Genomic DNA, 245,589 nt, shown 5'->3' on the forward strand with positions numbered 1-245,589 from the left:
TCACTTGTTTGAGGCTTGACACTGAGAATTCCAATATTGGAGTGTGGCAGAAACGTGCTGGGTCACATTCTGAATCACATTGGGTTATGACAGTTGAACTTGAGAAGAAGAGTCCACAAGTGATCTCCCAAACATCATCAATTTCGCCGGAGATGACTCCGGCGACAATGGCTTCTTCAACCGGAGAAGGGATTGAAGAAGAAGATAGAATTGCATTGCAGATGATTGAAGAATTGCTTAATAGAAATTGTCCTAGTCCTTCAACTACTTCTCAGCAGGGAGATCTCCAATCAGGGGAAGATCAGGAGGGGACCTTCCTTGTGTAATAGACTATCATGAACATTTATGTTTTATGTTCATGTCTTTCATCGCCCACCATTGTTGATTTTAGGTAAAACCCATAGCTGAACTTGTGTGACTATTCTAGACTACTAGCTTCGTACATAAATAAATATATTTGACAAAGGGATAATAAAACGAAACTGTTTTAATCAGTTTCAGTCTCTCCCCAAACATTCCCAATTCTTCTCTAAATTGATTTCTCTTCCTTTCTCTTGGATTTGGGATCTTGTGGTTGTATTTTCTCTTAATGGATCTTCTTGGGTATTGATAATCTCTGTCTCTTTTCTCTCTCTCTCTCTCTCAGCATTTCACATCAGCCAGCTATTAAACAGATGATGTAGCTAAAAGATGTGTTAAATTAGAGAGTGAATTTTCTTTTCCCGGCCACAGTCCAACCACCTGTTGACTTGAATCAGTCTTTGAACACCCAAAAGAAGAAGAGAAAGAAAGAAAGAAAAAAAAGAAGACTTGTGTCAATCATTAAAGCTCAACTATGATGGTAAATTGACAAATAACTCTGTAAAAAAAAAAAAAAATAGAAAGACTTGGGTCAATCATTAAGTTTTCAGTGGGACTTGAAATTGGACCAGGCCAATTCTTTGTCCTTAGTTCTTACCAGTTATCACAGCATAGTCAATTTGATGAGTTCTACAATGACCAGAAAAGTCCATGACCATGATTGATACAAGGAGTGGTACCTGTAACATTTTTCAGCTTTCATTGATGATTAGATACCAAACAAAACACCAAAAGAAACGAAAACAGAGTAAGATGACATAGAGATTTAATGTGGTTCACACACAAATACGGTGTGCTTCATCCACAAGCAAAGCTGAAGATATTTCACAATGTAAACCAGGAAAGTTGCAGTGGAGGTCTCTCAAAAACACCCAAATTGACACTGCTGTTTTCTCCTAGAAAACTGAAAAACCCAAAATCTCATTCACTTTACAATAAAACGGGTAAAGAATATAAATACTCCTTCATCGGATTTGATCGATCCATTGGGTCTAAGCCCTCCGCTACCATCACAGATCTCAGAAAAAGTTTCATTCTGATCGCTACCAAAAAATATCAGAACAGGTCATTCTTTGAAACGGGTACAAGAATTCGAGACACACATAACAGATTATAAATAGGGAGAATCAGTTTTTTAATTTTCTCAAAGTAATTATGGCTTCAATTAGAGCTGCTTCAGAGTTTACAAGCATGTTTACTCGGTAGAGGACTATAAGAGGAGATCGATATTGGTTATAATTTTACTGATCAACAAGGCTACAACATTGGCTTCTAATGAAGAAATAAATGAGAAAGAGACATTTCAATCCTTGCTGTATGTGAAGGCTAGATGCTGTTTAAACCAACAATGTAACATGTCTTGACGTTAAGCAAAAATGTTCAATCAGATGGAAATTAGAGTGTGATAATGACTTGTTTAGACAGTGATCTTGCACGGAAACAAGGGAGCCAGAAGATGATTAAGTTGATAATAAATTGGTCATTACGCATGCATGACGGTGTATATACGTACTACAATGGGGACCACAATGACGAATCAATACTGGATACAAAAAACTAAAGATTTCCCCTTTCCCTGAGGGATTTTCTCCATCCTCAGAGGCACACCGGAGTTGTCAAGTTCCAGCTCTGATACCACTTGTTAGGGACTTGGATAGAACTCATTTTCAAAAGCTAGCCCAAGTACCTATAAGTCTCCACATTAGGTTATTCACATCTGATGTGGGATTATTGCTCTCGCTGGAACCCAAACAAGACGCCCTATCCTTAATGGCTAACTTTTAAGGATGAGTTCTACCCAAATCCTAACGATTCTTCCCTTGTCACCACCCTACCATGGTCTATCGGACCAGAGAATCCCTTCCCTTAACTAATAGCACCCTATAAGGAAAACTTTACCGTTACCGTGCCTTACACATCTTGCTGTACTAAATTTCCTGTTTTAGGGGAGGCAAAGTCCATGTGAAGAAGATTCATTTGGATCAAGAATAAGGTGATAATCCAAAGAAGATTACCCAAAGGTTAAAGGGCTTTGAGTGGTGATAACAGTAGTAGTTGGTTCACCATCAATGTATCGTACCATGTTCATTAAGGGTCTATCTTAGATTTCACTCTTGGAGACTCTAATACACTTCTTATGGTTTCTTTTCTCTTTCAATGTGGGTCTAGTTTGTAGTAACAGTTAGGTAACCTTCTGTGTATCCTAAATTAATTCTTGTTATGATGGAACTCTTCTGTCTAAGCTGTGCTCAACAAAGTTCCATATCTTGCTGTGACTTTCTACTTCAATAACTAAAGTCTTTCCTTTAGTGACCAGTTTCTGTGGTCACATTTTTATTGTGAGTTTGCCTATATGTGACTATGAAGACACTTCATGTCTAATAGATTAAAATCTCTTTGCTTGAATTGAGAAAATTAATATACAATAGTTGGTATTGTATTTAGAGCTGAACATAAACTAGTAAATACATTGCTTGGCCTTTTTTCCTCTAAAGCTATATCAAGGACTTAAATTCAAACCCACCCACCCACCTTCCCCCCCCCCTCCCCCCCTCCCCATGGTTCTAAGTATCGGTATCGTATCGCCCATATCGGTTTTGCTAGTCATCGATACCGATACCGATACCAATACCATGTCGATATCGTATTGGTAGCACGGTACAGACAAGGGGTAAAATAGTCAAAAAACTCATTTTTTAAGGAATTTCAAGGGTAATTTTGTCCGATACAACCGATCCAGACCAATACCATATTGATATCGTATCAGTTTTGTGTGTTGCCGATACCGTGCACTAAAATCATGCCCTCCCCACCAAAAAAAAAAAAAGGTGGAGGGGGGAGTGGGGGAGGAAGAACTACTCTTTTCAAAATACTGTCAAATTTCAGAAAATTAATTTGAGAAATGCAGAATGAAAATTAACATTAATGGTGGGAAAGAACACACACATGTACACAAAGGTTACTAAGGGTAAAAGATCCAATAAAAGGGGAATTCGGAGGAAGTCATTTATGGTATAACTGATATGAACATAAATTTGAAAATGAAAAGAAAAGAAAATTTTAGCGAAGAGCGAGCGGTAGCAGAACATCTGTATTGCCAGGCTTGGCAAGACAAACCACTGATATCTGTCATAGGGCAACTTGTCTATGCCCAAATTTGGTATATAGGTAGGTCTTTTTTTCTTTCTTTTGCAAAATGTTAGCAAAGAATATATTAATAATTATAAAAAATGATATACAAAATTAACGTTTAGGCATACTTAGAAAGACAAATCATTCTTAGTAAAAATGCGTTTAAAACTCTATTTTAAATGTGTTTTTGTTTTTTATCATTTTAAACACGTTTTGCCATATGCTTCTCAAATATACGGTAATAAACGTCAAACGGCAAGTATTCCCGTTTAAAACACGTTCTCATTTTTTTGATGTTTTTTAAGATCTTGGACTTTACTGACCATATCTCTCTCTCCTGAACTCTGATCGGCCTGATTCTTTCACCGACGAAAAGATGACTCGAAGGGCTACATTTTTCATGATATCACTTTCAGCTCAAGGTCAATGCATGGATATAAAAAATAGAAGCATGTATTTCAAATAAAAATTCTTCAATTTATATGAGAATAATGCCGTATTTTTGAAATATAAACGTTTAAAACCTGTACCATTCGTTTTCCGTTTTTTATTGTTCTCTATTTTTTTGACCGTTTTATTTGACCATCCGTTTGCAGTTTTTACTGTTTAAAACCCGCACCATAAGACTGTTTTTTTTTGCTGTTCCTGTTTTTGTTAACTATGAGACAAACAAATACAATAATGATTTGAAACTCCACCATCGGCATTGCTACTAACAGAGAAACAAATCACAAAAGAAATAGCGATTAACTAACAAATCAAAATCTAGGTTGTTCTTGCGCATCCCAAGAAATCTCGTCCCAAACAAAAAGTTTGGGGGGGGGGGTGTCGATCAAAAAAGAAAAAGAATATTGTTGCTGCTGTCCATTTAGTCAAAGAGCTTACAATTGGATTTGCTTCCCTATAGCAATGAATAGAGAAGTCAATTCCCAATGTTTGAGGTTGCATCAATAAGGTCTTTTTTAATCAACTCTAAAATCCGAGGGAGGGGGTCTTAAGTCTTAACCTCCCTTCAAATTGACGACGATCTCTTTCATACCCTAAATGAATATGGAGGAGGACAAATCCACCATTCATATACTCTCTAAAAGACAGATAGAAGCTTTCAAGCCATGAATGACAAAATAAATCCATCAATTATTTCTTGAAGCTTTAGCAATAGTAAAATCACCTAGCATTCTGTCTGTCCAAAAATCAATTTTTGTTCCGTCAGTCATGATCCATCTTTCATTGTTTGAAACAAACTCTCAAATCTTTCTTATCACTGGCCACACTGAAGAAGATTGAAAGGAATTCTTGAGAGATCCATCAACCTTCACATATTTCGCCGACAAAATAATAGTCAAGGACAGAGTTTCCTCTTCTTTGGGTTTACATAATGAATCATACTTTACAATTGTAGAGTTGGCATAGTCTGGGTCTACAGACCAGATAAAGTTCCTCGTCCATCATTCCATCAGTATAATTAAAGAGGAGGCCACCAATACATCGAGAAACTATGGATAGGAATACTAGACATAACTGACTTTACCAACAGAAACCTTCTCGCCATAGAGATTAATTTTCCTCAATCAACTTGTTAACGTGGCTTTAAACTTACCCATCAATGCCAATATAAAGTCCTTTTTCACCCTACTTTTGAAAATTTCCACCCCAAGATAACAAGTAGGAAACTTACAAACCGAGAAACCCAACACTTCTAAAATTCTTTGGTCCCTCGTAGCCAAGTCTTTGTTAAGAAAACAACGCCCAGAATGGCGATTTACAGAAGCAAAACGAAAAATAGAGAGAGATCACACAACGCACAACACAGAGATTTACGTGGTTCATCTCCAAGATGGAAGCTACATCCACGGTCGAGCAGTAGAACAAGTTTCACTATTCTCTTTGAAAATGTTACAAACCCTCATAACCCTATCTCAAAGAGATAAGAACATTATATAGGGAAGCCCTAACCCCAGAAAGTACAAAAATGCCCTTAGCCCAAAAATTGCCAAAAAAACATAGCCGGACCAAAACATAACACAAGGCTCAAAAGTACTCATTTTGAAGATCTCGATGAGATGGAACCCCGCCATTTTTCGGCATTCTGAGGTCGTTTCGAGGCCGAAACGGCCCTCCGAAAGTCTCAACCACACTTTCTGGACCAAATCAGGCTTCACCAACAACAGTCTTTCCCTACAAATAATTTGCTCTTATCTGGATGGATCTTTTGACCAACATATAATTGAAATTTTTTAGGAAACAACTTAATTGATAAGAGGAAGGTTGTGGTTCTAGGAAGGTGTCCTCATCCGCACCTTTCTGAAGATGTCCACGCTCATAAGGAGACGTTATAGACACCTCATTTTGTCACCTCAGAACAGGCTAGGCGATATTTAATCAAGTAGGTGTTTCGAAATGATGTGAAACTTATATTATTTGTAGCTTTGGAGGTTCCCCGTGCCCACAAAAGTGTTCCAAATCCTTAGGATGACGGTGAGAGTTAAAATGACTAAAAATGAATTTTGACAAATAATGGTAACAGGAGTGTCATATAGGTGAGAACCAACCCAAACCCCAAAATCAGGCCCGACCTTAGTCCATGCAGGATCATACTTGAATTGGGCCCTAACCCCATTGCCAAACCAAGTCAACCAAGTATATTGGATCGGGCAAGCACATAATGAGAATTTCCCGCTGCCGACGACTGGTCGGCCGACTAGGCGCCAACGCGGGCTAAACTTCAGTACATGTGAGATTATTCCTATCCAACGCTGGATCCTAGGTTTTTTGCACAATTTTGGACTCTTGTCCAAGATTTTTGATTTGTTTAATTATTGGTATTATCTTGTCATTGTCGACCGAAAGACTTACTTAAACCTTTTCAATGACCCTAATGGATGTGATGGAGACAACTAATGGAGTTGGAATCTATCACATCTTTACTCTTGGTTGATTGATGGAGCTTACCTCTATTTTCTTAGTTAATTAACTACCCTATTCCCTTAGGGTCAAGGAGATTACAAAGAGTTTGGATAAGGAACATTGCCTTGGACGTGGGTAACATTCTAAACTATAAATAAGAAGTCCCTTAGATGTTTGAGGGCATCTTGGAAACACTCACAATCCCTACAAGGTGTCCGTAAGAGAAAAATAGAGAGAAGGTCTCTCCTGTACTAAAAGTCCTTTGTTGTTGTGTAGACTTGAGCTCTTCTAAACCTGAGCCTAGCTTGTTCCAATGTTCCTATCCTCTTCACAAGTTTTGAATCATTGAGTAGTGAGATATCCTTTGAACACTGAAGGTATGTCATTGTTGTCATTGTGGGGCAGTAGTGACATGCCATGAATTGGAGCATGTTTGTATCTTTTACAAGACTTTTTTTGTATATTATGATAATAGGTTTCGTTAGCTTTCATCTGTGACTTCTCGGGGGGGTTTTTCGATGGTTGATTTCTATATTTTTTTTAATTTCAATGTTTTGTTGACATATTTCATGGTTCTACATCCATTCGTGTGGGTTTTGTTTTTGCCATTTGATTTTCTAAGGTTTTAATTGATGGTTTTTGGTCATGGTTTTATAATATTTTTTTTCAATGTATTTGGATGGCCTTTTCATTAGAAGTTCTTCGTGTTATTTATTTTCCTTTGTTTTCATACTCCCTAGTGTCTTAGGCTAGTTTCACATATAGGGGTATTTTAACTATTTTACATGTGCACAAATCTCTATAGCTTAGGATCGAAGTCCCAAACATCTTCTTTACACCGCAATCTCTTAATGATCGAAAATTCAAACACCTTCCTCGGACCACAACTTCAATGTTTAACACCCCCTCTGTTTTTTGGTGTTTTTGCTGAACTGGATCCTCCGGGTCCCACCACGGCTGGAGGACTGGAGGAAAGCCAAATTGCATTTCAGGGAGGCTGAGCTCCAAGGCATGGACACGAAGCTTCTTACTTTATAAACGTAGCAAGCTTCAATCGTTACCGTCCAATTAGTGTGTTACAAAGTTGAAGAGTCTAGATTGGATATCTTTGTAAGCAATTTACGCGGCAAAACTGTAGGTTGAAAGAGTAACCATAGATCTCAGAGGCTCCATAGAATTTACTCTTCGATTCCTAATTCCTACCATTCAACCGTTAACTACCATTCTTTTTCGAAGAGAGAGAGGAGGGAGGGGGAGAGAAGCGCGCGAGTCATGGTTTCGTTTAGCCAGAGTAGTCTTCTTCTTCTTCCTTCTTCTCCTCTCCAGAGCTTCCATGGAAGCGTACGGACAATCCTATCTGGTTCAAGAGAGTCTTCGTTTTCTACCTTGAACATGTATGGCTTGTTCAACGATGCCAAAAGGAAATTTTAAGATATCTGAGAAACATAAACGAATCCTTCCTGATCTGCTCGGCGGTTTAGTTGCCAGCTTGGAACACAGGGAAAACGACGGTGGAGGCTCGAGTTTACGCTTCGAGCCTGGCAAAGAGCTCGAAACACTCCAGTTGAAGGGATCTGAATCAGAGCACGAAAATGATGACGAAGTGAAGACTGATGGGGATTTGGATTTGACGAACCGGTGGAGAATCAGCAGGGAGGTTGAGGCGCCAGTTTCTGTTTCCGAAAACATTGACGCAGATGAGAAGAGGTCCGAATTGGAGTTTGAGGTTCGATTTTAATTTTATTTTTCCTATTCTTTTGTGCTATATAGGAATTAGATAAACTAGTTCGACTTGGAAGAATGTAATTAGTTTGATCCTTGTAGTTCCCTGTTCGTTTGGTGAAATCAGTATTCTTACTAGATGCAGATTCTATGTTTCATGGATCATCGTATTTGCTTAGTAGGATTTTGAAATTTATGTTGTTTTGGAACGAAGTAGGGACGACGCGTAGTTTGAAATTAGGATTTTCTATTTGAATCATAGGGTTTACGGTTTATTTCTTTTCTCTTAATCTCATTTTGTTCCTTTTGAATCTAATTTTCTCTTACGTGGTTTGTTTTATTGATTAGCTGTCTCAGAAGGTTATAAACTTGGAAAGATTGCAAAGGATTGCTAGTTCCGGTCTCCCTGATGGAGGAGGTCTGCGTGCAAGAGTTTGGAAGGTTAGATTTCACAGTCTTGGTTATTATTCACTGCCAGATCTTTCTTTTTCTATTGGAAATAGCTTTTCATATGGTAATGTTTGACTGAGGATGAGTGAGCTTTCTTTTGCAATTCTCTTCAGTGTTCAATTGTGTAGAATTGAGTAATATATCAACTATTTTATAATGTAACCTATTAAGAGTTACTAGTCAAGTGAAACAGCCTCGGCGCAACGGTATGGTTGCTCCATGGGTTCGAGTCGGGAAACAGCCTCTCTCTGAAGCAGAGGTAAGGCTGCGTACATTATGACCCCCTCTCTAGACTCCGTAGTAGCAGGAGCCTCGTGAACTGGGTACGCCCTTTTTTTAGAGTCACTAGTCAAGTTTCAATTTGTGAAAATTTAGCAAAGATGACAATGTACCATGTTTGCCTTTTCTTATACTCAAGAGTTTCAGCTTGGGAATTTAACCAATGCATACCTACCATACCTGATTCATTTCTGATAAATCAGTAAGGATTTATAAATTATTTATGGTTGCCAATGCTTGAATATGACTCTGCTCTCCTAACTGTAGATAGAAACTTAAGTATTCCCTTGCATAATCCATAAACATCTTGTCGAGGAAGAAAGCTAGGATTCTTGCCTTCCTACCTGGAATGGACTGTTTTGACTACTTTGACCCCGTCCCTTATTCCATTCGTTCCTCAAGTCAGGAATGGAGCGCGAATGTGTGATTGCGCGAAAGAGGGCGGTGGGCAGGAAGGGTACTGAAAGCGAGACGATAACCAAGGACGGTTGGTTTGAGAAAGATTCCTTCAAATGAATATGAGGACTTTCACCTGAGACTACGAAAGATTTTTTGGTAGGGAAAATTCGATGTTGGTTACTTCCAATTATGTAAATCAATGGTTCAAACCGCACTCAAAGGTAGGGCATTTCCTAGTCGTAGGACATTTCCCATTTTTATAGAAACTTCTGTACTAGAAAGAATTGAATCTCCAATTATAGCCCCTCTGGGATGCAGAGGACAACACAGGTGAAAAGACAAGATGTATTCCGATACATGCACGAGCCTATGCAAACAGGGTTAAAAGCCAATTGTTTTGAGGAGTTTCCCTTGGACGGACGAAGTCGCTACAGTTTGGGTTTCGGCTCAGCCTGATCTGCGACCACCCTTTCGTAGATGAGTAGATAGCACATGTTTCAGGACGAAGCGAAGCGCTCAACCAAGAGGGCAAGCACATAAAAATTCATCATGGAATTTCTCGATTACCAAGAGGCCTTAGTGCAATAGTAAAGGTTGCTCCATTGTGACCAAGTGGTCACGGGTTCAAGTCTGGAAACAGCCTCTTTGAATTTATGATCAGATCTGAGATAAAGGAAGCAATTGCATTGTTAAGGGAAAAAATCAGATTATTGAAAGGGGCGGGAAAAGAGATGAGATCAATCTGCTTGCGAGGAAAGAAATCTGGTTTGGGATACCAATCCCGTTTGTACTGCTCAACAATACTAAAACTCTTAAAAAAAAAACTTAAATTCTTTTTTCAAATCATCTCCAATTGATGGGAGGGAATAATACATATATAAATGTTAGAACAAACACCAAACAAAACACAAACAAAAACGAAAAACAGAGCAAGATGACACGGAGATTTAACATGGTTCACACACTAGTATGGTATGCTACGTCCACGGGCGAAGTTGAAGATGTTTTCACTATGTAAAACGGAGAAAGTTACAATGGAGATCTCTCAAGAACACCCAAAAAACGGCGCTGCTTCTCTCTCCCAGAAACCCTAAATCGAAAATCCCAAATCTCCCGCACTTTACAACAAAGCGTGTAAAGAATATAAATACTCCTCTACCATCACTGATCTCAGAAAAAGTTCCATTCGGGTCGCCACCAAAAATGTTGGAGCGGGTCATTCTTCGAAACGGATACAAGAATTCGAGACATACATAACAAATCTCCACCTTGGCTTGAATTCTCCTTCAACAAGCAAACACATAGCTGAAATCTTCATCTTCTCCAATAGCCCTTCTAATCAAGTTCCAGCAACGCTCGAACTTGGTAGCACATAAAGGCTTTATTAACTTATCAGTTAGATTGTCTTCAATATCAATCTTCAACACTTGGATACTGCCTTGAGCAACTATCTCTCTAACAAAATGATACCGAACATCAATGTGCTTTGTCCTCTCATGATACATCTGATCTCTAGTCAAGTGAATAGCACTCTGGCTATCACAGTGGACAACAGTCACCTCATGATCCATGCTGATCTCTCCTAACAAACCTCTAAGCCAAATAACTTCTTTAACTGCCTCAGTCACTGCCATATACTCTGATTCAGTAGTAGATAATGCAACTATAGCCTGTAAAGTAGCTTTCCAACTAACCACACATCCTCCAAGAGTAAATACATAACCTGTGAGTGATCTCCTCTTGTCAAGATCACCTGCATAATCTGAATCAACATAACCAGATAAACTGTCACCATTCCTCCCAAACTCCAAGCAAACCTCAGAGGTCCCCTTCAAATATCTAAGTATCCATTTCACTGCTTCCCAGTAAGTTTTACTTGGACATGACAGGTACTTGCTCACTACACTGACTGCCTATGAAATGTCAAGACGTGTACAAACCATGGCATACATAATGGAACCAACTGCATTAGAGTATGGAACACATGACATGTACTTCACCTCTTCATTTGTCTGAGGTGATAGAGCAGCTGGAAGTCTAAAATGAGATGCAATAGGAGTAATTACAGGTTTGGCATCTTTCATGCCAAAACATCCCAATACCGTCTCAATGTATTTCTGTTGAGATAGCCACAATTTCCCTGCTTTTCTATCCGTCTTAATTTCCATACAAAGAATCTTCCTTGCTGCCCCCAAATCTTTCGTCTCAAATTCAAAATTTAACTGTTGCTTCAACTAGTTAATCTCATTTCTGTCTTTAGTTGCAATCAACATATCATCCACATATAGCAGCAAATATATGAATGAGCCATCAAAAGTTCTCTGAAATATACACAACAATCATATTGGCACCTATTGTAACCAAAACTTGCCATAACATAATCAAACCTCCTATACCTCTATCTAGGAGACTGCTTCAAACCATATATGGACTTCTTCAATAAGCATACATGGTCCTCCTTACCCTCAGTAACAATACCCTCAGGTTGATGCATATAAATATGTTCTTCCATCGAGTTGCTCCAACTCCAAATCATGCATAGCAACTAAAGCAAGCAAGACACGAATAGAGCTATGCTTAACAACAGTTGAGAAAACATTATTAAAATCAACTCCATATACCTGACTGTAGCCCTTTGCAACCAATCTTGCCTTGTACCTAACATCTTCAACACTTGAGGTAGATTCCTTCTTCTTGAAGACCCATTTGCAGCTAGCAATTTTCTTCCCTCTTGGCGGCTTGACAAGTTCCCAAGTCTGATTTTTATGAAGGGATTCAATCTCCTCATTCATGGCAATCAACCATTTTGTGGAATCAACTGAAGAAATAGCTTCTGATATGTTGCAGGCTCACTATTTTCAATTGTATCTGCAATAGACAATGCATAAGCAACAATTTCAGCATGCCCATATTTTTGTGGTGGTCTAATATTCTTCGTTGGTCTATGCTTGGCAATGCTATACTGCTCTTCTTCCTGATCCCCTTGATCTTCATCTTCTTTAGTGAAAGTAGGCAGTTGAACTGAAGTAGATTGTGATTTGTTTGAAGATGGACCATCAATTTCAATCTCTACCTTCTCTACAGACTTTTTCTAGCTTTTATCACACTGAACGTGAGTTTCTTTCCTAGGATGCAACATAGCAGACTCATCAAAAGTAACATCTCTACTAATAAGAAATTTAGGAGACTTTGGATCAGGACACCACAACCTGAATCCCTTCACTCCAGATCCATACCCAAGAAAAATAAATTTCTTGGCCCTAGGTTCCAACTTCCCATCAATCACATGTGCATAAGCAGGACATCCAAAAATCTTTAAATAAGTAGTCAACAGGTTTACTTGACCAAACCTCCTCTGGAGTCTTGCACTCAATAGCTGTGCCAGGAGACCTATTCACCAACCAAGCTGTTGTGTTTACTGCTTTTGCCCAGAACTCCTTGCCCAATCCTGCATTTGATAACATACACCTTGGCTTTTCTAACAAGGTTCTATTCATACGTTATGCCACTCCATTCTGTTGAGGTATCTTCACAACAGTGTGGTATCTAGCAATCCCCTCATTCTTGCGAAACTCATTGGAATCACCTTCATAAAATTCTAGGCCATTATCAGTTCTCAACCTCTTAATTTGTTTCCCTGTCTGTTTCTCAAGCAAAATTTTCCACTGCTTAAAAGAGACAAATATTTCATTTTTTTGCTTCAAGAAATAGACCCAGACCCTCCTAGAAAAATCATCAATGAAAGTAAGTAGATATCTAGCACCAACGCCCTTTGAGGGAACCTTTGAGGGACCCCAAAGATCTGAATGAATGTAGTCCAGAGTTCCCTTGGTCCTGTGAATAGAAATCCTGAAGCTGACCCTCTTCTGCTTCCCAAACACACAATGTTCACAAAACTCCATTTTACCTGTACTCTGACCACATAACAAATCCCTTTTACTTAATGATGCCATCCCCCTTTCAATCATATGGCCTAACCTCATGTGCCATAAATCAGTGACATCAGATTCAGACATCGTTGATGAAGCTGCTGCAACAGCCCCAGTGACTTTAGTACCCTGCAACACAATCAAATTGGTAACTTTCTTCCCCTTCATCAACAAGAGAGCACCCTTGTTGATCTTCATGACTCCACCTTCAATTGTACATTTGTACCCATTTAAATCAAGAGCGCCTAAATTGATGAGATTCCTCTTCAAGTCAAGAACATACCACACATCAAACAAGACTCTGATAATGCCATCATGCATCCTGATTCTGATTTTCCCCTTTCCAACTGTGTTACAAGAAGCATTGTTGCCCATCATCACAACTCCAATTTGAGTTGATTCATATGAATATAACCATTCACAGTTGGGGCACATATGGTGGAAACACCTGCAATCAAGAATCCATTCATTTAGCGATTTGATTATGTCATCAGTCACCGAAAGCATCTCAGACTCACTCTCATCTGTAGCAATACTAACCTCCGCAGAGTTTTCTTTCTTTTGTTGATTTTGGGCACCACCACTTGCTTTTTGCTTATTTAAAAGCTTGTAGCATTTGGATTTAACATGCCCCTTTTTCTTGCAATAGTTGCAAGTCAAATTCTTATGCCTAGATTTTGACCTAGGCTTCTTCTTGTCACTGTCTGAACCCCTTTCAGTAGCTCTCCCCCTAACCACCAAACCAACACCCTCAGATTTACTTGATGTCAACTCATCATCAATTTTCAGCTTGCTTAGCAGATTCGTTTTGACATCCTCAACAGAGATGGTCTCTCTACCGTAAATCATGATGTCTCTAAAATGCTTATATGATGGAGGCAGAGAACATAACAATAAAAGGGCTAAATCTTCATCATCAATCTTAACATCTACCGCTTTTAAATCAGTAACGATGGAGTTAAAATCAGAAATATGGGATTTAAGAGAATTATCTTCACCCATACGAAGGGTATACAGCTGCTGCTTCAATCTCAACTTGTTGGTGAGAGATTTGGTGAGATACAGGTTGTCTAACTTTACCCACAACTCCACAGCTGTCTTCTCTGAGAAAACTTCTTGCAAAACGTCATTCGAAAGACATAACTGAATAGACGAAAGAGCTTTATCATCCATCTCGTTCCAATCATCCTTGGACATAGTTGTAGGTTTCGTCGCCTTCCCATATAGGGCTTTCTTCAACCCTTGTTGTGTAAGAACAACCATCATCCGAATCCGCCATAAGCTGAAGCTAATGTTGCCATCGAACTTGTCAATGTCGTATTTCGTTGATGTAGAAGCCATGGATGCATTGATTGAAGCAACCAAGGGCTTTGATAACAGTTTGTTAGAACAAACACCAAACAAAACATGAACAAAAATGAAAAACAGAGCAAGATGACACGGAGATTTAACGTGGTTCACACACCAGTATGGTGTGCTATGTCCACGGGCAAAGCTGAAGATGTTTCATTATGTAAAACAGAGAAAGTTACAGTGGAGATCTCTCAAGAACACCCAAAAACGGCGCTGCTTCTCTCTCCCAGAAACCCTAAATTGAAAACCCCAAATCTCACTCACTTTACAACAAAGCGGGTAAAGAATATAAATACTCCTCTACCATCACAGATCTCAGAAAAAGTTCTATTCGGGTTGCCACCAAAATGTTGGAGCAGGTCATTCTTCGAAATGGGTACAAGAATTCGAGACATACATAACAATCGACCTTCTAAAATTCTTAAATTGACTTGTAAAGAACTCCTAATCAATCTGACACACTCAATAAAATAAATAAACTCAAAACAGAATTCTATCTAACTCAAACACTTAACTACTAATCCCATGTACTAACTTTATCCCCACTGTATGGACTTATAAATTTGGCCCATTACAATAAAACTCAAAAAGGTAAAATTTCCAACCTATAATATAACTACCAAAAGTTCAATTTCAGCCCATTGGACTGCCACCAGCAACTTATAGGCCTCCCAAGCTTGTGCAAAGGCCTCCATACAGTATTAATGTCTAATGCAATCGCATCACTACATACATCACCTTTAAAGATCCTTACTAGTTGATCTTGAAGAGAATAGTTTTTCTCATCCAATCAAGCTTCAAAGCCCAGATTTTGGAGTATAAAAAATATACAGCTTCTCTTATTTTCGTATTTTTATCCTACCAAATGGAGTTTCATATTTTATAAAGTTTTGGAAAACATAGCTTTCGGCCTCATCTTCAGTCTTCACAAATAGTTGGCTGTTAAGCTTTTTCTTTTGAAGAGCTAGTAACAGAAAAGATTTTCATCACATATTACAGGATTGAAGGAATTATTTATTTATACCTTTTTTTCCCAAGTTTTTGTGATTTTAAATTCCACAAAAGTTTGATGAAAAAAGTGTTGCATTTTTTTTCTTTTTTCCTTTGGGGGGAGGGGTTGAGTAACAAATAAAATAAAAATTGCATTACACAGCCTTAATTTTGATTGCAAATCTCTCTGAGAAAGAGTAAGGGAAACATGGAGCCCCACCTTTGTGGACAAGAATAGTTTCAATTCAGAAGGAACAAAATCTTGCAGAAAAAACAGGAATTTATTTGATGCTGCTGCAATCCTCCTTGAACTTAAATTTGAAAAATCTAGTATCCTAGTAATAAAAAGCTCCTATTGGAAAAAACATTAACAAGAAAAGGAAATTAATAAAATCAAAATAGATATTAGTGGGAACCTTGTGATATGCATGAGTAGCACATGAAAGGGAAAGCGGTCCCGGTGGAAGAGGCTTTGTTTGGCTCATCATTCAGGCTTCAGAGCCTTGGAATGCAATTAAATGTAAAACAAATAACACAAGCAACAAACTATTAGTGAGACTTGAACTCTAACTTTTAACTGTTTCATTTAATGCAGCCACCATACCACTACGCTACAGTTTGGTCATGTTCTACATTAGCTTTATTTAATCTGTATTGTAAGATCAATGTGTTTATAGCTGGTTTAACTTAGACTAGCCTAGCCACACAAACCAGTGTCCCCAGACCCAACCACATCTAAGAGGTGGTTGATACTTTCATAGCATTGCCAGGATCCAGGCGTAAATTTTCAAGTTCATGGCACAGTTGCATCAATTTCATTCCATTTTGGTTCTTCTTAGAGTTTCCTCAAAGAAACCAACAATTCCTTAACTTCCCCACCATGATGAAAGAAACCAGTTTTGCAGATAAATGTTGATATGAAATCAATTTTCTTACATGCTCTGTAGACACTGAAAAGTCACCATATCACCAGGGTAAAATCATGAATTATTTCTAGTACTTGAATGCATGATATATATATATGTATAATTTTTTTTTTCTGGAACTTTTATACTAATTCTGTTGTAAACAAGCAGCTACTGTTGGGTTACTTGCCTGCCTCTCGTGATCTATGGGAAGGGGAGTTGCTTGCAGATCGATCAAAATATGCTAAACTAAAAGAGGAGCTGCTCTCAAGTCCTGTAAGATATTAATGAATTTATTATCTATTTCAAAGGCTAGGAATGGATATCTGTTATTGCTCTATTCTTGTTTTTAATCTCTCTGCGTCTTGTTTGCATTACTTGTAGTTAATTTGTTCTTATTAAAGCTTAATTCTGGGCAGTCAGAGGTCACTAGAAGAAAGGATGAAGCTTTTTCTTCTTGTGAGCTGAAAGTAGACAATGATAAGGATGGAATGCTAAAGAGACATGAGATTTCTCATGAAGACCACCCTTTGAGTAGTTGTAAGGCTAGTGTTTGGCATCAGTTTTTCAAGGTAAATGAAATCTCCATTGATAGCTTTGTTGATATGCATTGTTGTTGTCCTTACTTAACAGCTCAAGCTTTTGGGATAAGCAGTTGTAACACGGTATCAAAGCAGGGAGGTCAAGTATTCGATACCTGGGAAGTGCATCATGATGGTGTTTCCAATGTGTGTCACATGAAGGGCCGTGTGTATAGGCTTGCACATGTGGGGGTGTTGATATACATTATATTGTCTTTATGTAATAGCTCGAGCTTTTGGGATAAGTGGTTGTAACACGGTATCAAAGCCAGGTCCATGTGTTGTCCTCCTTAAGATGTATATCCACGTGTATGCCAAAGCTACACGTGAGGGGAACTGTTGAGTCTTTGAGATGTTGGGAGTTATAGAGTTATAGTCCCACACTGGTTATTTTGGACCTTGGATATGTCTTAATATACCCTTCGGCCATCTCCACCTAATGCCTTAAGGTGTTAGGTTGGACCCCCATGTGATGATGTTTCCGTGTGATTGTGTGTCACGTACAGGCCTGTGAGTATATCAGCCTGCACTTGCGAGGGTGTTGTTGATATACATTATTCTTGCCCTTACTTAACAGCTCAAGCTTTTGGGATGAACGGATGTAATAAGCATTCCCCTGACAGCACCTTGGGGCTTGAGATTTACTCACTTAATGCTAATTTGAGCATATGCCTGTGATTTCCAGGATTCAGAGATTGCAGAGCAGATTGACCGTGATTTGGTACGCACTCACCCAGAAATGAAATTCTTCTCAGGGGATTCATCATTTAGCCGCAAAAACAGGGTAATGACATTTTCAGTTATTTTCACGTTGAAGTGGGTTTATTCGCTGGATAAATTCTTCTAGGACTCTTCTTTGTCTTTTGCCCCTCTTCTTTATGGGATCATCTTTATTGGTTTTAAAAGAACAAAGAAACATAAAGAAAAGGAGAAGCTTTTCTCTGACAGGGCAGGATTGCATTGTGTTTCATGCACAGGAAGCAATGAGAAATATTCTCCTCCTATTCGCGAAACTAAACCCTGCGATCCGTTATGTGCAAGGAATGAATGAAGTCTTGGCCCCATTATACTATGTGTTTTGCAGTGACAGCAACAAGCAAAGTTCTGTAAGGAAGTTGGTCACTTTCATCTTTTGATTTTATATGTAATTCTGATGAAGTATTTGTACTGCACTCTCCAAGTGCTCTTGTTGCCTCCTACTGTACTATGTACAATATGTAGTGTATGAGCTGCACATTACATACATTCAGATTTGCTCATATATACAAAACTTAACTGTCACTTGCCCAACTCTACACAAATAAAAGATAATAATCTCCAAGTGCTTTCCGGGAAACATCTCTAAATACTTTCCTGTAATTTCCCAATCTACCATAGGGTTCTGATAAATCAAGACAGCTCTGCTCAAAAGTTTCTTCTTTCTTTGAATGTTTTTTCTTTTCTTCCAAATGCAAATGGAACCAACTTTCAGTGTATTTCCTTTTACACTAAAGGGTTGTCACCATGAAATAAAAAAGATGTCTGTTATTTCAAAAAGGCACCACACATTGGGTTACAAAGTAAGATTCCCAAGTAACCAAAAAAGAAAAAGAGGCACCAGAAAAAAGAATAAAAAATAATGAGGTTAAAGGTGGCGGACTTTGTTTGACCATTGTCCGCCTTTGTTGATGTTTACTAGCATTGTTCCCCCCCCCCCCAACAATTCTATTACTATTGTCAAATGCTTTAAAATAATGTATGTATTATGTGACTTGAAAAAGAAAATGGCTTACTTCTTTCAATAATATAAGATAATACAACCATCCTAAGATAACATAACAGTTAATTTACAGCCATTACTTAGATGTCATTATTTATATGCACACAAGCACATATATATTTAGTTAAAATTGTTCTTGTGGAACATCTTAGCCCAATATTAGCTTCCTTAGATGGTTGTACTGATAAGCTTTGTGTTCCTCCCTTCTATGGTTTTGGGACGTGGACCATCTCATCATATAACACTGTCTATTATTTCAAATTCTTTGGGTGGTCATTGGTCAAGCAAGGATCTAGATAAAATAAGCGGAAGAGAGAAGATTGAAGATCTACTGGTTAATATCACCCTGGAAAATGCCCCAGCTAAGACTCATCGAATGTTTCATCTGTATGCTGAACTCAGGTTTTAATTTTGATTTCATTAATGATCGAAATTGAAATATTTGCGTGAATTAATTTGAAACTTTCACCAGATTCAAATATTCCTATAATTTTTTAGGTTGAAGTTTTAATAAGTTCTATCTAAATCGCTGAAATATTTGCATTTTGTTCACCGTGAAAAGGATTATTTGGTGATTGCAACCTAATCTGTCAAAAAATTATGGACATTATTGTGTCCATAGTTGTCAAGGCATTGCCTAGGCATCCAGGCACCTTAAGTGCCTTGCGTCTAGAGCCCCTCCAACACCTTTGGTCGTCTAGATGCCGTGACAATTATGTTTGTGTCTAAGGAGCAGAGTGAAGCTTTTTTTAAGGATACTCCAATATTTCTTAGTTTACAGTAAAAAAAATAGTAATTTTAATGGTTAATTCAATTCTGTTCGCAGATTAGTGTTTGAGAATATGGCACCTAATATTACTTTGGTTAAACATGTAGTTCATATTTCTGATGCTTCTAAAACTGGACTCAAATATTTACTTGTGTTCTCCTCTGCAGTCAAATGCAGAAGCGGATAGTTTCGCCTGTTTTGTTCGACTATTAAGTGACTCTGTTGATCACTTTTGCCAACAATTAGATAATAGCTCTGTGGGAATCCTCTCCACTCTTTCCCGCTTGTCCGAATTATTGAAAACCAACGACGAAGAGCTGTGGCGGCATTTACAGATCTCCAATAAGGTGAATTTATAGTATCCATGAGCATACGTGTATGTTGGAAATAGCAAATGGCACTCCATTACGCACTGATTGCAGATAGTCCTCAAGCAATGCTCAAACCCCAAATTACATCTCATACAACTATGGATCTTGTCATCAGATTCATGTTACTGTTATATAGAGAACTGATTCATTTGTCCCATTTGGCAGGTTAATCCGCAGTTCTATGCATTCAGGTGGATTACACTGTTGTTAACCCAGGAATTCAATTTTAATTCTATCTTGAGGATATGGGATTCCTTACTAAGTAATCCTTTTGGTATTCAGGTCTCTCTCTCTCTCTCTCTCTCTCTCTCTCACACACACACACACACACACATAAACTCACCCAGTAGTTGTAATTCTCTTAATCATGAGATATTCTGAAACACTAGACTTGGCATGGATTTGTAGATTTGACCTATCATTCTGAATCACCATTATTTGATTTGTTAACCTCAGGCCGTTTTCTACATTGTCAGAGAGTTGACATACCTCCATTCTCTGTCCAAACATCCATATTCTGAATAAACAGAACTTTTTCCATATTACGAATCTGCATTGTTTTAAATACTTAAAAGAATTTCCAAAAGAAATGTGTTACAATAATGAAGCACCATCTGGAGTTGTTGAAGGTTCTGGTCAATCTACAGAACATTCCAGTGTTCCAAAATAGTATCTTGCATACATAAGAAACATAGTGAAGCACATGACTTAAGTAGAGTACCTGGATAAAAAGTGTGCGTTGAATGAATTTGGATGCCATACATGTATAGGTGTATATCTTAAGATGGTTTTATATATCTGTATATTCAGAATTATTATCTGTCATCTTTCTTTCTCTTTTGTAAACATTTCTTCTGCAGATCACTTCCTCCCTATTGCCACATCAGCAGTCAAGTCTACTCAGTCACCTATGGCTCTGTGTCTCCATTCAGTGAATGCTGTTTTTGCGATGTAGATCGCTAAAATCTTCCATATTTGTTGGATTTCACAGAGTTTCCTTTCAAGAGGAAACTACGCATGTATATCCTCATACCATGTACATGCACGTTGTAATCATTATTTAAAGTAAACATACAATTCTCACTACTCACGTTAAGAGTGAGAGTCCATACATCTTTGTGTTCTGGAAACCTTCATTTCCCCCCTTCTTTTTTCTTCGTCTCTTCTTGGTTCCGTTTCTCTCAAACATTTTGAACACCTATTATGTTTATCATAATGGAACAGGCATACACAAATTTGTAAGCATATTTATGTTCCCGTGAGTGGGTGGGTGTTGTGTGTGTCTTTAACTCTTTGTGCATATTTCTCAGTTTCCGTTGTATCCAAGTTATTGTGAATAGGTAGCTATTTTATGCATGGTCCAGTTGTTTGTCTGAGATCAATTTCTTTCCCAGCTGTAATGCTTAACCTATATCTTTTGTGATTCTTCGCTAGGAATTTGGCTTTATTTCTTTTCTGCTAAGTGCATTGTCACCAATTTGCATGTATGTGAATGTTTCAGTGGTCACGGATTCACATGCTTCTGTTTATGTAGGCAATTATCTACTTGTAAGATAATGTATCTGATGGAATACTGATTCCAATGGAATTCCTTTGAGTTACAGGATATGCTGCTCCGAGTTTGTTGTGCTATGCTGTTGTGTGTGAAAAGCAGGCTGTTGAGTGGTGATTTTATGGCTAATTTAAAGCTTCTTCAACACTATCCTGAGATCAACATTGAGTACCTCCTACAAGTAGCTCAAGAGTTGACTCCTGACACATCATCCTTTCATTTGTCTCCATAAACTAACTGTTTATGTACATAGTAGACATTGATTGACCTATTTAAGTAATATCAGTCACAAGGGAGAGAGAGAAGAATATCCTCTCTATGCCTGACATGGTTGTCCAGTTCCATCACTTGGGCTAATATGACCTTAAGTTACATATTTGTCACCATCTGACTGAACATTTTTTACCCATTGTGGATGATTGAATGATTTTGTTGAAATGGAAATGCAATTTGAGGCATAAACCAATGGAGATTGCCACATGAAAAGCATAGACAAGTGACTAAATTTGTGTACCTCATTCTATGCATTCATCTTCTATGAAATTTTACAGTGGAGAAGCTTACAAGTACCAGGCAGCTGAAGGCATGAGCTTTCTAAAGGCAAAGTGGGCTAGTTGGAGAAAAGCCTGAATATGTGAAAAAACAAACATGGGGTAGAAACATTTAGAGATAGGAGTGGATATTGGGTTCCAAGCAAGGATGCAAAATTCGGAATCGATCTGGATCAGGTCCAGCTGATTCCGATCCAGATCAGCTTGAATCGGTCAGGAATCGCTTGGAATCAGCCAGATTCTGCCCAAACCCCCGAAATGACTTATGGATCCGCCGCTCAGGATCAGCCAGAATCAAGATCAGCTTCGGCCAATTCCGCTGATACGATCCCAATTCTTGAAACCCTTAGCTTCAGCTATCATCTGATCCTCCTTTTAACTAAAACATCCTGACAGACTGAGTTGATCGGATCGGTATCTTTTTGCTGATTCCATTTGGAAGACATTTATCTAGTTTCAGTAGTTTTGGTTACTATTGAATGAGATCCAAGAATCTCTCTATATTTCAACAAAATTTATTATCTGCTGCCTTTGCTGGGTGTGTCTCATGGCTTCCATTTTTTTCGTGGATCAATCGGTTATGTTCACCAGTTCAATTCATAAAATTTAAGGAAACCAAATCTCATAAAGCTTCAGGTCCCTTAAATTTACTATACTAAGAATTTCTTTTTAGAGTTCCAACTTTTCACCTCTCTTTCTCCACTGGTACTTTAAAAACCTAGATTAACCTTCTGTTGAGCAGAACAACCAATCTTCCCTTATCCCATTTAGGTAAGTCTAATTGGACCTGTTCGCAGCTAAGTAATCTTTATACGCGGTTAGGGGGTACATATATATTTGAATGAGAATTAGAAAACTCTTGACATATTTAGAAGGCAAGTTTAGAGGATTGGTATATCTTTGTTAATTTTTTATGGGTATTAATTTGATATATCTTTTTAATGAATAAAATGGATTATAAGATATACGAAAATTTCTAGACCTATATTTGTTAGGTCATTGGGTGGCATTTAGTTCCACAATTCTTCCATTTACCTCACGGCGAATTCAGTGGATCAATTGGCACAATCTTATATTAAGCAAGAATGCATGTGGGCTTGGCTTCGAAGATTATGCTATTCAGAGCAATGCCCTCTAGTGGTCTTTGCGACTAGACACATGGTGCCATAAAATGACCGCTTCAATCCCATAAAAGGTAAAATTCTGTGCCTGTTGATGCTTCCACATATACTGTCAGCGTAGGGGCCACCCTGCCTCTCAGGGAACCCTCTCCCCTTATGTTATTATTCCCAATTGTGATTAGACGAAAGTTTTTTAGTCTTTCATCGCTGTGAGTAAAGCAAATCTAACTATTGGGGTCATTGTTCTCTCCACTATTCTATAGTGTGAAATCTAAAATGCCCTTATCACTATTCTAAAATGTCATCCAATCACCATAACCCGAGTATTAAAAAATACTATTTTCATCATGGGTGAATTACCCGATTCGAACCCCAATCGAATTTTACAACCCTCTTTTGAATTGTTTGATTTCATGTTTCATTTTAATTTTTAATTATAATTGGAGTTTCCACTATCCGTGCAGTTGTTAGGTGCTACCTTTCATTATTCATTATAGGGGTGTCAAATGATAGGTCACACCGGTAGGTCCCACTTGTCAGTAAAGATAAATAATGGTGTTTGGTTGTAGCTTGACAGTTGTCTAGCTCAGATTGACCGATACTATTAATTGAGCATTTATAATCCAATTAACCCATTTAAACTCATTTTGCTCGATAATAACCTGTTTAAGATCTTTTTATATTACCCAATTGATCTATTGGAGAAAGAACGCCACCCAATCACATCAGACACATCATTTCTATGTCTTAAAACAAGGGTGCGTGAAATGATCGCCACACCCCTAATCACTTGTCCATGTGTAATCATCCGTTAGATCTTAGGGCGACAATTTTGAGAGGGCAAAAGCACACAAAGTAGGCACGCTAGCCAAAGGTATGGAGTCGAAAATTGAACCCCTGGAGGTTAATCTGTGACAGTCACAATGCTCTTATGACAAGACAATTGCACTGAGATCTCATAAAGGCGACATTTTAATACGGCTCTGTGTGACCGGATGGTGGTCTCTTCCCTTTAATCTATTTAAAACTCAATTAATCCGATAAATTAACAGACCAATCGAATAGAAATATGTCCATGCCCTAACCCACGGAACCTAATTATCTGACCGGCCAGCAATAATGTGTAGGGATTTAAATTGGTGAGGAGTGGGAACCAATTTGGGCGACCGAAAACCGAAAATGCCCAGCTGATTGGCATCCCTAATTCATTAGATTTGGATAGGAATCACGAGGGTATTTATATCAAATGAATGACAGATGTAATAGAATAGGCACGTGTACGTCACCGACAAAAGATAAAGACTTCTGAGCCCTGCCTGCCCCCACCCTTAAATGCACGTAGTCACGTACTTTGTCCAGCAGTTAGCAGTTGGTTGCGTTTCCACGCGTACGTTGCTAGTTGCCGACTTGCCGACACATGGACTTCTCGCGCTATGATTTACATGATCTATCTAAGTAGAGAGACTAGAGACTAGACTAGAGTAGAGGTATCGGTAAAGGTCTCGATCGATATTGATTCGGATTGATTTGTATCGATTTTTACCGATATTGATAAGGATCCGATACTGATTCCTCAAACCATGGATTAGAATTTAGAATGATTCTTCTTCCTTACTGCAACAATCAAAATCCCAATAGCATGTCTTCTGAGTTCCCCTGTAGCACATTGGAAAATCCTAATGGTCCATCTCACTTTGAAATTTTTTGAGGCTAATTAATGTAAAGAAAAAAAAAATCATTTATCTTCGAGGAAAAAAACTGCTATTTGGTCGCATGCTCCCATGTGTATACACAGTAACGTGCAAAAGTACTGCCCTCTTTTGGTTTTATGAATAGATATTTAACAACTAATACATATCAATATCGGTTGACACCGATACATATATATTGATATCTAGTTGATATCAGATCGGTGACCAATTTGGAGTCCACGTATACCTGATCCGATACCATGTTCGGGTACTTATTAAAATATTAATATTAAATCCATGCGCGTGCTCCATTACACCAGTTTAGAGCGGAAGCCTCTAATAAGTAATAAAACGATTTTGGATTTCCTTCCATTTTTGGTAAAAAGGAATAAATGGATTCTTTCCCCTTTAAAAATTTAAAAAAAAAAAAGAAGAGAAATTATCGTGTCGCTTTCTCTCCAGTCTCCAGTGCAAAACACGGAGATCTGAATCTGATTATTTTCTTTGCTTCGCGGGCTTTTCGTCGCATCCTTTTCGGATCTGGCTATTTCACATTCTCCCACACTCTCTTTTTTACCTCTCGCTCGCTTGCTAACTCTGCTTTTCTCTATTCTCCTCCCTCTCCGAGCTTCTGCTCTGCAGAAACCGGTTCAGATCCTTTTTTCTCCTTCCTTCTCCACGGATTACGATCTCTTTCTTTTACTTCACATTATTCTGTCACAGTTCCGCTGGTGAAAGGTATATGTTCCCTGTATCTATCTTTCAAGCAAAAGATCTGCTTGAATGAGGATCTGCTTTTAAGAAGCACGGATCCTAAGCCATTTCTTCAAGTTAGAGTCACTTAGACAGAGTTTCTCTTGTGAGGTTTGCTTGATTATCTTTACTTTGAATAGGTTGGTCAAGATCTTTTTCGATTAATAGTTCGTAAGGTGTGGCTGCTTCGTTTTTTTTTTTTTGGTTCCTTTTTCGTTATTGATTATCTAAAAGATCTATTAGGCCTGGTGGGGCAGTTTCTAAGAGATTGAGTTTTGGCTCTCTTTGCAGAGTTTAGTAATGGCGCAAATTCTGCTCCATGGAACGCTTCATGCCACGATCTTCGAAGTGGATAAGCTGCAATCGGGAGGTGGTGGTCCGACGTTCTTCAAAATGGTACTATGTTTTGAATTGCAAGGATTGCAATTAAACTAGCATTCTTATATTCTTAGGGCTGTGTAAAACCTTGACGTCTAGTATGGTCTTTTTGATACATACCTGATTTATCTATTTTTGCCTCTTTTTTATGAAAATACAAATGGAATTTGTGATTTGCAGTTTGCTAGGATCATGTGGTACACATTATTGTTTTTTTTTTCCTTCAAGGTTTTAAACATTCTGATCTGATTCCAATTTTTATTGGACAGCCGATTCTCCCAATCGATCCACATTATGGTTTGGCCTATTAATCGGTGGACAAAATATTTATAATTCAAAAAATAATCCAGAAATAAGAGAAAAAATCATATATCAAATATCAATATTAAATAAAAAACTAAAGAACATATTATTGTTATAATTTATAATTATCAAACATATATTAACATAGAAAAATGGGGAAAATCCCTATTTTTTTACATGCAATGTTCTCAAAATTAAGCACTACAGAAATAAACTGATAATTAATTGGAATATGAATTATTGGCATCTATACTGTTTTCAATTTTTATTAGTTAAAAATTTTGAAAAAATTCAGATATTACATGTTCTTGAAGATTTCTCTAAGAATTTGCAATATTAGGCCATCAAACACATGATTTGATCAATCAAACATGTAGATTTAGGATCTATGCAGTGCATATACTTCAAATTCATAGCAATATCAATAAAAAGGGGGTGGGAAATTGAACATTACATAGGGTTGCATGTTTTTTCCAGTTTTGTCAAGTTGCAGATGAAGAAGCCAGTGAATCTGTCGGATTAGATAAACCAATCCATTATTCGGTTGTAGGAATCGGCATTGATTAGAATTAGGGGCCGAATTTGCTGATTGCGAATCAATTTTTATTTCCATGGTTTTCTTACTCCTTTTCGGTAGGCAATACAGTGCTTACTCTAATGTAGCTCTAGATAGGAGACAAAATCTCACTAGAGGCCAAGCAATAGGATTAAGAAAGGGCTGCTGGTTTGATTGGGCAGTTTGGGGCTGTTTAGGGCAAATTTAGGGTTTAGGCTAGGGTTAGGGATGAATGTGAAATATGGTAATGATCAGCAGGTCTAGGGGATTATTTTGATATAAAAATATTGGGATTTGGATGAATTTAAAATTCCTGCAGAATTAGGGTTAGGGTTTCGGGTTTTAGAAATTAGGAAAACCACCAAAACTAGGGTTTCAAGTGGGCTGTGAGGGCTGGGCTTGGGATCGAGTTTACTAAACAGGAGGGGAAGGTTCGATCCAAAAATGGGCTGGGCTTGGGATCGAGTTTACTAAAGCTGGATTCACGCCGACGACTTCAGCGCCTGATCCGATCTCTACGAGCGCTACATGTCTTTCATCCATTCGTCGGAGACGAATATTTTTGAGAAGGGGGAGTTGATGTCGGCTGTCTAAAACCAGCCGTAGGTGTAGGGATTCTTCCCTACACCAGCCTAAGTAACCATCGGGTAGGTGTAGGGATGAATCCCTACACTAGCAACAATCGTGGGGATTTTTAGTATTTGTTTTATTTTTATTGAGTTGTAATCTAATTAGGATTCCTAGTGCAAATCTGAATCCTAATTAGAAGTCCTATGTTTTATTTTTATTGAGTTGTAATCTAATTAGGATTCCTAGTGCAAATCAATCCTAATTAGAAGTCCTAAGTCCTAGTTAGCATTCCTATTTTGAGTCCTAGTCCTAGTTGGCATTCCTATTTCTATTTTGAGTCCTAGTCATAGTTAGGATTTATTTTATGTCCACCTTGAAGGCTATATAATGTAAAGAGCTCCATTGAGCCCCCACGATTTAATGAAGAAGATTATTGCTTTAATGCATTCCATCTGTCCCGAGATAGGTCTGTGAAGGTGAGGCTGAGATAGCCTTCACTAGTTCACCTTTTTCTCTCCTTCGAGTGCATTCAAGTTTGTCAAGTTTGTTGCCGATTGTGTGCGGGTTCAAAGATTAGTTACTCGGATCTGTTCTCGGTCAAGGATCCATCCAACACAAGTAAGCTTTCATCCCAACCCCTAACCCTTCTTCTCCTATCCGTACCATCAAACCCTAACTCCATTAACCCTAACCCTCAGTTCATCTAATCCTCCATTCTCGCCCTAACCGATTGCATTATACCCAAGCGATTCTGGTTCGGTTTTAGTTGGATTGACATCCATCCGGAATTACATTATTTGGTATCAAAGCCTAGCTATGGGTTCTCCAAAATCAAGTGATCCAACCACTCTACAAAGAATCGGGCTGAGATAGTCAGGTTTTATCTCGAAGATGTGAAGACCATCAAGCAACGGTTGATGTCTTGTCACAACAAGGTCCTCTGCACCTCCACAAAAATATCACAAATCAAGCTGCGCTTCATACACTAACAACCGACATCCACGTAGGTTACCCAGGAGGGTTCCCACACGACACACAGATCAATAACAATTCTACCTATGAAGAAGATGAAGATCACGATGGAAATCAGTATTACCGTGATGATAAGCATAAGGTAAAACTGGATCTCAAGGAATATAACGGGAAACATGACCCTATTGCATTCCATGACTGGTTGAGTGCTCTAGATGACTACTTCAAGTGGTTTCGGTTGTCAAGACCGAAAGATGCAGCTGGCCACGACTAAGTTAAGCGGAGGAGCCGGAGATTGGTGGCGTACACATGAAGACAAAGTTGATCCGTCGTCACATGGAACCAATTACTTGGGCAGCTATGAAAGAGATTCTCAAAGAGAAGTACTTACCTCCTTCTTATCGAGGCGTTTGCATGATCAATCGAACACTATACGACAAGGTACCTTAACAGTTGAGGAGTATATTGATAAATTCAATGAATTACTCTCACGTACGGGTGTAGATGAGAATGATGACCAGCTTATATCCCGTTTCAAGTTGGGATTGAGGTTGACATTAAAGACAAGATAGGCGTGGTTGAAATATATAATTTGAATCACCTTGTTTTGAAAAGGCCATGGATGAAGATTTAATCAAGGCTGCCCCACAAGATTCACACCGCAGTCCGGTGATATTAGGAGAACCTTTACTCCTATGATCTAGTGGTTTCCCTACCCGAGCTCCACCAACTACAGAGGAAAAGGGTAAGGCCCCATGGGTAGTCAAACACCTAACAAGTGTTTCCATTGCCAACAAGATGGTCATTATGCAAGGTACGCCCCAAAGAGGGAAGTCCAATTCAGTGATTGCAGCCATGGAAACTAGTCCAGATGTCCAAGTTTGTGACCCGCAGTTTAATGACAATTGGGCCGTTAATGCTGCTCTTGAGGGAGAAGACTATGATGATACTTTGGAAGACGAAATTTATGAGGTAAATGTAGTAACTCGCATTCTGGTTGCCGAATCTAAAGGGGAGGACTGGCGTCGACATTGCATCTTTTATACACCGATGGATAGCGGACAGCAACAGCACAAGTGATCGTGGACAGCGGTAGTTGTGTCAACGTGGTTTCTAAAGCTTTTGTCATTGAAGAGAAGCTTAAAGCTGAACCTCACCCACAACCATACAAGGTATCCTTACTTAATAATGATACTTTAGAGGTTAATCGCGATGCTCGGTGCCACTCAAGATTTCGGTTACGAGGAGAATGTCGGTGCGATATAATTCCTATGATTCGATGATGTCTTACTTGGGAGACCATGGATGTATGATAACAATGTATTGACGGAGGTACAAAAATCGAGTGTTTCTTGGACTTCAAAGGGAAACCACTGGTTCTCAACCCCCTCAATGTACCATTGATGAGGCCAAGGCTTAGAGCTGCCCGGTGAAAGCGACAACAGTCTTGAAAACTATTGACAATAGACAGCCAATGAAAGGAGGGTCAAGCGAAGAAGGCACCACATGCTAGTACTAGTACTACTAAAGCACAACCCATGGAGCAACGAATTCTGTCCCCGCTCACCGAGAATTCCTTACTACAAGTGAAGAGACAGGGGTTGATACTAGCCCTGGTCACAAGAGCAGTGTCACCACCCTACCACTATTCATCCCAAATCCATAAAAGATCTCGCTTGATGATTTCTCGATCTAGTACCGGCGATCTTCCGGATGAGCTACCTCCTATGAGGGATATTGAGATGCCATTGATCTAGTACCAGGTTCGGTGCTACCAAATCTGCCCACTTATCGTCTCACCCCATCGAACATGCCGAGCTCAAGAGACAAGTGGATGACCTGATTCGCAAGGGGTTTATTGTTGAGAGCATGAGCCCATGTGCTGTTCCGCATTACTTACTCCAAAGAAAGATGGTACATGGAGGATGTGTATTGATAGCGGGCAATCAACAAGATCACCGTCAAATACAGTTTCCTATTCCAAGACTTGACGACATGTTAGACATGCTCAGGTGCTTCCATCTTTTCGAAGATTGACTTAAAGAGCGGATATCATCGATTCGGGTCCGCCCGGGAGATGAGTGGAAGACTGCGCTTTCAAGATAAAGGATGGTCTATATGAATGGAAGGTGATGCCTTTCGGTCTCACAAATGCTCCAAGCACCTTCATGCGTGTAATGACACAGTACTTCGTCCATTCATCGGTAAGTTTCTCGGTGGTTTACTTTGATGACATTCTTATCTACAACCACACCACCGAGGAGCATCTCGATCATCTAAAGCAAGTGATGAGAGTGTTACGTATAGAGAAACTCTTCATCAACCTCAAAAAGTGTTCTTTTATGTTACCTAAGGTTATCTTCCTTGGGTTTATTATATCTTCACGGGTTGCGGTGATCCGGAGAAAGTGCAAAGCATAGTCGATTGGCCGATGCACACACCTTGACCGAGGTTAGAGTTTCCACGGCCTAGCATCTTTTTATCGGCGTTTTATTGAACGGCGGCATCATGGCACCCATTCATTCGAGTGCATGAGAGAAAGTAAGGGCAAATTCCAGTGGGACCGGCGCTACCAAAGCATTTTCCTTGATCAAGCAAAAGATGACCGAGGCACCGTTCTACGGCTCCCAAACTTTGATGTCATATTTGAGGTGGCTACGGATGCATCCCATGTTGGGATTGGAGGAGTTCTCATGCAATCAAACCATCCCATTGCCTTCTATAGTGAGAAACTCAACGATGCTAAGCGGCGTTATTCTACCTATGATTTGGAGCTTTATGCAATGATCCATTATAAAGCATTGGAGACACTACCTTGTCGGCAAAGAATTTATTCTATACTCGACCATGAGGCCCTTAAGTATCTCCATTCTCGCGATCCATAAGCAACCGCCATGCTAAATGGATCGCCTATCTCAGGAGTTTCATTTGCTACAAGTACAAGGGGCAAAGAGAACCAGGTCGCCGATGCGCTAAGTCGGAAAGTTCTCACCCTATCCACCTCTTCTATTCACAAGACAGGCATCGAACATATCGAGAGATGAGTACACAATGATGTTGATTTTCCCCCATTCATACTACATTACGCAGGTGGAAGCGATGCCAAATACTCCCTACGTCATGGATATCTCTTCTTCGGGACACGCCTATGTATCCCTAACACATCCTTTGCAAAGACCTCATTAGGGAACTACATGGCGGTGGCATGGGAGGGCATTTTGGCATTAGCAAGACATATGCTGCGATTGCTGATTTGTATTATTGGCCACATCTTGGCGTGACGTCCAACAGGTGATTCAGCGTTGTCGAGATTGTCGGCTTAAGGGTGATAAGCAAAACACGGGCCTCTACACACCTCTTCCGAGTGCCTCATGCACCCCGGTTACATATCGCATGGATTTCGTTCTCGGCCTCCCATCTACACGGAGCGTCATGACTCTATATTTGTGGTGGTGGACAGGTTTTCGAAAATGGCTCATTTCATTCCCTGTCGGAAGACATTTGATGCCAATCCATCGCCAAGCTCTTCTTCAAAGAGGTCGTACGTATTCATGGGCTACCCGAGTCTATTGTTTCGATCGTGATGTCAAATTCACTAGCTATTTTTGGAAGACCTTGTGGATGAAGACCAATACCAAGTGAAGTTCTCCACCGCCTTTCATCCTCGGGCAGATGGCGCAGATGAAGTGGTTAATCGCAGGTTTAGGCAATCTCCTCCGATGTCTTGTTCGTGATCATGCGAAAGATTGGCCTTCCGTCCTTGATATTGCCGGAGTTCGCGCATAATAGTTCTCAATCGGACCATGGCCGTACTCCATTTGAGATTGTTTTGGGTGCAACCCAGCGCCCCGTGGACTTGCTTCCTCTTCCTCCTCATGTTCGTGTTAGTGTGACGCCGATGAGTTCCTCCGCCACATCACCGAGGTCCATACCGACGTTCGCCGACGCATTGCTATTAACAATGAAGGTTACAAGGCAAGGACTGATCGTCATCGCCGATACGTGGAATTCCAACCTGGTGATTTGGTGATGGTCCGTATTTCTCTGAGCGACTTCCTCCTGGAACCAATCACAAGCTCCACCCTCGCAAAATGGGTCCTTTCAAGGTGCAACAACGCATTGGGACCAATGCCTATATGCTCGAGCTTCCTCCGTCTATGAAGATTAACAATGTTTTCAATGTGGCCGATCTCACTCTTTATGTCGGCCACCATTCGGACGGTGATATCGCCCATGCTCTCCGCCTCCCACAATTTACCACTCCCTCGCTGATGTCATTGAGAATGTGCTTGATAACAAGTTTACTACTATGCGGGGTGGTCGCGGCTATTACTCTTTCCTTGTTAAATGGAAGGATCGCCTGATAGTGAGGATGCACTGGATTCACGCCGACGACTTCAGCGCCTTGATCCGATCTCTACGAGCGCTACATGTCTTTCATCCATTCGTCGGAGACGAATATTTTTGAGAAGGGGGAGTTGATGTAAACTGGCTGTCTAAAACCAGTGTAGGTGTAGGGATTCTTCCCTACACCAGCCTAAGTAACCATCGGGTAGGTGTAGGGATGAATCCCTACACTAGCAACAATCGTGGGGATTTTTAGTATTTGTTTTATTTTTATTGAGTTGTAATCTAATTAGGATTCCTAGTGCAAATCTGAATCCTAATTAGAAGTCCTATGTTTTATTTTTATTGAGTTGTAATCTAATTAGGATTCCTAGTGCAAATCTGAATCCTAATTAGAAGTCCTAAGTCCTAGTTAGCATTCCTATTTTGAGTCCTAGTCCTAGTTGGCATTCCTATTTCTATTTTGAGTCCTAGTCATAGTTAGGATTTATTTTATGTCCAGCCTTGAAGGCTATATAATGTAAAGAGCTCCATTGAGCCCCCCCACGATTTAATGAAGAAGATTATTGCTTTAATGCATTCCACTGTCCTGAGATAGGCTGTGAAGGTGAGGCTGAGATAGCCTTCACTAGTTCACTGTTTTCTCTCCTTCGAGTGCATTCAAGTTTGTCAAGTTTGTTGCTGCCGATTGTGTGCAGGTTCAAAGATTAGTTACTCAGATCTGTTCTCAGTCCAAGGATCCATCCAACACAAGTAAGCTTTCATCCCAACCCCCTAACCCTTCTTCTCCTATCCGTACCATCAAACCCTAACTCCATTAACCCTAACCCTCAGTTCATCTAATCCTCCATTCTGCCCTAACCGATTGCATTATACCCAAGCAGATTCTGGTTCTGGTTTTAGTTGGATTGACATCCATCTGGAATTACATTAGGTACTTTTCTTTTTGGTTTTTTTTTCTTCCTTGAGTTGCCTGAGGAAGGGGGTAATGCTATGGGGATACTGAATAATTGTTGTCTTCTTGTATTATAGACTATTGATCCTAACAATTTTGTTTTTTGTTTTACATGGTATGGGAGTCAACTTGCAATTTGCAAGGAAATATTGCTGACCACAGAATCTTCATGTCATAGTTTAGTTGTCAAACCAAAGGGGCGGCCACACTGCCCTCTGTATGTGTTTAAATTTCACACCTAGGTACTGTTCCATGTGCAAAATGAAACCCTGTATGGTAGCTTGACTTGCCAATCCAAAGGCTCTTATTGTCTAGATTGACCACATCATGCCTCCAGTTTCCTCAAATCAAAGAAGGCCATCAAATACATAAATCTGGTGACTTATGTGGAAAGCATTTTCATTCATACAAATGCTATAGAAGGTAAAGTTTGATAGTTGCATATTGGAAGGATGCAGCTCTGCTATCTGTTTTCTGGATATCAAGAAACAAGGAGCTTTATCTTAATTTCTCTTGCCAGTAGTCAGAATCTGTTCTGTCGGAGTCTAGTTATGCATCATCGATTGTATCTTGTCAGATTTTTCCTTGATAGTTTGAAAACCAGTGAAAACCTGATGTTATTTGTGCTTTTGTATTTTCATTTGGAATAACTAGAAGGGCAGAAATGGTATGAGGATCTTCAATCATTGGTGAAATATAAACTCTTGGTTTGAAATGTTTGAGAAGGTGTACCTACTTGACATTCTGGTCATTTTCTTTATTTTGAATAACTGGAAGTGCATGATTTCTACTTCCATTTAACATTTTCTTTTAATTTATTTCACTGTTCTTTTTGCTTTTGTTTTCTTATTGGAAATCTGGAGATTTTTGGTAATCAAACAGTGTCAAAGGGAAGATTTGTTTCCTAGTTCAAGAGAGTAGTGTTATGCCAGGATAAGGTCTTCTTTTCTGAAATTTTTATTTCTTTCTTTAAGTTGTTAAAAGGGTTCTTATCATTCTTTTGATTTATTCTTATCATCTGAAAATTCTTCTTGCAGCTTAAGGAGGGAATTGAGGAAAGTATTGGTATTGGCAAAGGGATCAGCAAACTGTATGCAACAATTGATCTAGAAAAAGCTAGAGTTGGGCGGACCAGATTGCTAGAAAATGAACCTGTCAATCCTAGGTGGTACGAGTCTTTTCATATTTACTGCGCCCATATGGCTTCTAACATTATCTTTACCGTCAAAGATGATAATCCAATTGGGGCAACACTGATTGGAAGAGCTTATGTACCTGTTGAGGAAATTCTTAGTGGGGAAGAAGTAGACAGATGGGTAGAAATCTTGGATGTAGACCATAATCCTATAGACGAAGGCTCAAAAATCCATGTGAAGCTGCAGTTTTTTGATGTTACTAAAGATCATAGTTGGGCTAGGGGTATCAGAAGTGGGAAATTCCCTGGGGTGCCTTATACATTCTTCTCGCAGAGGCAGGGATGCAGAGTTTCTCTTTACCAAGATGCCCATGTCCCAGACAACTTTATCCCAAAAATCCCTCTTTCTGGAGGCAATTACTATGAGCCCCATAGATGCTGGGAGGATATCTTTGATGCAATCAGTAATGCAAAGCACATGATTTACATAACTGGGTGGTCTGTGTATACTGAGATAAGCTTGGTGAGGGACTCAAGGAGGCCAAAGCCTGGAGGAGACATTTCCCTTGGGGAGCTGCTCAAGAAGAAGGCTAGTGAAGGTGTCAGGGTCCTTATGCTTGTTTGGGATGATAGAACCTCTGTTGGTTTGCTAAAGAAGGATGGGTTGATGGCCACCCATGATGAAGAAACTGCTAATTACTTCCATGACACTGATGTCCACTGTGTGTTGTGCCCTCGTAATCCTGATGATGGGGGGAGCATTGTTCAAAGCTTGCAGATTTCAACAATGTTCACTCACCACCAGAAGATTGTGGTGGTGGATGGTGCAATGCCCAGTGGAGGGTCAGACAAGAGACGCATTGTGAGTTTTGTTGGTGGTTTAGATCTTTGTGATGGGAGGTATGATTCACCCTTCCATTCCCTTTTCAGGACCTTGGACACAGCCCATCATGATGATTTCCATCAGCCCAACTTCAGTACTGGTGCTTCAATCAATAAAGGTGGCCCTAGGGAGCCCTGGCATGATATTCACTGCCGGTTAGAAGGACCTGTAGCTTGGGATGTCTTGTACAACTTTGAGCAAAGGTGGAGGAAACAAGGTGGGAAGGACCTCCTAGTTCAGCTCAGGGACCTTGGTGACATCATTATACCCCCATCTCCAGTTATGTTCCCAGAAGACCATGAAACATGGAACGTCCAGTTATTCCGATCCATCGATGGTGGTGCTGCCTTTGGCTTCCCTGACACGCCAGAGGATGCAGCCAGGGCTGGGCTTGTCAGTGGGAAGGACAACATCATTGATAGGAGCATTCAAGATGCTTATATAAATGCCATTCGACGAGCAAAGAATTTCATTTACATTGAAAATCAATATTTCCTTGGAAGCTCATTCTGCTGGAAGCCAGATGACATTAAGGTTGAGGAGATTGGTGCTTTGCATCTTATTCCAAAGGAACTATCACTAAAGATTGTCAGTAAGATTGAAGCAGGGGAGAGGTTTACTGTGTATGTCGTGGTCCCTATGTGGCCAGAAGGGATTCCGGAGAGTGGATCAGTTCAGGCAATATTAGATTGGCAGAGGAGGACAATGGAAATGATGTACACTGATGTAGTTCAGGCCCTCCATGCTAAGGGGATTGAGGCAAACCTCAGGGACTATTTGACATTCTTTTGCCTAGGGAACCGGGAGATGAAGAAGAGTGGTGAATATGAACCTTCAGAACAACCAGAGCCAGATTCAGATTATAGCAGAGCTCAGCAAGCACGGCGTTTCATGATATATGTTCATGCTAAGATGATGATAGGTATGTTCTTGTGCACATGCACACTGTTACTTGCAGCCATTTGCCAATTTGTAGGTTTAACTTATAATTTTACACTGTCAAATTAAACATTGCACCCATTTTCCAAGTAGCTTTATGTAGTTGTTCTAAATTTAAAGTAAGTTCCAAATTTTGTTTGAAATTAAATAACTTGGAAACTAGATTAAGAAGTTATTTGTACAAAGAACTAATCAGAAATCAGTTATACAGGAATCCTAGATTGAACTTAGGCTCTTAGTTAAGTCTTAGCTTCGGAGGTGTGTCTAATTTAGCTAACTCCAGCAGTTCTTTTGGTTTTTATTTTGATCAAATTTGATGTTGAGTACTTGGTCCCATTCATGCTTGCTTTTGCAGTTGATGATGAATACATTATCATTGGTTCTGCCAATATCAACCAGAGGTCAATGGACGGTGCTAGGGACTCTGAGATAGCCATGGGAGCCTACCAACCATATCATCTAGCCACTAGGCAACCTGCCAGGGGTCAGATCCATGGCTTCCGGATGGCATTGTGGTATGAGCATCTTGGCATGCTTGATGATTCCTTCCTCCAGCCTCAGAGTGTGCAATGTGTGCGGAAGGTGAACAAGATTGCTGACAAATACTGGGATATTTACTCCAGTGATTCTCTGGATCACGACCTGCCAGGTCACCTTCTCAGCTACCCAGTTGCAATTTCCAGCGACGGAACTGTCAATGAATTTCCTGATACAGAATTTTTCCCCGACACCAAGGCTCGCATTCTCGGTGCCAAATCTGACTATCTTCCTCCAATTCTCACTACATAAATGGGATTCTCTACTTAAAAGAGTAATAATCAACCGTCCTCCTTGATTACAGCAGCATAGTATAATGGTAATAAGTCACATTTGTATTGTACTTTCCAAATACTATCTTCATAGATATGCAACTTTGTTAAAGGTGCAGCTTTCAGATAGTGATTTTATCTTTATTTTTTTTCGTGATTCTGGTGCTGATTTGTGACTGCCCATCGTATAGTTTTTGTGGATCCAAATCCTCTACTACCGCCTGCCCGTCCTGCTCCGTGTTGCACAGACACAGCAAGGCACGTAATTACCGCCTTGCCCCTACTCGGGCAAGGCGCTTGGGCAGGGGTAAGGCGTTACATGTGCGCCTTGCTGTGTCTGCAGCATGGCGCAGGACGGCAGGCGGCGGTAGAGGATCCAAATTGTAGTTTTGTTAGCTTCTCTAATCTGTTTTTATAGCAGTATTGCAGATAAACTCATGGATAAATTCTGACTTTTTGCCTAATGTCTATAAGGCTGTGTTTGGTTGCATAGAGATGGATAGAAAAGAATAGGAAAATTATCTTGATGTTTGGTTGTCAGTGGAAAAGAAAAGAAAATAAGTTTTTTAATCAACATGTTGAGAGGTCTTCTTCAAAAGCAATGGGAATATTGTTTCATTTACAGAAGCAAACACCAATACAACTAACACTAATCCTGAGTCTTCAGTTGTGTTCCCAACTGAAGTTTCAGCTCATAGGACCTCATCCTCAAAGGAGTGGTACCTACTCCTGTACCCCTTAGATTAGTCAAACCCATTTCTACCGTGAAGTGTGAGGATGAGTTCCGAACAGATTCTGTATTCCAAGAAGAAATTGTTTCTTTCACTCCCCGACAGAATGAGGAATCATAGCTTTACCTCTTTGTTATAGAGTATCTTCAGTTAAAAAGGGGCATTCTATAGACACCTCATTTTTATCACCTTGAAAGCATGCACGACGATAATGAGCAAGTCCTTATGGATGTGGTTTTGTCTATGTAGAGTAGCCTTGGTCTCTCCCGCGCCTCTCGTTCAATTAGAAACACTCTTTCACCTATATAGAATTAACAGCCAAATATTCTCTTGGCAAGGCTTTGTTGGGTTTGGGTCAAGTTGGTTGATCGTTCACTTATGTTTTGTGCTTTAAATTGATAATTTTATTCAAAAAAATTCGACCAATTTGGTCTGAACCTCATCTAGGTCGTGTTCGGCAGAAACAGACATGACAGTTTGAGGTCAACACAAAATAACATTAGGTCGACCTCCATTGGCATGTCGATGTTGATTGGCCATTGACCAAGGATCAATCAACTGTGCCCTATCCAAGGTTGACCCGAGGCCCCTATCCAAGGTCAACCCGAGGCCAATCAAGTAATGTGTAATTTACTCCTAGTGCAGTTGTATAATTTCGATGTGCAATATATCACAAAAAGGTTCGTTTTGAGCATTATCCAATGATGTGAGACGCAAGTTTGCACAATTCTTTCCTAACAACTACAAGTTTGATTGTTGCAGTAGACGTATAGAAGACTATTTGTGAAGCACAACCACATTTCCTTTGATAGTCATTTGGTAAAAGATAAGTCTATCTCTCATATCATTATTATATTTTCATACTATAGGTATCCTTGATAGGAAGTGATAGCTGTCATTATGGGAAATCGAGCCTTGGTCGATTCTACTATGATGATCGGGGGTGTTTCCATCTCAAATCATACCCACTCACATCGAAAGAGCGTAAATGGGTGTAACGATTTGCCACCTAGATAAGGATTTAGGATCTATAAATGTTACTTCCTTTCAGGAGAGAGTGAACTCCAATGGATGGCTTTGGTCTGCCCAGATCTCTGAGTAAGCGTTAGGTTATGAGTTGGGGAAGTGTTAGGCACCAAGTCTGCCTGGACAAAGGCCTATTCCTTCTATTTGGACCAATCCTAGATGCTTACTAGTCCTAGTAATTACCTCTTCCTCTTGTAGTTATGGACAAAGCTTGGGGCTCATGGATGGATTCCATATTAAGGGATGACCATGAAGCACTCGGAAGAGTACACCTTCAACTATTGATGGGGATAAAGCGAATCATCCTCGCATAGGATCTAATCCTTGGAATAACCAACTTCTAGATGCCTGAATTGCACATGTTTTGGTTTGGAACAATGGATATTTGCTCTATATATGAGGATTTCAAGGTTTGCTTCCTCTCTCCTTGTTAAGGGGCTATGTTCCACATTGTTTTTTAGTGAGGACTATACCAAGGATATTATGTCGTTCCTTTTGCTAGAAAAACACTAATTGACCCACTTTATGCATAGTTCTCGTATTGATGTCCTGGTGATGATCCAACTATTCACGGGACATCGAAAAGGAGACTATGCTTTCATCGAGTTTCATAAGAGGGCGTTCTTGGTTATGAGTTCTCTCACTTCTTTCTCCAATCACACTCCTAGGATAGACTCCCTCATGTTTTTACTACGACGCTGTGACCATGGATAAGGATCTTGTCTCATGGATGCATTCTATGCTGAGAGATGATCATGCAGCTCTTGGGAGAGTTCATCTCCAACCATTGATGGAGATAAGGAATATTCATCTTTCGTGGGATTGCTTAGTTGTTTGAGGGTGTAGGCCAATTTTCTAATTCACTCATTGAGCTTACAGTAGCAGAGCATTTCTCCCTTTGTTGAACAATGTAGAAAATTTACATAATATTCTTGATTAGGGATACCTGGCAGTAGAAATCAATAGCATGGGTAGAAGAGAGTTTATCCAAATCTCATTCTTTGCCTGATTTTTTATTATTATTGAGAAGCTATGCACCATGCTTCCTTTTTTCAATTGGAAATCAGGTGTGTGAAATTTTAGAATTTGTTTGTTCCATCAGAACTAGATAGCTGGAAACAAGCTTCTTTCAAACTCTTTCCCTATCAGTCGAGCCTCTTTTAGACGGGGATATGAGCGCCATCCTTAAAGACTCAGAGCCCTTGGAAAGGAAAAGGAAGTAGCAAACAAGTAATAGGAAGAGGCCTAGACCATATGAATTGATTAAACCCTTAGATTCATATGGAGCCCAAGAGCTTGTCAAAGGGGTATAGAAGCAAGTATTTGAAGGGGGTTGATGTTAAGCCTTTCGTCGAGATGAAAATCGTGGGGATGTTACCATGAGTAAAAGATAAACGAGCTGGTCTGCCTCCATCTTACTGTTGCAAGCCACTTGGAGCTTGTTTGTCCAAACACCTTGCCTGAGTGGGGTAAGGCGGTCTTTGTGTGTAGCACTGTGTCTGGGCAGCACGGTCCTGCCGGGCAGCTAGGCAGTAGAGGATCCAAATCCCTCCTAGAGATACTCAGGAATTCTATGACATCATCTCTCTATATGGAGGTGTCTTTGGTTAAATGCTCGATCATCTTAAGTCCGAAATTTTTTAACAAGAATATTCTTGATCAAGTCAAATTCGACATCTCGAAAATCATTAATATGAAGCATGTCTCCTGGCATTTATCTTGGGCTTCCTTTTGACATTGGTCAATCAAACACGCTCTGTCAATGTTGATAGGTTAGAAATAGAGTGCAAGGTTGGAATGAAAAACTTCTTTCCAACAACGTCGGTAAAGGGATTCTTATTAAATATGTTGTTTCACCTATTCCTAATCATTTAATTTTTTGTTTTCTCCTGCCAAAGTTTATCACAAATGAAATAAATCTTCATTGAAAGGCAATTCTAGTGGGGTCAAATCAAGAATGAAAAAAAAAATCTATTGGGTCAAGTATGATTTCATAACTAAGAGCAAGAACGAATGAGGATTAAGTTTTAGGGATTTCCGTCATTTCAACCCGGCGCTTCTCTCAAAGCAAGCTTGGAATTTGCTTACTAGTCTTTCTTCTATTTGGGATAAATGCATGAAAAAATGTCATTTTCATAATTCTCATTTTTACATACTTATATTCCTAGAAAAGCCTCCTCAGGGACATTATAAGGATTATTGGCAATGGCATATCAGTTAGTATATGGTCTAATTTCATATTGATCATGGCACTAGGGAATGGAAAGTCAACCTCCAATCTTCAATTTTCCATCTAATGTTGTTGATGAGGTGGCTAAAATCCCTTTGAGTTCCACTCTTTTATATGATTATTGGGTTTGGATTTATGATAGTAAGGGTGTTTTCAGTCAAAACAGTTTATTTTGTTTCCAAATCATCTTCCCTTCTTTTTCCTAGATCATCCATAGCAAACCCTCTTCCATCATCTACTTGGAAAGCTATTTGGAATTTGAATATTTCTCCCAAAATAAAGTCCTTTGTTTGGAGGACCTGTCATGATGCTTTAGCGGTTAAATCTATATTGGTTGAGAGAAATCTAATCCTTGACCCTTCTTGCCTATGCTGCAAAAAAACTATTGAATATCTTACCCACGCCGTTTCTATCCTATTATCATGTTATGTAGGCCTGGTTTGGATCTCCATTTTGCCTTCGCCCCCTAAGACTTACCTTTCTTTTGTTGAGGGGGTTAAGTCTTGGTTTGAGGTCCCTGGATTTTCTAAGCGAGATTGTAAAAAACTAGTTCAATTTAATGTTATTCTTTCATAGGAGATTTGGCATACAAGAAATAGGAAAGTTTTTAAAAGTGTTCAAGTAACCCTTATGACACTTCATGTTTGGCTAATAGGATGATGTAGGACATGGTGACTATCTTCATTGATAATCCTTTCATCAACAATCCCTCTCCGGGATCTTTATCCTCTCAATTTGCTTGCCCGTACTTGACGTCAAGTACATCTAATAGAGGGGACATAAATGACTATCCTACTCCCTGTCTGAACACATTATTTGAGGTGGGGTCCACATGGGATCTATCTCCCTCTATTAGATGTACTTGACGTCAAATATGGACAGGCAAATTGAGAGGATAAAAATTCCCCTCTCCGGGAAACTTTTGGACTCCTATCCAAGGCTACACTTTTGATGGTGCAGTTGTTAAAGGTACCAGTGCTGATTATGGTACTCTTATCTAAGGATGATTGAGGATATTTTTGGCGGTTGTTGCTTTGAAAGGTAGTCCTAGAACTACCCTTTTTGCTGAATGTGCAATCATGAGAATGATTCTTCTCTTAGCTTTGGAATTTGGGTATTCAAAATATAGTAATAGAATCAGACTATGCGGAACTTGTGGGATGCATCAAGCGAGCATCTTATCCTCCTTGGGAAATGTTACCTTTTGTTTCATTACATCAGGAAGTTACTCTCTTAATTTCCATTACTATTTTTCTGCATGTTTTAAGGATCGCAAACTCTTCTGCCCATCTTTTAGCTTCTTTTGCAATTTTCTCTTATGTTCCTTTTTCTTGTAAGTGGGTGTATATTTTCAGGTGTCGGATCGGATCAGTCAATTTTAGCCGGATCGGATTGGTATCGGTCGAGATCGATCCCAATACGGATCCATTCCAGTTATACGAACAAGAGTAAAAATATAAAAAAAAAAAAAATAGTTTTTTTATATAAAAAAGTAGGGATGAAAGTGTCATATTTGCCCAAATTTAGGCGATCCCGATCCATATCGGCCGATCCGATCCAATCGATACTGAGATCACGAACCATGAGTGGGTGGGAATAACCCCCTCTTTCCTCTCAAATGTACTCTAATTAGATCGTTGTTATGATTTTAATGCATAATTTTCTTTTTTAGCAAAGAAAAATAGTATTTCAAAAAAAAAAAGAAAAGAAATCAGATGTTCATTACCACAGAACTAGCACAGATTTGTTTCCTTTAACCTGATTGAACCTATAGCCATGGTGGAACTATAGCAAAAGTATCTAAAGATCGTCCTGGGTTTGGCTAGAATTGACCTAACTCAGCCAGAATTGATGGTCATTTGCCCTAACTCAGCCTAACTTTGTTGAATCGGAATCGGCCCAAGTTGATTCCCAATTGACTCAAACCAAGTGTAATATTTAACATCTAATAGAGGCCTAATCTACTAGTTAGGCCAGGTCCATGTTCTTCCTTTGTCATAAGGTGAATTTACTGTCACTAGATTCGTATCGGAATCGGTGCAGCCTTACCCCTGCTTTCGCAGAGAAGTTGTTCCCAGACTTGAACCCGTGACCTCTAAGTGACAATGGAGCCACCTTCACCGTTGCACCAATACACACTAAGGTTAAAAAGGTTTTAAAAAAATCTAAACTTTTAAAGAAAACCAGGGGTAGATCCATCCGATCCAAATTGATATGAGCCAATCCGGATCTATATTGGCCGAGACCGATCCCTGTACCGATTACAAAAAACTGTGATTAGTATAGTTTGTAGATTCCTCCCCACATTTGGCACCAGCCATCAACCAAATTCCCTGGATTTCAATTTGAAACCAAATCTTACCTCTGAACCACTCTTCCATCCCCCAATTTAGGTTTGAAAAATTTTCTTTGGAGTGGACAATAGGAAAGAAAAAGCCAAGATTTTTGGGTACTTCTTCAATTGTGACGATTTTAACTAAATTGTTGACCAAATTAATTTTATGATTGTTTGGATCATAGTAATCCATTGAGTAGAAGAAAGAGGAAAAGATTTCCAATAATTCTAAGGATCAAAGATTCTGCCACTCCATTCCCTTTCCCTTTTCCATTGGGTGGAAGAAACAGGAAAAAGAAAAAGGAAAAGATTTTAGGTTAGGTACCTAAAAAAGGATGTCATCTCTAACTAAACTGGTCCTTCACCCGACCAAACACCCTTTTCCCCACTAAAGGAAAAATCCCTTCTTCTTTTTTTTCTTTTTTTTTGGATTTTTAATAATATAAGCAAAGCAATTGTCTTGATTGCTTATTAGTTGCTACTGTCATATCTGTTACTATGTGATTAAAAATAGGGTAAATTACACGTCATTCTTTGGGTTTCAAACAAAACTCAGATCACTCCCTGATTTTTGAAAAAACTCAAATCATTTTCTGGTTTAGACCTCAATATGACAAATTAATCTCTACCGTTAGTTTTATGCTGTTAAGTGATGATATCAGCCAGGTAAATAAATTTAAATCTCTAAACTATCTTTGACCAATGTTGAAGATGAACGAAGGGTAGTATTGTAAATTGAATTCTAATGTTTTAGTATAAGAATAAAGTAATCCTTTCACACCAATAACTAACAACAAACTAACACCGTTAGTGTAGAGGAGGTGATTTGAGTTTTTTCAAAAATTAGGGGGTAATCTAAGTTTCGTTAGAAAATCAGGGGGTGACAAGTAATCTACCCATAAAAATAAGCATATCACCATGATTTTTCTAAAAAGCAGATTACAATTGTGAAGACAGTGGGTGGACCCTCAAAAGCTTTGACAAAACTTTACTGATTTTCCTAACTTCTTGTTTGATGTAATAAACCCTAAAGACCTCCAACTTCCAAAAAGGCTAAACTCCTTCCCTTTAATATTTCTAATATGTGAGTCTCAAGGTCTAGAAAACCAGAAGGCTCCAGGCTGAGCCCCACTGCAACACATGGTTGGTTCTCTTCCCTCTTTTGGACTCCTGGCTCACTCTATTGCGCCATTTGGGCCATAACAAATCAAACACAAGATCTCATTACCTTTTGTAGAATCTAGAACGAGGATGAAGGATCTTCATATACATCAAAAAATATGGATTATAAAACAATAATTGTACTATAAGAATCTTGTCAACCTAATCCTGAATCTTTGTTTATTGAAGTGTTTTGAAATAGTGGGTGGGGGTGGGGAAGAGGTTTTGGGAGAAGGGTTAAACAGCCTAATCCTGAAAAAAAAAAAAAAAATCACTTGAAATCATAGTTGGAAAATTGGGTTTTGACTGGGTTGAGATGTTCGAGTCGAGTCAAAATTTTGGAAAATTTGATCAATGAGTCGTGTAGACTAAGTCAAGGAAGAAAATGACAAGACTCGGTCACAAATCGTCAGAGTCAAATAACCCGAGTCATGACAGATTTGGCTAATTTAATCGTTTTTTAAAAAATCATAAATTTGATTCAATTAAATACTACGCTGAATAAAATAGTAAATCTGTATTCTAAATCAGTAAGAAACTCTCAATTCCTTGTCTCCCTTCTCTTGTTCAATGGTATAAACTCAAAATGCATTGATATGGGATTCCTTGATTAATATTTTTTTGGTTTTCCCATAATTTTCTTTTTTTTTTATTAATTTATATATTTTTTATTGCATTAAAAATAAGAAAAAATGTGACTTGTCTTGACTAGGTTTGACAAGGCTGAGTCATCAAATTTTCCTAAAAGACGGATCAAAACAGAAAACTTGGTTTTCCAACTATACTTATAACAAGAAATTATTGATTTTAGGGGAGCAAAAAAAATTCCACAAATTTGAAGTGGGATTTTTTCCCATGCCATCTCACATAATCAGTCATGGGGATCACACTAACATTCTCTCTTAGGAGACAAAATATGGATCCCAGACAATTTCTCACTAAATCGTCAGAAACCTCTGCCCATTATTCAAAAAGAGATGTCCAGAGAAGTGGACAAAGTCAAAGGTCATTTTCCTAACTATTGTAATTTATAGTAATCCACTTGGTAATAATCATTTTAGTATTAGGTTATTGACTTATTATGTGTTGCTTCCATTAATAAAATTACAGCCTCTAGAAGGCCTATGAGGTGAGTGGTGCAACTTCTAAAATATTGATAATATAATTATAGTAGTGGAAATGCTTGCCCTTTTTTTCTCCAAGTACCAATATAGTTAAAATTGCTCTTGTAACTTGTAACAGTGGTCTGAATATTTAATCATTAAATATATTGGATGATTAAAAGATTTTAAACTAATCATGTGGAGTTTATGCTGACACTCTCTCTCTTTTTAGGTCATACAATTCATTTATTATTGATGAACTTGTTTCTCATACCAGTATTGCTGTGACATGAGAGATTCCTCCCACACGAGCAGCATGAGGATTGAAGGAACCCTCTCCCATTTTGGATATCCAAAAAAAAATGAAAAAAAAAAAAAAAAACTTGATATTATTGTACTAATATTTGGGAAAAGCACTATTTAAGGGAGCTTGGCTCCTGTATTCAGACATAGAATGGGGTGGAATGACCGCCCTACCCCCAAGAAAGGAGGAATAACCGCTCTTATTGATGCTTCCATAGTGTTTCTTTGGGCCCTCACATTGGTGCAATGACCACGCTCTAGAAGAGAAAACACTTCCCCTAATAAGACCCCCCCCCAAAAAAAAAAGAGAAACCGGATATAATTGTACTAATATTATGGGAAAAAGCACTCTATAAGGGAGCTTGGTTCTTGTATCAGACATAGAATGACATGGAATGACCGCCTTACCCCCATGAAAGGAGGAGTTACTGCCCCTATTGATGCTTCCATAGGTGCTTCCATTGACCCTCACGCTCATGCTGGTGCAATGACCATCCTCCTGAAGAGAAAACTCTTCCCCTAATATTATTTTATGATCATAGATTACCAAGAAAAAAAGAAACAGTGGTATTGGATTAACTATTATGCAACGAAAAATTATCCTCTTCAATTCCCTTAAGCTCGGCGATGTTAGGTGGAGATGCCAACATATGGCAGCTCAGACATTTAATGATCTGAACTCAACATAGTCAGTAAGCTCGGATCATTAGATGTCCGAACTGCCACATGTCAACATCTCCACTGCTGTAGTGCCGCACTACCGAGCTTTAAAAATTGGAAATGTAACCGTTAGAACCACTCAACCACCCTTCAAAAGGAGGATTCTTTTATTTTAGTTATGTATACATATTAAATATGGTACCCTTTGGGCACATTCTATGGACACTATGAGGTCATATAGTCTACAGCCAGCAGCGACTCTCTCTCTCTTTCTGCCTGGCCCTTTTAAAATTAATCCACTTCATGCACGTGGTCTATTATAAATCCTTCTTTAACCTAATCCTTTATCTTTTTTAATGACAGGTGATGTGTCGTATTTACCAAAGTACCCTTATTACAAAAGGAAATTATTCCCTCTTCCATTGAGCTGGTTTACCCTACGACTGAACCGGTGAACCCACTTGCCAGAATTTTACTATTGGTTTAATGAACTGTCCAACCACGGTTTGACCATTTCAAACTTTTGATCAAAAAGACCAAATGAGCCATGGTTTTTAAACAATATTTCAGGTTAACCCATCAGACTGAGCGATTGGATTGTGTGGACTGTGGATGGCCAACAAGGTTTACTGTGATAACAACATAAAAATTTTACGAGGTGACCGGGGCAAGGCAAGGGTTACAAAAACCTGATCTTTGGTCAGCTGACAAAAGGGTTTGAAAACTTAGATTGAATCGGCTCGATTCCGGATTATCCGATCCCATACGAAAAGGAGGGTTTAGAGGAATTTTTTTATCCATTTCCACTGATTCTTGACCGATATGGCCGGCCGAGCCAATTCCTTTTTTTTTTTTTGATGATTGAAAAACAGGATATATTACTAGAAATTAGAAACATATACAGTGTTCTTAAGTTGGCCATACTTAGCAAGATTCCTAGCTAGAGCTATACAAAAAGAGTCTTCTTTAGAGTCATCTGCGTTTTTACTGTTGTAATAAATCCCAATCAACTTGAGTCATCTGCGTTTTTACTGTTGCAAAACAGAAAACACTGAAACAGTCCACTGGAGTGTTATCAAACACGCTCTTGATTGGGCTCCTCTGTACCGTGGCAGCAGAAGTCGTCATATGGATGAGCTTCTATTTGGACGGTATGAATCGAGCTGGAAAACTGAGTGTGGTGTACATGTGATGGACAGGAAAATTTCTTGCTTTTAGAATCCAGATTTTTTACTCTATTCGTATCGTCCAAAACGGGAACTAGCCCACATGAAGAGCTCTAGTACCATGTCATAAGATCTATAGCGCACCCTGTGCTACAAAGGAGCAGGATCCACTTATAACCTTCATGGCATTAATTTTGCGTTTTTCTTTAGGCAAGAGATCGTTGACTGACCGTGCTTATCGTTGCAAAACAGAAAACATTGAAAACCGTCCACAAGAGTGTTACCTAATAAGCTTTTGTAATCTACCAAACAAAAATGCTCTTGTAACTCTCCCGGCATTAATTTTGTGTTTTGTTTTTGGGCAAGAGATTGTTGTCGGATTATATAGCTCCTACATCAGCTAGGGACCAATGAGCATGCGTTACTGAGAGTTAGACAGTAAAATTGCGTGGTCCTGTGTCATGTCGCAACCAGTTAACATTCTTTTTCTTCTCTTTTTTTTGGAGGGGGTCTGCTATTTTAGGGAGGGTAGTTTTGTCATTTCATAAAGAGGGTAATAGAAGGGTGTTTTGGTAATTAAACAACCCTCCAATCAATTCATCACAAGTACTAGTACGGTCTATACTCTATAGTGTGGTACCTATGCTACATATATAGGTTTTATGTTAGATGAACTCATCCTGCATGGACCACTGAAATCCATCTCTTGCGCATTTGGACCAGATGATTGGACACTCCAGCAAACCAAACCAGTTTTGGTACCTAACCCCTTCACATCATTCAATTCCCATATTCTGTGGAGTGTGGTGAAAGCAAGCCCAGTGTCTCTCATCGTCAACCGAAATTTTAAAAGTAGATAGGCAATAATATACTCTGTTATTTGTCCTTCTCTCTGCCTTCTCCAATTGTGGTAGTGAATTGTATCTTTGGCTAATCTAGTTGTCCCGGTTCAAAGAACCATAAATCTTTCCCTTTTCCTATAATTTTGATTAATTATCCCTAATATTGCCATTAATGACTCATCATCCACAAATAAGGCAACTTAAGTAAATAATTTTTGGTCCCTTGTGTTTTTCCATTTGTGCTTGGCCCTAAAAACAGGGTTAGTTTTGACCCTTTCTTTTGGACTAAGAGGTACTTGATGGGGAAAAAAAAGAAGGAAGAAATGCTCTGTTCTTATTTGTCCCATAAAATATTGTGTTCTTTGTCTTCCTCTTTTAGGATTTAAAAGAACAGAATCAAGATCCAGACTCTGATCGAAATTGGTCGGAATTGGCAAAAATGTGCCCTAGTTTCTAGAAATCCAATATGATCATATGTTAAAAGATTGGAAAGATATCCTCTCCGGAACGCCAACCCCTCCAGTGTGCATCCCACAACTAGAGACACTCAAGGTGCATGCTCGGGTGCTTCCAGCTTTTAGATGCATGTTGGAAATACCGATATCTTCTACTTCCGCCTGCCCCCATTTCTGTGTGCACCCTACGAGGTGCGCAAAGATCACCTTACCCCAGCTCAGACAACGCCCTCGGGCAAGGGCTAGCGTGCTGGAGAGGATCTAGGCCCGTGAAAGATCTCCTTGATACTCCAATTGACCCGGTTCAACAAATCATAATATTTTTATTTCCCTAACACTGATTAATTAATTTTGCATCTAGTAATCCCATTAATGACTCATCATCCACAAATTAGGCAACTTAAGTAAATAATTTGGTGGCATATAGTTTCCATTTTTTGCTTCACCTTAAAAAACCCTAAAAACAAGGTTAACCGTTAACTTTAACACTTTCCGTTGGACTAAAGGTTTGAGTTGGTACTTGAACCGGTCTACTAACGGCAGTGTTTTATCCCCAAAAAAAAAATACGAACGGCAGTGCAGACCAATCCAGTGAGAAAGAAAGGAATCAAAACAAATCACGTCAAAAAAAAAATTATAAAGCAAATAAGATGAGATATGGACGGGTCAATGGGTCATGACTCGTGACATCAGTGGAAACGGAACTCCTTTCTTTCTTCCTTCCTTCTTTTGGTGTATTCGCCGCCTTCTCGTGCGGTGCACCGTGCACGAGAGTAATTTAATTCACACTTCATAATTGTCCATTCCTTTTTCTCTCTTTCTCCCTCTCTCTCTCTCTCTATTCCCTTATTTATTTATGTTTCCATGACAGATGTAACGACTCTTCTTGATTCCAAGCAAAGAAACAAGGAAAACCGTTCTTGGATCCTCTCTCTACATCTTCTACTCTTCCTTCTCTGTCTATGCTCTGTTCTGTTCCACCATGTCTTCGATTATGAGTTCGCAGGGAATGGTTTTAGCAACGGCCATGGCGGTTTCAGGTACTGTAATTCTCCTCGCTTTCTGCCGTCAAAAGCCTCTCTCAACTAACCAGTTCAGCGTTGATCAGAATTCCAACTCTTCACGGGGAATTTTACGATCCTGCATCTCTTCCGGTTCGTGGGTTTTCTGGGTTCTCTGTTTTTTTTTTGTTTTTTTACTTATTTTTATAATTCAAGTTCTCTGCATTTGACTCTTCTCTGTTTGTTTGAATTCAGATGGTAAGAAGAGAGATAAGAAGAAGAAAAAGGTTCATTTCGCAGCTGATGTGGTAGATCCGATTGGAAATGGTGAGAATTTCAGGAAGGAGCATAACAAGAAGTCAATGATGTCAAATCGAATTTGCAGGTCTCAGAGCTACAGGGTTCAGGAAATGTCTTCAAATCGAATGGCTCTGTACAATGGAATTCTCAGGGATCGTGTGCAAACACAAAGGATGACCTGCTCCTACTAGATCTCTATTCAATTTTAGTTCATCTTGTGATTAGTATCTCTGATTATAGTTTTCTTAACAAAGTTTTGTAAAAAAAAAATAGAAATAGTAGTTGATGTTGTCTTGGTCAGTTCATCGTTTGTGAATATAATAATTGCAATTTCTGTCTCTTCTGACTGCTGTGGAAAGAGACATTAAATCCTTAAAAAAGCCTTTGGGTTTTGGACTTTCGCTTCATCTGCAGAATTGGAATTTCTTTTTTCACGTTGAATCTTCAAAGCTTCTGCTCTACGCCTCTGCTTCCCACCGCCGTTCTGACTCTCGTTTGTTCGCCCGGTAATGGTTAAAATGGGTTTTGCGTCCGTGTATGTAGGAGTGTAGGTTACGTAGGCAGAAAACAACAAATGAATGCCTTTTGAAAAGAATCATTTCAGAGGATATAAAGGTCATTTTAGGAGAATGGAGGCGAGAGATAAACACAAACGGAGCGTTACTGTAACTGACACTTACCCACAAGAAAACATTCTTCTATTTATGTTGTATGTATATATGTATGTATGTATGAATAAATGTACATGTCTTTTACCTTAAAAAAAAAAAAAAAAAAGGGGTTATGTATGTATATGTATGTGTCTTTTGTGGGGATCTCAGGAAGAAAAAAAAAAAAAAGTGTCTTTTGTGGATAATAAGCCTTTGAACCCTTGAAAGGACTTGTGGATCTTTTTTTTTTTTTTGGGAAAAGAGACTTGTGGATCTTATAATGCTTTAAGAGTTGAGACCTCTTTAAGTGGGAAGTGAGATCGTAATGCAATGGAATATGTAGATTATTTAGAATAAAGAAACTGTTAGGGTTGGCCCTTGAGGTTGTTTAGAGTACAACTTGGCCACTATAATTGATTGTATCCGTGACACGGAAAAAAAAAATTTTCTTTTAGGGAGGGGAGGGGAAAAGAGAGGTTGCAAAGGTTCCCCCAATTACCTCTATCACATGGAAATGTCACTTCAATTGGATCTGATCCTGTACTGGCGCGCTGCCTGGTAGGATCCCTATTGTCAAGACATAGTAAGGCAGGGAATGACCGCCTTACCCCTGTCCAAGCACTTTGCCCGAGTGGGGATAAGGCGATCATTTACCATCTTGTTGTGTCTTGACAGTAGGGTCCTGTCGGACAGCTCGACAGTAGAGGATCAAAATTGCAGTTCAACTATTGGACACCTTGGATATGGTGTTCATAATGGTATAATGAATTGCAAACTAGGTCCTAATAGTCAGACTCGTAATCTTTCGGAATGAGGATCCCTGTTAGCAACAACCACGGTAGTTGTTGTGTAACTACTAGGCCGGGAGAGGGTGGTTGTAAATCAGTTCGACCATAGGTTGGTTGTTAATCAGGGGTGGTCTTAGACCAGTTGTTCCTCTTTCTTCACTTCGGAGACAAAGGTCCTACGGTAGATAACAAGAAGCACAAGTCTTCACTTCCTCACTTTCGGCCTTCCTCCATCCACTCCTTCCAGCTATCATTCCTCTACTTGTTTAAGCATTTCTAATCAGACTTGGTTGATGAATTGAGAACGCCATAGATTAAAGGATCGATCATTAGCCCTACTAGTAAAGCACAAGAAAAAAAGTTGCCCCCATATTCCAAAGAGACAAATTTGATCTAAATCGGTGTCTAAAGAATGATCTAAAACGAGCGAAGGTGAAGGACATTCTCTATTCTTCCGATATAGGCAGTCTCATGTATGCTATGACTTGTATCCGTTCAAACATTAGTTACGATGTTATGTTCATGGTATGTTAGGCAGATATGTCATTAATCTTGGTATGAATCACTGGATGGCAACGAAGAAGGTGATGAGATATCTAATGGAACAAATGAATACATGTTTACTTACAGATGATCTAATCAATTGGAAGTTATTGAATATTTAGACTCTGATTATGCACGATGCCTCAATCGTAGAAAGCTCACATCTGGATATGTCTTTCTACTTGCTGGTGGGACAATTTCTTGAAAGTCCAAGAAATATACTTGTGTCTTTACTTCTACTATGAAAGTAGAATTGGTGGCGTACTTTAAAGCTAGATCTGTGACAATTTGGTTACAGAATTATATCTTAGGACTTCGGGGGTTTCGATACCATTATGAAACCGTTGAGAATGTATTGTAATAATGTCGTCGTTGTATATTACTGCAAGAATGACAAGCATTCAAACAGAGCTAAGCATATTAGAATGAAATACAATTATGAGTCATGCTCACTTTTAAAATGGGTAGTCTTGATTTCGTTTATCAATTTCGGTTCAATTTATCCCATCATGCTTTATTCTGATTCAGATCCGGTTCAGAATTAACACTCTTAGGCATTGCAACCTCTGATCCGCTGTTTTGTCTATAGATTGATTCAATCTGTGGACCCGAATTTAGATAAGTGATGGGATCTTTATGATTTGCTTTCCTTTCTTTTTGAATAAAGCTTTATCCAAAGGCATCCAAGGAGGCAAAGCAATATTGAAGATTTCTGTTTAAATTTAAAAGTTTTGGTGTGGTTTGAACCAATGTGAACCGCCACGTTGCTATGTCTTGGTGAGTGGTGACCAATCGTTAACTGGTCATGGTTGTAGTGTTTTGTACGCATCAGCATGTTTCATTGGGACCAGGTACGGAAATACTGTTTAGGAGGAGGTGCCATGTGTTGATCATTCCTGCCGAGCATATTTTTCTGGCTTTAGTTAATAGTTAGTTGCATTTGATTGCGCCATTTGGTCCGACCCAGTGGTTCAAACCGGTTGATTCCCAGCATTTTTGTTAGGACCATTGATATAAAACACATATGGGTTCCAATAACGATACTAATACTGGTATGGGTCAGCTGTATTGGGTTGTGTGGGACCAATCCGATATGAAAAACCCTTTGTTTACCACATTCTATGGATGACCTAAATAAGTGTAGGGAAAAGGACGTCAGCCGATCGTGTGCTGCGGTGTAAACCTACATTTAGACATAGTTGGGTGCAAAATGATCAGTACAACCCTATCTTTTCATGGGGGTGAGGCAGTTATTTTGTGTCTGGTTGTGTCTAGGCGTAGGTACACACCACAGCACACGACTGGTTGGCATTCTTTCTGACATAATTGAAATATTTGATATATAAAACCCATGGAAGTGGAACCAATGAACGAGTCAGCTAGACTTTTTGTTTGGCATTCCATATAATGGCCTAATGGGGTTACCTTCTTTCATGTTTTGTTTCTGGGGAGTCTAACATACTAGTTAATTCCTTAGCCCGAATGGTTTTGTCTATGCAACGTTTGACAACTTGACCGTCTTCCAGACCGTGGCTGAGGGATGCTTATAACCTCTCTACCACGAGTTCCTCATGAGCAAATCAATAGATTCATACTTAATCAAAAAATAAAAATTCTTTCATGTTTCAAATTTCATTTGTCTAGACCCTAGACTGAGTGACTGACCGAGTAAACCAGGCGTTAAAAAAAAACCGGGTCGATTTTCAACCGGGTTGTTACAGTATGTTAGGTTTAGGTATGGTTCAACTCTTCCAACCATTGTTTGAGGAATCGAATTGGCATCGGATTCGGCTGAATTCAGTTCCTGATTGCAACTGACTTTTAGGATTTAGGGCGATTGATTCCAAACAACAGTGATAATTGGAATTGACAGAATAGAGTTGCCGATTTTGCTTCCTCAGAACAACTGTGCTTCCAACATCCAACAACTCCAATCCCTTTAAATGGATACGTGGCAATGAAGTGTGACATACGCTTTCATAAACAAAGGCTCAATACGTGCCACGTGCCACGTGCCACATCATTGTTAAGTGTGACATGTGTAGCCCCTCACTATAAGCACACGTCGCTGACGTCAGAAGAAGAGGCATGGCAGTGTCCAAATCTCACTGTCAGTCGTTTCCCAAGATTCGTTCTCGTGACATTTTTGTGGTTCAGATCTCTCTTTCTCCCCTGACCTTTACCTGACCTGACCTCATCCAACACCCCTTTTCTACATGTATTGCATTATTGGTCTCTTATAAAACATTTTTCAATTTAGATCCCTTCAATTTAAATTTCAAAGCTTACGCCATCTACCTCAAAGCATCTCGATCCATGGGTCTTTTTTTCTCTCCCTCCCCCCTCCCTTTTGGGTTGATATGGATAGTCCAGCTCAGGTTCTCGGCGTACAGATGGAATCCACTCACTATTGGATTCCATCTGTACATCCCCTTAGGCATATGAGAATGGTTCTCGTAACTGAGCCAATCTCTGATATATATGAGAAAAAGAGTGTTGTGTGGTAACGTCCTATGCCCTCCCACATGGGGTATTGAAATGATTATCCCACCCCTCTTTTTTGATGCTTTTACACATGCTCTTATTGGATTTTTCACTGGCCGAGGGATCACATAGCTTGACAACAAACCCTTTTTCCTGAGAAAATTTTCCAATGATGATAAGTATGCGAAAGAAGCTATTTCTCTCAACATTGAATAAGGAGGTCATGGTGGGTAAGGTTCAAGTATACGGAATTAGATATGGGATTGTCATCCATAACTGAATTGAAATCGATTAGAATGCGTAAGGAATTAGTTATCTCAAAATTTGAAATCAAGAAAAAGTAGAAAATATTTTCCCAAAATCTGTGATTTTTTAAGTTTTTGATTCAACAAAGTTAGGATCTTGCTATAAAATTTTCATTGATTCATGCTAACTAAAAGAAGGAAACAATAGCAAAAGATGAAGATTAAAAATGAATCATAAAAAATTCAAAATGAAAATTATTTGGAATTTTGGGATGAAACTCCATCAATTTCAATTTGAATTGAATGATTTACCCTTATTCCATTCCGATTACTAAAACCATGTTGGTGGGGGGAAGCTTTTACATTTCTAAACATGGTAAGGTTGCATCAGGGGTGTCAATCGGTCAGTTTGGACTGGTTTTGGTTCAATTTCATCAAATTTTTTAGTGTGAGGTTGAATAAGTACAACACATGATCCAATTAAGGGTGCAGAGGTTTTAGTTTGGGTTCGATTTGGTTTTGATTTACTGTTCAGTTCAATTCGATGTCTTATTGATTTTCGTTTTGGTTTCGATGTCCTAGTTAAGATCGATTCAGACTAGGTTTTGACACGAAAAAAGATCCTGTCAATCCGGGCAACGTGCAACCATGTGCAGCACCTGAGTGAGGCACTGCGCAATAACCGCCTTACCCCTGCTTGGGCAAGGCGTTGGGCAGGGGGTAAGGCGGTAAATGCGCAGCAAATTAAATACATGTAACTTAGGGGAAATTAATGGTTAGATGATAAGTATTAGTGACATTAACATTAGGTAGACTAGTTTAAACCTTATCTAATATCAATCCTCGCGATCCTTATTGGCTCATTGCTGTGTCTTTTTGTAGTGATATTGTAATAATCTTAAGTAAGGTTATCATTAAAGCCAATTAATGTTCATTCATAGATAAGAAGCTAGTTATCCATAGTGTTTTCTCCAATCCAACAACAAATAAACCCAAAGGTCCATTTTTCATCATTTGAGGAAGAAAAAGCTTATAGAATTGCATGAGTGTCCTTGATGCTAACCTCTATTCAAGATGGTGATCCTCCAAGTAAGCCTTGATCCATGATTCGTGGTTTGGGAAATCCCAATATGCTTTCCAAAAATTAATTTACTTTTCATTGAAAACGACACAACTGATCACTCTTTCAAAGATAAGATTAGAAGATTCTAGTTTAGAAAAAAAAAAAAAAATACAACAAATATGTTGTGGCTTATAGTCATAATACTCAACCCGGTCTTCCTTTGTTATGTGAAACCACTTAGACCCTTTCTCAGTTCTTTTAAGGCTCATTTTGGATGGTACGAGTCCAACTTGTCAGGAATTGTTAGGTTTAACAATAGGGAGAGAGTTAAGTGCGGGGGAATCTTTCACGCCACATCAGCTATGGTGTGGAATTGTCAATAGCTGGGGTGTCAACTAGTTGGGCTTGGTCAGGCCTAGCTGGGTTTCATGGTGCTTAAAGCTTGCATTGTGATCACCCGTTAAAATTTCAAGCCGTGCTTTGGGTTATAGTCGGGACTTAACCAGGTTGTGGGCATGTTTAATCTTGTTAAGCTTGGTTTCACACCTAACAAAGATATAGGGAGGCGTGTGTGTGAGCTGTGCGTAGGAAGTAGTAGGCCTTGCCAATTCAAACTGGGATTTGAATTCTATGTCTATTCGCAATCTTCCTACACTTCCATTCTCATCATCCTCCATCATAATATCTATGCACTCATAATCATCTGCACACCCAAAATGATATTATTAAGAAGTAAGAACCCCCATTTAATTAGTGACAAATTGATTAACACCACAAAGAATCTTAATCAAATAAAATAAAATTTTGCAACCCCTGTGAACATAAGTAATACCAATCCCAACTAAATGGGTCAGCTTCACAAATCCTTATTTTTCCATTATATCCCATTCAAAGTCATACTCTACTAGTCAATCCCAAGCCATGCATTCGGTTGACACCCCTCTTCACAAGGTTTCAAAACCAACAAATAGGTCGGGCTAGGTCGGACTAGGTAGGGGTAGCATTCGGTCGGTCCAGTCATGTGCCCGACAGGCTAGAACCCCACACCGGGACCACCCGGTTACTAAACGTGCCGGGCTTTAGCCAGTCGGGCTTGGTCGATTCTGTCGGGCCAGGCCTGGAATTGACACCCCTAGTATTCGATAGGGACCCCACATGATCAAGGAGGAGAGAGTGTGGTCATATGGTCAGGATAACCATAATAGTCTTGATCGTTCCAACTTTTTTTTGGTATAGAAAACCCCTCGTGTGCGGGAATTTTATTGAGCCACATTGCAAAAAAGAAACTACAATCTTGAGAATATCTTGGGGGGAAAGAAGACTTCTAAAGACCCAAGTGAGGGTAGGTAATATCCCATTTAGAAATAGATGGGTGCTCACGTTGAGAAAACGATTGACATGTTCAAAACTACAAGAATCAAAGAATCTACTAAGCAGCAACAGATCTAGGATGATGGTGGAAACCTCAATAGGGGGAGGGAGGCATCCCTACAGATCAAGGCCAGAAGGGTCAAGACTGAGGCTCTTGAAATCAACAACATTTCTATGCTTTAAGATCTCCCATGCAATAACTAAATGAGTCGTGAAGCACATACATTACACCCTCTTTGTCAAATTTGGGAGTCTCCCCCATTGTGCAGCTCATTCATAGAAGGTCCATCCTTGGTGAACTACAGATCTCATAGAATTGAAGCAAACAATGCGAAAAGGGCAAAGGTCATATAACACTAGATTTCATTGCCGAAGGTTTGCATTGAACCCTAAAGCATTAATCCAAGCCTTTCAGATGAAGGTTTTAATCTTTCGAGGAATTTTTTGGAGTTCCACAAAGTCCTCCACACTACCCTGAGGATTAAGATGAGTCTTTTGTTTGGGGAGGGGGGAGGCGGAGAAGGTTGCACCCAATCTGTAGGCTGACTTGGCGGAGAAACTACCCCTTAAGTGAGAACCCCAACATAGCCAATCATAGAATTTAGAAAAGCTGGAGAGGATCTTTAGGATTGCATCCAATTCAATTACTAGGAAAGGGGAACTAGGGGTGCAAGTTTGGCCTTGTCGGCCTGAACCCGCCCTGAGCTTGAATAGGGCATGGGCTGAGATACCTTGGCCCTGAGGGCGGGTCAGGGCTAGAAATATTTGGCCCTGAGTTAGGGTCGGGCTAGGCCATGGTTGAGGCCCAGTCAGCTCAAATCCGCTCTGAGCTTGAATAGGGCATGGGCTGAGATACCTTGGCCTCGAGGGCGGGTCAAGGCTAGAAATATTTGGCCCTGAGTTAGGGTTGGGCTGGGCCATGGTTGAGGCCCAGTCAGCTCGAACCCACCCTGAGTTCGGATAGGGCATGGGCTGAGATACCTTGGCCCTGAGGGCGGGTCAGGGCTGGAAATATTTGGCCCTGAGTTAGGGTCGGACTGGGCCATGGTTGAGGCCTCGGGCTAAGCCTATCCTGGCGCTGTTTTAAGTTATATTATAAAATATATATATATTTATAAACTTTAAACGTCACACATATTTTCTTATATGATATATTATATATGAAAATAAAAAACGATATAATATATTTTATAATGTTATTATTTTATGTAAAATTGATAATTTTCTCCCGAGTCCAACCAAGCCCATGCATCTCTCTTCCCCTTCCCCATAATCAGGATCAATCAGGGTCAACCCGGCCCAACCAAGAGGGTGGTCAGGGTTGGAATTTTTAGGCCCTGAGTCAGGGTCGAGTCAGGCTTGGGCCAGCTAAGGGGGCTCATGGTTGGGCTAAGATTTTATTTACTTGTCTAGCACCCCCGTATTTGCCACACACTAATCCTTTGAGGATTGGTATAACATTCAACAAACTATTCCAAATCCAAGACCCCTCTTGTGAGATGCATGAAGGTGGCTTTGAGAATTAAAATATTTGACTTGTATCATCCTTTCCCATATTTGGTTGGGATTCAATAACAGTCACCATTTCAACTTTAATAAAAGATTTATTATGTATTTGATGAGATTGAATTCGTAGGCTACCTACACTTTTAGGCTGACACACACTTGATCAAGGGATGAAAGTGTGTTTCTTCTTATTGTTCTCAGACTCACCACGCCAAAAATGAACACTAATGGTATCGAGTTGTTCACAAGCCTTTGATGGAAACAAAAAAGCAGAACATGAGTTAAGAAGGTATGGAACTTAATCTTTCATTCATAGAGCCTGTTTTTTTAACCCTGCAAGGATATTAGAAAAACATTCATTTCTAAATCTAGGTATAAATAAATTGGGAGAATGTTCTTTGTGCTGCAGCGTTGGCTACGCCTAGGCACATGAGCAGCTTGTGCAGGAGGGTAAGGTGGCCATTGCACCCACCTCATGTGCCTGGGTGCAGCCTTCACCGCGGCACAAAGAAGAGCATCCCAAATAAATTATTCCTAAACATGCGGTTTTGATTTCATGTAATCTAGGATACAATTGATAGAATCTTTCAAAAATAAGGGAAGGCATTATCATTATTTAAAACCTGAGGGAGGGGGATGATATTTACTCTTTTTTAATTGATATTTTTTTTTTGATGAAAAATTGATACTATATTATACACGTATAATACGTATTAAACATATCAAATGCCAAGTAATGTTGCCTTATAATTTGAAAAAAAAAAAGAATGCTAGGCTGGCCATTCAGCCTGTGTGGCTCTTGCGCGAAGCACGTGAAATACCACACTGCCCCTATGAAATTAAAAAATGACACATATATGTTCATGCCTTTGTGTGTTTTCATTGACCCCCGCGCTGGTGCAGGGGCTACACGCCCAGATAGCGATCAAAACGCAAAAAACCCAAATCCCAAAATCGAAAACTAACACAAAAGAACTTCTCGGTTATCACTGTCTCTGGTTTGGAAGTTTGGAACCCAAGCCTCTAGCCCCCATTTCTTCTTCTCCGTCTTCGTTCCCAATCGATTGGAGCGACTGCTAGAGAATCTCAATCTGAGTGTATTGACTTCCCAGTTGTTAGCAGCGGTAGCCGACGAGTCTCTTATCGGTAAGTCCCTTCCTATTCTTTGTATTCCGTACTCTATATCTATGTTTTTTCTCCCGTCGATGACAGTGGTGAACGGTGAACAAGCTTTCTCTATGAAAGGATAACCCCTCTTCTATTCTCTAGATAGTCTGTTTCACTTCCCACTCTATTATCTTTCTAAGATTATACGATTATCACCACTGGGTTTTTTCCCTTTGTGATGATTCACGTTATTCTTCTTTTTCGGTTGGTGAGAATTGAAGAAGGCGTCTGAAGATAAGATTTTTCTTAAATATCTGTATCAGACCATGTGGGTTGAACCTGTTGGTCCAGAACTCCACGCCCTAATGCATGGAATCAACAATATCCCAGCCTGATCTCACCCTTTTAAATGCAGCAAATCCAAATGTTTAAAACAATATTTTAGTCCATGTGGTTGGTGTCAACGGCGTGGACTGGGCATTGCCCCTTTGTAATGGCGTGAGAACATGATTCATTAGTAGCAGTTTTCATGAAAGGTGGGTTGGATAACCTTGTATTCGATGACCTTGATCTACTACTCTGCAATTCAAAGTCTAAATATTAAGCCTCTTTTATGATCTTGGGCTTGGCTGAACACCTGTTGAACTGATATGCAGTCGTAGCTTTGTAACTCAGAATCAGTCCATCATGTTCGTAGTTGTTCTTTTAGATGATCTACACAATGGCTGTTTACTGTGGATTATGTGTTCCGTGTGAAAATTGCACTGTGTTAGATTGTTATATTGTTGGAGATTGCTCCGTTGTTTTGGATTACTTATTCTATTCTGTATTTTGCTGCATTATGAACCTGTTATTGTGTTTATTAGGTGGTGTAAATGTCTATTGCATAATGAATATCTGCCCGTATTTTTGCTCTCGGAGCAGCTTTATTAAACATGTATCGTATCAATTCTGTACACATGTTATTGCACCAGATCTTTGAAAAGTATTATTGTCATCTAGTTCGTTTAACACTCATACGTATCTGCACCCATTTTTTTCCCGTACCTGAATTTACGAAGTCCCAATTGCAATTCGCAAGAATCCAAAATACCCAAATCGCGGAACCCTAGTGGCTGCCCCATTCTTCTTCTCCATCTCCGTTCCCGTTTCAGTTTGCCGGCGGCTGGCGAGTGTACAGCTAAGGGTCAATGCCCCTTGCCCCCTTCCTCTTCTTCATCTACTCTCCATCTGAGGCGGTTGGAGGTTGTGATTGCAGCAGTGGGAACTCTCTCTGTTCCTCTTCTTCTTTTCCGTCTCCGTTCGGCCAGAGATTGCAGTGGTACTTGTAGCAGACCTCGGCCCCTTCTTCTTCTCTGTATTAATCATACTATAAGTTGCTGGATCTTGAGGTGTCCCATTGTAAAGGTGCTTGAGTAAGCTTTCAGATGGTTCAAAAATCTAACAAGCCAACACCACCACTTCCTCTCTATCATACATTTAGGTTTATGTTCTTCCTTCCATCCCTGCCAGATTTAGTGTGGGGAATATATTTAATGTAGTCCTAGATTGGTAGAAGACCAATTAGGAGCCAGTAAACCAGGATCTGAACTGAATAGGTAGTCCGAATAGGTCAAAATTAGGGATAGGATTTGAGGTGTTGGTTATGCTAGGCAGGTGTAGGGGAGTCTATTGGTGAAGGTCTTGAGATGTATTGATGGGCGGAAGTGTGTAGACTTAATTGATAGCAAGTTAGGTTTATGGATTTCGGGTTTTTGGAAAGTGGAAATTGAACGGATCTAGGGTTTGGGTGAGGGGATTGGAACCAGGTTTGGATCGAGTGTTCCCTAGAGGGAATGGAGCACTCAGCCACCTTTGGGTGATGTTCTGATGGTTAGGATGAGCTGGGCAAAAATTAGGGTTTATGGGGTTTTCTAGGGTTTGAGTGGGAGGATGGGGCTACAAAGTGGATCGAGTTCTTCTAAGGGGCATGGGAGAACTCGATGGGAATATGGGCAGATTGTGATGGTGGATTTGGTCTGTGCAGGTTTTACGTTATAGGAAAATTAAAACAAAAGGGGGAAAAACTAGGGTTGGGGCTGTAGAAGAAGAATGGAGGGGATGGGGATCTATTCTAACTTACTGTTGTAGCAGAAAATCTCTGGCAGCTGCTTGTTGGAGGTTAAAACTTGAATAAAAATTGTATCTTGGACAGAACTTGAAGTAAAACTTGAAGACGAACCACCCGAGCTTCACACTGCAACGTGTCGATTGGATCAGACACCAGTCCCGCCAGCTTTGATCACACACAAAGCAAACCTTCACAGTGGAAGAGAAGTTGCAGCAGCTTGCAAGCAGTTTTAATTTCTAAAGTGGAGAGTGAAGTACTCCACGAATTCTATTGCTTAAATAATGGCCCAAGGGCCTTACTCCTATTCAGCCTAGGAGTAGGAACACTCCTAGCCAACTACTTTATTCCACCCCCCTTTCTAAATTCGTGGGAGTGTGGTGTGGACCCCAAAAAAAGAAACTTACATAAAATATGAGTGGTGACTTAAGTCACTTAAATCGAACCACTGGTTCGTTAGCTTACATTACCTAATATTGAGGTCAAGTGGGCAATTAATGGTCCTCCATCGTGTAACATTATAACAAAAAGAAAAAGAAGTCTTACTGCTGGAGAGAGCAATGCCTTCGCTGGAGCTGGAGGGGCGAAGGAGTGCGGGTTTCGTCTCACGGGTAGAGGGTTTTTCAAGTCGCTGGCTTTGTGTCCTCTGTTCTTCACTTCTTCTCCTGTTTTCTTGTTTTTTATTGTTACTAAGTGTATGATAATCCTGTACACAAGCAAATAAAAAGGTTAGACATGGAATCAAACAACTAAATCATTATAATGTTAAAAAAAAAAGAAAAGAATCAAAACACAAAAAAGTCGCCCTCCCAGCTACCAAGGCGGTTCAAAATGCCCTGGGTGACACCCAGGTGATCAAGGCTGTCGCCTTTTGTGCATGCAACAAAGAAATCAATCGTCTAGCCCCTTCAAGACTGCCTGGACACCTCGGTGATGCCTTGACAACTATGCTATTATCTGTATCTCCTTTCTTAACTCAACCCACAACTTTGTTGTATCCCAAGCAGAAGTCCTTAGAAGGAAAGAATATGTAATATGAGCCTATGAGGCAAACCCCGTATATTACTTTCAATGATGCTTCATGTTCCTTTCAGAAGGATTTAGCTCCTAGTTGCTTATTATAACACTCACTTTGTATCTCTAGGGGCCTTAGTACACTGCAATTTGATTATAGGATTTTCTAGTAATTCTATAGTTAGTTTTTTTCCTTATATAGTTTTTAAGAAAAGTTATTCAGCTGTTGGTTCTTTCCAGCATCAATGGTGTTATAATGCTGTACTGTACTACCATCTTTTATATAAGTATTCTGTTGGATTCTTAATGCCAACTGATGACTTCTGCTTTAATTTCGCGGCACAATAGCTGATGGTTTAGTCATCACTTTGATCTTTAGTCATGAAGGTGAGGTCATCAGTGAAGAAACTCTGTGAGTTCTGTAGGACAGTCAAACGCCGTGGAAGAGTGTATGTGCTATGCACATCTAATCCAAAGCACAAGCAACGCCAAGGACTATCAACATTTGCGTATGAAGGTCCACTGCCTCCTGTGTATGTATCTACATGTAACCTGCGCACATTTTCTATGGTTTATTTTTTCCATGGAACTATTTATTCATTTATTTATCTTTTCTTTTTTTTGAAGTATCTGAGAGGTTTTTGTGTTTCTTCATTAATAGCAGCGTAGTTAAGGCAGCTAATCTGCAGGTAGTCATTTTGCCTTGCCTCGTCTAGGTGTTGTATAGGCAACAAAATTAATAATATTCTTGAAATACATGTATTAATGTTGGGAAAAATCTCTTGGTCCCCTATACTTACTCTACATTTACTCAAACTTCCATATCTGATTCCCCCATAGTTGTCAAGAAAGTGGAGGGGTGCCTAAGTGCTTAGGCGACAAGGTGCCTTGGTCGCGTAGGCAACGTCACCGCTGCAATTCAGCATTTTCTGGTAATGCAACGCACCGCACCCATCGTCCACCCCAAATGGGTAGTTTATGGGATCCCTCCACATAGGCTGATGCATAAAGCTGGTGGGCTCAGGTTCTGCACGGGCTTCAGGTGTAGTAGGATTATCGACATAAGCTCAAACATGTCGATGAATGACCGTACTAGTCCTACACAATCCTGAATTTTTTTTTTTACTCTTTCAGCAAAACTACCTAACTTCAAAGAAAAAGGGAAATAGAAATGGCTGTTGGGGTAGGCCGTTTATGGCAGGGGCAGGATTGCTGGCGGTATGCAATGGCAGAGGCAGGGTTGCGGTACAGGGTGAGGGCGGTGGGGAGAGGTGAGAGGGCTAGCGGGGTAAGGTGAGGGGGTGCAGAAGCCTGCGTTCTGCGGAGAAAAAACGAGGAGGGGGGTCCCACTTCAGTTTAGTAGTTGAATAAAAAATTTAAAAAAAAGGGTTAATATGGGTACTTTGAAATATCAGGGGAGAAGGAGAGTTAGGAGTTTACTATTTTGGGGGAATCAAATGTTAAAGTTTGAGTAGGGGAATTTGAGTAAATGTGGGGTAAGTATGGGGGAGTGAGAAATTTTCCCATTAATGTTTTCAATAAACTGCACCAATAATTCACTAAGCCTTATAACAACTGTTTGTGTTCATCTACATGAATCCTGTTTAAACATACCTCTCTAATTAAGGTCATATCAGCTGGAACCTCAGATAGTAATATTGTCTTTGCTCACAACTTCAACCTTGTCATCTTTCTCCTCCCACTTGTCCTTTTAACAACTCTAATTCGCACTAGATCACTCATTTGGTATGTCCAATCGTAAAGCACCTTCAAATCATTTTCTTTACGCCTTTGAGGCATATATTCTATATCCATGTTGCATTAAGGAAGGATAAATGACAAATAAAAGGCCATTAGATGATTAAAATATCAAAGTTAAAATCATATGCAAAATAGTCAACTAGCTGGTTGGCTGACAACTTGGTACTATCAATGCGTAGCTGATTCTAGTCGACCACGGACCACCTTATCAAGGCCTAACCTGTCCCTAAGTTGATATAAATTGACTCTCTTTTTTTTTGGGTAGAATATACATTGGCTGTTGATGTTTGAATGATAAATAGTACAATGCTTCCTACTGTGCTCCCCAAGGAGGATACAGTAACATGAGAAGAAGTTAATTGTTGTCTATCACAGTATGTGGTACCAACTGCAAGAACTATGCAAAGAGTTTTTGGTGCCCTTGAAGGAGAATGGAGTTTTCCTCCTACAGTGCTGTAGTATGAGTATGGATCAAGCCATGAAATGATGTTGCTACCATCTGTTTCCATGCAACTATTGAATTGCCGTAAGCCCCAAAGCAGTACATTCTAGTATTCCCAACTGTTCAGTGTATTATCTTGTCACCAAACCATTCACCCTCTGTTTCCCTTTTGTAGGGAATTCTACCATTGACCCTTGTGATATTCTCCAAGTTTTTGAGTGTCAAGTGCTTTATCCAATTTCACTGGTTCACCAGTCATAGTGTTTGTTTCTGCTCGTTCTCGGTATTCAGTAATTCTGTATCAGCTGCAAGTCTGGATTTAGCTATTGAAAACTATAGAAAATGTGATAGTCATCGTCTGTTGCTTGGAATAACCCATCGGATAGACTGTGGGTGGGAGCTTCACACTAGTTTTGGTCCATTGATTCTGCTCTTCATGAGTTGAATGTGTACTCAGTTATCTCCACTTTGGTGAGGTTAATTCGGTGGCTTTTTTTTTTTTTTTTGAGAATTCTTTTTATCTCTCTGAAATGTAAGTTGAATCCATTATGGTTTCCTAGTTGTATAGGTCACCTTGGGTGATGCTGGAGGTTGTATATGTTGATAAGAGGTTTGTAAGCCCCAAATCAGTACATTCTAGTATTCCCAACTGTTCATTGTATTATCTTGTCATTAAACTATAAACCATTCATCCTCTGTGATGAGGACATCACTTGGGGATTTAGGACATATCAGAGGATACACAGACGTACCCAACCACACATCACTTCATTGTGGCTAGATGCCCCTTATTAACTTGTGTGGATGCATATTTCTGTTTACTTATGTGTAGTTTGTTTTAATTTGTTGTATTTTGTTTTAATTTGTTGTATTTTGTTTTATTTAGTGTCAAAACTTTATGTGCTAATGTTGTAATGCTAAGTGGGGTAGTTATTAGGAAGTTATTGCTGGAAAAGTAGTTATTAGTGAGTTATTTATCTTCTTTTTTTTTTGTGGATTTTAAAAGACTGGATTTTGGGATGGAAGACAATGAAAGATGTTGGAACTTGTGAAAATTTCTCCCATTCTCTGCAGTATGAATGATTCCCTACAAACCTTGGAGTGAATCCAAGTTGCTGTGAGGCCTAACCCCCTTTCTCTTCCCTAATTCTTCTCTCATAGACTACCATCCTCTCCCTCTCCTTCTCTATTCCTTTTCTACTACTACCAGTTTTCAGACTTTTGGTTTAAATTATAGCCTCAAACACTATGGAGATTAATCAATTAACAAGGAGGCACTGAGGACACATTGTTTGGAGTTTGGTAGTGACTTGGCACTTGATCACAGCACTCCAACTCGCTGGACAGCAAAGGAAGGCACTGACCTATCATGTATCCCTTGTTAAATTTCCATGATTCCTACAACGATTTTTTTGCACTTGTATTTGGAAATTTCATCATTTATGGCTGCTGTTAGATCTGATTTTTTGCATCTATATTGTGATTTTGTGTTGAGTAGACCTTCCCAAACCCAAATTCACTTAATCCTTAAACTTGTATTAGACTTCCCAAACATATCCTGCATCAAATTTGGTATCAGAGCACAGTTCCAACCCTTTGTGTCCTAAAACTTTCTCATTTGTTATATGTAAGGCAGCCTAGGGAGCATATTCCTAGAGATTGGGAAAATGACATTCAGCAAGAGGATGCTGAAAGGCGTGATGGAACTCAGAGGAGTGAAGTCCCTAATGACCAGCCATGTCTCATGTCAATTTGCGTGAAGAGAGCCCTATCGACAACATAGGTTTTCCTACCCACCAAGAGGTCCTTCTCATCTTTATGATGAGGATGAAGATGAATGGGAAGTGCCGGATGGGGCACCTAGCATGCAATGGCTAGATAAGGCTGGTGACATAACACAAAAAAGTGAAGATTGTAGCTCCCCCATACTATGGAAGACTTGATCCAAAAGTCTTCTTGGATTGGCGTGCAGATGTTGGCCACTTTTTTGAGTGGTATGCTATGTCCGACGTTTTCCGTTTAACGGTGCAAGATTCTCCAAAATGAAACTGGGCAAGCCAAGCTGTATTGGATGAGTGTGGAGCGTCACATTCAGAGGTTGGGACATGAACCTATACAATATTGGTCAGAAATGAAGCAAAGTTGAAAGAAAAATACTTCCCAGTATCCTATAGAGGTCAAGTTTTAGACCAGATGACTACTCTTCGGTATAGCAGAATTTCTATTGTTGAATATATGAGTAAGTTTGATGGATTAATGGTCCGTTGTGATGCGAATGTGAAGATCCCAAAGTGACTTTTTTTCGATTTCATACCGGTCTTAAGCTTGAGATAAAAAAGGAGACGATTCTACACACAGTGGAATCAGTTCTACAGGCCTTCCTATTGGCATTGGAATTAGAACAGGATTTGAATTTATAGGGGAGGAAGGAGTTCCAAAAACCCCTTAGATACATGTAAGCAATTAATCGACTGTTGGTATTCCCAACCCAATACATTAAAAACATCCCCCCATGCATCTCAGAACAATAAACAAGAACCTAGGAACTAGAAACAAGAAAAATAATAAATCTGCCTAGGAATATGAAAAGACACTTAACTACTTAGACTACTACTAAGCCTAATCCCGTATGCCTTCCTTGTACCCACATTTTAGGCCCGTTAAAGTGACCCATTACAAAGAAAACACATAGAATCAAAAGCCCAATGTATACATAACACACCCAAGGCTTTTTTCCAATCAAATAAGCCCATTATGTGACTTATCTGCATCACATAGTAAAGAGAAGAGGGTAAAGATCACACCTGTTAAAAGTATATCAGAAGAAGGTAGGAGGGAAATCAGGTTTGAGATTCCAATCCTGTATGCAATGCTCAACAACACCAAAACTCTTGAAAAAAAACTTAAATTACTTTATCCAAACCATCCTTAATTGATGGGGGTGTATTACATATTTACCTTCTGAAAATCCTAAATTGACTTATAAAAGTACTCCTAAGTCCTAATCACTCTCACACACTCAATAAAATAAATATATTCAAAGTAGAAATCTTAAAAGCTATTAAGTATCCTAATCTAACTGAAACACTTGACTACTAACCCGTGTACTAACTTCACCCCCACTTTATGGGGCTAATAAATTAGGCCTGTTACAGTAAAACCCAACATAATAAGAGGCCCAACCTATAATATAGTTATCAATCCAAAGGTCAATTTCAGCCCATCCGACCGCAATCAACACCTTGGGGTCTCCCAACCTTGCGCATAGGCCTCAATATAGGATTATGTCGAATGCAACTGCATCAATTCCTCCTGTATTAGACAAAACTCGTCCTCGAGTCTTGTAGAAGGGTAGAAATAATAACACTTGGAGGGGCGCTTGCAGCTCCTTATCTTCAACTAGAACAAAATTTATAATATGAAGCTTTGATGTTGTATTCGTGTCTGAAACTTATGAGGAATGACAAACTCAATAGGAGGGATGTTCTCAATATTTGAGACTGCCTCCTTGTCATCCACAACCACATCTTGCTGCACCTAACCAGTTGGGGCTGTATCCTCGTAATGAACAACAAACTTTTCTTCTTCTTTTGTCATAACTTGCTGTTTTTCCTTAATTGGCTTAGAAATATCATTGTGGACAGCAAGAATTAACGTAGTATGTGAGAAGGCTTTAGGATGCACAAATTTCTATTGCGATCAATTACTCCTTTCGCACTTCCAACCATTATCAACCAACTTTAATGAACGTTTGGAAGAATCAAACATGAAGCACATCAAATTATTGAAAATTTTTAAATTTGATGAAAAATACATCACCTTCAGATTCAATGATGATCTCGTTTGTCTTAGACAACAGCATCACGGACTGCGAAATGAAATTCTCACTTCTCCCTTCATCTATGAATAAAACAACATTTCTTCTTCTATTGGGCAAGTGAACTCTACTCTGATACGAATTAATGCAGTTCAGGGTTCTAGAAAAAATTCTAGAAACGCGAACTACTTATACCAAGATCTATGTAGAATCATTAGGACAGTGTAAGGGCAAATATTGGATGAAACAAAACTAGAATAGGAAAGATGACCAAATCTAGCAATCTGAAAATAGAACCAGAAAAGGGGTTACACCTGGTGTTGAATCAAGATAAATAAGAAGCAAGCACGAAGAAGCGTAATAGAAGAAAAGAGGGTATGATTACACCTATTAAAAGCATATCCAAAGAAGAAGGAAATCAGGTATGAAATACCAATCCTGTATGCAGTGCTCAACACCACCAAAACTCTTGAAAAAAAACTCAAATTTCTTGAGTCAAAACATCCTTAATTGATGGGGTTGTATTACAAATATAAAGACCTTATGTAATTCCTAAATTGACTCATAAAAGGATTCCTAATCACTCTTACACACCTATTAAAGTAAATAAACTCAAAACTGAACTCTTAAAAGTTATTATCCTAATAGAACTCAAACACTTTAATTAATTGGTAATCCTTTTTACTAACTTCCCCCACACTGTATAGGCTTATAAATTAAGCCTGTTATAATGAAACCTAAAAAAGTTTAAGCCCCAATCTATAATATATCTACCCTAAGGTCAATTTCAGCCCAGTAGTCGGTCACCAACACCTTGTGGGCCTCCCAAGCTTGTGCATAAGCCTCCATACGAGATTAACGAGTATTGCAACTGCATCACTAATTAGGCAGTTGATTTATATCTACCCCAAGGTCAATTTCAGCCCATTAGACGGTCACCAACACCTTGTGGGCCTCCCAAGCTTGTGCATAAGCCTCCATACGAGATTAACGAGTATTGCAACTGCATCACTAATTTGGCAGCTGATTTTTTTTTCTTCTGAGAATCCTTTTTGTATCTCTGAAATGTAAGTCGATTACCTGTGGTTTCCTAGTTGTCTAGATCACCTTGGGTGATGCTGGAGGTTGTATATGTTGATAAGAGGTTTTTCCCTTGGGTTCTGGCTCCCCTGCTTGCCCTTCCCCAAAATCTTCCTTGATTCTTCTAGAATTAATTTAATACCCTACAATGGTTTTGAAAGAGTTTCCTTTACTTTTTTACTAGACTTATAGCTATACACTTGCACTTGGGTGGGTTGGATTGAAGGGCAGATATGCCTTTTCTACATCACAATCCCCCTACTTTACTGGAAAGACTGGAACATACTGTAGCCAGTAGGTTTCTTGTTAAAACCTCTTCAAAGACAATTTTTTCTCTTTTTTCATTCTAGCATCTAAATTGCTTTAGGCATTTGTTATTTTGATGGCAGGATGTCTGAAATGGGTGCCAAGCAGGAGGTTTCTTCAAGTTATGGCTCGGGGTTGGGTCTGGCATCTCTCCTTCCCAAAAAGCAAGTGCCGCCTCTGGTTTATGGCTGGAGGACAGGTTTGGCATCCCTTCTGTCAAAACAGGACAAGTGATCATCAACATTACCATTTCAGAAAGTATTAATGTTAAGTTGATCAGGAGACAAGCTTTAGAGATTCATATGTTGTAGAAGTGTTGGTTGAATATTGTTCCTTGCTCTGTTGCAACTTGCTTTGTCCTTTGATTAGTTGGATATGGTCACCTGTTTTGGCCAACTTCTTTTATGTTTCTTCTTCATTTCGTTGTTTTTTCTTCGTAATTGGTAGAAAGATGTTCCATAGATGGAAGCCTAATTGGTAGTTGGGTTCCATCTTTTCTGCCATCTCCTCAGAATCTTTTGCCCTTCGCTCTGTCGATGCATGCAGTTTTTGATATTAAAACAATTAAATGGATTATGGGTTAACAAAATTGTTTCTATAGTATTGAAATGTTAATAAATGTGATACAATTTTCCCCTGAGTATGATTATTATCTAGGCACCTTGTCTCTTATTACTTTACTATATGGCTTTCTCTGAAACGTTATAGGGGTTAACAGGTTTCTTGAATGGATCTTGTCTGAGGTAAGTGGGTGGGTGAACAAGATGTTGAGAGAGAGAGACTGTGTGTGTCCTTTTTATGGGGAAGGAGAGAGGGGGGGGGGGGGGAGAGGGGGACTATATTTGAAAGAGTAATAGGAAGCACTGGTTCATTGTAGGAAGGAGATTAAATAGTGGAAATTTTGTTATTGAGTGGGTGGGTCTATCACCAACTTTTAGATCTAAGCCAAGAGGATTCAGTGTCTACAAGGGTGACTTTCAAAGTTTTGACTTTCTGTTCAATTTCGACATCCCACAACCTAATCTTTCAACTGTCATTTTCCTCCTTTTGGACTTCTGTAGTTGGGTTTTCAACAACTTCATCATGTGTTGCTTCTCATAAAAATAAATAATATTAACATGAGTGAGTTTGAGTACTTACTAATATTTCTAGCTAGGATTATGAGTAATGCATTCTTTCTTTTCATCCATAATGTTATTCGATTGATTGTTATGAACTTTGTAATTTTAACCCAAAAAAAGAAAACATTGGGCATATTGTGTTGACTTGTTCATCAAGTTGTGAGAGGATTATCAAATGGCATGGGTAGTGAATGTATAGAGCCTTTAGAATCCTTCCACTCAATACATGATTACATGTAGATTATATATGGAACAAAATACGAAACTGAACTGAACCGAGTTGATTCGGTTTTAGTTTTGAAAATGTGTTTTGATTTTTGTATTTTGAATCAAACCAAATAATCAAAACCAAATCGTTTGATACCCTTAAATCTATGGCAAACTCATCATTTCAAGAATCGGGATAAGATTGATCAATTTGGATAGGAATTGGTGATCAGAGAGAGGATGATCCCAATTCCGACCACTCCAGATTTTGGGACCGATCTGGATCCTGATTTCGAAACCGTGGCAATGCTAAATATTTACATAGAATAAAGAAATAAGGGTTTATTTGTCCACAAAATTTATGTATTATCCAATATTTGGATCTCTTAATAAGTGAAATGAAGATTAGACTGTTCAAGAATAATATACCCACGAAATATCACATCTTCTTTTCACAGGTGACATTTTCATCTTTTGTGGAGCATCTAGGAATGATCTTACTACTCTACGTGCAATTTTGAATTTGTTCCAAGATCTTTCGGGACAACAAATCATTTTTGACCAAAAAAAAAAATAAAAAATGGTGTGATATCTGGTAGATCTACTTCTCAGGATCTTAAACCAATAGTGTATCAGATTAGAGTTAAAGTTTGCTAAATGGAAAATCTCTCTTTTATCTCATGTTGGTCGCCTGTGTTAAATAAAGTACTTAATTCTCTATCCCTAATTATTGGATGTCTTATTTTTGGATCAGGATCGGCTTCAGGGAGCCCAGTGCCTAGGGGGCATCTAGCGGTTGAGTTGTGCCGCACATATCACGGTGCACGTCTAGGGATATGTGTGGTACAGCCCAACGGCTGGATGCACCCTGGGCGTGCTGGTCTCCCTGAAGACGAGCTAAATTCCTTATTTTCTCTTCCTTGACAAAATTATCACCTTCTTGATTCAATTAATTTTATTATTTTTTTTTAAATATCTTAGGTAAATAAAAGAAGTCCTTTGTTTCTTGGCTGACTATTTGTTGAGCTAAATCCTTAGGAGAGCTTGGTGTTTTGGCGTAGTCTTATTTATAAAGGATTTTCTTAATACCCCCTCAAGTCAAGGTGTCGAATAAATTGTGACCTTTTTGTTTTTTTAATCATTTTAGTATGACACACAAATTTTTTTCTAATAAGGGTAATAGTGTCATTTCATATGAACTCGAAAAATTTGTATGATAATGACACCTTTTGCTAATGAAATAATGATATGTCAATTTAAAAAATATTTTTGAAAATCCTTTTATACCCTCCTCTTAAAGAACTTTTGGGAATAAAATAAGGTACAATTAAAATGTGTCAAGTTCTAAATGTACTTATAGAGGTATCATTCAACATTCCCTAAATATAATAATGCATTTTTATTAAAATTGGCTTGGTGCTTGCTTACTAATGCTTCTACCAGATTCTTAAAGCCAGATATTTTTGTAATGCTAAGTTTGATGTTGCTACTCTCTGTAAACATGGATCTTGTGTGTGGACTAGTATCAAGAAAGGTCTCCCAACTCTTAACACAACCTCCTTTCTTCTATTTTTCCTCTTAAGGCTTGGTTTGGGATCTCTTTTTTTTGGGAGACAGGAGGGGTATCCGACTTTAGGCTGACTAAATCCCCCCTAGAGTCGTACATGACCCCCGCGCCACGCACGAACCGAGAGCTTCTGGGCCTTAGTGAGCCTCAGGTGGGTGGCCCCAAGAAATTATGCAGTGGCGAAGGTTTGATCACGAGACCTCGTGTTACACCCCCATCCCACAAAGGGATAAAATACAATAAAAGTGGTATAATTAGGATGACACGTGTCACCTCACACCGCCAGGATCTTGATGCAGTGGCTCAAATCACAGCCAATTCAATACAACTCATATGTACATCAGAGTGTGGGAAGAAATACATTTACAATAAAAGTAAATATAGATGCAAAAGAATATAAGCGTTTACAATAATAAAAGCGTTTAACAGTCTATGTGATAGACAAATAATATATTACATCCTTTCTCAAGAGGTTAAATAAAACTAAGAACAATAGTAATTATTAGAGAGTTTATACCATACAATGGATGAAACTAAAAAGGAATGAAGAAATAAGTATCTCGATCCAAGTGCCCGATTGGCATAGTCATTAATATCTTATCAACATCATAGATATAAATCATCGATTGCACGACAGCAACACCGAGCAAAACACATCCAAGAGAAAGAGCCACATGAATTTCTACCAAAACATCACCTGCAATGCATCTAAAAAGGTTGCGCAAAGAGGGGTAAGCTCCACTGAGCCCAGTGAGGGGATGGGGAACATACAAGCAATAACATATAGTCCATGATGCATGAATTATTAACCAGTTATCCACCTAGCAAGCATATCTAAGTCACTAGGTACTTGCTACTGCTACAACTCGGGAAACATCACGGATCACTTATCTTATCACCGTCGATGAAACCTCAATTGTTACAAGGGAGTTTGCGCTGGTAGAAGCCACTCGCCACCCAAAGGCAAACCCCGATAACCAATGATCTCACCTGACCTGACCTCGTATCACTCCTCAGGCACCACAGGTAGCCTTGGTTACCCAACATCTAAACCCCTGTTGGTAAGGGTCGTAGCAAGGAGAACGAAAATCCTAACCATTCTATATGAACTATCGTGTCGAGAGGTATTTCGGCACATGTCGTCCCATACCATCTTGTACCGGGTACCAGCACAACACGGCGCATGACAGACCATATAATAGCACTAACTGTATGATGTAATATGATACTATCGTATTGAGAGGTATTCCGGCACATGACGTCCCATACCATCTTGTACTGGGTACCAGCACGACACGACGCATAATAGACCAATTATAAGCATGATGAAGACATTAACAAGTCACATCCATAACGCATATATTCGTAATTTCCACAAATATAGTTATAAAAATACAAGAATGAGTATGCATGAGAAATGACATACAAGCATAACATAATGCAAAACACTCCCAAATTAAGTCAAATCCCAACCCCACTCACCTATTAGTTCACGAATTCGTTTATTAGCGTTCATCGTCGATCAACGTATGATAAGTCTCACTGTAAGAGTAATGGTGCCTAAAGAAGTGTAACAAAGTGAGTTAGGTGAGGTAAGAGGGGTCTCAAAGTCTAGGCTTAAAGGTAACACAATAGAGTTTAGGTGGACTCTTGAGTGGAGGCACAGTGCCTGGGTCCACCCCGGGCAAAATACTCTAAAACCCATGACTGGACTCTTGGGTGGATTCTGGTCTGAGTCCACCACTGGGTCCAGCATGAACCAGCAAGCATGCGGACTCACAGGGCGGACTCTGGTTTGGGTCCACCTCTGGGTCCAGCGTGAACCAGTAAGCATGCGAACTCTGGTCTGGGTCCACTCCTGGGTCCAGCGCGAACCAGCAAGCATGCGGACTCACAGGGCGGACTCTGGTCTGGGTCCACTCCTGGGTCCACCCTCTGCTGAATCCGAAAATCCCAAGGTTTGAGCTCCCAAACCCGATTTCACTCGGATTTTAGTCCGCAAGGACTTGGGGGAAGGGTCTTTAAACCACCTAGGGTCATAATACCCTAACCCAATCAAGGGATTGTTGGGTTCAAATAGTAAATCAAACCAAATGATTCAAAACTAGGGTTTCTCCATTAAGAACCCTAGATCCAAGAAATAGATCCCAATAGAAGGTAAAGAGAGGTCTTAGAGGTGAGCTTCAAACCCCCAAGAAGGTAGGATACCAAATCCAAAAGCATCCTTGGGTTCCAAATGGAACCCTAGGTTAAAAACCCCCAATTGAATGTTTCTTTCCCAAACCCAAAAGAAATAAAGAAGAGAGAGAGAGAGAGATTTAAGGACCTACCACAATCAACCAAGACAAACACTCCTAGGGTAGAGCTACATAAGCCCTAGGGTTCTTCCAATTCCTTCATTCTCTTCTTCTTCTTCTTTTTCTCCTTTCCTTCTCCTTTTTCCTCTTTTTTTTCCTTTCTCTCCACACCTCCACGATTTGGCTAGGTTAGAAAAGATAGAGAGGTTAGTGAGTGGGTGCTTAATAGTTTGAGTGGATAGCTTAGTTTAGCAAAAGTGATAAAGTAAGTGGATTAATAGATTAATCCATATAAATCCAAAAAGTTTATTTGTCTTTAATGGGTCCCTAAGATATTTGTAATAGGTGAGTGGATAGTTGAATTAATCAACATAACTCCAAAATCCTTATTTATCTGTAGTGGGTCCCTAAGATATTTTAAGACTCCACACTAAAATATAAAAGAATATGATGGGGCCCATGATACTTTATCCACAATAAATCACCATCGGGTCCAATTCAGGGTCTAGTCCACCAGAAATAGGGTAAACCCAAGGTAATAAATTTCGGGCTTTGGTCCACCTTTCGAAGGTTACGAAGGGAGCACATACACATAATATTTAAGGATTAAATGTTCACCTTCACGCGGTCACATCGCCTATCAGATCGAAATTCCACCCTTTTTATTCCAGTTAACTCCTTGACTGTCACGACTCGCAATCACAGGTATTGACCGTTGACAACGCCGCAACATTTACCAGTGAAAATTCAACGTGGTCCGAAGAATTAAGGTATAGTTTGGGTGCGGGTATAACACCTCGCTTCCTGAGACAGAGTCTCATGTCCCCTCCAAGCCAGCTGCTCTAACCCCTTGGGGTTGCTTGGTTTGGGATCTTATAATCCCATCCATTGGAACCAAAGGTCGCATCCTTACAATTTGGTATCTTCAAGGGACACTAATATTCAAGTGCTTTGATTGGAATCTTTTAAGCCAATCCATCCAAATTAATGGACACATCCATTCCATGAGGTGCCTTGAAGAAATGCATCCTCTTTTATAAATAGAGCAAGGGAGGACTTTCATATGTATTGAACACTTGTTCTAATTCGTCTCTCTCATGATATATTGTTATGATGCCCATATATTTACACAAATTAGAACCGTGATTTGCCAATTACATTACATTCTGTGAGGCCTAAGTACTTCTTCGACGTATTCAAAGGGGTGCATCAGATGAGTGCACATTTGTTGCCAGAAGCCAAAAAGTTGTTTATCTTGAAGCCAGTTTTACATTCAAACCTAATTGCTTCAAAAAAAGTAAATACTGATTTTAAGAGAGTGTCAAGTGACACGTCTCAACTTTAATCAACATACATCTTGGAATAACAACTCAAGGTCTACACTTTCTCCTACCACAACATCTCTTCCAATAAGTCATCTCATATAAAAAGCTTCTCCCACATCGACCTATTCACCTTGACTTCACCCCTCTTGTGAAGATGTTTTTTGATGAGCAACCAAACGATGTGGGGTGAGAAAATATCAACTTTTACTCCATCTAACTATCTATCAATTTTAGACTATCTCAGATACATTTTAAACTTGGATCCGAATCCTCTACTTCCAAGCTGCCCTTACTACTGTGCACCTCAGACACAATAAGGCGGTAAAGACCACCTTACCCCCGCTTGGGCAAGATGCTCTGACAGGGGTAGAGCGATCTTTTCATCGCCTTGCTATGTCTGAAGCGTACACAGCAATATGAGCAGCTCGCCAATAGAAGATCCCGTCAAACTTTCCCACCCTACACTTCTCGCTATAAATCAACATAGTCAATTGAAGTATGATTGGATGGCAATGCGCAATGGCAGTACATTTGAAATAATTGCGTTGGAATGGACCCATCAATGATGCCTTTCCAACGTGAGAGACAGAGAGTCTACGTTGCTCACCAAAGAAAATCCACACCCCACAAGGGTGACAGGACAGCTTATCACGCATTGGATTCGTATCCAATTCATGTAGAAGATGAGGATCCATAAGGGTAGAGTTGAATAAGGGAAATCGGATCTCAGAATCACGATGACTTATCTGGTTTTGATTTGGTCCCTCCCCACCCCAACCCCCAACCCACCCCACCCTCTCTTTTTTAATACTTGATATTTTCTTAAATTTTACATGATATGACCTAATTATAGTGGGTACCAACTACCAACAATCAATAGTAATGGATTCGAAAGGGACCCAAAGCGAGTTGGACAAGGAACCGTAAATGTGTAAACTAGCCAGCTTTGGTATGATTTCTATTTCAATTTCGATTTGATTTCAAGAAATAGATTTTCAATCAAAAAATTGAAATTGAAATTGAAATCGAAACTGAAATTAAAATTGTTTTAATTGCATCAATATGAAATATTTCAAGAATAAAAAATCCATTTGATAGTACATTTTTTTGAGAACAGATTCTCTATATTTCTTTGGGAAGGAGGGTGGTGGTGGTTGCGATGGCGGTGGTAGGGTAGTGATGACGGTGGCGGTGATGGTGGTTTCTGATGGGATCATTAAGAGAAGAAGAAGGGTGGTATTTTATTTTTAATATGAAATTACTACTTTGCCTATCAAATTAACCATGTGCTCATTAAAGAGCAAGAGTGAAATCAAATGAAATAAAAATTCTGAAACCGCTCCTCTGTTATTTCAGAAATTCTATCCACCTGATTTCTATTTCATTGAAATAAGGTGTAAAAATCAAACCAAACAGTTTCCAAAATAAAAATCATCCCTTGAAATTGAAATAAAAATCATACCAAATCAAGCCTAAATCCACATATAGGAATCTGAAATCCATCTTTGTAAGAAAATAAATTAAATTATTTGAATATGGGTATTTTCAACACGTATGCAACATTTTTGTTTTTATGATAATTTCTACAATGAATTTATAACATATAATTTGGTTTGTGTCTGGCCAAAAACCCAAAAAAAACAAGTGGATTGTGGGAGTGGGTTTTCTACACCAACAGTGTGGGAAGCGCGGATTTAGATATTGGTATCGTCCGAAGTATATCAACATTGATGTCGATATCGATATCGATATGATAACGATATGGATTGGTGGAATTGATACTGTTGGAGTGTAAAATGGTACAAAATCAATGGTATCAATAGTTTTGGAGGGTAAAATGGTCCAATTCGATTGGACAATCCATACGATGTCAATATTGACCATAACCTGACTACCGATAGCATATACTGAAACCTTGATGGAAGTATTTATATCTTATTTTTCCTATGATGCATTGTTTATAAGATCGAGTGTCCATTCATCCATAAGCATCGGTATTATCATATGCCACAAGAGGGATGGTATCAACTTCGTCAACAAGGGGTGAGAGAATAGTGATGAACCCAACAATCCAATCATGATGTCACTTCACGAATGGAGAAGGAATTGTTCATTTTGTAAGAGGGTGAAAGAAAATTTTCGCCTTATTTTTGTAGGTTTGAACTTTATGGACATATGCCTTGTTTATTTACTAAGAAATGAATAAAATGAAAAGAGAAGTTGGAATGTAAGAATATTTTGCTTTTTCTAGTTGTTTGTTAGTCAATGGAAAAGAAAAAGAAAAGAAAGAATATATTCTTATTTTAAAATTGAAATATTTATGTCATATATATTCTACCCAAAAAATAAAAACAAAGAAGAAATATTTATGCCGTATTTTACAAAAAAAAACGTCGCATTTGGGATTTAGGCCTATGTCAACGTCAATGCTCAAGATCCCTTTTCTTTTTTTGAAATAATGTTTTCCTTAAATTTTTTTTTTTTTTTTTTTTGCTGCCATCTTAATTTGTAAAAATAAAATATCCCAAAGATATAATTACAAATGTAGGGGTTGATCTCTTCACATGGAGGAGCTTCCCTTGATTGTTTTGAGTTTGTGAGTGAAAGCTCACCACCAAAATATGATAATATTTTTTTTCCGTCTTTATATGGGGACAATTGATGTATTTTTACATGCTTTTGTGTCTAGGCACAGGAGCCACGCAGGCCACACGACCGGGTAGTTCTTTTCCTTTAATAATAATAACAATAACAACAACAATGTTGCTAGGTTGTATAGCGTATGTTAGCGCCTCCCTATTTCTATCTCTCTTCTGGCTCCTATGAAATAACATATTTTTTCATATTGTGGGAGGAGAGAGATAGACACAAGGGCCCTAGCATATGCTACGAAGCCAGATAGGGAACTCAATCCCAAATAATGATAAGGGAAAAAGAAGGCTATCTAGTCACGTCAAATCTGCACCCAAATAGAGGAGCGCATAAAATTACCACCCCACCCTTGTGAAATAAAAAATCGCATCCATGTTAATACCCCTATGCATGCTTTCATTAGCCCTGCGCTGGTACAAGGCCACCTGACTAGGAGCGATCTCTTACCGTGATAATAAATAAGGAAAAAGAATGTTGATTGGTCGTGTGGCTCCTGTGCCCAGACACATGAGCGTGTAAAATTACCATAGAGATGAGAATAATGTGTAATTTTTATGAAACAACAAACAAGATTGAAGCGGTGCAACAGGTGGCAAGGGATGGGGTGTTATGGATAATGGAGACACAGAATAGGGGAGGGGTTTGATCTGGAGGAGGAGGGGAGAGAGGCTCTTAACTTCTTGTAACATCTATGGCTATATTTCATCAAAAAAAATATCTATGATTATAATCAAAAGACGTGAAAATAAGTTCTGAATGCGTACGTTCTCCCACTAGTCACCCCAAAAAAAAATCTATTTTTTTTTATTGCAAAGAACGCTACAAACACATCAAGAGTCATGCCATTAGAATACTACCAGGTCCATACCATATATCTTATAAATATAATACCAATTTTTTTTTGGGTAGAAAAATATAATACCATGAAGTCAAAAATAAAAGTTTCCCAAAACTGGATTTTGAATTGATTTATTCTTTATTTTTGATAAGAGAATTGATTTATTCTAAAATAATTCGAAGCTAAAAAGCATTACAATTCATCATATGAAACTATGATGAGGATGATGATTATAGCTTATAGGGCTGTTTAGCCTGATGGAGAGAGAGAGAGAGAGAGGGGGTGGGGCAAATGGGCAATGTTTCGGTAGATGTCACTCCCAATTGTGGGCCCGTATGAGTTTATGATCCACACCACATGCGTTACACGTGACACGATACGGAGAGGTTCAGCGGTTGTGAGTGATTATCCAATTTTTTATTTGATTTTAATGCCACCGTGTCATCCTAATCCTTTATCATTTACGCAAACACTACAGCCAATGAATGATCACCATTCAGAATCATCAACCAAGTAATTAGTGAGGGAAAATTGCTGACTCGGACGAACGAGAGATGGAGATAGATTGGACTCAATAGGTTAGCGGGTTTAGTGGAACCTGTCATTATTATTACATTATTCCGTCTCTCCTACCTCTCTCTCTCTCTAAGCCTTTTTTTTTTTTGGTTCTTCTTTTCGTTAATTTTCGTTTTATATTTATTTCTTTCATCTATATCATCTTCCCGATAATTGCCATAGGAAAAAGAAGAAGAAGAAGCAGAGAGGCAGAAAAGCCCTTTGGTTTCTCCTGACCAGAGGGCAATCGATTTTGGGAAGGAGAGACTAGAGAGAGAGAGAGAGAGAGAGAGGGAGAGAGCTTGAGGGGAGAATACGGAACTCAATGCAGTTGCAGAGGTTCCGTATTTAGATTTTGTTTTTGTTTTATTTGTTTATCGCCTTTTGAGTTTTTATATGTTAATTAATAGATGAGATGAGATGAGATGAGATGAGATGAGATGAAAGCTCTGATTATTTTCTTTCTGTTTCTTATTTTGGCAGTGCTTTTATGTCTTTCCTTCCTGGATTCGATGTTTCGAAACGAAGATCATTGTTTTGACAGTAGATTCGGGGATAAATGCTACTCAATAAATCTATTACAGCTTGGATCGGTCAGATTTTCGCATGCATGGGGTATGTTTTCGATTTCTGTTTGTAGATCGACAAATCTATGATGATTTCTTGAAGGATTGAGTAATTTTTTTTAATATCTTGCCTCTTAAGGGATATTTATGTTATTCTTGTTATTGTTGTTTAATTATGGTAGTTTTTGGCATAGAATCTCATATTTTGCTTGTATTTTAAGCGAACTTGAATGATAAGAAGAACCCTAAATCTTATTGGACCCTTCTAGTTTCATTCCTTGCTTGACGTCGAAGACCGTTATTCTATTCGGTCGAAGACTTTGCTTAGCCATCGCAAAGAGACCCTCAATTTTGGCGCTTTAGACGCTGGCTGTTGATGCGAGTGGAGAGTTGTTTTTCGAAGATTTTCTACGGTTCGTTGCTGGGGTCTGTTGGGTTTCACCCGGATGTTTCTATCGATGGAGATGTTTAGGAAAAAATGGAACGCTTTTTTCAGTGTAAGAGATAAAAAACTGATCTCCCCCCTTCCCCCCTCGTGTCTTTATACAACCTTTTAGTCTTCTGCAGATTGTTCGAATTGTTATATCAACTTCTTTTTTTTTTTTTTGATTTTGCAATTATTATTGATTGTGGTTCTCCCGGTTCTGCACTTTGTGTTAATGGATAGTCTTTGCTACTATTAATACTGTAAGCCAGGATAAAAAAGTGGTACATGTAATTGAAGTGAGTCTTTGGCATGGAGTCTCATTTTTTGCTTGTACTTTAAGGGAACTTGAATGATGAGAAGAACCATAAATCTTATTGGACCTTATAGTTTCATTCCTTGCTTGATGTCGAAGACCGATATCTATTCGGTTGTGGACTTTGCTTAGCCCTCACTAGGGACCCTCGATTTTGGAGCGCTTTAGATGCTGGCTGTTAATGCGAGTGTAGAGTTGTTTTTCAAAGAATTCCTTTGGTTTGTTGCTGGGCTCTGTTGTGTTTTACCCTGATGTGTCTATCGATGGAGATGTTTAGGAAAAAAATGGAACAGTTTTTTCATTGTAAGATAAAAAATGACCCCCCCCTGTGTCTTTTTACCACCTTATTAGTCTGCTGCAGATTATTCGAATTGTTATATGAGCTTTTTGTTTGATTTTGGAATTATTGGGTATTGTGGTTTTCACGTTTCTTCACTTTCTGTTAATGCATAGTGTTTGCTAATATTAATACTTGAAGCCACAAAAAAGAAGTGGTACACGTATTGCAAGTTAGAGTGTGAGAGGTGGGAAATTATATGGTGATTTCTTGTCTGTTTCAAATATTTTGGTGTACTGAACCCACTGGTTTGGTGGGGAATTCCTATGCCCCACACCCATACCTGTTCATAACTGTTCTTGATGTTATTTAAAATGGGGGAGGGTTCTTTGAGCAAGAGGCATAGAGGAGCGTACAAATGAAGTGTGACAAAACGGTATCATACATTGTAGGGCGGCTAAGTCATTTCATGCGAGGAAGAGAGAGAGATACAAAGAGATGCTAGCATACCCTGCACTGTCAGCTGTGAGAACCTTTTCCCATTTTAAAAAATACGAATAACTGTTCTTTTTGTTATGTCTGCAAAACAACAATGAGCATAGCTCGCATGTGGAAAATGTAATGGGCCCTGATGGCTGAGTTCATATTTAATGTGAACCTTCTAATATCAGTTATAAAAATAGTTTTATGACAAAAAGGGTAGTTATCTGTGTAACAATGAAAAGTGATGTTCCTGAGAATCACAAGACAAATATGATCCATCCATGTTACGTTTGTTTGTTATTATTATTATTATTATTAAATCTATACTGTCTGTTCCTACTAAGAGTTGGGAGAGTGCACAGTAATGTCTAGACTACTGGTTACACATGCATGGACATACACGGGATGTGTGCTATTACAAAAGGGGGTATTTGATTGGATTGCACTCTGAATTTTGACACGTGGTTAATCTAGACCATGTCCTCTCTATCCAATGGTCAGAATGGACATCATCTGTCCATGTAGCAGAATAATACCTTGTGATATTTGTAGAAATAACAGACCTTTGTGACAATAACAATACACTTAAAAAACTTATTAGTAACTATTACAAAATTTATATAGCCACCGAGTCCGTGAATTTTATTATAATAATAATAATAATAATAATATTATTATTATTATTTTTGTGGATTCTGATACCCGGTGTCTATTTTAGATTCCGACACCTGCACCCACATCTTGGTAACAAAAGCTCTAAAGGACTCTTTATTAATGCTTGCCTAGAAAGTATCCCTGCCTGCGAGACGAAAAAGCCCTCTTTGCAACCAACTGATTTTATGTCATGGCTTAAATTTAAATCACTCAAAATCCAGTTAAAAGGGACTAGAGAAATGTACTTGCCAGGATTAGTATGCTTCTTATCACTTCTTACCTATTAATAGGTTTGATATTGTAGTTTCTGTTGAGGATTTGGATAAAAAAATGCTCCGGAAAGAATTTGAATCTTCTTAACTTATAGCAGCATGCTTTAGTGATAAGATATCATTATTTATTTGTTTGTTTGTATTGTATTCTGTTTAAAAACATTACTTTTGCATGTTTCTTTGCATATCTTAAGCGTATCCAACGTCTCTTGGCATCTCTCTGATACATCTCCGAGACGTCTCTTAAATCTAGCTTTACAATACACTGCTCGATACCAATACTTGATACCTTGATTCTTATACTAGAAGATGGGGTTCTGCTGATTGTTGAAATTTCAGTTGCTATATAATATACATAAGATTTTTGCCCTACTAAAATTTGTGTACCTATGTTGTGTATCTTCAAGCATTAGTTATTGTTGCTTATTTGTTGATCATAGGAGTCCAACTGGTGACATTTTCCCTCTGTTAGTGATGGTTAGAAATAAATTCTCTTGAAATTATGTCCTTGGCAAAATGGCATTTTGAAGTCAAACCTCACCAACTCTTTATTGGTCACATACATTAAAGCAGACATACATGCATGCTGATAGCTGGAGAAAAACTGTTGAAGATGACTAAATTGAAATAGAAGCAAAGAAGAACATGAAAATTTATTTCTTCTGTTTGACTGCAAATATTGGTTCTGGTAGTTCTGAGCAGAAAATATGGGTATTTTATGATAGGTACTAATCATTTATGTGGTTAAAACCTGATTTGTAACAGAGCAGAGGTTGTCTTGGATGCTGTACTAAGCCCGCACCAATTATTGCTGTCGATGAACCATCAAAGGGACTGAGGATTCAAGGCCGAACAGTAAAAAAACCCAGCATTTCAGAAGACTTTTGGAGCTCCAGCACATGTGAAATGGATAACAGTGCAGTACAGTCTCAGAGCTTCTCGTCAATCAGCACATCAAATCAGACCCTTGATCCCCATGGTGGATCTTCCAGCTCGAGCAACCCTCCTGAGTTTGTGAATCATGGTAAGTGTTAATTTATCTGCTGCTTGTATTATCATATACATTACCAAGAATCATGGCCAGGATGTCCACCTATGATGCAACTCTGTTTTGGGCCATAGGTAGAAATCTTGTATCTGCTCCCTGCAAGGTCGTAGGCCTCAAAGCCTGGTTGGATAGCTCCAGTGATCCGATTAAGACATTCATTAGTCAATCTTGGGATGGTTAGGGTTATCCAATCAGGTTGATTTTTGCACTCCACTGTTTCCTTTTGGGTTGTTGCAGGCTGTGATCCAACCAATGGTTGGAATGGATGAAAAACTTGTCTTGTCCCAGTATAATTTAAAAATAATTTTCCTTGGCAGTTGAGATGGTCTCTGGTTTCAGTTTTTCTTCTCTGCCTCTTAGTCATGGAATTGTTTTGAACTTTTTTGTTTTCAGGTCTTCTTCTCTGGAATCAAACTAGGCAACAGTGGGTTGGACATAAAAGGCCTGAGAATCGGACACAGCAGGTTCGAGAACCCAGATTAAGGTTTGTAGCTTCATCTTTTCTATAGTTGTGTTTTTATCTTTTTTGTGGTACACTTTCTCGTAGCCAGTAATCATTTTGTAAGGCTTGACAGATCCAGTAAGACAAATTTTTCCCTTCCCTTCCCACCCCCTCACCCCGGCCAAAAAAAAAAAAAAAAAAGGAACTGAAAAAGAATAAAAAATCACTTGGTAAACCCATGACCTCTTTATGTGGGTCCTATCTGGGAATCTGTGGTTGATTTTTCTGCCCAGCTTTGCTGTTGGTTTGTAGCAGTCATAAATGAAAATCAGTATTAGTGGGCAGTAATCTTGCATGGCTCCTCATTCCCATAGAAATTGGGGATCCCACTGAATTCACTTAAATAGGATTCTGAAGTTAAGTAGATGAGCTTTAATATTGTGCCTTCATAATTTGTCTGCACTCACTGTCTCTTCATGGTTAAAAACGTTCTGGCCTTGCAGTTGGAATGCAACTTATGACAGTTTACTTGGGTCCAACAAGCCCTTCTCCCAGCCTATCCCTCTCGCCGTAAGTGTGACGCTTCCTCTGGTCAATTGTATTTGCGCTCAATTAGTTCAATCTGCTGCTTAAAGTTCTATCCAAATTGCAGGAAATGGTAGATTTTCTTGTGGACATATGGGAGCAAGAGGGGATGTATGACTGAGACTAAGAAAGCTGGATGGACTACATCTAGAAGTTTTCTGGAGGTAAGGAAGCGTCACCATTGTAACAAGTATTAGAGCTTTAGGTGTCAGCAGAAAACAGAGGGCTCTCTCACAATTAACTGTTACGTTATTGACATGCTACTCTGAACCCGACCTTTCAGTTGGCAGGTCCTTCTGAACATGATCTTATATCTATTCTTATAAGGAGGGAAGGTGATCGGGTAACCTCTATCCCCAATTTCTGGTGGATGCATGATGAAGATACCCTTAAAATGTGTCAATTATTATAAACGACCCCTTTTTATCAAATTTGAAGAGAAATATATCCCTTTAGTTACTTTTGGTTGTGCAGCCTTTTTTCTTTTTAAATATGTTTTTTGGTGGGTTAAAAAGGGAAAACCCAGTGCACCATCTAAAAGATTTCACTGAAAATCTGTAACAAGAGTACAAAAATAATCTTGGCAGCTGGAGACGGGAAGACAATTTAAGCTTCCGACTGAACAGTAAACGGATTGGGTTCGGTTCCCAGCCAGATGGAATCATTGAATTCGAATTTTTGATCATTCGTTTACATCTTTGTCTTGTGTAACTCGGACCTTTCACCCCTAGCAAAGCAATTCACTTCCAATTCATATTTCTTAGATCATGATCTTCTTTTCTTCATATTCTAAAACCTCTTGAATCTAAAAAAACCCGCAAGATCATTATTTATTTAATATTTTATTATTAAGTATTCGAATATTTTTTGGACAGATTTTTATCGGAGTATATGGATTTGTTTTCAGATATCTCTAAATGAGTACGGATGTTTCTAAACGGATATAGATGCAAATTGAATTTGAATTTTCAGTTATCTAATGACAACCATACTTCCAGCGACGTGGATTAAGCTGATGTGGACTATGGGTCACATCAGCATAAAAAGTGGGAATGGGTGACTCATGAGACAGCTCCCTGGATGTGGCTTCTTGGTTTTGAGGTATGTTGTTGGACTCTACCAACCAGAAGACACCTAGCACCACCACCGCGGTCAATCACCGTCATTGTTGTCATCTCCGGAAAATGCAACTTAGAACTCGATAGGATGGCTAGTGGCATAGGATTGAGCTCATCTCCAGGGTGTGTAACGTCCAGTGGAGCATCCAGCTGTTGGACTGTGCCATGCATACATCTTGATAGCTGATTGGGCGTGTGTCGGGATGTGTGTGGCATAGCTCAGCCCAACCCAGCCCTTGGATTTTTCCCTGGACAGTTTCTCGGCACTGAGCTCCCTGGAGAGGAGCCGGATCCAGTGTCATAGGTCCTTGTGGTCCAGATCCTTTACTTTCGAGCTGCCCCTACTGTCGTGCACCCTAGACACAGCAAGGCGGTAAAGATCGCCTTACCCTTGCTCAGGTAAGGTGTTCGGGCATGGGTAGGGTGGTCTTTTTGCCGCCTTGCTGCGTCTGGGGGGCACACGGCAATAGGGGCAGTTCGACAATAGAGGACCCTGATGCAATAGAGGTAAGTGTGCTAGGGGTATCAATTCCAGGCCCGACCTGGTAGACCCAACTGAGCCCGCCTGAATAAAGCCTGGCCTGGCCTTGCCTGTTTAGTAATTAGGCGGTCCTGGTGTGGGGTTCTAGCCCGTCGAGCGCCCAATCAGACCGATCGATTATAGACCCGACCTAGCCCACCCGATTATAATCTGACCTTTTAGCTTGTAAACTTCCCCTTCCCTTCCCTCTCCAGTCTCTTGTGAGTGGCTGCCAATATTTACTGGTGGGAGTCATTCTCCAAATGAAAATTAAGTTCTTCATGAATCAAACATGTACTGAATAAGAGAGAATCATGTGATCTTAAATCTAAGAAAACCCACTAAATTAAGATATTTGATTCATTAAAGACCCATTTAGCTAGGTTTTGAATTCAGATAGGAAAAAACAGTTATAAATAGTGTGCTATTTCATTAAGTTAATGATTTTCTGTCAGATGGTATCAGTCTCATTCTTTGTAATGAATGTTTTTGTTGTCGGAACTTTTCGGCAATTAATGGCGAAACCAAGCATGTCCATAGTCATAATCCAGTCGGCAGCGAGTTTGATCTTGAAGTGGCATGCGTGATGCGTTGGCCCAAAGCATATCCATAGTCATAAACCAGCCGGCAGCGGGTTTGAACTTGATCTTCAAGTGGCATGCGTTGGCAGGTCACTCTGTTGGTGAACTAATTTTGGACTGCGTTATCAGGTCACTCTTCATTAAGAAAAAGGAAAAAACCTAAACAAGTGGTCACCGACCTCGTGGGCAGCAGCCGCGACCAGATTCCATACATAGTGGCTGGCTGAGCTGCCGTGGCCATCGCCCTCGTAGGCATCAGCCGCGACGAGGCCATTGTCTCAAGATCGTGAAGCCGGAAAATAGTTTTTTTCCGGATAAAGTGGGACCAGAGTCATAATTTCATAAACCATTATTATAAAAGGTTATTATTATGCGTGATTATCCAGAATGAACTAGGTTTTAAAATTCGAGTTTCAAATAGGTTTGATAAACCGGAAATTGAATTCCTCTCGGTTTCAATCATATATCGGTTGAAATCTGGGATTTTCTCTAGGCTAACTCGAATCTTGGTTTCGAGGTTCAAAAGTTGATTTTTTGTCCTGATTCTTGTTGTGTTATCTATTTTTGATATTTTAAATCTAATCCATGCATTAGTTTCACATGGAGAACACTAAAAATAATACTTGTGATTTTGATCCAAGTTTGATATTGTATATTGTTCTCGGACATGGTATCGAATAAGGTTTGACTGGAACATAACTCTTTCAATATAAATCAGATTGTAGGAATTTTGGATTTGTTTGAAAGTTTTGTTGTATTTAAGCAATCTTGGATTTGTTTGAAAATTTTTCAACAAAACTTTCAAACAAATCCAAGATTCTTACAATCTGATTTATAATGAAGGTGTTATGTTTTGGTCAAACTTAATTTGGTGTACGCGAATGCTGTTTAAAATCGCTCTAAATGAAAATATTTTTTTAAACATCAAAACAAATGAATATTTTACCGTACTTTTGGTTTTTAACAAAGTTTTATCATATCAAGATTTATGAAGCTTTTATATTTGAGAAAAACCCTAGCATTAGAAAGTTAAAAATTTCACCTACTGTCAAAAATTCAGTTTTTGTTCTTGAACTGAGGGTCGATTTTTTATTATTTTGAATTTTTTATTTTTTAACTATTTTTATTAGATTCAAATAGGGTATTATGAATAATATCTTAAGTAAAAATATTTACTTGAATGATATTAGGCATAAATAAGTGTCTGGCCTAGTTTCTGGCATATATAAGTGTTTGTCCTAGTTTCCAGCCAAATTTCCTCAAGTTTTGGTCATACGGAATAAGGGTGTCTGCACAGTAGAAAAAGATTCGATTTTGATTTCATAAGTTCTCTTCTTTCCTATTTTTGGTTTGATTTGCACTGCAAAACAGTCACCCTGCCTGTGTTGCACAAACACAGAGCCGTGCGCAACAAGCACCTTACCCCCGCTTGGGCAAGGCACTCAGGCAGGGGTAAGGCGGTCAAAGTGCATGCCCATTGTGTCTACGCAGCATGGCATAACAGGCAGTCCGCATCGTAGACGATCTGAATCCCATCCAGCTCACACATCAATTGAATTAATTAATAGGTGTCAGCGATGTGGGATGACATGTGGGATCACATAACAAATTGGAGATACGTTATCGAGGATCCTCTCGAACACTCTTTTCTTTATTGTGTCTCAAAGAAGTGATTAAGCCTTTAAGGAAAGCCCTTCTCTTCTTCTCTCCCGATTTCGAGAGGTTTCCACACATTAATCCAAATTTCCATTCCTCCCAGAAGCTCTTGGAAACTTCTCCCACCTTCTCTACTCACTAAAGTCTTACTCACAAAAGACGCCCTGTCGCCCACCTCGTCTATCCTCACACGTCATTAAATGCTCTTTTACTCTTCTTCCCCTTACTACACTTACACACACCTCTCTCTCTCTCTCTCTCTCTCTTTTTCTTTTGCTTTCACAGTTCCACTATCCTTCGAAAGAGAAAAGGAAAATAAGAAAAAATGGCCATGGCTCGTCTAGCTTTGAGTAATTTGCAGCAAAGGGTTTCTATGTCTTCTCTGTTTAATGCACAGATCGGAAACAGAGGAATGGTTGTGCCACAACAGAAGCGTTGGGGTTCTGAACTATTGAGGAGGCTTTCAACTACTGATTCTGAAAAGGTTTCAGATGAAAAATCATCCCAAGGCCGAGATATCGCAGTCTCTGAAGGAGGCAGCAGCAGCAGCAAGAAATCCAAGCTCTCTCCTTTCCGACGCAAAAAAGGATCATGGCGAAGAGGCCTCTGGAGGAACGACAACCGTGATCTCATTCCCTTCTCTCTTAATGGTAAGCCATATACCAATACAACCCTTCTTCTCTCTCTCTCTCTCTCAAACCACTAATAGTATAGAAACAGAAACATCAATCATTGGTTTTTTTTTTTTTTTTTTTTCTTCTTGAAAATCAGTTTAAAAAAACAGACAGAAATCCAACCTAGTTTAGCTTCCTCGAGTATATGAGGGAATAGAAGGTGCCCGAGGTAACCAATATGGGATGAAATTTTGCTGAATAGTAGGATGAAGCTTCTTCTACGTGTTGAGCTCTCAGAATTGTATTGCAATGATGCTCGTATTGCAGAGGATTTTAATCCATGTTCCTCCTATCCTGTTGGAATTCAACTAAATGAAAATTTGAAGGGTATTTTTGAAAATAAAAAAATTTAGGACGGTATCATGAACCCCAAAGGAGAAGTGAATTATTTCATTACCTTGGCTGTCAGCTAAGAACATTCCTGTTACTCAGCAAAAAATTTTCCACCAATATGGGAATATTTTTCCAATATTCCCCCTCACGTGTAGTAGAAGGAAATTTCAACCAAAAAAAAAGTATGGTAGAAAGAAATTGCATATACGTGCAGAGATAAACAGGTTCACCAGACGTGGGGATGGTAGGTCTAGGGTAACCAATGTGGGATTATTCTTCCAACACTTTCCCTCACATGTAGCCAGGACGAAACAGGTGCACTGATGAACAGAGGAGGCTCACACTACCTTTCACGTATAGCTCGGCAGTAGAGGATCCAAATCGACTTCATATGAGGGGAGAGATCTCAGGATCAATGTTGGACTATTCTCTCTGTTAGAAAAACAACGCAGCAGAATGGTGATTTTGGAAAAGAATTACAAAGAGAAGAGAAATCACACACACATGTCTCAAAGAGATAACAATAATATATGAGAAAATTCTAATCCCAGAAAGTACAAAATTGCCCTTAGAAACCCACTCGGTCTGGGCCGAATCAACATAGGGCAAAATACATTCTAGCATGTTTCGAAGGCGAAGCTGCCCGTCGAAGAATACCACAGTATTTTCTGGATTAGAACTGAGATCAAGCTTCACCAATAACACTCTCAACACTAGACAACAATGGTTTAAATTTTAAATATTAATTTTTCTAATTTTTTTGGTTTAATTTCTAGAGTTATTCCCGTTCCCGTTGGGGCTTGAGAATGCACTACTAGAAGCAACAGAGAACCTGAACAAGCTGTTCACGAACTTGTCACCCTCTGGACTAATTGGAAGAATAAAGGAAGACGATGACGCCTACAGATTGCAATACCAACTGCCAGGGCTGTCTAAAGAGGACTTGAATATCACAATCGAGGATGGGTTCTTGGTGATCAAAGGTGAGCACAAGGAAGAAAAAGAAGAAGAGAACTCATCAGATGATGATGATGGGTCTTCTGCAAATTTCAGATATTACAATACTAGCATTCTCTTGCCTGAAGATGCTAAGGTTGATGATATTAAAGCTGAAATGAAGGATGGTGTGCTAACCATCACCATACCCAAAACAGAGAAGCCCAAGAAGGACGTGAAAGAAGTTCAGATTCACTAGAAAGGGCTTGTAATTCTACTTCAAATGTCTACTCCTCGTCGTTCATGTCTTCTTTGTTCTTGTTTGGGTGCTCTTTTGAGTCTTTAGAAGCTGGGCTGTGTGATGTGATGCCATCAACTTCAAATAATGTTTGTTTTAATTTCTGTATGTAAGTTTTGAACCTGTTTGGCTGTGTGCATGATTTGCCTTTGATGGAAAGCAACACAAGATGGTTGTGTTCAGATCCTCTATGGCACACTGTCCGCAGACTGAGCCACCCGCACAATGATCGCCTTACTCCTGTCCAAACGCTTTGCTCGAGCGGGGGGTAAGGTGGTCATTGCGTGCACGGCTCAGTCTGCACTGCACAGGCCGCTACAGACAGTGTGCCATAGAAGATCTGGATCCGTTCCAGGGCCTCGGCCTTAAATTTGTTTAATGTTGGATTGGGCCAGGATGAGACGCAGTCCACTGTCGCTTAAATTAAGGTCAGAAATTAAATATATAAAAAAAGTTAATCAAGTTCTCAATCTACAGATAAGGTGATCTTTGTCACCTCCAATTCCCCAATGCCTGTAATAAGGGGTGGTGGATCGCACCCTGGTAGGGGTAGGGTATCAATCGGTTTTACCGAAAAATGATAAAAAAAAGATAAGGGTATCAATCGATAAGGTTTATGAAGCCAGAAAGGAGAAACCAAAACCACATCGTACCGAAAATTCAAATTTGTATAGAGTTGGTTCGATTTTGGTACGATTTTTATTTAGTTCTATAAATAGTTTCTTAATCAGTTCGGTACGGTACAATTTTTATACAGTTTCACAAACCATCTCTCATATATAATATATACTGAGATACTAAATTATATGCATGTGTACATTTGGTTTGGTTCGGTTCGGTTAGGGAATAGGTAAGTCAGTATAGTACACTTTGGTTTGCCTTAGATACCAAAACTGTATCATATTGAATAAAATTCATTTTATTTTTATTAAAACCGTATCGATTCTGTTCGATTTGGTACGGTTTTAAACGGTTAGTTTCGGTTCTAGATTGATACCTTTACCTATAGAAGTGGCAATAATTGTATAGTATAGTCGGTCCAGGCCAAGGTTGGTTTAAATTTGCAACAGGATTGGGAAGGTCATATAATGAAATGGCCAGTAAGAATGGTGGTTCGAGTTGGATCTTAAGGGTACACTAGCCCAACAGGAATGAGCCCAGCTTATTTCATAGATTTGGATAGCCAACTTACTAAATGCGGCTTAGGTTGGATGGGTTGTAGTGGCGGGTTTAGGAGGACTCGACTGAAAATCCCAACCTTAGCTTAGAGAGTGGGAGGGAAGGAAGGAGTGAGATTTATAGGTGGTGCAAGCTTGGCTCGGTGAGCCGGAGCCCATCCCAGTTGACTCGGTGAGTCCAAGCCCACTTGAAAATTTCAAAACCTGGGTTGGGTTAGGTTTGGCAACCTGGTATTACATATACATACCCACTTGAAAATTTTGGAGGCTTGGGTTGGGCCAGGCTTGGCAATGACTACGCAACTCGGAAATTTTGGGCTTCGGTTGGATTAAGTTTGGCAGTCTGCAGGTGTTGACTATATGGGAAAAAGATCTTCACATAATGAATACGGGTCTACATTGACACACTTTCTCTTCGACCAATAGGTGGTGGCCTATTTATGAATTCGGCTCTGCTCCAGCCGTGGAGGGAGCTGGAGGATCGAGCCCAGCTAAAATTGGGGTGTTTGGATCATTTCACATGCGGCCCCCACCCTGTGGAATGACCAAACCCCCCTTGTTTTGGCTGGGCTGGATCCTCCAACTCCCGCCACAGCTGGAGGAAAGTCAGGTCGATCCCCTTTTTATTGAATGAATTCATCTTGTCTCTATTACAGTCTTACTTGCGTTAACAACTTGGCAGAGCACCGGTTGTGAGGAAAGGAAACATTTGGTACCTTGCCTGGTACAGTGGTCCAGTTCCTCTCACTGCCCGAGGGAGGTTAAGATGTCATTCCCACCTCCCTATGAGAGGAACTGGACCACCGTATTAGGCAGGGAATAGAACATGAAAAAAATTCGGGGGGAAGGGGCAAAGGCAATATAATGACGTGAATACGTGGATGCCATTTTATTGATTCAACAAACTAATAACAATATAATTGATTCAACAAACTAATAACAATATAATTGACATTACAAGTCTAATTAGGTCTTTAACACTTATGATTAATATGAAGAATGATTCCATTAATCTACATATACACACATCCATCTCCCATAACTTCTTACTCCCCTTCTCCCAAACATGTTCTACTTTGCAACCTTCATGTCTCCCAAAGAGAGAGAGAGAGAGAGAGAGAGAGAGAGAATTGCTCTCATATAATGGGTTTAGGTTATAAGGGAAGATATCACATGCAAACCTTATTTTAGATGCGTTTGGTTGCCAGCTTTGACCAAACGATGCCCTAGATGTCATGAAGCATGTTCTCTTGTTTTCTCACTCTCTCTCTCTCTCTCTCTCTCTCTCTCTCTCTCTCTCATCCTCTTTCAAAATTAATAAAAAATAGTGTTAATTGGAACAGTGGAATGTGTTGACCTCAGAGAATTGAGCAGCTTCCAAAATGTCGTTCATGCACAATACTACAAGCTATCAATTATCATCAAACTAATAATAATTAGTTAAAATTAATATATTTTTAAGTAAGTCGTCCACACCAGCATAGTTAACTATTGCTCATTCAATTCTTTGTATGGGGTCTCTCTCTTGAGTTTTACTCGTCAGCGATAGAGAACTGTTGTTGTTCCAATACAGGTTTCTATTAAATCTCTCTTTAATATTTTATATATGGAAAGCCCATTACCCTCCCCCGGTTACTCCATCAGTAATGAAATTAATAATAACTCCATTAATTGGGGTGGGGGAGTTTCTTAATTTGGGCCCTGTACTTTTCTGTACATTAAACTCTATTCATGTGTCAAGGTTAATTTCAATAAAATTGGAGTTAAATTGTTTACATTAAAATAGAAACAGTTTAACATTTTCTCTTCCTAAAAATTGAACCCTTCAACAAGCTAGAAGGTTAAAAGGTGCATTTGTTTGTAATCAAAGTGGTGAATTGAGTAGGAGTAATCTTTTTTTGATTAGTTCTTGTCTTATTTTTAAAAGTTCTTTTGAGTTAAGCGGTAAAAAAGAGATAGGATAAGAAGGCAATGATGGTTTGATTTAGGGGTGAAATAGGGCCGGGTAGTCCAACCCTGAGTCCTCTTAGCTCAACCCAAGCCCAACTCGGCCCTAGGTCGGGCTGAGATATCTCAGCCCAGGGCCAACCCTACTCAGCCCAGCCAAGCCTGACCCTGTTGACCCTGATCGGGCCGTGTTGGGTCAAATTAGCCTTGAATGACCATGATTTTTGCTAGGGCATAGTTGACCCTGATTGAACAATCTCTTGTGATTGAGTATTGGTTTTGTTTCATACTCAATTGACTATTAGATTTTTCTTTGGGTTAAAAAACTTAGTCTAATCTTAAAATTTTAAATACTTTTGTTCAATAGATAATTAGCTTTTTTTTTTTTAGGGTAAATCAATAGATAATTAGATACTAAACAAACCTTAATCATAAATTATAAAGCATAACCTAACACAGGGTCGGACCGGGCTGGGCTTAGCCTGAGGTGTCAACCATGGCCCAGCCTGACCCTAACCCCGGGCCTGAAAATTTCAATCCTAACCCACCCTTAGGGTTGAAAATCTAGCCTAAGCCCTATTTGGACTCAGGGCGGACAGGGCCAAACTTACACCTCTAGTTGATTGATGCGATTTTTTCTCTAATTAAACAATGGGCAAGAGATCTCATGGTCTCTACACAAGTGTCTGGGCCAATGGGTGAGCATGCCTGGGTATCTACCCAAGGGTAGAGGCATCATCTCACGGTGTCCTGTGAGAGGGCATAGAAAACACCACCAAGTAGAGATCTTTTTCCCTTAAACAATATACTACATTATTAATTTGTAAAAACATAATAAGCATTAAAACTTTATTATGACATATAATCCATCATACTAATAAAACATAACAAGTATCAAATAAATTACCTATATGTCTCTTACGTATTAATTTCTTTAATGTTTTAAAATCGAGAGAGAGAGAGAAAAATAATAAACAATACATGTGTCATGGCGTAGTAAAAACCTTAGGCTCACCATCCTCCCCTCCTAATTTAAGCTAAATGGAATAAAACCTCTATCCTGAAAATAAGGGTTGGGTAAGATGAGTAAAACAGGTAAGAGGGAAAAATTAAAACCAAACCATAATGAATATATGTAATTTTATTTACTTTTATATCTTTTTCTTTTTGTTTTTTTTAACTGTCTCACAAACTTTATCATAGTTAGGAGTATTTCAATTTTTTGATTTTATTGCATGCGCTTGTAATAAATAAACTGATTCTGACTAAAGGGCTGTGGCATAAGGCCTCTAATTGAGCTAAGGTTCTACCAAAAATAATAATAATAATAATAATAATAATAATCATCGATAAATAAGAAAAATTAATTTTCCTATTTTTTTGAGGAAAAAATATGTATTATGTTATGTGGACAGTGTGGGAAAATTTTCCTAAATCTCTCCATCTTCCATGCGGCAAATATTAGTTTTAGCCCAATTTTACTGTAGCACAAGTTAAAAAATCTGAAAAGAGTCATATTATAAACGTTTCTTAACTGCTTTAATAGGTGATACAAGGTGGATGATGACACCATATACGACAAATACCCCAAAATAAAATAAAAAATGGACAATTTGATAGGAGTGTGACACTATATACTGCCCACATTTCAACTTTGTGATCTTATTTAATTATCTTGTACATCATATATTGAAGATTTCTCTTATATGTTCACTATTTCAATACTTTTCAAAGATTCCAGTATTCTTTATTTAATTTTGAAGGGAAGAACGGGGAGAGTGGTTCCTGTGCCAGACGTAAGGATAAGATGGAGCGAAATGATCGCCCCACCTCCAATGAAAGACGAAAATTCTGTCCCTATTAGGGGTGTCAATAAAGCCCGGCTGGCCCGAACCCGCCCTGAGCCCGGCCCGGACCCGACCCTAATTTTTCAACCCTGAGGGCGGGTTTGGGTTTAGTTATAGCCTGGCCCTGGCAGGGTCGGGTAGGGTCAGGGTTTAGATCCCGGGCTTAGTCCGGCCCGGCCCGGCTCGACCCGACCCTGTATTTTAATTATAAGTATATATATATATAGATATTTATATTATAATAACACTCAAAAATGGACAATAAAAAAAAAACACCTCAAAACACTCAAAACCCTAAATCGATTCACATTTCACAAATGCTCAACCCCTTCTCTTTAACTTCATCCGCCGTTTGCTTCAAATCTTCTCCAAACCCCATCTCTTTCCCTTCATGCTCTGTTTGCTACAATTCTTCTCCAAACACGATTCTCATAAGCTCGTTCCTTCTCGAACAAGAGAACCCTAAAGGCGAAACCCCATCTCTTTCCCTTCATCTTCTTTTTTGCAAATCTTTTCCAAATCCAAATGAAAATGAGAGTCGAACCCTAAACAGCCTAAACCCCTTCTCTTTCCTTGGCCTTCCCACTTTGCGATTTCCGCAAATTATCCCCACATCGAAAAACAAAAGGAAAGAATCGTTGAACTTGAAGGAGCTTTGAAGTCGAGAAGTCGAACTCGTTGAACATCCTGACTTTGAAGGCGGTTTATAGAACCCCCTTGCGGTATCTGTCTCCTTTCCTATCTATTCTTATACCTATATTGCTATGAGAGAATCGAGTCAGATCAATTCAACTCAACTACCTCATGGCTATCTTGTTCTTTCAATTTTCAGATTTGTTTAGCTTATCATTCTCGCTATTTAGAGTTAAACTCATTTCTTCAATAGTCTCTAATTTTTTTCTCTCTAAAGTTATTTTTTTCTCCGAATCTTCTAATCAATTTTCAACTCTTTTCTTAGACTCAAGTTCTATTGCATTTGATAAGACCTGCTCTTATCTCTTAATTTGCATATCAACAGCTTCTATATTTTGTGATTCCATTTTGAGTCTCTATAAATTTCTTTTTCTATTGGTCAATTAATTCAATTTTGTACAGTAGGATTTCTCGAGAAAACTCTTGTTTTGTTATCAAAATTTTATCCTACTCTGCAAACCCATTGATTGAAGTTTCATACCATTTTGATTTGATTTGGTTTGCTGAATTTATTAAATTATCCGAGTTTCGATTCTTTTCCATGTCTATTTTTTCTTCTATTCTTCTTTTCGGATTATTGTTGTTGGAACTTAGAAACCCATTACTTGATCTAGCTCAAGTATTAATTTCATGGGATTAAAACACAAAAATCGGGTCGGTCGGTCAATCGTGGTCGGGGTTGAGGGTTTCTTGGCCTGCAGTGTTGGTCGGTCGGGGTTTAGGTGAAGCCTCTAGGGTCGGGGTCGGGTTTGCCACGACCCATTGACACCCCTAGTCCCTATTGATGCTTCTGTATGTTCTCATTGATCTTGCATTGACGTAAAAACCACGCTCTTAGCCAGAGAACGTGTTCCCAATTTTGAATGTAATATTGTTCATTGATCAAGATCTTCGATCAATGTTCATAGGGGATCATGCACAGTAAGAGGGGTGTGTTCGACCATTCATAAATAGGGGATAGATTTTATGGCCATTGATGTGGATACGTGGTGATCCTTCACTGCGTGGTGAAGGAAAACTTCTTCCATTGACCACTGTAATATGTAGGTTATTTGTCAATATGTAAGAGAAAAATCAATACTAAGCCTAACTCACCTTTTGAAAAAAGGGTCTTTCTAAGTGCGGTGGCTGTCCTATATAAAAAGAATGGTCCATTTAGGCATTGCTATGCCTAGTGAAGTATAACACTTCACTATTTTCCATTTGGTAGGACATGAGTTAGTCCATGTGATAGAAGGCCAGCCAAGTATCTCATTGGTATAATTTCAGCTTAAAATGGATAGATGAAATAGCTAAAATGACAAAAGATGCCATTTTGTATTTTATATTCATCTCTATTTTATGATATTTTAGTAATTTTACTAACTTTCCTTGCTTATTTTGGGCTACAATTGCCAAATTTTAGTCTTCTATCACATAGACTTGTACTGTCATGTGGCAAATAGTAAAGTGTTAAATGTCACTAGGCATAGTGACGAGGAAGAAATCACTTTGAAAACTTGTGAAAATGTGATCTTAATTAGCCTCCTCTTTTCACCTTTTTCGTTTTTCCCTTAAAAAATGTGGACTATTCCTATAATCAACAACGGTTGTTTAGTGTAGATCAACAAGTCAACAATCTCGTCTAAGTATGCCTCGACTTAACCTAATACTTGAGAACCATTCCTTGTAGGCTCTCTATTTTTTTCATAAATGCAACTCATTTTCACTTAGACATTAGGGGTTAATTAATTAGTAGCTAATCTTACAGGTTAAGAAAATACAAAAATATCTCACTAATAAAATGGTGCATGAAGATAAATTTTTTATTTCCTGAGGAAACACATATTGCAGTTAAAGAGTTTGTTAGGATCTTTTAGAATCTATAGTTCTGTGAAAATCATGGGATTTGTTGGGTTAACCACATTATTAATGATTCTTAAGATGTCGATATTAGTACCCAAAAGAAAAATAACAATGACCATCATCAGGGATTTGGATCTCCAAAAAATAAAGTATATATATGCAGTTAAAAAAATCATCAAGAAGGAAGCATTAGTCTAATTTAATAGCTAATCATGTTAGACCTTATTGGTCAATATCTTTGATCAGTCATCCTAGATAGATGGAGCTTCAAATCTTAGTATCTGGACATTTGGTTTTAATTAGAATGAGATTTAGAAAACACAATGTTATGTGTGTTTTGAATTCTTATACTAGTTTCGAAGAGTGACCCGTTCTGACATTTTTTGTGGTAATCCGAATGAAATTTTTTCTTAGGTCTGTGATGGTAGTGAATGAGATTTTTTTATTTTTTTTTTGTTTTGATTTTTGTTTTTGGAAGTGTGAGATTGACCTATCTTGTAGGAGTTTTATACTATTTCCATGTCTTGTTGGGTAAGCAAGTAAGAAGTTGATTTTGGGGATTTTGGGGTTCTTTCATTACATAATGAAACATCTTCAGTTTCGCCCATGGATGTAGCACATCGTATTTGTATGTGAATCACGTTAAATCTCTGTGTCATCTTGTTCTGTTTTTGAAAGGCAAAAGAAAATAAGACAATTCAACCATTGAAATCCAATATTAATTTACTAAGAAAGATAAAAAAAAAAAATAGATTCTCTAAAAAATCTTTGAATCAGTATACTGTATCTTGCAAATATCTATCAACAAGATTTAAAGACGTGAGAGACCCAGCTAAGTCAGGGTAGGCAGACTGGCAGAATCTTATTATATATGCTTGGATAATAATTAACCTTATTAATTAAGTGATTACCCATTACGTAATCTCTCTTATATGCATTGGGAATCTTGAAAAGATTAGAAGTTAAATCACGTATACGCAAAATACAGCAGCCACAGCCCACAGCCAACCCAGAAATTAATAAGAAAAATCAAAACTTACTTGCTAATTGTTCTTAGTATCCTTATCTCTCTATACCTAAAAAGATCCTGTCCCTTCCATCTAGATTCCGGTCTGAGTTAGGACCAAGCATGAAGAACCGGTCCAAATTTCAAACTCGTAATTAAAATTTAAAATATAAGTCAATAATAGAGAAGGGCTTTGTACAGTTAATTTGATGATGTAAACTAATATTAAAGGGTAAAACCCAGATACACTGAATCCTTTAAACCTTCCTTGTTGAAATATCGGAGACAAATGGGAACGCACGCTTTATTAGAGCCGCATTTGTATTTTGAGGCCAAAATTTAAAGAATTAATCCGTGTGAACCTGAAGACGTGTTGACTAATTTTTTTTTAAAGTTTAGACCATTAATGGCCCAACTTTAGACTCCACGTTTTTCTGGTTCTAAATTCTGACACGAAATTACTAATAACTTCATAATATGTGAGCCCCACAGTCTAATCATATAATATCGTAATAAAATTAAGGTGTATAAGGTTGTTTCTGAGAAGTTAGCAAAATATATAAACCCTTTTTCTGATTTATGTAATATGTAATTAGTTACAAGCATGGCTACGCAAGACTCTCTCCAGTCTTCACCATGACTCATGAATTCTTCTAAGTTCTTATCCACCATGAGTCATGACTCATGACTCCTATCATGTCCAATGAATGTGAATTCTTTTCTCTCTTCCTCCCCCCAGACCAAGTGAATTGAATTCTTCTAAGTTCATCTCTCTCTCTCTCTTATATTTTTCTTTTCATTTTTAAAAAAAAAATAATTTATACACATCTACAGTAGAAACCTTTCCTATACGCTCACTTTAAGTAGTTCTATATGGACAATTGATGTGGTTTTTTGGACCGTTGAGAGTTCATGAATCTAGATTACCCATGTGTCAAATTTTAGAGTAATTCAATCAAATACTCTTCCGTGTATTACTAAGCATTCTCATGGATGTTAATGCACTCCTATTATACTCCAATCACAATTATGTATTCTCATTATAGCCTTAGATTTTTGTCACATACTAAATTTTGATAAGACTGAAACATGACATGTGAGCTGGGGAGTTTTCGATTCTAGTTGTCGATAAAAATTGAGCCCCATTTGTCATGTGGAAGTTATTAGCATTTGAAGTACGCGATGTATAGAAAACGTTCTTACCATGGGCGTGTAGGAATCAGGATTCTTTTTTTTTTTTAAATTAAAAAATAAATAAATAAATAGAGTTTTGGGTTCATAGGAGGCAAAAACATCATATGTCTATGCTCAACCGCCACCATCCTCCCGAAAAAGAACAAGAAAAAGAAAAAATTAATATGTTTAAGTTGACTAATTGGGTAACACAATAACATAAAAACTAACAGTGACCCTACATTTGGCAACACAGATCCTCATCAAATTAGCATTTACATAGAAAATAGTATATTTCAATTTAGATAACGATGAGTCAGCAATAAATTTTTGTAAACAAAATATTAATTTAACTAGAACTTGTTTTATTAATGTAAGTCAGGTGCACATTAATTAAGCTCTTGGTTAATAGGGGATCTACATTTGGTGAGTCAAATCACTATCATGTTTGCTCTAAAATTTATAAAAAAATTGTTTATTATCAATTTATAAAACTAATTGTTTAGTCATAAATCTTATAAATAGCATGAAGAAAAATGCATTCAACCTTTCTTCATTTCATTTTGGTTATGTTTGACTGTCACAATATTGATGTAAAAAAAATATATATATATATATATGAAACTATATGTATACAATTTTTATATTTTAGAATTATTTAGTTGGATAGTTGTAAGTAACAACATTAAGAGTTATCCCAAGAGGTCACCTCAGTTGGCAAAAGACCAACTCCTCAAATAAGAGGTCATGAGTTCAAACCACCTTGGGGCTTATCCGCATCCCCATCCCTTATCCCCTCCCCCCTATTAAAGCTCTCTAATTCTAAAAAAAATAAAATTAAGATTTTGGCGAATAGAGCAACAACATTTGGTGAAAGAATTGCCCCTTTTTTATTCCCGAAGGCTCATTACATCAAATTTGAAGACCAACAATTTCAAATCATATATTTTATTAAAAAAATTTATTTGAATTTTATTCTATATTAATATGTAAAAAAAATTTAAAAAAACAAATAAAAATCTTTTCTTTTGCAATTGCCCTATTGCATAGAGACATGTAAGATGTAGTTCATGCAACACAAATCTTTCTATTTTGGTATTTACATAGAGAAAAATCATGATATAAAAAGTATTTTATTATTACAATTTAGAAACCAATGATTCAACAATAAATTAATAAACAACAAATAGTTAGGTTTTAATCTTTTCATTCAGCCTATGTTTGATTGTCATGACATTGATATAGTGAAAACATAAAAGATAACAAGATTAAAAAAATATATATCCTCTAATTTCTTATTGTTTGGTTGGATAGAGACATGACTCAAGGTTAATTGAACTTGGCAGCCTGTAGGTTTTAGTTTTTAATTTCTCCTTATGATAGATTTTAAGAACTATGAAACTTGGCAATCTGTAGTCCTCTTTTTTTTTTTTTTTTAATAGCATTAAGGAGCACCTCTTTTAGGGTTTTAGTTCAAGGTATTGGTATTGTTATCGGTCACTGTTGATATCGATATTGATACAAATATGGATCGGTTGTATCAAGTTGGATCAGATGTTTTTGCCCCCATAAATTATGATACCATTTTTTTAAAACTTTTTTATCCTCCCTGATTTTTGTACCACTTATCTGGTATCAGGTTGATACCGATACAACCGATTCGATCTCGATACCTTAATCTATGATCTCTTTAGACTTTATCACAAGACTTCCTTTTTAGTATACTTACTTGGATAGCCAAACCTTGAGTTTCGAAGGTGCCAAATGGATAGGTCTTTGTCTGAGTTGAGACTTGTGATTGGCTTTGCCCTTTTCTCCATCATCTCTCTTTGATATCTTATAGCCCTACTTGAATTGTGTATTTTTTTTATGATAACAAACATAAGTATTTGATAATTACCAAACATAAGGACATTAATGGACTAAACATGCCTTAATATGAAACTAAGCATGTTAATTAGTAGTTGATGGAAATATTATCCCAAAAATACTGGCACTAGTAAAAAAATGATTAGTAAAGTTCCGGAGGACCCCAAACATGTTTGAAATATTTAATTAGATTATTATGCAAAAAATATTATCATGATGCAAATCATATAATTGGGTTAGAATCAAGTCATTATGTTTGGTATATTTGACTATCAAAACGCATCCCAAACATGTTTGTATGTTTGTATATTCACCACCATTTAGTGGGTTTAGGTGCTTTATTTGTATATCCTCCTATGGAGAGGCATTATATATAAATCATTGGTATGTTTGACTATCAAGAGGCTTGTTATCTTGAGTTGCAATACTCGAGAGTCCAAGTTTGCAACAACTCAGAAGAACTCTTAGATATATTTAAAGATTGAGTGTTAGCCATAAAACATTGTGTTTCTCCACCGTGTGAGTGGGATTTGGGTTCTAAGTGGTTGTCTTAAGTAAAACGACTAGGGGAATCCCCTATCATGGAGCAGGACTTGGGTTGTAAGCGATAGTTTTGAATAAAACCACTGGGTTGATACTTGATAGTAATCTTAGGAAAACAACAGATGATTCTCCACCTAGGTGAGCGAGGTGACTTACTCACATTTTCTGAATTAGTACATATAGTCTTAGGATTTCCGATTCATCCCCCTCTTGGGCTATTTATTTCGATCTAAGACTATATGCGCATAAATGTATGTAGATTCAATTTTGTCTTAATAAAAAAGAAAACTTAAATGGATAACAAAATTGGACTATAAATCGAATGTAGGAATATAAACAGTTGATCTAAGGTGGCCACAAGATGAGTTGAAAGCATGATATTCAATCCATGTTTTTTATTTTATTATTATTATTTTCATTTTGTAAATTGTGTATTTGAAAATTTTAAAAATTATTTTCCAATTTATCATGATTTTTGGAATAAAAATCTAAACCCAATTTTCTCTTTCTATAGAAAAGTAGAAAACCCAAACTCTCTTGTTATTAGAGGTCATAATTTTGAACCTTCAAGGGTTCCAACCAACTGCACTAACAGTAGTTGCCTTTGATAGAATCATTTTTCAATAATCTGTCTTTCCCTCTTTTGGACAATAGAATTCCTCAAATATGTATTTTCGCATTCCAATCTAAAACCAATGAAATTCTTTAAATCATACGCTACTTCCTCTCAGGCGAATTTTTCTTCTTCAATGACTGAATTTGGATGGAAAAGGCCCTTCTCAAAGGGTTTTCTAACATCATCTTCACCTTTTATAGTTATGCTCCTCACTCTGTTTTGTTTAACAAATACTTCAAGTGATCAGAGAGAAACCATGCACTAAAAGGTCGTACCATTAAAATTTAAAAAAAAAAAAAAAAGATAACAAGCCATCTCTAACTTAAGGGTAAGGGTGCTTATAGGTTTGGTTTGCTTTAAACAGTGCAATTCGGTTCATGTTGCAATTGATAAAATTATAATCGAACCGTTTATTAATTGGTTTCAACTTTCAAGTTCCCTAATCAAAACCGATTACTAATCATTTTTTTGGTTAATTGGTTTGTAATCAGTTCTGCTTATATGCTTTATTATCCATTCGCCTTTGGTTTGAGTTTTTGTTGTTGCTGTTGTTTTTTGGGTTATTCAATTCTTAATCAGTTTGATTATTTTATTTATCGGTTTTATTTTATTTAGTGGTTTGATTAGGTTTTATTCGATTCATGATCGATTTTATTCGTTTAACGGTTTTTTATTAGGCTAAATCAGTTTTATTCAGTTTAATTTTTATTAATTCTAAGCAATTATAAACGATTTAGAATTGACAGTTTATTGATTTAGAATCAAAGCCGAACCGAACTAATTCATTTGTTTTTACAATATGTAAAACCAAAAATCAAATCGAATAATAATTAATGGGAGAGAGAATGTTACTTGGTCACATGGCTCTTGCACTAGTGCGGGGACCAATAGGAGTACACGTCCAAGCATCCAATATAGGAGGTAGAGTGGTCATTTCACCATCCATGTGTCTCGGCGTAAAGAGCGCAACCAAGCAACCTTCTTTTTCCCATAATTATTTTATCGGTTTCTAAATGGTTTGGTTGGTTGAAATTAACACTGTAACACCCTTACTCGGAAGGTGCCTGATAGTCTGTAGACCAATCATCTATTCAATGCTCTCAAAGGGGTAAATAATAGTTACGAGATCAACCAATGTTGGTTATAGGTATTGCCATCGGTGGCGCATCGATCACTGTCATTACCATTACTGATATTGATAGTGCTATTGATACTGATAAGATAAGGATTGAGTCGTATCGATTTGTATTGGATCCATATCAGGGGGGGGCCCATCATTACACTCACCCATTGTGTCTAGACGCATCCTATACCTCCAGAGAGAACATTTTTCCTTTTTAATTTGTTAGTACTTTTGATCTGTAACCATATATCAATATATGATATCGATACATATCGCCGATAAATCAATACGATACCGATACTTTGAACGATGCATCATGCTGGCAATAAAAGGGTAGAGACAAGTCTTACTTGTTTGGTAATTAGAAGTTTAACTGATTGATAACATGTGACAAGCCTTGAATCTCAGACATACACATATCCTGAAGCTAAGAAGAAGAATTTAATCATTTTGTCGCAAACATGATAGACAGGGTCCTCCTAGCCAGGAAATCTGTAATACAATTTAAATCTTTTGGAAATAACAACTGCCGCTTGAAGAGGGGGGAGCCGGGAGCTTTCATGTAGGAGTTGGGACGTTGGGTTCGTCCAACTAACAAGTAATTAATTAGGTCAAAATAATTGTGGCAAGCTCTTAAGATGTCGCCGTGGCATGTTAAGAACCATCTCATCATCTGACACGTGGCTATAATGACAACCAAGAAACACCCATTTTTAATGCCACTTATTTCCATTTCTTGCAGATATAAGTGTGACGGTTGGGCTAACCTAAACTCTTTTGTGGTGAAATTGGGCTAACCTATACCACGTCATACGTACATGCACTGATAGTGTCATACAGAGAACAGAAGACTTGTGACTTGTTGAAGAAATGCAAGCAAGTAGCTCTAGAAGGCAACAACGCGGCAGCAATCGTAGTTCCACTTGCTCAACTTCTGGGAACCAGAAGACTTTCATAGCAATAGCAGACTGAAAGGGGCATTTCGTCGAACAAGTGGAGTTCAATACAATGTACGAGGAGTCTCTGCCTTGCATCTTAATTCTCTTAACTCTCATCGGAAACTAAACACGCAACCCTCACTCACGGTTGCCCTGATGTAATTTTAACGCTTCAAGGTCAAAGAGACACCGGGCTGTCCCTCTCTGTTTGGCAGTTTGTGCTCTTTCTGGGGAAGTGCCAATGTACCATGTTTGCTTCTAAAATTTCAAAATTGATTTTTGGATTTCTGTGCTGCAAATAGAAAACCAAAAATGAGGAGAGTGACAACTCATGCGGTTCTGGCATTGACTATATCATATCTATATGCGTATGGGTTTGCTGAGCTATTGTCATTAGTTTTTGTTTCTTGTGAAAAACAGGGCTCATCAGTGGCCAAGTGGGTCTGCTAAGAAAAAGCAAAACTCCCAAATCCATGTTTTAATAGTACAAGTTGAGAGAATTCCAGCTTAGAATACTCAAACCCGGAGCCCAAAGAAAATTTTAGAAAATTAAGGATCAGATTCTTTAGAAGTTTCATATACCCAAGTGGAGCTTGGGTACACATGCAATTCCAATACAAAATATGAGAATGTGAGAGAGAGAGCGAGGGACTGAGAAGAGATTACAGATTAAATAAACACTTTATACACCTAAATGGAAATGGGTGCCATAATAGTTCTAATCTTTTAGGAGAAGACGACTGAAAGGAAAGGGATGAAGATAATAATAATAATAATACCAAGGGACAGGGATTGCTAGTGCGATTGCCCACCAATGAGGGAAATTACGGATGAATCCTCCAATTGGGGGGAGGGGTTTAATGATGATTGAGGAGACTTAGTGTGGGGTTCACAAGTGAGATCTGAGAGCGCGTGCATAGAAATTTGCATACGGACATTGTGGTGATCTTTTCAAATTAATAATAGGGATAAAGAAAGCTAACTGGTCGCGTAGCGTGGCGTATATCTATGCCTAAACATAATTGCATGCAAAAAGATAGGTGCACCTGCCTAGAAAGACAGAAAAGATCAAGGATGTGCCGGTCATTTTGTATGCGACTATGACTAGGTGTAGGTATACGTCGCGTTATGCGACTGATTAGCATTTTTTTTATCCTATAATTAGAAGAGAAAAAATTTTCTCACAAAGTCAGAGTACTATTTCTCTCACATGGTTTTCTTTGTGTGAAACAAATATGAGCCATCCAGTTTTACATTTTTTTTTTTGGGGGGGGGGGGGGCAAAGTCTTGGTACATCGGCAGGGTGCCAAAACTTGTGTCTGTCTCTCTCCCCCTAAGAAAAAGACCCATTACCCATATGTGTCCTGCACTCCCATTGAGCTTACAACAAGTGGGCGGCGTGCCCAACAGGTTGTCTAGAGTATTGATACATTTGCATGGACACACACGAGATGTGTGCCAATACAAAAGGAGGTATTTGATTGAATTAGACTCTAAAAGATTGAAATTTGATGCATGAATAATCTAGACTATGACCTTTCTGTCTAAGGGTCAAAATTGATATATTATCTATCCACATGGTAGAATAGAGTTTTGTGACATTTAGAAAAATAACAGACCTGTGACAATAATAATTCACATAATAATAATTAGGGTTGGGAGATCACTACCAGGCTATGTGGTCCCTACACCAATGCAGGGGCATCCAATAGGGGTGGAATTTTTATTTCATGGGAGTATGACAATCATTTTGCTCTTCCTGTGTCTAGGCTTAGGTGAGATGCAACCTAGCAACCTTCTTTTTCTCAGATAATTATGGGGGCTAACGAGAGTACACACAAAGGCATCCAACAAAGATAGGATTTTCATGTCGTAGGGGTGGGAATGGCCATTTTGCCCTTCCTATGACTAGGCAATAGGCATAGGCCCCACACACTCTTGCAGTCTTTTTTTTTTTTTTCCCCCTTTAATTATGATAAGGAAAATAAAGTACACGTGTCAGTATGTTGTTTTCTCCCCTCAACTTCTTTTTTCTCACTAAATAAATGGTTTCCCTTCTCCTCCTATTAGGTGTATAATTTGATTATTCGTTATTGGTTTGGTGTATAAGATGTCTATTTAAACGAAACGCGTGTCGATGTGTCTGATTTTTTTTTTTTTTTAATATGAACAATAATGAAAGATTCATGAACGTGGATAAAGGTTTGTATCAACTTGTACAATGTACGAACTCTCTAAACTAATAATCAGAAGTCATTGAAGTGGATGGTTTTTATTTATTTAATTTTGGGTGTCTAAGATAATCAGAAGTGGACTATTAGACCATTGAAAGGCTTCAATTAGATCCATTGCTTCGAACCTTCTCTGACCCCAACTCAATTTCTTTCTGCCCATACATACCCAACAGGATTCATTGCACACTCCAATCCTCTGTCCACAAGGTTAGAACCTAAAATGCCTATGTTTACACTTTATGGGTCCCCCCACTTGTTGTGCTTTTCTTTTGGGCCCCACCATATAGTTGAACGGTACTAGCAAAAGCTTAAAGCTATCTAGATTAATATCTCCTTCTTAGCCTCATCTTTAATCCTCCTCATACATTAATTATGATGACCTTATCTTTTGAAGTTTTTTAATCAATTTTGGATTGGAAATGGGCTGGCCCGGTTCTATGATGGAATCGGTTTATTGGTTGAGTTGGTTTGGAATCAATTAGAGCTGATTCTGATCAAACCCGTTTTTATGTATACTGAGTCTGATCAAGATAGGGCGAGAGCCATCCGATTCTGAACAAATCCAACTAATTTTCGATCAATTCCAAAAACAATTCATTTTAGAATCAACATCAAAATCGTTGGAGACCGATCCCATATTAACTAATTGGATTACTTTTGTCTTTCGGATTCTGTACATGGCCGGTTCAGCCCAAGTTTGGCAGATCATGGAAACCGCACTTCTTAAATTACTTTTTTCTTAATTTTAATTATTGAGCAAAACCTGTTTGGTCAGGCCATGGAAACCCCATTACTCTAGCTTTATTTCTTAAGGGTGTGTTTGGAGGTCACAAAAAGAAAGAAAAGAACAGAAACCTAATCCTCATTTTCTTGGCGATTGGAAAGTTGAGCTGTGGAGAGATTTTTTTGCTTTTAAATTTTGAAATTACTTTAGAATTTATGTAATTTTCTATCGTTGTCACAAAAAACCTTGCTTTCCAGATAAGAAAATTGGGTTCGTCATTCAAGAATGTGAAATCGATTTAGAATGCATACTAAATACTACCTAAGTGATTTACAAGGTTCAGTTACTAGGACCTGCCATAGACAAAAATTTCTCTAAACATATCGTTCAGTGGACGAAAGCTTTGATCTCATCTCTCTTTTTCGGATTTCTCAACTTTTATTTTGTTTTATATTTTTAGTCAAATTAGCATAAATGCTCATCTGAAAAACCCCTTATTTGACGGATTCGATAGGAGAATCTTCCATATATAAATACCTTTTCCTTTTCTATTGCAATCAAATGATCTTAAAACAATTTCCTCTTTTATTCTCGATTTTTTTTTTCTTTTTTTTTTTTTCTATTAATTTCTCGATATCCAAACACACCCTAAAGGTCACACCAACTCAACTACTACAAAGGACAAACACGCATAACTATAACAAGTTGAAAAGAAAGTATAAAATTTTGGATTAAAGGGGTAGGAGTAACATGCACGGCCAAGTACAGTTCACCAAAATTTTAAAAATTTTAAGGGTAAGGGGAAAGGATCCACTTGGACAACTTGTTCCACTATGGAACCTGTCATATAATTTTATAACAATATTGAAATTACAGAATAGCCCCCCTTTCTATAATTGTATTTCAAGTAAAAGGCAAAACCAGACCAACCAACCAATAGTCCAATACCCATGGGCCAAAGCCTCCTCTCCCTCAAGGGGGAAAGAACCTAACACACTGACAGCCATGTTCCCACAAAGGAACAGCGGGTTTTTTTGGGGGGTATAGGTGGTATCCGGTATCTGATATCTGGTTTCTGGTTTCAAGTAGGTGGGGAATAACGAAGAAAAGCGGTTTTGGGATGGATTCATTGCACTTGGTGGGGTGAGGAGGACTGGCTTTAATGTATCTGAAGACGACACCTTAAAAATAAAAGGTGGAGAGAGGAGCAACGAATATTACATTCTTCTTCTCTTCGACTCTTTTTTTGCCCTCTTCGTTAGGGTTTCTGCTTTTCTTGATGATCTTTGAAGGAATTCGATTTCTGTAAATGCATTCGGTTGTTATTGGACTGTATCAAGTTATTAGCGTCTTGTTCTTGGTTGATTTTATCTTTTTTGCTCTCGATCGAGGGTCTTCTTTTGAAAAGCTTTGCGATTTCGGATCTTTGTACCCATGCCTGCTCTCGTCAACTATAGTGGTAAGTTTCGGTTTTCCTTTCTTTGCTTTTATTTTGATTCCCCGTTCCCCCATGGATAATGATTTGTAATCTTTGTTTCAGCTGGGAATTTGTGGTAAAAATTAGGAGATGTTTGTATGCATGCTTTAATTCATGAGGTCTGAGTTACCCTTGATTGCGATTGTGTTGGGTTTTCAGAATTTTTGTGGTCTGGTAGTTATTTCCTCAAACGAAAAGCTCTAGATTTTTAGGGTTTGTTTCTGCAGATTGGTTGGGTAGATCCTTGGATGATTTTCATATATCTTTAATCATTAATTTTTTTCTTGTAGTACAAAGTTGATTTACGGGTTATGCTTCTTGTGATTATTTTCGAGCTGATTATGGGGAGATTTAGTCAAGTTTTGTGTTTTTCTTTGAGTATCTGAAGGGGTTCACTGGATATCTTTTAGAGTTTGAAAGTTTGGAGTTGAATCTGTTCTCTTTTTGTTTAAGAAACTATTTGTGAAACTTGGCTGAATTATTTTTTTTCTGATTTGGGTGTTTCAGGAGATGAGGATTTCTATCCTGGCTCTATGTACTCGAATCCCATGGATTCGAGCCTCGTGCTTTCTCTTGGTTCTCATGTGGATGTCTACTGTCCTCCTCGGAAGAGATCACGTATCAGTGCACCTTTTGTGTTCAGAGGAGATAAGTTTGAACAGAAGAAGCTTCCCTCTATTGATGTTCTTCCCGAGGAGTGCCTTTTCGAGATCTTCAGAAGATTACCCCCTGCAGGCCAGGAGAGGAGTGCCTGTGCTGGTGTCTCAAAGAGATGGCTCACACTTCTGAGCAGTATGCGTAGCACTGAAATCTGTGGCAGCAGAAACACTGAATCCTTGAATCTTGATGGAGGACTAGTTTCAAGTAACACGGATGAGTCTTCAAAGCTTGACAAGGAGAGTCCTCTTCCAGTTTCCATTGATAATGAGGAGCCATATCTTGAGAGTGATGGACACCTTACCAGGTGCTTGGAAGGGAAGAAGGCTACCGATATCAGACTTGCTGCCATCGCTGTTGGAGCTAGCAGTCGTGGAGGGCTGGGTAAGCTTTTGATCCGAGGAAGCAACAGCACACGTGGGGTCACCAATTTTGGTCTTTCAGCAATTGCACGTGGTTGCCCTTCCGTCAGGGTTCTCTCTCTTTGGAATGTGAATTCTATCAGTGACGAAGGCATATCAGAGATTGCAAATGGGTGCCATATGTTGGAGAAACTGGACCTTTGCCAGTGTCCTCAAATATCTGACAAAGGCTTGCTTGCAATTGCAGAGAATTGCCCAAATTTGACTTCTCTAACAATTGAATCTTGCCCTAATATTGGGAATGAGGGTCTCCAAGCACTTGGCAAACGGTGCCCCAATCTGCAGTCTATTTCAATCAAAGATTGCCCTCTTGTTGGTGATCAAGGAATTGCAAGTCTTTTATCTTCTGCCACTTATGTCATGACGAAGGTGAAGTTGCATAGTTTGAGCATAACGGATGTCTCTCTTGCTGTTTTAGGCCACTATGGTAAGGCCATTACAGATATTGTCCTTACTGGTCTCCAGAACGTGAGTGAGAGGGGCTTTTGGGTCATGGGTAATGCTCATGGTCTGCAGAAGCTCAAGTCCATAACAATTACTTCTTGCCGTGGGGTAACAGATCTTGGTCTTGAAGCTGTCGGAAAGGGTTTTCCTAACTTGAAGCAGTTGTGCCTTCGCAAGTGTTCTTTCCTGTCTGACAATGGACTGGTAGCTTTTGCCAAAACAGCAGCTTCCCTTGAGAGCCTGCAATTGGAGGAGTGCAACAGGATCACACAGTGTGGGGTTCTTGGTGCTCTCGCGAACTGTGGAGCAAAGTTGAAGGCTCTCAGCCTGGTTAAATGCATGGGCATTAAGGATATGGTTTTGGATTTGCCTATGCTCTCTGCTTGCAATTCTCTGAGGTCCTTGGCCATTCGGAACTGCCCTGGATTTGGTAGCTCAAGCTTGGCTATGGTGGGTAAGTTGTGCCCACAGCTGCAAAACATTGACCTTGGTGGGCTTTGTGGAATAACTGATGCAGGGCTTCTCCCACTCCTTGAGAGCTGTGAAGCAGGTCTTGTGAAACTTAATGTCAGTGGCTGCGTGAATTTAACAGATGCTGTGGTCAAAGCCATAGCCAGGCTTCATGGTGGGAGTCTCCAACTGCTAAATCTTGATTGCTGCAGGAAGATCACTGATGCAAGCTTAGTGGCAATCGCAGAGGACTGCTCATTGCTCCATGATCTTGATGTCTCCAAGTCTGCAATCACCGACTTTGGAGTTGCTGCTTTGTCGTCCGCAAAACAGCTTGACTTGCAAATACTTTCTTTGTCAGGCTGTTATAATGTGACAGACAAGAGCATTCCCTTACTGGGAAAACTGGGGCAGAATCTTGTTGGGTTAAACCTCCAGCAATGCAAGTCAATCAGCAGCAGCTCAATTGAACTACTTGTGGAGCATCTGTGGAGATGTGACATCCTTTCCTAAATATGGAGGGGAAGTGAAGGATTGAGGTTGGCTGGAACCATGAGTTTGCAGTTCTCCAGCACCTTCTAACGTATAGCAGCAACAGCAGCAGCAGCAAAGCCCATATAGGGCGTCTTTATTCTAGCGTAGTTTTTGGGCTCATATGCAGTGGGTCTTACGATCTTCTCACACAGTGACTTGGTTGTTTTCCAGGGACTTTGGCATACCACTCCTTTTTTGCAGGTATCAGTACCTGTTTCAAGTGTTTTGGCTACCATTGATGGGATGCCTTCTGGCCACAGTTCCTGTGAATACAGTTACCAGGTTCTGGTTTTAGGTTTTTTTTTTTACGTGTAGTTCATGCCTCTCATTGTATCTGATAGGGTCATGGTTTTTAGCATAGCCTCGTGATAGCCATGTTGGTTAGCGGGTGCTAGGCTTCCTTTGCTCAGGTCATACACGTCAGTTTTTGGGTCTATCCATGTTGGTTTTACCTGTTTGAACTTTTTAGTGTTCTTGATGGTTGGGTCTCTGTTTTCCGTCAGGGTCTGGTTCATAGTCGTGTTGTTGTAGTTGCTTTTGGCAGTTCTTCAAAGTTTGGTGCCTGAGATTGATGGGGGCTTTGGCAGTGGCAGCCGCTTCTTTTGGTTTGCCATGACGACCTTGGGTCGTTTTTTCATTCCAAGCCCTAGTTTTACAGGCTTCTGTTGTGAACTGTACTCTGCAACTTTTTTATATGTAATGGAATGAATATTGTCTCTTGTGTTGTATATTTTTGTTTTCATCTCATGGCATGATGGTTGATGTATAATGGATGGATTGTATAAATGCGGGAACTTTGACGCAAATAACGGAATCCCAGGGGGCTACTAACTTCGGAGAGTGTCGACTTCAATCTCTGCTATTCAATTTGCTCCTGTGCCCAAAGATGAAAAAAAGAATTTATTTGAATGTTAATAACTTACAGGAGGAGATATAGACAAGAAAAGGAAGCTCTATTGCTGTTTAAATGGAATTATTAATGGAGAGGCAATTGGGGCCATTGGGACTACTTGTGGTGGGTAATTTTCATTTCCTCTGTATGTGAAATCTCTGGAAGCCTATCTTTGGGGCTTCTAAAGTGATGGCTACTCTTACGAAATGCTATCTGCATCGTTACCTCTTTCAACCTCTTAATTCCCGAATCTCCCAGAGCTGGTTTCATTTCGCTTCAGATTTGTTACCTGCTGGTTTTGTCTTTAGATGATCCTTGTTTATACAAACACATCAACAGCAGAGGACATGAATGAGATTTGCAGGGTTCTGAGTAATGTCTGCAGGTTGCATCATGACATTGGATCTGCACTTGTTTCTCAGAAAAGATTTCAGCTGGTTTGGTTGAGCAAGTATTGGAAAGTTGTAGGTGTCTAAGTCTCTCTGGAGTCTGGACTTAGGTTCTCACGTTTCATTCACATGAGAGAGCTACAAAACTCCAAGTTGATAAAAGATGAAAATCATGAAATTAAATCAGAAATTTCCGGGATTGTTTTCCAGGCTTTATACCAGAGCTGATTTGCCAATGGACGCCATCATGGTTTACAAGAAAATGCAAGATTTTTGTCCTGAAACAAGCAACGATGATCTTGACAAGCTGTTATTCATGCTTTGTAAAAGAAAGTATGTCCAAGAATTCTTCAATTGTATCAAACACAAATTCTCAACAAGTTGGAAAACTTAGTCTCCTGATGAGGGATAGGGTGACATTGGAAATTCTATGGAATTTTGGAAATTGTTCGATTGAATGCTTGATCAGAAAATTTCCATTGATGTAGCTGCCTACAATGCTTTGTTGGAGTGCTTGTGCCGAGATGGAATGGCTGAAGGAGCCTTAAGGTCGTCAAAGAAATGGGTAGTCATGGCCTTCAGCCAGATGCTTGTATTTGCTTAGTGTGTAGCAAATGATATTCATATGGCCTTGCGAATTCTTGATGGGATGAGAAGGTACAGCTTGGGCGCCAAATGTGTCTACGTATACTGCATTATCAAACAATTCTGCAATAACAGATTGTCACAACTTACTTTTGATTGTTCCCTGTGTTCTTAGCGAAGTCTATCAGGCTCTTAAACTGAGCAATAGGATTGATAAAGATTCCAACTTGCAGATCTTTATAATTACAATATGGTTCTCAAAATGCTGATCAGGGTCTGAATGTTTGATCGTGCCACAGCAGTTTGGCAGAGTATGGAGAAGAGGGGTTTCTTACCCATCAGTTTGTAAGAAAAAGCATGTACTTTACTCCTTTAGGATGCATTTAGTTACTTCGAGATGAGGAACCATCTCTTACAGTTAGCATTCTGGGGGAAGAAATAGATACTCGCTGAAAAAATGCGGGCGGAGCACATCATGTTCAATTCAGTAGCTATCAAGCACAATGGAAACCCACGAGGCTTCTGCAAGCTCAGAGTAACAATCTAAAGTAATTTGTGAGTATGATTCTTGATTGATTCTATATTTGGACACTCCCAAAATGAACCATAATATTGGGTAAATGCCTTTCTCCAATATCCGATGCATTGCAATTGGCTATGTTCTTTCTGGGCCACATATTGCAAACACAACCCAGAAGCTGTAATTTGTTTTCCTATAGAAATTATGAAGCTTATGACAGATGAATTCACATTTTGTACAAGGCTCAAGCCTACTATTGATTTCAGTATTTAAAATCCTACTTGTATGTTTGTTCAACTGTTTGAGTGCTTAAAAATCATTTTATTTGAGGCCAAATTAGGACAGAGCTGCACCATCCATGGGGCTCTCTACCAGAAACTGAAAGTTTTTACTTAAGTGCCTTTGATATCCATTTTGTTTGCCAATGATCTCTTGCTGATGCAGAGACATGAATGAACTCTTGAAGCCTATGGTTTGTTCCATGAACATGTGTGCTTGGTTTCAGTCTCACACCAACAACGAGGCCTGATCTTGTCTTAGAATTAGAATCCCTTATATATAGATTATGGAGGCAAGAGATCACATTATAAATTGTTTTGCTCTGAAAAGTTAGATGAGGAGCAATCTTCCTTGTGTCCATCAAAATCTCCTAAGCCCAGAAGAGACAAACCTACCATCTATTTTCTAAAGAAGAATAAATTTCAAGAAATCAAAAAGATATGGTATTCTCTTCTTTCCAAGGTGTTGACCTCAAGATTTTATTTGATTGCTTCAAATCCACAAAACCCATTTTTTTTTTTAAAAAAAAAAAAAAAAAAATCCATGACAGCTAAAGGTAACAAGAAACAGAAAAAAAAAGATCCCAAGATCCAAAGGATCATGTGGAGATAAGATAAACCCACCAGTCATACTAAATGTGTTCCATAACAGGGTAAGGTAACCACAAAAAATTATGATCCAAAAGGTCCAAGGGATCATCAGGACCTCATATCTTCAATCCTCATGTACCTATAAATCATAAAATAGATAAATATTCCTCATGTTACTAATGTATCTATCTCCAAATAATGTGATTGAATCTTCTGTCATTGCTGTCACAACACCTACCTCTTCCAGGGTCCAGCCTGTTCAGATTGAACTGTAAATGACTGACTAAATTTCTTATCGGTTCGGTTTGGTTAGATTTTTAAAAAGCCATTATGGGATCGAATTCGATAGGAACAATCAATAAGATCATTGGATGGAAATTCCAAAAAAAAAAAAAAAAAATTTATTATCTTATATATGAAAACCAAGACCACATTAATAATATGTCGGAACCAACTGAACCGATAGCTATTTGATTCGATCTGTTTTTTGTAGACTAATGGGAGAATATACGGGAGCATCAAGCGAGGTGTTATTTGTACATTTCATAGGAGTGGGATAGTCATTTTGCCCCCATGTGTCTAAGCGTTGCACTGGAATACTAGCCCAAACAGAGTTCTTTTTCCCTAATTTAATACTATTCGACACAAGCCCATACTTTGCCTATGATTTCCTATTCCAATAGCTATTATTGGCCCCGTTTGTTTAGAGGGGACTTAGGTAGGGTGGGAGAATTGGGGTGGAAAAATGTTAATGTGGCACTTCAAAATCCCACACCAACCTTATTTGGTTAATGTGGGGTGGAGAACTTACAAAAGTGTAGGGGACATCTTTAATTGCTGTCTGTTGCCATGTCACTTCAAAATCCCACCTGGTGGGACTTTGGTTGCTGGTGATGCGAAAAATTACTTTATCTCAACTTTACCCCCAACATTTTCATCCTAACAAAACCTTACCAACATGTGTGTCTCGTCTTCCCAACAATCCCACCTTACCTTCGGATTTAGATCCTTTACTACCGAGCTACTCAGTAGGACCGTGCTGCTCAGACATGGTGAGGCGCACAATAACTGCCTTACCCCCACTCGGGCAAAATGTTCGAGCAAGGGTAAGGCGGTCATTGCACACCTCACCATGTCTAAGCAACACGGTCCTATCGGACAACTCCACGGTAGAAGATCCAAATTACCTTACCTTCCCCTCTAAACAACCGGGGCAAAAAGCTTCAATAGGCGAATACAAATAGGCTTGTGAGGCTAAACAAAAGAGACAGCCAAGACAGAAAAAATCAGAGAGAATAAAAGAAAATATTAGTATCAAAGAAACTTATATACAGTTGTTATTTAAGTTTAAGAGAAGAAAGATCATTAAATTCACTGTTAAGCTGATGATTGGTCATGGTTGGGAAGTACATTAGGAACACCCGGTTTAGCTTCTGATTTGCTTTAGTTAGCACGGCAACCAAACCAAACATAGATATATAGCTTTTACCCACTCTGATTTTCACTGGTTGTCCTTAAAAAGATGATTCTCCTGATAAGTGAGGAGTTCAGGTTAGGTACGCCCAAAGTGAAGCCAGTGTCAGTCAGTATGACTAATTGCTTCATACACGCTACACCTAGTGTAGATTAGAGACCCTTTTTTTTTGTTTTTGTTTTGTTTTGGTATAGAGAGTAGGTACTGCTGTCTCCTTTAGAATTTTTATCCTCTCCTGTTATCACACAGTATTGTAACGCATCGTGTGACGGTTGTAGAGGTCATGTGCACCATATGGGGTCCGTTGTACCACATGATCTCTATAGTACCGCACAATGCAATACAGCACCGTGCTGTAATAGGAGAAGATAACGATTCATCTCTCTACTCCTCTCTGCTCACATGGTTTAATCCCAAAAGAAAAAAGTTTAGCCTTCTCTCTTATTTTAACTATGTTATCTTTTTTATTCAATTTATATGTTAGAAATATATTTACCCAAGAATTTGAAATTACATACAACAGATTCAAGATAGGATCTCGAATCTCGACCACACAAATTGCTCAGGTTAACAACTAATAGGCACTGCTAACATATATATATATTTTTTCGGATTAAGAGCTTGTATAATAGGGGGGAGGGGATTAGGGGATGGGGATAGGCCCCAAGGTGGTTTGAACTCATGACTTTTTATTTGAAGAGTTGGTCTTTTGCCAACTGATCTGACCCTTTGGGATCACTGCTAACATTATATAGATTGAAAACAGGGACTAATCCTGTCAGATCGAACAACTGATGCCTCTTCCAGAATGGACCCAGTTGTTAATAGGCCTACACATAAAACATTGTTTTACATATTAGAGCGGGTTAATTGGAAAGCCCAATATCCATTAAAGAGACCATCTCATATAGTGAGCTCCAATCAACCAAGCCTATCAATCAACATACATCCATTAATCCACACCCATACAATGACTGGATGTTAATCCATACACGATAAAAATATTACATTATACCGCAATGCCGCCAAAAACCAAAGTCATGAATTATTGAATTTATGATGCCACGATATCCATATATGTAATTGTTAAAGCTAGAATCACCTCGTCAAACTATTGGATGAGCAACCTATGCGAATGCCAACAGTGGACTTGGTTTCAAGTAACTGAACAAGACAGAAACATAAGATTATGGACGGAGGGGTTGATGAAATGGGCTTTTGCCTCTTGTTGTAGAAACATAACATATATATATTGGGGTGTTTTTTTCAGTGTCGCATCACCCTACCCCTCTAGTGGCAGATCCATATGCTTGGATGCAGCCTACGCTGCGGTACTGAGAACATTCTCCCATATAAGAAGAGAATCTATCAATCTATATCCAAGGTGTAGAGACTCAGGAGATGCACAAATTGTACCTATTAGAAAAAATTTTGTTTGAAGAAGGAAACTTCAAACTGCTTTAAACGTGATCTCGTTATCTTAAAGGAGATATTTATCTCACACAACAAATTCACTGTAGAATCTCTCTTTTTCGGTTTAATTCAAGAAATAAAAAAAATAATATAATAAATACTATTTATAATTTTTATAGTTTTTTGATGTTGGATTAAATCACTTTTCTCAAAATAACAAAATATATATTTAATTTTTCATTTTATTGCAGTCTATGTAATAGTACCATTGTCTACTGAAAAAAAACACAAAAGGGCAAGGGAAGAGACAAAAAATTAAGCAAGCTTGGATTCAACAGGTCACAGTTTCAAATATTTTCCCATCTGTCCTCTACCAATCTATCTATCTATCTATCAATCAATCAGTTTTCAAATCGGGTTGAGTCAGAATCCCATCCCTTCACTCCCATTGCCCGCTACGCTACACAGTCTTTATTTACACACACATACATTGAGAGGCATGACAAGAAGTGTTGTGGAGATGATGAAGACTAGTCCTTTCACCAAATGAGCCGTACCATAATTTTTACGTCACTGTTCCATACAGACCTTCAACAATCATTTTCGGTTTTCGCTTTTCTTCTCTTCTCTCTCTCTCTCTCTCTCTCTCTCTCTCGTTCTGGGTATGCTGGTTTTTCTCTCTTGATCTATTACTCTGTGATATGCTTTGTAGCACTCACTGTCTGTCTCCGTCTGCTTCCAGCAGCCTTAACCAACGTCCCTCATGTTTCCCTCACGATGTACTTACGCAGTACAGTACCAACTCTCCATAATTGCACTGAGATTCCAATCCAACGGCTCTTATCCCCAAATTAGGCACTCCTCCACGTGTTCACCAGGGTTACTGTCCCTAGAGAACAGCCTGAGACGAACCGCACCACTCCACGTGTAGGCACCTGAGGTTCTTGATAGTCATGGCTGGTTGATACGAATTGAACTCCTCTCCAAGGAGCCCAGCACGCCCAGGGTGTATCTAGCCTTTGGGATGTGCCACACACATCTCTAAGCATGCATCAAGATATGTGCAATACAGCCCAACCCTTGGATGCTCCCTAGGTACTCCCTAGGCGTTGAGCTCCCTAGAGAGGAGCGAGATCTAGTTGATACTTAATAGTCACTTAACACTATGGGACACTCTTTAGTTTACCCTTCACAGGGTCTCTTCATGCAATAGGTGAGCAAAAATGCACCCCCTCTCCCCTCTCCCCGCTCCCCCTTGGGTAGGAGTCCGGACTCCCTTGGTAATAGTAGGATTCTGTTTGCTTGTCTTAGCTTTAAAAGAACTTTGTCCATGAGTGTGGCCTACGCCGCCAGCACTCCCATGAGTCTATCTCTCTTCTTCTTATATGAAAAGACATTTCTATCCTCTGGTTTTGAAGAGGAGAGATATAGACACATGGGAGTATTGGTGTAGGCCACACTCCTGGACAGAAAACTGTTTTTCATATAATATATGATGAAATTTTGTTGTTATCCGGATTAAAGGAACATTCATGTTACCTAGCTCATAGCCCAAGAAATGGATTCTAAAAAGGTATTTTTGAAAAATACTAAAACTAGGTAGGTATTTGTGGATCCAAACGAGAAGTGAATTATTCCATTTCGTTGGCTGCAAGCCCGAGTAGCACGAAGGTTCCTGCAACTAAGGTAGTGTTTCTTGTGGGAAAACATGACCCCTATGTGCACAGGGGCTAATGGGAATATGTGCGGAAGCATTAAGAGAGGTGCCAATATCGCCTTTCATGGGGGGTGGGGCAATCATTTCGCCCCATTTGTGTGTGGTGGATTGATATGATATATGGAGAAAAGTTTTGTGGGGGAGTGTACAGCCCATGCCCAAACATAATGGGAGGCGAAATGACCCCCACGCCCCTATTAAAAGTGGAAATCCCGCCCCATAATGCTTTCACTTGCACGTCCGTGCACACAGGGGCCACGCTCCCCCTATATTTATATAAACCCAAAAAAGAAAGTAACGAAGGAAGAGAGAGAGAGAGAGAGAGAGAGGGAGAGAGAATAATGCTGACATAATCAACAAGACCCATCCTTTCCAAGGGATCCATGGGTTGATGGTGAAAGAATAATTTGAAGGTATTTTTCTGGGTAGTGGTTAACTGGACAATTAAAATAGACGCTATCATTTCTATTTTTGAAAGTAAGTAAAGCTCTGGAAAGCTTGAAAGCAATCACCACACCTCCCTTCTATGGCAATTTCTGAGAAAGCCGGTTTTTTAACTTCTAAGCAGATATATTAATTTTTCCCAAAAAACAGAGAAAAAACTTCTAAGTAGATATCTAGTTAGAACTCTCTTTCACTCACTCATATGACATTGGTTGAGTTTGGGCAGTCTTACCTGAATTTGAGAAGTTTATCAAATCTAGGCAAATAGACCGGTCTCCAGTTCATTTTTGATAGGGACCCTCTTCAGTTCATGAAAAGTAGGTTTTCATCTCAACCATGAAATGAGTGATTTTGAGTAATTGTTTACAAATCCTATAGAGCTCAAGTTAATCATTTTGGAGGTGGGGTTGTTTGTTGTATTATTATTTTATAGAAGCACTTTTGCGTCAAAGCACTTGTTTCAAAAAGCATTTTTTCAAGTGTGTGTCAAAGTTTCAAAATTGTGTTTTGTTTCATTCCCTCCTCTTTTATTTCCCTTCTCTATTTTGTTTGAAATTGGTTGTACTCTCTTGTGTGCAAGAGGCTAGAATTGAGCTCAAGAATAATCCCACATTGGTTGTGGGAGAGTTACTTGAGGGGTATATATATAGGATTGTTTCCTTAAGGTGTGAGCCTTTGGAGAGGAAGACACCCTACTCTCTAGTGTATGGGGGGTCCTTGGGGTGCTTTTGAAACGCGTGCGCCGAGCCGAGGTTGAGGTCGGGGTGTGGGTGTGGGCAAAACCTTATAGGAGTTTTAATGTTTTGTTTAAAACTCGATTTGGTTCACCCGTGGTTCATCTATACGGTTGAACCACACTTGTCTATTTGTACATATATATGAATAGTTACACCCCCTCCCTGTACGTGGAGGTATACATACGGTCACACCTCCCATGTAAGGGTTACACCCCTGTACGTATATCACCTGTATTCATACGGATGTATCCCTTCATGAAAGGGTACTCCAGCATTATATATATACACCATGTCATGCCTGCATTTTATATAGACAATAGAAACGTATTGTCCCTGCAACAGTCCGTTCCAGAGACAGATACTTACTGTATTTTCGTTTAAGTAATAAGAGGGTGGTATAGCTGTTTGGTATCCTTGGTACTCGTATTAGGTTCTGCAACCTATACGTTTAGGAGTTGTATTTATCTTGGAGGGTAAGGTGCAAGGTCAACCCCGTTGCAGAAGAGGGGGCATCTAAATCCTTAAGGAAAGTATATTTTAGATACGACTCAACTCGGTTGTCCGTGCTTCTTCCTTTCTGGTTCGTTTCACTCTGCAACTGGTGTGCGATAACAGGTATTTCTCTATTTCTATACATCTGCTTTGTCTTACAGTATATGCCTAGTATAACATTGTTTCACTGAAAAAAAGAACAATGAATGAGAAATTTGTATCCACAAATTTAATCAAAAAAAAAAAAAAAAATTATATTTCAACCTCCAAACAAAAGATAAAACTTTAGAATGGTATATAATATGAACTTCCTATATGGATACATATCTACATAATTTGAGCTTTACACCTTGAGGTAGCTCTGAATAAGGAGACATTAGCCCTAATGCATTTTATGGTAACAAATCAACTTATTCAAACCACTCCATTTTAGGTGAGATCCATCCAATTACATATGTAGTCCACTCCATTTTGCTACATGGAACAATAATGTGGTAAGTTTGACCATTAGAGCCTTGCTTGGCCATATTTCAAATTTTAGGTTCAAATTCAATCATTTTCCCTTTCATCTAGTCAAGTTGATACTTGACATATGAATAGATGATCTTAGGACCTATACACGCCCACAAATTTTCATCCACATAGGAGCCACCGTGTAACAAAAATCCAAGCTAAAACTACAACAGAATCATAATATATATAACGGAAAAAGAAGGCTTTACCAGGTTGTTTGGTTCTTGTGCCTAGACACAGGAAGGGCGAAATGATCGCCCTGCACCTTTTGACATGAAAATTTCCATCCCTATTGGATGCCTCTGCATGTACTGTCATTGATCCCTACGCTGGTGCAAAGACCACGCAGCCTGGCAACGATCCCTCCCTAAACATAAAATATGTGTGTTAGAATTCCACGCAAATGCAAATGATTCCACATCAAATGTAAGTGAATCAAAATGAAAGATTTTGAAAACTTGGACATCTATCATCCTTAATGACTAACTTTTAAGGATGAATTCTACTCGAGTCTCAACCACGGTTTGAGGTATTGGTATGTATTGAATGATACATATCGGTTTTGCTAGTCACAGTTACCGATACCATATCGATAACACAAAAAAAAAAAAAAAAAAAAAAAAACAAAAAAAAAAAAAAAAAACCAAAGATCCAAGCAATCGATATCAATATCATATCAATGATTACTAAAATATGATCTCAATAATGTAATCCGGTTGCCGGCTTGCGGTTCTTCATTCTATTTTTTTTTGTTTTTCAGATTTTCAAAGAGAAGAAAGATTCCTAAACAGTAGTTATGGGGTGCAGATCTACAGTAATGGGTTTGAAGTTTGAACCCTTTTTCTCTGCCCCAGACCAAGAGAAATGTAGAAGAAGTCAGGTCACAGCTGCACGGTCACCCCAGTGACCTCTTTCACCCGACACGCAATAAAATCGGCCCAATATTGGAAATTTCCTTTTTAACCGTTTCTGTCCACAAAAATTACCACCTTAAAAAAAAAAAAACATAGCCATATTGCACACGGGTCATATCCCCAGAAGATCAAGACCTAGTCTCTGATCAACTAACCCCTATAACGGACCTATATATGTATCTGATCATCTATTCTATTCGTGACTCTAAACCAGTAGATGTACGCCACGTGTACTCTATAGATATTTCCTTTGGGGGAACAGACGTGTAGTGACTGTGAGAGCATTTAAGAGGTTGGAATTGCTTTTAACCAACAGAGAGACGCAGTTACCAAAGGGGAAGAGAGAGATTCAGCTCAGGTCGTCGTCTTCTTCTTTGTTGAAATGAAACACAAATTAATTGAGAAATTAAAAGGTGTGTTCCCACTTCCCCATTTTCCAGTCCAAATCCAAAAGTAAAGTTTGACAGAACTAAGAGTGTGTAGTAAATAGTAACCCTACCCTGTCCACAGTCCACACCACCGGAATATCGTTGCCTCCATTGGCATTTATTACTTGCAATGTCGTTAGTTTTTGTACATCTGGCGCTTTCTGAACAGATGACCAACTCTTCCAAATTCTTTTCCGGCACTAGCTCTCTCATTTATGGGTGTTAATTGATTCAGTTTCGGTTTAAATGATTTATTTGATTCGATTTATAATACAATGGTTAGAAATTATTGACAGAATATAAGGTTTCCATATTTACTCGAATTCAATATTCAACGTAATTTCAGCACAATCTTTCCATTTATAATTGAAGTTTATTTTGTGTTGTAAATATCTTGTAATCCTTTCATATCAGCCGATTTGGGCATCGTGTAATCCTTTGTATCAATCTATTTTTTTCAGGTATAAAGTTTTTTGCATTAGGGGTGCACAAGGTACACCTACACACATGGTGGTAGGGGGGGGGGGGGGGGGGGAGGGGGGGAGGTGGGCGAAATGACCGATCCACCCCCTGAATGACCCAAACCCCATTCATGTCCCACCCCATGTGTCTGGACGTAGCCTGTGCCCAGATACGCTCCCAAACAAAGAATGTGCATCCATGAAATACTATCAACCTTGAGTATGCCCAGATGCACTCCCAGACATGGTATTGGAGCTTAACAAGGCTCACACCACCACCTTCCTCCCTTAATCAACTCCTCTTTTCTTCTCCTTCTTTCTTTTTAGATGGAGACCAATACCACCACCAAAGATCCCCCCCCTTCCCCTATTGTTGTTGCATTCCCCCTGCCACTCCCCCTATGGCTAAACTTGCCATGGCCACTCCCATCGTGGCCACCACCTGCCCCCATGGCCACTCACACTCTGGTTGCGCCCTCTATGGCCATGTCCCCTTGAAGCCACTGTTGCAACACAATGAAAACATCAAGATGCTTCCTTGATTAGTCTTTTCATCTCCTATCTCTTTTTGAAGAAGTCGTTCCTCTCGCCATCAGGAAGGAAACGAGCAAAGACATTTGGGAGTTGGGACACACTCACTGTTGCCTTCGGTTCTGCATCAACTACCCGCATCCTCTCTCTTCTTTTTGCTCTTCAGGAACTCACCCACAAACTTGAAGAACCAGTAACATAGTTCCTACAACACGCTTAAGCCATAACTAATGAACTTGCAGTTACGAGAAAACCTTTGCAACAAGAGGATTTCAACACGTACATAAGAATCTAGCCGTCCACCTAACAATTGAAAGGATAAAAAGACGCCACTGCCCAGTGCAGCACACTTAAGAATCCAGCCGTAGAAACATGGGCAGTGGTGTCTTTTTATCATTTCAAGTGTTGGGTGGACAGTTGGATTCTTAAGTGTGGTGCGCTGCCAGCACTTGAGAGGATAAATTTCTTCCATAACACCACTTGTTGGAAATTATTGTCAGAATATTGAGAGATCAAACCTAATTGTTGCCTTGACGGTAAGAGAGTTTTCAAAGTATCTCTTGCACTGATTCTTCTGCAAACCTGTAATAAAAATTGTTATAAAAAATGACGGGTTGAGTCGTGTCACTTGACATTGTCGTTAAGATCGTAGACGCTCCCTATGGTGCAACCGGGAATATGCAAATCGGCCTCCAAGATAAAATAGGTTATTTGTTTTCCCAGTAATCGTGCACTCAACTGCTGGACCCCTTCGAGTACTACATGGTTGTGTTCAAACTAAAAAAAAAGAACACACAATAATACCACTTTCAAAAACTCAAAACATTGAAGAATAAGGAGGATTCATGCAACACAAGCATATGGATAACACAAGGTAAATTCATCTGAAATGGGTCTTGATTAATCTCAAGAGAGACTTGATTAATCCAAGAGACTTAATCCCATCTTAAGAGGGGCTTGATTCGTTGGTTCTCCTTCAAAAGGATAAGTCCTTCCCCTTATTTATATTGGTAGAAACTGCATTGAGAAGGAGGAATAAAGAGAGGTCTTTAAGATGAGGATTTAGGATGAGAATTAAGAGGACGAATTTAATAATTCAAGAGGTTTGATTAATCTCCAAAGAGACTCGATTAATCCAAGAGAGACTTTATTCGTTTTTTACCCGGGAGGCTTAAACCCTCCCTCTCTATTTATATAGGGGAGACATTAAGAAAAGACATTAAGAATGTCTCAAACCTGAAGATTAAAAGCTTTAAGAAGCTTCATTAGAGAACATAAAATATCTTCAAAAACTGAATTGACAAATTAAAAGAAGAAGTAAAGTATTAATAAAACTTATTTGTTTTTAAACAAATCTTTAAAACTGTTTTGAATCTTAAATTGTTACAAAACTTCATTTAAAAATTAACACCACTTCTTGAATTGTTTGCTTGGAGGAGTTACCCAATGGAAGGTGGTTTTAACTATTTAAGTAAATATGCTGAATGAAGGGCGTCTGATTCAGCTAGCAAAAGATCAAGTTGTCATTCATCAAAAACAAAAAAATCAGTACTACAGTTTCCCAAGAGGGCCCTGAAAATGTAATTATTAATGTGGAGAATTGCATTTTTATTGGTGAAGAAGTATAAATGTTATAAGGGAAGTGTCTCTTACACAGCCTACAGTCCTGAACCTTGTCTCTTCTGTCTCCCCATCAGTCTTTCTTCCTTCTTCTACACCCAATCCTTTTCAAAATTAATCTGTTCTTCTTTCTACACTACCCCATACATTTCTTACCATTCCAACTCCTCTGAGAACATCAAAAAATAAACTGATCATGGCTTCACCAAGGAAATACCTTAATGTGCTTAGAGTTGCAGTGTTAGTTCTCATCTTTTCTCTCACATTTCCACCTTCTAAACCAGGTAAACTAAAGCCCCCACTTCTCTCTCTCTGTCTCTCACACACACACAAATCCAAGTTGGTGTTTGGTTCTTTTGGGCTCTGTTTTCTTTTTTAATACTATGTTTGGAGCTTGGGAAGACTGACAGAGGAGGAGGTTTTTCCTCTTCTAAGTATTGGTTTAGTCATATTTTGATCTCAGTGTTGTCGTTTTGTTTGTCTTTGTGTGGGTTTTTGGCAGTTGGTTTGAGCTTTTCAGGTTATGATGAGAAGGTGAAGCAGAGGAAACAAGTTTTGGGTTCAAGACCTCCTCAATGTGTAGGCAAGTGCTTAAATTGTAAGCCTTGCATGGCAACTCTGGTTATACCTCCTCACCAAAGGATGAGTGAGAAAATTTCATCCCATGAAGAAGATGGTGGCTACTATCTTCTGTCTTGGAAGTGCAGATGCGGTGATAAGTTTTTTCAGCCTTGAATCTTCTTATGTCTGTAACCAGTCAAGTCTTTGATTATAGAGGCCTCAATGGTAATTAATTACTGTAGCACAAACCAAACCCTTTATGATTCAAAGGGCTCTCTCTCTCTCTCTATGGAGTCTGGAACACAATAGCATGTATTTATATATATTTTCAGTAGTTTTGGAGTTATTAAAGAGGATTTAGATTCCCATTGCTCTCTCTCTCTCTCTCTCTCGATTTCAAAATTCCAACCCTCTGAAGAAAAGAAAAGGGCTTTTTCCAAAATAATAATGGATTAGGATTAACTAATACTTTTTTCCAAATTAAAGAGGTTTTTCTTGTAATCTCTCTCTCTCTCTCTCTCATTGAATGAGGAGGGGTTGGGTTGTGTAGACTTCGGGGAAGAATCCAAAGCAATGGCTATAAGAGGAATAATCGTTTTCTTCTAGGTATCGTTTGGATGGGCATTTAATACATCTGATCAAATCGTGCATCTATAGTCAAATTACAATCGTAGGGCTCCTCTCCAGGAAGTCCATCGCCTAGTGAGTGCCCAGTGAGCGTTCAATGGTTGGGCTGATTGGACTCACAACGAGATATGTGCCTGCATACATCTTCATGTGTGACTAGTCAGCCCAGCCGTTGGTGCCTCATTGGGCAATGGACTCCCTGGAGAGGAAGTATCTAACAAAGACAGTGCAGTACATTCCTTATACTAAAGGAAACGATGAATAAACTCTAACTGGAAATAGAGATTTAAAGTGATCGAATAGATGCAATCGAATCCATATGTCTGACTACATCCTTTGACTTGTGTAACATGGACCTTCTTCCCCCAGCTTATATCACTATGTAGATCCACCTTAACACTCTATCTCTTCCTTGACCATGTTGATTCTCTATTGTATGAAACTGTTTCTCATTCTGTGATTGGTATAAGATAACAGATTCCCCACATTCTCGGCATAACATACCCTCTCTTATTTTTCAATTTGGACAAAAAAAAGAAAAAAAATTATCCGAGAGTGTAGCTTATGTTAGCACTCCCATAAGTCTCTCTCTCTTCCTCATATGAAAAGATATTTCTACCCTCTTATTTTGAAGAGAAAAAAAGAGACTCATGAAAATATCAGCGTAGACCACACTCCCAAATAGAAAACTACTTCCCGTACATTATATTCGTGTCGACCTAGGTAAAGAGACAGGTTATGTTTGTGTCAAGACTCAGGGTTGAAGGATCCAATTAATTTTTGGGTATTATTCGGGTTGGGATGCATTTTACCCAAACATAAGTTCGGCAAGATCAGAACCGACCCGACCCATTGCCACTCTTGTATGCATGTCGGGAAATCATGATGAAAGACTTAAATTTCTAGTGTTGAATGGTTGAATTTCTTGGGTGGGTAGTCAGAAACTGGACTCGTGTCTAGTTGGCCAGAGGCGGATTTAGGTAAGCTATGCCTACGCTTGTCCAATCTAAAATCTTTAATCCACGCGGTGCTCTGTGTCTAGAATCTAGATTCAGATAATAGTCCCTGGAATCTGATCAAGTCCACAATAGATAATTGGACGGGTTGACTTGCTAGCCTAGGATTAGACATGTTTGCCCCAAATGTTTTTTTATTTTTATTTTTGGGAGGGGGAGGGGAAGGTTTAATTTTTTTTTTTTGTGGGGAGGGGGGGAGGGGGGGGGGGCAGGGCCAATGAGAATGTGCATTATATTTGGACGCAAGAACCATGTGACCATGCGGTATTCTTTCGCTCTTTTTTAATGAAATAAAAGATTAAGGAAATAAAGGAAAGTAGTTCTCTGTCTGGGAGTGTAGCCTACGTCAACACTCCCATGTGTCTATCTCTTTCTTCCTCAAAACAAAGGGGCAGATGTGTCTTTTCATATGGGGAGGAGAGAGATAGATTCATGGGAGTGCTGGTGTAGGCCACACTCCCGGACAGAGAACTTTCACCCAGAAATAAAATACCAGCAACATCCTATGGGAAGTAAAAGAAATGATATATGTTCATAAGAATCTGAAACAACTCCCACGGCCACCGAACTATCAATCCAAATATCTGATCCCTTAAATCTAATGAAGATCTAACGGGATTGCATAAGATTTTGATTACCCAATAGCACCAAAAAAAATAAGGAAAGAAAAAGAAACAAGTGCTTATTTACAAAAGTACTGGGTTTATGGTCAGATCCAATTGAAGGCAAAGTTTGCACAGGCATTAGGCCAGACAGTGTTAGGGTTTAGGCTTTAAGCACTGGTTGCTTAAAACATTACACCCTGTGTATTAAGTTTGGAATACCCAAACTGCTGTCTTTAGCTAGTGTTTATAACAAAACCTAGGGTTTAGGTTAGATGGACTAATTACTAGATTACCCCTCACAGCCTGAGCCATAATACAAGTAAAATTATATTAGAACATATAAAGGGATATTATCATAATTACCCTTACAGACAACAATCCACCAAGGACAAACAACAAATCTATTAATTCGTTTTCTGATCAGATTAGTGGGGTTTTTGATTGTTTGTCCAAGTGCAGCCATACCCCTTCGAAGTTACTTCCTCTAAACCAAAATCCTTCATGAGAGGAGATCGAATGGAAATACATGAAGGCATAAAGAGCAATAAAACACCAAGATCTATCTACTGAATGGTCATATATATCAATGAATGCTGCAATGAATCCTATCACCATATTCAACCTTTGTAAGATGAAGGGCAGGAGGTGACAACCCATAATCCGATGTTCAATCCCTTAGAGCCTGAAGCTTCAATAAACCCAATAGTTTGCAAATGCCTCGGAGTCTAGGCAGCAAATGACAATCTGGTTTCTTAAACTTCGTTTCACATAAAAATATCATATCAGATTAAAATGATCGATAGTAAGATTTTAGAGCCCTTCTTGTGAGAGATGAATGTAAGCCTCTCACAATCTAAAACTAAGGATAGTCATTAGAACATACAGGAAAACCCATCCACAAAATGTAAAACCTAATGTACCTAAAAAATTGCAGAGACACAACAAGAAGAAAAGGAATGGACACATAGAAGAAGATTCTGAATGAAAAGAGTACTAGAAGAGAATACAAGGTTTGAAACTCTGTGAAGTCACTCTGGTTTTCAACTCACATACCCAGCCTCTCAAGCACACAGCAAATCCCAAATGATCTCTGGATAGGGCTATAAGATCTCTGCTTAATCAGTATTCAGTACCAGCTCACAAACAAACCGATCTTAAACTTTTTCTTGCCTTAAACCCTCACCTCCCTGGTCCATGGAAAAATACTCAATCAGTCAATCCCTTCCTAGACCTCCGAAACATCTTCTTGGGAGAAGACTACAAGCTGCAATTTGTTCTCCCCAATTGGATGAGAAACTCTGTAAACTAAAACTCCAGTGAACCAAGAGGTATAAGATGGAGTGAATGATCAGAGAAACATTAAAGACCAAGGTCAAGAACCAGGAGGACAATATCAAATGGAATAGAAAATAGATTAGATAGGTTCTAGTGGGGAACTCTGCAAACAAGAGAAGGGGATGATGCTGATAAGAAAAAGAGGAAAATGCTATATCCTTAGCCTAAAATGATCTAATGGAAGATGGCAGAGGGCGACATAAATCTGATTGGTGTATAACCAAGCTACGCAGCTTACCAACAAGAAATAACTCATATGGATCCAAACTTTTTCGAAGGTGTGTACTCTTTCACTACTTTGCTTTCCCTCTGGTAGAGTGTAGTTTGGAGTCAAACTTGGCACATGAGGGCGGAACAACTTATCCATATAATTTGGGCTTAATTTGGACCTCGCTTGGCCTTCCACATGACAGGTAAAGCCAATGATAGAAAAGGCGGTGCATCCCAATGGACTTAAAACAGCACGCTTATTTCAACAGAAGTACAGTTAAGCACCCCCTAAAAAAAGCATCTCTTGGAGTATTAGGAGCAAATATTTCTTATATAACATTTAATAAGTCAATATAATTATTTCAGCCAAGGAGTTAAGCTAAGACCTAAATACAAAACACAGATCTACAAGCCATACAACAAATATAGACTATATAGAGGATTAAAGGATAGTCAAGACCCTATCCAGTAGTGAACAAACATTTATGTTCAATCAACCCCGGTCTGCTTACTGATTTGCATCACCTCCAAAAATCTGGATCAGCAAGTCAAATTTCTTCTTAATAGACTGGAATTTGCAGCACCCTCCGCCGGTCTCCAAATAATATGTTCGAGTTTGCTACAGAAGTTCTTGTAGAACTGCAGAACAAGGACAGCAATAAAGTGCTATGACAATAACATGAATTTAGTGGTATGCATTGTGAGTCATGACCAATATAAAAAACTATCATAGGACCAAAAATTTGAAATCACTTTTATAGCTTCGTGTCACACACCATTGCAAATATGCGTGAGGGCCACTCATCTTCTGAATCAGTTCAACAAGAAGCCAAACTTAGATAAAACAGGCGATGATGCATCATAAGGTAAACACAAAAACACTTTTAAGAAAGATTTCATGCAGGTGCTTGCCTTGCTCAATGTATATGCTTTAACAGAAAGGCAAGTGCCTAATTGATGCTGTACTCTTGGCTGCACGTAAGGCACAGTAGGAGTACTTTGCATCAAAGCTAATTGGACCCATTTAACAACAATGGTTGTTACTCTACTGTAACAGCACAAACACTAAATTCATTTTCTTCATCTTGCAATTTCAGCTTGTGCGTTCAAACATACTTGAGAATTTTGAAAAGGAAATATTCAAAACAGGAGAACCAACCTTGTGATATTCAAACGTATCACCGGCAGCTTTTCGAACGTCAACCATGAAAAGGGCAGTAGCAACTTCGTAAACCTGACAAATAAGAAAATTCTTTTAGAGCAAGTACTTTACTGGAGCCAAAGCCTCTACATGAAGAGCCAGGAAAAGTAATGCAACTCTAAGATGATAAACCACCTCGAGGGCAACAGCAAACTGTCCTGCTTTATTTGCAGATATTCCTTCAAATCTCACCTGCCACAAATGATCAGATTAGATTAAAAACAGCATTGGATAAGAAATTAGTTTACCGCAACCAACTCATCAAGTAGCAATCAAAGATAAGCAGCAACAATAGAAAAGAGGTAAGCTCAATCATCACCAAACACTGATAAATGTGGAAGTGGAATTTAAGCCTGGACTGTTAAGGAAATTACAGTGTTCGGCCCATTACACAGCACAGTTGCCTCTTGTACTCTTATCTATTCGTAAAACAGCTTATATTGACATCCCAAAAGTAACTGGCAATATCCCTAATCCCTATCCAGTGCAATCTGTACATATTCATTAATATTTTGAAACTTGAATCTCAAAATTCCACTTACTCCTTGCCCAAATGACAGAATATAACAGTATATCAATTTAGAATCATTCAATATAGGATTTTGTATATTTCTAATAACTATGACTTAAAATCATGTATTTCACTCAAACGGTGGTGCTGCCAATCTTCCCACATTTTAGAACAATGATATCCAAGTATTATATCACTCAAGGTTCACACCCATACCACTGAAATTTTATGCTTCCTGTTTTGGTGAAAATTTGTTGCAATTTGAAAGAACTACTTTTTCCCTTTCTGATCTGGTTAAGTCAAACCATTAGGAAAAGAATGAAAAGATATTTTTCTTTGATACACAAGCCAGATGGGGAAACAATGACTAAATAGAGGGCAGAAATGAGTATAGAATCTAAAGCCATGCTTTCACCTTGAAGGAAGGATTTTTTTCCCTCCCAAGTTGCACAGGTCAATCATTTGTTCATCAAAATCATTTAAACAAAAGATCATGGTTCAAACTTCTGATCATTAATTCAAATGTATTATCACAAAGAAACCTCATATATGAACAAAATCTAGCCATGAGAAGGTTCACCTTGTAGTTACGTGCATGGACCTTGAAACCCATGGATATTCCGACTGCTTCAATACTTGATATAATGTCTTTTGCTGGTTTACGAGAGACAAAACGAGTTTGTCGTTTTACATAGTCCTGCCAAAGAGAAAGAAAATCAATTTCCCAATACAAATGAGTTAATGAGCCCAGATACTAGTGTAAGACAAGAATGACAAAGTAGCTGAAGCACTAAGAACTATGCAGGTCACCTCTAGCATATTATATTGCTCAAGTGTGGGAAGAAATCCTGGTTTTCAAATTTAAGTTATTGATGTACTGTAAACCAAGAATGTATCATATAGTATTTATCTTTCTTGATGAGGGACAAACATCCAGATATAATAATACAATTTAAGAGATAGGGAAACCAACTTTGTGGTCCATTAGGCGGCACAGTTAATGAGATCCTTTCATTTTATATTCTAATCATTTCTGGGATAATTTTGTAGGTGTTACACTAAAACAGTACATAGCTCCAAACCCGCCATTACAGCTCTTGAGATCAAGTTATTATTCATCATCTTTAGAAAAGGAATGAGAGGTTAAACAGTTAGGTTAGTTTAAATGGACAATTACAATTGATCAGTTGTCATATGTATTTCTAGAATTCTAAAGAGCCACAGGGATAGTTGAACTCTCGTAAATGCTTGTGCATTAACCTTAACAATGAATATGAGGATTCTATCCATTGAGACATGATGCACAATGTGCAGGGTAATATCTCATGCTTTTTCAAGGTCACAAACTTGATGTTTTATCATTGAACAAGTGATCAACAATATTTAATAAACTATTCTCCCTTTGCTAAAAATGGGGAAAAAATATCATTGTCGAAAGCAGGCACTTTTTCAACCCCAAAATCATAGTCGTCAAGGTGGCAAGCCGACCTAAGAGGTGGAGGAGTGCCTAGCACTTAGGCAATAAGGAGCTTGCCCAGGCAACCAAGGCACCCAAGTGTTATTTTTTTATTTCCCCTCTTTTCTAACATTATTTAGTATGCTACAATATGTACCTTATATCATAAAAAATCAACATCAAGCCACATCAAGTCATAAAAAATCAACATTAAGCCACATCAAGTCATCAAAAATCAACATTAAGTCACATCAAGTCATCAAAAATCAATATTAAGCCATATTAAGTCATCAAAAGTCAACATAGAACTAGAAGCGGCAGAACTGAAGAAGCAAACTATTGAAAGTTTGAAACAATCAAAACATACATTTGGTTTATACTGTTCTTGGAATTGGTTATTGTCCAGGTATACCTAGTCTCATATTTGCTTTATACTGTTCTTGGAATTGGTTATTTATTGTCCAGGAATTGGTTATACATATGATCTTATCAATAAGTAATTAAACTGCTCTCGATTTAGAGAAATGTTCTTGTTCTCTAAGAAGTTTGATTGATCAAATGATTTTATTTTTACATGAGACTTTTCGTTTAGGTAGAGCACAAAACCAGCTTTCCAACAAATCCCAGATTGCTTAAATCTGATTTATATTGAAAGAGTTATGTTCCGGTCAAACCTTAATTGGTGTGCACAAATGCTGTCAAAATCGCTCTGAATGAAAATATTATTTTAGATACCAAAACATTTTACCGCACATTTGGTTTTTAACAATGTTTTACCATATTAAGATTTATGGAATTTTTAGATTTGAGAAAAACCCTAACAGTAGAAAGTTGAAAATTTCACATACCGCCAAAAATCCAGTTTTTGTTCTTGAACTGAGGGGTTGACTTGTTATCCTATTGGAATATTTATGAATAATATAAAAAACATTTACTTAAATGATATTTGGCATAAATAAGTGCCAGAACCTGGTTCAATACCAATTAAACTAGTGCAAGATGCCCTGTACTAAGGCGACAGTTGGCTAGAGCCCTAGAAATCCACTCGTACGCCTAGGCGGCGCCTTGGCGACACCTTGACAACTATGCTCAAAATGCAACAAAAAAAAAAGCTCTCAGTAAAATCTACTCTGCTACCAGTTTAATGTAAGCTGGAACAGTGTCAACCACCAACCCCACTATCAACAATGAAATTTTTAGAACCTACCTTGACACCAATCTATTGCCAACCGGGACCACAACTCTATACAAATAGCATTTTTCTTTTAACACCAATAACTTCCCATTATTGTGGGCTTCTCTGGAATTTTCTTTTAGCCTAATCACCAAGCTTTCTCCAGCCAACCCTTGGTTGATTCAAGGTCCTCCATTTCCTAGTTGGGTGGATCATACATTCCTATTCAAGCAACATCTAGTCCTCAAGAATCTTATGAGTATGCTTCAAAGTGGCACACAAATCAACTGCAAAGCAAGCTTTTGGAAACTGTTTGTACTAGTTACTGTTGCAGGAGATATTTTGCCTCTAGATTGTGAAAATTTCAGAAAGCAAAAAGCTATACCTGGCGTCTGTCAAACAATGCTGATAGATTTAATCCCTGGGAAAGGGTAATCATCTCAAATGCATTCATCATCAAAGGACCCTTCTCATTGCCTCCTGACTGCTCAGAAACAAATTTGCCCTGCAAGATATAATAGAACTACCTTGTCAACTACATATAATTTGATGTACACAGCATTAATGCCAAAAAGACACATGCAAAGAGCATCAACATATATTTCTTGCACTGTGATCCACATAACATTTCTTGATGATTGATGTAGCTCTGCCTGTGTCTTGTCTGCTGTGGGTCCCAAGCGAAGCTAAAGGAGGCTTGGTGGGTCTGGTGAGCAGCCAGCATAGTAAAAACCTTAGGAAAACCTATTAGCATGAATCCTTCAACATTCACTTTTTCTAGGGTTGAATGGTGAAACAGGATTCAGGTAGCCACCGCCATTTAGATGGGATAAGCCTTAGTTGAGTTCAGTTGTATGTCTGGATGATTAATGTAAGATGGAATGATGAAATACAAAACAAGAAACCTAAAGGAACGAAAAAGCACCAACCTCAATGTCATCAAAAACTGCACGAACATCATCCAGATTTACTGTTTCATCTTCCACATGTTTGACAGCCAGATAGTTTTTCCTGAACCATGGATCATTTTTTATCTCTACTATTCGAATACGCTGCATGACCATGGGAACAAACCATGACAAATGAAAGAAAAGAATCAAGAGAAGTTTTTGTTTCAGCGGCCAAACACACATATTAAAAGTAGATGATCAGCATACTCACAGTTTTAGGATTGGGGTCTAGAATTCTATTGATCAACGACTTCACCCCAGGTGAGAACCATGGTGGGCAAGCAAACTCTGCTGCATTAATCTACAAATGAACCAGAGAGAATAGCCAGAATATCACCAGGCCAAAGTATACATCTTTGTCCTCATTCTCCTACTTTACAAGTGACATCATAAACATCTGGTCCATGCATGCATGTCAAAACCAATTAGGTAGCAACCAGATTTCGAGAAGCCACCTTCCAATAAATGCATATTGCAAACTAGGCAACATAGAAAAAGTTATTCATTTAACCTGTCAGTTTCTATGGTTATGGACTGTCCCAAAGAAAATAATAATAATACTTCTGGTAGCTTGGAACTTGACAATTTTTTTAAGACAAATTTGAACAAAGATATGACCATCTTTTCATTAAAATAAGACATTGGAAGACTTAGTGATGTGGAATCAAGGCATCCTTAAAGAAGGTTCAGATTCCAACCCAATGGGCAGTAGGGCAAGAATAAAGATCAGAATAGGATAAACCCAATAACAGCCACTCAGGAGATCAGATTAGCCTCAAAGTTAAATTAAGTATAGGGCTGCTATAGAGGAACAGCTCCCCGTAATCTCATAGCAATCCAACGGTTGGATTCAAAGATATGATCACATGAATGAAAATAGCAACTAGTTTCAGATTTAGTAACTAGGTAGAACATAAATATAACAAAAAAGCATAATATAAGATTGGTCAGTTTCAGCAGAACATCGTCATATTGAATCGATTGTCTCATCCTTAAGGTAGAACATAATATAAGAAAAACAACTTAATCTAACGGACAGATTGGTCAGTTTCAGAAACAACCCAGATATAGTAACCACTAGCAACTCTCTAACAATGGGTCAGATCAGGCTGTAGTTATGGTCAATGGCAGCATGTGTTTACCTATTGGAAACTTCAAAACTTCAAAGAAATCTCACGTCCAGATGGTGAAATATCATCATCTCAAAGTAGCATTCAAATAACAACAGAAACAGAAAACCACAGGTGTGTTTTTTATAAACAAAAACTTCAGATGTAATAAAAATATGCAGCACAGCAGTAACACCTATTCAACAGTCTTCTAACAGTATTAAATCAAAGAAAACAGTCACACCACTTGCATGCGTAGAAACAGATTTGTGAGGGAAGAAGAAAATGATAAGGGAAATGGAATATGACTTGAACCTCTCATTCAAGCCTAAATCAGCATCTCTCCGATCATGCAAAGCCTCACACCTTGCAAACTGTATCTCACTGTCTAACTTGCATCTCACAAGGAAAACAACACATAGCCATTGTCTTTTCTTTTGTCTAAAATCATTGGGGTAGTATGCTCCCCTACTCCTTTGCAACATTACAAGAAAATAGTAACTCTTCATGCACAAGCAAGAGAGTTCTAGAGAAAACTGAAAATATCTAGACTACTACAAATTAGAAACTAACTACTTAATCCCGTATAGAACATAAATCCCTAATATTTGGGCTCAAATAATTGGCACATTAAAATAGAGAACTCAAAAATACTAAGCCCATGGCCCATATAACCTATTGGGTATTCAAAATTAACCCTAACTTCCTATATTTTTGGGTTTTGTTTCATCAATCAGTAATCTTAATATGGAAGATGAACTATAATCCCATGAACACCTCCATTCAAGAAAGAAAAGATGAAATAACCAAGTAATATAGCTTCAACAATCGCTTAACAAAGTTGCAGATGATTAGCTCACACTCTTTCACTCAGGATAGCCTTGGCCACCATTTTCTGCAGGAATTTATCGCTGTAAACCCCACAGCAAAACCCAGTCAAGTATTCTTTCTCTATTGGTAGTGTAACGAACTCAGGACCATAATAAACATAATAAAAAAAACCAAGAATAGGAAAAATACCCTGTCGCTGGATAGAAACTTTAACACTCCCCCTCAAGCTGGAACACATACATCACTCATGCCCAGCTTAGAACAACCTTCCTGAAAACCAAGACGAAACAAGGGTTTGACAAACATATCACCCAAATGATCTGTAGAAGAAACAGACAAAGTGGAAATAATCTTTTTCATAACTGCATCCCTTACAAAATGACAGTCTACTTCAATGTGCATGGTCCTCTCATGAAACATTGGATTACTGGCTATGTAAATAGCCGCTTAATTATCACAAAACATATTACTGGGTTTGGTAACCGGGTACCCAAGTTTCTAAAGAAGAGATCTCGACCATATTAATTCAGCTGCAGTATGAGCCACCGCTCTATGCTCAGCCTTTTAACTAAACCTTACCATAGTAGTTTGCTTTTTGCTCCTCCATGTAAAAAGATTGCCACCAACGATAGTACAATAACCCCTGGTAGATCTCTTATCGCCATCTATACCAGCCCAGTCAGCATCGGAATATCCAACCAAATTAGGATAACCATAAGGTCTATAAAGAGGCCTTTACCAGTAGCCCCCTTAAGATATCGCAGAATCTGCCAGGCAGCCTTACTACAAACCTTCAATCCCAAGAAAATAATAGAGAACACCTAAATCTTTCATCTGAAAGTGCTAATGCAAGTAATCTTTCACCTCGATAATACCATAGGTGTCATTACCTAATATGATATTGTCATCAACATAAAACACCAACACAATCACCCGAGAATCCTGACGATGAAAATAAACTGAATGATCAGAATAACGCTGCGAGAAACCACATCGGGTAACAATAGAACTGAACTTATCAAACCAGACTCTAGGCAATTGTTCAAATCATAAATCGCCTTATGCAACTTGTGCCCATCCAAAAAAGGCGCCTGGACGCCTTGACAACTATGATCTGAATCAAATCACTCCTCCATATTAGAGCATCTAAAACCATGTCCATGCCACCTCAAACGACGTTCTCGTAGCTTATCATGTAACGGAGCTACTAACAGGTAGCAGTCCCCTACTAAGCTCTCTCTCTCCATCCCCCTCCCTTTTATCCCTTTCATTATTAAAATGCGCCTGCAATTCTTGACCAGGTACTGTGGTTTCATTTGTATTTATTTATTTACTTTTTTTCCAGGGTATGTCGGGAATGTGTAGGAGGCAGGTGTCCAAAAGGGAGGATCTGGGAAGCTTGGCAAATACCGATGGCATGATACAGACCCAGCACTTCTGCTGACCAAGCTCCTGAAACTCCTCAAGCTCCCAACGAAGATGAAACTGGATGATGATGAAAATTTGAAGAGGAAAATGATGACTATGAGAATTGATCTGCTAAATGTAATGTAAGCCTACTCTAAAATTCCTACAGTGTCAGAATGTTCTGACACCCGTTCAACCCATAAGAGTGACTCATTTGATCAGTCACCACCCAGTGCTTATTCCAGGATACATCAACATGGCCACACAAATTTTAAAAAAAAAAAATTGTAAGTAAAAATGATTCTGTTGATCCACCAATTGAACTGTTTGGCCAAACCCTTCATCCATTCTACGACTTTCTTTCTATGAGTTAAGGGAACAGAGTATATGATACATTGCCACCCACTGACCTGTATCAAGCATACTGTTTAATTTTTTTCCTTTTGTGTCAAGTGTATTATTAAATGCCAACCTGTAACCAAGTCCAATTTACAGCTCATGAATGCCCTGGGTTTTAACACTAATCAGGAGTCAGTAAACACTATTTAACGATATTCTACTTTTTTCTTATCAAACTGATTGTATTTGGGTAGCTTAAAAAGTTTCAAGTGACTCCCCCTCTTTGTAAAGTCAGGGCCTTGTAAGTTGTATTTGTTTCTCTCTCTTCTTTGGTAATAAATTTCTTATTCATCCAAAAAAAAAAAGTTTCAAGTGGTTCTGTGCACCTATTATATCATTCTCTAAAACTTATTTCAGAATTTAATTCTTCAATGGTTCCTACCTTTCCATGGGAGTAACATGTAGAATAAAACCACCATTCTAAAACCTTGTTTGAGTTTAAATATTCCATCATACACTTTCATTGTCCAGCAAACAATAAAACTGAATTAGTAAAAACTCCCCACATTTCCGAAAATGGATGGAAAAAATAATTAACAGGAATCTACAACTGAACATGTGTGTCAAAAATTAGATCACCATATGTTGTGAACACAATTTGCTTTGCTCTTCCTGGATCCATCCAAATCAGCAAAGAAATATGAGTAGTGTACCTTTCTGTATAAAGTTGGAAGGTCAGTCTCCTCAAATGGAAGGTATCCAGCAATTAGAACATAGAGGATGACCCCACATGACCAGACGTCTGCAGCTGAACCATCATAACCCTGGTGGCTGAGCACCTAGAAAACAACAAGTTAGTTAAGGGTAAGATAAAAATCCGCATTAACGTGGAACAGAAAAAATTATCGCACAACATCTACTATTTTTTTTCTTCTTTTGATGGGTCACATGCAAATATTTGGTCAAAATGATGGGAATCTCTGGAATTTCTTCGAATATCATTACCACCAGACCACTTCCAGAGGTTTTTTCATGCTAGAATTATGCATTGCTAACCTCGAACCAGTTAAGTCCACTGGTAGATCAGCTTGTGACAGGATCGCAGCTATAGGGACAACTCAGATATGCATGAAATTATGGTTGAATGGTCTATTTGTCAAGGAGAACAAATGTGTAAAATCTTATGTTGATCTAATGGTCAGATTTGTATGGGATATAAACTTTGCTTCCCACCTAGAACTTGACTAGCATCTCACCATTCCAACTCGGCATCTCACCAAGGGTTTCACCGCATTTCACAAGTCACAACAAAATGAACAAAGGAGTTTTGAATCTCATAGAAATCAGTAAGCATAAGCTTAACAAATTGTTCAAATCGTTGGTAGTGGGTATGATCCCCTTCTCTTTATTTATAAGCAAAATAGGAAACCACCCATGCATGGAAGAAGGAATCCCTTAGAACCTAAGTTTTCCATAAAATAGAAACTTTTCTAGAACTTAACAAAGTAGAAACTATGTCTGGATTGTAGCATACCTATCCAACCCTTCTAGAAACCCTATTAAAATAGAAACTACGACTAATCCTATATATGCCTTAAATCCCTCATATTTGGGCTTATGGAATTGACTCATTACAACCATAGTTTTCAAGTCGTTGCCTAAGCGTCCAGGCAATTGTGTTCAAGGTGACAACCCACCTTGTTGACACTTCACTATTTTATGTTGATTTATGTTTATTGTTTTGTTCTTTGATGAATATGCTTATATTATATTTTATACTTTTTTCTCATATTAGGTCATTATTAGCATAATTATATCATATTGCATTGATATGACTTTTATGTTGCATATAAGAAAAATTATATAAAAGTATCATTATCATATTAAATAGAGTCATATACTACACCAATATGGTGCCTAGGCAGTCTTCCAATGCCTTAGGTTGCCTAGTCGCCATGACAACTATCCTTACAATTGAAAACCCAAAAATATTCTGGCCCATATAACCCATTGAACACTCAAAATTAAACACATTAGTCCATTCTTGATCCAGTTTGATGACTTGGTTTGCTGCTAGCCTTCTTGTTCTTTTGAACTGCATCAACTCTCCCAGTCTTGAAAATAATTAGCCCACAAGTTTTGTAGTTATACCGAATCAGATCCGCATGATAATCCTTCAATCGGAGGTAGAATTCAGCAACCCTTAATATCGTCCTATCAATGTAGTGGCTCTGCTGTCCCTCTATAGCTCTGATACTATATAATGCAGTGCTAACCTCGAACCAGTGAAGTTCAGCGGGAGATCAGCTTGTGACAGGATCACAGGTGTAAGGACAACTCACATATGCATGGAATTATGGTTGAATGGTCTATTAGTCAAGGGGAACAAGTCTGTAAAATCTTATGTTGATCTAATGGTCAGATAGTCTCAAAAATACAAAGTCACCAAAAGAGAGACCAGATTAGTAACTAACAAAAATAGTAAGTAGGAACCAGATTTAAAGAAATCAAAGGGGTTACCAAAATAGTAAGTTGCTGAAAATAGAAAGTCAGATTTGGTAACTACAGAAAAAACAGCAACTAGTGGGAGAGATAGTGAGTGAAACCAAAATAGAAAACAACAACAACTCAGCCTTATCCTAACTAAATGGGGTCGGTTACATGGATCCTTGCCCTCCAATCAGCTCTATTCGAAGTCATACTTGATACAAGGCCTAAGCTATGCATGATTTCCCTCACAATTTCTTCTAGGGTAATTTTAGGTATGCCTCTGACTCTTTTAGTTCCTTCAATCTGAATCAAATCACTCCTCCGTACTGGAGCATCCAAAGGCCTCCATTGAACATGGCCATGCCACCTCAAACGACTTTCTTGTAACTTATCATGTATCAGAGCGACTCCCAAATCATCTCTAATATGATCATTCCTCACTTATCCTTCCTAGTTTTGCCACTCATCCATCTCAACATCCTCATCTCCGCCATAGTTGTCAAGGCGTCGCCTAGGCACCTCGGGCTCCTTGTTGGTGTCACCTTGATTTTGAACCCTCTCCAATGCCTTGGGTCGTCTAGACGCTATGATCTTCGCTACACAATTTATTTATATGATGCTTCTTAACTTCCCAATATTCCGCACCATACATCATAGCCAGTCGTATGACTGTCTTTAGGTTTTAAAGGAATACGTCGATCATACAACACTCCAGATGCACCTCTCCATTTCATCAATCCTACTTTAATTCTCTGTGAAGCATCCACCTCTATATCACCTTCTTTATTTATGATTGAGCCCAGATACCTAAAATAATCACTTTGCAGAATCTCCCTCTCATCAATTTTCACCACTTCATCATCCGTCCTAGTGTAACTATAGTTACACACCATATACTCCGTTTTCATTTTACTTATCTTAAAACCTTTTGTTTCCAAGGTTGATCTCCAGAACCTTCTTGGTGTTAATCCCTGCTTTTGTCTCATCCACCAAAACAATATCATCAGCAAAAGCATACACCAAAGAACCTCATCTTGAATGTCTCTAGTTAAATCATCCATGATAAACACAAGCAAATAAGGGCTTATAGCTGATCCTTGATGTAACCCAATTATAATTGAGAATTCACTAGCTTGACCACCACGGCCCCGCCCAACATAATTCTTACACTAGTCACCACACCATCATACATATCTCTAATTATGTCCACATATTTACTTAAAACACTTCTCTTCTCTAGTTCTTGCCAGATTAACTCTCTAGGGACTCTGTCATAAGCTTTTTCTAAGTCAATAAAGACCATATGGAGAAACCTTAGAATCACATAGGGTTAGGGTTGTCCGTTAGGTCTGAAATTTTGACCACGGACAATCCAATATAGACATAATATGTCTCCAAAAATTCACAATGATCAATTCATGAGAGATAGGGTTCTTGCAAAATCTCCCAAAATATTAGGATTTTGCAAATAGAGGAAATATGATCCAACACACGGAAAGAATATGATCAGTCCTCAATACTGTACTCAATGATATTCTAGACTAACAGAAGGAGGCTAATAAACACCACCAAAAATACCATGGAGAGGTCAAACCCTCATGCGTGTGGAGAAAAATCTCTTGCACAGGTAACAAAACAGGAAACCTTAGTGCAGATGAGAAGCATCATCAAGTGGACTTTTTCTTCATAAAACGCAAACCGCCACTCCTCCAGTAATCATAATAGTAGAACTTGAAGAAACCCTAGTTGTGTAAGTTTAAAAAAAAAAAAAAAAAAAAACTAGGATTCTATCAAACAAAAAACAGTATAGGTGGATACACACCACAATATAGGGGAAAACCCTAACAAGCACTCAAAACAAAGGTGAAAGAGGGAACAAGTACTGAAATCAATACTCTGATACCATGTGATAATATTACAAGTTGAAATCAGTACCTGCGCATGTTAGGAAGGAAGAAGAAGAAAAGTAGAAGTAGAAGCAACACCTTGAATCTTCAATCTAGCGCACTATCACGAACAATACTTTCACCAAAGTTGAGATTCCAAATCCCTAAGCCCCAAACATAACTCACCACTCAAGAGGAGTGAGAGAGAGAGAGAGTCGGGCCAAGGGAGGAGGCTGGAAAATTTGGTCTAGCCTCTCCTTCTCTCTATCTTTTATAGTGAAGCTCTATTAGGGCTTGGATGATGCGCAACAGTCAATTTCCAAAATTGTACCGGCCTCTTTGCACTTCAAAATGTTCAATTTTCTATATTGGACTTGTTACTTTGGTGAGAGATAGAATTCCAAAATATTGCGCACACAATTTTGTTTCTAAAGTGGGAAGAAGTAGAATCTAAAAAGGATGTTTCTTCCCAATAAATGTTGTGCATAATTAAACTTCTTAAATTTACATATAAAGTTCTCCACTAAACAATATCTCATAATGAACTATAAAGTATATAATGCAAGACTGTTGTACATGTCCTTATCATAGATTCTGTGATCATGATTGGATACCAAAAACATGATCAAACATCATTTAAATAATATAATAATATATTTAATAATATAAAAATAATTTTATAATTAAAATTAATGTATTCTTTTATGGTTGATTGGATTTTATTTATCTATATGATTAGCTTCGTGCATACTTGGATCTTCTAGATCTCCATTAACTTATAGATAGGTGGGAAAAAATATTTTTACCAACCAGTGGTGTAGAGCAAAGTAAGCACGATTGTGTGTAAATGCTAGAAAGAAACAAAAAGCAAAAACAGATTAACCTTAATGAGCGTATGAGGGGGAAAAAAAAAATCATTTATTGCGATAATAATGTACTTATAGATGATATAGGTGATGTTGAACAAGGGGAACAAGGGGAGTAACTTTTCAAGAGCCACCAGTTGAATTTCCGCAGAAAAGATCTAGCAAGGAGTGACAATCATCTACTAAGTATCCAACAAATCAATAAAGATTGATGAGCATACATTTGATTATTTAAAAGCTATGCAAAAGAATACAGATTCTTCTTAGCATAAGAACCATAGGGATAATTTGGTGAAGCTACTTAAGGGTCAAAGGTACAAACTTTGACCGGTGCAAAGTTGAATCCGTACCAAGACCAGATATTGCTCCTATTGTTGTTCATTGAGTTACTACCGTAGTGGTGCGGCTTGATAGATCCCTCCCGGAGAGACTCAACAAAAGCTGAAGATGGTGAAGATGGTGATGATGGCGACTGTTATGTAAGAATAAAATATGATTAAAAAAAAAAAAAGTTTTGTATGACAACCCATCTCTCTTCTCAATTCAAATAGAGGTGGCTAAAGAAAGGTGGTTTTCACTTAAGGCCGTGGATACATGTGCCATATGAGACACGGTTCAGCTCTCTCTCTGTTTTTCTATATAAAGGTGCGGGAGAGAACGATGAAGTACTAAACACACAGTGTGATATCCTCTCATCTTGATTCTGCGAGCATGAATGGAGAGAACCAAACCACAGAGTACTCTGAGAGAGAGATGTAGAGATGTGAGATGAGTCAAATGAGTGCTATGTGACACTTGATAACGGTGTGACGATGTTATCTTTGTCTAGAGAAGAAAAAAATGTAATACAATTCTTCATGTGTTTGTCAAGAGTACTGTAGAGAAATTATTCAAGAGTGATATTGCTCTTCATGTTTGTAACCCTCTAGCACTGTCTTGAAAATACTTATAATCTCATATTTTGACTAAATCATGTGATTTTTCCTCTTCACCTTGGAATGGTTTTTCCATGTTAAAATTTAATGTTCTTTTGTGGTTAACTTTATTTGATTTATCTTCATGATTAATTTTGTGCATTCTTCATTGTTGTAGATCTCCATTAACTTGCACATAGATGGGAAAATGTTTGTTTTTCTCAACAAATCCAACTACAGCAAGCACTAAATAAAAACTGGATCAAGTGACTAGTGTTATCCCCCAGCATCCTCCCCATGACTCAGAGGAACACAGTTCCCCTAAAATTGTGGGGTTTAAATTTTAATGACACAAGGGAATTATCTATGAAGGTGAAAATCCAACATGTCATAGAAAAATATATTAATAAACTCAAAGCCTGATTATAGATAAAGCACATTAATATTCACAGCATAGTACTTTAGTGTAATTTATGTATGCTAGTCTGTTGATCTCGTCCCAAAACTTAGACGGGAGAGCCAACATGTCGGCTGAGTTACACTTCCAACAATTAAGATGGTCTTAAGAGAATGAAATGAAACTATAGATATATGAACATTTTGAATCTTAACCAAGACAAGGATGAAAAGGAAAAATTTAAGGGGGCAAATTGTACAAATATCGTTCCAAGTAGGACGTGCAACAGTGCAAAGATTTATTTATTCGATGGTAGAACGAGATGAGCCACCACCTGAATCAGAGCTATTTTTCTTCGATATGGAGTCAAGGTTCTGGAAGCATCTTAATGGTCTGACGATTCTAATCTGTAAATTATACGAACAGAACAAAAAAGAAAAGCTGAACAACTATAATAATGAGAGTCGAACACATGGATATAAGCACCAAAAAGCACAAAGAAATCTTTCGTCAATCGATGCACTCCATAAGACATTACATATAGAACAAATGTGATATCCTGCTGAAACAGTAAATCATGAAAGTGTCCCAACCTTTTCACCCTGCACTTAATACCCTTTATTTTTTTTTGGTTGGGTATGAAACCAAAGAATCCAATGAAGAGAAAAGCTCAAATGAGAGCACTCTTCACCTGACTACCTCATAGTACAATTTTGCTAATGAGGGTGTAGTTCTACAAAACTGATGGAGGGAGTAGTCCCGCATGAAAGCCTTATTGCTCCATGCAATTGGTTACATCTTGAATTGGGAGGTCAAACCAGGCTGAGCCTGGAAGCCCCAGATATGAGATGAACCACAAGCACTAATGAAACTCCCTTTGACTAGTTAATCTACTTCGAACATATATACAAAAAAAAAACTCTTCTCCACCCTATCTACAGTGGAAACAATCACCATAAAGACCAATACGAGTTAGCAAGAGCAGTTTGTTAAGGGCTTCTGTATTATGAATTAGAGAGAGAGAGAGTACCAGCCAGATAACAGTCGCTAGGCGGCAGGGGACTGAGAAGTGAGAAAGAAGAGGAGAGGTAGAGGACAATCCAAGCCTGTCCCAAATTTTGCATTCAGATTTCAAAAATCAGCCAAAGCGCCTCTCTCTCTCTCTCTCTCTCTATATATATATATATATATGGAGAGATACAAGAAAAGCTTCCAATGCTCTGGGAGGGGTCTCTCAACCTGATAACATACTCATTTTCAAAGATGCAATGCCGTATTTCCCAAGAGGTGACACACTTCTACGAGAGAAATTAGGTGACAATTCTCCACAAATACCACAAAATAGGTGCACATTGGAGAAACAGGCGAAAAAGCAGAAGTGGGGGTGAAATGCATGGGGATTAGAAGGGGAGACGGAGGAAATGGACCAAAGAGATTTGTTGACTAGATTATTGGTTTAAATTTAATGGGAAACCTCAATGTGTTAATCGGATCTATTGTCATACATTATTACAAATACATAATCCATGGGATTTTTCAACCCTTGCCCAAAGCCCAGAATTTTTTGGGCAGGGCGCAGGCAAGTTCCATGTTTTCAAGCCCAGCTTGCACCCCCCTAATTTTGAAACTGCTTAAAGGGAAAAAAAATTTAAAAAAAAAAAAAGAATTAATCAGGTGTTCTCAGTGTGTCTTTTACATAATCCAAGAAATAAATATTAATTGTAAGGGGTCCAGAAAATGGAAGTACATCACGTGCAGAATGCTCACCAGAGGCTGCAGGTTATCTAACCCACCCTCTTACATCACTCTTATATTGTAATGAAGAAGAATAACTTCCATTCCACCAGGATTGATAAAGTATGCCCATATCAATTTGGTCATGACATGCAATAATTATTAGTGACACGTGGAGTCCATCATGATTGCCCATGTTAGTAAACATGGGTGAGTGCAACTTGCAAGTGACAGAGGACCCCACAAAAATCTTACTGATTAATTTTCAGTGCAAAATCAGTTGAAGTTCCTCAAAAGTGAGTTCAAAGTGATAATAAATCACAAAAATGTCACAAGATTGCATTACAGCGAAAAGGGAGTGGGAACCTCAATTACATCACCCACCCGCCACTCAACCAAGTCTAGCACGTGGCAAGCATATACTTTTGACAAATCAAATGTCACTAATGGTCATGATATAGATTTACTCATAAAAATATTTTATAGAATATGCAAGGGTGCGGAAAATACAGACCTTCCACCGACTGTTATGAATAAGATGGTTATTAATAGCCTCTAGCTTAGCAATTATTGCTCTGAACGTTGGTCTCTTTGCTGGTTTCTCACTCCAGCATTCCTCAATTAATCTGCAAATAGAATAAAACATTTAAGTTTTCCCAAACTGAAATCAACTACCAGAATAATCTGAGAATGGAGCAGAGTGCCAATTATCAGAAAAGAAGCCCATGGTAATGAAATGAGATGAGGGAAACACCAGCAAGAATTGAAAATTCTTGAAAAAGGATACAAGAAACAACATGGATAAGCACATAGTAAGACCTTACACAAAAAGAAACTTCAAGGAAGCAGACATACACAAACAAAAGCAGAAGTGAAATAGTTTGACATGTTAGTTAAGTCCTCTTTCCTGCTTATTTCTTCTTACTGGCGATAAATCTCTTTTCTGCACTCTTCATTTGAGAATTCAAACTTCCAAGGATTTTCATCCAAAAAGACTTGCATTTGTAATGTTTAAGCCATCGATATAACCATGACCTTTTCTTTTTTACCACAAGGACACTAATCTTTTTAGAATTTTGGCTATTTCAAATGCCATTTGAAACACCTTTTTTTCAGAAAAAGCATAATGTATCATTTTTCTAAGTCAATTCTCAGTAGAGATATTTCGTAAATGGCTCTTTAAGTTTAGGCTCCCTACACAGCTCTAAAGATCGGCACATGGCAGCTTAGTTGGCTCTCATATTTTGTGGACATGTCCATGTTCCCATCTGTTCATTTGGAAAGTTTCAATGCAAATACATTTTTAAAGAGGGGATGTAAAGCTTAGAAAAATAGTTGAAAAGCAACTTTAGTGACGGATTTATTGTATGAAAATTGGACGGTGAAAGTTCAATTCATGGTAAGTTACATGTTGCTAATCCAAGAGGTGTACCAAACAACTCGTAGCAAAAAAAAGATTTGAAACCAGTACCTGTGAAGTAGAAGAGAGAGGAGAAAACAGAGAAGAAGAAAGGAGAAGGATTACGGTGGGAGAAAAGGGGAGAGTCTCCTAGAGCCATGATAAGATTCAGAATTCCACTATCATGGTCTAGCCCCATCACTTATATTGACTCTTTGTAGGAAACCTACTAAGAGTCTAAATCTAATTACAATTAAGCAAATAACTAAAAAAACAAGTAAACAAGTAAAAGGAAACTACAACTACAACTCAACCACCACTCGACATAACCCAACGATTACTACTTAACAAGGACACACCCCCTCACGATAGTAACCTTTACACTCCCCCTCACAGTAGTAATCTTTAACACTCTCTCTCAAGCTGGATCATATATATACTAGGCTTCAGCTTGGAACAACAAAAATAGACATAACCAGCGAAACCCAACTTGAACAAATAACCATATGTAGAAGCCAGTAGTCAGCAACACCACATTCCAGTCGCAATACAATCATAAGCACCTCAACAATCAGCACTGCAGTAGAGGAAAAACCTTCGTGTCGAATAAATCCAGACAACAACGAGCAAAATAAGCGGCAGAGAATATCAACCGCAAGCCAAAATATCATAACAACATAATAAGTCGTTCTCAAGGAAGGCAAGTAGTAATCTTCACAAAAAAAAGACAGATAAAAGTACAATCACTGCGAACCACTGGCAAAAGTGCAGCATGGATTGCTGCGAACCACTAATAAAAAGTGCAGCATAGGTCGCTATGAACCACTGATAAAAGTGCAGCATAAATTGTTGCGAACCACTGATAATAGCATAAGGTAGTTTTGAACCACAAGTAACAACATAAGATTGTTGGGAACCACATAACACAGCATAAGGTTGCTGGGAACCACAAATAAGAATCTTGACGCTGAAAACCACAAGTAACCGTCTTCAAAGAAAATATGTTGTTGGTGACTAAAGCAGATAACACGAACAAATAATAAGAATAATAATCTTTAAATATCAGATGATAACTCCAATCTCCCCATTACATGTAGCACTACATGTGGACAAATAATGAAGGGGAAAAACCAAAGCATAACCCATCATAATATGGCAGCAATAACCAGCATGGCCAAAAAACAATAAATCCCATAATCAAGAGCAGCCACAATAGCATCAATAGCAGCAATGGATCAGATCAAAGTAGATAAAGAACTCCAATGCAGGACACAAACAGGGCAAAATAGTAATAAATTAATAACCCAAAACCAGAGAGCCTGATGCCCCCCAAATTTTGGTCAAATGCTCCTTGTAGACGATAACAATAATCCCCAAAATATTGAGTTGAACAGTATGCAGGTTACTAAGGAACCCAAGAAAAACTAATCCAATCTGGCAAATCTTTTGACTAAGTGTAATGATTAGTTAAACAAATATGACTGTTAAAAAAAATTGGTGCTAATCTGACGGTTGGATCTTCATATAAAGCACAGGCATATAAATAGTTGGTAACCAAGAGAAGAAACGTAATGGCAGCACTGTAAACATATCAAAAGAACCAAAGGGATGGGAAAAAATGTAATTTATCGCACGTTTTCAAGGGGAATGACAAACTTGTAATAAACCAGAATTTGAGAGGGTTTTAGGTAACTCAATAGGAGAGGACACATGGTTAGACTTGGAAGTGACTCAAAAAGAATGGTACGGGGTAATAAAGAAGAGAATAAGGGATATTTTGGAAACTGAGGATTTTTTTTTTTTAAAAAAAAAAAAAAAAAAGAGACTAGAAACAACCTAAAATTTGGTTGTCTTCAATCTTCAAACAACAGAACCAGTGGAAAACCAGGAGCTATTCGGATGAGAGAGCTCCCTCTAGGAGACACCAATCGACATAAGATTTCAAGCGAAGGATGCTACTTCAATATCCTCCTGAATGCAACCCCAGTGGATCCAGCATATAGCAAGCGAGAGAGAAATCAAGCATGGCGGTAGGGGTGAGACCAATTTTGTCCACTGCTCAAGAACTCACAATTCCAAGAAGGGTACAACCTAGGGATGTGTAGGTGGAATCGCCCAGAGGTAAGGATTGTTATCCCGAATTATAAAGAGAAAGAGAAGACAAGGGGACGTAAGAGTTTGATACCCAACTCTTGGACTGGGATATTGTCCAGAAACAGGGAGAAATAAAGGGAACAGCAACAACCATTAATCTTCAGAAAATAAAGGCAGAGAGAAAGCAGCATGGCACGAACAAAAACCCTTGTTTTATTCTCCATTAACAAGAGGTTTCATCATAAACAGAGGGCAGCAGTGGAAGAGAGGAGAAACAGCATCTGATGGATTTTTTTTTCCTCTTTTTCTTCTTCATGGCCCTAATACCAGGTACCAAAACAGGATCTGAAACCAGTACCTGCGAAGTGGAAGAGAGAGGAGAGGAGAGAAGAAAGGAGAGAGATTACGGTGGGAGAAAAGGGGAAAGTATCCTGGAGCCATTGATGTGGATCCGAGGTTCCGAAAACCTGTTTTAGATTGCTTATGGGCCCACCTGATTGAACAAAAGTAGAAGGGAGTTGCAAATTTGTAATATACCACAATTTTCAAGGGTTCACTCGGTAAGTAAAGAGGAGAGGATATGATAGGGAATAGTATTTATTGTTCAGGGACTAACTTGGTAGGGTCTCTAAAATATGGAAAAACTAGGATAAAGGAAGATGGGAGGGGTAATTATGCAAAGTTGAAATAGAGATAAAGAAAAAAGGGTAATTTATACGTACCTCCCTTGAGGTATCACGTAATTACAGATCCACCCGTGACCTTTGGATATTTACGCATGCCACCCCTGCTTTCCAAAATAATTAATAAGTAAACCCACTCCGTTAGTTGCGAATGGTAAGAGTGTTTTAGACATTTTATGACCAATATACCCTTGATAGGGTAGAATGACATTATTGTCCACTTCTTCTTCCTGGTTTGGAAAGGAGGTGAGGAGACATGTTGACCTGAGAAGACAACTGAAACAAATACCAGGCAGGGGGAAGTGATCCCCCTAAAGACAATCAAATCAGTCGTACAATTTGGGAGAAATCCCAAAATTGAGAAGCCTGTAAAACCCTGAAACCTGGTAAAATTGATCAGATAAGGAGAACCAGTTCTGCAGGTCTGGTTGACCTGAAATTAATGGTGAAGCAGTCCCATAAGATCCCAAAAAAAATAGAGAGATCAGTGGGGTGGAAGAGGAGTCCCATGGCCTGTTGATTCCAACCGAAAAGCACCCAAAACAGAGATCCAAAACATGAATAATCTGTTATTTACACTCGACTGCCCTATGCAACTCACCAGCCCTGCTCTGTCCACTGCCAATTATAAACTATAAAGTTATAATTGGAACACAATATTCTGATAAGTTGCTGAGGGACACAAATGAGACTACTCAGATTCAGATTAGGTTGTGTTTGGGAGAGAACTCTTGAGATCTAAATGTGTGATTGTTAGATCGCTAGGTCAGTCTTTGAGTTGCCCCTGAAAATTTATTTTTTGTTGTTTCTTTTGTTTCTGTATTCAATCCTCCATTTTTCAGTTTTTTAGTCAACCTCCTCCTGCGCCAACAGATGGCATGAACAGACTTGCTGGAATTGCCGAAATTGTCTTCTCCCAAATCCCAGATTTTCATCAGATATGATGCTCTCCATTGTCGCAGCTGTTATGTCCTTCACTTACTTTACCATCGTTCTTGGGCTTGGAATCGCTGAAGTTGCAGGTTTGAATTTTAAGTTCCTTTTGTCAAGCTTCCAAGCGCTGGGAGATATCACCTTCGCTAACTCATAATCGTTCTCATGAAATTCAAGACACAATCAAATCCCCCCCCCCTCTTCGGAAGCCAAGAGGACAAAAAAATGAGACCTTCGAAGACCATGGCTTTTAGGGTTTGCAAAAAAGGAGATCTCAGTAGCAACTTCTCCGTTTGGTTTATTCTTGCAAAACCCTAGAAATAATTGAAGAGGAGGTTTATTTTAGCAGGAAAGGCAATTTGGTCAATATATGATAAATTCTAATGCTTTTAGTCCCAGATTAACGGAGTGGGTTTACTAATTAATTATTTTGGAAAGCAGGGGAAACATGTGTAAATATCCAAAACTCATGGGTGGATCTGTAATTACGTGATATAACTCAGGGGAGGTACATGTAAATTACCCAAGAAAAAAAAGACTCACAGAGGAGAAGATGAGTCTTCTTCAACCTTACGACTTCTCAGCCAAATACGGAACAAGAAAACAGTGGTACAAGAAGTCATCGATTCTAGTGTCAGAACTCTTCAACAGATTTCAAATCGAACCAGGATTTTGGCGAAGACTCTCCAACTCAATGATCTATTAAAGGCAACCAAAGAACTCCTGGAACAACAAGGGAAGAGACAGAATCGAACGTCAGAAATCAGATCCAGAGGCAAAGTAACAACCAGCTGTAGTTGCTGGTCTGCAACTCACCACAGGAGGGGGGTTAGGACTGGGGTTTCAAGTGTTTAAATTGCCTAAGGGTAGGCTACCTCTGACGCAAATCTCAGGGCCAATCAATTGGGAATGGCGATTCACACCCAGGGAAGAGGAATTCAGTAACCAACGTTGCCATGGAGAAACAGGGAAGCAGGGGAAGGGTCTGAAATTGAGGAAGAAGAACTCAAGAGAGACAGAAAATAAAGAAAAAGAAATCGAAGAAGAGAAGGGAGAGAAGATCAGAAACGAGAGAGAGGGAGGAGGAGATATCACACAATCACCGTTCTTTGGCAACCACCAGTGAAACTCAATTTATTCATTCAATATCTCCAATCTAATGTTGATTACAACCCGTATTTAAAAGGGAATAAAAGACTCCTATCTAGACCAAACAATCATAAACCCATTTTGAAACTGAAATAAAACTTCAACTATCAAACTGAAATAAAATCCTAAATCAACTGTACCATTAATTAGCCTATTAAAACTAATACAGAAAATTACAAGATATAAACCCAATTGGACCCGGTTCATCTCGGTCTAGGTTGCTAGACGGGTCAAACCGGTTCAGCCACGAATCTGCATCAGCCATGATAGGATTCAGAATTCTACTATCGTGGTCTAGCACTCTAGCCCGATCACTTATATCATATTCAAGTAATTGAATCTTGGTAGGAAACCTACTAAGAGTCTAAGGCTGTGTTTGGTATGCGTTCTTAGAATGCATTCTGGGTCAAGAATGCATTCTGGAGTGATGGAAATGCTGTTTGGTATGCATTCCCGGTCTAAATTTCTAGAATGGATTCAAGAACAAGCCTCATTCTGGAATGCAACAAAACCCCTATTCTGCATTCTAAAATAAACTCGTTCTCTGAACTCGATTGTGAGCAGGGAGTAATCCCTAATAACCATTGGAGTATCGCGGTAATTCTCAACTTGACAAGCTGCTGTGAGATTCATTCTTCTGCAACGAATTCAATATTAGCCTGAACACTGAACCCTGAATCTTTCCAGGATGATGGCTGCAGTAATAGAATGGCATATCATGGCGGATTCAGAAAATTAAACCCAAAGCTACAGCTTTCTCTTCTCTTATTTGATCGATATTGTTCTGATTTCTGCCGTTGGACTCTTTGATCAGCGGAGGAAATCTTCTCGCCCCCAAAAAAGGAGAACCCTCTGGCACACACATACACAAACACAAGAGAGAGTGAGGTTGGGGTGGACTCATGCAGCAAAGCTCCAATGTTGCTGGTGTCTCTCTGGCGGACATGCTTCTCAAGGAATGATCAAGCAGGCCAAGATCTTCCACTATGGCTCCATTAGCTTGATCTCTGATCCTTCCCAGTCTGCCCACTTGACCGCCATGAAAACTGCTAAGCAAGCAGGTGTCTTGCTTTCCTACTGCCAGCTTCTCACTATGAGTCCCCACCATCTCTTCTTTTCCTCGCTCTTCAACTTCTCTCAAACCACCACTCTTATCTCTGGTATAGCTGTTTACTTGCTTTTAGTGATTGAGATTTTTTTTTTTTTTGATTGTCGCATATGAGATGTTTGATGAAATGCTTGACCATTTTAAAACCAAGTATGCATTTTAACTAATTATGTATCCAAACAGTGTTCCCATTCTTAATTAAGAATGTATTCTAGGTTCTGGGAAAGGGAATGCATACCAAACACAGCCTAAGTCTAATTAGAATGGAAGTAAATAACTAAAAGCAAGTAAACAAGTAAAAGGAAACTACAACTACCACTCCACATTATCCAACGATTACTACTCAACAAGGACACTCCCCCTCATGGTAGTGATCCTTAACACAACTCATGGTCATTTTAACCAAATCAACCCTTCACACGGCTCAAAATGGTGGATCATGAAGGAAAGGATCCATTCAACGCGTTCCCAATTTAAATACACTGAACAATCTCCATTGAGGTGTAAGCAATTCCGGTTTTATTTAAACAGTCCATTCAGCAAAACCATTACAATTTTCCTTTTAGAAACTAGACTTGAGATAAAAGATTAATATTAGAACATTTACTGTTGTAGTTGCACTCAGAAACATCATTAAGTGTATATACTAACATTCCCCTGTCAGAGAGCTAATGAAACAGAATAAGAATAATGTCATTTCTACAAGAAGCTAAGTTAAAAAGGTAGGAAACCTAAGGGGATTGATGTGGTAGGGGTGATAGCAGACAGCATAGTTATCAAGGCGGCAAGGCGACCATGGAGTTGGAGAGGGTCTAAAATCAAGGCGACACAACAAGGCGGCAAGGTGACCGCCTAGGCATCTAAGGAGCCTGGACGCCTAGGTGACGCCTTGATAACTATGACAGACAGGATAAAACTTAGAACCTAAGAGAATAAGCGATAGAACAAGATCAAGTAACCTTGTTTTATAGGAGATCACAATTATAAATGCATATTGTTAAGGATAAGGGTTATGACTAGACTATCTAGATTCGTTGTATGTTATGATAAGGACTGTGACCCAGCCTTATCCAACATTCCTTATTTGTAATCCATTATCCACTCAATAAATAATAACGGCCTCTTGTCATTCTAGACAAGCCAAATCATTCTCTTCTCTTCTCTTCTCAATTCGTATGCACCTCAAGATTAAATGAAAGCATTGAGCGCCAAATTTGAACTAAATGTGAATGGAAACAATTAAGCAAAATGTAGTGAATGTGAATGTTCACATCAGTCTAAATAAATATATGGGGAAAACAGTAAAGGGCCATTCATTTCCAGGTGAGAACCACGTAAAAGGAAAATTTTGAGGTAAATTCTTATTCTTTTCACATAGATTTTACCAGAAAATTTTCCTTTTATACCGTTTTCACCTGGAAATGAATGAAGAGCAAAGATTGCAAGAGAGTTTCCTGGGAAAAATCAATTTAAAGGAATGAGGTACAGTCAAATCAGGATCAACTAGGACAAAAGCAAGGCATTGGATTGAACTTTTATTGGTGCCAAGGTAATACCTACGAAAAGTCATTAACTCCAGGGAAAGGGCAAAGAATGGGGATTTATAATGGAACATACAATGCATTACAGACATATGATCTTTACACTTCAACCAGATTCAAGGTACTTAATAGGAAAGGTTTTATTGGTAAAGTAAGTCCAACAGGCAATCAAGTTTTTTCTGACCAATGAACAGGATTTAGCTGTGATAAAACAGCTTTTATGCAGGTTGGCAAGTTGGCCGTTATTCTATTCCATGAAGATGCATGCCTAGAATTCGTATTACCATACAGTTACAAAGGAACATAAAATTATCGAAGGTTGAGTATAGAAAAATAAACCATTTATCTACAGCAAGGTAGAACAAAGAAACTGTGAAGACTACAATATTGTCATAAAGAAAGTCTTAACCATATAACATTTTCTTTCATAAGTCCAAACAACACTTGAACTGGGGATGAAGAGAAGGAATTGAAGATCCATGTCTACGAACTAAAGGTGGGCCTAAAAGGAGAGATTTATACAAAAGCCTCCACCCTGCATGACTAGAATTAGTTACAACTCTATTACTGGACATAGAAACTACTTTGAAACCCAAGCACAAGTAAACACAAAAGTAAAGCCTATTTGGTCGCATCTAGGCCCCACTAGCATAAGAATCCAGAAAGGCTTACAGAAACTTTTTCTAAAAATGTACACTACTTCATGGAATTCCGTAAACTTTCTGCCCTAGGATTCCCAACATTAATGCTATGTATAATGGGATAATTGTATGAAAGAGTATCTGCTCCTTCTAGGGGAATCTAAAGGGAAATCGCAAGCATTAAAAAAAAATTTCTTTGTAAAATGATAATTCAAACAGCTATTAGAGTAAGACATCTTCTTCTATGGAAAGGTAAAAGACTAGGTAAGAGGGGAAAGCAGCTCAGAAAGCAATACATCAGACAAACTAAAGGTCTATGATGATCTTTATTGTATGTTAAGAACAAGGGATCGGAGATAGAAATACACAAAAATATGCCCCCTTTTATCCTTTATTCCTTTACCCTTTTATTTTTTGGGTGGGGGCCAGAGTGGGATTCCCAAATTAGCACATTCCAATGCAGCATGGACAACCATATTTGGATGGAGAGCAATATCAGGAAATGGACCTCCAATTCTCGATCTTACCAGAAGATTTGGGATTCCATTTCTTTTAAAATTAAAGCAAAGTTATCTTTTCCCTGCCCCCCCTTGGGATTCGGTAATATATTCATTTACCAAAAAAAAAAAGCAAAGTTATCTCTAGTTCCTCCTTCCAGTTGTTTAGAGACCCCAAGGAAGAGGCTCATTGTTGATTCTTGGGGTCTCTTTAATAGTCTAATGTATCTTTTTTTGCTTCGGCCTCCCTTAGCTAAGGCTTTGGCTGGCTGTCTTTTTCTTTTTCCCCTTCGGGGTCCTTTGTAAGTCTTTTTTCTCTTCTCTTTTGTCAATTTATTTATTCACCCGAAAAAAAAAAAATGCAGCATGGACAACACCCTCCATGCTGCCTCTGGTCCAGATCTGGCTATCGTTGGGTTTAGAAGTCAGGTGTTCCTATTATATGTACTGATGATTTGTTCTGGATGTTGTCGTTATGAAGCAGACAATACTTGGTTATCTCATGAACTAGACAATTGCATAACCCTGCCAAACCATATACCATTGGCATTACAGTTCGACATCTGGTTCTATAAAAATTGCGAAATGTCACAATAATATACAAAGCACCAATGGTTACTGTCAAGTACAGAGTTTTCAAGGAATACCACCAGAAGGGCTTACTCTTTTAATCCATGTGAATAATATTTTGCTGGAGCTCTAAAAGGTGGTCGCTTATTTGCACCATATGCTTTAGGAACTTTAGTTTCTGGTTCTGAAGAAAATGGTGGACAGCCCTCAATCATCTAAAGAGCAGCACAAAACATGTGTTATTATTTATCATGCCAATATCATCAATGAACTTTTTCCACAAAACATGGACCTTAACATCTCATATTCTTACCACATTAAGAATTTTCATCTTCTACAAGTGTAAAAACTCACTAAATAATCAATTTCAATATCGATCAATTCTAACTGGGAAATATTATAAGAAATAAAGAAAAACTGACATGTAGACCAGAAAGGGATAACAGTTCCAGCATTTCATTAAGCCCCCGTTTGGTTATATGTGAAGTAAGATTTTCTTCACTACCATGACATTAATTGAAATGGAAATATATATATATATAAAATAAATTTCCGATGTTTTTTTTTTGTTTTTTGGTTCAATGAGGTATTTGGTTGGAAGTAAAGTTGATGAGTGGAAACAAGTGGGAACCACAACAGGACAGAGTAAGAGTTGAAATTTTAGTTGTATTTCTTAAAGAAAAATGGAAAAAGCAATTGAAGATAAACGATAACCTCACAAGAAAAAACATGTGGGGAACATAAAAATTGCATTACAACCAACACGCACGGAAATTGATTGCTAATCACAATTCCTTGATTTTAATGCATTTATAGGCTATTTATACTCCCATTTTGGTTCACTTACTTCACTTTACCAAATAAATTTTTGTTTTACTTCACTTCACATTTAGCCAAACAGGGCCGAAGCAAATAACCCCATAAACAATCCTTTTTATTCAATCATAGTATAAAATTTCTATATGCATTGAACAGGAAAACTGTAAGAGAAAAAGAAACCACACATCATAAACTACTATAATTATAAGAAGGAAAACATTTTGAGAAATTTCATTTTCTAACGGATAGTAGCCACACATATTATAGCACATGTAATCCAAATGAAAAGGAATATAGTTACCTCTTGTAGAATTAAAGCAAATGAGAAGACATCTACTTTTGTATCATATTCTTCATTTCTATACACTTCAGGAGCCAAATACCGGCCTGTTCATGAGATAGAGTATCAAGATAGAAGTACATAGATAGAATATCATGGTAGAAGTAGATACTCACCAACGATGGTTTCAATTTAAGAAAATCACAATTAGAACAAATAATTTAGGAATGAAGTACACATAAAAACACTATACATTGTATATTTTATCAAAAGATTAAGCACACAGTTGTTTTATTAGATGCCATTAATCGACTGTGTAAGCAAAAGTAATTAAAATATTCATCTCAAGGATAACAAGATTAATTTGCATTCTCTTGATGTTGACATTTTTTAAAGTATATATATTCTCAATGGTTACTAAGCCCCAATAGTTCTAAGCTATGCTACATGAATATCAGAATCCAACAATAGCAATAGGAAACTTCCTCGAAAGGAATCTTAATTATTAATAACTTTCACATAAGTGCACAGTGCACCCTCATCTATTACTTTTCCGGTTGCAAGGCACATTTTATGGGGATTAAAATTTATCTAGACTAATTAAAATTTTGATGCCAAGTTTCCTTCTTTTTCTAATGATATCAGAAAACATTAGTTTTTTCATTTTATTTGGTATCTATGAACAGTTTCTTCTAGTTAATTTTATCTTTTCTAATAATTAACCAGCACTAAGGGTACAATGAGAGAAGGATAAGAATGAAAGTTGAGCAGAAAGGGCCAGGAGACAAGTGTCATCGCTTTGATACCATGTAATAATATCTGAACAAGAGAACCAGTGATCAGAAGAGAAGAGAATGGATGGAAAGGGGGACTGTCTAGAGAAGAAGAATCGATAGTACTAGTGGATTTACCCCCCAGGTAAGGATCTTGTGATTGGAAAGTGACTATGGACACAGAAATGGACACCTTATTATCTCAACAGACATGGACTCTAGTGGATTTACCCCCCAGGTAAAGATCTTGTGAAGTGTCACTGGGTGTACACCATAAGTACAACCCCAATAGTACTATTGAACATCTCAAAGCACGGCTGGTTGCAAAAAGGTACACTAAGACTTACGGCGTCAACTATTTTGAGACATTTTCTCCCGTTGCCCGTCTGAATTCAGTTCGTGTTCTCATACCCTGGTCCGTCAATTTGAACTGACCTCTTTATCAGATGGACATCAAGAATGCTTTTCTATATGGTGATCTACGGGAGGAAGTCTACATGGAGCAACCTCCTGGGTATGTTGCACAGGGGGAATTTTACCAGAGTTTCCATGTTACACAAGGCTATCTATGGGTTGAAGCAGTCCCCTCGATCCTGGTTTGACAAGTTCAGCATTGTTGTTACTCAATGTGGGTTTTCTCAGTGTTATTCTGACCACTCTGTCTTTATACGGTGCAAGGACTCCAAGGTCGTGATATTAGTAGTTTATGTGGATAATATAGTCATATCCGTGGATGATGTATCTGGAATTGCAACAGTAAAGTTATATCTACACCAGCACTTCTAGATGAAGGACTTAGGTCCTCTCAGTTATTTTCTCAGAAGGGGATTAGTCTGTCACAAAGGAAGTATGCATTAAATCTCCTATCTGAAACAGGTATACTTGCTTCCAAGCCTGTCGACACTCCTATGGACCCCTACCAAAAGCTTGGCACTGATGATGGCGAAAACCTTGAAGACAAGCACCAGTATTGGAGACTGATAAGCAAGCTTATTTATTTGACTATTACTAGACTGGATATATCATTTGTAGTTGGTGTCATCAGTCTTTATGCAATCACTTAAGAAAATTCATTGGGAGGCAGCCTGTCGAATTTTAAAGTATTTGATTAGGTAGGGTTCTCTGATGCTGACTGCTGGGCTGGTGCTACTAGTGATAGAAGATCTACCACAGGATATTGTACCTTTGTTGGAGGAAACCTAGTCACTTGGCGAAGCAAGAAGCATATAACTATAGCTAGGTCTAGTACTGAGGCTGAGTATCAAGCTATGAGTCATACTGCAGCTGGACTTATGTGGCTGCAGTCACTACTCCAAGAGTTGGGGTTTCCAATCACCTCTCCTATGAAGATGTTCTGTGATAACCAAGCTACTATCTACATTGCTAATAATCCAGTGTTCCACGAAAGAACCAAGCATATTGAAGTTGATTGTCACTTTGTGAGAGATGCCATCATGAATAAACTAATTGCTATTCCATTTGTCTCCTATGCTGATCAGCTTGGTGATTTGTTTACCAAACCCCTGTTTGGCCCTGCATTCCGGAAAGGTTGTTCCAAGATGGGCGTGGGTGATGTATGTTCCAGCTTGAGGGGCAGTGTTAATCCGTGGGATATTCTATCTATACCACAATAGGGGGAGTCCCTCTATCGTGGGTTGCTTTTTTGTTTCCTTATTTCCTTATTTCCTAGTTAGTTTAGGGTTCTACAATTAGTTTATTGTTTACTTTTCTGGTTTCCTAGTTAGAGTAGGAACCTGTCTATGTAATCAGCTTTTCTATAAATATAAGGGAAAATTACACTGCCACCCCCTGAGGTTTGTACTAAATACAATGCGACCCCCTATGTTTTCAAAATATACACCCAGCACCTTTTAAGTGGACGGTGTCAAGTATAAAATTTAAATGACAATTTTGCCCTTCAATTAATATAACCCTATTCTAATTTTTTGTTTTTCTAACATAAAAAAGTGGGGCCCACCACTATTTCTTCCTCCTCTTCTTTCTTCTTCTTCTTCAACCACCGCCCCACCACCATTGCAACCTTCGTCCTACTCCTCAGGTTTCTGTAGCTGAGTAGGAGAGATCATTCATTTGATTTCAAAATAAGAATTATGGTTGCTTCTAAATTTTCTGTAGAAGAAGCCGAAAAGATCACTACAAGTTAGGACTTGGGAGTTTTGCTTTTGGAGTTCGTTACAGTTACCAGAAATGGCGGAGTAATTTTTGCCAACTTCTACCAGTCGATTCTTCTACATATTCTTCAGCGGAGAACGCAGGTTCCGGTGACCAGCAATGGTTTCAGACTTCAATCTCATGGCAGGGGAACTGGTTGGGGGCAGGAATCTAGGTTTTGAATCGCCCCAGGGAGGCAATCTAATCCCTGCCGCTGCAAGATGAGTCTGAGTTCATCTTTATTTATGTTTTAGAGTTAAGAGTCAAGTTTTGATCCAGTTTCAAAATAGGATTAGGATTAGGAGTTGTTTTCCCTTTATATACTTGGCTGTTCCCAACGATTAAGAGTTGGATTTTGGAATAAAAATTTGGTTGCATACAGTTTCTCTTCCCTAATCTCTGTAATTCCCTTACTTGCTGGTTTGAGGCAGAAGCTGGAACCCAATCAATTTCTCTCTTTCCTCTCTCGTTCTCTCTAATATTTGGGGTATGTGTGTCTTTTCCTTGAGTGATTACAACCCAAGAGTCGCCCTTGCCATAAGCTTGCCTGTTGAAAGAGCCACATCGAAACCAGGTTCTAGATTTATCATGCCGTTGGACTGAGTTGCAGAATAAAATAGTTGTTGTTGATGGAATATATCACTGCTTTTATCACTTGCATTTGCTAGGGCTTGGGGTTTCGATCGTTGCCCCAAACTTGCAGAGCCAACAATCCACTGGTTGAAGAGTTCTCTTCTGGTACTGGTAGCATTTAGAACTCTTCAGCTGGGTACACCTTTTTTGAGTAGTTCTCTTCTGATTTCCTTCCTTTTTTTACTGCAATTTCTGGCGAGTCACCGTCGGTGATGGGCTTGAAGATGGCCTGAGGCAGATTGCTAGAACCCTAAATCACCCGTGTCGGATTCGAGTAGCAGGGGAAGGGGGTGTGAAGTTGGGCTGCCCTATGGATAAAATGGTAAGTTCACACCCTATTAAGGGTATATTTGTCATTTTAACACATCAATGGCCAACACGTCAACAACTAACAGGAATGCTCTAATGGAGTGGGGCTGAGTGTAACAAGTATCCTAAACTCAGGGGGTCAAGGTGTATATTTTGAAAAAACAGGGGGTCGCACTGTATTTAGTACAAACCTTAGGGGGTGGCAGTGTAATTTTCCCTAAATATAATCGATAGAGGGGGAGGCTGGTTATTGGTTATTAGACTCTCTAGCAGGCTCCCCACTCTACTTTATTCTTTTTCCTCATTGCTGGTTATATTCCCTGGTATTGTTACATATGTGATATGACCCTTTAATTTTAAAAATCTCATCGAAATTTTGGGTCATCAATCAGTTATCACATAGGCATCAGCTAGCCAATGCATCGTCTTTGAGAAGCCTAAAAACCTGGACATTAACCCACCAGTTCAATAAACTTGGACAGCATAAAACAAAGACCTCCAACACAAGCCATACAAAAACAAATTCGAAAAATACCTTGTGGGACTAATAAATAGGACAACTACTACCACATGTACAACACTTGAGTCCTAAACGAACACACAATAAAATCCACAAAAGCAATCATCCATTAGTAACATGGAGTTCAGCAAGATCCAACTGGGAACCATGCACTTATATCCTTCTTCTCCAAACTACTTCCATAACGACACACTACATAGGGACAGTTCAAGTTCATGGATGATTCCATATCAACAATTACCAAATATTTAAATATAAATATGAATATCTTCATGAAGAATCTAGATTATCAAAGAAAAACAACAAAATAGGATAACTTTGGATAATAGCAGACTTACTATCCCCCTCTATGCTGCACATTTGAGGATTTTCCTTAACAGTATTTGTCACTTTGAGCAGCTTGCTAACTCCAAAGTCTGCAACTTTTAGATGTCCAGAATCATCCCGCAATATATTTCTGTTATCTTACTCGTAGACCAAAAAAAAGAAATTCCAACAGTCTCAGAGCATTAAGGTAGAACTAGAACAAATTATATTATAAAATATGAAAGTTTCACATGAGAATTTCAAGAAAATAAAAGCAACTGAACAAATGAGAACTTACGAAGGCTCAAGATCACGGTGAATTATAGCTTCAGGCTTATTCTCATGCAAATAATTCATTCCCCTGCAAAATAAACAAAGAAATTCCAGCAATAAGAAACAGCAATGATTCATAACAGTTCATGAGGTACAATGTAGAGTGACCTTTGAGGTTCATGCAATCCACACTTTTTTAGAACTAATAGTGCAAGGTTTTAAATTTAATTTTGGGTCAAGTATGATGTGAAACATCAAATGATTCATTAATTACAACGTAGAGAGTGGCCTTTCAGGATCTAGCACCACAGAGCTTGCAATCTGCCTTATTTTAAAACTACCGGTACAAGGATTTTAAATTTAAGCATTTTTCAAGCATTTGGCCCATGTGGGAAATAGAAGTATTTTGTGGAAATACATCAACATGTGTGGACATATAGTAAAAATCATGGAAATGAAGATACAACGTAATGATCATAATTTTCAAAGGACCTTCCAGTGATAGAACAAACATTAGTACACCCCTAGGAACAATAACAGAAGCAGAACAAGCATCTACAATGTAAGGAAATCAATAGATAGGGGCATAAGTTCTCACGCATGCATAGAATAGTAAGGTTTACATATAATATGCAAGGTCTATAGAATTAACAAGTAATCAAGTACTATCTGTTAAATCTATTTCTTTCTTGCAATATTTAAATTTTTTATAATTTTATATTTATTTAGAGTTTAGACCACTTATTGAAAACAGAAACTTGTATTAATAATTTAATATACACATGAAATATAAGAAGAAACAGAAAAGAAAATGGACAATAATTCCAGAAAAGATCTCCAAAATCTATAAAATGACTTATCCCATTGTTTGATCACTGTCTATGTTGAAGCTGTATCTCATCAACTTTACAAAATTCTTAAAAGTAAGACACACACCTTTAAGTAGTGCCAGGTACCATTCTATGGTGGAAAGAATTTTTCGAAGGTGTGTTTATTTTTCTCTTTTAAATGCTTTACAAATAGACCAAATGGAAACATCATACAGAACCCCCATGTCGAAAAATAAATAAACAAATAAACAGTACAGTGATGCATTTCTCTATCTTACAGATAATGTATGCTATTGTCAACCAAAATGATGAACTTTTTTACCGTTATTGTCTTTAACAATGCATGAATATTTAAGTTGCAATCTATAAAATCAGGCTTCACTTGTTAATTTGTTTGCAATGGCAACAAAAGAAGAGAGGGGAAACCCAGCACATAAGGTAGGTAATGGACCTTGAAATATCAAGAGCAAATCTGATTGCTGTCACCGGCTTTAATGCTCCTTTTCTTTTCAAGAATGCATAGAGATCTCCCTGCACCGACATAGGCAAAGTAAATTCAAGTTAAAGCTGAGTTTTGCTTAGCAAATGAAACAAATAAATATAAAGACCGAAATATACACCGCCTTCTCTTTTTTCCATTTAAAATTTCACACATAAATGAACCAATAATTGAGTCATATATATATATACAACAACAACTCAGCCTTATCCCAACCATAGTATTAAATCTCATCTCGGAAGGCCATTTTGGCCAGACCGCAATTTCCGAGATACCGAAATTTGGGCCAAATTTCACCGAAATATTGTATTTTTTCTATGAGTTTTGCTTGGCCATTCGGGTGTAAAATGCCAAAATGACCGAAATTTCGACGAAACCATGCATTTTCTAGACCGAAATTTCCAAAATATTCCTCTCTTTTTTTCGACATAGCATCTCATCTCGGCCTGGCCGAAATTTCGATGAGATTTTGAACTCTGATCCCAATTAAATGGAGTCAGCTGAATCGATACTTGCCCTCCCCACCCCCCAATCAGTTCTATTCGAGGAATCGAGGTCATACTGAATACAACTTACAAGGCCTAAATTATGCATATCTTTCCTCACTACATCTCCTAAGGTAAATTGGCCTGCCCGGCTGCCCCTAGCTCTTTTAGTTCCTTCAATCGGAATAAAGCCAGTCCTTCGTACTGGAGCATCCCAAGGCCTTCGATGTATATGGCCATGCCACCTCAAACAACTTTGTCATAGCTTACCAAATATCGTGGCTACTCCCAAATTAACTCTAACATGATCATTCCTTACTTCATCTCCGCTACACTCAGTTTATCTAGATGATGTTTCTTAACTACACAACACTCCGTACTATCCATCATAACCGGTCATATGACTGTCCTATAAAATTTTCCTTCAAGCTTTAAAGGAATACGTCGATCCACACAACACTCCAGACACACCTCTCCACTTCATCCATCCTATTTTAATTCTCTGTGAAACATCATCTTCTATATCACCTTCTTTATTTATGATTGAACCCAGATACCTAAAATAATCACTTTGGGGAATCTCCCTCTCATCAATTCTCACCATCTCATTTTACGTCCTAGTGTCACTAAAATTACACAACATATACTCCATCTTCATTCTACTTATCTCATTTTCTGTCCTAGTGTCACTAAGGCACCTTTATATGTATGTATATATATATATATATATGTTTGCGTCCATCCTACATACATAAATAAATAAAAATATATATTTATATTTATATATATTCGCTACCATTTCACCTAAAAGCTCGAATTGTTAGGGAAGGGCAGCGTAAATGCATACATCAACACTCCCCTGCATGTGCAAGACAAGATCACATGGTCCTTGCACGTAGAGCTCACATGGCATTTCCTTTATGTGGCACCGAGGAAGAAGAAATGTCAGGAAAAACTCTTCCAATGCACTTCCCAGGAGTCGAACACTTGACCTCCCTGCTCTGATACCATGTTCGCGACCATTTCACCTAAAATCTTGAACTGTTAGGGAAGGGCAGCATAAATGTATACATCAACATTATATATATATATATATACATTATACATGTATACACACACACACACACACACACACACACACACACACACACACATTATAACAGAAGCTCTTTATTTGCTTAGGAGGCTAATGGAAAGATTTAGAGAATGTGAGGAGGATCTTCATACGGTCTTTTATTGACTTAGAAAAAGCTTATGATAGAATCCCTAAAGAGTTAATTTGGAAAGTGTTAAAGAAGAAAATTATTTTGAGTAAATTTATGGACATGGTTAAAGATATGTATAATGGTGTAGTGACTAGCGTAAGAACTATGGGGGCAGGGTAGTGAATTCCCAATTACAGAAAGAGCATCCAGTGCACGAGGCTCCCGCTACAGCAGGGTCTGGGAGAGGCAAATCTACGCAGCCTTACAGCCCTTACCCCTTGCTTCGCAAGAGAGGCTGTTTCCAAGTTTTGAGCCCACATATTTGTTTGCGCTAATCACAGACACGCTGGCTAGACACATTCAAGATCAGATACCTTGGTGTATGCTTTTGCTAATGATATTGTTTTGATGGATGAAACAAAGGCAGAGATAAATAAAAAGTCTGAATTATGGAGATCAACCTTGGAATCAAAAGGTTTTAAACTAAGTAAAACAGAGTATATGGTGGTACATTTAGCAACAATTGGGCTGAAAGTGAGGTGGTGGAAACTGATGATAGAGAGATACTGTAAAGTGAAAAATTTAGGTACCTGGGTTCAATGATAAATCAATAAGAGGAAATAGAGGATGATGTTGCACAAAGATTTAGAATAAGGTAGACGAAGTGGAGGGATGTGTCCGGAGTGTTGTGTGATCGATGTAATCCTTTAAAACTCGAAGGAAAATTGTATAGGACAGTTGTACGACCAGCAAAGATGTATGGAGCTGAATGTTTAGTAGTGGTAAACAACATATAAACAAACTTAGTGTAGCTAAAATAAGGATATTGAGATGGAACAGTGGTAAAACTAGAAAAGATTAATAAGAAATGAACAAATTAGATCTAATTTATGTTAGCAAAAATGAGGATGTTGAGAAAGTCATTTGAGATGGCATGGACATGTGCAACGGAGACCTATGAATGCTCCAATATGAAGGGGTGAGTTGATTCAAATTGAAGGAGCTAAAAGAGCCAAGGCTAGGCCTAAAATGACTCTAAGAGAAGTGGTAAGGAAAAACATACATAGCTTAGGACTAGTAACAAGTATGGCTTTGAATAAAGCTGATTGGAGAAAAAGGATTCATGTAGCCGACCCCCTTTAGTTGGGATAAGGCTAAGTTGAGTTGAGTTCAAAAAAGAATTGGGATAATGAGGTTCAAACCTTCCTTCATCTATCTGGCTATGCTAATGCATTGCCTCAATTTAATTATAATTTTGAGAACCCCAGCAGGCCTGCCAACCAAAGCAGAGGAGAACCAGAGCTAGAAACCCTAATGGTATGGTTGTAAAGAAACCCAATCAAACCAATGGAATATGTACAGTCAAATCGTTTCTTGTTTTATTGGTACTTTTTTTGTTGGGAACAAAATACAGTTAAACCAGGTCAGACCAAATCCAGCCCCTGGTGTTCAGTGCTAGTCAAGTTTTCAGAAGAATACCTTCACCTTTTAAAATCTCCTTACACTCATATTACTTGATGAGCACATTTATGTGTGAAATCTTAGGGCATAAAGTATACATTTTACCACATTGGACAGAGTTACTTCGGTGCTTTCTTGTGCTTTTCAGGTTTTAGGTGAATTCTTGTGAAAATTGAGCAAAAGATGCTAAGCATAGCCGGAAGCGCCTAGGAGTCAAGAAAATCAAGTTTGGATTGAGCACTGAAAGAATCATGCCAACCAATCAAATTTGAATGTGATTACAGTGGGCCCCTTAGCATAATTTTGAGGTGTTAATAGTATGGATGCGTAGCCCGTCGAGTCAGCTTCGTAACGGTTCAAACGGCACTTGATTCCAAGTTGAAACAAAGAAGTTACGGTCGTTTCCGTGGATAGGGGTTAATTTGTAATTATTGACAGTCAGCCGGGGACAAAGTAAAGCAGAAGTTCAGATTCCAAGGACCTTAGCACAATTATTAGAAGTTATCTTTCTGTCAGCCGAATGATTCCATTTGGAAGGCTCTGGAGCAGTCCAACTTCAACTTGAGATATCTTGGGCTCCCGAACTCCAAATTGGACGAAATTTGGGTCTATTTTGGGTGATTTTTCGTAAGGAATACAACAGTGAGGCCCATATAAGCATCCCATGCTCCACGTTTTTTGAAGGACGGATTTGATATTTCATTAATTGTGAGTGGAATCCTAGTCATCACCCTTGCTCTCTCTCTCCTCCAACTTTTCAAGTGCACTTTTGGTATTCTACTTGGGATAGATTTCTTTTGAAAGATATTCTCTCATCTATGGAAGGTTGAAAAGTCAAAGATGCCTTGATCTCATTGCTTGGAGAAGACACCTACAAAGAAAAGGAAGCACAAGTTAGAATTAGAAAGTCACTTTTTAATAAATAGAAGGTTTATGTATCTAGGATTCTTTTCTCTCCCTCTTTCTATTTTTTTTCTTTTTTCTTGGGATTCAAGGCATTGTAAAGGAGGAAGGAGAAGAGAATATTCTCTTTTCATAGGGAATATTTCTCCTACCACTTCCCTCTTCTCTCTTCTCCCTTCCCCCTATAAATACCCCTTGCCCTTTGGGTTGTAATAAGTTAGTTCTAGTTCAGTTTTTTAAGTTAGTTTTAGTTTAGCTTTAATTCAGTTTTTAGTTCAATTAATTAGTGAAATTTCTTCTTCTCTTCTTCTAGTTTTTTGCTTTCTCAGTTCTAGTTTGATTTCATGCTTGCAATTCCATGGTTGTAATGCTTTTGATTCATGCTTTAATTTTATGTCTTCAATATGGTTGTAATAATTCTAGTTTAGTTTCAAACTTTCTAGTCTAAGTTCCTAAGTTGATGACAAAACTTGGAGATTTAGAAGAGGAAGCCAGGCTCTTCAACTACAGGTTTTTACTCTCTAAACTCTTAAACTCATTCTCCCTCTCTTCTATCCCATTCTCTCTTCTTCTATCTCATTCTCCTTCTTCTTCTTTTGTTTTTTTTATGTGGTTGTGGTGTGTGGCTGCAATCTATCCCTTCCAATCCGCGTTAGTTTGATAGGTTAGATGGATATGTGTTAGGACGCCACTTTAATTCGTTAGATGCTTGTGAGTTAGGACGCATTAATTTTTGTTAGTTTAATTAGTTTAATCTAGTACTTTTTGGTTCACTTTGCATTGCTTTAAAGTTAGTGAAATAGAGTGGCGTACATCTCCTCGTGTTCGACCCGTAGCTACGATTGACCCGTACGCTTGCGGTATTATTTTAACTCAAACATTACTTTCAGTAAATTTGACTCCTAAAAAGTCAGATATTCATTGACCTTTAGATCTTCCATACAAAATACTTTCAAAATAAATCTTAGATTGTGCATGGTTTGAAGGGAAACAAAGAAAATTTACAAAAAGCAAAGGACATTTCTATGGTTTTCTTTAAGTGGTAACTTCTTCTGTGTTCGATTAAAGTGATACTTTCTTTTTCTTTTCATTGTCAACCAAATGGAAGTTCAAAAATGATACATAATGTCAATTTACCTCCTCTGACACTTCCCTTTCGCCATCCAATCAAACCAGAACCTGTTCCCAATTGCTCATTGGAGGCAAGATATCCACAGGGATTCAAATAGGACATGTCAAAGATCCTAGGACCCAACTACAACATATTGAACAGCAGATGGTTGGCATTTAAGCAAGAAACAGAAAACACTGAACTTGGCTGAATTTGTAAAGGTTAGTAACTGTTTCTAATTTCTTTGAAACTTGCTGGCCACATGATAGCCCATGTTGAAGAGGCTCTCTCTCGAATCAACTATCGATTGGTGTGAATATACAATATTTTTTTAAAGTAAATATCAGAGAGAAGTGATAACCACAGAATCTCAAGGCATTCAGGGGGCAATAGTACATCAACTATCAATTGGTGTGAATATACAACATTTTTTAAAGTCAAAATCAGAGATAAGTGAAAACCACAGAATCTCAAGGCATTCAGGAGGCAATAGCACTAGATACAGTTATCAGCCAGTTAGATTATATGTTACCAGAAGTATTTAAAAACCAGGGTAAACCTTGGGCAAATATTCAGTGACTATCATCATTGGACTACTTTGAGTTACAGCCCCCAAAAACTGGACTACATTTGGATGCCGTATCTTCTGAAGCAAAGCAAGCTCATCCCTAAATGCCCTTCTGTAAACCAATCAGACACCAAAATGTCAAAGAAGAAAGATTCAGCAAAGAATATAGCAAAACAATACCAAGAAGTAAATAAAAACTTAAAATCCACAACTACTATAGGACCAACCCACACTTTATCATCATAAGTAAACACATCCTCCCCAAGTGTCTTCACAGCAACTTGGATTCCATGCCATGATGCACTGCAAAAGGTTCCCTGCAATATATCTCATATGAATGAAATAAGCTGATATTTAAATCCAATAGGACGATGAAAATTGAAACCAAATGTGGACTTTCAACAGAAATAACTAAGTAGACAACTCCAATACACATTATTAAATGGAAAACATAACAATAGAAGTCACAGAAGTTTTCAACTAAACAAAAATGACATAAATGTGACTAGATTCAACTATTAGGAGACCATAGAAGAGACTACATTCAAAGTCAATAGAATTCATTTTCAACAACTAGTGGACCAAAGAAGATCTTCTTAAAACTGCTGTTACCATAGATGACAAAATAAATTATCTTTAAAACTATACTTGGGCTAGGGGGGCTATCAAGTTTGTAAATGCATAAACACATTAAAAGCACCATATATGCTCTGCAGATCACAAATCTGCCACAAAGTACCAAACATATTTATTTACATGGACATATGATAACTCTGTCTTAATTTCACCCGAGGAAAAATCATGAACAACACCATTTACTCCGTCTTCATTCTGCTTATCTTAAAACCTTTTCATTCTAAGGTTGATCTCCAAAACTCTAACTTGGTGTTGATCCCTGCTTTTATCTCATCCACCAAAACAACATCATCAGCAAAAAGCATACACCAAGGAAGCTCATCTTGAATGTCTCTGGTTAAATCATCCATGATAAGCGCAAACAAATATGGGCTTAAAGCTGATCCTTGATGTAACCCAGTTGTAACTGGGAATCCACTATCTTCACCCACAGTTCTTACGTTTGTCACTGCACCATCATACATATCATTAATTATGTCCACATATTTACTTGAAACACTTCTCTTCTCTAGTAATTGACAGATTAACTCTCTAGGGACTCTGTCATAAGCTTTTTCTAGGTCAATTTATAACCATATGGAGATCCTTCTTGCGATCTCTAGATCTTTCCATAAGTCTCCTAATTAGGTAAATAGCTTCCGTCATGGATCTTGCTAGCATAAAACCAAATTGGTTCTCCGCAATAGTAGTTTCTTGTCTCAAGTGGGTTGCAATTGTTGAGGAAAAGTCCTCACACATCATCCATTATGGTTTTGATGATAACAAATAAACTCTTTGTGCTAACTTGTGTTAAATTGTATAGAAATACTACACAAGAGTAGAGCATCAAGTGAGGGGGAGCACTCAAAAGATTGATGCACTAAGTCAAGACTTTCAAGACAAATTAAAGTGAAGAACTCAACTCAAAACACTTCATCAAACAAATTCATGGAAAACAAGACTTAAAGAACTTGTTGTAATATTGTATTGAGGTGTAAATGAGTTAAGGTCCATATTCAAATGTAACGCACACACTCACGCATACATACATATAGTATGACCTTAGGAGGTTAAATTAGACATATTTCACATGGACTAATCCAAAGGAAATGACCCAGATTTGTCCAACTAAGGACTTAACCAATTTCAGCAGAATTTGCTGATCCAGCATGCTGAATCATAATCCGGTATACCGAATCACTTTTATCCCACATATGCAATCTCAGGAAAATGGTTACAGAGAGCAAACGGAATGTGCCGAATCATGATCCGGCATACCGAATCATGATCCAGCATACCGAATCATATTATGACTGTTAGAATTTAGCCGTTGATCAACGGATAAATTCTGTGATCCGGCATACCGCATCAGGCCTGACCTGTATCCGAATTTAGCAATGACTCATGGATGCTTTGAGCACCTTTGTCTATAAATAGGTAATCTTAATTGAGCTAAACACAATTAATTAGAGCTAATCAAAGGCACCAAAAGACATTTCTACAAAACTTGATCATTCGAAGTATTGAAGTGTACATTCATTCATTCATCTTCAAGCATTCATTCAAGCTCCTTCACTTCACTTAGCTTTAAGCTTCAAGTTGAAAGGTAGCATACACTACTAAGGTTGAGGTAACTCCTTCTTTATTACCCTTTATTTAAATGGTAGTTTGAGTCCTCTTGCTCGGAATCAAGAGTAGTTTGAGTCCTCTTGGTCAAAATCAAGAGTAGTTGGTTGTTTGAGTCCTCTTGCTCTTAATCAAGATTTGTACGAGTTCTCTTGCTCACTCTCAAGATTATTTTTAGTGGAATTCTCTCTAAGGTGAGAGGAGTGGATGTAGGCAAGTTTTGGCCGAACCACTATAAATCTTGGTGTTATCTTTGCAATTTATTTGTCTTATATTGATAACATTTTTATTTCCGCAAAAGTTTATACTTTCCACTACGTTCACCTATTCACCCCCCTCTAGGTGAATTCACATCAATAACCCTCTCCCATAATTTCATAGTATGACTCATTAGTTTTATGCCTCTATAGTTATTGCAGCTATGAATATCACCTTTATTTTTTGTAAATCGAAACCACAATACTTCTCCTCCATTCATCTAGCATTTTCCTTGTGCTTGTAATCTTATTAAATAGTTTGGTTAGCCAAGATAAACCATAGATTCCTAAGCTCTTTCACACTTCTATTGGGATCTCATTTGGGCCATGTGCCTTGCCTACGTTCATCCTCCTTAAAGCTTCTTTTACTTCAGACACCCTAATCCTTCGTATATATCTACGACATGTGGTTTCTTGATGGATAATGCAGTCTTCTGGAACACTATTACTCGAAGTGTGTTCATTTAGTAGGCTGCAGAAATAACCTTCCCATCTCTTCTTAATAACCTCATCCCTTATTAGTACTTTTTCATCTTCATTTTTAATACATCTAACATTGTCGAGATCTCTACTCTTCCTTTCCTTCACTCTAGCTATCTTATAAATAACTTTTTCTTAGTGGATAATAGAGAAAGGAATATGACTTTCATTGTCACTGGGAAAATAAGGGGACCTTGTGTGCTTTGCAAGTTCACAGATATCACAAGTAAATTTGTCCACAGAACAGTGCTTTATTAGTGGACTTTGTTAGTTTCGAACGAAATAAGTTGGTTTTGCTGGTTTTGACTCTTAAGGTTTATGGAAACTTAGTTTTTTTGTGATCTTTGGCCAAATCACTCTCATACAAGCAGGGAATGAGTTGTTGGGCAGTAGTGGAACGCATCAAAAGCAACGTTTTGCCACATTTGTGGAAGTTTTGTGCAAGATTCAAAGTTGTGTGGAATAGACCATATTAGAAATGTACACAGTAACATATAATATATGCTACCAACCTAGGGTCCAATATCAAACTACCATTTTGGGTGTGTTTTTTTACAATCTAAGGGTTCCACTATGTTTAGAGGGCCTAAAATAGGGTTTCATAGAAATTTTGGGACCTAATTTGGCCATTTGGACCTCGAAACCTTCTAGATTTCAACCAAAATTTCACGGTATCACGAAATATTTTGATTTCGAGCCTGGTCAAAAGTCAAAACCCGGCTCAAAACCGAAACCTGAAACCTTGGCCATAATTTTATTAACCACACATACTTAGAACCCCAAACTCATATGTCATCCCACCACTACTTCACAAGTACCTTGCTGATCATCTTTCTACACCATAAAACCAGAAAGATTCGAAGTATGGACACCTTTATCACTTCACTAGTTGAAACATAAAAAGTTTTCTTTCATTTCCAAAAAGCCACCCTTACACCCATGCTATGAAAACTAATAACTTTGAGAACCTATCCACAACTTTATCAAAAACACAAGAAGTTCTCTTTCAATCCAAAAAGGAGTCTGATGCAGATTCATCACCAAATAGGGCTTGTTTCATTGGGAATAAGTCTAGTGTTGGGTTACATACATGTTGGGCCTTTGATCCCATGGGTTTCTAATGTAATAGGCCACTTTTATGGGCCTAAAATATGGGTATATAGATTGCATACGGGATTAGCCCAATACTTAGTTTATTTTTATGTTTTTTAATTGAACCGGTTCAAATTGGTTGCATCCAATTGGCTCAATTTAAGTGATCATGTGACTTGGTTAAGTGGTCATGTGACAACTTAATTGATCATGTGATGTAAGTTGGGCTGGATTAGGACTCTATAAGTCCAGCCATGTTTTGAGTCTATTTCCTTTTAGTATTCTAGTTTCCTAGTCAGTTTAAGTTACCTAATCGGTTAGGGATAGGGTTAGGCCATTCCTTTTTAGTGTCTAAGTCTATTTTTGAGTCTTCTATATAAGTTTGTAAGGGAGGCCAGCATTACATACGAATTTGATTAATAAAAATTAGCTTTATGCTTGCTGCCATTGCTGCTGCTCTTTGTGAGTGTATATCCTTATGGATCTCAAGGTGGTAAAGGGTAGGTGGACTCCTGCGACTCCTTGCATTGTGAAGATCGGGAGGCTCTTTCAAATCATCAAGCTACTGCCATTGTTCTGCAATATAGTGAGTTTGAACCTGTTTTCTTATTTTAAACCTTCTTCTATCATCCTTCATCTTCCCTTAGACCTAATCCACAGTCCCCTCCATCCATCAAACCCTAATTCTCCATTAAACCTGCATTCCTACCTCCACTAGGATTCCCCCATAACTCCAGATTTAGCCTTCACTTTCAAACCCTACTTCCAGCCTACATTCCCCACATCATTCCCCACACTCGACCTTAACCCTAGCCCTTAATCTCCACTGTAACCCCTCCATTCTTCCACTCCATTAAAACCCAAAACCTGCAACTCAATTCTGTCCAAAATTGCAGAATTTTAAAACCTTCCCAAATCCAATTATTTTTATCCCATAATAACCCTCTAGACCTGCCCATTAATACCCTATAAACCCCTTTCCCAATGTCCAACCCAAACCTAGGAATTGACCTAAATCCTAGTGCTGTCCATTCGAACCAGCAGCCCCTTTTGATATTTGATCCTGTTGTTTGGCTCCTAGTAGGTCTCCTACCTATCTAGGACTACATTAATTGGTATCAAAGCCATGGATGTATATGGCATTCCAGTTCTGCCACCTCCACCAGATGAACAAGGTTTATTTGCCCTACCCTCATATAATAGTGATGATGGGGCTGATTACTATGAAGACTTGGGTGAAGATTAGCGACGTAGCTGCATACTCTATACTCGTATGAAGGCTGGATAACGCACTGCTCAGATTATTGTTGATAGTGGCAGTTGTGTTAATGTGGTTTCTGAAAGATATGTGCAGAAGGCCAATCTGAAGCGTGAAAAGCATCCTCTACCTTACAAGGTTGCTCTGCTGAATGGCAACAAATTAGAGGTAAATGAAAGGTGTTATGTTCCTTTACAACTCCAACACTATGCTGAAGAGGTTTGGTGCGACATCATCCCAATGCAAATGACTGATGTGTTATTGGGAAGACCCTGGTTATATGACAACGATGTTGCTATTTATGGAAGAAAAAATCAGTGTGTGTTTCAACACAAGGGACAACAGACCATTCTAAATCCTCTTAATCTACCCTCCAAGATGCGCAAACGACAAATTATGCGCACCAACCAGAAGGGGACAGATTGTGAGAGTAAAGTCTTAGCTGTACCACAGAAGGAATTTGAGCAGACCAGCCATGTTTCAGGCCTGATCCTAGATGTGGTTACACAACAAGTTGCTGCCCAGCCTGAGGTCAAGTTAGCACAGCCCATCAAGGAGTTATTGCATGATTTTTCTGATGCAGTGTCAAAGGAGCTGCCAAACGAGTTACCTCCACTGAGAAATATTCAGCATGTAATTGATTTGGTGTCTGGTTCTACTTTACCAAATCTGCCAGCCTACAGAATGATCCTACAGAGCATGATGAACTCAAGAAGCATGTCAAAGAGCTGCTCCAAAAGGGTTTCATTCAAGAGAGCCTAAGTCCTTGTGCTGATACAACGGGAAATGAAGAGGTGATTCCACAGGAGAACAATGACCTTCAAGATGTTGTTCTTGAAGAGGTGGAGCTTGTGTCTCAAGCATTAGATGAGAAGGTTATTAACACTGAAGACTCTATGGACAGGACATTCACAGTTGCTGTTGATTCAGAAAACGAACACATAGAGTTTGTTATGCCACCATGGTTCTTCGAAGAGAAAGCTCCACGCCTTGAAGATTTTATCCCCAATGTTCCTGCTTCACCGGAATTTTGTTTGGGGATGGTCAAAGCTGCTGATCAGATGTTGATTCCCCCTCATCACTACAAAATTCGAGGATGAATTTTTTCAAGTTGGGGAGGGTTGATGCAGATTCATCACCAAATAGGGCTTGTTTCTTTGGGAATAAGTCTAGGGTTGGGTTACATACATGTTGGGCCTTTGATCCCATGGGTTTCTAATGTAATAGGCCACTTTTATGGGCCTAAAATATGGGTATATAGGTTGCAAACGGAATTAGCCCAATACTTAGTTTATTTTTATGTTTTTTAATTGAACCGGTTCAAATTGGTTGCATCCAATTGGCTCAATTTAAGTGATCATGTGACTTGGTTAAGTGGTCATGTGACAACTTAATTGATCATGTGATGTAAGTTGGGCTGGATTAGGACTCTATAAGTCCAGCCATGTTTTGAGTCTATTTCCTTTTAGTATTCTAGTTTCCTAGTCAGTTTAAGTTATCTAATAGGTTAGGGATAGGGTTAGGCCATTCCTTTTTAGTGTCTAAGTCTATTTTTGAGTCTTCTATATAAGTTTGTAAGGGAGGCCAGCATTACATACGAATTTGATTAATAAAAATTAGCTTTATGCTTGCTGCCATTGCTGCTGCTCTTTGTGAGTGTATATCCTTATGGATCTCAAGGTGGTAAAGGGTAGGTGGACTCCTGCGACTCCTTGCATTGTGAAGATCGGGAGGCTCTTTCAAATCATCAAGCTGCTGCCATTGTCCTGCAATATAGTGAGTTTGAACCTGTTTTCTTATTTTAAACCTTCTTCTATCATCCTTCATCTTCCCTTAGACCTAATCCACAGTCCCCTCCATCCATCAAACCCCAATTCTCCATTAAACCTGCATTCCTACCTCCACTAGGATTCCCCCATAACTCCATATTTAGCCTTCACTTTCAAACCCTACTTCCAGCCTACATTCCCCACATCATTCCCCACACTCGACCTTAACCCTAGCCCTTAGTCTCCATTGTAACCCCTCCATTCCTCCACTCCATTAAAACCCAAAACCTGCAACTCAATTCTATCCAAAATTGCAGAATTTTAAAACCTTCCCAAATCCAATTATTTTTATCCCATAATAACCCCCTAGACCTGCCCATTAATACCCTATAAACCCCTTTCCCAATGCCCAACCCAAACTCTAGGAATTGACCTAAATCCTAGTGCTGTCCATTCGAACCAGCAGCCCCTTTCGATATTTGATCCTGTTGTTTGGCTCCTAGTAGGTCTCCTACCTATCTAGGACTACATTAGAGTCCCTTTAAAGTGTTCAAGATTCTAGATGATCCATCAAGTTTTGTGAACACTAGGAGATCATCTAAAACACACCTTTTCGAATGAGATACAAACAAAGTGCAGAACAAAGTTCCCAAATTGCAAGAGTTACTTGGGAAAATTAACAGAACGATGAAACAAAATGGCAACTCGATAGGGTAGGCATATCATAAAAAAGTTTTCATTAAAACAAAGGAGATAAATTTTCCTGCCCGTATTCTGACAGTGGACATTGTAAAATATGTGTACCATCATTTGAAAGTCACTATTACAATATCTGAAATTCAATTTTAGTAACCAAGGATCCAACACAGCCAACCCACTCCTCCAAATTCTATTGAAAAAGTTAATAACATTAATGAAAAAGAACTAGGATAAAGAATTCCTAGACCTCATCTCCTTAGGACATAAAAGCTCTCTTACAGCCAATCAAGTAGAAACTGCATTCTCACTAGACAATCAAATTTCATTCTATTCAGTGCAAAATCCACAATACGAACTCCCTCCCAAAAATGAGGGAGGGGGAACTGCTTACCAAGGCTTAAAACAAGATTCCAGGGCAGACAACTGGATTGCTTGAATTAGCTCCCAAAATAGAAAAGGTACACCTCCAAAAATAAAATGAAGTAAAGTAACAGGTACCTTAGTTATGTTAACACTTCTCGTAAAATCAAGCTCAGTAGGATCAATCTCATACTCTGGGACTTCACGGGCATTGTGGACATGCATAGGAGCCATCTGGAATGGTAATCATACAAAAGAAATATTACCAAAAAGAAAGATGGACAGGAAAGCAAACAACACAAGATAAGTTACAAAAGTTTATGAACTGTAGGGCACAATTAGGCCCAGAAATTTATCGAAAGAATAGACTTCAAAAGCTAACCAAGACATACCAGAGGCTTGGCACCATGTTTCTCCAAAAGTTTGATAACATCATGGTTTTTGTAATATATTGCATCTGCAAGAGGCTGTTCAAACAACAGTAAATCATTATGGAACAACTTACAACTGAAGTATTTTCTTTTATAAATAAGCATGATGATTAAGATTCTAAACAATGGTAGGAAAAAATTGAAGTCATATTGTAAATCATAGAGGGGGTTTTGTAGAACGATCACAAATTTTTATAGTAGATTATGAGAAAAATGTTTTTCCTCCTAATCCAAATTTGGCGAAAATAGGTACCTTAGAGCAGTGGGAAAGCCTTGGCACAACGGTTAAGGGGCGTTTGCAACCTGTTGGTTGCGGGTTCGAAACTTGGAAACAGCCTCTCTTGCGAAGCATGGGATAAGGTTGCCTACATTTGCCCCTCCCAGACCTTGCAGTAGCGTGAGCCTTGTACACTGAGACGCTCTTTTAGGTACTTCTAGAGCAAAATCACATTATGTAGTAAGCCCTTTATATTTCTGTAGAATGACCTACTCCATTCGAGTTGGCAAGACACTTAGGCCAGATTTGGTATGATTTCTATTTCAATTTTGGATTAATTTCATGAAATAGTTAACAAATAGCTTTTTGGTCAAAAAATTGAAATTGTTTTGGTTGCATCAATTTGAAATATTTCAAGAATAAGAAATCCATTTGGTACTTCAATTTCTTAGAATAAATTCTCTATATTTCTTTGGGCGGGGGCGAGGCTAGGAAAGGGGGGGTGCGGTAGTGGTGGTGCAGTGGTTGTGGTGGCATGGTGGTGGTGAAATCATCAAGAGACGAAAAGGTTTGGTGTTTTATTTTTAACATGAAATTACTGTTTTGCCCATCAAATTAACATGTGCTCATTAAAGAGCACAAGTGAAAATGAATTTCAATTTCAAAATTGAAACAACTCCTCAGCTATTATTCCATTTGATTTCTATTTCACTGAAATAAGGTGCAAAAATCAAACCAAACAATTTCCAAAATAGAAATCACCCCATGAGATTGAAATAGAAATCACACCAAATCAGACCTTAGAAACTAGGTTCTGAAATGCTGTAATGCAATATGATACGAGGATGCTAATAATAACCTAATATGAGAAAACAAACATATAATAAAAAAAATAAAGAATATATATAGTATAAGCATATTCATCAAAAAACAAAGAAATGAAGAGCGAGCATAATAGCATATAATAAAGAAACAAAACCCACCTCACCCTTCTCTAAGGCCGACTCCCAGTCCATTAAGACTATTATGTCCTCCCTGCATCTCTTCCAAGGGCTCTCGGGTCTGCGCATCAACCTCCTTAAGTCCCACATCTTCCTTGCTGCAATTCCCGAACCCTCCAAAACCCACCTCACCCTTCTCACCGGCTTTTCCCCTGGTTCCCTCTCTGTTAAATACCTTGGCCTCCCCCTTATCACAGCCAAACTGTCCGCCTATCACTGTACCCCCCATTTTAGACTCATTTACTCTTCTGACCTTGGCAGAGATTCCTTGCTAGCCTCCATTATTTCTCAGGGTTCTTGGTCTCCCCCTTCTCCCCCCCCCCCCCCATCACCCTATTTGACTATGGAGCACCCTCCTCCCCCCCCCCCCCTAATCCCTCCTAGGCACCATGGTAGAGGTGATGTGGTTCCTTAACTCCCCTCTGCTTCAGGTCTACTCAGCTCCCAGTCAGCTTGGGATTTGATTACACTTAGAGGTCCTGTTTCCCCCTGGCACAAGATCATCTGGTTCAAAGGCCACATCCCCCCTCAGAGCTTCCCCGCTTGGAGAGCCTCTCCAACTGCCTCCCCACGCAGGCATTTCTCATCCGCCGTCAGCTTCAGGTCTCCCCTTACTGCTGCCTTTGTTGGATTAGTTATGAAGATGCAGACCATTTGTTCTTCTCTTGCCCATTCACTGCTACCATTTGGAAGAGAGCTTTTAGTAGCAGCTGGCCTGGCAGAAGAAGAGCCCTCTCCCCTTCAGAGAGAGTGGATTTGGATTGATATGAATTTTGGTGTAAACTCCAGATGTGACTCAGTCGGCAAGCTTGCCATCTCTCACATTTGGATGGAGTGTAATCGAAACTTCGAAGATGGACTTCCAACTCTCACTTCTTGGATAAGATTTGGAATGCCATCTCCTTTGATGTCAGCTCCAAGATTGCTTCTCTCCCCCACTTTTCTGTAAGGGACTCCCCAAGGAACAGGCTCATTGTTGTCTCCTGGGGTCTGTCCCCTTCTTTATTGCAGCCGGCCCCTCCGCTTTAGCTGGTTAGCCCTGCTGCTCTTCCCCCCCCCCCCCTTGTTCCTTCTTTTCTCTTTGGCCCTTAGGCTTTTTTATTCTCCCCTCTTTTCTTCGCAATATAATTATTATTTATTCAAAAAAAAAAAAAAAACAAAACAAATGACAGAGCATGTGGTATGTATGATACTTTCTTTTGTTTTTGTTCTCTTTTTTCCTCTCATGCATGATCCATGCATTTCAGTGTATCAGAATTCTGTACAAAAGCCAATTAATCAGTTGGAAAAAGAATCACTTTAATACAACAACTCAGCCTTATCCTAACTAAATGGGGTCAACTACATGGATCTTTACCCTCCAATCAGCTCTGTTCGAGGTACTACTTGAAACAAGGCCTAAGATATGCATGTCTTTCCTTACCAGTTCTTCCAAAATCATTTTAGGTCTACCCCTGGTTCTTTTAGCTCCTTCAATCTGAATCAAATCAATCCTCCATACTGGAGCATTTAAAGGCCTCCGTTGAATATGGCCATGCCACCTCAAACGACTTTCTCGTAGCTTATCATGTATTGGAGCTACTCCCAAATCAGTTCTAATAAGACCGTTTCTTATCTATATGATGCTTCTTAACTGCTCAATATTCCGCACTATACATCATAGCTAGACGTATGACTGTCTTATAAAATTTCCTTAAGTTTTGTAGGAATACGTCGATCACACAACACTCCATATGAACCTCTCCACTTCATCCTTCCTACATGGGGTCCTATTTATAGACCTGAAAAATCATAAATCCTAATTCTATCCTGAGTGCTATTGTGCTGAACTTATTCCTACTTTATTTCTGATCTATTAACTGACCAAATAAAACTTAGACACACTAGGCAAAGAACTGAAACAAAAGTAAAACATCAATTTCATTTTATCTATTCGAAAATAAATAAATAAATAAATCATTTCTGAATGGCGGAACTCCTAGACCAGGTAGGACTTTCTATTGGCTCCTCAAAATGGGTTTGTAGACTTTGATTTTGATTAGGAATGTCTCGGAAGATCAAAATGACTCTACCAACTTAGTTTGGACCAATAGGGTAAGGATTGAAGAAGGAATTCAAATCTGAAGTTGCAGGTGACAGATTTTCCTAGCTGAAATGGAACTTGCTTAAGGATCTTCAAATTCAGCTGGACATTCCCAACAAAAAAGGCAGGCCAAGTTGTTCAAGGTGATACCTTGGCGACCAAGGCATGCGCCTTTCATGCATCCATAAAGGCAACAGCACGCCTAGGCGACACCTAGACAACTATGTATCTAATGATTTGTAGCTGGTTGTTTATGCTTAAAATAACAATTACTAAAAATTTCAAGTAAACTTGAAAGGAAAATCCATGATATAAATAGTTATACATGGTTTCCACCAAACTTCATTGATTTTGCCAAAATATTTTTGTTTCTAGGTGACTAAATCAACCTATTCTCAAAATTTGAATCCTTGCCTTAACATCAAGTAACCAATTTTACAACCTCAACCCATCCTTGAAAGTTAAAACAATGATCTGATCACCCTTCAAACAAATACAAAATGCTAAGATATGGTTGGGTTCCTACTGAAAATAGAGAAGAAATTCCTACTTCTGGAGGTAGGATTTTTAGATTTCAAAGCTTCAAATCCCTTTGATCTCTTAAAATAGGTTTAGATAATGCAAATAAGTTGGGGAACAGCTTATAAGGGATCTCCTATCTCTCTCTAAGAAAGAAATTTCTTTTCTTTTTAACACATTTTATAAGGTATAAACTAAATCTAGTCAACCAACTTGAATCGCAAGATTGAAGTGAAATCATAAGATTTTTGAGTCAGATCTTATGAAAATGATAATTGATGGATTCATTGTATCTTATGATCTAAATGCTAATTGATGGATTATTTTGTAAGATGATCAAGCGGTAAGATCTGGATCGAATGGCTAGGGATTTAGGAGTCAGAGAATGATCCCTTGGTAAATCATAAGATGCTGATAACTTTGCTCATTCCATTAGAAGTTTAAGTAGCATTATAAGAATTTGGAAGTAATTCGAACTCAATTGAGATACAGTTTTCCAGAAAAAGTTGCAAAGATGACCACATATCTCTAACAAAATTAATGTTCTGGTACAAGTAATCTTGGCTTAAAATTGTATAATTGCCTGCAGAAGTATTTATATCCAATCGAAGCTTTCTATAAGTATTTCAAGCATAGAAACTCTTCTTTGAAGATCATTTTTTGACTTCTCTATTGTTTTGGATTTTGACTGATGGAATATACTTTGTTATTCATAAGTTGCTTGATATCAGTGAATGTTGAAGAAGGGACAGATATTTCAAAAACAAAGGAGATGAACGTGAAGATGGAAGTAATGAGGAAGGTAGAGGGGCTAATGTTGATGGAACATCACAGCAGGGTCATATACAATATCAAGAAAAGAAAAAGTTCAACACCCCCCGCCCCCAGGACACACAAAGAAGGGGAGCAAAAAAAAAAGACAGTACTAACCTATAAATTAAGGATTAATCCAGTATGGCAGATGCAATTAGTAAAACCAAGACGTAAACAACAGGATATCTCCAATTCTCACATCATTCCCTTGAATAACTAATTGAATCTCGATTAAGAAAATTCGGATTTAGTGCAAAGAAAGCTGTTGAGTGAACATACCGTACTTTCCCATCGATCTTTGGGATCAACTTTGGCTCCCCTCTGAAGCAGCAATTCAACAACATCAGCACGGCGTTGGCAAGCAGCAACATGCAGAGCGGTCCTGCCATCTACATCCCTGAAATTCACATCGGTTCCAGAATCCAATAGCTCAACTATTCCTTCCAGGTCGCCTTCGTTTGCAAGATACATAAGCCGAAAATTAGGGTCAACAGCTTCCGCAACTTCCAATTCGTCATCTACCTCCGATACATCCCTGCCTTCTGGCGCAAGCGATGATTGCCTACCTATAGTAAACCTTGTCGTCGCCTTTGTTTCCATATCAACTAATCCAACAAACAATGGCAACAATTTACTCTTCTGCTTCTTCTCCGAAAGAAGATGAATTTAATAAACTCAACTCCTAGTTTTGAAAAGTCAAAACCTTGAATTAAACACTAATGATTAACAGTAACTGAATTTTGATGCTTAATTGTCCAAAAGATTGACAAGTAATTAATAACACCAAGAAAAACTTGAACTTTGTAGAGATTTTAGGCTTTAACAGAGTAACAGTGGAGGCTAAAGAGGCGATAAAGAGATCAGAAAAATAATGAAAAGGAGTGAACAGAAGAGAGAAGAAGACTTTTTTTGGAGGGGTTGAAGAGAGAGAAAAAGACGCGGTTGAGTACTTGAGTTTGGGAATGAAGGTTTCAACGACGGAGTTGGTTCGAATTTTCGAAAATACAGATCAGATTAGCCGTAATGATGCCTCATTGCTTGCTGCAATATGAAGTTTTTTCTACCCAAAAAACCTTTTTCCAATTTTTTTTTCTTTTATAAAGGCACAGGCTCAGACTTTGTACAAAAAAAAAAAAGGCTTAGTCCTCACGTTCCCAGTCCCCAATATTCGGTGACGGTGTCCGCAGACTCCGCACATGCGAATCCATACATGACATAGAAAAATATGCGACCCACTTTGTGTGGAGGCACCCTTTCTCTTGAAGTCACGCCGTCACGGGGTTATTTTACGGATTTTTTTTTATAGAGAATAGTCCCGTATCCATAAGGTCCCGTTTGCTTAGGGGAGAAGATGGGGTGGGATTCTTGAGAAGATGAAAGTCACATAGTCTTGGGGTTGTCTTGGGTGAAAGAGCTGAGGGAAAGTTACTTTCCCTATGAGGTCCCATTTGTTTAGAAACGACTTAGGTGGGGTGGAAAAATGTTGATGTGGCAGTTTGATATCCCACTCCAATCTTATTTGATTAATTTTGAATGGAAAACTTACAAAATCTTAGGGGACATCATTAATTGCTATTGATGTGGCACTTCTAAATCTTACCTCTTTGCTATCCAAAATCCCCTCTAAATAAACATGGCATCAAAAGTAATCAAAGTCTCACCAATTTTGTGGATTGATGAGACTTTAAATAGCAAAAGAATGGAATTTAAAATGTCACATGGCACTTCAACAGACAAAGCAATTAATGATGTGCTCTGAGCTTTTATAAATTTACCACCCCAAATTAACCAAACAAAGTTATGATGGGATTTTGAAATGCCATATCAGCATTTTTCCATCCCAATCCTCCCACCCTACCTAAGTCCCCTCTAAACAAATTGGGCCCAAGTGTTCTCTACCTACAAATATGTGTTGATTTTGGATACAGATACCATTTTGTTGAAGGTCATTCAAAGAATTGTTTCGAGCCCACTGGTATTCTTTAGTCTATAGTCTATACCTATCCACGTGTGTCACTTTCGAATACATATACCCTTTGTTGAGGGTATATGTTATATGGGGCATTGTTCTCAGTGCCGCAGCACAGGCTACGCCTAGGTACATGGGGGTGGGTGCAATGACCACCATACCCCCCTGAGTGACATGCCCATGTGCCTTGGCACAGCCTGCGCTACGGCACAGAGAACATTCTCCCATGTAATATTCGAATCGTTATCTCCTCCAATTCACTATTCTCTCCAATTCTTCCAATTCCTCACATGGGGTGAAAATGATCACCTTACCCCTTGCCCAAAAGCACTGCCCAAAGTGGGATCCACTTCTCCCTATTAGAGGAATTGAAAGAATTGGAAGTGCCCGCAAATTGGAAGTGATAACGCTTAAACAATATCAATTACAAAATCCCTTCTTTTACTTTTCTTTCCACGGATAAAGGAAAACAAAAAAATATCCATCAGTGACTTGTAATGAGAAGCGTTCCTTCGATTATCCAAATTTAGTCACGTGTAGTCAATTAATTTGTCAAGTTTCAAAAATGAAAATTGTATTCAAAATTCAACTTTGTAATACAGCGGGCTAAATCAACTTGTCGGTTGTGACTAATCCTCATGTATAACCCAACTACTAGTGGATTAACCAAGATCAATCCTCCAAGTGGTTCAAAAGGGGTAAACTATCCTGTATCTTTTTCTTGCCACAGCCAACTGTCAAGAGAGAATTTTTTTTCTATTTTAGAAAGGAAAATGTGCACTTCTCTATATAAGTTAGAAGCGCATCCTTTCCTTTATATGTTTGTTTTTAATAGAAAAATATCAAATTAATAATAAAGGAATTACAATTAGTGTAATTATGTCCCTAGCATCTTTACATATAAGAGAACATGAAGGGGAAGGATATCTGATATCATTTATACTTGCGAGCTAATCAGCATAATGGTTATCTTTCCTAGCAAAAAACAAAAAAAAAAAACTGATCTAAGCGCAATGGTGAGAGAGCTCCGATATGTTCTCAAGCAGATGTCAAGTGTCCCAATGGGCATGTTGCGTAGCATGAAATTTGTTTCTACGAATGACAAAGATTTCAGTCCATAAGAAGCACTATGAAAGGGAGGCATTGGCTAAGCCAAAATAAGGGTCATCATTAGAGTTTCTACCAATTCATACTTTTTTATTTTAACTTCATTGCCAAAGTGGTAATGGCAATCTATTCATCCATTTACTCATGTTACCTTTTCCCATTATTGATTTGATGTGCAAGATGTCAATATAAGTTAGCTGTGTATGGATCCTTTTTTTTTTTTTCCTCTCTCAATTAAACTTAAAAAATGATAATGTTAATATATTCATCCAAAGCACAATTGGTTGGCTGAAGATAAGAGTAAAAAACCAACTTCTATGCTCTGAAGTGTGTTGCAATGCCCAGTGCATCACACTTGAAAATCCAACCGTCCAACCAACTCTTGAGAAGATAAAAAAGACATTATTGTCCATGTTTTTATTGTTAGATTCTCTAGTATGGCGCACTGCACTTGAGAGGATAAAAATTCGTAACAAACTCCCTTAAGCAAGGATAGAATTGTTGTCCATTAACCCGACCCACCTTGTTCTTCCGTAACTACAAAGGATCTTTTTTGTTGGGTTTCTCTGAATTTGTGGGTTGTTCTTATGCTCTAGTTGTTGAAGTGTTGGCTGCTCGACAAGCTCTACAACTAGCAGTCTCTAAGGGACATGCAGATGTGTTATTAGAAGGAGATAATCTTATGATCATAGATATTCTATGGAAAAATTATCCTCTCCAATTTCCGATGGCTCGGTAGTACGGCAATGCTAGTGTGGATGTTCGACATGTGGTAGCTCGGACATCCAACGGTCTGAGCTCATTGACTTGAGCTCGAACACTTGGATGTCCGAGCTGCCACGTGTCGGACATCCACACTCGCACTGCCACACTCATAGGGAATTGGAAAGGATAATAATCCTATTCTATGCTAAAAGATTGACAACATCTCTTGACATATATGACCTAATATGTTGGACTGCTTTGCTCTTTTGTCTCTGTTTCACTATGTCTTTGTTTGTCATACCTATAGAGAGGTCAATTTTGTGGCTAAGCTAGCTTTTTTTGGTATAATTTCCCAACAGTTTACAATTTGGAGCATTTCCCCACCCCCCTTTTGTACTCCCTCTTCTTGGTACTAATTTTCAAGGGGTTGCTTACCCCGTTTTGTAAGAAGCCCTCTCATTGATAAAATGTTTTTTTTTTTAAAAAATTATCCTATATTAATTTATCATTAAAACCTGACTGCCACTTATTTTTACCCTATAGCGTGCTTGCAGTGTAATCTTGGATCGAAATTGATCACTAATGCACTTGTACGGCCATGTGAGGTAATGACTACAAAAATTTTCGTTTGTTTTTTTTTTTGGCCACTAGGCCCCAATGATGGTTGTATTGATGACCTCTTAAATGTAGTTGTTGGTCCTTGCCAACTAACTGAAAAAAATTCTGCTGCTACACTTGTAGCAGGAATGTTCCTGCTACGAGGCTAGCAGCCAAGGAAATGGAATAATTCACTTCCCCTTTGGGTTCACAAATACCATCCTAGGTTTTAGCATTTTCTAAAATACCATTTTAGATCTCATTTCCTTGGCTGCCGGCCTTGTAGTAGGAACATTCTTGTTACTAGTGTAGCTGCAAATTTTTGTCCCAACTAACTTACTCCTTTGGTTCAAAATCTTCAAGATGTAATTTTCAAACCCCAAGGGTTAAATGGGCAAAGAATAACACTTCAGATAAGTCGTACTGAGCTCAACGCTCTTAGGCTATGTTTGGATGTCAAGAAAAAAACATCAAAATAATTTGAATTCGAGGAGAAAGATAGACAAATAATGATTTTTGTCTCTTTATTTTTTAAATTTTGTCTATAATTTATTTTAAAATTTTATTGGCATCCAAACATAGCCTTAGGGCCTCCCTATAAAATAAAAAAAAAAAAGGATGCTTGGTCATGTGACTCCTATGCCCAGACTTAGAAACGTGAGAAATTACTGCATATCTCTCTTGAAATAAATAATACCATCATATTGATGCATGGTTGGAAAACCAGGTTTTCTCAGCCGACTCGTCTTTTAGAAAAACAGGTGTCAAACCTGATCAAGATGAGCCAAGTTTTTTTTTATTTTTTAATATAATAAATAGATATAAATTAATATATATATATATAATTTATGAGAAAACTAAAAAAAAAAAATTCAAGGAATCACATATCAATGCATTTTGAGTTTCCCCGATTTTCTACCGTTTCAGGCAGATTCTAGGGTTAATCGACTCCTATCCAATCTGAATCGGGAATTGGTAGTCACTGATTCCGGATTTTAAACCGTGCCTGTGCCAAACCATGTTATAATAAATCGATCCGAATAGGGACAAAATCCCATAAGCCAGGATCTCCATAGGGCGTTCAAGAACACAATCAAATAAATAATAGAAAATAGGGATAGAACCACCAACCTTGTTTCGCATCCATAGTGATGATGATTGCAGCGGAAAATAAAGAACAAAGATCTAGGTGCTTCCCCTCTATTCCTAAAGTAACTGGCCTGATGAGAATACTGTATGCGCAGGGACGACGAACACTGAATATCTCCCTCTCTTTCAAGAATGCACTCCTCAGTAGTAATTGAGAATAATAAGTTGTGATGGGTAGAGGGGGGACCTAGCTCTTCTTACATAGTAATTCCTATAGGGTCTGACTCATCACAGTCCCAATAGGAATCTATCTGGCCCACACTAAGCCAGTCCACATTAGACTTCTAATATAACTTAATGACCCCACTTTATTAGACCAAAACTCTAATTAGCCTGATTTAGGGATTTAATTATGTCTACATAGAGTTTTATTAGAACTAAAATTCTAACAAACCAACCCAACCCAACCTGGTTAGGAATTTGGGACGGAAGTACCAAAGTGGAAGAACAGAGAGACGGGGGAAACAACAAGGAGGGAACGAAATGAAGGATAGGAACTAGCCTCCACTGTTGTCTGAGCAGAGGGAGAGTTTATCAACAGCCTTCACTGGGTCGCCGAAGTACAGAGAGAGAGAGCGAGAGAGAGAGGAAATGTCCAGGCGACGATTGCTAGTGTTGCTTAAGCCCGGAAACGTCTATCGACCCAGTTGTTCGGACGGTGTCTCACGCGTTAGAAATCCTCAAGTATTATCATTCTTTCACCCTAATCGCTGATTCGGCTTCCAATGTGTTAAATGTCTTGTGTGTTTCGTTTTTTATTTTAAGATAGATTGGAGTTCTTTCTTAATCGGTCCTTCTCCAGATGATTAGTGTTTTATTCTCGATGAACTGTACTGGGAGATATTTTCAGAACATGGAAACATCAAATAGTAAGGGAACTGATAACGAATAATGGACGAACGAGTGACAATCCACACTCCCTTCTCCAACCTGTTTGCGTTGACTGTCATAAGCGGAAGAGTTTTTACTAATCTTAACTCATGAATGAACGATTCAATTGGATGTGCTTACCGTTGAGCAATTCCAAATAATGTGTACTTACTTTATGTATTGATTCTCTTAAATGTTGATGTAAAAGAGGAGGGCTTGCCACCTCAGAATGAGCCAAAAGAAAGATCTTCCAGAAGAATCAAATCCATTGAAACTGCGAAGAGGGAGACCTAGAAAAGAAAAAGTTCTTGGAAGAATCAACTCAATGTAGAAGCCATGAGGGAGACTAGAAAGAAGAAGGCAATAGAAGAATCAGGCGACATAAACAGAAGTACCCAGTTTGTTCCAGCACTTGCTGTTAAAATTCCAGGAGATTTAGATCAGTTTCTTGCTAGTAGTGGGGTTGGCATGCATACTATTGAACAGGCTATCCTAAAAAGATGTGATACAGATTCTGTATTTGTGACAGGACCCCAAGAATGCTTCAGCCAGCAATTGTCAGCTTCTAAATAGCTGCCAAAACAACCCTGCAGAAGAAAAGAACAAGAGACAAAGCTAGGTTGAGGAGTGATTCTGATGGTGTTTGCCAATCTTTGTCTAACCACAACGAGGATAAAGAACCTTCTGTTGTGGTTTTGCAAACAAACAATAGCTCTAGGAAGTATCTTGCAGCATCAAGTCAAAATGTGCCAAATGATGGGTCCTTGGAAGTTACTACTACTTGTCTTCCAAAAGATATTGCCTTGCCTAGGCTTGTGTTATGTTTGGCCCACATGGCAAAGTGTTGGGAAGTTCCTTCTGTGAGTACAATCAAAGTTCTATATTCCTCTTGTTATAAGGAGGCTACTGATCCTTATTTTGTGACACTGGAGCCGGTCTTAAGGTGCTCAAAGTTGAAGTTTGGGGACGCAGAGAGTATTTATCTAACAATGGAATGGTCATCATAATTCTCACGTGATTTAATTCTAGCTGGATGCCATGATGGAACAGTTGCTTTGTGGAAATTCTCTGCAAGACATTCATCTGAAGATACAAGGTCTTTGCTTTGCTTTAGCGCAGATTCTGTCCCTCTAAGAGCACTTGCTCGGGCGCCCAATGGAATTGACCCAGAGAGTGCAAATGTTAAAGTCACCGCTCGACATGAAGGGCTAAAATTTTGGGACATTTGTGATCCATGCCATCCTCTATGGGACCTGAGTTATGTACGAAGTGTTGTATGCAGCCGGGATTGGCTGCCAGATCCAAAATCTGTCATTTATCCTAGATGATGGGACAACAAGGATTCACAGTTTGTTAAGAGCTGGGTATGATGTTTCGGTGACCGGAAAACCTTCTGTTGGGACACAACAGCAGGGATTGCACGGTTATTAATCTTCATCATTTTCAATATGGAGTGTTCAAGTGTCACCATTAGCAGGGTTGGTTGCATATTGCGGTGCAGATGGTAACGTTCTTCATTTTCAGGTTACTGCTTTTAGAGAAGGATCCTTTATGCAACCAGGCCCCTCATTTTTTGTGTGGATCACTTACCGAGGAGAACTTGGCTCTTAGTCCATTGCCACACTTTCCCTTCCCTATGAAGATATCCCTGAATGAGTATGGTGATACCCCAAGATCTATTCGGGGGTTCGTGTCCTTGGCAAATCAAAATCCAGCCTTGGGTTATGTGGCTAATTTTAGTGTAGGATTTGAATTTGAGAACGCACTGGCTGGCCCAAGTAGTAGAGCCATGGAACTAAATCTTGGTCGAAACTGACCGAAATCTCTGAGTTGTCTAGGTTTAGGGCCTGGCCGAAACAAAGCCCCGTGTTGAATCAAGTAGCAGAGCCATGGAACTAAATCTTGATCGAAATCTCCAACTTGTTTCGACGAAGCCCAGTGTTGAAACCTCGAAACAAGATCCTGCACGTCTCGGTTTCGGGCCTGACAGAACCAGGTCCGAAACCGAGATCTTGATTCTTGAGCAGAGCAGCAAAGCGAAAAACTAGCAACAAGAAAGAACCTGATCCAAACCAATAATCCATAGCTGAAGAAGAGCTGGAGAATTTTCCAAGGACCTAGCCATGCATAGAATTAAATTGAAGTATTTCCTCCCAAGGACGTAGCCATGCATAGAATGAGATGGGATATGAACAAGGGTAACGAAAGATGGCTTTGTTGGAGGAGCTGCTGGCATTGTACGGTGCCAACAGATTGATGGTTCTTGTGTTACAAAGAGAAAAGAAATCAAGAAGTAAAATGGTGTCACGCGGCTTATCTAGCATATGCCTCTAATCCGTTATACAGCTGTAAATAATTTTTTCCATTTTTACGGAGAATGAAGCAGGTTATTTATTTTTCGCAATGAGGAAATAGAAACAAGAAAATATTGAATGTTATCTTTAAGTATCATGCATCCATAAATACATTTCCAGTAGGTGGTGGATCCTTGTAGCTGCATCCTAATATTTAGCAGTGAGCTGTGAGCCAGACCCATTTAGCTTGAATCTTGTTTGAGAAAAAAATTTGGTGATGGATATTGGCTTTTAAATTTTACGTGATATTTTCATGTCTGTTTGTTTTAATATTTTTTTGCTTCTAGAAATTAGTTATTGACATCTAGATGAATCTATTTTTTCCCTGGAGAACAGCAATGGATAAAGCTCATCATTTGTGTAAATTATGGAATTAATTTGAAACTTCAGATTTAGATTAGCTGTTTTTATTTTTTTTCTCAAGAAAATGACGTACGTGATTGTAGATTCTATGTCATTCTCCATAAAGTAAGTAGATATAAATTGTTGGCTTCTAAATTTATTTTATTCATGGAACTGAGGATTGTTCTTCTACTTGTGATGTGCCCCCAACCTTCTGGAAAATCTTTTCAATATCCCACAATCTTTTTTCTACTATATTATCCTACTATTTGAGTCAATAGTATTTTGATTTGTAATTATATCTCTGTTGAGGACATTGCAGATTTTAGGTTACTTGGAGAACAGGTGTAACGTTCACATGGATGCAGTCAAATTTTGTCAAGATATTTTGCGGCGAAAGTCGGTTGGGAGCCTATTTTGCGGAGTGATCTAGTGCAACCTATCCGCAATGTGGATCTGGTTGTCACTATTGGTGGTGATGGCACTCTTTTGCAGGCAAGTCATTTCATGGATGAATCGGTTCTAGTTCTAGGAGTGAACTCTGACCTCACACAAGTCAATGAGGTTAGTGTGTTCCCTGTTAAGTCAGGAACTCCAGTTTATGGTAAGGCTGCAAACTATTAATCTTTTTAATTTGGGATTTTCCTTCAGGTGTTGGATGACATCCTCGAGGGTCACAGGGTTCCTTGTAAATTACAAGGATATCGATACGTGTAAACAGTCAATTGCTGTCAACCTATGCTCTCAATGATGTTCTTATTGCACATCCATGTCCAGCCACAGTTTCTTGGTTCTCATTTAGGTAAAAAGGCTACCAGAAGATCAATATTCCTCCCACGGAGGTGGCATTTGGTGATTGATTGTCTGTTATAATCTGGAACTCTGTTCTGTTTTCAGAATCAAAGGTGATGGCCGGTTATGCTACCTTCTTGTGAACTGTCTATCAAGTGGGCTCAGAGTCTGCACTGCTGCTGGGTCTACAGCTGCAATGCTCTCAGGAGGAGGATTTACAATGCCCATTTCAAGTCAGGAACTCCAGTTTATGGTAAGGGAACCCATTTCACCAGGAGCAGCAAGTCTAAGATGCATGGGTTTATTAAATCTGGTCAATCCATGGATACAAACTGGTACAGTAAAGAAGGTATGATATATGTGGATGGTTCTCATCTATCTCATTCTATTCAACATGGAGATATCATTGAAATATCTTCGAAGGCTCCAATCTTAAAAATTTTCTTGCCCTCTCACCTGATATCAAAATAAGTTTTTTTTTTTTTTTTAATTGATATCAAAGTAAGCTAATTTATGTCCGGTTGTCCAGCCTTATTTTTTTAAAGATATAGTAAAATCATGAGCAGTTTAGAAAGGAAATTGTAAATGTACAGTTGAAATTTTGATCTACTGGCATATATACAAGGGTTGACTTTATTTTATCGTCCATGGTTACAATCACATCCAAGTCTGATCCAGCTTTTAGCAAAACCCGGATGGGGTTGCAGAAGCCTAGGAAAGGGGCAAGGGTACATTTGCATGATATTGATGAGGGATAAAGAACTCTACCGGGAGTGTGGCCTATGCCAGCACTCTCATCTGTATATATCTCTCCTCTCCATATGAAAAGATACTTATGCCCCTTTGTTTTGAGGAGGAGAGAGATAGACACATGGGAGTGCTGGTGTTGGCCACACTTCCGGATAGAAAACTACTTCCCGATAAGGGAAATGTTCTCTGGGGACAACACAGTGGAGGAAGAAATGACTGCCCCGCCCCCCATAAATGGTGGAAATCCCACCCCAAAAGATGCCACAGTCCGTGGTCTCATTAGCTGCTGCACACGCATGACCCTTGTGCTCCCCACGTCTATTGAGACTTTTCCACGAAGACTGTCCCCTTGTACTTTTTAGTATAAAGACCTCTACCTTAGTTGATAATATTAACATGGGCAAGAATGTTAATTACTAATCCCCTCGCAGGGGGGGTTGTGTGGTGTGGTGTGTGTTTGGTTGCAATCCAATTAAATGCCTTTCTTCTGACTACTAAGGTCAAGTTTGGTTAGAAGTGCAATTAAAATAGGCAAAAGGCTATGTCCAGGATTGATATGTACACAGCCGTCGGATGAGGTATGGAGAGAGGGTGTGTACTGTGTAATATGATTTCTATCTCCTAGTGGACGAATGGCAAAGGTGAGGTGAGAAGGGTAAATTTGAAAATTAATTCATTTTAGGGCACCACAGATGTAATTTATCCTTATATAAATAACTAAGTGGGTAAAATAGATATTTCAATTTTGGTTGTTAACTGTGCTTAACGTCAAGGGGGAGGTTGCCATTTTGACCAAGTTTGGCAAGTCCATGACATATTGAATACTTAGAGGGGGTGTCCGTGAAATTTGAATTTTTCTCCTCTTAGGTTTTCTGCCCGGTCAGGTTCGTAGGTTCCTCTCATAGGGAGGGCGGAAATGACGACCTCACCCCACCCAGGTAGTGTGTTCGGGCAGGGGGTGAGGTCATCATTTCCAGTCCCCTTTGAGAGGAACCTACGAACCTGACCGGGCAGGGAACCTGAGAGGAGTTAAGTCTGTGAAATTTACCCTAAATTAATTTACAAGGATGGTAGACGTAATAAATTCAAACTACAGGGGTGATAAACGTAATTTTCTCTAATAAATATCATTTCTGGAATAGGGGTATATTCTGATACTAAAGACTCGTACATAGAAGAACAATCTCCAAAGCCAAACCACACAATCACAACAACAAAAGAGAACAATCTCCAAAGCCAAACCACATAATCACAACAACAAAAGAGAATAATCTCCAAAGCCAAACCACATAATCACAACAACAAAAGAGGGTAAAGACCCACACTAATAGGCCACATGACTAGCTATCATAACCCATTACCAAATAGTGAATCAAAGTTGAGAAAGGAAACTCAACATGGCTGGACGTGGCTTGCACTTAGCCTCCAAGGGCTTAGCTTTAGGCAAGGTGAGTCTGGCGCCTTCGGTCATGTCGACCAGCTCTTCATCAACCCTTTCCCAGTCGAAGCACTGAATCAATGAACCCAATGTCAATCCAACCATACGCAAGGCCAGACCTTCCCCGGGGCAACTCCGCCTCCCTGATCCAAATGGCATCAACTTGTACCCATCCCTTACTCCTCCAATCCCCTCCATCCTCTCTGGCCTGAACTTTGTGGGTTCTTCCCATAACTTGGGATCCTTATGGATGGCCCATTGGTTCACTAATAGCATCGTGCCACGTGGGATGGTAAAACCTCCTACAATGCATTCTTCTGATGATTCATGGGGTACTAGCAATGGAACGGCAGGGTACAATCGAAGTGTCTCATTTATGATGCCGTGAAGATATGGGAGATTGGCAACATCTGATTCATTGAGGAGTCGGTCTTGTCCTACAATGGTATCGATCTCAGCTTGTGCCTTCTTGAGGACTTCTGGATGGTTCAACAATAGTGACATTGCCCATTCCATGGTCCCTGCTGTAGTATCTGTCCCAGCATTTAGCAAAACCTACACAGTGAGGAGAGGATTCATTAATCATTATGTCTACTTAACTAGATGGATTTTCATCCTCTCAAGGGCGGCGGTGCACTGCCCAGTGTACCATACTTCAGAATCCAACCATAAAAAACATGGGCAATGACATCTTTTTATCCTTTCAAGTGTTGGGTGGACGGTTGGATTCTTAAGTGTGGTGTACTGGGCAATTCACCATAGTTGAGAGGATAAATTTACTCACTTGATAGACTATTAATTAAGCCCCCAAGCCAACTTTTAAAATATAGGACCTGTTTGTTTGACAGGGAGGATGGAGTAGGAATGTTGTAGGACTGGGTCTCACAATATAGCGAGCTGGGGAACAAGGGTGAGGTTTTTACATTTCCCATCAATAATAACCAAAGTCCCATCAATTTGGTGGGACTTTGGATACGATAGGGGTGAGATTTTAAAGTGCTATATCAGCATACGAATTCGGATCCTCTGTTGCCACCTACCTGTGTGGCCAACATGCAGCCTCACACAGATAGGGGTGAGATGACCATCCTACCCAATGCCCGAGCACCCTTCTTGGGTGGGGTCCACACCCTGCCTGTGTGAGGCTGCACGCAGGCCTCACAGGCAGGCAACAGTAGAGGATCCAAATTGTCAGCAGACAAAACATTTAATGATGTTCCCTAGGCTTTTGTAAGTTCACCACCCCAGGTTAAACAAACATGGTTGGGATGGGATTTTCAAAACAAGATTTGTTCTAAAATATATATATATATATATGTATAGAGAGAGAGAGAGAGAGAGAGATGTATTACGTGCATAATGCCTAGGATGATTTCATCGGTGTAGTAATTTGGATCATTTTCTTGTAGTGACAACAGAACATCGATCAACGACTTCTCATCCTTGGATTGAGTTCTTGCCATCCGATGCTCTTCAATCAATTCCTGCATAATTTGATCCCTCTTTCTCTGCAACCTCAACAACTTCTTCTCCAAACCATTGAAGCCAACCCACCTCAACAATGGCAAGAAATCTACAACGTTTGAAGCCCCAGCAACATCAACCATTTCCTCCACAAGCTCTTGGAAATGTCTTGCCTTATCACTATAATACCTCTTTCTAGCAATCATCATCATGATGTTGTTGAGGGTTAGCTCAAAGAAGGTGGACTTCATTTCTACGGTCTTAGAAGAGTTTCCGGCGACGACGAGCCGCCGCAATAAAGAGTGTACTTCATTAGTACGTATTTTAGAGAACATCTGAAGACGAGTAGAGGAGAAGATCTGAAGAGTGGTGAGACGCCTGAGATTGCGCCAATGCTGGCCGTAGGAAGCGAGGGAGAGAACGGTGGAATCGAAACCCAAGTATTTCCCAAAGAGGAAGTTAGGGCGGTTGGCAAAGACGATGTCGTTGGTTGTGAAACATTCTTCAGCTACTGAAGGGGAAGAGACAAGGAGAACACGGCGTGAACCGAAATTAAGGAGTAAGATGGGGCCGTATTGGGCTGCGACACGGGCTAAGGTGTGGTGGAGTGGCTTCTTGAATAGATAGAGATGGCCGATAATGGGAAAGGAGAGAGGGCCGCTTGGTGGAAGGTTTTTTCTATCTGGGAAGAGTTGTTTGGAGAGGAGAAAGAAGGCTAGAAAGAAAGCCAGAAAGTAGTAGAATGCTACCATCTCCATTGTTGGAAATGAAACAATATTTCTTATTTGAACTTGAAAAGATGTAATAAGAATAAGGATTTATAGTGGATTTGCCTCCTGTCCTGGAGCTGGACCGTCCAGCAACACCTAATAAGATTAAAACGTGTAAAACACGTAAAACACGTAGCATGTTATTAATCTAACGATCAAAAGACATGGACAATAATCCACTTTCATCTCTCACACTCTCGTTCTTCCAAAACCCGACCCGAAAATTTTGAAATCCATTTTCAAATTTTAAACCCTATCGTTTCTGTTTTTACTCGACTCTTCCCCCTTTCTAAGTCTCCATCTTCCCCAGGGAACTCAGCTCAAACCCTAAGCAAACGGCAACCGGTGACGGCAAGGCTAACCATGTGAAATTAATTCTTCTCTCTCCATTTCCCATTATTCAATTCATTCTAAACCCAGTTTCTGCGTTTGGATCCTCTCTAATTCATCCATCTTTGATTTGCTGTGACTTCCAAAAATTTGATAATGTGAGAAATTCAACATGTTAAATTTCCAAAAAAAAAAAGAAGATTGAGATGATTGAGGTCGCAGAAACTTCCAATTTGTTTGTATCCATAGTTCAAGAACTCGCGAGATCTCGTCAAGTTTCTCGGTATTTTGAAAATCCGAGACGAGATGGGGGGTCGAGTCACAAAAGTACAATATCTCGCCGAGATCTCTCCGAGATCTCGAATCTCGGTCAAGATCTCGGTTTGACATAGAAAAATGCCCATCTAGGTCCTTTATATGAGTGCTAGATCTTGAGATCTTGCTGAAAATTCTTAGTATACAGACACCTATCTATGCCAGGAACCAAGACAGACAAGACAGACACTTATTTATGCCTAATATCATTTAAGTAAATGTTTTTGTATTTGTATTTCATTACTTAAGATATTATTCATAAATACCTCGATATTTGAATCCAATAAAAATAGTTAAAAAATCAAATTCCAAAAGAAAAAAAAGTCAACCCCCCAGTTCAAGAACAAAATTAAACTGGATTTTCGGTGGTAGGTGCAATTTTCAACTCTCTAATGCTAGGGTTTTCTCAAATCTAAAAATTCCATAAATCTTAATATGGTAAAACATTGTTAAAAATCAAAAGTGCGGTAAAATATTCATTTGTTTTGATGTCCAAAAATATATTTTCATTCAAAGCGATTTTGACAGCATTCGCGCACACCGAATTAAGTTTGACCGGTACATAACTATTTCAATATAAATCAGATTTTAGCAATCTTGGTCTTGTTGGTAAATAAGTGTGTCTGTCCTGGTTTCTAGCATAAGTAAGTGTTTATCCTGCTTTCCCACTAACTGAAACTCCTATTTGGACTTTGGTTTTGCAAAATCTGATAGTGTCATTGTGTTTAAATAGTCTAAAATAGGCTGAATACCAAGTTTCAGACCCAAACTAGGTTTAAAACCCACCGAGATGAGGCTTCGAGTCGAGAAAAAAAAAAGTGCACCAACTCGGTGAGATCTCGACTCGACTCGGTTTTTCAAGGGTCCGAGTTGGCACCGAAACCCAAGTTTTTGAACCTTGCTTGTATCATGCTAAATAGTTTCAAATATTTGTATCTGCAGTTCTGAGTGGATCCGATGATAGCGATGGCATGGGTTCGGGAGAGATTTTATGATAGATTTGATTATAGACTATCTTGAACCTGATTAGCCTCAGCGTCCTCAAGTCCCTTGAATAAGATGAGTAAATCCCCTCTACCAACAACAAAATTCCCCCCTTTAGGGTTTCAGAACGAAAACGAGAGAGAGAAGAAGAGGGGATTTCTGAACAAAAATGAGAGAGAGAGAAAATGAGAGAGAAGAAGAGGGGAGAGTCACATTACTTGGTTCACCGTTCGTCGTTCAAAATGGCAAGATGGAGCCAAATTCGCCTAGAATTTGAGCAAGTTCAAGAGCAGAAAATGGATCTGGATAGAAAGGGGAAGATGAAAGAGGTAAGAGGGTTTTGAGGTTTCGTTTCAGAAATTGAAAATATCGGATCGGATTTACTAAAATGGTCGGGTGTGAGAGCCAAATGGGATTAAAATGGAGTTATTAATTAAGACCGTTGGATGTACCTATGACCAGGTGGAGAGATCCGGACGCACCAGCTCCCGCCACTACAGGACAGGAGCCAATTATTGCACATGAAAATTGCACATTAAGTGATCGATGAAACAGAAACAGATCACAGCCTCATATGTATACGTGAAGTTAAAACTGAATTACGTATTCAATTACGATTCAAATAGTTCCAAATAGTACCAAATGGTTAAAATAGCATGTGAAGAAAGCTGACTTCAGTCCGGATTTCCACCTGACTCCTGTCTCCTGAGTTACATCATTGCTTGCATCAAGAGTTGGAAAGTAGACGTAAACCAACCTCAAAAACCTTATCTCCATTGTCCGCTTGGAAGATGTTTCTTTCCTCTTTAGCCAAAGAGCGAGCAAGCAAAGGTGTGGCTTAAGATGTCTTGCGTGTTCATTAGACACGCGTAGTTCAATGCTCAACATATTGAGGTTTGTGAGGCTATGGCCCTTTACTCCAAAAGATCCTGCCATTCCGGGCAGCGTGCAGTCATGTGTAGTATCTGAGTGAGGCAATGTGCATTGACCGCCTTACCCCTGTTTGGGCAAGGTGTTTGGGCAGGGGTAAGGCGGTAAATGCTCACCACCTCATTTCAGGTGTTGCACATGCAGCACTGCTGTTCGGATTGACTGGAGCCTAGTGGGTCTGATGGAGGGTATAAGCCAAGTTGTGGATCACCTAATTGTCGAGTCAGATAATAAATGAGCAATCTCCTACCTCAACGAGCCCCTAGAGCCAATTCCCCTTCATATCCAAGTGGTTGTAAAGGATATACAGCATCTATCCTCCTATTTGCTTTCCTGTAACTTCTTTATATTTCTAGAGAGTCTTACACCTTGGCTGACTCTTTAGCTCGGAAGGCGTTGTCTTTAGAATGTACGATAGCATGGTTGCATTCCACTCTATGGCTAGTGGATCTTTGTAACCCATTAGTTGTGTGTTACTCTCATTCTAATTAATAGATTTCAGTTTACCAAAAAGGTTGGATTTGGAACATGTTTTCAGTGATAACCTAATATTTTGATCTTTTCAATCATAATATCTATTTTATTTATAAAGATGACAGTGCTCTCGACATAGCTTGTTTCTTTGCCACTACTGTGTTAGTGGGACATTTTGATCTTTTGTATACTCCGAACATGATCTGTAATTCCTCTTAAGTAATCTATTTTCTTTTTCTATAAAAAAAATAATAAGACTCAAGAGAGACAAACAAAATGAGGGGACTATCAGTGGTTGGAGAAAATTTTGCTGCCCAATAATCTCCCTTTCCACGCGGAAGGCAAACGTGGAGCCTGAGATCAAATCGGAGAATCCTTGGCTAAACGAAAATTTTCACACCCCGACTCTGATACCACTTGTTAGGAACTTGGGTCACATCCTCAAAAGCTGACCGTTAAGGAGAGGGTGTCCAAATACCTATTAACCCACCTACATCCCCATTCATATCCGTTGTGGGACTATTTTGTTATACCTTATGCGTGGATATGCCAACACTTTTTTCTGGGTGAAATAATTGAGTTATACCACCCATTATTGGCATCTCAAATTATTTTCTCTCAACTTATCATGTATGAGAGCTACTCCTAAATAGCTAAATTAACTTTATTATTGTCCATCGATCTTCGTTTTATCTTCCACCATTCAAACATTCCAACATCATCATTTAGTTACATTAATTATGTTTATATGATGTTTGTTCATTTCTTAACATTCATCTTCATACATCGATCATGCATGATTTTCCGTATAAACATTCTATAAAATCTCTCTTTGAGTTTTAATGAATTATGCCAATCACACAATAGTCTATAAGGACCTCTCCACTTCACCCACCGTGATTTAATTCTTTCGCATAATATTATCCTATATTTTCATTCTTATTAATAAACGAACATAAGTATTTAAAATTTTCAATTTCGGGTATCTCTTTATCATCCTTTCCTACCAGCCATGCATTGCCAGTTCTACTTCTATTGAAGTTATACTCCTCTGCATATTCTATCGTTGTTTGACTTATCTTAAAACTTTTTGATTCAAAACCATATATAGCCGCTCTGGTAACGCAAAATAAACAAAAACATTATTAGATACCCAATTCAACCATCACAACACCATTAGGAAGGAAGGAAAAAAAAAAAAAAAAAAAAAAAACTTACAGTCTTAACTGCCAAATTCAAACATATTATTAATTAGAACTTTGATCTAGGGAGAAGAAAGGAAGCATCAGAACTTCTGTTTCATGGTGATAATCGTCCAACCAAATAGAGAGAGAGCTTGTCCCTAAGGGTAGAAGCATTCTGGTCAACTGATTTACAAAACTCCTGTTGGTATCCACTGTCATGGTAGTGAGAAGAGGGTATTTTGGCTTGGACTTTATCCTTTAGATCAATAAGAATGTTATGAAGCATGCAACAAACAAAAATTATCGTTGGCAATTTATTTTTTCAGGTTTGAGCATCACTCTTTGAACAATCCTCCACCCTTCCTTGAGCATTGCCAATGCTCTTAAAGCCACCATCTTGGTTGCTAGGTGACTTTTGTTGAACTCAACTTCTATCTCTGAGAGCTAGCTCTTTCCCATGATAAGGTGTAATGAGCCATGGAAGGAGGGGAAAACCCACATCTCCTATTATGTATTCCCTCATTTGTGATCCATCAGAAAGCTCTATATTCTCTCCATTCAGTCTTTTTCCTCTCTGACAAAGGTTGAAGAAGCCTGAACTTTGAAGAATTGTAGATTCATTCATGCTTCCAGGCCATCCAACGGAAATATCTCTGATCCTCATATCTGGGTCCACAATTGCTTGCAATATTATGCTGTGATTCTTCTCAGAATCAAACCATACTTCATTAGAGTCAGATTTGGGCAAATGCATCATAATGTGAGTGCTATCAATCACACCACAACAGTTTGGTAAGCCCTTAATTCTCTTAAACTTGGATTTTATTTGTTTCATCTCTTCTTCTGTTGAAGGCCATTTGAGGTGTTTAAGTCCCCTCACTTCCATTGACTCCACGAATCGCCGGGTTACTTGTCCAATCGTTGATTGGCTCAACCCCAGTGACTCACCAATCCTTGCAAGTGAATCACCAGAGCCTAACCTTCTAAGAGCCACAGCAACTTTGATCATATACAGATAAGAGCTTGACATTTCTACTAACAGAACTGTTGGCCAGAAGTTCTTCATTCACAAGTGAACAGATGTATCCAAAGGTACCACTTGAGATCTTGAAAAAAGATTTAAATTTATCAGAACCCTCTGACAAAGACATGCAAGGTCCCTGTGAAAGATAAAATTGTTAAATTTTCTTTTGAGAACTTGAAAGCATGAAGAATGTCAATGTTTCTTGACCGCATATAATTTAATTAGTTCCATTGTTAAGTTTCAAAAACCCTACAATTAGATTGTTTTCAAAAAGGAGGCCGTTTTCCTTCACCCACCCACGGTCAAGGGAGAGGGGTGGGTTCGGATGGTGTCCAAAGGGTATCGGGAACAGTCAAATGGTATTATCGATTTCGTATTGTAAGGACAGAAATTTATGATCCTAGATGGATGTACTTTTAAAAATGGTTAATTATTTGGGAATATTTTTACAAAATTCTAGATATAAGGTTTCAATATCAATGACTCCCCACAATGAGTGGAGGCCACAATAGTCTTTTGGGGCGTTATGACTTCCTACCAAATAGTTAGGGTGTCACAAATGTTTGTGATGCATACAAAAATCACAAGACAGATCTGAGCTGTCCATTTTCATTGTTTTTCCTATTTGAACTATCTGTTCTTCCCCAGAGATGGGATAGTACGTGCACGGTAATAGCTAGATTATTGGTACACGTGTATGGACATACACAATATGCATGTCAATACGGATCTTTGTCCTCTCAAGTGCGGTGCATCTCCCACTGCACTTGGGAGGCTAAAAATCCAATGCACAAGTGAGGTGCTCCATCCAATGCACTGGGTAATGCACCACACTTGAGAGGACAAAAATTCATGTCAATTTATTGAGGTATTTGATTAGATTATGAAATTTGACATATTGCTAATCTAGACCATATCCTCTCGATACAAGGGTCGAATGGTCACATTATCTATCCAAATGGCATGATAGACCATCATATAGGATAAAACGGAGATAAGAAGACATAATTAAGGTTGCAAGTGGTTCTTGAAGAACTTGTTCAACAATCAAGGGGAATAAAAACAAAATGGCAGAATATGTTTATGGCAGATCTGCTTAATTTGCTCTTAAAATGAAACCAAACTCAAAATGCTCAAACTTGTAAAATTAAGAAATTAAAAAAATGGATTTGTTCAATGTACCAGTAATTCTCTTGGAGAACTTGTCCCACCAATCGGTGGTATCCTCTTCCTCCGGAGTGGAGATAGAAGCATCTGGCTTGACCTTCTTTCTCTTTCTGCCACTCGCTGGTCCCATCAGAAATTCTTATAGACAAGACCCACTACACACTACACACTACACAGACTTCCACACCAACACGGCAACAACGGACACAAGCACAGGTAAAGAGAGAGGAGAGAGAGGAGAGATGGTCTAAGGGACAATAAACAAGGAAATTGGAGGAAGTGATGGGTTGTGAAGGACTTTAAATACCTGAACATTCAAAAACGGTTCAGGGTTTAAGATTAAGATAGGCAGTTGTTTTAACGGTGTGGACCTTTATCTGCTGCTGTAACTGGAGCACCGCTGTGCGCATCGTGCGGCTAAACTCGATTACATATTACAGGACTATTGGAGTAGGATTGAAGAGAAGTGATAGGGTATGTCTAGAAACTGTCGACTGATGCGATCACACAAAATGCAGTGACCGAGCGAAAGACATGTACGTTGAGTCGTTGACGGGCACTCTTGGTCACCACTCTCACTCCCCAATACTTGGAGGGGAGAGTGATTGTGAGGGGTAATTTAGGCATATTTTGAAATACCAGGGAAAATAGGAATGTGGAAGTTTGCTTTTATGGGGGAATCATAAAAGAAGTTTGGAGGAGAATTTGAGTAAAAATAGCCTAAGTATAGGGTAGTGATAGTAATTGCGCCAAAATTCCTCTCTCGCTCTCACTAACTTGATTGTGTCGGGTCGAACATGGATTAGTGGACTTTAGTTCCTCTTGCTCGAATGTTTACGTATCAACACCTGTTTATTTGCTTTCATAAATATCCCTTCACCCTATAAATGACATTAAATGAGACAAGTATTGGCCTTCGACATGTACATGCAGAGAATCCATTCTCGGATTAATAAGATCAAAATGATTCTATCGTTGGGGTGTTACACCATAGCCTGAATCGACTGAAAATTTTCAAACCAAACCGAATGACTTCCTTATTGGTTTGGTTTTAGATTGGGAAAGTGTGGAAATAGCTGAAAACCACATCGCACTGAAACTTCCTTATGTATATATACATGGTATACCGAAACCAAATCAGGCCAAACTCCACATTAAACCAATACAAGAAAACGAACTAAACCAAATCCAAACTAAAACTGTCTGAATCCGTACCTTTCCTTATTGGTTTGACTTTGAATTCACCTCTTCTTACACCGTATCTGATTCAACTGGACCAAACTGACCAATTGACACACCTATTCTGACGCTACGACAAATACCTCTCTCTCTACAAAGGTGTCTCTCTGTACGTATATCTTGGTCAATGATTCTCATACCTTTTTCTCTATGGAGTTCTATCCTTCATCGTTAGTCTCCTCTTACGAAGTCTTTCCATGATTGTTGTATCTACATTAAGGATCTCTTTGGTATAATTTCGATTTCAAAATTTCATTGATTTTTTGAAATAAGTCAATAAATAGAATTAAATGCTCATGCACATGCTCTTATTGGGCCTCGTGCTGATACAGGCGCTACATGACTAGTAAGAGATCTCTTGCCCTTTAATAAATTATCTTGATTCTCAAGTAGGTAAAGGTTTATGCTTCTATGTTTTGGTGATGAAACAACTTTGGATGCATGAGAATATTGGGACTATTAACATGTGTTTGATTGTGAAAGCCCTAATCAGTCTCATACACATATCGACATCAAAGAGAGTATATAGTAGAAGTTTATAAAATTAAGATTCTTGGAAGAAAAATGAATGGTTGTCTCAAGCTTGAACCGGAGAGCTTCAAAACTCAAGATGATCGAAGAACTTAATCCTTGAAGCATCATGAAGAAGAAGATATCATTAGCATAGGTTTTTGTGCATTATCGTTTCATTCTTGTATCTTATAAAGTAATAATCTCTCATTTACTTTAAAGCCACTAAGGACCTAACTAGAAAATCTTTGAACTTAGATGCTTAAGAAAGCTGAGTTAAATCTGTGTAGACAACAAAATTGCCGATGTCCGCTTGGTCGTGGAGACATCTGGTCAAACTGGAGTACTTTTCTAAGTCCTTTGTCAAAGGTCATCCGGTGAAGGAAGGTGATGTTTGTATACCCATGCAAATGGAGTTCGGTTCCTCTGCATGTACCAATAGGTGAACTTTACATGTGAGAGTCAATCACTTGTCCGGCCTATTTTTGCCATTTACAAGGGGAGGAGGGGTTTTTATGGCAACAAAATTAAAATGTGATTGCCTCTCACATGTACGTTCACCTGTTGGTACGTGCAGATGATCCATTCTCATGCAAATGCATGGTTATTGTTCAGATAATAAATGGGCCGGTCTCTGAATTAGGAGACGTCTTCATCAGTATGAAGAGGCCCAATAAATCATGTGGACAAAAACCAATAAGCTTGACTCTCAAACATGTCAGAGTCCCTTAGCCAGTTAGACATTTTGTAATCACCCGCTCAGTTTTTATTCATATCTGAGATATTCTCTTATAAACACCTTGAGCCTAGCTATTTAAAGGGGACTATTAGACATTTTCAAACCGATCCCATTTAGTTGAGATAAGGTTATGATTATTGTTATTGTATTAGACACTCAAAGAACTGTAACACAACATTGTTTATGAGCTTTAACCGAATAATCCTTTTAGGCTTTATTTTTTTGTGTAAGAACTTGAGCTTGATTTTGCCATTTCACCTTTTAAGTTGTTAAATTTGTTCTTGTCTCACTTTCTTGAAAGTGTTGTAAGTTCTTTATGTGGTGATTGTCCGCATAAGAGGAGTCACGGGGTGATAGCGTCGGATTTTGGTGTGAGCCTAGGAAAACATAATTGAGTTTGTAATGAAGATTATAACAAGTACAATGTAAGGGTTTGATTACTATATAGGAAATAATTGAGATAATGAAAATCCATGTTTATCCATGTGCAAAGTTTTTGAACATCAGTTTTTTGCCTTCAATTTTTACAATCTCAATTTACTCATTCTTGGGACATCTCTGATCCTAATTCCTAACAATAAGAGTGTCAATTTGGGATCAGAATCGGGAACCGTCAAACTAAAACCTAGTACCAAATAGTCCCATTAATAAACAGGATGGTATTCTAATTTTGGTACCAAATATTAAATGGGACAAGATTCCAACGGTACTAGTACTGAAATACCGGTTAGGAGTGCTATCAAGTTTGTAAATGCATAAACACATTAAAAGCACCATATATGCTCTACAGATCACAAATCTGCCACAAAGTACCAAACATATTTATTTACATGGACATATGATAACTCTATCTTAATTTCACCCAAGGAAAAATCATGAACAACTCCATATACTCCGTCTTCATTCTGCTTATCTTAAAACCTTTTGATTCCAAGGTTGATCTCCAAAACTCTAACTTGGTGTTGATCCCTACTTTTATCTCATCCACCAAAACAATATCATCAGCAAAAAGCATATACCAAGGAAGCTCATCTTGAATGTCTCTGGTTAAATCATACATGATAAGCGCAAACAAATATGAGCTTAAAGCTGATCCTTGATGTAACCTAGTTGTAATTGGGAATCCACTATCTTCACTCATAGTTCTTATATTTGTCACTGCACCATCATACATATCTTTAATTATGTCCACATATTTACTTGAAACATTTCTCTTCTCTAGTAATTGACAGATTGACTCTCTAGTGACTCTGTCATAAGCTTTTTCTAGGTCAATTTATAACCATATGGAGATCCTTCTTGCGATCTCTAGATCTTTCCATAAGTCTCCTAATTAGGTAAATAGCTTCCGTCATGGATCTTGCTAGCATAAAACCAAATTGGTTCTCCGCAATAGTAGTTTCTTGTCTCAAGTTGGTTTCAATAACCCTCTCCCATAATTTCATAGTATGACTCATTAGTTTTATGCCTCTATAGTTATTGCAGCTATGAATATCACCTTTATTTTTTGTAAATCGAAACCACGATACTTCTCCTCCATTCATCTAGCATTTTCCTTGTGCTCGTAATCTTATTAAACAGTTTGGTTAGCCAAGATAAACCATAGATTCCTAAGCTCTTTCACACTTCTATCGGGATCTCATCTGGGCAATGTGCCTTGCCTGCGTTCATCCTCCTTAAAGCTTCTTTTACTTCAGACACCCTAATCCTTCGTATATATCTACGACATGTGGTTTCTTGATGGATAATGCAGTCTTCTGGAACACTATTACTCGAAGTGTGTTCATTTAGTAGGCTGCAGAAATAACCTTCCCATCTCTTCTTAATAACCTCATCCCTTATTAGTACTTTATCATCTTCATTTTTAATACATCTAACATTGTCGAGATCTCTACTCTTCCTTTCCTTCACTCTAGCTATCTTATAAATAACTTTTTCTTAGTGGATAATAGAGAAAGGAATATGACTTTCATTGTCACTGGGAAAATAAGGGGACCTTGTGTGCTTTGCAAGTTCACAGATATCATAAGTAAATTTGTCCACAGAACAGTGCTTTATTAGTAGACTTTGTTAGTTTCGAACGAAATAAGTTGGTTTTGCTGGTTTTGACTCTTAAGGTTTATGGAAACTTAGTTTTTTTGTGATCTTTGGCCAAATCACTCTCATACAAGCAGGGAATGAGTTGTTGGGCAGTAGTGGAACGCATCAAAAGCAACGTTTTGCCACATTTGTGGAAGTTTTGTGCAAGATTCAAAGTTGTGTGGAATAGACCATATTAGAAATGTACACAGTAACATATAATATATGCTACCAACCTAGGGTCCAATATCAAACTACCATTTTGGGTGTGTTTTTTTACAATCTAAGGGTTCCACTATGTTTAGAGGGCCTAAAATAGGGTTTCATAGAAATTTTGGGACCTAATTTGGCCATTTGGACCTCGAAACCTTCTAGATTTCAACCAAAATTTCACGGTATCACGAAATATTTTGATTTCGAACCTGGTCAAAAGTCAAAACCAGACTCAAAACCGAAACCTAAAACCTTGCCCATAATTTTATTAACCACACATACTTAGAACCCCAAACTCATATGTCATCCCACCACTACTTCACAAGTACCTTGCTGATCATCTTTCTACACCATAAAATCAGAAAGATTCGAAGTATGGACACCTTTATCACTTCACTAGTTGAAACATAAAAAGTTTCCTTTCATTTCCAAAAAGCCACCCTTACACCCATGCTATGAAACCTAATAACTTTGAGAACCTATCCACAACTTGATCAGAAACACAAGAAGTTCCCTTTCAATCCAAAAAGGAGTCCCTTTAAAGTGTTCAAGATTCTAGATGATCCATCAAGTTTTGTGAACACTAGGAGATCATCTAAAACCCACCTTTTCGAATGAGAATCAAACAAAGTGCAGAACAAAGTTCCCAAATTGCAAGAGTTACTTGGGAAAATTAACAGAACGGTGAAACAAAATGGCAACTTCGATTGGGTAGGCATATCATAAAAAAATTTTCATTAAAACAAAGGAGATAAATTTTCCTGCCCGCATTCTGACAGTGGACATTGTAAAATATGTGTACCATCATTTGAAAGTCACTATTACAATATCTGAAATTCAGTTTTAGTAACCAAGGATCCAACACAGCCAACCCACTCCTACAAATTCTATTGAAAAAGTTAATAACATTAATGAAAAAGAACTAGGATAAAGAATTCCTAGACCTCATCTCCTTAGGATATAAAAGCTCTCTTACAGCCAATCATGTAGAAACTGCATTCTCGCTAGACAATCAAATTTCATTCTATTCAGTGCAAAATCCACAATACGAACTCCCTCCCAAAAATGGGGGAGGGGAACTATCTACCAAGGCTTAAAACAAGATTTCTGGGAGGACAATTGGATTGTTTTATTTATTGATGTGACACTTCTAATCTCACCCTTTTGCTATCCAAAATCCCCTCTAGACAAACTAAGGCATCAAAGTAATCAAAACCAATTTGATGGGTTGATGGGACTTTAGATAGCAAAAGAGTGGAATCTTTAAGTATCACATGGCACATTAGTAGACAAAGCAATTAATGATGTGCTCTGAGTTTTTATAAATTTACCATCCCAAATTAATCAAACAAAGTTGTGGTGGGATTTTGAAATGCCACATCAGCATTTTTCCACCCCAATTCTCCCACCCTATCTAAGTCTCCTCTAAACAAACGGGGCCCAAGTGTTCTCTACCTACCGATCTGTGTCGATTTTGGATACAGATACCATTTTGTTGAAGGTTATTGAGAGAGGTGTTTCGAGGAATTTTTATCACCTGCGGTTCCCCTGCCCGGTACGATTCCCTAGTGCCTCTAATAAAAGGGGAGTGGACAGTGTGTTCGGTCAGGGGTAGAATGGTCATTTCAGCCCCCCTATGAGAGGAACCGCACAACCGTACCAGTCAGCGAACCTCAAAAGATAAAGGTCTGTGTTTCGAGCCCATTGGTATTCTATAGTCTCTAGTCTATACCTAGCCACGTGTGTCGCTTTCGGATTCATATACTGATATACCCTTTGTTGAGGGTGTATGTTATATTCACGCTTAAATTAAGAATCTCAAAAAAAAAATATCCATCAGTGACTTGTGATGAGACGCGTTCCTTCGATTACCCAAATTTAGTCACGTGTAGTCAATTAATTTGTTAAGTTTCAAAAATGAAAATTGCATTCAAAATTCAACTTTGTAATACAATGCGGGCTAAATCAACTTGTCGGTTGTGACTAATCCTCATGTATAACCCAATTACTAGTGGATTAACCAAGATCAATCCTCCAAGTGGTTCATAAGTGGTGAACTACCCTGATATCCTTTTCTTGCCACAGCCAACTGCCAAGAGAGAATTTTTTTTTCTATTTTAAAAAGGCAAATATGCACTTCTCTATATAAGTTAGAAGTGCATAGATTTCTTTCTTTTATATGTTTGTTTTTAATAAGAAAGTATCAATTTAATAACAAAGGAATTACAAATAGTGTAATTATGTCCCTAGCATCTTTACATACAAGAGAACGTGAAGGGGAAGGATATCTGATATCATCTATACTCGCGAGCTAATCAGCACAATGATTAGCTTTCCTAGCCCCAAAAATTAAAAAAAAACACTGATCTAAGCACAATGGTGAGAGAGCTCCGAGATGTTTTCAAGAAGATGGCAAGTATCCCAATTATGAGCATGTTGCGTGGCATGAAAGTTGTTTCTACAAATGACAAAGATTTCAGTCCACAGGATGCTCTATGAAAGGGAGGCATTGGCTAAGCCAAAATAAGGGTCATCTATGGTGTTCCTACCAATTCATCTTTTTTTGTTTTAACTTCATTACCGAAGTGGTCATGGCAATCTATTCATCCATTTACTCATGTTACCTTTTCCCATTGTTGATTTGATGTGCAAGATGTCAATATAAGTTAGCCGTGTATGGGACCCTTTATTTTTTTCCTCTCTCAATTAAACTAAAAAAATGATAATGTTAATATATTCATCCATAGCTCAATTGGTTGGCTGAAGATAAGAGTAAAAAATTGATTTCTATGCTCTGAAGTGTGTTGCAATGCCCAGTGCATCACACTTGAAAATCCAACCGTCCAACTCTTGAGAAGATGAAAAAGACATTATTGTCCATGTTTTTATGGTTGGATTCTCTAGTGTGGCGCACTGCACTTGAAAGGATAAAAATTCATAAAAAACTCCCTTAAGCAAAGATAGAATTGTTGTCCATTAACCCGATCCTCGTTCTTCAGTGACTACAAAGGATCTTTTTGTTGGGTTTCTCTGAATTTGTGGGTTGTTCTTATGCTCTAGTTGCTGAAGCGTTGGCTGCTCGACAAGCTCTACAACTAGCAGTCTCTAAAGGACATGCAGATGTGTTATTAGAAGGAGATAATCTTCTGATAATAGATATTCTATGGGAAAATTATCCTCTCCAATTCCCTATAGCTTGGTAGTGTGGCAGTGCTAGTGTGGATGTTCGACACGTGGCAGCTCGGACATCTAACGGTATGAGTTCATTGACTTGAGTTCGAACCCTTGGATGTCCGAACTGCCATGTGTCGGACATCCACACTAGCACTATAGCATTGCCGAACGATAAGGAATTGGAGAGGATAATAATCCTATTCTATGCTAAAAGATTGACAACATCTCTTGACATATACTATTTATTATGCTGGATTGTTTTTCTCTTTTTTCTCTGTTTCCCTACGTCTTTGTTTGTCATACGGTCATACCTATAGAGAGGTCAATTTTGTAGCTAAACTAGCTTTTTTTGCTATAACTTCCCAACAATTTACAATTTGGAGCATTTCCCCACCCCCCCTTTTGTACTCCCTCTTCTTGGTACTAATTTTCGTGGGGTTGCTTACCCCCGTTTTGTAAGAAACTCTCTCATTAATAAAATGGTTTTTTTTTCAAAAAACCAATCCTATAATAATTTATCATTAAAATTTGACTGCCACTTATTTTTACCCTATAGCGAGCTTGCAGTGTACTCTTGGATCGATATTGATCACTAATGCACTTGTACGGCCATGTGAGGTAATGGCTACAAAAATTTTCCTTTGTTTTTTTTTGGCCACTAGGCCCCAATGATGGTTGTATTGATGATCTCTTAAATGTAGTTGTTGGTCCTTGCCAACTAACTGGAAAAAATTTTAATGCTACACTTGTAGCAGGAATGTTCTTGCTACAAGGCTAGCAGCCAAGCAAATGAAATAAGGGTAATTTACACATACCACCCATGAGGTTTGACGAAATGATGATTTTACCCCCCAATTTTGGAAAATTCTGTGTACCCCCCTAAGGTTTATAAATGGTAGCAAATAAACCCATTCCGTCAGTTTATGACTAACACTGTTAAAATCAAATGGTAAAGTGACAAAAATGCCCCTTCAAGAAAAAAAATAAAAACCTGCAACTCATCTTCCCCAAATCGATTTGGGGAAGATAAGTTGCAGGTATCCTTGTAGGGAACACCATGGAACCGATCCTGATTCACTCTCCTTCCTTTCCCTCTTCCATTTGCTTTAGGTTTTAACCCATTTGTATCTGTGTTTCTAGCTTTTGCTTTTAACTCTACGATCCATTATTTGTGTTCAAAATCTAGGGTTTGTTAATTGTTACCGTCTTCAAAACTGCAGTTTAAGTTTAAAGAGTAATAACTAATGGGATTTTATGTTGTTTTGATTAGGTTAAAAAATTCCGGATTCGTGAGATGGAGTTGTCATTCACGCAAGGTCGCTGGAACTACGAACAATGGGGTGGATTTGATCCTGTATCAAGCACAAATGCGAAACCTCCTAGAGTTGAGTTGTGGGCTGTCTTTGATGTCCCCAAGATGAGGTCGATTCAACCTGGAAAAATCTGACCCACACCTTCTCGGGTCTCTTCTGTGCTTCAATTAAATTCTATATCTGCACAATTTCCTCCCCATCTCCTTCTTCTCCGCCCAGGTTTCCTCTTCTTCTTCCTAATCTTCTTCTATTTTTTCTGCTCCACATTTCTTTGCACCACAGCCGACAATGGATTCTAGAGAGCTTGAAAAAAAATGATGGCAGCCAATGGATTCTGATTTTGTGTTGGGTTTGGAAAAATGGGAATAAAAGAAAAGAAATAGGGATCCGATGGTTATTGGGAGGGAAAATGGAAAAGGAAATCAAAGACATGATGGGATCAGAAATGATAAATTAGTTGAGGATGGGTGTGGTCATGGCTGGAATTCAGATTGGGGTTTTGTTTAGACAAGGATGTGGGTTAGATTAGAAGTGAAAAGAAATGGAGAGGAGAATCGGTGATGGTGGGATGAGGGTGTTTAGAATGAAAATGATAAAAAAAATAAAGAGAAAAGAATAAGGATGAAAGGAGAAATAGGGGTTAGTGGAGATGATGGCGGTTTTAGCAGAGATGGGTTTTGAGAGAGGGTCGGTGATGGGGTTTCGGAAATGGAAGACGTATTTGCTTTTGGGCTTGGAATCATCTACTGCTTATGCTTCTCCACATTGGAGTTTTCGACCATTCTTGGGTACCCTTAGATATGGTGCTCTACCACGGGAGGTTGTTTTTACTAAGAACCTAACTCCCTGGTTGAAGTTGCTCCCTTGTCGAGATAAAGCTGGGCTTGCTGTTCTAATGGATAGACCTTCTATTTATAGCCTGCAACTCATCTTTCTCCAATCGATTTGGGAAAGATGAGTTGCAGGTTTTTTTTTTTTTTTTTTTAAGGGGCATTTTTGTCACTTTATCTTTTGATTTTAACAGTGTTAGTCATAAACTAACGGCATGGGATTATTTGTTACCGTTTGTAAACCTCAGGGGGGTATGTAGAATTTTCCAAAACCGGGGGGGTAAAATCATCCTTTCGTCAAACCTCAAGGGTGGTATGTGTAAATTACCCATGAAATAATTCACTTCCTCTTTGGGTTCACAAATACCATCCTAGGTTTTAGTATTTTCTAAAATACCATTTTAGATCTCATTTCCTTGGCTGCCGGCCTTGTAGTAGGAACATTCCCGCTACTAGTGTAGCAGCAAATTTTCGTCCCAACTAACTTACTCCTTTGGTTCAAAATCTTCAAAATGTAATTTTCAAACCCAAGGGTTAAATGGGCAAAGAATAGGATTCACATCCTCTACTTCCATCACTTGTACTTCCATCCTATTTCCAAGCCCTATGAGAGCGTCATCTGGACTGACTTGTATCCAACGGTTGACATCAGTCAAATTCAATTTTTTTGAATTTCGTCCATGTCATGATTGAACCATCTTAAACCGCCACTCAAATCGGTTCAAAGGGCCTTCCTCAAACCGAACCCAACCCACCCTTAAACCAAGCATTAGGGTTTGGATCGTTTCAAACAAAAATCCCCAAATATCTCCTTCGTTTTTCTCTTCTTCTTCCCAAAAACGCAGAGCAGAGCAGAGCAAGAGAAGCCCTAAAACGAGTTGAAATCACCGAGACCGTAAGAGGGAAGTGGGGCGGAAGGAACTGGACGACCTAAAACTCTGAGTTGCCCTAAAACTCTAAATTGCCTCACCATCTGTTACCATCCATCGTTCTTTGTTTCGAACGAGAAGCCCTAGAGCTTCATCCATCTATCCATCGTTCTTCTCTTCTTCTTCCCAAAAATGCTATCAAACTAAACTCATCTTCTATTCAGAAATCCCCATTTCATTTCGATTGAAAAGCCCTAAAACGAGTTGCATCTTCTTTTTTAATTTCACAGGGTCAAGATACTGGAAGTGAAGAGATGCTGAACTATTTGCAATTTGATCAAATTTAATTCTTTTGTACTAATAAAAAATCCAGGCTACAGTGTATAGAGGCTATGAATCTCTGGAAATCTGATTAGAACGATGAAATACTTTTTTGACTTGTTGCTCCACCCTAATATACTTTCGGTTTTGGCCCCAGAAAAGTCGAATAATCACCATTGTTGAGGTCACATCATGTTATAAAGAGTAAGGACTGGGGACCAACTCAACTCCATAGAGAGATCCAGACATTTATTCATCATATGACCCTCCAATGACATGAGCAGTGAAAGCAGAGAAGTATTCAAAAGTTGTAACTAGAGAAGAGATAAAAAGAAAGAAAAAAAAAAGTAGAACTTGTTAATGGATTCTCTGTTTTACAACATTTTCTCTGTTTAACTAGTGAAATCTTTCAACCCCGCAATCCATCAAAGTTCTTCACTTCTGAATTTCAAAGTCCCAAAGAGAACCTTACACAGGAGTAGGAAAATGCAAAGAGGAAAGGAAATTGGATTTCTCCTTTTTCTTGCTCTTAATCCACTCTCTTCTCTCCATCTATATCTCATACTATTCCTACAAGCTTCTGTGGTAAAATCCCCATTGAATCGCCTTTCTCTCTCCAGAATTTAGTTGAATCTTCTCTTCTACACCCTCTGCTTCTCTGCAAATCCGAAAAGCTTTAGTTTAGAACCTCCATTAGTCTTTTCCTGAAAGCTTATGTGGTTATGGGCTTCTTCTCTGCTCTGCGTTTTTGGGAAGAGGAAGAGAAAGAACGAGCCAAATCTATTTGGAGATTTTTGTTTGAATTGTTTAGACCCTAGTTTGGTTTAAGGGTAGGTTGGGTTGAGTTTGGTTTGAGTAAGGATGATTCGATTTGAGTGGGGGGGGGGTTTAAGGTGGTTCAATCATGACATGGGTGAAATTCAAAAATTTATGAATTTGACTGATGTCAACCGTTGGATATGAGTTAGGCCAGTTGGCACTCTCATAGGGCTTGGAAGTAAGATGGAATTACAAGTAATGGAAGTAGAGGATGTGGATCTGAAAGAATAACACTTCAGATAAGTGGTACTGAGTTCGGCGCTCTAAGGCTATGTTTGGATGTCAAGAAAAAAACATCAAAATAATTTAAATTCGAAGAGAAAGATAGACAAATAAATCAATTGTATATCATCATGATTTTTGTCTCTTTATTTTTTATTGTTTAAATTTTATTGGCATCCACACATAGCCATAGGGCCTCCCGATAAAAAAAAAAAACCGATGCTTGATCATGTGGCTCCTATGCCAAGACTTAGAAACGTGTAAAATTACTGCAAACCTCTCTTGAAATAAATAATACCATCATGTTGGTGCATGGTTGGAAAACCGGGTTTTCTCAGTCGACTCTTCTTTTTGCAAAATAGGTGTCAAACCTGATCAAGATCAACCATGTTTTATCTTATTTTTTAATACAATAAATATATATAAATTAATAAAATATATATATATATATATATATGTAAAAGGGAAATCCAAGACCTTCTTGATAAAAATTTAATCAATAAAAGCAAGTCACCTTGGAGCTGTACTGCTTTCTACGTTAATAAAAACGCTGAAATAGAAAGAGGGACGCCCAGACTTGTCATAAACTACAAGCCTTTAAATGAAGCCTTACAATGGATCAGATACCCTATACCAAATAAATTATATATATATATAATTTATGAGAAAACTATTAAAAAAATCAAAGAATCATATATCAATGCATTTTGAGTTTCCCCCGATTTTCTACCGTTGCAGGCAGATTCTAGGGTTAATCGACTCCGATCGAATCTGAATCGGGAATTGGTAGTCACCGATTCCGGATTTTAAACCCTGCCTGTGCCAAACCAACCCAACCTGGTTAGGAATTTGGAACGGAAGTACCAAAGTGGAAGAACAGAGAGACGGGGAAACATCAAGGAGGGAACGAAATAAAGGATAGGAACTAGCCTCCACTGTTGCCGAAGCAGAGGGAGTGTTTATCAACAGCCTTCACTGGGTCGCCGAAGTACAGAGAGAGAGAGAGAGAGAGAGAGAGAGAGAGAGAGGGAGGGAGGAAATGTCCAGGCGACGATTGCTTGTGTTGCTGAAGCCCGGGAACGCCTATCGACCCAGTTGTTCGGACGGCGTCTCACGCGTTAGAAATCCTCAAGTATTATCATTCTTTCGCCATAATCGCCGATTCGGCTTCCAATGTGTTAAATGTCTTGTGTGTTTTGTTTTTTATTTTAAGATAGATTGGAGTTCTTTCTTAATCGGTCCTTCTCTGGATGATTAGTGTTTTATTCTCGATGAATTGTACTGGGAGATATTTTCAGAACATGGAAACATCAAATAACAAGGGAATTGATAACGAATAATGGACGAACGAGTGACAACCCACACTCCCTTCTCCAACCTGTTTGCGTTGACTGTCACAAGCGGAAGAGTTTTTACTAATCATAACTCATGAATGACTGTAGTTTTTCAGCTCGTTTTGAAGCAGGGAAGGGAAAGGCTTACCGAACTTGCCCGGCCCTAACTGAGTTAATTGATCAATCACCACCGCTAAATGATTCAATTAGATGTGCTTACCGTTTAGCAATTCCAAATAATGTGTACTTATAAAATTTTAACTGTTTGTTCCGTTGCGTTAGCCCAAGTTTCCCTTTTCTGGGCAAATGAGTTTTCCAAGCATTGCGAATGCAACAGTTGATTACATCCATTTCTTTTCTTTTGCCCTTCTTGATGAGTTCACTGTGTGTGTTCCTTGTTTTTAGATGTTGACGTATAATCTTACTCTGAATGCTATATACAAATAATTATTACAGAATCTAGGTGTTGCTGTGGGATATGGTATCCTAGATAGTGAGATTTCTTTAGGCCTTATGATCTGAGGTTTCTATCAGAACTGGTAAGCAGAAAAAGAGCAAACCCGTGTGCTGTCTATGTAATGCAGTGCTAATCCCGAACCAGTGAAATCCTGTGGGAGATTAGCTTACAACAGGATCGCAGAAGAAAAGAAAAGGAAAAAAAAAAAGACAAACCAGATTTGAAAAGAAAACTACTAACAGAATACAAATAGGTCTGATTTGGCCCTTAATCAAGGCAAAGGGTTTGATTTTAGCGTTGAATATCTCTGCAAAGTGTGATAAAAATTCAAAATCTGATGGTCAGATTCACACTTGTGGAGTAATCCTACCTGAGGAAGGACAAAACAAAAACTGTAGAATCGATGGTCAATATTGGGGTTCTAAACAAAGATCAACTAAGGCTCTAATAACTAATTGAAAAATAACAGAATTTACAAAACATAACCAGAAATCTGAAATTGTATGAATCCTAGTTATAGTAGAATTTCAGAATTTGATTGAAAAGTTCAGATTTTGAGACCGTCACAAGATTCAGAACTAATAGCAAAACAGAGAACTGAAATCAGAATTCAGAGATCATTATAAAACAAGAGCTGGAGAAATCCAAGTTGAAGTAGGAAACTAGAAATCTAGAATTCAATGGGGAATGTGGGTTTTTTGCGAATAGAAACTGAAATAGAGTAGAAATAAAAGAAATAAAAGAAAATGTAGAAAAGATATGAGAAATCACGACTGATCTGCAAGGTTGGAATCACCACCAGTACCTCAACTTTGGAATCCCCACTAAGGGTTCTCGGAGTCACCACCAGGTAGCCTACGGAATAATCTCAATAGGGAGCATTTTTAATCACCACAGAACCTAAAGCAACAAGCCAAATATATTACTCAAATTCGTGTACTATGCTGGACCTCCTTACAAACTTATATAGAAGACTCATAAACATACTCAAACTCAAAAAAAGAAAAGCTTAAACCAATCCTGAACTAATAAGGTAACATAATTTGAAATAATAAAGGAAACTGACCCAAATAAGGATTCTAGCTAAACTAATGAAGTAAATCCCTTATTTTAGCCCCATTAAAGGGGCCCATTACAATGAAAAATTGAAAACCCATTGGTGTCTACGTGAAGATGTTTCCCTTGAGTGCCTTGGTCTCATTCAGTAGACACTAAATTGGAGATATTGTTAGACCTACATGCTCTTGGAGAAACTGATGATGGCAAGAGGTATGAACATATGATTAATACTTTCAACCTCTTTACGTGGATTTCTACCCAATTCTCTGCCTACCAACTTGCTATCTCACAAAACTTCCCAGGGGCAACTCTTTGTAGGAACAAATAGCTTTTCATGGAGCCTGGTGTGCTCCAAATGAACATCAAGTAATAAGCTTTTGTACTTCAAATAATAGCGTCCAACACTTGTGATTGATGCGTGTGCCACTAAAAGCATGCTTTTGAGAAGAATCGGTGGTAGAGTCATGCCAATGTTTGATCCTCTGTCTATCGGAAGCTTCACATGACTGCAATAGCAGGTGAACCAAGATGATAGGAAGAACTATGTACTATGTATTTTGACTTAGGTATGATTTTGATAGGTTGTGTCTGGTCACATGACATTGGTACTCCTATGTGTATCCTTTATGCTAGACCCAATAAACTAAACCAAACCCAAAATGAATAGGCCCATTTTCTTTTCTTGTTGGAATTATGCATCAAAAGGACTGCATAGACTTTTAACGTGAAAGGGTTCTTCTCTAGTAATCAGGTTCTGCCAGTTGATATGGCAGCTAAGAACATGTAGGAGGACTGTGGTGATGCAGCTCAGCCTTACTGGGATGAAGCAATAGGTGGGGATTGGTGGTGATGCCCTTCCCGCAGGTCTAGTGGTGATTCTAGGTCATAGCTTTTTTTATCTCTCTCAATCTTGTTCTTCCTTGGATTTATCAGTTACCTGATCTCAGGTTTTGCAAAATTTTATGTTCTGTTTTAAAGGGAAGGAACTCAATGATGCGTGGGGTTCAGGATAGAGGATACACATAGGAGTTACCAATGTCAAAGGTCAGGATAGCTAAATTACTCCGAGTCCAAGATTGGGTGTTCGATCGAAGTTTATATATTGGCTGCATAGATAGCGAATCTACAACTCTCATGCTGTTGCTTGTTTATTTTAGAGCTTCCACAGGTGGATTCATGTGGAACTTATATCCTTCTCTCTTTCTTTTGTTCTATTTATTGTTCTTCCAACCTGCTATGGTCTGAACCTGTCTGTTTAAAGCCATTATCCATAATCAGAAGCTTTCAAAATAATTCTTTTATTACTTGTCCCCGGTCCCCAAATTTTCTTTTTGTTAGTGGTACAGAAAGATCCTAACCATTCCGTACCTCATATTGCAATCACCCGTGTCCACCTTAAAGTGACAAAAGCAGCAACTATTCACCAGCTGGAGATCACACAGTCTCCTAAGGTATAATCATTTTCATCTCTTCAAATTGACCCTTTTAGCTAATTACTTGTTACCCCGCATCTAATTTACCCTACCGTTCCCCTAAATTAGCAACTTGTAGGTCCCAAAAGACCAACCAACAACTGCCTACGACCATATTCTTCCATTAAAGTTCATTTAGCATTGTTGGTTCTGGCTTAGCAGGGAAATTATTTTTTTAGATGTAGTACTTTGCCTGTCCGTTTCATAACAATTCTTCTTTTTAATAAATATTTTGTCTATATTTTTGTTACCAATCACAGAAAAACAATCCAGACAACTTTCTTAGGTCTTGTTATTGGATCGATTTACTTATTGTTTCTGCAAAACATGATCGTGCAGTTTGCAGCTCAATCTTGTTTTAGTCACTTAGCTTGCAGTTGAATGTTGAAACTAACCGAATTAGTTGCTGTTTGGCTTTCTAAGGTTGGGTATTATGTTGAGAAAATAGAAACTGTGGGGCATGTTTTTGACCAGATGCAAGGTGTTGATGAATCAAATGTCGTTCATGTTAGGTGGAATTATTGGATAAATGTGAAGAATGAACAATTTTTACATGGAGAGCTCTTCAATTGGTCTCCTAAATTGATGAACTCAAGGAACAACCATAATTGCAGTTAGTTCTTTAAAATTAGGATGAGGAATATTTTGGGAATGAAATGAATTTTAGTGTTTTTAAGCAATCAGATTGTTTCAATCTTTAGTCCATCCTGCTTTCTTTAAGAACTCTTTTAATGATTTTATTCCCTTGATGGAGTACTATTTATTGTAAATGTTTGACTCTGATTTCTTTGAGCTTGGTTAAGAAAACAAAAAAGAGCACTAATGCTGGAAGCAATTTCCTTTCTTAGTTTTCCCTGGCGTATTTTTTTGCAGTTCGCCCAAAAAAAATGTATAGTTTGTGCCTTAAGTTTTAGCGCAGGAAGATCTTCATTTGTATTGTGCATTTCAGTCATTTGGTTAATCAACCAATTTAAAATAGATAAACATTGGGATGGCCTAAGCTCCAACATACCTATAACTCCAGTAAGCCATATTTTGTCAATATGAGGTTGGTTATAAAAATCCTGTTATATCAATCTGCTGTATCTAAGACCATATCAGTATTCATCAGGTTCCACTGACATGGCAAATCCCCTTTTTACCCTTCTCCATTTACAGTAAGAGCCTTCAACTTATACCATGTCATTTCTCCACACTCATGCTGTCATTTGTTTTCCATGCACATGAAATAACCATCTAATCGGCTTTCCACGGTCATCCATCTCAACATCTTCTTCTCACCTCTGCTTGTTTTATAGTTACCTTTCTTATTTCCCAACAATTTGGTCCATACAGCATGGCTGGTCATGGAGCCATTGTTATATACTTTTCTTCATTAGTAACACAACACTCCAGAAGGATCTATCTACTTTGCGCACCTTGATCTAATAATGGGAAACACCCCTTTGAAATCTCAGCCTATCTCTTGATTACCAGACCAAGACGACAGAAATGACATTCAGGTGTCTTTTGACCATCAATACTAATTATTCCTCATTTCTTCTCTTACGGATATTTTATACTCAAGTTGGTTCCATATATTCTGTTTTTGTTCCAACTCAACCTAAGAAACCTAAGAATTTTTTTATCCAAAAACATCTTTCCATAATTCTAAATTGGAATCCACCCCCTCTTCATTATTGCAGAGCAAAATCATGTCATCAACAAGAAAAAGAAAAAGGAAAATCCCTCTATAATTGATTGAGAAACATATATATTGTACATAAATGGCAAGTGAGATTTATGGTACGGGTCTTATTTCTAGGAATTGTTGCATGTCTGGAAAAGAGAGGACCTATATTATTTGTGTGATTCATGGATTGTTATCTGTTTGATATTAATTAACATTCCGGTGTCAACTTTAGTACCTGAATGGAGAAGTGAGGCAAGATAGGTGAATCAATGCCTTTCGGTTGAAACTCTAAAATGATGTGAACTAGATAATATTCACATCAACTCCATTTTTCAATCGTGGTTTTGTCTGATACTTGTTTCCATTCTTTTGTGTATTGATCATTTAGAAGGATGTCAGAGTTTACAGGGTTCTTGCAAGAGTTGTTCTTCCTCTATCCCTAACTTCATTGATGAAATACCACCATTCTAAAGGATTTCTTAGAGATAACTCATCTACAATTACTGGTCCGGTCAAATCTTTGGTAAGTCTCTCTTTTCCAAGCAGTCTCCAGGAAATGGAAGTAGACTTTTTAACTGCTGGAAAATTACTTTATAAGAAGGGGAATGAAAAGACATCAAGTGTGGGATTGAAGAGGAATTGAAGGGGAATAAAGATGAAGACAAAATCTACAGGTAGGGAGGGGCAAGGGTTGATAGGTTTTACAGTAGATCAATGTTTAATTATTCTTAGAGCTATTGACATGATTTCAAAGCTTTGTGGAGGTGGGTGAAGAAGCTTTGGGTGTGTTTGAGATCTAACATTTGACTGCTGCAATCACTTTCTTAAGGGAATGGAAATGTTATTATTACAAGCCAAGAATCATTAGGTTTAGTTGTGAAACTGGAACCCCCCATGGGAAAAAAAGGCCATTAATGGGATACACTCTCCTCAATTTCCGCTGTGACTGTCCCCAAGATGGCCAGTATATCCAGAGATTCTAGATCTTTTCAGTCCACATCTCCTTGCAACAAAGATTTTGTTTTGTACATGGGAAGGCCTGTTTGGGCATTGGATTGGTGTCCAAGAGTTTGTCAGAGTTCTGACTGTAATATTTCTTGTGAGTACCTTTCTGTTGCTGCGCATCCTCCTGAACATAGTTGTCAAGGCGGCTAGGCAACACAAGGTGGTCGAGGAGGATAAAAAACCAAGGCGACACCAACAAGGTGCCTAGCCGCCGCCGTGACAACTATGCTCCTGAATCTTTGTATCACAAGATAGGTGCTCCGCTGGCCAGCAGAGGTCTCATTTAGATTTGGTGCCTCTTAAATGTTGATGTAAAAGTGGGGGGCTTGCCACCTCAGAATGAGCCAAAAGGAAGATCTTCTAGAAGAATCAAATCCATTGAAGAGGCAAAGAGGGAGACCTAGAAAAGAAAAAGGTCTTGGAAGAATCAACTCAATGAAGAAGCCATGAGGGTGACCAAGAAAGAAGAAGGCAATAGAAGAATCAGGCGACATAAACAGAAGTAGCCAGTTTGTTCCAGCACTTGCTGTTGAAATTCCAGGAGATTTAGATCAGTTTCTTGCTAGTAGTGGGGTTGGCATGCATACTATTGAACAGGCTATACTACAAAGATGTGATACAGATTCTGTGTTTGTGACGGGACCCCAAGAGTGCTTCAGCCAGCAATTGTCAGCTTCTAAATAGATGCCAAAACAACCCTGCAGCAGAAAAGAACGAGAGTCAAAGCTAGGTTTAGGAGTGATTCTGATGGTGTTTGCCAATCTTTGTCTAACCACAACGAAGATAAAGAATCTTCTGTTGTGGTTTTACAAACAAACAATAGCTCTAGGAAGTATCTTGCAGCATCAAGTCAAAATGTGCCAAATGATGGGTCCTTGGAAGTTACTACTACTTGTCTTCCAAAAGATATTGCTTTGCCTAGGCTTGTGTTATGTTTGGCCCACATGGCAAAGTGTTGGGAGGTTCCTTCTGTGAGTACAATCAAAGTTCTATATTCCTCTTGTTATAAGGAGGCTACTGATCCTTATTTTGTGACACTGGAGCCGGTCTTAAGGTGCTCAAAGTTGAAGTTTGAGGACACAGAGTATTTATCTAACAATGGAATGGTCATCATCATCCTCACGTGATTTAATTCTAGCTGGATGCCATGATGGAGCAGTTGCTTTGTTGAAATTCTCTGCAAGACGTTCATCTGAAGATACAAGGCCTTTGCTTTGCTTTAGTGCAGATTCTGTCCCTCTGAGAGCGCACTTGCTTGGGCGCCCAATGGAATTGACCCAGAGAGTGCAAATGTTAAAGTCACAGCTCGACATGAAGGCCTAAAATTTTAGGACATTTGTGATCCATGCCATCCTCTATGGGACCTGAGTTATGTACGATGTGTTGTATGCAGCCTGGATTGGCTGTCAGATCCAAAATCTGTCATTTATCCTAGATGATGGGACACCACGGATTCACAGTTTGTTAAGAGCTGGGTATGATGTTCCGGTGACCAGAAAACCTTCTGTTGGGACACAACAGCAGGGATTGCACGGTTATTACTGTTCATCATTTTCAATATGGAGTGTTCAAGTGTCACCATCAGCGGGTTTGGTTGCATATTGCGGTGCAGATGGTAACGTTCTTCATTGTCAGGTTACTGCAAAAGCAGTGGAGAAGGATCCTTTATGCAACCAGGCCCCTCATTTTTTGTGTGGATCGCTTACCGAGGAGAACTCGGCTCTTAGTCCATTGCCACACTTGCCCTTCCCTATGAAGATATCCCTGAATGAGTATGGTGCTACCCCAAGATCTATTCGGGGGTTCGTTTCGTTGGCAAATCAAAATCCAGCCTCGGGTTATGTGGCTAATTTTAGTGTAGGATTTGAATTTGAGAACGCACTGGCTGGCCCAAGTAGCAGAGCCATGGAACTAAATCTTGGTCAAAACTGATCGAAATCTCTGAGTTGTCTCGGTTTCGGGCCTGGCTGAAACGAAGCCCAGTGTTGAACCAAGTAGCAGAGCCATGGAACTAAATCTTGATCGAAACTGAATCAACTGATCGAAATCTCCAACTTGTTTCGACGAAGCCCAGTGTTGAAACCTCGAAACAAGATCCTGCACGTCTCGGTTTCGGGCCTGACCGAAACCAGGTCTGAAACCAAGATCTCGATCCTTGAGCTGAGCAGCAAAGCGAAAAACTAGCAAGAAGAAAGAACCTGATCCAAACCAATAATCCATAGCTGAAGAAGAGCTGGAGAATTTGCCAAGGGGTGGGAATGAGAAGTGTGAAACAGGGAATTAAATTGAAGTATTTCCTCCCAAGGACATAGCCATGCATAGAATGATATGAACAAGGGTAACGAAAGATGGCTTTGTTGGAGGAGCTGCTGGTATTGTCCGGTGCCAACAGATTGATGTGTCTTGTGTTACAAAGAGAAAAGAAATCAAGAAGTAAAAAGGTGTCATGCAGCTTATCTAGCATATGCCTCTATTCCGTTATAGAGCTGTAAATAATTTTTTCCTTTTTACTGAGAATGAAGCAGGTTATTTATTTTTCGCAATGAGGAAATAGATACAAGAAAATATTGAATGTTATCTTTAAGCATCATGCATCCATAAATACATTTCCAGTAGGTGGTGGATCCTTGTAGCTGCATCCTAATATTTAGCAGTGAGCTGTGAGCCAAACCCATTTAACTTGAATCTTGTTTGAGAAAAAAATTTGGTGATGGATATTGGCTTTTCAACTTTACGTAATATTATCATTTCTGCTTGATTTAATAGAAAATAATGAATTTTTTTTTCTTCTAGAAATTAGTTATTGACATCTAGATGAATCTATTTTTTCCCCCCGGAGAACAGCAATAGATAAAGCTTGTCATTTGTGTAAATTATGGAATTAATTTGAAACTTTAGATTTAGATTGGCTGTTTTTTTTTTCTCTCAAGAAAATGACGTACGTGATTGTAGATTCTATGTCATTCTCCATAAAGTAAGTAGATATAAATTGTTGGCTTCTAAATTTATTTTATTCATGGAAATGAGGATTGTTCTTCTACCTGTGATGTGCCCCCAACCTTCTGGAAGATCTTTTCAATATCCCACAATCTTTTTTCTACTACATTACCCTACTATTTGAGTCAATAGTATTTTGATTTGTAATTTAATCTCTGTTGAGGACATTGCAGATTCTAGGTTACTTGGAGAACAGGTGTAAGGTTCACATGGATGCAGTCAAATTTTGTCAAGATATTTTGCGGCGAAAGGCGGTTGACTGGGAGCCTATTTTGCGGAGTGATCTAGTGCAACCTATCCGCAATGTGGATCTGGTTGTCACTATTGGTGGTGATGGCACTCTTTTGCAGGCAAGTCACTTCATGGATGACTCGGTTCCAGTTCTAGGAGTGAACTCTGACCCCACACAAGTCAATGAGGTTAGTGTGTTCCCTGGCTAAGCTTTTCATCTCTTCCCTTCATTCAAGATATAACTTGGTTTATCTTGCTCGCGTTCATATATCCTACGGTCTATATTTGTTATAGGTGAAAGAGTTCAGTGATGAGTTTGACGCCACCAGGAGCACTGGCTATCTTTGTGCAGCAACTGCCGAAAACTTTGAACAAGTAAGGCCGCAATCTATTAAATTCACAGAAAAGGGCGGAGAGGGGGGGGGGGTGTTGATCTCACTAGGTATATGCTTCAAAAAGTAAATACCTACAGATTGTTGGTATACAATGGAGACAGTTTGTCATGTTTGGGAATATTTTGGTTTAATCTTTTTAATTTGGGATTTCCTTCAGGTGTTGGATGACATCCTCGAGGGTTACAGGGTTCCTTGTAAATTAACAAGGATATCGATACGTGTAAACAGTCAATTGCTGTCAACCTATGCTCTCAATGATGTTCTTATTGCACATCCATGTCCAGCCACAGTTTCTTGGTTCTCATTTAGGTAAAAAGGCTACCAGAAGATCAATATTCCTCCCACGGAGGTGGCATTTGGTGATTGATTATCTGTTATAAACTGGAACTCTGTTCTGTTTTCAGAATCAAAGGTGATGGCCGGTTATGCTACCCTCTTGTGAATTGTCGATCAAGTGGGCTCAGAGTCTGCACTGCTGCTGGGTCTACGGCTGCAATGTTCTCAGGAGGAGGATTTACAATGCCCATTTCAAGTCAGGAACTCCAGTTTATGGTAAGGGAACCCATTTCACCTGGAGCAGCTAAGTCTAAGATGCATGGGTTTATTAAATCTGATCAATCCATGGATACAAACTGGTACAGTAAAGAAGGTATGATATATGTTGATGGTTCTCATCTATCTCATTCTATTCAACATGGAGATACCATTGAAATATCTTCGAAGGCTCCAATCTTAAAAGTTTTCTTGCCCTCTCACCTGATATCAAAGTAAGTTATTTAAAGATATAGTAAAATCATGAGCAGTTTAGAAAGGAAATTGTAAATGTACAGTTGAAATTTTGATCAACTGGCATATATACAAGGGTTGACTTTATTTTATCGTCCATGGTTACAATCACATCCAAGTCTGATCCAGCCTTTAGCAAAACCCGGAATGGGGTTGCAGAAGCCTAGGAAAGGGGCAATGGTACATTTGAATGATATTGATAAGGGAAAAAGAACTCTGTCGGACGCCCATCAGTATGTCTCTCTCCTCCCCATATGAAAAGACACCTATGCCCAAGGTTCGAAAACTCGGGTCTCGGTGTCAACTCGGACTCCTGAAAAATCGAGTCGAGTTGAGATCTCGGCGAGATCTTGCTGAGTTTGTGCACTTTTTTTTTTCTCGACTCGAAGCCTCATCTCGGTGGGTTTTAGACCTAATTTGGGTCTGAAACTTGGTATTCAGTTTATTTTAGGCCATTTAAATACAATGACACTATCAAATTTTGCTAAAACAAAGTCCAAATTGAAGTTTCAGTTAGTGTGAAAGCAAGACAGACACTTATATTAGAAACTAGGACAAACACAGGACAAACACACTTATTTATGCATAATATTATTTAAGTAAATGTTTTTCATTTACTTAAGATATTATTAATAAATAAGCAAATATTCCCCTATTTGAATCCAATAAAAATAGTTAAAAAATCAAATTCCAAAAGGAAAACAAGCCAACCCCCCAATTCAAGAACAAAAACTGGATTTTTGGCGTTAGGTGTAATTTTCAATTTTCTAATGCTGGGGTTTTTCTCAAATATAAAAATTTCATAAATCTTAATGTGGTAAAACATTGCTAAAAATCAAAAGTGCGGTAAAATATTCATTTGTTTTGATATCCAAAAATATATTTTCATTTAGAGCAATTTTGACAGCATTCGTGCACAGCGAATTAAGTTTGATCGGTACATATCTCCTTCAATATAAATCAGATTGCTTAAATCTGATTTATATTGAAAGAGTTATGTATCGGTCAAACTTTATTCTGTATGCGTAATACCGTCAAAATCGCTTCTAAATGAAAATAGTTTTTTGGACATCAAAACAAATAAATATTTTACTGTACTTTTGGTTTTTATCAATGTTTTACTATAATAAGATTTATGAAATTTTTAGATATGAGAAAAACCCCGATATTAGAAAGTTGAAAATTGCACCTACCACCGAAAATTCAGTTTTTGTTCTTGAACTAGGGGGTTTACTTTTTTTTCTTTTGAAATTTGATTTTTTAACTATTTTTATTGGATTCAAATAGAGGGTATTTGCTTATTTATGAATAATATCTTAAGTAAATGAAAAATGCTATTAGGCATAAATAAGTGTCTTGTCTGTCTTGGTTCTTGGCATAGATAGGTGTCTGTATACCAAGAATTTCCAGCAAGATCAGATGGGCATTTTCCTATGTCAAACCGAGATCTCGTCGAGATATTGATATTTTGAGACTCGTAGGCAGTCTCGTCTTGGGATTTCGTGAGTTCTCGAACTATGTCTATGCCTCCTTGTTTTGAGGAGGAGAGAGATAGACACGTGGGAGTGCTGGTGTTGGTCACACTTCCAGACAGAAAACTGCTTCCCGATAAGGGAAATGTTCTCTGGGGGCAAGCCAAGTCCAGACTTAGTGGAGAAGAAATGATTGCCCCGCCCCTATAAATGGTGGAAATCCCACCCCAAAAGATGTCACAGTCCGTGGTCTCATTAGCTGCTGTACGCGCATGGCCCTTGCGCTCCCCACGTCTATTGAGACTTTTCCACGAAGACTGTCCCTTCTACTTTTTAGTGTAGAGACCTTATCTCTACCTTAGGGGTTTTTTGTTTTTTCTGATGAAAAGAAAAAAAACTAGATTAAATAATAGAAAGATTTACATCTGTTTGAGATCGAGAGGGAGAATAAACTTCGATAGAGTCTAGAGCAGTACGCTTAAGTAACTTAGTTGATAATATTAACATGGGCAAGAATGCTAATTACTGATCCCCGCGGGGAGGGGGGGGGGGGTGTGGGGGGGTTGGGTTTGGTGTTGGTTGTGTTGTGTGTTGTGTGCTGTGTGTTTGGTTTCAATCCAATTAAATGCCTTTCTTTTGACTACTAAGGTCAAGTTTAGTTACAAGTCCAATTAAAATAGGCAAAAGGCTCTGTCCAGGATTGATATGTACACAGCCGTCGGATGAGGTATGGAGAGAGGATGTGTACTGTGTAATATGATTTCTATCTCCTAGTGGACGAAGGGCTGAAGCATCAGTCATGCGTAGCCGATGTATCATACGCTCTCGCTTTTATTATGTACGCTCTTGACCAACTGGATCTTCTATAGATGATACTGTTCCCCATGTTGTCATTGATATGGTGTGGAAAATTCCCCCTCCCCCTAACTAGTGGCGTAGGAAACCCCTCCCATAAAAATGAAGTAATGAACATGAATCGGTGTGGATATTACATGGGAATTGTGTCAAAAACATAAAGGGTGGCGAAATGATCGCCCCATCCCCATGAAAAATAAATGATCACGTTGTTGATGTTTTTGCACACGTACCATTGGCCCACAGAGAACTCTATCCATATTAAAATTATTTTTTTTTATGCAAACCCTGTAAGGGAGAATTTATTAAGCCTCACTCGGCAAAAACTGCTTTATACTGCATATGAGATCCCAATGAAAGTTAATTCAATACCCATTTTGTAATGCTGTGGGCATATAAGTTTCTTGCTCTATAGAAGAAGGAATAGAAAACAAAACCATCCAATAAAAGCTTTACGAGGGAGGGCTGGGCATGCTGCCAGTTTTCGTTGATGTAGAGAAGATCTTTGAAGAATTTTTGAATCACTCATATTGGCAGAATTCCATCCAATAAGGTCAGAAGTTCTAATTTGCCAACGCAACTTCTAAGAACTGTAATATTTTACTCGGGTGGAATTTCAAGATACAAATACCTTTTCAGAAACATCAGCCAATGCTCTACAGGTTAGTCCAATTTATTCATTAGACCAAATTTTCGAGGTCAAATTCACACATCTAAGGGGTGTACATGTACTGGCCCTTTGAAGTTTTGTGCGATTATGCTGTTTCTTATCAAAACCTAACGATTGTTTTCCTTTAGCATTAATTTTATTTGGACAAATCGTTAATCATCCAGCTTCTTATCTGTGCAAGTATCGAGATTGAAACTTAAACTGGAAATAGTGAAGAACAGCTAGCAATCAAAACTTGACAATTAATTTGGTTTCGTTTCTAACCTTGAATTAAACAGGTTTTTGGTTTCGGTCTTTAAGGTCTACGCAGCTATCGAAAAGCAATCCTGCTTTTATAACCCTTTTTTTGTAAAACCTGGAACCATCTGTTCCAAATTATCTCATGTTGATGTTGTTCCCAGTTCCCCATAAGGCCATAATGTTCCTCCACAAATGACTACTTTGAAACTGTAAATTTACTTACACAATACCTAAACACTGCCCTGAAGAAACTCTAGCAATAGCCTTCTGAAGCTCTTCCTTAAGCAGCCTTTCACGAGAAGCAAAATTGGTGAGGCAGAATTCATGACTGTTTGTAAGTTGAACTCTTGTTCATGGTAACAAAGAATGGAAGATAAATCCAGCAACGATCAATGATTCTCCAAGTTCCAGCCTAGAACCTGACACCACGAAAGAAGCCTAGATATTCAGGGGTTGTCTGACAGAAAAATTGAATTGGATTAGCAAATGGTAATGATACTCCAAGATTGTATAATTACACTACCAAAAGATCTGCTTAATGTAGATTTACAGACAGAATAACAAAATATGCTTAACAAAGGAATCGAGATGTCTTACGTGAACATTTGAGGACGACTGCTACGAGAGAGCTGAGGTCGCTTCATTGGTGAGAGAATGAGATTTCGTAAAGTCATGGAAGGGTTACTACCTCCAGTCCCTGCCCCTGCCCCTGACCCAGCCCCAACCCCAGCCCCAAAAAGAGGGCGACCACCAGGCCTTCTATTGCCAGCTTCACGGTAAGTCGATGGTTGTTTTGCTGGAGGGCTACCACAAACATCAAAATTACCAGAGTTGGAGTTCTTCTGTCTTGCCTGAGGCCACACATCCTCTCTGGGCCCTGGAGTTTCAGGAGTGAAAACCGGTCGATCTGCAACAAATAAATCAACTGGTATTTTTTGGAGCATATAAAGAGAGAGGGAGTTACTACACTCAGTATCATAAGGGTTTATTACACTCTGTCACAAGGGGATCTAGGACCCAAAGATATAAAAACTTTCCCCAAGGAGCATGAAAAATTGGTGTATACAACAGAAGTACGAGTGAATGTTCTTTCTACCCGTGACACAGAATAAGATTGGAATCATTTTCAAGCATTAGAAGAGAAGGAGATTACCTTGTCTGAGGGGATCTCTGTTATCCATCATATTAGCTGGACTTGCGAATAGGTCAGGTTCGGCTCTAGGATAGAAATTGCTGGCAGGTTGGATTGCTGATCGTTTTAATGACTCATACTCACTTCTTAACTGGTCATACATCTCATCAAGTTTTCTCTTCTGTCTGAAATTAGAGAATAATTTTAACAGCATTAGAATTTTCAATCAAAGTAAACACCCAGCAACCTGCACCCCTGGGTGAAAGAGAGAGAGAGAGAGAGAGAGAGGGGGGGGGGGGGAAGGGGAAGAGTAGGAACCAGATGGATTAACCTGGATTTCTCGGAAAACTTTTCTTGGAGTTCTTGCTTATCCTTGGATAAACTCTCAATCTGCTGCTCCATCATTTGGCAACTTTTGGCCATTTTTTGGTATGCTGTATGTACCTGCTCCAGTTTTTCAGTGAACTTTTCTTGCATGGTCTCGCATTTCTGCCGACACTGTGCTACTATTTTGTTCATCTTGTATTGCATCTCCAGTTCCTTCTGCCCAATGAAGAACATTACACTTCGGTATGCACTCTTCATCACTTTGCTATGGTTCAGGAAGATACATGGTCCAGTATGTACATCTGCAGAATCTTCTCTCCACCCAAACCGATTTAGTGTTGTCACTCACACTAGAGGAAGGAACTTGTGATTACTACCCCCATATATAAATAATTATAGCTGTTCTCTGACTGGGAGTTTAGGACGGGAAAAAATATTAGAACCAACATAGTTGCAAAAACAAAGGATACAGATCTGTGGAGATAGTCCAGCCATGGCCATCTGGATCAGAAATTATGAAGTCAGAATACAGTTTGAAAGAAAGGGAGAAGCTCAATGGAATTGGAGGTGTGCCTTCTTACATTTGTCCATTCATCATTTGGATTGATTTCCACAGGCTTCATAAGACTGATTCAAAAACCATGGCATAAGTTAAATAACAAGCAAACCTCATGTTTTCATATAAATAAAAAAGGCAAAAAAGATTGCGGTACTGTAGATAGCAACAGAGGCACTCCCATCAGCAATTAAACAGCCAAAACATAAGTTATCTATATATGAAGATTCGTTTGTATAATTGTTATGTTAATCATAGAACTTCACGAACTGCCTGTTGGAAGAAACTTAAATTAAGCCACCGGTGCAATGGTACTGATTTACAATTACTGTTTGATTGACAGCTACTAGCACCGCATAAATGCATCAACATATATCATTTTTTCAATATTTAAGAACATAACTCTGGTCAATTCATTGCTTTATTCCATACCTTTCAAGTGCAAAAATTAGGATCCAAGTACCTTTTAGAGAGCACTTGATCACAAATGGGGCATGCTGCATCATTGCTGAGGATCTTGCTTGCATCTTCAGTACCTTTATTCTCCTTAATTAAAGAATCCCTTTGAAAGAGTACATATTTCCTCATTACGTACAAAGAAATGCTTTAACTCTGCAAATGACGGACTAATTTAGGTATATCAGAGTGGATACACAAGAGGTGACCGCAGGTGGTTGTTATCGCACGCCCTTCCAGTTCACGCCAGCATGCATTGCACCTCATTTTAGCCTTCAGAAACAATCTTCACAATGTAGGAACCAAACGCAGCACACTCTCCAATAAAAAATGGTCCATCTTGGTCTTCCTTGTCGTTCCACTGTTTGGATTCCAGTGGCATAGACACAGAAAAAAGGCCTACTGCACAGAAAAACTCTAGAATCTGCCTACACTTGAATTACAGAAAGAAAAAAAAAAAAAAAAAGAGCGTGAAATCAGCACATCAGACCACATGCGTCTCGTACATCAAGATCGATAGCGTAAACATCAAATAGCTGAAACGATGAAGCGATTATTTATCCAAAAAACGAATGCAATTATACAGAACTTAAAGATTCTTTTGAAGCGAAAAAAGCACAGAAACTTTATAGATTAACAATATATACCGTTGAAGCTAGAGTTCTCGGTTTAGATTTTATCTAGGAAAACAACAGCAACAAAAATAAATAGAAGGAGAGATAGAGAGAGAAATAGCTTGTGATTGGAAATATACAGGGGGACTCTGAAATAGAATCCGAATTATCTATTACAAGTTACAATAAACGATTTGGAAATCAGCTTCAGAAAAGGAACTTTCAACCAAAAAGCTTCGAGTGGAAATGCAACAAATAGAATTACTGGAATATGCTTAGATTTGGAGAATATTTGTTTGAACTCTATTTGAGCAGCACTTTTTCACAATGAAGTTCAAGGAAGAACCAGAAAAGAGAAGATCCAGAAAGAATCAACCAAAAATTGTGGAAAATCTCCGAAGACAAAAACAAATCCATAAGAAATTTTTGAGACAGCGAAAATAGAAGCAGAATGCTCGCAACTCTGATAATCTTACTTCCTACCTTCAGAGATCGAAAATCCACCAGATTAACTTGAATATCGAGATCCTCTGTTACAAAACTCAGAGCAAAACTATCCGAAGTGGCTGGAAAATGAACGGAACCCTAGAAACCGGCTCTGAAAAGTGAAATCTCTTCTCTCTGCGTCTCCTTCACTCTGACACTCCCTTCCGCGTTCTCGACCGATCAAAAATCAAATCAAATGAAGAGAAGCGGGGAAGTTTATATATTGTGCCATCGTGTGACTCGTGGACACGGCCCCACAAATTCGGCTTCTTCACTCAGTCAACTTGGTAATGCCACGTGTACCATACCAGAACAGTAATTAATTATCCACGTGCCAGGCTGTCCTAGTTGCCGAATAAATACAATGAATACGTAGCACCTATGAAATGATCACATAACCCTTTACTTTGAATTTAACTGACACGTAGGCAGTTTACAGCTTCAAAGTCAAAGCCAAGTGGACAAACTCTGTGGAGGTTGGAAACTTGGAATTGGATAAAGGTTAATCAGACTAATCGTTTAACTCTATGCCCCGCGTGGACGGCACTAACGAATAGTGAAAGTGGTTCTGAAGTCCACTGAAAAAGCTGTTCTGTGACTCTCTCTCCCCTTTAACTTCAAGTCTCTCTAACGACGCGGCTGTCGTTCTGGGTTTCTTTCTTTCTTTCTCTGGACTGGATCGTTGATCAGAGACGCGAGACTCTTCGTCCACTTCACTGGAGATGAAGGCGATGACCTTGTGGGTGTTTCTCATCGTCGCAATGGGCTTCTGCGCTTCTGCGGCTTCTTTTTTTCCTTCGGGAGGAAAACCATGGGCGTCTTTCGAGTATCCGTTCAGGCCTCAATATGAAGGCGATCGTACAGGTCGCATGTATATGAACCAGCATGCGACCCAGATCTCAGATCGATCTGAGATCGTATCAAACTGCAAGGAGACACCGGAAGCTTATGTTTATACTCTGGAAATTCCCGGTATGGCTTCCTTTGCTTTCCTAATTGTTCTTTTCCAATGTTTCGTTCAAGCATGGTATTATTCTACAGCCAACCATGAGCCTGTGGCATGGTCAAGTAGTCAACCAAACCTATGGCATGGATGTTCATTTATTGTTACGGTTAGTTAGGTAAAAGAGGAAAATTTCCTCCAAGATAGATCTCTCACTGCATATGTTTTAAGGGAAAGAGAGCCCTCTGGGCACATGCGGTACGCTGTCCCTCCGCTCAGACACAGGTTGAAATGACCGCCACCACGCCTTATGAAAATGCAGAGTTTTGTGGGAGCATAGCGGTCATTTCGTTAATAATCCTTTTCAGTTGAAATTAATCAGTACAATGCAAGGGGCTTGTGAATGGTCGTGATTCCTCTTCCTTAAGGATGAGGATCATCTCCAGGGAGCAGGGAACACCCAGGGCGTTGCCAGTCGTTGGGCTGTGTTGCACACATCCCTAGGTATGCACTGAGATGTGTGTGGCACAGTTGAACTGTTGGATGCCCCCTAGTAGCACCCTGGGTGCACACCTCCCTGGAGACGAGCTAAATTCCTTACTTAAACGGGTTATGAAAGGTCATTTGATTTATATTCCTTCATAGACGAGTGCAATTGTAATTATTATGATTATCTCTCCATTCATCAATGATACTTTCTAAAGATGTTTAAACTTTTAAAGTTTAAACTGATGTTATTAAATATTTTTATTTTTAATATATCTAAAGTTATAAACATGACTTGTCCTGACCAAGTTTGATTTATCCGAGTCACTAGGTTTTATAAAAAAAAAAAAAAAAAAAATTTAGTCGAGTCAAAAAATCTGGTTTTCCAAGTATGGTCTTACCAAACTAAAAAATGGGGGAAAAGATAGGCTGTCAGGTTGCGTGGAGCTTGCGCCCAAAACAAAAGAAGGGAAAAATCCCTCTTTCTAATTTATTTTTTTTTTGGGGGTTGGGGGATTGAAAGATTTTTATTTTCTATTTTTAGGGTGATTTGAATTTTCTTATATCATTATCTCAACTCAACTCTGCCTTATTCCAACTAAATGGTATGTTACATGGATCTTTTTTTTTTTTTTTTTTTTCCGATGAACTCTATTCAAAGTCATACAAGATTCAAGTCCTAAGTTATACATGTATTTCATCACCATTTCTCCTATGGTTATCTTAGGTTTATCTCTAGCTCTTTTAGCATCTTCAAATTGAAATTATCACTCCATACTAAAACATTCAAAGGCCTCCAATGCACATGTCCAAGCCACCTCAAAATTCAGACCAATTTCTTGAAACTTATCATGAATATGGGCTACTCCCAGGTTTGTTTTAAGTTGTTCATTCTTTATTTTATCTCTTTAAGTTTTACTACTTATCCACCACGTGGCCACAACATCCTCATTTCAGCCACATTAAGTTTGTTTAAGTGTTTTTTCTTTACTACACAACATTTAGCCTCATGCTTCATTGTCGATCAAATTTTCTTTGAGTTTCAAAGGGATACGTCGAGCACACAACACTCCAAATGCACTCATCCATTTCATCCATCATATTCTAATTTTTTGTTGGGGAAGAGTTTTCTATGGGGGAGTGTGGCCCCTATGTGTGCATGGGGGACCAATGGTAACGCGCACGGAAGCATCTACAAGACAGGCATGTCTGCCTCTCATGGGGGTAGGGCGATCATTTCGTACCCCTCTGTGTTTGGGCCCGGGGCCCGTACTCCCCCACAGAAACCATTTCCCCTTCTTTGTATAATATTCTCTTCTATTTCTCCTTCTTTATTCATGATTGAACTTAGGTACCTAAAGTTATCATTTTGTGGTAACTCTCTATCGTCATTTTTCACCACCTCTCTTTCAGTCCTATTGTTACTAAAATTGCACAATATATACTCTGTTTTTGTTCTACTTATCCTAAAACCTTTTGATTCCAAGGCTTATCTCCATGAATCTAACTTTGCATTAATCACGACATTTATTTTATTGACCAAAACAGTATCGTCTGCAAAAAACATACACCAAAGAAGCTGACCTTGAATCTCTCTAGCCAACTCATCCATGATTAGTGTAAACAAATATGGACTAAAAGCTGAACCTTGTTGCAATCCAATTGTTATTGAGAATTCACTACCCCGCCTTTGTGCAATTTGTCGTTTTATACACTAGTCACGACATCATTATACATATCTTTAACTTTAACTATAACTATGTCGTGTATATCTTTATTTATTTTATATTATTCTTGTAGTCTTTATTGCTATTGTCAACAGGTTTGAAGAAAGAGGACGTAAAGGTTGAAGTTGAGGATGGATTTCTAAGGATCAAAGGCGAGGAGAAGAAATCAGAGAAGCAAAATGGTGAGGTGCATTGGTCGTATAGGCAGTTCTGGAAGCAAATCCCCATCACAGATGATGCTAATTCAGACGATATACACACGGACGTCACAGATGGTATCCTCACCATTACTGTTCCTATACGCCATCAAAAGGGAAAGTCTCACATGGACTGAAGGAATTTCCCTAGCATTACATTATCTATACACACATGAATCACTATAAGAGGGTAAATGATTTGCCTTCTCTTCTATGACTTAAATTAAAAAAATAAAAAATAAACAAAACTCAATAAGAGGTTTCATAATAGTTAAGTATGATATGATGTGAAATTTTGCCTTGTTTATTTTTATTGTCATGGAAAATTTTCAATATCTACCCTACATGGTACACCTATAATAACTAAAACTCCCCTATAAAATACTTTTGTATAAATATACAAAACTTTTCTCTCTTATTATTTTTCTTTCGAGCAAGTAGAATATAACTAGCCAATTTGAACAAGTGGAATGTACCCAAACTACACTTAAAAATGATTTTTTTATTGACACCTTTTAAGGTGTCAAATAATTTGTAATCTTATTTTTTAGCCTTTTAGTTTTACACATAATTTTTTCCAATTTTTTTTCAATGAACGTAAATAACATGTGTACTCGAAATATGTGGGTGAAAATGACAGTTTTCATAATGACATAATAAATATGTTACTTTCAAATTATTTTTGAAAACCCTTTTATTCCCATAACTTAAAGAACTTTTGAGAATCACACAATGTGAAATTAAAAGAGGGCCTGGATCCTCTCCAGCGCCCCAGTGCGCCCAACAATTGTGTGGTTAGTTACTGAGAGCTTAGAAATATATCTTTGTTTGACAGAAAAAGAATGAACGTTTATTTGATGTTGACCCTTGTGGAACGAAAAAAGGACTATACTGGATCTGCACGACACATGATCTATGGGTTTGACTTTTCAATAATTTCTATTGAGCTCTAATTAAGTTTACGTTCTTTGGATTTTTCAAATTCTTTAAATCTTTCTAATGACATATTATTTGATATGAAGTTGTGAGTAAGGATTTTTTGTTTTGGTTGAAAAACTAAAGGTAAGAGATTTTGTTGTAGTCTTTGTAGACTACACAATCTGTCATGATCTACACACTTAGTTGTGCCATGTAAAAGAATGATGTGTTAATTTTTTATAGTAGGATGTCCAAGGAATTTAGATTGACTATGTGTCAAATCTTAGTTTCAAATTTAATTATTTACCCTCCTATGGATTATTTTAGTAGTTTTTTTTTTTTTTTCTTTGGCAATATCTATTTAAACTGAAACGTGGCAAGCAAGGAACCTTAGAATCTACCATCCACAAAATTTGAGTCTCATCCAAATTTTCACGTGGTAGTTATGAAAATTATTGAATAGAAACGTATCATGGCTTCATAGATATGAAGTTAGCTTTTGAACATGGTGGTGTTTGTGTATAGTCATTACTTTCACCGTCGGATGAGAAAAAAAAAGAAGGGAAAAGTTTTCATACACGATCGTGTAAACCGTGTATGTGAGAGGGTAGGAGCTTCAAGACATTAATTAATGGGTGAGGATTTATGACTTTTCCAACTTTTTGTGAGAGACTCTTTCACATACACGGTTTACACGACTGTGTATGAAAACTTTCTCCAAAACAGAAAAATGAGAAAGAGAGATTATGATTATAGTTGGAAAAAAGGAGACTGGTTTTGTACAAGGGTATTGTAAGAAATGTTAGTATGAATCTCATTGATTAGAGAAAAAGAACATTGTTTGATCACGTAACCCTTGCACCCACACACATACATGTACAAAATTATCATCTCATCTCTTATGATATAAAAAAATTTCATCCATGTAAATGCCCTTACGTGCGCTTTCATTAGGCCCACGTTAATGCAAAGACTATGCGAACAGGCACTGATGTCTAGCCCCACTATTATCATGTGAGGAGGATATAATGAAATCCGTAAAAACACAAATGATGTGAACAAAATCATCACCGAATATGAGTCCTTAGCCGCAAATGCCAGCCAGGACGTTACACACGCACAGGCTCCAACTTTTCGAAACATTTATAGTGGAAATTGAGAAAAGATGTCACTCATGGGGCCGGACTGGTCTTGGGCTAGATTACTCCTTTCAACGGTTCTTCGGCGGTACTTCCGGCCCACATGGTCAGAGTAAATCAAGAGCGGCCCGAGAGGGGCCTGTCTCTCAACTCTCAAGTGAGGATTGAGGACTGAGGCCCAACGATTTTAATTGGGGACGTCCAGGTCAGTGTCGGGATATTTAAGTGAAACTAAAGCCTCACAAAATATCGTAGCAATTGCTTGCGTGTCTACACCAAAACACACATGCTACACGTCTCTGATGATCTGACTTTGACTGTTGATGGAAAACGATGGATTTGTCTTTTTTTTAGGGAGAGTCTACTTAGATACAAGGAAGCATAGTTTCAGAACTCGTGAAATCTCGTCGAGTTTTTTGATTTTTTAAGAAAATCGAAATGATACTGTTTGTGAGTCTTAAAAGTACAATATCTTGGCGAGACCTCGGATCTCAGTTTCAACCTATTTTTTTAACCTACCTACCACTTAAATACTTCATCTAACTGGATAGAACTCGATATATCTCGGCGAGATCTCGGATCTTAGGTCCAGATCTCGGGTTGACCCAAAGTTGAGGCTTTGAGTTGGAAAAAAAAAATATGCACCAACTCGACGACATCTCGACTCGTCTCGATTTTTCCAAGAACCGAGTTGGTACCGAGACCCGAGTTTTAATACCTTGAAAGGAAGGGGGAAGAATCGATCGCGATATTGCGATTTGCAAGATTCCTCGATTTTTGGTTTCTGGCCTGATCTCCTCTCTCATTTGGAGCAAGTTTTTCTTTTATTTTTTTTAGATTTTTTTAAATCTAATCTAACACAGCCTTGAACAAGAAAATACCCGTCGTACCCAGGTTGGGTATTCGGCTCTCCTCCAGTGGTGGTGGGAGTTAGAGGATCAAATCCAACAAAAACAGGGGTGTTTGGATTATTTCACAGGCAGCCTCTATGAAATGATCAAAACCCCTCCTGTTTTGATAGGGCTGGATCCTCCCGCTATCACCACAGTTAAAGGAGAGCCTGGTCCCGAGGCTGGATAGGTTCTCGTATGAGAATCTCTCTCATTTGGGAAAAGTTTTCCTTTTTTTTTTTTTTTGCCCTTTATCTAATCAAACACTTTCTTTTATAAAAAAAAAAAAAGGATAATTTACGAAACATCCTTTGAAAATAGATTGATACTCAGATCACCCCCTCTTATTTAAAAATATTCAGATTACCCCCCTCTACAGTAACGGTGTTAGTATGATGTTAGTTATTAGTGTAAAAGGATTATTTTACCCTTGTACTAAAATTTTAAAACTACATTTACAAAACTACCCTTTCCTTCATCTTCAACCTAAAATACCCCAGTGCGTCTGCTTCCCCCTGGCAGCACCGCCGCCTTTGCTTCGCTTTAGCCTTGTGGTCCATTCCTATCACGCCATGCTCTCTAGATCTCTCTCTATCGTCTTCTTCCTAGCAATCCAAACCTACCGATTGAGTTGGAGAAGACGATCAGTAGTGACCTTCCGACCTCAGCCTGTACAGGGAGAAACAAAAGAGGGTTCCAACAAATCAGAAAAAAGGAGAACAAAAAGCAACTTTTGATAATAACATAATGACAAGTCAATTTTAAATTATTTTTGAATTTTTTTTTATTTAAATAACTTTTAGAAAATAAGACATGTGCATTTAAAAGGTTTCAAGCTATAAATACACATAAATGTGTCATTTAGACAATCCCTGTTTGTTTTATACCCTCAATTTTTTAGGTAATTTTGACCCACCTGTGAAATGATCACAACCTGTTTTTGGGGT

At 38.5% G+C, this 245,589-nt stretch overlaps 15 protein-coding genes, 2 long non-coding RNA genes and 2 pseudogenes across 33 annotated transcripts in view; 13 read left to right on the forward strand and 6 right to left on the reverse strand.

Annotated features, from left to right (window-relative positions):
- Positions 1-500, forward strand: part of LOC122652160 (ethylene-responsive transcription factor WIN1) — a 1,048-nt gene extending 548 nt beyond the window's left edge. The window contains exon 2 of the mRNA XM_043845834.1: positions 1-500. This exon is cut by the window's left edge and continues 236 nt beyond it. Coding sequence (XP_043701769.1) covers positions 1-326 — 326 coding nt within the window. The 3' untranslated portion in view covers positions 327-500.
- Positions 501-7,635: 7,135 nt separating this feature from the next.
- On the forward strand, positions 7,636-21,936 carry LOC122651921 (TBC1 domain family member 13-like). 4 transcript variants are annotated; one of them, XM_043845488.1, is made up of 9 exons: positions 7,638-8,125; positions 8,470-8,562; positions 16,598-16,702; positions 16,831-16,998; positions 17,693-17,791; positions 17,985-18,113; positions 19,703-19,882; positions 20,072-20,188; positions 21,511-21,936. In XM_043845488.1, the coding sequence occupies exons 1-9, from the start codon at positions 7,796-7,798 to the stop codon at positions 21,688-21,690; spliced, it is 1,401 nt and encodes a 466-aa protein (XP_043701423.1). In that variant the 5' UTR covers positions 7,638-7,795; the 3' UTR covers positions 21,691-21,936. The 4 variants fall into 4 exon arrangements, with proteins under 4 accessions (XP_043701425.1, XP_043701423.1, XP_043701426.1 ...); XM_043845489.1 differs by having other exon boundaries at positions 7,639-8,125; positions 16,846-16,998; XM_043845490.1 differs by lacking the exon at positions 17,693-17,791 and having other exon boundaries at positions 7,636-8,125.
- A 3,929-nt stretch (positions 21,937-25,865) lies between these two features.
- On the forward strand, positions 25,866-37,542 carry LOC122651595 (phospholipase D alpha 1). 2 transcript variants are annotated; one of them, XM_043845039.1, is made up of 3 exons: positions 25,866-25,970; positions 34,693-36,595; positions 36,968-37,542. In XM_043845039.1, the coding sequence occupies exons 1-3, from the start codon at positions 25,875-25,877 to the stop codon at positions 37,399-37,401; spliced, it is 2,433 nt and encodes an 810-aa protein (XP_043700974.1). In that variant the 5' UTR covers positions 25,866-25,874; the 3' UTR covers positions 37,402-37,542. The 2 variants fall into 2 exon arrangements, with proteins under 2 accessions (XP_043700974.1, XP_043700973.1); XM_043845038.1 differs by having other exon boundaries at positions 25,866-25,954; positions 34,677-36,595.
- A 12,823-nt stretch (positions 37,543-50,365) lies between these two features.
- Positions 50,366-51,001, forward strand: LOC122652270. The gene is made up of 2 exons (XM_043845965.1): positions 50,366-50,587; positions 50,690-51,001. The coding sequence occupies exons 1-2, from the start codon at positions 50,416-50,418 to the stop codon at positions 50,923-50,925; spliced, it is 408 nt and encodes a 135-aa protein (XP_043701900.1). The 5' UTR covers positions 50,366-50,415; the 3' UTR covers positions 50,926-51,001.
- Positions 51,002-63,957: 12,956 nt separating this feature from the next.
- LOC122651277 lies at positions 63,958-71,506 on the forward strand. The gene is made up of 2 exons (XM_043844607.1): positions 63,958-64,145; positions 71,102-71,506. The coding sequence occupies exons 1-2, from the start codon at positions 63,994-63,996 to the stop codon at positions 71,250-71,252; spliced, it is 303 nt and encodes a 100-aa protein (XP_043700542.1). The 5' UTR covers positions 63,958-63,993; the 3' UTR covers positions 71,253-71,506.
- LOC122651278 lies at positions 68,617-80,981 on the reverse strand. The gene is made up of 3 exons (XR_006331429.1): positions 80,969-80,981; positions 70,886-70,892; positions 68,617-68,947 (listed from the first exon to the last, which is right to left on the reverse strand). It is a non-coding gene; the product is annotated as an uncharacterized LOC122651278 (long non-coding RNA).
- An 887-nt stretch (positions 80,982-81,868) lies between these two features.
- Positions 81,869-106,839, forward strand: LOC122651275. Of its 6 annotated transcripts, XM_043844606.1 has the most exons (7): positions 81,869-81,919; positions 82,064-82,195; positions 85,343-85,596; positions 86,014-86,131; positions 88,596-88,601; positions 99,476-99,482; positions 106,830-106,839. In XM_043844606.1, the coding sequence occupies exons 2-4, from the start codon at positions 82,140-82,142 to the stop codon at positions 86,127-86,129; spliced, it is 426 nt and encodes a 141-aa protein (XP_043700541.1). In that variant the 5' UTR covers positions 81,869-81,919; positions 82,064-82,139; the 3' UTR covers positions 86,130-86,131; positions 88,596-88,601; positions 99,476-99,482; positions 106,830-106,839. The 6 variants fall into 6 exon arrangements, with proteins under 6 accessions (XP_043700541.1, XP_043700540.1, XP_043700536.1 ...); XM_043844605.1 differs by lacking the exons at positions 88,596-88,601; positions 99,476-99,482; positions 106,830-106,839 and adding exons at positions 86,523-86,632; positions 86,715-87,115 and having other exon boundaries at positions 86,014-86,104; XM_043844601.1 differs by lacking the exons at positions 88,596-88,601; positions 99,476-99,482; positions 106,830-106,839 and adding exons at positions 86,566-86,632; positions 86,715-87,115 and having other exon boundaries at positions 86,014-86,104.
- On the forward strand, positions 90,812-92,726 carry LOC122651274 (26.5 kDa heat shock protein, mitochondrial). Its single transcript, XM_043844600.1, has 2 exons — positions 90,812-91,172; positions 92,306-92,726. The coding sequence occupies exons 1-2, from the start codon at positions 90,848-90,850 to the stop codon at positions 92,722-92,724; spliced, it is 744 nt and encodes a 247-aa protein (XP_043700535.1). The 5' UTR covers positions 90,812-90,847; the 3' UTR covers positions 92,725-92,726.
- A 4,814-nt stretch (positions 106,840-111,653) lies between the features above and the next one.
- On the forward strand, positions 111,654-115,211 carry LOC122650249 (EIN3-binding F-box protein 1-like). Its single transcript, XM_043843609.1, has 2 exons — positions 111,654-111,958; positions 112,484-115,211. Exons 1-2 carry the CDS (start codon positions 111,934-111,936, stop codon positions 114,460-114,462), a joined length of 2,004 nt encoding a protein of 667 aa, XP_043699544.1. The 5' UTR covers positions 111,654-111,933; the 3' UTR covers positions 114,463-115,211.
- Positions 115,212-128,565: 13,354 nt separating this feature from the next.
- On the forward strand, positions 128,566-129,296 carry LOC122652745 (EPIDERMAL PATTERNING FACTOR-like protein 8). Its single transcript, XM_043846572.1, has 2 exons — positions 128,566-128,766; positions 128,985-129,296. Exons 1-2 carry the CDS (start codon positions 128,679-128,681, stop codon positions 129,215-129,217), a joined length of 321 nt encoding a protein of 106 aa, XP_043702507.1. The 5' UTR covers positions 128,566-128,678; the 3' UTR covers positions 129,218-129,296.
- A 3,848-nt stretch (positions 129,297-133,144) lies between these two features.
- Positions 133,145-143,086, reverse strand: LOC122650993 (CBL-interacting serine/threonine-protein kinase 24-like). Its single transcript, XM_043844342.1, has 10 exons — positions 143,071-143,086; positions 142,828-142,919; positions 142,528-142,653; positions 138,340-138,429; positions 138,108-138,230; positions 137,564-137,683; positions 135,129-135,245; positions 134,173-134,229; positions 133,996-134,070; positions 133,145-133,475 (listed from the first exon to the last, which is right to left on the reverse strand). Exons 1-10 carry the CDS (start codon positions 143,084-143,086, stop codon positions 133,377-133,379), a joined length of 915 nt encoding a protein of 304 aa, XP_043700277.1. The 3' UTR covers positions 133,145-133,376.
- Positions 143,087-148,315: 5,229 nt separating this feature from the next.
- Positions 148,316-187,892, reverse strand: LOC122652649 (integrin-linked protein kinase 1-like). Of its 2 annotated transcripts, none has more exons than XM_043846450.1 (12): positions 187,363-187,892; positions 182,412-182,486; positions 182,158-182,253; positions 174,095-174,180; positions 173,855-173,975; positions 168,083-168,162; positions 166,827-166,889; positions 166,540-166,679; positions 161,837-161,922; positions 160,810-160,931; positions 150,616-150,727; positions 148,316-148,774 (listed from the first exon to the last, which is right to left on the reverse strand). In XM_043846450.1, the coding sequence occupies exons 1-12, from the start codon at positions 187,681-187,683 to the stop codon at positions 148,670-148,672; spliced, it is 1,407 nt and encodes a 468-aa protein (XP_043702385.1). In that variant the 5' UTR covers positions 187,684-187,892; the 3' UTR covers positions 148,316-148,669. The 2 variants fall into 2 exon arrangements, with proteins under 2 accessions (XP_043702385.1, XP_043702386.1); XM_043846451.1 differs by having other exon boundaries at positions 166,561-166,679; positions 187,363-187,891.
- Positions 152,184-152,811, forward strand: LOC122652659. Its single transcript, XR_006331627.1, has 2 exons — positions 152,184-152,237; positions 152,302-152,811. It is a non-coding gene; the product is annotated as an uncharacterized LOC122652659 (long non-coding RNA).
- A 5,309-nt stretch (positions 187,893-193,201) lies between the features above and the next one.
- LOC122652655 lies at positions 193,202-197,439 on the forward strand (annotated as a pseudogene).
- Positions 194,085-201,388, reverse strand: LOC122652647 (cytochrome P450 81Q32-like). The gene is made up of 4 exons (XM_043846448.1): positions 200,509-201,388; positions 199,080-199,711; positions 194,256-194,260; positions 194,085-194,095 (listed from the first exon to the last, which is right to left on the reverse strand). The coding sequence occupies exons 1-2, from the start codon at positions 201,376-201,378 to the stop codon at positions 199,091-199,093; spliced, it is 1,491 nt and encodes a 496-aa protein (XP_043702383.1). The 5' UTR covers positions 201,379-201,388; the 3' UTR covers positions 194,085-194,095; positions 194,256-194,260; positions 199,080-199,090.
- Positions 201,389-203,589: 2,201 nt separating this feature from the next.
- Positions 203,590-231,522, forward strand: LOC122652653 (NADH kinase). 2 transcript variants are annotated; one of them, XM_043846460.1, is made up of 6 exons: positions 203,590-203,595; positions 221,139-221,258; positions 230,296-230,541; positions 230,648-230,728; positions 230,906-231,057; positions 231,153-231,522. In XM_043846460.1, exons 2-6 carry the CDS (start codon positions 221,166-221,168, stop codon positions 231,517-231,519), a joined length of 939 nt encoding a protein of 312 aa, XP_043702395.1. In that variant the 5' UTR covers positions 203,590-203,595; positions 221,139-221,165; the 3' UTR covers positions 231,520-231,522. The 2 variants fall into 2 exon arrangements, with proteins under 2 accessions (XP_043702395.1, XP_043702394.1); XM_043846459.1 differs by lacking the exon at positions 203,590-203,595 and having other exon boundaries at positions 221,120-221,258.
- Positions 205,721-207,928, reverse strand: LOC122652650 (annotated as a pseudogene).
- On the forward strand, positions 227,566-241,879 carry LOC122652658 (16.9 kDa class I heat shock protein 1-like). Its single transcript, XM_043846464.1, has 3 exons — positions 227,566-227,580; positions 239,064-239,314; positions 241,594-241,879. Exons 2-3 carry the CDS (start codon positions 239,065-239,067, stop codon positions 241,830-241,832), a joined length of 489 nt encoding a protein of 162 aa, XP_043702399.1. The 5' UTR covers positions 227,566-227,580; position 239,064; the 3' UTR covers positions 241,833-241,879.
- Positions 234,877-237,667, reverse strand: LOC122652652 (E3 ubiquitin-protein ligase CCNB1IP1 homolog). 6 transcript variants are annotated; one of them, XM_043846453.1, is made up of 8 exons: positions 237,440-237,665; positions 237,250-237,322; positions 236,812-236,857; positions 236,701-236,731; positions 236,235-236,490; positions 235,925-236,088; positions 235,369-235,696; positions 234,877-235,190 (listed from the first exon to the last, which is right to left on the reverse strand). In XM_043846453.1, exons 1-8 carry the CDS (start codon positions 237,507-237,509, stop codon positions 235,184-235,186), a joined length of 975 nt encoding a protein of 324 aa, XP_043702388.1. In that variant the 5' UTR covers positions 237,510-237,665; the 3' UTR covers positions 234,877-235,183. The 6 variants fall into 6 exon arrangements, with proteins under 6 accessions (XP_043702388.1, XP_043702392.1, XP_043702390.1 ...); XM_043846457.1 differs by having other exon boundaries at positions 235,369-235,648; positions 237,440-237,664; XM_043846455.1 differs by having other exon boundaries at positions 235,369-235,678; positions 237,440-237,661.
- Positions 241,880-245,589: the final 3,710 nt, after the last annotated feature.

This window comes from Telopea speciosissima, chromosome 2, assembly GCF_018873765.1.
Source record: "Telopea speciosissima isolate NSW1024214 ecotype Mountain lineage chromosome 2, Tspe_v1, whole genome shotgun sequence".
Taxonomy (NCBI): Eukaryota; Viridiplantae; Streptophyta; class Magnoliopsida; order Proteales; family Proteaceae; genus Telopea; species Telopea speciosissima.

What these genes read in the sequence shown, in the direction of transcription:
- LOC122651921 (XM_043845488.1), top strand. Translation starts at nt 7,796, where the DNA reads ATGGCTTGTTCAACGATGCCAAAAGGAAATTTTAAGATATCTGAGAAA. An exon ending in TGCGTGCAAGAGTTTGGAAG is followed by an intron (nt 8,563 to 16,597) that starts GTTAGATTTCAC and finishes GTAAACAAGCAG; the next exon opens with CTACTGTTGGGTTACTTGCC. An exon ending in AGGAGCTGCTCTCAAGTCCT is followed by an intron (nt 16,703 to 16,830) that starts GTAAGATATTAA and finishes TTCTTATTAAAG; the next exon opens with CTTAATTCTGGGCAGTCAGA.
- LOC122651595 (XM_043845039.1), top strand. Translation starts at nt 25,875, where the DNA reads ATGGCGCAAATTCTGCTCCATGGAACGCTTCATGCCACGATCTTCGAA. An exon ending in GTCCGACGTTCTTCAAAATG is followed by an intron (nt 25,971 to 34,692) that starts GTACTATGTTTT and finishes TTCTTCTTGCAG; the next exon opens with CTTAAGGAGGGAATTGAGGA. An exon ending in TCATGCTAAGATGATGATAG is followed by an intron (nt 36,596 to 36,967) that starts GTATGTTCTTGT and finishes TTGCTTTTGCAG; the next exon opens with TTGATGATGAATACATTATC.
- LOC122652270 (XM_043845965.1), top strand. Translation starts at nt 50,416, where the DNA reads ATGTCTTCGATTATGAGTTCGCAGGGAATGGTTTTAGCAACGGCCATG. An exon ending in ACGATCCTGCATCTCTTCCG is followed by an intron (nt 50,588 to 50,689) that starts GTTCGTGGGTTT and finishes GTTTGAATTCAG; the next exon opens with ATGGTAAGAAGAGAGATAAG.
- LOC122651277 (XM_043844607.1), top strand. Translation starts at nt 63,994, where the DNA reads ATGAAGGTGAGGTCATCAGTGAAGAAACTCTGTGAGTTCTGTAGGACA. An exon ending in GAAGGTCCACTGCCTCCTGT is followed by an intron (nt 64,146 to 71,101) that starts GTATGTATCTAC and finishes TTTTGATGGCAG; the next exon opens with GATGTCTGAAATGGGTGCCA.
- LOC122651275 (XM_043844601.1), top strand. Translation starts at nt 82,140, where the DNA reads ATGCTACTCAATAAATCTATTACAGCTTGGATCGGTCAGATTTTCGCA. An exon ending in GTTCGAGAACCCAGATTAAG is followed by an intron (nt 86,105 to 86,565) that starts GTTTGTAGCTTC and finishes CTGGCCTTGCAG; the next exon opens with TTGGAATGCAACTTATGACA. An exon ending in CCCAGCCTATCCCTCTCGCC is followed by an intron (nt 86,633 to 86,714) that starts GTAAGTGTGACG and finishes TCCAAATTGCAG; the next exon opens with GAAATGGTAGATTTTCTTGT.
- LOC122651274 (XM_043844600.1), top strand. Translation starts at nt 90,848, where the DNA reads ATGGCCATGGCTCGTCTAGCTTTGAGTAATTTGCAGCAAAGGGTTTCT. An exon ending in CATTCCCTTCTCTCTTAATG is followed by an intron (nt 91,173 to 92,305) that starts GTAAGCCATATA and finishes TTTAATTTCTAG; the next exon opens with AGTTATTCCCGTTCCCGTTG.
- LOC122650249 (XM_043843609.1), top strand. Translation starts at nt 111,934, where the DNA reads ATGCCTGCTCTCGTCAACTATAGTG. An exon ending in TGCTCTCGTCAACTATAGTG is followed by an intron (nt 111,959 to 112,483) that starts GTAAGTTTCGGT and finishes TGGGTGTTTCAG; the next exon opens with GAGATGAGGATTTCTATCCT.
- LOC122652745 (XM_043846572.1), top strand. Translation starts at nt 128,679, where the DNA reads ATGGCTTCACCAAGGAAATACCTTAATGTGCTTAGAGTTGCAGTGTTA. An exon ending in ATTTCCACCTTCTAAACCAG is followed by an intron (nt 128,767 to 128,984) that starts GTAAACTAAAGC and finishes GGTTTTTGGCAG; the next exon opens with TTGGTTTGAGCTTTTCAGGT.
- LOC122650993 (XM_043844342.1), bottom strand. An exon ending in CATTGTTTGACAGACGCCAG is followed by an intron (nt 135,246 to 137,563) that starts GTATAGCTTTTT and finishes TCTCTTTGGCAG; the next exon opens with GACTATGTAAAACGACAAAC. An exon ending in ATACGTTTGAATATCACAAG is followed by an intron (nt 133,476 to 133,995) that starts GTTGGTTCTCCT and finishes CTTGTTCTGCAG; the next exon opens with TTCTACAAGAACTTCTGTAG.
- LOC122652649 (XM_043846450.1), bottom strand. Translation starts at nt 187,683, where the DNA reads ATGGAAACAAAGGCGACGACAAGGTTTACTATAGGTAGGCAATCATCG. An exon ending in AACATGGTGCCAAGCCTCTG is followed by an intron (nt 182,254 to 182,411) that starts GTATGTCTTGGT and finishes TTACCATTCCAG; the next exon opens with ATGGCTCCTATGCATGTCCA. An exon ending in TTCATAACAGTCGGTGGAAG is followed by an intron (nt 148,775 to 150,615) that starts GTCTGTATTTTC and finishes TATAATTTACAG; the next exon opens with ATTAGAATCGTCAGACCATT.
- LOC122652647 (XM_043846448.1), bottom strand. Translation starts at nt 201,378, where the DNA reads ATGGAGATGGTAGCATTCTACTACTTTCTGGCTTTCTTTCTAGCCTTC. An exon ending in TCATCCTAGGCATTATGCAC is followed by an intron (nt 199,712 to 200,508) that starts GTAATACATCTC and finishes CTCACTGTGTAG; the next exon opens with GTTTTGCTAAATGCTGGGAC.
- LOC122652653 (XM_043846460.1), top strand. Translation starts at nt 221,166, where the DNA reads ATGTCCAGGCGACGATTGCTTGTGTTGCTGAAGCCCGGGAACGCCTAT. An exon ending in CTGCCGAAAACTTTGAACAA is followed by an intron (nt 230,729 to 230,905) that starts GTAAGGCCGCAA and finishes GATTTCCTTCAG; the next exon opens with GTGTTGGATGACATCCTCGA. An exon ending in GTTTCTTGGTTCTCATTTAG is followed by an intron (nt 231,058 to 231,152) that starts GTAAAAAGGCTA and finishes TTCTGTTTTCAG; the next exon opens with AATCAAAGGTGATGGCCGGT.
- LOC122652652 (XM_043846453.1), bottom strand. Translation starts at nt 237,509, where the DNA reads ATGAGGTGCAATGCATGCTGGCGTGAACTGGAAGGGCGTGCGATAACA. An exon ending in GATCAAGTGCTCTCTAAAAG is followed by an intron (nt 236,858 to 237,249) that starts GTACTTGGATCC and finishes TTTTTGAATCAG; the next exon opens with TCTTATGAAGCCTGTGGAAA. An exon ending in CAAATGATGAATGGACAAAT is followed by an intron (nt 236,732 to 236,811) that starts GTAAGAAGGCAC and finishes TTTCTGATCCAG; the next exon opens with ATGGCCATGGCTGGACTATC.
- LOC122652658 (XM_043846464.1), top strand. Translation starts at nt 239,065, where the DNA reads ATGAAGGCGATGACCTTGTGGGTGTTTCTCATCGTCGCAATGGGCTTC. An exon ending in TTATACTCTGGAAATTCCCG is followed by an intron (nt 239,315 to 241,593) that starts GTATGGCTTCCT and finishes TATTGTCAACAG; the next exon opens with GTTTGAAGAAAGAGGACGTA.